The sequence below is a fragment of the Amblyomma maculatum genome, chromosome 3 (genome assembly GCF_055883805.1).
Source record: "Amblyomma maculatum isolate TAMU_Amacu chromosome 3, ASM5588380v1, whole genome shotgun sequence".
Lineage (NCBI taxonomy): Eukaryota > Metazoa > Arthropoda > Arachnida > Ixodida > Ixodidae > Amblyomma > Amblyomma maculatum.
The window spans coordinates 47,908,353-48,196,710 of record NC_139346.1 but is presented as its reverse complement, the minus strand read 5'-3'; the positions used below and the strand labels follow the sequence as shown (position 1 = coordinate 48,196,710).

The window sequence follows — 288,358 nt, the reverse complement described above, 5'->3', positions numbered from 1 at the left end:
TGTACAAGGAAGATTGCTGAGTGCTCAAAAAGCACTTACGGGTGTGTTTGGCTTCTCTGGGCAGCGCACAGTTTCTGTGGCTGTGCTCGTGCATAGCTTGGCAAAGTGATTCTTCTTTTAGCGCCTGTGGTAGGTGGCGTCGCTGTTTGGGCATTTCTTCTTGCATTTCATGAAGCCGTGTACCTCCACAGCAGAAACACCTTTCTACTTTCTTCTGCTACCTTCTGTGGGCGTGGGACGTTCCATGGTGGCTGGCTGCTTAGTTTTATGCGACTTCAAGGCTGTGGCTGACTGTCAACAGTTGTGTATTATATAGCGCGATCTCGGATTCGTGCAGTGCGCTTCATTGCAGCTGGGAGGAGGACATACCTTCTATTATCTGTGAGACAAGTTCTTTGTCGATGTCTGTGAACTCGCAAGTCGCTACAAGTTTTCTCAGTAGTACTTGAAACTGATTGAGTGGTTCTTTCGAAGTCTATCTTCCATGCAGAAAAACATGACGCTCGTAGACAGTGTTCTTTTGGGTGCGGAGTGGTATTTAAAGCATGCCACTATAGTTTCATAATCCTCTCCCGTACCTGTCAGTCAACAATGTGCCATAAACAGCCTCTTCAGCATATTGTCATGTCTCGATAGAACGCCAATGAGGGCCGAAAGATAAGGCGGTTTTAATAGTCGACTGGAACGAGTCTTGCGCTCAAGCTTTCTCTTTCTTCATCCAGGCTCGCGCTTGTGGGGCCAGTCATCATCTTTGGCGTCGCCTTCTATGCAGCATTTGCCCCCCCCCCCTCTTCAGGAAGCATCGCCCGATGAGCATAAAAGGAAGTAGAGGGTCAAGGTCAGTCCGAGTTGTGCGGCTTCATATCTACAACGTAGACGATGTCGGCTTGTTGCTGGCGTCGCTTTGAGGTAGGCACCCCGTCTGGCACCACCTCATAAGTGATGTCGGTTAAACGTCGCTGAGCAAGATGGGACCCGAAGTATCGCCGCAATAGAATTTCGGAGAGTCCACGGCGGCGAATAGGCGTCTAGACCCACACTTTGTCGCCAGGTTCGTACATGACATGTCGGTGTCTATGATTGTAGCGTCGTGCATCGTGCACTTGCTGATTTTTGATCCGCACACGCCCTAGTTGGCGAGAATCATCTGCACGCTGAGGGAAATCCTCGCCGTCCTGATCGAGGTCACCGGTGTCGGCATTCGGGAGCAACATTGCATCCAGCATAGTTGTTACTGGTCGCCCGTGAAGGAGGCTAAATGGTGTCATACGAGGGGTGCCTTGGCGTGCCGTATTGTAGGCGAACGTGACGTATTGAAGACATTCGTCCCAATTTTAGTTGTTCACGTCGACGTACATGCAAAGCATGTCGGCGAGGATTTTATTTACGTGTTCCGTCAACCCATTGGTTTTGGGGTGATAGGCTGTAGTATTACGGTTACTGATACCACTGAGGCGGAGAATGGTCTCCGAAAGTTAGGCCGTAAATGCAGTTCCTCGGTCAGTTATAATAAGTGCCGGAGCATCATGCCTCAGGACAATGTTCTCAACGAAGAACCGGGCTGCTTCGGCGGCGGTACCCCTTGGCCTTGGTCTCCGCGTAGCGGGTTAGATAATCGGTGGCGACAATTATTCATTTATTCCCGGCTGTGGACGTCGGAAATGGTCCCAGGAGGTCCATGCCGATTCGCTTATAAGGGGTCGTTGGCACTTGAAGAGGGTGGAGTAGGCCAGCTGGTTTTACAGAGGGTGATTTACGGCGCTGCCAGTCTATGCACGTACGAAACAGTGTTAAGCTGTCACCGGCAGTTTTGGCCAGTAGTACCCGTGGTGGACTCTAGCCAACGTGCGGGTGTAGCCTAGGTAACCGGCGGTTGGCTCGTCGTGATACGCTTGCAAAACTTCACTTCGGAGAGCAGATGGGACGGCGAGTAGATGACTGCTTCCCCCAGGGCGGAAGTTCTTCTTGTAAGGTACGTTGTTGCGAATAAAGAATGAAGAGATTACTCGGGCGAAAATCTTAGGCACAACCGTAGTTCGCTTTTCCAAGAAATCAATAAGAGGGAGCAATTCCTGGTCTTCTCGCTTCTGTTGGAAAAGCGTTGCGTCATCTATGACACCTAAAAACGCAGTGTCTTTATCGGTTATAGTGGAAGGTTCGACCGGTGCTCGCGAAAGGTAATCAGAATCCGTGTGCTTCTTTCCAGATTTGTAAATAACTGCCATGTCGAATTCTTGTAATAGAAGACTCCAACGCGCGAGTCTCCCCGAAGGATGCTTTAGATTCGTGAGCCAACAGAGAGAGTGATGGTCGCTAATGACAAATAAGGGCTGAACTTCATAAGCACCCATACCACTGCGAGGCATTCTTTTTCGGTTGACGAGTAGTTCGCTTCTGCTTTAGATAGGGTGCGGCTGGCGTAAGCAATTACTTTTTCCACATCATCCTGGCGCTGCACCAGCACTGCACCTAAGACCATGTTGCTCTCATCTGTATGGATCAGTGCAGGGGCGCATCAAAGTGCGCCAGGACAGGTGGTGTCTGTAAACGCCTCCGCAGCTCTTTAAAAGCTTGTTGTTCTTCATCGCAGCGAAAGACAGCGTTTTCGTGCGTCAGTGAAGTTAATGGCCAGGCAATTCGTGAAAAGCCAGTAATAAACCGGCGGTAAAGGCGCTAAGAACTAGGAAGCGCCGCAATGTCTTTTTATCCGTAGGTGTTGGGAACTTGGCGACTGCGGAGAGCTTATCAGGATCAGGCCAGACACCTTCTTGGCTAAAGACGTGGTGACCTAAGAACTGCAGCTTCTCGTAACCGAAGTGGCACTTCTCGGGTTGTAGTGTGAGGCCCGCAGATCGTATGGCCTGAAACACAGCTAGAAAATGGCCTAGATGCTCTTCAAGCATGGCCAAAAACACGATCACGTCGTCAAGATGCACCAGGCATGTTTGCCACTTAAGTCCCGAGAGCACAGCATCCATCAACCTCTGAAATGGTGCTGGTGCCGAGCATAAACCGAACGGAAGGACCTTAAACTCGTACAATCCGTCGAGATTGACGAATGCTGTCTTCTCCCGATCTCTCTCGTTTACTCCTATCTGCCAATATCCCCTTTTTAAGTCCATTGATGAGAAGTAGCGTGCATTTCCTAGGCGATCAAGGGAATCGTCGATGCGAGAAAGAGGGTACACGTCTTTTTTAGTTACTTGGTTGAGCTTGCGGTAATCTATGCAAAATGGTAAGCTGCCATCCGTTTTACCAAGTACCACGGGGGAAGCCCAAGGGCTCTGTGATGGCGGGATAACGTCGTCTCTAAGCATTTCGGCCACCTGGCGCTCAATGGCTTCACGATCCTTTGGAGCTACACGATAAGGATTTTGTCGAATCGGGCGAATCGAGTCATCCGTGATGAATTGATGTTTTGTCAGAGGCGTCTGGCCGATCCGCGATTCGGAAGCAAAGAAGTCTCGAAATTGATCTATGACATCCAAAGGACGGTCCCGTTCTGAAGAAGACAAATTTGGACTCACATCGACTCTAGTACGGGCGTCTTGCACATTGATCCTTCCTGTCGCAGTGAGAAGCAGTGCTGAGCTTTTGTGAGGCTGTCTAAAATTTGCTGACACTCGTCGCTGAAGTTTGTCAGCAGTACTTCGGTCTGCCAATTGTTCAAGTTCACTAGCCCTCGAGCTATAGAGACACCTCGGCTTAGTACCAGGGTGACTGCCTTTTCGGCGATACCATCACCGGTATGCGCCATGTCGCACTTCACTTCAACAAGGGAGCATGATCGCGGAGGTAATGTCACCGTCTCTTTGGCGACGCGTAAAGGCATCAGGGGTAATTCCGCATAACGAAGGTCTTCATAATTCTTGGTGAAGGCAACGACACTGTCAGGAATGCAGTTTACAGCCCAATGAAGACGCACAACGTCGATGCCCAAGATGAGGTCTTTCCAACAGGCAGGGAGAAAACGAAGGTGCCAACAAACATCGCATTTCCTATTCCTATCCGGGCAGTGCACTTCCCTGTCGGTGCTAGTAGCTGACCACCAGCACTTCTTATTACTGGCGCAGTCTATTCGGGTTTTACTTTGCGCAGCGTGTCAGCCAATTTCTGGCTAATAACTGAAAAATCCGCCCCGGTACCCACCAGAGCATGTACCTCCAGTCCATCAATGGAAACGGCGAGATCAGCGCTCACAACGTCATCTGGGTTGCTCGTCCTTTTCGGCATTTTCGGCGGAAGTGCGGCAAGGCGGCGGTGTTAGCTTCGTCGTCAGGGCTGCTCATCTGGTGCGGCATTTTCGGCGGTAGTGCGGCAACGTCAATGCTAACGGCAGAGTCAGAAGCATGTACGGGCTGTCGGCAGTTGTGGCGGTGGTGATGGTTTTGACACTTTTCGACTGGTTGCAACCTCCCCTCGCGAGGTTGCGGCTGTTAGTTTCCCCGACGAGGGCTAGGGGACCGGCGTCCGCTAACGTCAGCAATGGCACGGCGTATCGGCAAAGAATAACGCTGTGGCGATTAGGAGGAGCAGCGGCGGAAGCCGGGGATTCGGTTTACCTCCTGACCGGAAGGCCATCCTCGGTTTGGGCAGTGCCAGCGTCGAAGCGGCGGCGAGCAGAAGCAGGCGGAAACGCCTGCTCCTCTTCGTGGCAGCGGCAGTAGCGATGTGCATGGCTAGGTTGTCCTTAGTAGACACAGAGTGGTCGGCTGTCATTATTGCGCCACCTGTCAGTTCGGCGCAGTTGAGAGCGCCTGGAAGGCGCCCACTGAGGCCCCTGGAAGAACCGCGTCTCCTGACGGCTCGGTGGGGCGTGGTCTGGAGGCGGACGACGAAGGACGGCGGCTTAGCTCTGAGGCTGCGACTCGCGGTAAGGTGCAGGAATGTCGGCCGTGTAGCTGACCGGTTGGAGAGTGTGGTATGGTTCGGGAAGGGCTGCCGTGTTTTCGACTGGACGAGACTCGTTGCATGGTTTCAGGGAGTACCGAAATTCATTCCTCACAGCTTCCATGAGGACCTCTGACGAGACGACTAAGCCTTCGCAGCTGTAATTCACTGCAACTCCTCAAGAACAATTTCTCTAATGACGTCTCGAAGAGTGGTCTTATCTGTTTCAGCCAACGCCGCCGCAGTCGTCGCGGCACAGTTGACAGGTTGGTTGTACTTGCGGAACCGGTCTTCGAGGGCTCACTTTTCGCCATAGCGTCCTTAATAACTCACTCATGGTTTTGGGTGGGTTGCGCACCAAGCCGGCAAACACCTGTTATTTGACACCGTGCATGAGATGCCGTAGCTTTCTTGGCTCACTCATATTAGGGTCGGCATTGCGAAAAAGGTGAGCCATGTCTTCCGCAAACATAGCCACACTCTCTGCTTCTGGACGCGCACTTCAAGCAGGCGTAGTGCATTGTCTCGTCGATCACTTCTCGCAGAAGTGTCTACCAGCTGGCGGCGGAAGTCATTCAATGTGGATAAGCTGGCCTCGTGGTTTTCAAACTGCGTTTTCGCATTATCCTGAAGGGCGAAATAAACATTGGAAAGCTTCTGGTCTGCGCTCCAGTGATTGATCTTGGCCACTTGCTCAAACTGGTCAAGCCAGTCCTCCACATCATCAAACGACGAAGTTATCAGGTCTTCCAAACCATGGCACATGCCAACCCTACGCCGATGTCTCTTCAGAACACCAAGTTGCCAGAGTGCGTTCGCGGGGAAGCATTTGAAGATGTGGAGGACTGGCTTGACCAGTTTGAGGCCATGGTAGTTTAAAGATTCTTTTTCCCTCAAGTATGTGGATTTCGTTGCCTCGTAGACATATTGGCAGGATACAGTTGTTTCAATACATAGGGACGTCACAAGTGATGTTTTTTGGATGGACATGTCGCCAGGTCATAGTTTTTCAATACATAGGGACTTCACAAGTGATGTGTTGTGGATGGACATGTCCTACTGCCCATGTGTGGTGGTGGTTATTAGTGTGTGACTATGTGACTATGTGGTGGTCTTTGTGACTGTTCAGCCTGGCATTAGTTTCTCGGCAAAGCAGAGGTGTGGAGAAGCAAGTGAGTGTAGAATTGGTGACTGCCATGCTTGGACGATGTTTATGTTCTGCGGGGAAGAAAGTGTCAATATCCCCTTGGCAAAGAAGAGGAAGATGAGAAGATGTAGTTGAGTGTAAAGAAGAGGGGTGGTGAAGAGGAAGTGTTTTCAAATCCATATTACAGTTGGTAATGTGCGTGTGTGCTGTGTCTCTTCGCTTGTGTTTGTGTTTGTTGCGCAACATTTCTGAGTATTATGCAGCACCAACTAGCCCCTCAAGACGTTATTTTGAGTCTCCTTCATGCTTCTTTTAAGTGTGGTGTGGTGAGCTTATCTGTATGTTCTGTGCGTGGCGCCGCGGCACATAGTTTGAGTTTCTCACTACGTGTAGTGCAGTAGCTTCTCATCCTTGCGCTTCACATCTTTCCGCTCGGCATTCAGCCCAACGCGGACACTTCTTGCTGTTGTTGCCGCTGTGTACGGGGACGTGTTGAGTGAGTTAGACAATCAATCTGGTGGCCTCTTCAGAGCTCCAGGGTGTGGTCCAAGGCAGTTGTACCCGGCACACTCCATCAAACTGTTACAGAGCGTTCTCGAGTGGTAAGAGTCATAGTTCAATGTCAGGAGCACATCCGCAACACCACAGTACAGCAACACAGCAGCTTCAGCCTCAGTGTCGTCGTCACTCGGCCCAGCACACAAAACATCCTCATCGTATGGGGATGCAACAGACCCCCCCCCCCCCCTCAAAGAGCTTCAGTAGAATAAAAAATAGATGGAAAGAAATGCGGGTGGAAATAAAAGCAGTAGTGACAGTATACGCAAGCTATCGACATATAGATGCAAGTCTATATGTAGTTCGAAGTCCAATGGCTCACGGGGAGGATCATCATCATCATCATCATCATCAGCCTGATTATACCCACTGCAGGGCGAAGGCCTCTCCCATATTTCTCCACTTAACCCGGTTCTGTGCTAGCTGCATCCACTTGACCCCTGCGAACTTCTTATTCTCATCCGCCCACCTAACTTTCTGCCGCCCCCTGCTACGCTTTCCTTCCCTTGGAATCCAGTTTGTTACCCTCAGCGATCATCGGTTATCCTCTCTTCGCATTACATGTCCTGCCCATGTCCATTTCTTCTTCTTAATTTCCACTAGAATGTCGTTAACTTGAGTTATTTCTCTGACCCACTCTGCACGCTTTCTATCTCTTAATGTTACCCCTACCATTTTTGGTTCCATATCCCTCTGGGTTCTCCTCAACTTAAGCAGAACTCTCTTGGTTAGCCTCCGCGTTTCAGCCCCATAGGTCAGTACAGGCAAGATGCAACTGTTGTATACTTTCCTCTTGAGCGATACAGGTAAGCTGCTAGTCATAATCTGCGAGTGCTCGCCAAATGCGCCCCATCCCAATCTTATTCTTCTTATTTCCTTTTCATGGTCCGGATCTGCGGTTACTACCTGTTCTAAGTAGACCTATTCGCCTACTACTTCCAGTATTTCGCTACCTAATGTAAGCTGCTGTTGCTTCCCGAGGCTGTTGAACATTACCTTAGTCTTCTGCATATTGATTTTCAAGCCTACCTTTCTACTTTTTCTGTCTAGGTCATCAATCTTTATTTGCAGTTCATCCCCCGATTTGCTTAGCAAGCCAATGTCATCAGCAAATCGCAGATTACTGAGGTATTCTCCATCTACCCTTATCCCTAACTGCTCCCTATCCAAGTCTCTAAATACTTCCTCTAAACAAGCTGTGAATAGTACTGGGAGGATAAGTAAGGCATTCAGGAGGGTTTAATAAGTGTAATATAGTGTACGGCCACGCTAACTGTGCACTTTGAAAGGTTGGACTAAGTAGGGACTTGGAAGAATTTACAACATTCATAAAACCTCTTGGTAGATATTGTTTTACCAGGCTTCCATATGGAATAACTTTCGCTCCGGAATACTTCTAAACCTTCCAGGTGCTGTAAACCTCATACTGGCTATCTTGGTTTTCGGCAACAGCAATAAAGGCCATGACAATAAACTCAGTTGTAATGAGACATCTGCACGACGCAAATGTAACTTTTGTAGTAAAAGAGGTGCAATTTCTAGAGCATGTTCATAGCAAAAGAGGCATACAACCAGACTCAGAAAAAATGGAAACAGTAAAATATCTTAAGTCACCTAAGAATATAGCTAAGCCTGCTACGCGTGGCCGACAACCTGGGCTACATTTTGCCTAATTTGGCTTAGACTACTGCAGCACTGCGCAATCTTTTATGTAATGGAAATGAATAGCTTTGAGAGTGTAATCAAGAGCATGCCTTCGAAAGGTTAAAAACGATCATTTAGTTTGTGCACTGCCGGGCAATATACGATCACAAAAAGAAAAAAAAAACTTTCTGCCGACGTGTCCTCATATGGCTTGGGAGCAGTTATTTTCGAAACTAAGAAGGACGGCTTATGACGACCAACATGTCTGCTCACCAGTACCAAGTAGAGCTAACACTTAGATTGAAATGAAAGCTTTAGCACTAACATACGCGTTCAAGAGATTTTTTGAGTAAGTTAAGTTCAGTCGTGTCCCACTCTTCGTGACCCTATGGGCCATATTACGCCACGCTTTCTGGTCTCTCACTATCTTCCTAAGATCACATAACTTGATCTGCAGCGCCTCGAGGAAGCCAACCAACCATCGCGTTCGCTGCCTACCCCTTCTCCGGTGACCCTCCACCTTTCCCAACATCAAATATTTCTCCAGCGACTCCTCTCTTCTCATCAGATGACCAAAGTAGCTGAGCTTTAACTTTATAATTTGACCCTCCAATGAGCAGTCAGGGTTTATGGTCGACAATATCGACTGATTTGATCTTCTGGTCATCCAAGGAACTCTCAAGAGTATCCGCCAGCACCACAATTCAAACCCGTCAATTCTTCGGTGGTCAGCCTTCTTCACAATCCAACTCTCGCATCCTTACAGCACAACTGGAAAGACCGTAGCACAAGATATAGGGATCTTGGTTGGCAGACTAATATCTCTGCTCTTTACTAGGCAATCAATGCTAACCATGGCTTTCTTTCCCAGAAGCAGGCGTCGCCTAATTTCATGGCTGCAGTCTCCTTCCGGGGTAATCTTGGAGCCCAAGAAGAGAAAAGCTGTCACAGCTTCCACTTCTTGTCCCTTGATGCTCCAGGATTTGATAGGACAAGACACCACGATCTTTGTATTTTTAATGTTCAGTTTAATCCCAAACTTCTCACCCTCTTTTGTACGCGCATCAGAAGTCTCTCGAGTTTCACTTCCTTTTGTGCCATTAAAGTGGTATTATCCGCATATCTAAGGTTTTTGATACGTTTTTCAGCAATTTTCAATCCAGCTGAAGACTCGTCCAGACCAGCCTTCCTTATGATGCACTCAGCATATAGGTTAAATAGGCAGGGCGACAGTACGCAGCCTTGTCTCACTCCTTTTTCAATCGGAAACCAATCAGTAAGACCATGCCCAGTTCTGACTGTGGCCTGTTGCCCTTCATACAGGTTCCTGAGGAGACAGATGAGGTGAATTGGAACTCTCATCTCTTGGCGAGCTTGTCACAATCTGCTGTGATCTACGCAGTCAAACGCTTTCGCATAATCAATAAAGCAGAAGTAGATGGGATTTTGGAACTGTCTTGCTTTGTCCATGATCCAGCGAAGGTTGGCAATCTGGTCTCTAGTTCCTCTGCCCTTGCGAAACCCCGCTTGCACGTCCAGAAGCTCCCGACCCACATACTGCATCAGCCTATCGGAGGATTTTCAACATCACCTTGCTAGCATGCGAAATAAGCGCGATCGTGCGGTAGTTGGAACAATCTTTGGCACTGCCTTTCTCTGGGATGGTGATGTAACCTTACATCCTTCAATCCTGTGGCCAGTGCAGGGTTGTTCAAATTTGCTGACATAATGTATATTAGGAATTGCGACTGTTTAAACTGATCATAAGCCTTTGCTGTCTTTGACGGATAAGGCAGAAATTTATGGCATCCTGCTGAAAGTGTGACATTTCCTACTGCATTTTAAGTGCTGTTAGTACATTTTTGTTTGGTTTCTAGTAGAATTGTGAATGTCTCACCGCTAATCACCCCTGACATTGTCTCACAAGTTTCCATGTTCTCAAAATGTGATTAAAACTGCTTGAGTGTTTCAGAAGTCGCATCTTATCCTATAGACTCTATGCGAAATTGCTGCCATCTATCGTACCTTCAACGAACCACGCTACATGACGCCATGTTGAAGGGTTGAGTGAGCGGCTGCTTAAGCTCCTCAGATATGTAGCTCCTTTGTGGTTCAATTTCGTGAAAATTGATACATTAGCAGATACTGCTGCCTGCACAGTCAAATCACAGAGGTCTATCTTATACCCAGACGCAATATCGAGCTCCTTCTGAACGCGTATTCGAGCAATGATTTGTATAATGCATAGTTTTTGCAGCAAAGCCATTCTCCTCTCCGATGCTGCATTTCTTTTCTTTTTCTTCCCGTAATTCTTGATGAAATTGAAGTATTTCAATCTTTTTTTCCTGTTGTCCATTTCATGGATGGACTCAGTAGTGCGACCGGCATCAACATTGGAGCCTATTCAGAGTGTTTACCAGTTTGTAGCATTAGAGAAAATTTGCTTTTTCTTTTCTATGTTTTGGAGTGGGGGGGGGCAAGTTTTTAGTGGCTTCCTTTGCTTCTGAAGATTTTAAATGCACACACTGTTAGCACTGCATTCTCATGCAATATTCTGCACTTTAGCGACATTTTTCAAGAAATTATTTTCGGAAAATGTTGCGAACACGTACGGGCTACCTAATGTTGAATGTAGGTTTTCTTTTTATAGCTGCCGAACACACTTTGCCAAGTCCAATGCGAGTTTACACCTGAAAGAAGAAATGCCACCATTGTGGAGTTTTTTTTCATGCTACGATAGCCGCAGTCCCAAACCTCACATTTACTGCTATATTGCTCTGGGGACAGTGCCAAATGGTTGACAGTTTCAATCCGTACCTCATTACACTGTTTTGATGGCACGCCACGAAGGTTAAACGAAGAAGCTGCATTATTCAGCAATATGAATGGGAGAAAACAAAACCGGCGTGGTCCAAACTAAGGCATGGCTCCTTTTCAATGCACATCATATAACTTACAGAGAAAAAAATCTTACAGTAATAAAAAATAGTAAACAGCGCGGTGATCGCCGTCACTGCAGCAACAACAATCATTTGAACTCGCGCTAGACGAGAGCACCTAAAGGGTAGAGGCAGTTGCTCATTGTAAGGCCGCAGTGAAAAGCGACTCGCACGTGGAGTCGCGCTGGCGGCCGATCCCCCCACGCGCCGAGGCCAAGGAGCGAGCGCTGTTGTTGTTTTTTTTTTCCTTTCCCCCCTTTTCTTGGGCGCGGGCTCGCGGGGCGCGCGGGAGGCCTGGTTTGTTTCGTCCTTTCGCCCCGAGGCGTCGCCAAGACGCGAACGCAGCCGGGATCAACAGTGGCACGCTTCTGCGAACCACCTTACGGCCAGCAGAGGGCGACAATAGGCGCGACACTTGCCTCCTTCCCCCCCCCCCCCCCAAGTAGGCAATCAGCCCAGCGTTCTCCCGCTGTGCCCGAGACATTCCGAGCGACGGCGACTGTACACTGCTCTGGGACAGTGCCCCCCGCTCCCTTTTCCTCGAACGGGACGGCTGAGGGACCTCGTCTCGAGATCCCCCGCGGCGTTTCTTTCACAAAGGCACCAGCTGCAAGGTCTCGTCGCAAACACGCTGAGGAGGGGAGGCAAAGACAGGCGCCGTGTGAGAGGGTTTGGGGACCGGCGGGTGGAAAGAGTGTGTTTTGAATGTTGTATATTTATTTGAAGTAATTAAGGACCTGGGTCCGAGTTTATTCCTAACCCACGGGGGTTGTGGCATGTTTTTCAATAATTTGATTATCTGCTTTATTTTCGGGGCGGATCACCGTGGGTGACCGCCCTCGGGCCTTTGTTGATGTTTGTCATCAAAAAGCGGTCCTCGGACCATGTTTGTCAGTCAAGTTTGAGGCTCCGCGCTTAGCACGTATTTACAGTCCCTAGGCTTTAACCGAAATGCTCGGTAGAAAAGTAAGGGCTTGTAGAGTGACTTCTCTGTGTGAGAGTCTGTTTTGTTTTAAGTTGCAGTGTCTGTGTGACTTGTTACTGTAACTTAGTTTGCCAATGTATAATATTTTTTATCTGTAAATATATATCTCCTCCTGACCATCATCAGATCATCGTCTACTGTTCTCGTTGTCTGCTTCTGTACCTGCCGAACAACGAATATAACATCCCTCTCATATATACTTTGCGTCATACCGTTTGCAAGTGATGTTCTGTAGATGCATCTTAGTAGCGGAAGCCTGGACGTAGTCGATAATATCTGATTCATGAATAAATCGAATGCGTAAGGACACTACAATTTTGCATTGGAATTTAAGATAACTGTTTGTCACTTTTGAAGTGTTGCAACGTGTTCTATCTGGATGCTTGGATGTATACATGCCGTAGAACATCCAAGGTCTATGTACAACTGGTCGCGTAACTTGGAATAAAACGCGTGCAGCTGCCTACTGCCAGCGGCATCAACTCGATGATGAGGGCTCCTGCGAACTGCGAGGCAAATTACTAGCGCACAGAAAATAAGATCTGCCAGAACTCCAAAGAACTAGAAAGTAAACATAATATTCTCGCTCCAGAATGAATGCAGTTTTTGTTACTTGCGTAAGAGAAAACGTGTCACATTTTTAATAATATTTTAACTTCTTTCTAAGGGCCTATCTTGGCCACTTATTATCCGATGCGTAGTTGCCCAAAGCTCAGATATGGCTCAGACCAAAGATTTTTTCATCCGCGGAATGGGTGCGTCATAGGCCTGTTGCGTGCTGCGTACAGAGTGGGTTATCTATAACAAACAGTCAGTATTTCATTCTGCTGGTTGTGGTAGAGCTTTACAGCAAGGCGAAGACTGTCTGTGCTCGATGAGAAACTGATTGCCGCTGCATGTGCGCATTTCCGGACGATGGGACAATGCTGCGTCACAGCTCGGCGGCTGGGCTCGGCCTCCCAGGCACGTCGCAAAAGTGGTGGCTTGCTTTACGCATACACGTCTGCATGAGCGGCGTATCGCTGCATGTTTTAATTGAGTGATGAAGGTGAGATTTTATCGCCCCCAAGACGCGTGTCGCATTGCTCAAAGCCTTCCGTTCCGCTCCCTTTGCTGCGTGTTTTGCTTACTGCGTCGTATTACCGCACCAACGTTCGCTGAACGTGCTTTAGCTGTTATTACAGTGATGTTCCTATTGTCAATGGGATCTTTCTCATGAACATGTGAAATGCTTAAGTTGTAGATTTGTCCCCTCACATTGACTCCTCTCAGTGGCAAATGAAGCGCGAGTAAAATAATGGAATCATGAACAGGGCGAGATTTATTGGAGCGAATCTATATCGTAGATATTTTCACTTCTCAGATGCATTAACTTCTAAATACTAGCAATCCCAATTTGAATTGCTTACCTAATTTCATACAGGTTCGCGTTCTAGCGCTAGCGTTAGTTATTCCGTTCGTTTGTTTTTGTTGTTGTTTGACACTGATATGTACTTTGTTTGTTAGCAATATTTTTTACCCTTTTATAATCTCACCGCGTCTCGTTTGGAGACCTACGCTTAGATCATTTTGTTATCACGAGGATTTCATGAGGACCGTGACGAATGAGCGGTGGTTGCTATCCTACACTTAAAGATTTCATTGTCGTGAAGCGTCTATGTAGCAATCGTGAATTAATAAAGCCTGGCTTTCTATGCAGCACAGCTTCACTCATTTATGCCCTTAGTGAAATGCCTCAAGCCATGTGATCCTTTCCATGTGCTTGCCGAATTCACTTGAAGGCCCTTGTTCACAAACGTGCCCGAAGAAATAAGCCCCACAATGCGTTTACATGACTCGCGACGAAAGACTAGGCTAACGACGACGGAGGCAGAATGATGCTAAGATAAGGTGGTTAAAGATGCCGTAACATTTCAGTTAACGTAAAATTTGACAGTAGAAATCCATGTCAAGTTGGCTGAACAGTTACGGTGTCCATTTTTCTGCCTTATCCGAGCACCGTTCTTCCTCCGTCGTTGTTGGCCTTGTTTTTCTTTCACAAGTAAAAAGACAATCAAATTCCCCGCCAAAAGTGGTCACTGTGACGTCATAAGCAACGTCACGTGTTTGTTGTGCCTCACATTTCGCAGGGGGCGCCGGGAAACTAAAGCCTCGCTCAGAGTCGACACGCAGGCTTCTATGGGAGTTACGCTACCATTTGTTCTTCTACCATGGAACATCTCTCGACAACTTGTATGCACGAAGCTGTAAAATCTGGGATGAGTTGGCGCAACAAGAAAATCAGGAGCAGTTCTCTTGCAGACCTTTTGCGTAAACAGGCGATGCACAGTCGATCTACAGACAAGTGTAACGCACCGTGGGGTACATGCTTTTTCTGTCTTGCCACCAAGGATGAATTAGCAATCTTTTAGAGCAGGTTAAATATGATACCATTTTACAATTTAGGCATGCCGTTGATTGGAATTGCACCTACAGCACAAGTTCGGATTAACAAAAGGCCATAAGAAAAAAACTTAATAGGGTCTAACTTGCTGCTTCTTTTCTTCAACAACCTTATTTTAGTTTTGCTTACAACAGTGGGCATTATCGTCGACAACGAGCATTAACCCAGCTGGCGACGCAAGCCCCTACTATGGTTCTTGCCGCTCCTCAATTCAGCTATCCTCAAACATGACGGAAGCGCGCACAGTGTTCGCTGGATGGCCATAATTTTACATTAGATTTATAGCTTACTTACTCGATTTGGAGACGGGATAACATGCTTGCTAAAGTGATAGAATCTGAACCATGTGAAGAGTTAGTTCTAAAAAGTGCTACTCAAAATTCTAAAGATGGGTGGCTTAGAAAAGAAAATTTGCTCTACTTCTTTTAGCCTACAGGCAAGATAGCTTCATCCCAAAAATTGATAGGCTGTTCATAAATGGAGAAAGGCTTCTTGTGACCCAGTAAGAAAAGTGGTCCAGAAGCTACATGACAGTCACCAAGGCATTTCGAAATGCGGAGAAATAGCTTAGAGTTCAGTAGGTGGCCTGTACTAAGTGCTCAGTTAGTACACACGGGGTTAAAAAATTTCAAAATATGTGCTCAACATGCAGTGAACACGACAGAGCCAATGACAGCGTCAGAAAGACCTTGTTTCCCATAGGACAAGGCTAGGTTCGACTTGCGTGTGATTAAGAGGCGCACATACCTAGTGGCTGTCGTTATCTGTTGTAATACCCTGAAGTAGCATTTCCTTTTGTCAACCAAACCTACTGCTGTGACTGAACGCCTGAAAAGCCTTTTTGCACGTCACAGTATCCCCAGACGTGCTGCGCCACAGTTCGCATGCACAGCGCAATAATTTTGTAAAGATGAATCACTTTCGACATGTAACTGCTAGTCTGAGGCATCTTCAGGGAAACAGAGGTGGAAAGGATTGTAACCACGGTCAAGCCCCTTGTGTAGAAATCTGGACCCGTGCTTGGCTCTCTTAGTCCACACAGAAACACTTCTGCATTCTTGGATTCACTCCAGCTGAAATCCTAATGGGCGGATGCCTCCGGACACGAGCGCTGATACTGCCGCAACTTCGAAACTATGAACTAGACATTCAGAAATGCATACAGGGAAAAGACCACTCCAGACAAGAACAAACGGTTTGGTATTTTATCCAATGTCATCGAGCCAGAACTTTCTCGCAGTAGAAACCAGGTGATCTAGCTGTGGTAACAGACCTTGCTGCAAAGGCCAAAATCTTAAGGGCAGCACCAAATTCAAGATTGTACTTGGTTGAAATGGAGGATGGGGTCATAATCCGGCGAAAACTGAACAATCTCAGTCACCTCCCAATAGACGACCCTGTCAACGAAAACAAATCTCTTCCGGCCAAATAGGTTTCTCATAGTGAAACCCCTTCAGACTATGACAAAATCCAAAAGAATGACAAGGAAACCAGAGAGAAGTTGGATATCAATGAATAAAGGTGAATTTTTCTGTTATTTTCTGCTTGATACTGCTGTGTCCCGAAATGCCTGCGCTGTTTTGCTGCCGTAGCTGCTATGAAAAAGGAAGTGTGCCAATAGCCCCTCCATGAATGCTGCCTGCTGCAGCCAGCATGAGTTACGTGCATTTAGTGTGTGTGTTATGAATCCTGAGCAAAGGGAAAAAACTAGGGAGTCCTCTTGCTATGCTCGTCAGGAGCAGGCGTTCTGGCTGCTGGGCTAAGCACCAGATGCACAGTGTTGAGTGATGTCGCAGGAGCGGTGCCTGAGCAATGCCGTGGATATGACAACACCACCGACCGTTATCCTTTGATAGTGACATGAACGACGCATCGTGGAAGAGTAGTCGCACAACTCCAGGTGGTGAAGATACATTACAAGGCACGATGTATGGGGTGATAAGTGCTTGATGATGGGTGATCAATGCACTTCATAGACTGATATCTTAACAAGACAAGTAACCAGGTGGTGTGCCAGGTAAGTGGGCAACCGAGGCACAGAGCAAAGGCAAAAATTATGGGAACGACTAGATGCAGGCAGATAAACGCATGAGTCGGAGCGTTGCTGGAGGGAAGGATATGGAGTTCTGGCCTCTGTTAAAGCACAGTGATCGCCACGCTTTGTGGTGGAGATTGAACATCGCAACAAGGTTTGAAGACTAGTGGCATGACTATGCAGAAATCTGAAGACGTACAACCATTGCATAAAACTGCAGCCGGTGAGACGTACCGTTGAGGAAAGGAGTCAAAAGGATCGGCTTGAATAAGGGGACGCCAATTCTTCAGGGGCAGGAGGTGACGCATCTGTGATGGTGGAGAGGAGGAAAGGCCTAACAGCACAACGCGAGTGGGCATCGCTTGAAAGTGGCTTCGAATGCATCGAATGCATGGGCTTGAAACGGTACTGTTTTTGCAGGTTAGAAACCATTGTGCCTTGAGGTCATAGTACAGGTGAGCCCAATTGGTGGCAAAGATGCTCAAACAGGCCATCTGAGATGGAGTCTGATAAGCTAGAATCAGATGGCTTGGCAGGAGATTCCATTGATATCAGACTGGGACTCGAGTTGTGCAAACCAGGGTGGGGGTCACTGACGCAAAACAGTATAAAGCCGTGCGACTGAGGGAACTTGGTCTGACTGCAAGGCAATGAGGAAAGACGCCTTGGTGATTTGGGGTCCGGTGTGATGTGGCCATGAAACTGCAAAGGACGATGGCTATGGAACTTTGGAAGAGGACGCGTCTGGGATGCAGCAAACGTCCGGAATGTCTGCGGTCAATCGATGTCCACATTAACTGAATTTGCTTCAAGACCAATGATGACAGGCGGCTCACTGATGTATTTGTAGAGAAGAGAAGCCATCTTGTCCACCTGCTGTCACGTGCGGTGGTGTTGCAGGTCCATAATGCCTGCTGTTGGGGCAATTGACTGCTTGAACCCAAGGACAAGATCAAATTCCAGATGTGGCATCTGATTTTCGAAAGAGGCAAAAAAACAAGTCACCTGCGTACTGTGCAATGTCAGCGCACTTGAAAGAATTCAAGTGGTCATTTATCTAGCCTTTCACAATAGTTCCTCTGATAGCCTAAGTTGCTTTGGGATGTTAAACTGTAAAAAGCATAAATCATAAACTCTTCTTGCCCCTCCGGGTTGTGCAGACATTCTACTTCCCGCTACCGTTTGGTGCGGACGCAGGATCATGAGCAACCAAGGAGCGGCGATAGAGGCAGTCTCTGGCCGCGGTAACAGGTTCACCAGTGGAGAATACAAGGAATATGAGATTGTTCTGCCTACCCTGCCCACCGGACGTGTTGTTTTAAACATGTTTTTTTGCACGGCGACGTGCGTGTTAAACCCTAGAGGGTCGAAGACTTCTGAGACGCCCTGGCCAATGTGGCAGTGCTCCCCTACGTCGTGTCGTTGGGGGCGTACCAGATTAATCATGTGTGGGCTGTGACCTTCAGCGGCTCGGAAGCGCCAAAAAAACTGGCTGCCCTTAAGGAGATCGAGGTCAAGGGACGCCGCTGCATCGTCATTGACCCAGAAGAACAGCAAGTTAACGTGTGTCTGCATTGGGTGCTGCTCGGCGTTCTCGACGAGGACATCCGCACCGCTTTGGCGGCGTTTGGCGTCGTGACCGAGGTGACTCGAGAATGTTGGCGCGTTGCAGACATGAAGGAGAAAGGAGGATCCACTACGAGGAATCTGCTGCTAAAACTGAAGCCAGGTATGAAGTTCGATGACCTCTCCAATCTGGGTCGAGTGGCTGGCGAGTTGGCACTCGTGGTGGTGCCCGGGAGGCCTATGCAGTGCCTGCCTTGCGGTGGAAAAGGCCACGTTCGCCGTGACTGTAAAGTGCCCAGGTGCTCAAAGTGCAGGCGCTATGGACACGCGGAGGCGGACTGCGTCCGTACCTACGCGTCGGCTATCGGGCGTGTAGTGGCGAGCGACTCTGCGGAGCTTATGGACGTCGTCGAGGCGGAAGAAGCAGCAAGTGGAGCTGTTGACGCGGGTAAACCGCCAGAGGCGGGGTTTGAAGCAGCGGGTTCGAGCAGCAACATCGCCACCGCCGTCGCACCAGGAAAGGGACCCCATTTATTGGCTCATCACCGACGGATCAGGTCACGACAGAAGATTGGGCGAGCTTAGCGGAGCCTTTGAATGTCGACGCAAAGGTTCCCTGCGACGTCCGCGCGACTGTCATCACCGCTGCGATGCGTCCGCGTGCCGAGACCAAGACCGAAGACGAAACGGTGGCAGAGCAGAGTGCCGGGGAACCACCGGCGAAGGCGCCTCAAGTACGGCGTTCCAGTCTGCGTTCGCGGACCAATACTCAGACAGACAAGCGTTCCAGCCACAAGTCGCCTCTTAACCTGAGGCAAGCGACGGATGATACCGGAGGCGAAGGCAACGCTAGCGACATGCCAGACGCGGGAGGCAAGCATCGTGCTTTTAGCCTCTTCTTTGTATTAAAAAATGGCTTCTGCATTTCCGTTTGAAGTGGTCACCCTAAACGTTAGAGGTTTGGCAGGTAAAATGACACAAAGCCAGCTTGACAGGCTTTCAATGGATTACGATATTGGTATTTTGGCTGTGCAAGAAACGAAAGTACACCGCGAAGAAGAGACCGAGAGTATGATGCGACGTTTCACTTCTAGGTTTTTCGCTGTAGTTAGTCACGCCGTTGGCACATCGGCTGGTTGTGTTCTTTTTGTAAAGGAGCTCCCCGGGCTAGAGATGCAGGCGCATCAATCGTGCATGACCGGACGATGTGCTTACCTGGATATTTCGCTGAAAGGCATTGAGTGGCGCGTTGTGTGCGTGTATGCCCCCAAGGCGGTTCATGAGCGTGCCGTGTTCTTTGAAAAAATCTAAGAGCGCCTTCGGACTCAGAGACGGCTTATAGTTATGTGGGATTACAACTTTGTTCTAAACGCGCGTGACAAGACAAGCAGTCGCGCTTTCCGTGACAGGAGCAGTGAAGTGCTATTAAGAATAATTGACACCTGTAACCTGGAAGACGTTGCAGGGTGTCTGGAGGGAGAACGCCCAATAAAGTATACGCGATTCCAGGTATCAAGCCATACACGGTTAGATCGCATCTATGCCTCCGTCGATATTGTACCACAATGCAACAGGTATGAAGTAGTATCGGTGTCGTTTTCAGACCATTGTATGGTTCAATGCTGCGTAGGCATTGTTAAGCGTGGGAATGCTTTTTTGTGGGAAATGTAGACGGTAAAAAAGAAGCTACTTGAGGATGAATTGTACAGTCGAGCAGTGAGAGAAGAAATAGCAAAAATAGATCCACGAAAAAACATGAAGGCAGCAGTGGGAGCTCTGTAAAGGCGCCTTTAAATTAAAAGCAATTGAAAGATCTGCTATCATAAGTCACCAAGAGAGACAAAGTTAATTGCAGTTAAGGAGACTGCTTCATAAAATGCTAAAGCAGGAAAGCCGAGCACCGGGTGAATGGATGGAGGACATAAAGAAAACCAAACAAAAGCTAGACCTAATTTGAAGAACAACGTTACCGGGGAGTGCTGGTTTGGGCAAGGGCCGAAGACACAGCTGCAGGCGAAGTGCCAGCGAAAAAAGCACTCGGTTTAGAAAAAGCCCGTGCTTAAAGGAATCACATCAAAGAAATCGAATGGGGAGGCGTATTATCAACAGACATGAATCATATCAAAACCGCGTTTTTCGAACATTGCCAGGCGCTCTTCGCATCACCCCCGGTAGATGTTATTATATTTAGGGATGAGTTTCTAGCTGAGCTACCGCGTCTCGACGACGAAACAAAAGCCAGATTAGACCTGGACATAACAGAAATGGAGTTGGAGCACGCAATCGATAAATTAAACCCCGGTAAATCCCCTGGACCGGACGGGTTCAGTGCGACTTTTTATAAAGTACTTAAACAAGAAATAGCCCCTGTCCTAACTGTAACCTTTAACGAAGCCTTCAAAGAAAAGGCTCGTCTTCCGTCATATGGGTCGTCCCACACTGTGCTCATTCCCAAAACAAATGAAATAGGTAAGTTAGGACTGGTTACTGCGTACCGGTCAATAGCGCTCACAAACGTGGAGTACAAAATTTTTATGAAGGTTCTAGGGCGAAGGTTGCAGATTGTGATTAGACCTCATCAGACGTGTGAGATCAAAGGGCGCTCCATTTTCACCAATATCCATAAAGCGCGCAGTGTATTAGAATACTGTGATGACAGGAATGGTCGGGTTGCCTTTCTCCAGATTTACTTAGTAAAGGCATTTCACTGTGTCGCTCACGAACTGTTTGCAATTTTAGACCATGTGAATGTCGGTTTTGTTGTCCGTGAGTGTGTGGTTTTGGCGTACCGGAGCTGCACAACAAGATTGATTGTTAACAGACGTTTAGGGGACCCATCAGTGTACCGCGTTCCGTACGCCAGGGCTGTCCCCTCAGCTCTCTTTATTAACATCTGTAAAGAGACCCTTTGTTTGAAATTACTCAAGAATAATAGCATTCAGGGATTCAATGTACAAGCAGCCGAAGTAAAGCTGTTAGCGTATGCAGACGACATCGCTGTGTTTACCGATGATGAGGGGGGCATAAGCCAAGCTGTGAAGTGTTTGCACGAATTCAGTGGCGTCACCGGTAGTGGAGTTAACTGGTCGAAGTGCGTCGTACTTTGGCATGGAAGGTGGCCATCTACGCCTTAACTGTTTGCAGTGTGCCTTGGACGACGGCACCATATAAGTACTTAGGAGTTCCGCTTATGGCTTACCGTGACAGTGAACAGTATTGGAGAGGGCAGGCTAAAGAGATAAAGGATAAAGCTAAAAAGTGGAGAGAGACAAACCTATATATTCTGCAAGGGCCAGTTTGCAATTTGTTCCTTATTAGTAAGCTCTGGTATGTTATGCAGGTGTTGCATTGTTCTCGGTTAAATATTCAGAAACTGCACAGGACTTTCGCTGTATTTGTCTGGGCATCTGAATGGGAGCGCTGCAGCCGGACTAACTTTTTCAGACGAGTAAAAGATGGGGGGCTACGATTGGGCCACCTGTTTTGGCGACAGCTGGTCAGTCATTTTTGTTTTAGAGACACGACCGACCCGTTCTTACGCACCGTATGCAAAGTCAGGCTGAGGCGGCTGCTACCGGAGTACGTGGTTTCAACGGAAGGTTTTTCCGCAGGAATTAAGGGCTTTTATAGAGAAGTCGTAGCAAGTGTTCCGTTCCTTTCAGCGCGGTTCTCACGGAATTGTCTACAGTAAAACGAAAGAAATTATGTCTTGGATTATGTGACATTATGTTCCCTATGTCATTGTAGAGGGCCTTGTACGATGGAGGCCCAGGTACAGATGTTTTAAAAGGGGTAAAAAGAATGCAGGTGACGCCAGGAGCAAAAACCTTTTTTAAATTGCACACCGGAACATTGCCGGTGAAAACATTTTTGGAGAAAAAGGAAATATTCATACCGGGGATCACACTGTTTAATATGCAGGAAGCCAGAAACCAGAGACCGTGTTTACACTGTTGGAAAGGAGTATATTTTTGGGGCGTATTGCAAAGAACGCTAATGAAAGATTTTCCGCTAGGCTCCCATGACATTCGGTACTTATGCGTAGAGAGTGAGGATGGGGGCACCATTTGATTTAATTATGCTCATGTGCCTCCACTATATATGGCGCTCAAGAATGGCGGGTTACCATTGTGATGAAGGTGCACGGCCTGCCAAAATTTATTTTCGGGAAAGCGTGGACAGGTATTTGGAAATCCAGAAAGCTACAGCAGAACCTCACGAGTGGCTCTCAAGCCTAGAGCCTAGGTTGTGTATGCGTGAATTTTTGCGTGTCATATGTAAATAGCGTCTGTAAACAGCATTTGAGTGATTTTTTGTATATTTGGTTCTCGTGTTAAGACAAGGCAATAAATAAAAAAAAATCTTACTTTCTCTTTTTTTATTTGAAATCAGACATACGTTGTGTCTTCCTTGTTCTTCATTTCTCTCCCTTTTCAATGATTTTGTCTTCTGAAAATTTCCGGTTTCAGACAGCTGGGTCTTTATTTTCTTTGTCCTCAATCCGCTCAAGGCGTTTCTCAATGAGGCGTCGCTGAGCCTCTTCATATCACAAGCGCTGCTTACGTTCCTCAGCGACTGCAAGCCGTTCTTCGTGAGCTTGGCGCCGCTCTGCAGCCATCGCCTCCCGCTCTTGCTGTCTTTCCTCAGCCACCGCCTCCTCTCTTGCCGTCGCTCTTCAGCGAGAGCTCTTCTCTCCTCCGGCCTTTCCTGGATTTCAAGCACTTTGAGCCTTATTTTGTCCTCATGCTTGCGCTGTTCGAAAGCCAGCTTTCGTTCCTCAAGAGCCAGGTGCTAGCTTTTGATGTCGAGTTTCCATTTTGCTATTTCGTCAAGGAACTCCAGCGTTCTGTTGTTCTGCCTTTGGAAACCTGATGAGATGAATTGAAAATGAAAGCTGTACACTATAGCCCAAAGGCGATGTAAGCAATGCTGAATGTGTGCTCTAGCAATGTAACACATAAATTTTCTTAGCTAGATATACATGCACAAAACACTTAAACGCAGATTGCATTGGCATTTCTAAGTTGCAATTATAAAACAACTTTTGTTCGGCTGAAACCATCATAGCCTGCATGCTACAGGATTTCAGGAATAAGTGTGGCTTTTTGAAATCATTTTCCAAAATGAATGTGATGTGCCATTGCTCACCTCTCGCTGCTGTAGGCCGTGCATAAGGGGTCCAGGCCAACTTCAAGATTTTATGGGCTGTTGGCCTAGTAACAGCTGGAGTTACTTGCAGTTCTGAAACGACAAATGCAGAACGGCACCAGCGTATGCTTCATTTATTTCATACCATCTTGAAATGCTAATCTCTATCAATACTCTGCCATAATGTGCGAAAATAATCTCCAAAATTATGTTTTAAATACCTGTCTAGTACTTAGCATGCAGGTCAGTCTACAAATAGCGATTTGTTCGAACTACACCAGAAAAACACTTGAGCTTTTACTTGTAAAAATTCGGTAGTTAGCTATCCAATCTTTAAGTACAAAAAGTACAAGCCGCATATTCCCATATATGAGCAGTTGGAACGCCCCGCAGTGGTGGTGCAGTGGTAAGAAGCCCGACTACTGTGCCGGAGTGCCCGGTTTCGATCCCGACCACGTCGGCTGCGTTTCGATAGAGGCGAAATGAGGCATCCGTCTGTGTGCGATGTCAGTGCACGTTCAAGATACCCCATACCCCTCCACTGCAGCTCCTCTTTCTCACTTTCCGCCTTCACTCCCACATTCCTCCCTTCCACAGTGTGGTTGAGGTGTCCACAAAAACAAGTTTGACAGATACTGCGTCTTTCCTTTCCTATGAACCAATTATTACTGTTATTATTATTAGAACATTAAAAATCCTTGGAAATATGACAGTTCCTGCTGCCAATTGGTCCCAGAGAGATCACTGATGTATGGAGTTGTGCTGGTAATTTCCAATAAATATGCAATGCCCTACAAATATGCAGGGCGCAACAACTCAAATAAGATTTCTAGCAATTGTTAGAGCAGCAAAACCTTAGTTTCGGAGCAGTATAATCCATGTTTGCAGCCTCTCAGAGATAAAAAAAATGATTGCACTTTCCAGCACGAATTCAAATTTTGGAGCCTTAAAGATTGCAGAAACCTTACTTTTGGCACAAAAAATGAAAAGATGTGAATATCGTACTGTATGAATGTGATCAAAAGCAAATATGGCAGGGCCACCTATCACCGACAAGATGTGTACCTATTTTTGTAAATAAGGCCCCCCCCCCCATACTATCCCACTAAAAAAAGTAATAAAAGAAAGGAATGTGAGCTACAAAATTGAGGAGGTTAACTTTTCAAACTTCGGGGATCAAAAAGGAAACGAACGCTCGAACATATGCATTTTCGTTTTTTTTTTTTGCATGTAGCGCAGTTCGACAGCCTTATTCCCTGGACCTTATATTGTTTGCAAGGCTCATAAAAAGTGTTTTACTGTATGCGAAACCCACAGCTTGTGTTGTGCGAGGGTGGCTCCAGAAGAGCTCAATTCGAAGTCGTGACTGCGATCAGTCTGGGCCCAATAGTGAGCCCAGTATAAAAAGAAAACACAATGAATAAAAAGCAGATACAGAAAAAAGAAAGAAAAGAAAAACACAAATGTCAAATTGACAAATGGTAAAAGCAGGTAAGAAAGCAAGGAAATACAAAACTGCGCAAAAAAGACGGGACAAGAAGAACAGAGAGGCACACGTTGTCCCGTCTTTTTAGCGCAGTTTTGTATTTCTTTACGACGTGAACCGACTAGCCCAACATCACATTTTACTTAAGAAAGCAAGTCATAAGCAAAACAAACTGACGAGCGAGCGAGTCTTCAGCCCGTGATTTATGCTTTCTATGGCCTGGCGAAGACTTGGTTGTTTTAGACAAAATATTTTGATTCAGGGGAGGCAGGCGATGAATCAGAATATTAGGCTATATACCTCGTGCACAGAGCAGAATTTATAGTAATTTGACATTTCCAGCATCCATAAATGTTCATTTTGGCAGTCCTGGGCTCTACTCTGGCATTATAGAATTCAATAATTTTGCATTTTCCCAACCTGCTGGCCCCCGAAATCAATTACAAGTGTACCAACTCAAGTTATATTAGCACTAAAATCGAAGCCATAACTGACGCACTTCCTACACGAGACAGCATAAGAACAACCTTGCTGTACATGAATGACCCAGCAAAATACCGAAAACTTGCAAGAGACGCATCAAAACACTAGAGCTACACCCATTAAAAGTATTCAGCTCCTAAAACACAGTGTAACAATTGCTCCAAAATCACGAGTACCACAACTGCCTTTTCTAGTGCGATGCATTTGCAGGGGTGCAGTTCGCAAAGGGGCACAAATGGCGCAGCTGTTGCACCCCTGAATATGGGTGCAGCAGCTAAAGCTTATGGGGAACCTCTGGAAGTGATTTAATCCATCTTAACTTCTTAAGAGAATGGTGGAAATAGCATGCTTGAGTAATCACCAGCTAAACGATCTAAAAGTCACTAACAGTGTTCCACAAGGAAGCCTGCTATGGCCACTGTTGTTCTAAGTGTTCATCAGACATCGCCCACATCAATATATCCATAAACGTTGTCGTACATATATAGGGCGGATCTGCAACATACGATACGAACATGTTTGGAAACGTAAAATATAATTAGAGCAAAAAAAAGTACTTTTTGGAGGCTACTGTCGAGCACACACCCTGAAACTCTGCTAGGTCTAATCCGACTGGCCGAACACACCGCCCGGGTTCAAGGACTCCAGACTGCCATCTATACGAATAGGTTGACGCCTGTATCGGTTGTATATAATTTTATACCACCACCATATGCAGACAACTGTTTTATCATGCCTGGCACAAATGCGGACACATTGACAAATCAATGCAAAATCTTCCTGTTAACATTATTGTTGGGCTTGCAATCAAACAAACTTAATATAAATCCTTCGAAGACGACGCTAATTATTTTCCGTGAAAAAAATATATTTCTTAATTATACTTTCACCAATGAGGGCCAAAACGTTACAGTTGTAGGCTCGCAGAAAATTATAAGTGTCACATTCGATACTGGGCCTTGCCTTTTGCTGGCATATGCAAAATAATTTCCATGGTATTTGATATTATTGGATGTCATTTCAACGCTCCTTCTGATGTGCATTGAAAACAAGTCGAATTGAATCATTTATTCCTCAACTAATGTATTAAAGCCACAGTGGAGTGTGGAGTAAACAATAAAATAATTTTGCCATATTCCTTCCTTGGGGATATATAACATGCACTGAATTGGCAATTGCGGTGAAAATGCCTCAAAAATAAAACTTCTGAGCCTTTGCGTTGATTACTTACATGCTGCAATGACCTTAGAACTGGAAATGCAACACATATCCAGCCAAACATCACACAAAAGCGCGGAGCCGCACGAAAAAAAAAGCATGTGGGAACTTCTCACGCTTTGCCTGATGATGAATACATTCTGGAGAGGGGTGCCCGAGGACACACCACCCAAGAAGAAACGGTGGCTGTTTGGGAGAAGGGACATATCCATAAAGCCATTATACTGATCCATTAGAAGCTCAGTTCTACAGATGTTGTCCTGATCCGCTGTGTGTGACATCAGACATTCCCTGTGCTTTTGTGTGCAGATAGACTCCTTGTACGACTACTGCTACACTATTGGAGTGAAAAAGAGTTTGTATGCCTGCTCGCCCATTCTCAATGTCTGACTACAGGACCATTGCTTAACAATACTGTTTGATTGACTGGATGATTGACCTGGAGAGATGTGCCATGTATTATTCACCAACGTTTTGAGAGAGGGCTGGACCGAGTGTTTAAACGTTTGTTGCGGTGCAAAAAAAGACGACATTGGCCCCGCCGAGTCGAAAAAACTACAGAAAATTTTCTGATGTTACGACAGGATTTCTGTGCGGTTTTTGACAGGAAACCTGTTGCGACCACAGAACATTCTGTAGTAGCATCAGAAATTTCTGTAGTTACAACAGAAAAGTGCTACAGAACAACAGACAACAGAAACATACTACAGAAAAACTACAGAACTACAGAAAAGCACTACAAAACTACAGAAAGATCTGATGGTTACGACAGAACTACAGGATATTTTGTCGTATTTTTGACACAGTTCTGTAGTTTTTTTTCGACGGGGGCGAGGCGCGTCAAGTCTATCATTGCTGTAAGCTCCTTGCTCTTGACCTTTTGCTGTTCAAACCTTTTAAGTATCTATATAAGTCTTTGAAAATGCTATCAAATTTCATTGCTTTAGTTCTGTTATCTTCAAAATATGGTTCTTCTCTCAAACCGAGAACTCAGTCACGCCACCAAATACAGTGGAGGTTCAAAACAATAATGCATACAAGTATACATTCATAAACATTAGAATCGTCTCGTGAGTGTTCACAGTGAACATGAAAATGCGTAAATGATTTGTTTTCCCGCTCTTTTATTTTCATTTATCGCTGCTTTCATAAACCATTACATTTTATATAATGCACTGTTGCTGCTGCTGGTCCGCGCACAGTTTTGGCATGCATGCCAAAGCTAACAACCCCGTTCTACTGCAGCTGTTCTAAGCAGTCTCGAATTTTAAACTTTACTTCCGTTTTTATTTGTTAGTTTGTGGGGTTTAACGTCCCAAAGCCACTCAGGCTATGAGAGACGCCGTAGTGGAGTGCGGAAATTGACCACTTGGGGTTCTTTAACGTGCACTGACATCGAACAGCACACGAGCGCCTTGCGTTTCGCCGCCATCGAAAAGCGGTCGCCGAGGACGGGATTCGATCCTGCGTGCTTGGCAACAGTAGCCGAGCACCGCAACCACTGCGCCACCCCAGCGGGGGCTTTACTTCCTTGTTGATGTATTTGGAGGAATAAAACCATTTACAAAATTGTGCTGCTCAAATTAGTGGAAGTATGTCCTCACCCCTCAATGGCGCTGACTGCAGGCTTGGATTCGACTGCAGCGGCTCCACATCGTGCAGACTTGTGGCTGTGCCATAGAAGCAAGCACAAATGGAAAAAATAAATATTTCTGCACCCATGAGATCTTGAGCTGTTTGCCGGCTCATACACAACAGCATTGTGTATAGTTGGTGCATAACACTTTAATTATATATGCACGAGCTAGTTCCCGAGCTACACCTTGTACACTGCAGTAATAGACTGAACATAACTGAAATGAACAAGACTGATCATAACAGTGTTTTATAAATTGCTGCAACATGCTCAACAGGAACATTGAAGAAAGTAATATGGGAAATGTTGTCGCTTACCATCCGAGGAGTTGCCATGATTGCTTCCGTCATCATGTGTCTCTCCGGATACCATGTCGTTGAGGAGCTGCTGCGCAGAACTTGCAGGTTCCTTTTCATCAAAGGGAATAACCATACGATACAAACCATTGCTAATTAACTGGCCAACATATTGTAGGATCCAATAGAGTAGCTGAAAATTGTGCCAGGACCTTACCACAGTGCATACACTGTTGTCTTAATTCGCTGCAATGGTCCTTAACAAGTGTCCTTATTTTTTTTTCAGGTTCTTCTATAACACTGTGAGCAAACCAGTTCAGCCTCTGCCACTTGTAAATGCACGTAGGACTTTTTTTTTTTACGCAAGCTTGCCATAAAGCATAATATAGAAATTCATGTAAATTGTTTCTACCAGAATTTGTCCATCAGTATAAAATATCCAGCGCAATTCATTTCACATGTACACACTGCGACACAAGTTCATAAGCCTGGAGCAAAAAAAAAATGTTTGAAATGATCTGTTACAATATTTGGCTGTGGCACTGCATTCAGCGTGCGCTGCTAATGGTGCCAGACAATTGTCTGAGAACCCAAAGCAAATCATCTTGGAAACAATTTTCATTTACTGTGGCTCGTGACGGCTGTGCACATTTGCATGGACATTTAAAACAGGTGTGTGGCGTGTGTTATATTAAACTTCAGCAATGCTTAGTAAGAGAAAATGCAGAAATATAATGTATCTAAGTTGCACAACATGAGTATTTTTTTTACTGTGGGAAAACATCATCCACCACCACTCCTATTCGCAGCTCACGCGATCCGGAGGCACCGAGTCACGGCCGTTTCGAGCTTCTAAAAAGGGTCGTTTTCATCACATATGGTAATTGTTCCGCTTAGACCGTCCGCTATCTGGTCCGCTCGTCTGAACATAGGCCGTAGTGACTAACCAGAATAAAGTTCTTTTTCTGACGCTGGAGGATTCGTAAAAGCCTTTGCGAACACCTCCATTTCTTCCAGTACAGTGGAGCGCTCGTTCACTCTGGAGACCTCTTTGGAGACATCTCTTTGAACGACGCCTTCGCCTTGCGATGTGCAGCGCGCGGCTTGTAGCCACACTCCCGCGCCAGGTCTGCTGCCTCCTGGAGCAAGAGATCATGCGAGGTGTATTGTTCCTCTGTTCCGGATCTAATTTGGAACAGGTGGATATATCAGCATCTTGGCACTGTACGCAACCGTTGAAGATTGGAGGTCGAAAGTACTTACCTCCTCAAGTTCTTCATCTCATTTGCCACGAAGTGTAAGAGGATTAGGTCAAACCTTCCTCTTAGACTTTGTAGAGTTAAGATTTTTTCTGTGGCAGCGCACAATATGGCCGAAATTTCCAGCTACTTGCAGGCGTCGTGAAATGGGTCAAGCTCCAAAAACACTTTTCAGTATAATGATGTTGTCCCTCACACTGAAGCGATTACGCGTGATGTTTCTTGGCGCGGGCAATGGCTTCGCGGCCCTCGATGACGCCAATCCTTTTTTTTCTCCTTCGGGATGGCCGGCAAAACTTTGGGACGACGGGAAGCACGTGCTCACAGCAGAACCTCGTGGTCGCTAAAGGCCAAAATATTCGTTGGCTTGGCTTGGCTTCCCTCATCCTCTCTCTCTGTTGAATCTTGTGAGATATCGTGAGATCTCGCGAGATTAAGGCAAGCTGGACGCCCGGCGGCATACGACTCCAGCGCCTGTACGTAGCGGATGTTTTCACGCATGCGCAGTAGGCGTCCAATACGTCTACGTCCGTAAGTCTCCGGCATGCGTGATACGTCTCCGGTAAGCTAAATCTCTCTATTATCCAATTAGAGCAGAAAAGACCAGCTTCGCAGCTTTTTTTTTCGAAGCTAAGAGAGTGCTTCATGTCAGCAGCGAAGACATAGAGAAACATATTTACGTAAAGAGCCGACACATCCATAGGGCCCCGCGATGGATGGATGAATGGATGGATGGACTATAGGAGCGTCCCCTTTGAAACGGGGTGGTAGCAGAAGCTATCATGCTCATTTTTCTCCATATATCTTAATTATTGATTTAGAACGGTTAACTAAACCATCATTCTATTTATTAAATTTTGCTCCTACATTACTAACATTATGTCACTTCTCTGCTTTTAAGCCACCAATCTTCAACCGTTTTTTGCTAGTTTCCACCGCCGGTTTATTCACCCGGCCACTGTTATCTCTAAACACCAGAGCTTCAGGAACAGTGATTGCGCCTGCATCAACTTCCGGATGGATACCATTGCATTCGAGTATAATATGGTCAATTGTTTCACTGGAGTTTCCACATACAGCACATGCGTCATCTCTATTGTTAAACTTCTTTTTGTAGCTGCGTGTTCTAAGGCACCCTGATCTAGCTTCAAAAAGTAGGGCACTGCCTCTTGAGTTATCAAAGAAATCTTCCTTCCTGATCTGCATTTTCCACTTTCGGTATAATTCAACACTGTTTTTTTTTTCATCGAATTTATCCAATTTTTACCTTCTGTGTTTTTCATCTCTTGCTTAATGCTCTTTATTTATCCGTCCTTGTTACTAGCATACTTACTAGTTAGTTTCTTAGTTCTTTTCCTCCATTGTGAGTCAACGCTTTTTAAGTACAGGTATTTAAATACTTCAGGTGCCCATATGTTACTGTCCAATTTCCTCAGGCGTTCCTCATATAATATTCTACTCTGAGCTTCCCGTACTTCGAAAGATACCCAGCCCATATCTCCCTGTACCGCCTCATTTGTAGTTTTGCCGTGGGCACCTAGTGCTAATCGTCCAACGGATCTCTGATTTGTTTCTAATGTCGACTGTACCTCTGATTTTAGGCACAAACCACCTTTCCGAAAGTAAGTCCGGGCACCATAATTCCTTTTTAAATACCCCTCAATACCTCATACCTATTGTATCCCCACAATGCCTTATGCTTCATTATCCCGGCATTCCTTCGCCCTTTGGCCTTAAGTGATTGCTCATGCTTTCCAATGTATGCCAATCCTTCGTTTACCCATACCCCCAAATATTTATATTCTGCTACTCTAGGTATTTCAAGGCCTTGTATTTTAAGACCCTGATCAGTTGAGCCGTTGAAAATCATCAGACCCAACTTAACTGCGCTGAAACTGAAGCCTAGAGCGTCCCCTTCGTCTCCGCAATACTTAACTAGAGTTTGCAATTCTTCCAGACTCTCAGCTAGCAGCACAATATCGTCTGCATACATCAAACCGGGGAGGCGATGCTCTACCGCCTTTCCACCTAATCTATATGGCAGGTTAAAACCTAGGTTACTGTCTTGTATCCTCCGTTCCAGGTTTATCGTATAAAGCATGAACAGCACCGGTGATAGAAGACAGCCTTGTCTTAATCCTTTGCATACTTTGACATCCTCCGTACTTCTTATCCCTTCCCACGTAATTTCTACTTTGTTATCCCGGTATATTTTCTGTAGGAACTCTATTATCTCATAACCGATACCTTCTTTTATTATATTCAACAGGAGTTCCCTGCTTACGTTGTCGTACGCCCCGTTTATGTCCAGGAAGGCCAAATACAAAGGTCTATTTTCCACTCTAGATATTTCGATGCAGTGGGTAAGCACGAACAGGCTATCATCTAAGCGCCTACCATTTCTAAAGCCGTTCTGAAGTTCTCCGAGTATCTTGTTACTTTCAACCCATGCTTGCACCTTTAATTTCACCGCCTGCATGGTTAACCTGTACATTACAGATGTTATGGTAATCGGCCTGTAGGCGCGGCCGAGCAACGCCAGCGCCCCGAGCGGCTGGTCAGACCACTAATTTCGTCCTCCCAGAATTTCGGCACGTGATTTGCTCTGGGCCTGTTTTGGTTTCGATAGAAATGCTATCAAGTCTGGCTTACCTTTAGAAGTTAAAATAATCAACGACATATTCCAGAGTGGCGCGCAAGTGCTTTAAGGATGACATGCATACGGACACATTAAAGTCACGGATCGCAACCGCTTTAAAGAAAATACTTGCAAGGCTCTCGCAGAACATGAGCGCGGCTGAATTAGTTCATGCTGGTTAGAATTATGCGATCAGACCTGTTTTATTGTAATTTTCTGCCGTTATTGAGCCGCTTTTTTCAGTGGCACACAAGAAGGCAGTGGCTCCATAAAGAAACGCTTATTTTCTTGTTTACATATTGAATGGCTGAGAAAGAATACTGGATCTCACAGTTTATGAAATACATCAGATTACTAAGAGCAATAAAAATGAAGGTATGGTGAAGCACGCGGAGCAGTGTAAGGATGAAAAAATTCCGCATACCTGCTGTGTGTTGTTTCTCTAAAATATCACCCGTGAGAACAACAAAAAAGGAGTTTTGAACTGGTAGACACGAGTACGGAGGAAACAATGCATTCACAGCAAGCGCTGAGTTTCTATAAATCAGCCCTGATCAGTAGGCTCTTCAGAAATTTAAACACACCACACTGAATCCATAATTTTAACCCAATGCTACGCTTATACTCATGATCGCTGACAAAATTTTCCTCTGCCCGTATGGCAAAGGTATTACAGGGAGTCCACTGTTAACCACTAATAGCAGTAGATGTCGTCAAAATGCAGGCACGAACAGGCAGCAGCGCTTTTTAGACCCCAACGAGAATGCTGAGCCATGACAAGGAATTCGGCATGTAAAAATGGTGCTTACAAAGCGGCAAAAGCCCATGCATTGTTCAAATACAGCGAAGTGCACACCATTCACAAAACGATCACAAATGCGCAACACACAGTTCTTGTACTCCAGAATAAATGTTATTGTTCCGATAGATCTGAGCCCCAAAAACTTCTGTCTTAAAGCTGTCTTAGAAAAATACGCAATTGAAGGAATGCACGTGTTCTTTAGAAAAACAAGACCCAGAAGCATACTGTAACTGCACACTAAAAGTGCATCACGGCCCCTATTCTATCTTATACATGCAAAATACGTTCACGTTGGGAAACAAATGACTTGCCAAAATCGTTCTTACCTCAAAAAACAACAAAATTATTTCTGCAGACAAATGGAAAGAAGTTACCGGCCTAACGAGGTGACGTATTGAAAATCACGGTGAGGTGGGCGTACCCGGCGGCACATAACCGGCGCAGCATCAAGGTTTATATGGAAGGAGCACGAAAAGCATACGCTTTAATGCAAGCCGGTATACGTATGATAACCTATCTACCTTTGAAGTGGAGTGGAAGCAAACATCGCTATGCCGCCTCGCGGGTGGTTAGTCTTACTTGCTTGGCCGCGAAAAGGCCCGAGTGTCCGCTCTTTAAGTAAGTATGTTTCTATGGCGAGAATTCGACAAACACCATTTGCCAAGCACCCTATTAAAGCGGACGAATAAGCCCGACTTATGCGCCAAAGCTCACACCGCGTATCGACGCGTGAACGCCAAGCCATCCTTGAGCAAACTGAGGTTATGCTCCCTGATGACGCCATCCAGCCATCAAAGAGCTCATTGGCGGCACCAGTTGTGTCTGTGAAGAAGAAAGATTGGACACTTTGTTTGTGCATCGATTAGCGGTGCCTAAACAGAATAACGAAGAAGGACTTGTGCCCTCTAACGCACATCGACGACATATTGGACTGCCTCTGGAATGCGCCGTATTTCTCATCGAGGTACAGGAGAGGTCAAACGTTCCCAGGCCGCAGGTTTTGCTTCTGGTCAGCATATTCTGACATATGAGATCCCATTAAAGCTATAAATATTCTCAGAGGTTAGAATAATGCTTCTTCTACCCTCCACATGTATTTTGTGACTTGGGGCCGTCGTAGCTGCCTGACTATACTACTAAGAAACAGACCATGCGGCCTGGGAACTTTTGACCCCCCCCCCCCCCCTGTACTTCTCATCGATGGAAGAGCGGCTAATGGCAAATAAATATGATGAAAGAGATTGCGAGAAGACCGCATCCATAACTCCTCTAGTCTCAAGGTAATGCGCCACTCAGTCTCTGTTCTGTACCCGTGACGTTGCAGCGAGTAGTGGATCGCGTATTAGCTGGCTTGAAGTGGCCTATTTGTCTGGGTTACTTAGACGACGTCGTTGTTTTTGTTTTCTCTTCGATTTTTGAAGACCGCATGCGAATGCTTCGCGTAGTTCTCAATGCAATCAGGTAGTCAGGGCGAACGCCTAACGGGGAAATGTGGCACTTCCATTCCGAGGAGCTGTCCTTCCTGAGCCACATCGTAAGCAAGGACGGTCTTCGTCCAGTCCAAATCAAAACAACAGCGATGGTGTGCTTTCCACAGCCCAGGGACAGCTGATTCCACGGGCTATATGCGTATTACCACAGATTCTTCTAAAACGTTTCACACCTCGTCGAACCTTTGACGCTGCGCACGAAGGCGGACGTGCCATTTTAGTGGAAAATACCGAAAGCAGAAGCTTTCGACGAACTCATGCGCCGCTTACAATCCCCACCTGCACTTTGTCAGTTTGATGAAAACGGTGAGACAAATTCATACCAACGCGTGCAGCGTGGGTATAGGCGCCGTCCTCATTCAGAAAAATGTAGCGCTTACGCTAGCAGGTCCGTCTCAAATGCCGAAACCAATTATTCGACAACCAAGAAGGAATGCATTGCGACCTTACTGGCCGCGTTGAGGTTCCGTCCGTACCTAAACGGTCGACAATTAAATGCAGTAAGTGATCACCATGCGCTCTACTGGCTTGTCAGTTTGAAGGACAGAAACTTGTCCGGCCGTCTGGCACAGTCAATCTTACGTCTACAAGAATTCGACATCAGGACGCTGTACTAGTCTGGTCGCAAGCATTCTGAATCTGACTGCTTGTCACGGGCCCTTCTTGACGCTTCTCCGAACTAAGGGGATGACTGTGCCTTCTTGGGACTGGTAAGCACCACCAGTTTTGCAGAGCAACGCTCGGACCCTCTGCTGAAAGGCCTGGTGGACTACCTGGAAGAGAAGACGATGTCTGCTCCTACGCTCTTCAGGCCTTAGCTGTCTTCCGCCGCATTGCACAACGGCGTCGTTGTGTAGAAAATTTATTACCCTACAGGACTGCATACCTCCTTGGCATGTTTAAAGAATTCCGAAAGAAAATTTTGCAGGCTTTTAACGATCAGCCGACAGCAGGAGATTTCGGGATGGCACGTACAGCCGCTCTGGTTTGTACCAATATAGCGCGAGCGTCGACCTTACTGCTGGTCAGCGCTTTATAACGGCGATAAGCGTGCAACAAGTTGAGAGTTCGCGCACGCGCACGAAGGCAGAGCGTCGTCTGCTGCGCTGTTTGGAGAAAAAGGACGCACGCCCCGCCACAATATCAGTTCTCAAAATCCCGCCAAGCCATAGAGCGCACGCGCATGATTATTATGTGAGACTGCATGAGACAATTTCTTTCTGTCTTTTTTTTTTGCCTATTAGGGGAGGCCAGCCTGGCGATGCAAAGTTATGATAAGAAAAAATAAAAGGAATGAAATATAGCAGCGCATTGAAACTATTGCTTGGATAACGATAAACGAGGTTCCAGCCAGCTGTTTATTCAGCCTTGCAGTGTCTCGACGGTATAAAAAGGCATCACAGCTTTCAAACGCCCTCTTCGGCGGAGAATGCCTCCACGTGTGCAACTGAAACAACGCCACCGCGTCATCGCAATATCGCTTTGCGGCAAGTCTCAAAATAAAACTGCTAAGAGCGTTGGAGTCACTCAGGCTACCGTAAGCAGAATAGTTCACGCTTATCGCAATGAAGAGCAGATGTGTGACGCTCCTCGACATTTGAAGCGGAAGACAACCGAAGAAGAGGACCATGTCATTGTTACTGCGGCTTGTGTAGCGCCCTTAATGCCTGCTGGCCAATTGAAACAGGTTGCTGGAGTGGATGTGAGTGACAATTTGGTGCGTAGTGACTTCGAGAAGCAGGTCTTCGCAATCGAGTTGCTGCCCAGAAGCCAAAGCTTTCGGCGACTAACAAGGAGAAAAGGCTACAGTTTGCACGCGACCATATTGAATGGACCGTGGAGGACTAGGAAAATACTGCCTTCACAGACGAGTCCACGGTTTGCGCAAAAGGGAACCAGCAACAGAAAGTTTACCGGCCAGACCTCACGAGGTTGATTTATCAGTGATCATTTTTTTCGATTTAGCTATGTTTGGCTTACATCAATGAAAGTGCATGACATTTATTTCACGGGGTGGCATGTGATTATCAATGTCAGCTGTCACTGTTCAAGGAATAGATTATACAGCACAGGCGGGTGAAATGGTTCGTAAATAGAATTGAAAAGATAATCTGGAACAACTAGGCCTCATGATGTCTTGGCCTCCCGAGGGAGCGGACCTCAATATAATTGAAAATGTTTGGGGTATCCTCAAGTCCAAGTCTAAAATGAGTCTGCATGATGCATTGCCAGACGACTGGTGGGAAGCCGTGAAGAGTAAATGGGATGCCCTCAAGGATAATGTGGACCTTGTACCCGCACTCTTCGACTCCCTGCCCAGGCGCACCGCGGGTGGTGCTCAGTCCGGAAGACAATTTCACCGTTATTAACTTCTATGATCTGTGAGAGCAATGAGTCAACGCCTAGTTTCAGTAATAAAATGCTAAGCAAATAAAGGTTATTTCTTGAAAATACGCAGAAGTATTCAACTTCCTCTACTCCACTAAAAAAAATGAAAAACAACGTGCTTATACACCCCACGCTTCTCAATGCATTCATCGCTGCTAACCTGGCGACTACCATTTCCAGCTGAGGTGACCCATACAGCAAGCGGCAACCCTCTTGCAAAAAAAAGGGAGGGGGGATGCTCAACGATTCGTGGCTCCGTGTCTTTGCTCTTCAAGTAGTTCAGGAGTGAGCGAGTAAACCTTGCTGAATTAGGACAAGTGGGTCTTCGTCCAGAGCCACAAAAAACCGAAATATGATAACGCGCAAGGAGGCATCCTCCGCTTAAGGGCACGTCTGAAAGCTCCGGTGCCGTCTAGACACTGAAATACCGATTAAACAGCTGGTCGGTGCCACTTTTATCGTTATCTAGGCAATTGTTTCCATCTACTTCTGCGTTCCCTTCTTTTTATTTTTTCTTATCTTCGCTCTGCTTTGCCAGTGCGGCCAACGTATTAGTCAAAGAGACGGCATTACGTCTCAGTCATATTTTATTCATGCGCATGTGCTCCACTGCATGCCCGGCGTGTTTCGTCGAAGCGGTATTGTGGCAGGGAGTGTGTCCTCATGATCGGAATAACGTAGTAGACGACGCCCATTCTTCCTGCGCATGCGCGAACTCTTTCTGTGTTGCACGCTTACCGCCGTTATAAGGCGCTAAACCAGCAGTTTCGTCGACGCTCGCGCTATATTATTAAAAATCTGAGCGGCTGTACGTTATATCGAGTGCAAAATATTATTGGCCGCTGTTGCCTGCAGACCTTTCGCTTTATATGAAGACGTGCCACGAGTGTCAGCTATGTAAGACGCCTCCGTTCATACCTGCGCGGCTACTAAAAATAACACCAACCCCTAAGCCATTTCAGCAAATTGGAATGGATCTCATCGGCATTTCAGACTTCATCAACGAGTAAGAATTTGGTCAATATGGCTACTGATGCACTGCCTAATGGTACCGCAGAAGTAGCGAAGTTTTTCGTCGAGCGCATTCTCCTAAGACACGGCGCCTCCGGCGTGCTTATCACAGACACTGGAACAACATCAACGGCGGAGCTCACTCAAGCTATCTTGAAGTAGTCACACAAACCCTCAGAGGACGTCCGCCTACCAGCCGCAGACGGGCGGACTCACGGAACTTCTGAATAAATTTTTCGTGGACATGCTCACCATGTACGTACGTCGACGCCGAACACAAACCCTGGAACGCCATCCTTCCATACGTGATCTTCGCGTAATACACGGTTGGTTAGGAGACAACGAGAGCAGCCCCGATCAGGCTTGTGTATGGCAGAAAACCGAAGACAATGTTCCATGCGATGCTGTAGCACGTTACAGAAGAAGACCGCCTCGCCGTCGCCGCCTACCTGCACCGTGCAGACGAAGCCCGAAGTCTGGCACGGCTGCCCATTAAAGACCATCAACGAACCGACGCCCGGCGATACAACCAGCGGGGATGCGATGGAGTGTACAGTCCAGCGCTATTTGAAGGTTATCACGCGAGCGTCGACAGGGAACATGAACAGCGCCATGGCCCAGAATTCTCTGCCGAGGCGAGGGAGGTATCAGGCCAGCTTCCCTCACTCTTTTTGCTGTTCCTATAGCAGCCGTCACTCCCTAATGGGACATCACTTTCTTTTTTTTTTCTTTTGGTTCTGCGAACAGGCAGTGATCGTTTTGCGCACGACGTATTCTTTGGTATTATCTGAAATTGGACACTTTATCGCAACAAATGGAAAGCCTAAAATAGAGAGAAAGGGCGGTGCGTTTGTCGCGGGGGTGATGGTTGTTGTATGGAACAGCGAACGAGGGAGAGAAGAGTGCGAAATCATGATTTTTACTGTTCCAAACCCGGCCGCCAGGTGCCTGAAGTGAAAGGCTGGTCGACGCTCGCGCGATAACCTTCAAGTCGCGCTCGACTGTACCAGCCGGGAGGCTACGGTCAGCGATTCGCTGCCGCGAACTAAGTGAAAAGTTGTTACGTCGATACTTCGGACAACTGGGCAATGACGTCATTGCAGACGGTAAGACAACCTCCCAAAGTCGACGTGCGCGCACAGAAGTCGTGCATGTTGTACGTCTGAAGCAGTATTACGCGCATTAAAGAATCGGTGACGTTTTAAACTTTATAATTTTATTGTTTTTCTTTCTCTATTTTTTAAAACATTGATCTATGTTTCTTTAAGGGGGGTGGAATAATGCCACGAGCTATTCTAATATTTATTTGTTTTTTTTGGACTGCCGCCGGCATGTGGCCTTATCACTGTGATTCTAGCAAGCAGATCGAATTTTGTATTTTTTGCTTGCTCATGCTCACTGTCGCGAGACGGCTTTATCACTTCTTTTGACGCTGAAAGTACTTAGAGATGTATCTGGAAAGCTTAGTGCCACGCGCATCTGTTTCTAAATGTTCCAGGCTATTCCAGTGGCCCTGAGCTGTTTTATCTCAATATTTCCACGCCGTCTTTAAATGTTGTGTTGACACGCGAAATAGGCATTCATTCTTCGACGACCGACGAGCCCATTTGCTACTTATCGCCACCGCCGAGATGCACGTTTTTTTTTTTTTGCGGGCGCAAGCCAGCTCAATAAAGATTTGATTTCAGCATCATTACGACTGTCTTTTCTGTTCTGCCTGCGGCCTTGTCACTATCGCGTGATATGTGGCGAAGGTGCTAAGTTCCGCCAACAATATGCTTCATATGAGGACCAAGCATTTCTACATACGACAAAAAAGAAACTGCCGAATATTACCAAAATAGAAGTGTGGTGTACGTCAGTAAAACTGAGCACACATAATGCGTGAAATACGTTTCCACAAGTGAAATGAAATATTCAAGCATTGAAATTAATACATTGGGTATAATTATTCGGAAACCAAGCTCCGACGTTATCAGCTTCACCGTTGGTTTCGTAAGGGGAAATCACAAGCATTCCTCACACAGTGATAGGAATTCATATAGCCAGACACTAATATGCGCTTGGATTGTGCGGAGTAATAGGAATACTTTGTATAACCAAACCATATACTTAGCCCTATACACCGATACCTTCTCTCAGGCGAGAGGGATAGACTATTATCACCCAGCATAACATCTGAATCCCAAGCTATACACGTTAAAATTTCGCGATGCACGCACCATCGTTCAGCACTGTTAACACAATTCTTTATATCTGCTTTGGTCCGTGTGGTCATAACACAGTAGGTTACCGCTTTACGCTCATACGTACTTGTGAAATATTATAGGCAAAATGAATATGCGCAAAAGAAAATCCCCAATGACAACTTCAGACCCCAGCAACTGATGCTATTGTCCCATCCGTTCAAAAGAGTTGATTAATGAACGCCAGGATAGTTTTATTAAAATTTATCTCTTTCACCTATTACACGGTAGTTAGTTCAGCATCACATTCACTAATGAAGAGTGACTTGTAAACACCCTTTCTTGCATCGTAGTGACTAACGGAGCACTTTAAAATGCAGCGCGATAGCAACGAGCAATGTATTTTTTGGCATAACAAATTGGTTTTTGTTTACGGGGCTGTTGCGAATTTGTAGGGTCGCAGCGGAGCACCAGAGCAAGGTTACCAGCGTGGCAGGCTTCTCATTCTGAACAGCTCTTGCCGTGCTTGCGCTCCGAGCCCGCGCTGTACATTTTTATTTTCCTCTAACACGGACTGGTAGGCGCTATAGGGCCCCCGCCTAGACGGAACGGCGAAATATACGCGCCGATGGGGCAGAGATGGGGGTGCCACGGCGGCAAGTAGGAGAGCGGGAGACCAGGAAATCGCGCAGGATGAGGACTTGGTCGTGCGGAGAAGGTCAGTCAGGGGGTGACGAAGCTCTGCGCAGTGCGCAATAAAGCGCCTTGAAAATTCACTAGGCCCAGGAACTCACGGAGCTTGTGTAGGGTAGTGGGTGCTGGAAGGTTCTTAGCAGCCTGGACGTGAGAAGGCAATAAACGAATTCCCAGCGCCGAGATGTGGTGGCCCAAGTACTCGAGCTCAGGACAGCCGAAAACACATTTCTGGGCATTGACGACCAAGCCAAACACTTGGAGGCGTTGAAAGAGTTCCCGGAGGTGACGCTCGTGATCCTGTGGAGCACTACTCGCGGCGAGGATGTCGTCGATGTAGGCAAATACCGCCGGGAGTCCACACATCACTTCAGCAATGAATCTTTGGCAAGTTTGAGCTGCGCTGCGCAGCCCAAATGGCATACGCACGTAATCAAACAGTCTGAAGGATGTAGTGATGGCCGTCTTCGGAATATCGGCCGGCTCAACAGGGATTTGGTGGTACGCCTTGACAAGGTCCACTTTACTAAAGATCTTGCAGCTTTCCAGATGTCCAGTGAAGTCTAGCAAGTGTGGAAGGGGATGGCTGTCGTGGACCGTGTGAGCGTTGAGAGCCAAGTAGTCGCCGCACGGACGCCAGTCACACGGTCCTTTCTTGGGCACCAGATGGAGTGGTGTGGCCCAAGTGCTGGATGAAGGGCGAATAATACCCAGCTGGGGCAAGCGGTCGAATTCCCGTTTTGCAATAGCGAGACGCTCACAGAAGAGGCGGCGCGGACGAGCTGCGACAGGTGGACCACGCGTGACAATGTGATGGGTTATACCGTGCTTGGGTGGCTGATGCAGATTACAAGGCCTCGTGACCTCGTGAAAGTCTGCGAGGACTTGGGCGTACGAGTATGACGGAATAAGAATTCGGATGCCAGTGGAAGCGATTGCCGATATAACGCCAGTGATGGAAAGGCATGTCTTGCTGTCGATGAGACTATGGCGACGCATGCTGACGTCAAGATCAAAATGCGTTAGGAAGTCGGATCCGAGGATGGGTTGATTTACACCAGCGACAATGAAGACCCATCGAAATGTGCGCCGCAGGCTAATGTCCAGAGTGAGGGATCGGAGACCATGCATTGCGATGAAGGGTAAATTGACCGCACGAAGAATAGGTCCATGTGACGTGGAAGCAGGGTCGGCCTTGGAAAATGGCAGTACGCTGACTTCAGCACCAGTGTCGACAAGGAAGCGTAGGCCAGAAATGCAGTCCATGACGACGAAAAGGCGGCCAGGTTGAAGAGCGAGGTCACACGCCGCCGTCAGTGATCTCGCTCCGCGTTTCCCGACCAGTTGCATAGTGGAGTGCACTAGCGGGCGCGGTGCTCGAAAGTTCGGTGATACCAGCAGAGACCCGGACGGCGAGGACTGGACGAGTGCGGACCGCTCAGCGAAGACGAACGGCGGCGAGGTTTTGAGGAGAAACCATGCTGGGCATGAGAGTACATCTGAAGGGCAGCAATAGAAGTGGCCGGCTGATCGATCCGGGCCTCTAAGCGTGAAATGACGGAGGCCGCCGGTGGAGAAGAGAGGGCAGCGACGGAAGGAGAAGTCGCGTCGTGGACTCGATCAGCGAGCTGGGCGAGGCAGTCAAGGGTCAAATCCCCGCAGCAGCCAAGATGAGGTGGGTGGACTGCGGCAAGCGTTGAAGGAAGAGCTGCCTCAACAGTGCGCCATTCGAATTGGCGTTGCTTTCGGCCAGGAGCTGCCGCATGCTAGTGAGTAGTTGAGAGGGGCGGCGGTCTCCAAGCTCTTCGTAGGTGAGCAGCTGCTGGAGGCGCGCACTCTCGGGCGCCATGGTGTGGTCCAGAGGGCCCTGCTTTAGTCGCTGGTACGGGGTATCTCCCAAATGTCCAGTGATAATGTCCGTCACCTCTTGAGCAACTTCAGGAGGCAGGTTGGAAAGTAATTGACAAAACCGAGATGCCTCCGAGGTGATGTGGTAGATGGCTTCCACTAGGGCGAACCTGATCTGCGGACACTTGGGCCAGAATGTTGGTAGGCGCAGCTGGAGAGCTGCGACGTCTCGTTGGCGCAAGCTAGCGTCAGGAGGAAGGTAGCCTGATGGCGGTAGGTTGCTGAGGTCTGTCATCTCTTAGGCCAGAGTCACCACTGCTGCGAATTTTCAGGGTCGCAGCGGAGCATCAGAGCAAGGTGACCAGCGTGGCAGGCTTCTCATTCTGAACAGCTCGTGCCGTGCTTGTGCTCCGAGCACGCACTCAAAGCCTCTGCTTTATAGCGTCGGCGGGCGCTATAGGGTTTACGTCCCAAAGAGTCTTAGGCTTTGAGAGATGCCGTAGTGGAGGACTCCGGAAATTTCCACCCCATCGGAACGCAGCCGCTGTAGCAGGGATTCGATCCCGCTTTCTTGAGTACAGTATTCGAACGCCCTAACTACTGCGTCACTCCGATGGGCCGGCATAACATATTGTGCAGTACAAAAATTTTGCAAGGACTTTCAGAGGAGCTGTCTAAAAGTGCACCGCAAGACTTTCTCCAGGCCGTAACAATACAAAGGCTAGCACACGTAGTTCAAATTGTATTTGGTGATAACACAATAAATGACATATTAACACTTATTTCACCTTATTAGGACAGCGTCTTGCCTACTCAAAGCAGCCCATTGATCACGCAGTTGGCGCTACGCAGCGGGCACCAATGAGCCTTGAATTGCTAGTTCTCGGCTATATGTGCACTGCTTCCCTTCATCTATCGCGCAGCCCTACCAAGCTTTTATATCTTATAAATCGCTTAGAAAGGTAGGCGATGAATGCTACATCCCCTATTGCAAAAACTCGCATCTCCCAGCGTCTTCCATAGTGAAACCAGTGATGTTCGCGTTGATTTTGCACTGGATCTGCTGGGCACGCTGGAGCTCTGCGATATTCACTGGAGCAGCAACGGGAAGACACTGGTTGCACAGGTACGATAGGAGAAAAACGCTGGGATTAGCTTTTTGACTCTGGGTATGTCACTGGCATCCGCCATGCACTGCGAGAAGTGCTGTATGTGCTGGGGCCGCACTGGTCCCAGTGCCCCAGTATAGCCTGCGCGACCTGCGGTGTCGACCGGTGTAGCATCCCTCAGGGGCCAACATGGCAACACCGTACTCGCAATAAATCATTGAGGGGCATGTGTAAAATATGGTTCCAGTAAGTGCTTTTTGCTGCGAAGTCTTTGCTCACCTGTAAGAGAAAAGGCAGTACCTTTTTTCTAGAGTTTTCTTGTTTCCACGCCTAGGTCGTTTCGAGCGCTTCGAGAGAAGCCACGACCTCTGTGCCTCTGATATCTCATGACACACTGACGATTAACGTACAACTGAAACTGGAATTGAATAATATGGGCTACCGTGCATAACAAACTTCACAGCTGATTTTAATGGCACTCTAGCGCATTGATTACTGCAAAACTGTTCAATGCAGGCTCAATCCCAGGCGAGCATAGCCTGCACCACGGCCCAGTATAAACCGCAGAAAGAAAAAAATAAAACGAGGAAGAGAGTAGTTTACCCAGCGATGGGCCCATGAGAGAAAAAAAACAACATAGAGCGCTTGTAATGCATAATATTTTGTGTGTTTTTCAAGCGTTCGCGCTCCTTTTTACTCTGCGTATAAGCAGCCGAGCCCTCGTTCATCGCAACGCCTCTCTCAATGTTTACATAAAAATAAGGTTCCGTTACATGCAAAATAGTGTAATAGCTCCTGCGCATGCCGGTATTGACGCTTGATCACACTTATTTCCTTGAAGGTTTGTACTAAAGCTCCGTGTTCAGCGAATATTACGCCCACGGTAGCAGAGCACCTCCAAAGAGCCGGCGTTGGTAAATTTGCCAGTGATGTCAAACACCACATGCTAAAATGATTCCTGTGCATAAAATAGCGCGCATAGGCATCCAGAACATTAGTTGCAAGTCGTGAGAGCAGATAGCAGGTTCCAATGATCGAGAAGTTGTAATTGTTAAAGCAGCAGCAATGGCCTGTAGACTGCGAAACCTGAAGTCCCAACCTTATAAGTGGGGCCATGGCATAAATGGCAGAAATGTTTCAAAACATTCAAGTTCTCGGCGGGGGAGAAAGACAGCTACGCTGTTCCAAGCGGTTGCGTTTCTCTATGTTCTCCACTCAAAGGCTTCAATCGGCCTCTGGCCGAGGTACTGCTCAGTCTAATGCCAGCAGTAATGAATACCGGATAGTTTTGTCCCGTCTCCCTACTGGTAAGCTGGTCGCTGACTCCGTTTTCTTGCATGCGAACCTTCCCGGATGCCCGTACCGGGCCAAAACTTCAGAGACGCCCATCGGAATGTTGTGGACCTCAAAAAAATTAGTTCAATTGGCCAATTTCAAATGTTTCATGTACGAATGGTCACCTGCAGGTCGGCACAATCGAAAGAGAAATTGGTGGCTTGCGGTGATCCCGTTGTTAAGGACCGCGGTTGTGTCGTTGTGGACCCAGAACCACAAGTGGCGAAATTGAAGCTTCTGTGGCTTTCCGAACCCTTGGAAGACACCTTCATACATGAGGCACTACAGGCCTACGGGAAGGTGACTTCGATTTCGACAGAAAACTGGAAAGTGGCAGAAATGGATGATTTGAGAACACTAGACCGGGATGTTGTGTCCCTCGAGAAGGAGTCGTCGTTGGCGACGTCCCACATGTACTGACTATTTGTGGTATACAGACCATTTTTTAATACCAGCAGGCCATCGCTATGCCTCCGATGCAACCGTGTTGGCCACATTCGTAGGCACTGTCGAATGCCGCCCTGTGACGACTGCGGACGCTTCGGTCCCACCGCAGAAGAGTGCGTCGTTGCCTATGCGGACAAGCTGCGGCATCGTGTGCGGGCACCGGACGACACTTTGCAAGAACATATTATGGACGCCACATAAGTGCTTGACGCGGCTGGTGTCCTTTGAGCCACTATTGTGGACACGGCTTCCACAGCTAATACAACGGTTGTTCCTCAAGGTGAATTCAAGGAATGTGAGACGCTGCCTCGATATGAGACGCCGAATCCGGCACATGATAGTAAGCCTACCACCTGTTGTAATCTTTCCAACGATGCCACCCCAGTTACTCCAGCCACTGAGGTCAATGCCGAGGAAGAGCCTGCAGGTCAGGCCACTCTACCTGCAGCTGAGGCCGTCCCTCCTGTTGAAGAACATCTTCATAAGCGCCGGGCACAATGCGCATCTGACTCGAGTGAAGATGGTGATCTGGTAAGCGTGAAGCATCGCCGCCGCCGGCGCACGTCAGAACACAAGGAAAAGTGCCAATGTTCGCGTCCCCGCAGTCGTGGAGGCGACGTCGCCGTTTCCTTAGAGACAAATGCAAGCCTAGTTAGCACTTTTGTAATCACCATGGCGACCCATGAGAAGCTAGTGTTTGCAACGCTGAATGTGAGAGGTCTTAGGTTACATCAGAAGCAGATGCAACTTCATCGACTTTTTAGCAGCAGGCGGCTTCATTTTGTCGCGTTCCAGGAATCGAAGATTGAGAGTGAGCAGGATACAGATAGGGCACTAGGACCCTTTTTTGTCTGATTACAATGCTATTGGTTTGTCGGTGGGTTGCTTCTTGTTTCTGCGAAAGGCTCTCCTTTTTTCTGCGTATTCTTACTACACAGACTCTGAAGGGCGGCTAATAAGCTGTGGTTTTTTGCCCCACAGGAAGCAATGGACACTTATCAATATTTATGCGTTTAATAGTGCAGCTGAGCGCGTTGATATTGTTACCGGGAAATGCGGGACCATCTCCCTGGGCATCTCCTGTCGTGCTCGTTAGAAAGAAAGACAACAGTTGGCGCTTTTGCTTCGACTATCGACATCTAAACGAGATTAAAAGGAAAGATCTTTACCCGCTGCCGCGAATAGACGATGCCTTGGACTGTTCACATGGAGCCCGCTACTTTTCCTCCATCTATCTTCGTAGCGGCTACAGGCAGATCTCTGCTGACGAACAAGACCGCGAGAAGACAGCTTTTGTCACACCCGATGGACTTTACCAATTTAAGGTTATGCCTTTTGCTCTTTGCAACGCCCCTGCTACGTTTGAACGAATGACGGACTCCTTACTCCGCGGCTTCAAATGGACGACTTGTCTATGTTACTTGGATGACGTGATTGTCGTCTCGCCCTCGTTCGAAAGCAATCTTCGTCGCCTTTCTTCCATCTTGGCACTTTTCCGCCGTGCCGGATTTCGACTGAAACCCGAGAATTGCAGTTTTGGTCGCCGCGAACTTGAAGTGCAACCCGATCCCAACAAAGTTCGCGCTGTCAGTGCATTTTCATCGCTCCGTTCACCCTGTGATTTCCGCAGCTTTATAGGATTCTGCTCTTATTTTCGCCGCTTCGTCTCAAACGTTTCCCCGCTTGCTTGTCCTCTCACCAATCTGCTGAAGAAAGGCGTTCGTTTCTCGCGAACCAGAGCAGGCTAACGCAATCTCCACCCTCATCGCTGTTCTCACCAATCCTCCTGTGTTGGCCCATTTCAACCCATCAGCCCCGACGGAACTTCGCACCGACGCCTGTGGCCACGGGATTGGTGCCATTCTTGCACAGCGACAACGCGGTCAACACTGCGTGATTGCCTATGCTAGTCGTATCCTGTCGTCAGCGGAACAGAACTATTCTATTACAGAACGGGAGCTCCTGGCTCTCGTTTGGGTCGTTGGAAAATTCGGACCTTACTTGTCTAGCCGACCCTTCACTGTAATTACCCATTACCACGCATTATTTTGGCTCTCTTCCCTCAAGGATCCTGCTGGCCGCCTCGGCCGCTGGGCAATGCGCTTGCAGGAGTATACCTTTTCCATTGTATACACATCCGGTCAGCTCCACCAGGATGCAGACTGTCTGTCTCGTTATCCCGTCGATCCCCCTTCCTATACTGACCATGAGTCGGACCCCTGTGTCTTCTCTATATCGGACCTTTCACACATAGCCGACGAACAGCGCTTGGACCCAACCCTTAGTTCTCTTATCGACCGCGTCCGCACATACAGCCCTGACTCTTCCTTCGCCCTGTTCTTCCTTCTGGGAATACGCTGTACTGCCCCAACATGCGACGTGATGGCGCTGAGCACTTGATGGTCGTTCCCCAACACCTACGCTCTGCCGTTCTCGAACAAATGCACGACGCCCCTACAGCTGGTCATCTTGGCATCTCGCGCACATACGACCACGGGCGCCGGAATTTCTTCTGGCCTGGATTCTACCGCTCTGTCCAACGTTATGTAGCCGCTTGCGACCTCTGTCAACGCCGGACGAAACCACCTGTGCTCCTACCTGGACACCTCAGCCGATTGAGCCTCCCGACTGAGCCATTCTCTCGTGTTGCCCTTGACCTCCTGGGGCCCTTCCCCGAGTCCTTGTCAGGAAACAAATGGATCGCTGTGGCCACCGATTATGCCACGCGGTACGTGATCATTCGCGCCATTCCAACCAGCTGCGCCACAGACGTTGCTTACTTCCTTTTGTACGACGTCATACTTCACCATGGTGCTCCCCGTAAACTACTTACCGACCGTGGCCGCTGTTTCCATTCCCGAGTTGTTGAGGAAATACTTCGTTCTTGCTCCGTTCGGCACACGTTCACCACTGCGTATCACCCTAAGACGAACATCCTTACGGAGCGTATTAACCGCACACTCACCGACATGCTCATTATGTACGTATCCGACAGTCATCGCGACTGGGATATTAGTCTGCCATTTATCACCTTTGCATGTAACTCTTCGCGTCATGACACTGCTGGGTACACTCCATTTTATCTTCTCTTTGGAAGAGACCCCTTACTGCCCTTCGACACTTTGCTTCCCGCCGCTCGCCCCGTCACAACCTACGCCCGCGATACCATCGCCCGAGCCGATGCTGCTCGCCAGATTGCTCGTCACAATCTCGCCATCTCTCAAGAAGCTCAAAAACGCCGCTACGACGCTCACCACCGCGATGTGCACTATCCTCCCGGATCTCTGGTGTTGTTCTGGCTTCCGTGCTGTCGTGTGGGGTTGTGTTAACAAATTCTGCCCCACTACACAAGTCCTTACCGTGCACTACGCCCAGTGACCGACGTGACCTATGAGATTGCACCGCTCCACCCAAAGTCACCGACTGCAGCACCCACTTCAGAAATCGTGCATGTCGCCCGCCTCAAGCCATATTACTCCCCCTTCACACCGCACGCCTAATACGCACCGGGACGTTGCCTTTTGCCGAGGGGTGTAGTGTTACCGGGAAACGCGGGCCCAAAGTGATGTGCTCACTGACAAAGACGACGACCGAGGAACACAGGCACGACGAAGCTTTGAGAAAGAGGACGACGCTGACAGAGTGCATACTGCATGGCTACTGAAGTCTTAGCGTCGAGTTCAGCCCATCGCAGTGCCGTTACATTAAGTACATCTCCGTAACAATATGTTTGAAGCCATGGCTAACCACCTAGATTGTTATAAGAATGTTGTGCTAATGAGACTTTAATTGTGTTTGTTACCTCAATGATCATGCTGGGCCTAGTGTACACAGAGACAGAAGTATTGGAGTGTTGTCGCGTGTTATAGATGACTCAGGACTCATTGATACAGGGACCTCATGCCATGCAACTACACTATTCACGCATATCCAGGGGAGGTCCCACGCGTGCCTAGACAGGATTTATGTTTCTTCCACGCTGATTTCCCAAGATTTGTTGTGTGAAACTGTACCGGTTTCCTTTTCAGATCATTGTACGGTGGTTGCTCGGCTCGGGAGAACTTACTGTTCAAAGTTTAGGCCGAAATGGGAGCTTTGGAAGCTAAATTCTTCACTTGCAAATAATCAGGAGTTTGCCTTTCTGATACGCTCCCAGCTACAAGTGTGTTTGACAGGTGCCATGCCAATATTTTCTTCATGGGAGCTGTTTAAACAGGACGTGCGAGCGATAGCTATAGAAATTGGATCTATTAGGTCATTTTACAGGACATTTCAAGAGAGGACAGTGCATAAGGGTTTGTATAAACTCTATGAAATAAAATGTGAGGCACCTGGACTATATTTTGACGAAATCGCTAAGGTAACGTGCGACCTACAAAAGCAGGACGCTGAAAGATACAGGGGTGCAAGAGCTCGATCTCGTACAAATCGTGCTTTGCACTCTCAAAACCCTACGCGACAAGCTCTACTTGTTGAGCACCGTTATGCTACTGCCAAATTGATACCGGGAATGATGTCCAATGGCACCCTAGTAACGAAAACATGTGACATCAACTCTGTGTGTGTGAGTTATTATACGACACTGTTCAGTGACGCTTCTGCTACTACTAATTCGGATTTACTAGCTAACTTCAAAGCTCTTATAACGCCTTTATCAGATGATGACTGTGCTCCTATCAATGGTCCTTTCACATTGGAAGAAATAGAACACGCAATTGAACAATTAGCCCTCTCTAAAACACCTGGTCCTGATGGCATATCATGCTAGTTTTACAAAACTTTTAAACCTTTGCTGAGCCCTGTCTTGCTGCAGATTTCCGCTTTAAGTTTTAATCTGGGGGCCTTCCTCAGTCCTTTACTAGGAATCAGTCTTAATTCCACACAGTACGGATAAAGAAAAATTGCTCTCAGTGGATGGCTGCAGGCCAATCACGTTGGCAAATGTGGACTACAAAATTTTTGTGAAAGTACTATCAAATCGTTTACAGTATGCCATGAGGATTCTCATTGGCCTTCATCAGACGTGTAGCTTGAGGGGACGCTGCATAGAAAATACATGTACAATTCTCGAATCTTGCTTTGGCTCTTATGAGCAGCTTGCTCTAATCCAGATTGACCTTGCGAAGGCATTTGATCGTGTCCGGAATTTCTTTCTATTTTCTCTTCTCGAGCGTGGAAATGTTGGATCAACTGTACTGAAAGGGTGCAACTTTTTTGCGACAACTGTTCCACTCGCTTGATTGTTAATGGTCACCTCTCAGAGCCTGTGCTAATTCGATCATCCGTGAAGCAAGGCTGTCCTATGTCACCGCTACTCTTTGCCCTCTACCTAGAGCCACTTTGAGCGTACTGCAAAACAACAATATCCATTGGTTATGTTGTCTTCAATAATGAAGTCAAAGTGCTTGAGTACACTGACAATTTGGCGGTTTTCTGCACAGACAAACTCAGCATTGACAGCATTATAACCACCATTGAGCAGTTTGGGATTGTATCCGGCGCTCAAATGAATAAGTCTAAAAGTTCGGGTCTATGGTTCGGTTCATGGGTAGCAATGCCGACTCATTATGCTGGAATTGAATGATCTCGTGTTCCTCCTAAATAACTTCCACTTTATGCATTCAAATTTAGTGGGCGTTACTGGAAAGAGCGGGCACGGCACTCCAAAGCTATGCTCAGACTTTTGTTCCGTACCGCCTATCAATTTTTGGCCGAGCACAGGCATATGTAACATGTTTCTGGCTACAAAACCTCATTATGTTTTACAGGTGCTCCATTGCGCGAGGAATTCCATCCAAAGCTTTCACCGAACGTTTGCGACGTTGAAATGGTCGTCCAGTTTTGAGCCCATGCAGCGTAATAACTTATTCAGGCCGGTTTCTGCTGTCGGACTAGGTTTGACACATCTCTATGTCAGAGAGTTAGTTGCATGCTTCATTTTCCATAATAGCTCGCATCCAATTACCAGAGCATCCCTGCAAACTAACCTTGTGAATCTTCTTCCAAACTTTGTGGTCTCTTCCAATTTTACCGATAGGCCCTTATTATTTGGTTTGATTAAAGAAGTTTACGATTCAGTGTGTGTTCCGGAAGTTCGCTTCGCTTATGAGTACTTATTCTTTCTTTCCCGGAAAAATGTATACCAAGAATTGATATCTATGTCGTTCCCGCCTTCCTTATATCGTTCGCTCTCTTCCAATTGTATGGGGCATGATATGTTAAAAAGGGCGCGCAAAATGGCGTTCTCGCCTTCTACTAAAACGGTTTTCTTTAACCTTCATGCCGAGGTTTTGCTTGTTAAAGTGTGGCTTCAAAAATAAAAATATTTTTGTTCCTTCCGTTATTTGTTGGTTATGTTATACACCTGAAACCATCGAACAGTTTTATTGCCTGCAAAGATGCAATATTATTTTGGGACGTTCTGCAAAGAACATTGAAGAAAGACTTTATTTTGAATTCCCACTGTGTGCGTTACTTGACAACCACTGAACATGACCACGAACCCTTTGACATGACTTTCCTCCTTGGACTGCACAGCATGTGGAAAACGTGTATGTTGGATCGGAATGCTGAGCCTCTAGTCTCGACCGCTACTCATTTCGGCCAGATGGTACACCAGCTTAGAGACACTTACGAAGATGGTGACTATCAACCAAACTGGCTGCCATTGTTGATGTGTTGTCTTTCCTTGTTACCGTTTTAGTAAAGTTGTGCTAAGTCGCTTTCTAGTTGTGTGGTGTTGTGTTGTACTCTTCAATTGGACTTTTGGCCTACAGGCTGATTACACTGTCAATATTGTATATATCTCTACGCTGAATTTCAAAGCATGTAATAAATATCAAGATGAAAAAAAAATTCTCGGCGTGGCCGGGTGGTTAGCGTCGAGAGCCAGTGTTTGAATGGATGCCCAGGTACCAATTTCGAAGCGCGCTAGGTGCCTTCTTCTTTTTACTTTTTTTAGGTTTTCTATTTATTTCACATAGTTTGCTTCATTATTTTTTTTATCTCAGGCCTTTTTTCCTCAGGGCGAACAGTGCCACCAGTGCGGAGCGTGCCAGTATGCCGCGTCCCAGTCCGCCTAGTTTCCAGCGTCTTACTGGGATCATAAACAGGTATGGCGCTGAAGCGCTGGGGCGCTGGGTCCCAGTGGTACTGGACTTTGTAATAAGGTCGCAGTATAATTTTTTAGCCAAAAGTAATTGCAATCTCTTAACGTTCTGTATACATTATGTCAGAAAATTGGGACAACCCTGCAGTGGCCAGAGGATTGGAGGTCAATTTAAATCCCCATTTCAAAGAAAGGCAGTGCTAAAGACTGTTCCAACAACCGCACGATCGCGCTTATTTCGCCTGCTAGCAAGGTGATGTTGCATATCCTCCAAGGTAGGCTGCAGCAGTATGTGGATCAGGAGCTTCTGGACGTGCAAGCTGGGTTTCGCTATGGCAGAGGAACTAGGGACCAGATTGCCAACCTTCGCAGGATCATGGAAAAAGTAAGAGAGTTCCAGAAACCTATCTACTTCAGCTTCATTGATTATGCGAAAGCGTTTTACTGCGTAGATCACAGCAGATTATGGCTAGCTCTCCAAGAGATGGGAGTGCCAATTCATCTCATCTCTCTCCTCAGGAACCTGTATGAAGGGCAAGAGGTCACAGTCAAAACTGGGCATGGTCTTATTGATGTCTTATTGATTGGTTTCCGATTGAAAAAGGAGTGAGACAAGGCTGCGTACTGTCGCCCTGCCTATTTAACCTATATGCTGAGTGCATCATGAGGAAGGCCGGTCTGGACGAGGCTTCAGCTGAAGCGAAGATTGCTGGGAAACGTATCAACAACATTAGATTTGCGGATGATACCACTTTATTGGCAGAAAGTGAAGTGGAACTCAAGAGACTGCTGATGCGCGTACATGAAGAGAGTGAGAAGTTTGGGCTTAAATGGAACATTACAAAAACAAAGATCATGGCGTCTTGCCCTATCAAGTTGTGGAGCATCAAGGGACAAGAATTGAAAGCTGTGACAGATTTTCTGTTCTTGGGCTCCAAGATTACCACGGAAGGAGACTGCAGCCATGAAATTAGGAGACGTCTGATTCTGGGAAAGAGAGCAATGGTTAGCCTTGACCGCCTAGTAAAGAGCAGAGACATTAGTCTGCCAACCAAGATCCGTATAACTCGTGCTATGGTCTTTCCAGTTGTGATGTATGGATGCGAGAGTTGGACTGTGAAAAAGGCTGACCGCCGAAGAATTGACGCGTTTGAATTGTGGTGCTGGCGGAGACTTTTGAGAGTTCCTTGGACTGCCAGAAGATCAAATCAGTCGACACTGTCGACCATAAACCCTGACTGCACATTGGAGGGTCAAATTCTAAAGTTAAAGCTCAGCTACTTTGGTCATCTGATGAGAAGAGAGGAGTCGCTGGAGAAAGATTTGATGTTGGGAAAGGTTGAGGGTCGCCGGAGAAGGGGTAGGAAGCGAACGCGATGGTTAGATGGCATCCTCGAGGCACTGCAGATGAAGTTGTGTGATGTTAGGAAGATAGTGAGAGACCGGAAAGCGTGGCGTGACATGGTCCATAGGGTCACGAAGAGTCGGACTTGACTGGACCACTGTACTGAACTGAATTGCAATCTGTACAAATAACGAAGAGGCAGGCCACGTCTCCGCGCCGATTAAAATACGTCCCGTAGGTGCATTCAGTTCAGTTCAGTTCAGGCGTTCAGTCGTGTCCGACTCTTCGTGACCCTATGGACCATGTCACGCCACGCTTTCCGGTCTCTCACTATCTTCTTAACATCACATAGCTTCATATGCAATGCCTCGAGAATGCCATCTAACCATCGCGTTCGCTGCCTACCCCTTCTCCGGCGACCCTCAACCTTTCCCAACATCAAATCTTTCTCCAGCGACTCTTCTCTTCTCATCAGATGACCAAAGTAGCTGAGCTTTAACTTTAGAATTTGACCTTCCAATGAGCAGTCAGGGTTTATGGTCGACAATATCGACTGATCTGATTTTCTGGCAGTCCAAGGAACTCTTAAGAGTCTTCGCCAGCACCACAATTCAAACGCGTCAATTCTTCGGCGGTCAGCCTTTTTCACAGTCCAACTCTCGCATCCATACATCACAACTGGAAAGACCATAGCACGGGTTATACGGATCTTGGTTGGCAGACTAATGTCTCTGCTCTTTACTAGGCGGTCAAGGCTAACCATTGCTCTCTTTCCCAGAAGCAGGCGTCTCCTAATTTCATGGCTGCAGTCTCCTTCCGAGGTAATCTTGGCGCCCAAGAACAGAAAATCTGTCACAGCTTCCACTTCTTGTCCATTGATGCTCCAGGACTTGATAGGGCAAGACGCCATGATCTTCGTCTTTTTAATGTTCAGTTTAAACCCAAACTTCTCACTCTCTTCTTCTACGCGCATCAGAAGTCTCTTGAGTTCCACTTCACTTTCTGCCATTAAAGTGGTATCATCCGCAAATCTAAGGTTGTTGATACGTTTTCCAGCAATCTTCACTCCAGCTGAAGACTCGTCCAGACCGGCCTTTCTCATGATGCACTCTGCATATAGGTTAAATAGGCAGGGCGACAGTATGCAGCCTTGCCTCACCCCTTTCTCAGTCGGAAACCAATCAGTAAGACCATGCCCAGTTCTGACTGTGGCCTCTTGCCCTTCATAAAGGTTCCTGAGGAGACAGATGAGGTGAATTGGAACTCCCATCTCTTGGAGAGCTTGCCACAATCTGCTGTGATCTACGCAGTCAAACGCTTTCGCTTTCGCTTTCGCTTTCGGTAGGTGCATTACCGAGCAACAATTATCAATATGGGCTCAAAAGCACGCTTTTAACGCTGTTCACCATTCTAATAAATAAATGCAAGAAAAGACTGATTTGTAGAGGCTATTAGTGCAAAAGATTGCAAGAGTACAACCGCATCCTAAGTAATAGCACAAGCACTCTATAAATTGTTTATTACAGAGCACTGCAGCTCTCTTACAAATATTAACCTACTGACAATTCTCCCTTTAGGGCCCTGATTGCGTTCAAGATATAGATCAAAATCAATATTGTCGTGCTCTGGACAAGTGTATTTTATTTACTGTATGCTTTATCACATAATGTAGAGTAAGATTTCAGGCATACAGTTGTCTACGAAACCCCTATTTTAAAATTCATGAATTTTTAAGGGTTTCTGATTATTTTAGTTCAAATTCGCTGACAAGAGAAGGGGCAAAAATATGTAGTTGCTGGCGCTGATCAGCATAGAACGAAAAGCTATTTATTATATATGTTCTGCAATTTGCAATAGCAAAAGGACTGTCAATAGTGCTAATGGCCGTTAGAACGTCAAACGTCGAACGTCAATGACCTCCGCAAACAGCCGAGCCAATCCAATCCCATCAAATATGGTGACGCGTGCATTTTGCAGCACAGCTCGACGATCGCTTTCGAGCTGGCCGCGGCCGGTGCTGTTATTCCTGCTTTTTGTCGAGTACGATTCTCAAACGGTGCTTACGCAGATTTTGTTTAGTGCCCACCTTACGTGCATAATGGTAATTCTAATGTGGTAGCTCAGTCGGCCTCTGGCGTCGAAGCAAAATATCGGGGCTCACTTTGCGTCGCAGCGCCCGCACGCGGGAGAGACAGCAAAAAAAAAAAAAAAAAACGGCATCAATAAAATACTTGCTGCGCGTCAGTTTAAATCGAGAACGAACTGCAGAATATAAATTCCCAGTTTCCATTTTTGCCTGCGCATTAATTTTCCATAGAGTTTTCGATAGCTCAAACCGAAGACACGTGGAGTAAGAGGATCAATGCTAAATGAAATGGCGCCCAAAGGTCGATAGAGAGCATGTGAGCCATCGCTGAGGCTTCTCTGGAGAGAGTTGAGAAAGATCTGATATTTTAGCACCATTCCAAAGTATTTGCTTGTCTATAGACCCGGTCTTCTGTTATCAAAATGAGTGAGCAAGCAACGTGTTCCTCACTGAGCCTTCTATACATTTATGTAGATTTTTTGCCCCTTGGATGCATTTCCAAAAAGGAGCAAATGCACTTAGAACCTTATTCGTGTAGAAGGAGAGTAGCTATTTTGTTTTTGTGTAGTTTGGTTTGAAAGGTTTAACGCCCTGAAGCGAATTGACTCTTACGAACGTCGTATTAGAGATTTATGTAAATATCCACCATTTGGGATTATTTAGCATTCACCGAACCGGCACTGCCGCCTTTCATTTCGCCTCAACTGAAACGCGACCACACCAATCACACATAACCTTTGTTCTCGCAATTAGTAGCTGTATGCCATTATCACTGAGCCTCGCCACTTATGGTAGAGAAGAGCACAAAGTAAATTCAATATTGAGGTATGCAGAACAGAAAATAAAGAGTGAAATGGAAGCAGCAGAAATGGCGAGGAGATATGGGAGGGAAGAGACATGAACATCGCTTTTGTGTGTTTGACAGGACAGCGTTAAGGGCTCCAAACCGCGGCTACCGTTGCTCATCTATTTTCTTGTACCTGCACTGGGATTGCTCGCCTAGGCACTTCTCCCTAATTTCCATTTCTATTATCATGTGTACCACCTTCTGTCTGCTACAGCAAGGTACGATATTATCAGAAAGGCATACGATAAAAAGCACGCGGGGTTACTTTTTGCTAAACGAAGTAAAACAAAGAAAAAATATTTTTTACACATGATAGGATAGGTTGCGTTAGTAACATTTACACGAGTTTAACCAAGCTTTGGCTCCTCTTAGTGGGTTTAAACTGAGTAAATCACAGTGTTTTTGACAACTTCAGCCAATATTCACCGCTTATGTTGTTCCCGAAGTTGCAGCAGTTATTTAGCGAGCCGTTCGTCAAGCTTGTCGTTTCTTTCAGCTGGTACCCTAAAACGCATAGCCTAGGACATCATTTCTAGAGATCAGCGAGTCAAATCTGCAGGGTGATCGAAGCAGTCTGCCACCTAAGTGCAATAGAAACCGCTATCGACGCCGCCGAGGAAGGTCTTTCAAGGTTCTGCTTCATGATTTTAAAGACGCAAACCTACCTGTAGGTTTTCTCTCCTTTTAAGCGAGGTTCCTCGCACGGTTCTTAACATGGCGATAAGTAGCGAGACATAGTTCGGCGTACAAAGACGAAGTAGTAAATGTGTGGCGTCACGTGCTACGACGTAACGACACACTCCCTGCTTTGCAGAGATTGAAGGGTAAATAATCCTGCATGACGCACTTGGCGGAACATAGCGAGGTGCATGTTTACTCTCTGATATAAAGTCGTGCGCAACCAATTTATACCGACACCTCTGCCTTGCGTATGATAAGCACGTCTAATACAGAAATAAATTGTCTTGAAGGGCCTAATTTTCTTCGTTCTTTCTTCTTAATGCAGCGGGCTATGTTGGCCGTTTCTGACAAATCGGTCATGTTAGCGCAGTAACATGAAGCCTTAAATGCCTACACCCATTTTGTTCCAGACCTTATCAGCTTCCAGCTACAAATTGTGAGAGACTGCCGTTATTTTTCGCTCGCAAAACCACCGTCATGTGTACCGCCTTTTACGCGGTCGTAGTAAGATTGGAAAGGGCGCATTTAATTTTTTTTTGCGATGTTTATTGCCTCAGGGAATAAAAGGAATGTCATGACGAATGAAGCGTACGATTAAATAAATTAAAACAGCTTGGCTGATGCAATTAAGTCGCATTTAATCATCACATATTCCTCTATACATCGCAACAAAATTACAATAAATGAAGGTCAACGTGCAGTATGGACAGAATTCTCGTCTGCAGTGTAATCTGGCGGACCATTATTAAAGAAATAGGCGGGTAATAACTAGGCCGACACTGTGCTAAAAAACACGAGCATTTGTTTGTGGTTGAGTGCCTCTTTCTTTCCTCACCCTGAAAAGAAATCTGCGCACGCTTCTAATTAATTCATGCAACCTGAGAGAACCTCTCTTAAACAACTACATACGACTCTGAAAATATAGTCAGTACATTGGCCTTGGTATAAACTTGATTGTGTATATACATGTAGAAGAATAGATATTTTGAGCAATAAAAAACCAACACCCGAGTAACAAGACAGCTAAATTGTAATCAATTATCGCGAATTGATTGATATAAAACATTGCATAAAAATTCACACGACGCCTTACTGATATGGATGTTTGGCTTGAAGAAATTGTTTTGGGCTCCTATCGTTTTGCATGACTGTTGTGCGATCTGTAATTTACTTTATCAGCGATGAATGCTTTCCTACCAAAATATGTCGTTCCCAGATGGCATTCCTTGCATGCGTTAAGAAGGAGGAAAGAGCAAAGTTCCCCCAGATATGAGAGCTAAGGTGTCTCCACTCGACAGGATGGCCTAAAGAGAGGTGAAAAAAGCACGAGACAGGTGAATACTACACATAGAAAATAACGAAGATGAGGGATGTTTATGAGCCTCACTCAAAAGGCGTGGCAGGTTCTGGAAGAACCTATAGTCCATTCTGCTTTTGAGCTCTGAAACACTGATGAATTGACAAATACTGCCACGTGACGTACGAACTCTTAAATAGGAACGTGCTATAAAGAAGTACATATTGTCACGTAGTGTTGGCAAGTGCAGTAGGCACAAAGGAAGACACTAGCGTTGGACTTGAATGAAACTTTATTGGGCTGACTCGCGTCCGCAAAAGAATTGAGCGTCTGCAGCGGCGACAAAACCAAACGTGCTGGTCAGTTGTGGAAATAAGAATGCCGTCAAACCGACAACCGCTGAGTTTAAAGTCGGTGAGGAAACATCTAAAAAGGCATCGACCCGATGCTTCAAAAGAAGCACAGAAAGATACCCAATACGCTAGATATGAAATCATCTACAGCGCGCGTTATATAGTTTGGGTGCCAAAGGTGGACGTCATCTGGGCGCACCCGGCGCCTATAAGATGTGGTCATGCCGTCGGAAATGACCTTGTAATCAAGCTGTCTGATGCGTCGAAGGACTCTGTATGGTCCGAGGTATCGCCGCAAAGGCTTTTCACTCAGTCCGAGACGGCTTGCCGCTGTCGAAACCCACAGATGGGCTCCCGGCCTGTACTCTGCTCAAGGTGACAAGACCAGTTGTACAAAAACATCTTGAATTATTAGCTTGATACAGATTAGGTAATGGGCTCGAAGGCTATACGAGAGCACTCGAAAAGTTCAATTTTCATGTAGACTTCAATTCACCACTATAGAGTCCAGACGGTAAACCAATATCTATGTGCCATTATTACTAAGTATCGTTACTTTATTGCCTTAACGCACTTGCAACCAAAACAAGAGTCAAAGGCCGAATGAAATTGTGACGACTGTCAACACTGCGATGATAGATAACAAACCCTATGTTACGGTTAGAGTTCAGTAATGCACTTACAACCCGTTTAACTGTACGACAGACTTGTTATATAATGTCCACAGTTTATTCAATGGCCTCCAAAACGTTGTCTTAAAACAAAGTAATTACGCTAAATAATGGATAAACATGGAAATAAACTTTGTAAGGAAAAGAATGACCTTTGGAAGCGCTGCAAAAAAAAAGCTAGAAAATACTGACGTGAAAAACGATTACAAAAAACGTAGGGGCCACATAACTTTAAAAACGTCATGTAGAGAAAAAACGCTACTTTTCGAGGAAATATTTAGTGCAAGTAAAAATGTCAAAATCCTCATAGCAGTATCTGAGCGATCTAATCAGAAAAAATAACAAATTTACGGTACACTAAACTATTCCGATCAATTTCACGAACTACAACGGTGCTGCCCTACATGGTTTATTTAATAATCGTTTTATAAAGTGCGTGGAAATGTTGAGAGAAACGATGGCTAAAACGAAATATTTCAGGTTTAGCAGAACTGAATGTGTCAACTCGGCTTTTCTGCCACCTATAAAAGAAGACGAATGTGCCGCATAATCAACACAATGGCACTAGAGAAACAACCCGGCCTAGATGGGATAAGATTGCGATATATTGGTGTAAATATTTCTCATTTGCCGGATTTACTGCTACAAATAATAAATAAAACGCTTAGCACAGAAATAATACCTGAGAAACGAATCATTTCAGTTATAATGCCAATCTACAAGAAGAATAAAAAATTTGAGGTCAAAAGTTATAGCCCCATAGCAACCGTTCTCGTGTTTTCAAACATTATGAAAAAGATGTCCATGCAGCGATGACAGGTTTGCGTTAAAGAAACTCGTTATTCTCCAATACCCAATATGCATTCAAGAAAGGCTGTAGAAATACCACCTTGCTGGAAGATTTCTACAATATATTGTCCTCAACAATAGATCAAAATAAATTGTGTTATCCTCTTTTTTGGACTTCACTTAGGCATTTGAAACAGTGGACAGTGATAAGTTGTTATTGAAACTTGCAACAATGCGATTTCGTTGACCTTCCAATTAATTGCTACACAGCTACTTTACAAACAACAACGTACGGATTTCCGCAAGGGTCATCTCTTTGACCATTGGTGTTTAATTTGTATGCTAAGAACGTAAGCATGGTGAAATTAATCTCAAACATGTATCAGTTTGCTGACGACACAGCGCTTGTCTTGGCGCATCGACAATTTGAGACAGCAGTTGACAAGATGCTGGGAGCTTTTCATAGTATTATGCAATGGTTCCACGAAGCGTTTATATTTGTTATTAGCTCGAAAACAAAACTATTTGTTTGCACACCTCACACCAAAATTCGATTGGTAAAGACCCATTGTACTGCTGCAAACAAAGAGCTACTCTTACTGGCCATTTATTACACTTCCTTACACTATATTGTTTAAATATTTCGGCAGTGTATTTGGTAACATGCTCTTTTAGTGCAAACCTGTTGAAGCAGTCTGTAAAAAGCTAAGTTCAGTGGCTCCACAGCTGGATTATATAAAATCGTGTAAGACTGTTAAACTAAGGCAAATTGTTTATAAAGTAAAGGTGAACCAGTGTTCCGATATGCGATTACTCTGCTTGGTCATCGTGGCGAAACTCTGAAGGAACAAATGAACAGGCTAATAACGAAATGCACAGAAAACGTTGGTTGTGGTGTGTCGCAACCTGACACTGGTGTTTACAAATCATCAATACTATGAGTATCGAACAGGTACGAGACTATGTAATACATGTTAAGCATTATTACGAACCTAGAATAAAAAATATAGTAAATTCAACTTAACAAAACATTGTCATTTATTTAGGCCATGTATTTCCTCCAACTATAGAAATAGATGCAGCGAGTAATATGCCCCATTATTTTTCGATCACCTAAGCCAGGATGCGCCTAAAATAAACTCTTTAAACTCAAATATGAAATAAAAAAGTGAGTTTGGAAACTTATGACACTTAGACTTTGCTGTGGTCCATGAAATTCATTTTTCGGTTCTTTGTTTTCTTTTTTATAGTTTTATTGGTGTTTATAGTTTTCTTACTGTTCACTGTTTAAAGATATGAATATAATAATTGTCAAGTGCTAGAAGTGTTCGAGCACGTAGGTACATTTTCGGTACCAAAACACATGTGTGTTCGTAGTACCGTGGACCCCATGGTTGCCTGTGCCGTCGGCGCACAGTATATTCTGTATGAATGAATCCGGAAATAAATATTATTATCAAAAATTAAAATGAAGGTCGTCGTGATACAAAATCTCAGAATGGTCATTTTACACACCATCACCTTTGCTCCTGACCTGTAAGAGTTTATGCGAGTTAGTTTTTTTGACGATGTAAAATGATTTTCTCCCCCAAACATTACAGCGGTTGGCGTTGTCGAACTATGACTTCATTGCAGAACACATACGTGTCATTGCCTCAATAAATTATTCACGCATGATACTGTGTTATTTACGAATCTAACATGTGACTGTTGCTAACGGAATGCAAATACATCGGACGCGACATATTTTCGTCGAAGATTACATCCAAATTTGATGCAAAGCAGAGTTGTATTTCAGTGTCAGTCATAGGCTAGGTTACCTTAACTCTACCTGACATGGATGTAGACTAGTTTACCCCTCGTTTCACAGCATAAATATTTATGTGCATCAAAAGGTTTACGATCCCTCACTGCAAGCGATTTTCACCGACAAACTTGATATTTTTTACCCTTTGTGTCTCAGCTTGCGGTTTCGCCGTAAACTTAAGTTTTCAATCTTGATTCGTTTTGCCATACAGTATGAGGTAACCTATGTTTCAGGTCCATTCTTGGCGTAAAGTTATAGACAGTGAGAGTAATACAGCATTTCAGCATGAAATGTTTAAATTGTAGCTACTGTGAGTTGAACTGTGGTCAACTATACTGTGGTTAAATAGATACAATATCGAAGGCCGCTCTCTTTTGTGCATCTAGTTTGTAGCTTTTCAGCCGAATTAATTTCATTCCCTTTTTTATTTCTGCTTTCTGCAAAATACAGCCTCTTGTGAGTTGCTTCCGAACAACAATACTGCTGCAAACTTCAACTTGCTGCCATGCCTTTCAGTGCGCAGCACCCGGCGTTCAACGCACATCGCGTTAACTATACTGAAAAATATTATTCTGCAATAAATTATGCTTCGCTTCGTGATAGCAGAGGCTCGAAAGGGGCTTTTTTTTCTTTAAATTCATGAAACCCCGTCGGAAAAATATTTTTTTTTTTACGTTGGGCAAATGTTGACGCATTATGTTCGCGGTTGTTGCTCTCAGCAAAATGATGTGAACATACCAAGCGTTAAAATGGTATTATGCAGTGGAAATGTAGCCTTCTTAGCAGCTTTATCTTCTTGCACATCACTTGCAGAAAATGGCTTCACAACAATGGGCGGTGAAATGTCAATGATCTGCACTCTAGTGACACTTCAGCAGTGCACCACTGTGGCTTGTAATAGATTTGAAAAAAAAAACGATATCTGCCTACAAACAAAATTACTCGGATAAAATCTTGATAAAAACTATAATGCAATAATTATGTATTTATGTATGTCACGAGGCATCTCTTCTTTCATTTCTTTTTTTTTTATCTGCAAGGTCTCGATTTCTAATCCTCCCGCAGGGGCACCTTGTTTAATGAGGTGTTGGTGCTTGGCGCCACCACGGACCCTGAGTCCCCATACCGAAGCTGTAATCCGTACCGTGGCGATAGGTTGAAAGGTGGAGGGAAGAAACCGTGAACGGTGGCGGTCGAGGTCGTGGTCAAACCTCGGCCGACGGGCTCCCCACCTGTCTTCCAGGTGAGGGGCTCCGGGACCTTCCTCTGCATATAAGGGTGAAACAGAGGCGACAGAATATTAGGAACCCTTAGACCACCCATAATGCATGGAAAAACAATCATCAAAAAAACTTGATCGACCTCAGAAAAGGAGTTGCACCGAAGTGACACAAAAATCACGGCACAAACTGAGAACTTCCCAAAGTTTCTTGTCCTGCGCTCATTAGCAGAGTCTAAACCTCTAAATGAGCTATCAGTTTATCTGATAGCCAGCTCGCTGAATGCCATCATTGGGGCTAACTATAAAGCGAAAAAAATAGGATCTGGTGACTTGCTAATAGAGGTATCAGACAAAAGCCAGTCTGACAAACTCCTCATAACAAAGACATTTGCTGACCTTGACGTTCAGGTATCGCCCCACCGCAGTCTTAACAGCCGCCAGGGAGCAGTTTCTGAACGAGACCTTTTAAATGAAACAGAATCAGATCTCCTTGAGGGCCTACAGAACAGCAGTACGACGAACAACAATCAGGCGAAAGAATGAAGAAATAAATACGAAACATATTGTTCTCACTTTCAACGGGAGCACACTTCCTGAATTTATCGATGTGGAATTCATCCGATGCAAAGGTAGCCCGTACATACCAATCCCCCGCAGGTGCCTCAAGTGTCAGCGGTACGGGCATGGTAGCCAGACATTTCGAGGATGCCTTACCTGTGCAAAATTCGGCGCACATGACCATGCAACTGATAATTGCAATGACACTGACTTCAAATGTGTGAACTGTGAGGGCCCCACACCCTGCATACTCACGGTCCTGCGTGGCCTTTCAGGCCGAAAAGGAAGTGATCAATCTGAAGGTAATCGCGAATATATCATACTGAGAGGCGCGGAAGAAACAGAGTTCTCTCCTCTGCTCCCTATGCTGACGCAGACCGTAGAGGGGCCACGCCACATCTAGTAACGGTGGGCACTCAGTGCAATGCTGCTGTCGTGCTCCCACCACGGCTCCTCACTAAGCAGCCACCGGCTGCCCCAATCTTTTCAATCCCGGAGGTCACTTTCTTCCAGACGTCCGGGACACCAAAGATATCTGAGAGGAACTTGGTTCCTCTGGAAAAACCCCCTGCCTCCATGCCTTCATCGGAGGCAATGGAGGTGAGCGTGGACTCCGCAGCGTCAGTGGCACCTAGGGAGTCCGCCAATGAGAGGCGGTGCCCACCGGACCGCTTCAAATTGAAAAACATAAGCCAGTTAAGCCACCTGATAAAGGCGGCGAGCCTTAAACCACATCCCGCACTTACAAATATGGCTACTGAGAGTATCGTTTATTGGAACTGTCGGGGACTACTAAATAATCTGGATGATGTATATGATATCCTTGCCGAGCACCAACCAAACATACTTTGTCTACAAGCAACCCACTTAAAGCCAGCAGACACAAGTTTCCTCAAGCAGTATCACGAATTCAGGAAGGGTAGGCAAGGCAGCACTCGCCCCTCTGGCGGTGTTGCCATTGTAACTCAAAAATCAATCCCATGCCGAATCATCTCACTTAATACAGACCTAGAGGCAGTGGCAATACGAGCATTAATTTTTGGTAAAATAATACCAGTGTGTTCTCTGTACATTCCTCCAGATTATATATTATGTAGCGAAAGTTTTGAAAAGCTAATTGATCAATTTCCAGAACCATGGCTGCTGGTCGGAGACTTTAATGCACATCATTCATTAGGGGGATGTACAAGAACGAACTCCCGAGGTGTGCTAATCGAAAAATTCTTATTGTCCTCTGGATCATGCCTACTTAACACAAAAGAGCCAACATACTACAACATATTGTTACGGTACGCAGTGAAAGAAACGATGACGAAGTGCTGGCCTAGCGGAGAAAGACGACGCTGCAGCTACGTCTGGTTTTCCTGTGAGTGTGTCCCTGACGGTGAACTGTTGCGGCTACGACCTACCATCGCCCCCTAACATCTCGACGTGCCTCGTAACATCTTGGTGGAGCTGCTGGGTAAGACACCAATACCACAAGCTGGATCTCCGTAGTGGCCGCCAACTTGGTGCTAGCTATATGCAATCCGACGCAGCTACCTCTACAGCGGCACAACCAGCGCCCACTGTCGTCGTTGCGCAGCCTCGTAATCCGGGAACTTTTTGCGGCACCGATGACATCGACGTCGAAAACTGGCTCGCTATGTACGAGCGAGTCAGTAAGCACAACCGATGGGACGCAACGTTGATTCTTGCAAATGTCTATTTCTACCTGGCTGGTACGGCACGCGTCTGGTTTGAGACGCACGAAGATCTAACATCCTGGGACATGTGCAAAGAGAAGCTTCGGGATCTCTTTGACAAGCTGATCGGACGCAAGCTCGCGCTAAAAAGGACCTGGCATCGCGAGCACAGGCGTCGACCGAATCATATCTGTCGTACATGCAAGACGTACTAGCTCTATGCCGCAAAGTGAACAGCGCCATGCCCGAGTGTGACAAGGTGGGCCACATCTTAAAGGGCATTGCTGACGACGCTTTTAACTTTCTATTTTGCAAATATTGTACGACAGTCGACTCCGTCCTCGAGGTATGCCGGCGGTTTGAGCAAGCTAAACATCGTCGTATTGCTCCCCGCTTCGACCACTTGCCAAACACAGTTGCTACGTCTTCGTGCGAAGATCTGACAACACTGCAGCAGCCGTCCCATGAGCCAAACTTGGCCAGGATCGTTCGCAGAGAGCTGGAGGCAATGGCCCCCGTCGCATTCACACCTCAGCCGGCAGATGCTACTATAGCACTTATCTAAGCTGTCGTTCGCCAAGAATTCGCGAACGTCGGCCTTAATGCGAGCGTAAGCCTCAGCTCTAGTCAGCCGTCCGCACAGTCATCTGTCCAGCCCACCATTCCGGTGGTAGCTGCTGCGGCTCCGACTGCGCCCTTCTCGATGCGATACCCCGAATCTACACGATGATACCGCAACCCAGAAGAATGGCGGACCGTGGACAACCGACCCATCTGCTTCAACTGCTCACGTGCCGGCCACATTTCTCGCCATTGCCGCAGCCGTTGGGTTCCGCCACCTCGACCTCGCTACTATCATGATCGCAGCACCGCCTACGGACCACACCCAACCTCTCTCCGTGCTACGCTCTCTCGTGACTTCAACCCGCCATCCCCGCGCATGTCCAGCCGATCGCCGTCTCCCCAGACCCGCCGTTCCCGCTCGCCCCTACCTCACCGTTCCTCGTCCCCTCATCCTCACTTCTCTGTCCCGCTCCCGGAAAACTGATCAATGCAGCTCCCGGAGGTGAAGCTGCATTGACGACTCGACCCGAAAATCCTCTGCTGACCCTCGCTCATCGCCGCAATCTTCTATATATCTGTGTAGATGGTGTGCCTGTTACCACCCTCATTGACACTGGTGCCCAAAGTTCCGTCCTCAGCTCTTCGTTTCGCCGCCGACTCAAAAAAGTTGTCACACCCGCCTCTTCATCAGCTGTTCGTGTCGCCGATGGAGGCGTCGCTGCCGTCGTGGGACTTTGCACTGCGCGCGTGAGCGTTTGTGGTCGAACTATCCCTGTGCTCTTCACTGTAATCGACCGCTGCCCTCATGATGTGATCCTCGGCATCGACTTTTTAACAGCGCACTCTGCCCTGATTGATTGTTCAAGTGGCCTCCTTCGCTTAGACCTGCCTTTCTGCTCCGACCGCACACATATCAAGCCCCGCCTCTGCTATGTCGAGTTTGTTCGCCTACCGCCCGAAGCTGCCATGTATGTTCCTTCGGCCCCGTTTCCTGCTATTCCTGATGGTACATACATCACTTGTCCAATCACCGATGTTGTTCTCCACCGTAACGTCATACTCCTTCACACTGTCCTGACCGTCACGGATAACAGAACCTATCTTCCCGTCCTTAACTTTAGCCGCTCTGTCCAAGTTTTGCCCCATGGCATTGCACTCGCTGACTTGCTTCCGTTGGCTGACTGCGAAGTTTCTGCCCTCAAGCCTGTGCCTCTGTCTGAACCCCCCGTATCAGCTTCTCGTTCGACCCTTTTTACTCCCATGATAGCACCGGATTTGACACCTCAGCAAGCCAGTACACTCTCCGACCTTTTGTTGTCGCACAGCGACATTTTTGATTTTGGCGACCGACCTTTGGCCCAGACATCTGTCGTTACCCATCGCATCAATACTAGTGATGCCAGCCCTATTCACAGAAGGCCTTATCGAGTCTCTCTTGCTGAGCGCCACGTGATACAGAAGGAGGTCGACAAGATGTTGACAAATAATATTATTGAGCCTTCCTGGAGTCCCTGGGCGTCTCCTGTCGTTTTAGTGAAAAAGAAAGATCAAACTTGGAGATTCTGTGTAGGTTACCGCCACCCCAATCAGATCACTAAAAAAGACGTTTATCCGCTCCCGAGAATTGACGACGCCCTCGACTGCTTGCATGGTGCCAGCTATTTTTGCTCGATCGACATGCGTTCCGGCTACTGGAAAATAGCTGTCGACGAACGGGATCGAGAGAAAACCGCATTTGTCACCCCTGACGGACTATACCAATTCAAGCTCATGCCATTTGGCCTCTGTAACGCTCCTGCGACCTTCAAGCTCATGATGGGTTCGCTTCTCCGTGGCTTCAAGTGGACAACGTGCTTATGCTACTTAGATGACGTTGTCGTTTTCTCTCCCACGTTCACATCTCACCTTGAACGGCTTCCTACGATACTGGCAGTCTTTCGCCGCGCCGGCCTTCAACTCAACGCAAAAAAATGCAGCTTCGGCCGCCGCCAGATCAAAATCCTGGGACATTTGGTTGACAAAATGGTGTGCAGCCCGACCCTGACAAAGTTCATGCAGTCCGCGAGTTCCCTACACCACGTAATACAAGTGATGTGCGAAGTTTTCTCGGGCTCTGCTCCTACTTCCGTCGCTTCATTCGGAACTTCGCTGACCTAGCACGTCCCCTTACCTCCCTTTTGCAGAAAAACGTGAATTTCTCGTGGAGCTGTGAACAAGCTCAGGCCTTCACAACGCTCATTTCCGCGCTCACCGCTCCTCCTGTACTGGCGCACTTCGACCCGTCTGCGTCTAGAGAACTGCGCACCGACGCTAGCGGACATGGTATTGGCGCCATCCTTGCCCATTACCAGCACGGCCACTCTCGTGTGGTTGCCTATGCCAGCCGCCTTCTATCTCAGTCCGAGCGCAATTATTCCATTACGGAGCGCGAATGCCTTGCACTTGTTTGGGCGTGGACCGTTGACAAGTGTCCTGCACATACGACAATGTTCGACGGCGATTCTACTGGCCTGGCCTCTACCGCTCTGTTCGTCGCTACGTCGCCGCCTGTGAGCTGTGCCAGCGCAGAAGACCCCGTCTCTTCACCCTAGTGGGCCCCTGCAACCACTCGCAGTTCCAACTGAGCCCTTTTCTCGAGTTGGTCTTGACCTGCTTGGGCCATTTCCCACATCCACCTCAGGGAACAAATGGATTGCCGTAGCGACCGATTACGCCACCCGGTATGCCATCACCAGAGCTATCCCCACCAGCTGTGCCTCCGACGTTGCAGACTTTCTTCTGCATGACGTCATCTTGCTTCATGGTGCTCCTCGTCAACTGCTCACCGATCGCGGTCGCTGCTTCCTTTCTAAAGTTGTTAATGACCTTCTGCGCTCATGCGCTACCCGCCACAACTTCACAACGGCCTACCATCCACAAACGAACGGTCTTACTGAGCGCCTTAATCGTACCCTGACCAATATGATGTCAATGTATGTTTCTGACCATCACCGTGACTGGGACATCTCTTTACCTTTCATAACATTCGCTTATAACTCCTCACGGCATGATACCGCCGGATACTCTCCCTTTTATCTACTCTTCCGCCGCGACCCTCTACTTCCCTTCGACACCTTACTGCCTCTTGACGATTCCTCCTGCAGTTACGCTTCTGATGCCATCGCCCGCGCTGATGCCGCCCGTCATATTGCTCGAAACCGGCTTCGTGCGTCCCAGCGTTCTCAAAAGCACCGTTACGATATCCAGCACCGTGACGCCTACTGCCCTCCTGGCTCGCTCGTACTCCTCTGGCTCCGTGCTCGACGTGTAGGCATGTGCGAGAAACTTCTGCCCAGCTACGTGGGCCCTTACCAGGTCTTGCGGCAACTTACCGACGTGACGTACGAGATTATCCCTGTGAACCGCCACTCCCCTGCAAACCATCATCCAGAAGTCGTGCATGTCGCCCGTCTCAAACCTTATATCTCGCGCTCACCTGTGTAGTCTACGCACCGGGACTGTGCTTCTTCCGCGGGGGGGAGGGGGGGGGGTATTGTTACGGTACGCAGTGAAAGAGACGATGACGAAGTGCTGGGCTAGTGGAGAAAGACGACGCTGCAGCTACGTCTGGGTCTCCTGTGAGTGTGTCCCTGACGGTGAACTGTTGCGGCTACGACGTACCATCGCCCTCGCCTCGTAACAATATTACATAACACATACACATCCCTAGATTTAGCTATTGGCTCCCCAATGCTCCTAGCAGCTACAGAGTGGGTTGTAATTAACAATCTATATTGAAGGGACCATTTTCCCATCTCTGTAAAGTATGCTAGTAATAAAAATGTATATGCGTCTAATCCTAGAAAGTTTAAAGAATATGCAGCCAAGTGGTAGATGTTCAGGGAACACTCAACATTGGCTTGTTCATCAGTTACTGACTTAGGCGTTGATGAAACTCTGCGCTTGATCACGCTGCACATTATAGAGTCAGCAGAAAAATACATTCCATAGACGTCAAGTAAGCCACGAAATAAACGAAGACCTTGGTGGAATGCAGAATGTAGGACTGCTCGTTAAACTCAAAACAGGGCATGGTCGAAACTATGCTGATACCCCGCAGCCGAAAACCTAATAGCCCTTAAGCGTGCAAAGGCAAATGGCAGGCGTGTTCGACGCATCTCCAAGCGAGAAAGTTGGTCAACATTCCTTTCTTCTGTGAACTCTTATTCTGATGCACACAAAATTCAGCACAGGATAAGAGCCCTCGAAGGATATAGCACAATCCCAACGCCCCTTGTCAGCTCCAGTGGTGACTCTCTTGAACATCAAGCGGACACACTAGGGCAACACTTTGAATACATATTCAGCTCAGCACACTATACAGATTCCTTCTTTGCGGCACAAGGCAAGAGAGGAAAGGAAGCACATACATGATAAAAGACCATCTACAGGGGGATGCAATAGCCCATTCACCATGCAGGAGCTGAAGATTGCACTAGACACACGTGGTAACAGAGCACCAGGTCCTGACAGGATCACACATGGAATGCTGAGGCGCCTGCATGTGGACCCTCTTGAAACCCTACTCTGCCTGTATAATAAAGTATGGGCCAGAGGACGCTTTCCTAAAGCATGGAAGGAAGCGGTCATCATCCCAGTACGAAAACCCGGAAAAGAACCCACACTTGCTGCTAGTTATCGGCCTATCGCACTAACCAGCTGTTTATGCAAGCTTTTTGAGAAAATGGTAAATCGTCGCCTCCTCCTTTTCTTTGAATACAATGATCTCCTTCATTAAAATCAAGCTGGTTTTATAGCTGGGCGGTCGACAGCTGATCAGCTGATTGCCTTTGAGTCTTATGCAAGGGATGATTTTGTACATAAACAACATTGTTTTTCTGTCTTTATCGATCTTGAAAAAGCATATGATACCACTTGGCGCTGTGGTATCATCCGCGACCTCTTCTCTCTTGGCATCACAGGAAACATGTTGAACACAATTCGAAGTTACTTGTCTGAACTGACCTTCAAAATTCGTGTTGGCAATGCATATTCAAAGCAGTACATACAGGAAAATGGTGTCCCTCAAGGCGGTGTTCTCAGTTGCACACTTTTGATAGTCAAAATAAACTCTTTAAAAAGCTTTCTGCCGAAAACTATTTCCTGTTCTGTATATGTTGATGACGTCCAGATAAGCTTCAAATCTTGCAGCCTGGCCATCTGTGAACGACAGATTCAGCTATGTGTAAACAGATTGTCCAGGTGGGCTGATGACAATGGGATTAAATTTAACTCTGAAAAGAATGTTTGTGTACTTTTCTCTAAGAAGCGTGGCATCAGGTCTGACCCCAACATTACACTGAATGGTCAGAGCCTTGCCTTTAAAAAGGAACATAAAAAGGAACATATCAGTGCTCCATGTTTTATTGAATGTCCAAGACTTGAAGAGCATAGCAGACATCACTTTCTCTAAACATACATGAAACAAATACCCCCACATCCATCCATCTTCCTTGGGGATCATCCAATGTTCCCTTTAGAAAGACTTTAAATATTCATTAAAAGTAGGCTTCTTATATGGGATCATTTATCAACATGGGCGTCAGCCCGTTTCTTTTAAATAAATAGCTTTCTTTTAAAGAAATTGTTGCTGATGTAGCTTATCCTTTTAACACGTACATCTCTCCCCTTCAGCTTTACTCAGACCACTAAACACCGGAATTCACTCTTTTTAGGCCCTATACACCACTGCTTTTAGACTATACACTCCGAAAAATCTTTTAGGCCCTATGCACCACCGTTTCTTTAAGTACATCATTAAACACTTTACCTCGGACATTTTATTAACTTCAGTTGTCACTTCACCTTGTGTTTTGGCGCTCTTTGGCCAAAGATGCCCTTGCGCCAAAAAAAAAACAGTCCATCATCATCATTGATTTCCAATCCAGGCCTGATTGAGTTTCAAGAAAGTCCCTGTTCGCTTTTAGCATTTTCGTCTATAAATCGCTTCGTGGAACATTCTTGAATCCTTCTTAACGTTAATTATCAGTTGTATAAATTATTGTCTTATCATGAGATTTTGCGGCCAATTACTGCACCAGGGTGGCCAACTCCTGTTCTGGTGAAGGAGTGCGTTTCCGGAGGTGTTCACAGGCATCAGGTCGCACCCCAAGCCTGTTTATGTTTATGCAATTCCATCGACACGCGTTTTTTTTTTCTTTTTAATACGGTGGAGAATTACGCGGCACCGGGAATTGAACCCCGGTCCTCTCGCATGCGAGGCGGATGTTCTAGTGCTACGCCACCGCTGCACCCTCGTTGCCATGTCTTTAGCACAGAACCGGGTTAAGTGGAGAAATATGGGAGAGGCCTTCGCCGTGCAGGGTATAGTCAGGCTGATGATGATGAAGAAATAGGTGAGACGTTAATGTACATTGTCCTGCAACTTCACATGTTTTGCATTTTTAATTATCCAGGGAAATGCAAAACAGTCTTATATTGTTCCATTCATGAAGTCACCTAAATGATCAATGCGGTTTAAACACATACATACATGAATTCATATATGAACTTTATTGCGAAAATTATGCATCCAGTAAATAGCAGATACCCGCAATGCGCAAGTGCTTGTGGGCGGCCCACGGCAGTCACAGCGGTATACATTCAATTTAAAACGCTGATAGTACATAGTTGTCAGTCAATGCATAAATATAAGAAAGCTGGTACAATACATACATAGTTTTCTTAGTACTATCAATGGATAAAAAGCAAAGACACTGAAACCTATAGTCAATAAACGTAACAAAATTAGGAAGAAAAAGAATAGAAATAACAAAGAAGCCTATTAATATTGTAAAAGAAGGCTAGGTCGAGACGGCGAGGCGGTGACGGCAAGGACAGCGAAGCTTTGTCTAACGTTTTAATCTGATCACGAACCCAGGCGCGGGCCGGAGCCGGCGCCGCGGGACGATGATGATGGTATGTACAAATAAAACAAGACGACCATGGCATGTACAAATGAGAGAAAGTCCACAGAAGGCTCGCACAATCTGCCCGGGGGGTCGGAAGCGGCAAGCCTGGCCGCTTCTAACTAACCGATATACCGCGGCGCACAAACGGTTTCAAGCGAGAAACATGAGCAGTTTCAGTTCCACGGTGGCGTCGATCGGCTGGGGGATCAACAGGCGTGACTTTGTGGTTAACGGGAGAAGTTTGGCTGATGATCTCGCAGGGAGCAAGGTAGCGGTGGTGGAATTTGTCACTAAGGCCAAGGGTGCGCATGTGTATAAAGCAGTACTTCGTCAGCGGGCGATAAGAGACCACGCGATGCGTAGAATCGGAGCGACTCTTGCGGTCTTCCAGGCACGCTGCTGTGTTGAGGCGGGCAAGATCACTGTATCTGGCCACACGAGATAAGAACTGGGTAGGTACTGATGTGGAGTAGTCGGGCGTAGAGAAGAAGAGAGCGTCGAGAATTGTAGTGGGAGGACGGCCATAAACGAGGAAAAATGGAGAGTAACCGGTAGTCTGCTGTACTGCTGTGTTATAGGCGAAAGTGACGAATGGTAGAATAGTGTCCCAATTTCGGTGATCCGATGTGATGTACATGGAGATCATATCCGATAAGGTGCGGTGAAATCACTCAGTCAGCCCGTTAGTCTGGGGATGGTAGCTTGAGGTTGTCTACTTATGAAGGGTGGATGACGCGTAAAGAACTTCGGCAATGACTGTCGATACGAAGGCCGTCCCGCGGTCACTTAGGAGCACCCGAGGAGCGCCATCACACAATACAGTTGATCGCAAAAATAAATTTCCTACTTCTTGAGCGGAGCCGTTCGGTACAGGTGCTGTCTCAGCGTAGCGTGCAAGGTAGTCGACAGCTGTTATAATCCAGTGGTTAACCCCATCGGAGAGAGGTGGGGGACCATATAAGTCGATGCTGGCTACGTCGAATGGCATGGCAGGACAGGGAACAGGTTGTAGAAGGCCAGCGGGCGAAGACGCCGGCCGTTTGCAACGTTGGACAGAGGGCAGGATGCGACGTATTTGGCAACGCTGGAAGATAGGCTAGGCCAAACGAATCGTTTTTTCACGCTGTCGCAGGTTTTGTCAACACCAATGTGACCTGCAGTAGCGTCATCGAGGAGAGCCGCCAGTATACGTGGGCGAAGCAACGCGGCACGACTGGGATTCAGCGAGTTCCATCAGGGCAAAACACGAGGTGAAGTAGGATGCCATCTTCGGGCTTGAAATTGCGAAGCTGTCGGCTAAGCCGAGCATTGGGTGGGTCCGAAGCGCCAATAAGGCGGTCGATGATGGGACGGCAGTAGGCATCGACTAATTACAGTGAGCGGAAAGCGTGTTTGTTCTCAGAGTCGTCAAATGAAACGGTTGTGATATACGTCGGGGAAAGAGATGGTCGGCTGTGGTCATATGTGGAAATGCATTGGGAAGAAAAACAGCAAGCCGATTCCGAAAGTGGACAGCGAGAAAGAGCGTCGGCGTCTTGGTGATGGCGACCCGATTTATAAGTGGCGTCCAAAATGGTATTCTTGCAGGCGTAGAATCCAACGGCCAAGTCGGCCTGTCAAATTTTTGAGCGAAGACAACCAGCAAATAGCATGGTGATCGGTCACAACAGTGAATTGCCGACCGTATAGGTAAAGGCGAAATTTTTGCACATCCCAGACGACGGCAAGGCACTCCTGCTCGGTAATGATGTATTTTTTCTCAGCTGGAGTCAGAGTCCGACTGGCAAAGGCAATCAATTTCTTACGCGAAGTTGCATCGTGCTGCAGAAGTACAGCGCCAAGACCGAGACCACTGACATCAGTGTGCAGGATTATTGGAGCGCTGTCACTGAAGTGGCCAAGAACAGGGTCTGATATGAGGGCGTGCTCCAGGTTATTAAAAGCAGTTTCGCACTGTTCAGTCCACACGAAAGGCTGCGTGCTTTAAAAAGTTCATGAAGTGGAGCAGCTGTAGTTGCCAATTGCCTTACAAAACGCCGGAAATAAGACGCCAGGCCGCGAAAACTGCGCAATTCTGTAGTCTGTTGTGGACGAGCAAAGTTCAAGACGGTGATGATTTTTTCAGGGTATGGACGAATGCCGTCATGACTGACTAGATGTCGCAATATTTTTATTTCCTTCTGTGGAAAGTGGCACTTGGTGTTGACCTGAAGGCCCGCTGAAGACACGTGAGGACCTCATTCAGGCGCATAAGATGGTCGTTAAATGTTGACGAAAAGATGACAATGTCATCCAAGTAACGTAAACAGGTTCTCCATTTTAGGCCACGAAGCTCAGTGTCGATTATTATTTCAAATGTCGCTGGTGCGTTACAAGGTCCGAAGCATAACATTAAATTCGAGAAGGCCATCGGGAGTTGCGAAAGCGGTTTTTTCTTTATCGTCCTCGTGCATAGGTATTTGCCAATAACCTGAGCGGAGGTCCAAAGTCAAGAAATATTCGGCGCCTTGGAGAGAGTCATGGGCGTAATCAAATCTTGGCATTGGGTATACATCTTTGCAGGTAATTTTGTTGAGTGCGCGGTACTCAACACAAAAGCGTACCAAGCCGTCCATTTTTTTAACTAAAACTACTGGGGAGGACCATGGGCTTGTCGAGGAACGAATAATATTGCGATGGAGCATGTCATTTACATTTTATTCAGGTACTTTTCGCTCAAAGAGGGAAATCCGATAAGGCCGTCGGCGAACGATAGATTTACATTCAGTAATGATGCGATGGTGCGCAACACTAGTCCGTCCCAGTGGTGGGGAAGTGGCATCAAAAATGGCTTGGTGGTGTCGAAGCAATGCCGGCAGTTTATGGCGTTGGTTCGGCGTGAAGTTAGGAATAATAGTCTTTGTGAGAACAGAGAGAGACGTCTGGCGAAACACGGTGCTGAGGCAGAGGGGCGGTGAGCACCTACAAGGACAAAGGTTGAACATCCACCATGCAGGGGAGAGAAGTTCCTTTTGGGAGCACGAGGGATTCACGTGAAGTGTTAGTGGCTGCTACTGTCGCTGAGCCGTTGCAGAACCTCACAAGACTAGACGTAAAGGCGATACCGCGTGCAAGATGATAAGATGTTGCGATGAGTACGTCCCCGTCAGTGATGTGGTCAGAAACAACTGTAAGCAGTTTTTCGCCCTGAGGATGCAAAACAGTATCAGCAGCGGCAACGAGGGGATGATGTCGTTCAGAAACTTTAGATGAAAAATCGCTGTCTATCATATGGATAATATGGTCGCCACAAGAAAAATCCCATCCAAAAATGATCAGATGCGCACAAGGTGAGAGCACAGCAAACTGCACATGATGGCGGACGCCATCAATAACAACTCGTACGGTGCACTACGCTGAAGGGCGCAAAGGGACGCTACTGGCTCCCCTGTGTTCCGGCCCTGATATGGTGTCGTGACGTTTCGCAAAAGGGCGATCAGGAGGACTTGTAGTAAGTTCGCAGAATGCAGTTTGACCTCTGGAAACTGCAACGCTTAGTTTTCCGGATGGCGGATAGGGAGAGTTGTTGCGGGTCGGAGAGGAGGAACTAAGCGGCGGTATGGGGATAGGGACCGGCGTCGGAATGCATGGGTTCCACGATGCTCAGACGAGGATTCTGGAGGTGGGGATGATGTTCGAGGTGGGCTTAGAATACACCGGCGTTGATAATATGACGTTTAAGGCATGTCACTTTCGAAGGTGTCGTAACCACGGCGTTCGTTCTGGAGGCGGCGACGACAGAAGCGGGATATATGTCCTCTAATACCACAGTAATAGCAAACTGGTCGGGAGGGGCGCCAAGGTGCGTCATAGGTAGGTGCAGGTTGAGCCGTCATTATTGCATTGACGTGATTGTAGGTTGGTGCCTGTCGGGGAGGGGGAACCAAAGGATGGGGGGAGGCTGCGACGGGCGCGTAAGTCGGTAATGGGCGGGGTGCAGGAAGGTCAGATGCCATAGGTTGGGTGATTGTTGCCAGCTCTTCTTTGATGATGCTACGGAGACCGGCGTCATTAGAAGTTACGGAAGAATGATTGCACCCGTGTCGACAGATAGGCTTGAGGGCCTGGAGCTCCTCGCGGATGATGGCTCGAATCATTGCCCGCAGATCAAGGTCAGCAGAGGTCGGACCAGTTGCGAAGCCGGGCTGTAATCGAGAGGACTGCAGCTGGTCGATGCGTTGGCAGGTCGTAGTAATGGAATCAACAGCTGAAAGATGTTGAGCAACTAGGCTGGTATAAGGCATAGAATTGATTCCTTTTAGATGTGGTGTACTCGTTCAGTTTCCGCCATGGTGGGACTAATATACCGGCAGAGTGCAAGTATGGCCTCTATGTAAGACGCATATGACTCATCAGGACCTTGAAGACGGGATGCGAGCTTAGTCTTCGAGATCTCAATCCGAACTGCCGGGCCGGCGAAGTACTGTCGGAACTGCTGTTTAAATGTGGGCCAGTTGTGTGGGGCTCGCGGTTTATGAACAAATTCCTAGCGACCTCAATAAGGTAGAAAGAAACGTTGAGAAATTTCAGAGCATCGTCCCACCGGTTGTAGGCACTGCAGCATTCGTAGGTGTCAAGCCAGTCATCGACGTCTTCATCGCGACGACCAGCGAACAGCGGCGGGTCGCGCTGTTGTGTGGGCACAGTCGGAGGGGGTGGTGCAGCCGAGGTAGAGGGTCCGGCCGGTTCGTGGGTACTGTCGGTAGACATAGCGATGGTGGCAGTTGCCAAACGGCGACCGGAACGTAGCTCCAGCAAGAGGCAGGGCCCAAGGCAGCAAGGGGATGAAATTTCACCGCCACCACTTGTAAAAGAAGGCTAGGTCGAGACGGCAAGGCCGTGACGGTAAGGAAAACGAAGCCTTGTCTAGCGTTTTAGCCCGATCACGAACCAAGGCGCGAGCCGGAGCCGGCGCCGCGGGACGATGATGATGGCATGTACAAATGAAAGAAGATGATCATGGCATGTACAAATGAAAGAAGGTCTACAGAACATAGAGTTTCTTACTCTTACCTAGAGGGAAAGCTGTGCTGCCGTCTATGGGAGTTTACATGGAGTTTCCAGACGGCCAGTTCAGCCACCTTGGGCGCTCAAAGCATCATGAGCCGGAGAGCTACCGAGTGCAGAACTACAACTTTTGGCCAAAACTAATGCGAAGATAAACGTTGTTCTACCGTAAATAGTGCCCTTAGATTGAATATTGTGATAATAAATTGCAAAAAGAGAGAGAAACAGCATGTCAGTGAGAAATATATCCAATATAAGCGATGGCTTTTTCTTCTATTGGTTTAGTTTTGAGCAGCACAAATACCAATATTTCGCACTTAATAGGCAAACTTTGAAACATAAAAACGTTATGAAAATATTTATGGTCATGCAATCACTTAAAGATTTTAGTGGCATTTTGTGAAACAGTAACCATTTATTGGCGACATCTGCTTTTGCGCCTTCGCTACTATGGCTTTCGCGGTCTATGTACGCACCTTCAGATGATGATGATGACGAAAAAGAAACCTCGCAGTAACGCCACTCCACGTACCCGAGAAAAACCGACTGTCCCGCAACAAGTAGCACGCCGGCCCATGATTCTTAGCGCGCCCATGGTGGCTGAAGTGCAGCGCCCTCAGCTTTCCCTCTAGTTAGTGTAAGGAACTCTATGCCACAGAAGGCTCACAATATCATTCTTCGCGACCTACAATCCACGCCTTCAGTGAATATTTTCTAGTCTTCATAGAATCACAGCCCAATAAATATTCTGGTTGTTTGTTAAAAAGTAAGGAACATAAAACTGCCGTCTATTTTTGCCATAATTTGTGTAAACCCTTTGAACATTATAATGCGCTATGTCCCTAAGGGACTGATTTTTTAGCTGGCTGTTTGAACTGGTTTGAAAAGTAATTTCTTGGAACTACCACCAGCACGTACACGTCATGCATGGGACTAAGACCTGCTTCAACCATTCTGGTGTTGTAGTCAGAATTCTCATAAGCAGTTCCATACAGTATATTGGTTGGTTGGTTTGTGGGGTTTAACGTCCCAAAGCAACTCAGGCTATGAGAGACGACTCCGGAATTTTCGACCACCTGGGGTTCTTTAACGTGCACTGAGATCGCACAGCACACGGGCGCCTTGCTTTTCGCCTCCATCGAAAAGTGGCCGCCGAGGCCGGTATTTGATTCCGCGTCCTTGGGAACAGTAGTCGAACGCCGTAACCACTGCGCCACCACGGCGGGGTCCATAAAGTATATTAGTATATTAGTGGAGATTCTGCAAAACAACGTATATTAGTGGAGGTTCTGCACAACAACGTATATTAGTAGAGATTCTGCACAACAACGTATCAACCCTCGTAATCTTACAGGGGCACACGAACCATAAACAGAAATGTCGTATTTATGAATGGATTTCCCAAAGGTCTATAGACATACAGACGCAACTTTACAGGTGCAGTGTATTTTATACGATACAGCTGCACAGAGAGGGAACATAGTCGTTTTAATAAGTGTTCAATTTCAGAAGACCAACACATATTAGAACCGACATACAGGCAGAGATATTTAACACTGTTCGAGTAGGGCAGCAGCGAACAGTCACAATTGGCACAGTCACTACTGTGCAAAAGAATTGACGCGGCAAGATCAACATTCTTGTGCGGATCTCGGAAACATATTCAAGCAGTTGCCTTTTTGTTTATGTTTTGTATATTTGATTTCGGCTGGTAGGTTGGTTTCTTTGTGGGGGTTAACGTCCCAAAGCGACTCAGGCTATGAGAGACGCCGTTGTGGTGGCCTCCGGAAATTTCGACCACCTGGAGTTCTTTAACGTGCACAGACATCGCACAACACACGGACTCCGCTCCGTTTCGCCTACATCGAAACGTGGCCGCCGAGGCTGGGATTCAATCCCGCTTCCTTGGGCACTGTACTTCGGTGCCGTAACCACTGCGCCACCCCGGCGGGGCGTATTTGATTTCCATAAAACCGTTCTACTATTTTTTTTTGACATCGTACTGAAGTGTTTTCACTGCTTCGGGGCTTGATTTATGAGATTACTAACAACGGATCATCAGCATACTGAACTAACCTTGCATTTAATTTTAAGTCAACCGTACTATTTACATAAATATAAACAAGAAGTGTTCCAAAACAGAACCTTGTGGTTCGCCGCAGTGAATATTGCAAAAGGTACTAAATAATTCTTTCATTTTTACGACTTGTTTACTGTTAGACAGGCAGCTTGCAAAACATTTTTGTTATGAACCACGGAATCCAACACTTTCCAATTTTTTTAACAAAACTGTTTACTGTATCGAATGTTCTCGATAAATAAAAAAAATCACCCACAAACACAAATTGTCGCCCAAATTACCATTGATAAAATCGCAGCAGTTTTCTACAAGCTCAACTGTACCAACATTACTACGAAAACCATAATGTGTAGTACTCAAACTTAAATACTTTTCACAAAATGATGTCATATATTGGTGCACAATTTATTCCTTCAGGATGCTAATGACCCGCAGTATGGCAATCGGTCTGTACTTGGTTGAATCCGACTTTTTCCCGATTTGTAATTTGGTCTTAAATCGGTCTTAAAACTGAGATCTTAAGACCTAGCAGTATATCTCCTGTTTTAAAATTACTGTTTAGTATATGTAAAAGTACTTCTTTAAGAATGGAGCAATCGCTCCGCAAATCACTCAATGTAATCGTATCGTATCCTGGTGGTTTGCTGTCTGGTAGCGTCCGAATAAGGTTCCACAACTCTTCGTCATTAACAGGCGGAAATGCTGCAGAATTTATCATTTTCTTGCCTTGGTAGGGTATGGTAGAATCATTAGTTCGCGTTTTCGACTTCCTAATGGATGGTAAAAACGCGTCAATAAAAAAATTCGCAATGATCGCAGAATCCACTTCTCCGAAAGTACAACGCAACTTCTGATCCAAATTAGATTTTTTCTGTCTACCTAATAACCCTTTTATTAGACTCCAGGTGTTCCTTTTATTCCTGCTACACCTAGAAAATTCTGAAAAAAGATATTGCTTTTTGCTATTCTCAGTGCAGCAGTAAGTTTATTACGATGTGCCCTATATATTCTCTCTCAAGGCTTGATTCCCGACATCTTGTTTATACGCACTCCAAAGTTGGTCTTTTTGATGAGATAGTTTCGTATATCATTCGTTATCCATTTCTTTTCAGAATTCCTTAACCTGATTTTAACCTCCTTTGTGGAACTAGCATACAGCTCATCACATTTAGCTACTAAAGAGTTATAAGCATCAACGTGACTGAGTTAACAGTATCTTCCATTTAAAAGTTTGAACGAGGTTGTCCAAACACTTGTTATCGATCATTTTTATCGCTCGAACATTCTGACTTGACGTTTCCCTATCGTGTTTGAGCACGCAAAGAACTCTGAAATAGTAATCCGCCACCTTTCATCGTATTACTGCAGCAGTCTAGTTCCCATTACCTCTTCTCTGGTATAACTACGAATCATATTCTCTGTTCCGTATGAGGCAAATAACTCTTAATAGAACCTAACACCAGGCTTCCTTGTTTCTGAAATGTCAATATTAAGGTCTCCAGATATGATCAGAATAATTTGCTTGTGTCGATTTAACAATTCTGTAAGTTCAGAAAAAAATTTCTTGAGTATTGAGTTAGGAAGGCGATATATTGTCAGAACGAAAAATATCTCATCTTTGGAAGTGAGCGAAAGGGCCACGATCTCCACCGTAGTAAAAATACATGCTACTCTTTCAACGTGCTAACATTCTTTAAGAAATACTAATACACCACCACCCCTACCAGAGTCGCGACAAGAAGATTGAAAATCCGGAAGAATAAACGTGTCAGACCCTTACTGGTAAACATTAGTTTCAGTCAGAATCACAATGTCAAGGTACCTAGCTAAATCAGACAAGTAGACATTTAATAAATTCCTATGCTTCTTGATGCTGCTCATATTGATATGGAAAAGATCAGCTGTATTCAAGTCGGCAAAAGAATCGAAGTCATCAGTCATGGCTATTCGAGCTTATCAATATCACATACGCTTCGAATTCTTACAGCTCCAGTGCCCTCAGCGTTCCTCCTAAAAATGTTCCCATTTTTTAGCCATACAAATTTGTATAACTTTTCTTCGCTTCCCGTTTAGTTTCCCACAGCAACTTCTTTGTCTGAGCAGTTAGATTTTCATTAATGTACACATATTCATCCTTCAGTGCGTAGCGTTTTTTATCCACAGTTCACGAGCAGTATGTGAAGTAAATTTCACTAGCAAAGCCGGCATCCTGTTCTTTTGGGCATGTAGTCGGTGCGCAACCTCCACGAATATAACGGTGGTCTCTGGAATCTCCAACCCAGCAGCCAGTGACTTCAATGTAACCTCAAGGTCCTTATTTTGCTCTGGTTTGAGATCATTGATTTCTGTATTGTTACGCCTTGAGTAGGCTTCCACGTTATTCAAGGCTGTGCTAAAATATCTAAGCGTATTAGCGGGCTCCGCAAGAGCACCCGCCAATTCTCCTGACCTCTATTTTAATGCAGACACCTCAGCAGAATGCGAAGCCACTGAAACCTTCATTTCTTCCTATCTTGAAGCGAGAAGTTTCATAGAAGCGTGAATTAAGGTAATGACCTCTCCTACCTTCTCAAAGTGTTCAAGCACCGAATCACTCTTCAGGCTTTGAGACTGTGAAACGTTTTCTAGCTTATCAACTCTGGAACTGACTTTCGAAACATTCCCTTCTAATGAACGGATAGCTTTCATCGGCTGATTCAGCGTTGGTTGCTTTTCTTCATCCTCACTATCTCTACCTGAATTTTCTATATCGCGCTATGTTCAGACTTCGACGACATACATGTCTGCACACCCAACCCGATGTTTCAGAGTTTTCAAGGGTTGCTTCGCAACCCCAGAGCACTTGCCAGAGTGATAATAATTGTTACAGTCACTGTACTTCAGACCATTGTCATCAGGCACTAGTTTTGTACAAACACAACAAAAACCAACAGTTTAGAAGACATGGCAGAAAAAGCACTTGTACCATGCACATGCGAACAGAACACGCTAAGAGTACGCTTATCGCAGTCAGACAAAGTGATAAAATTCAATCAATTTGGTAGTTGCAAACTTAAACTGCTAACCCAGAAAAGAGCATCGGGGTTACCATCTCGTTCCGCACACCGTCGGACTGTGATACATCGAACATCCGAGGCTTCTTAAGTTGCCTTGGTCCGTCACCGCCCTCCTTGATAACGGTGGTACCACGTGACGATAATAATATCAGTGATCGCGTCCTGGTTTGCGCACAGTTTAAAAATTTCGTTCTGGGACAAATTTGAACTTCTTTCCATTAAGTTATAGCGATGAGTCTCAAAAGTGTATTACAAAAAAAAAACACTTTCGCAAAAGGCCTTCAGCACTATAGCTAACAAGCAAAATATTAGCCAGACAAATTACTGTCGTCGCTTTTAGAGACTGGGGCGTTTCGCAGGGAATGATTATGTGCGATGTACCTTCAAATTACCCCAAAATTATTCAATGCTATGGATATAATCGGTTCCAGGTGGTACCGATGGGGAAGCCTTAGGACAGCCTGTGTTACCTGAAAAAAACGAAAACTACAAGGGTAAAACAATACACGAGAGCGTTCAGTGCAGCCCGCGCCCGCGCCCCATGGAACGGGGGATCAAGTCTGTTGAGCGGGGAGCGGGCACAGGTAAAGGGGGCTGAGCGCAGTCACGGCACAGTGCGGCGCGTCGTCAGGTTCCTCAGAGATCATAAGAGATGCGATTGGTTGGATACTTCCGAGGCATTCGCTATGGCGCAAAGCAGTAGGGGAGTTAAATGGGTTAGAGACCCATAAAATGGAAAGGCCAGCGGAAATAGCGAGACCTGCGTAGGGAAATGGAAGGCACTTGCGGTGCAGGACAGTATGGGCTGGTGTGAACAGAACGTTGTCATCGGTAATAGAGGCACAAGCGACACGAACAAGCACTGAAGAGCAGGGAGGAAGGTCAATATCTTCGGCGACAAGGGCTTTAGCACAGGAATTTGATTGATCAGCGTCTGGTAAGGCATCGGGCACAGTCGAGAACCCCACTTCAGCTCGAGCACAATCGATAATAGCAGCATGACGCGACAGGAAATCCCAGCCTAAAATTACAGCGTGTGAGCAACTTGGCAGCACGACGAACTCAATCGTATAAAGGGAATTCTGCATAACTACTCGAGCGGTGCACGCTGCTAAAGGCTTGATATGCTGAGCGCTGGCATTTCGCAACAAAAGTCTCTCAATTGGCGTCTTCAGTTTCTTTAAATTGCCACATAATTTTGCGTCCATTACCGAAATCGCAGCACTAGAGTCAATTAGAGCCATGACAGCAACACCGTCGATGAAAACTTCAATTAGGTTTGTCGGCGACAGATGAGGACTTGAGAAGTTCGACGGGGTCGCAGTTCTCGCCTCAGGAACTGCGGCCTCTAGTTTTCCTCATGTGAAGCGTTCAGTCGCCGTCGCAACGGAGAGACAGAGCGGCGTCGCGGCGACGGTGAACGGCGGTCTGACATGGCTGAGCGGTCTGGAGAGAAATGAGGGCGGGCTGGAGGCTCAGTAGGCAAGGAATACTGAGGCGTCGGAGACCAGTATGCAGAACCATAAGTAGGTGGTGCCGACACCGGGAGACGGTTGCGGCAATAACGAGAAATTTGTCCAGCAAGCCCGCAAGTGTAACAAATTGGCCGGTTATCCGTCGTGCGCCATGGATTACGTGGTCTTGGTGCCGGTCGCATAAACTGTGCAGGTTCTCGCGAAGGCGCAGGGGGCGGCTGAATGTAGGCAGGTGGCAGTGGAGCATATGTAGGTGGCGGTAGGGCCGCAACAGCCGCATATGTTAACGGTGCTGCAACAGGCATGGATTGAGGGGCTAGAGGAAGAGATTCAACTACCTGTTCTTGAATAATGTGGCGCAAACGCGGAGCTAGGTGTGAGGAAGGGTCTTGATGGCAGGACATAAGGGAGAGCTGTCGAGCTACTTCTTCCTGAATGAAGCTCTTAATTTGTGTCAAGAGCGCAGAATGTTCGCCTGCATCTGTCAGGCCAGCAAGAGAGCAAGAGACTCAGACTGCATGGTGCTCGCGCGAGATATGGCCCTTTGTTTCCGCAGTTCGTCATAACTTTGACATAGTGGGACCACTTCCGCGAGGGTGCGGATATCTCGAGCCGACATCACCTGAAAGGCATCCTCATCCATGGCTTGCAGAATGTGCTTGATCTTCTCGGCCTCTGACATCTGTGCGTTAACGCGCTTGCAAAAGTCGACAACGTCCTCGATATAACTCGTTACATTTTCGCCAACCTGCTGAGACCGAGCACGCAAGCGCGGTTCACCGCGGAGTTTCCTCAGAGCTGGTCGGCCGAAACCTTCAGAGAAGCTGGCTTTAAACGCGGACCATGATGGAATGTCCGCTTCATGGTTTCCAAACCATAGGTTTTCTACGCCGGTGAGATAGAAAATGACGTTGCTTAACATCGTTTCCACGTCTCATTTGTTGTACACGCTCACTCGTTCATAGGATGTGAGCCAGACCTCGACGTCGTGGTCGTCAGTGCCACTGAAGATGGTGGGGTCTCGCTGGTGGAGGGAGCCGGGACAGATAATGGCCGAGCCAACTTGTGCGGCTTGGTGGTTAACGTCCTCAGGCATAGCAGGAGTTGGTAATGTACGGCTGCGGAGTTCCAGGGCGAGAGGATAGATCTTGACCAGCAGCTCCACCAAATGTAAGAATGGGGGGTTTATTCAACAGATCAACAGGACTTGATCAGCAGGACTGGGCAGATCATAGGCGAACACAGCGGCAGCGAACACAGTCAGATCCAGCACGCGCAGCGATTACGATGCCACTGACTGGCATGTTCCTCGTGCACTTCTTCCTCTTCACAGTATATATATATATATATATATATATATATATATATATATATATATATATATATATATATATAAGCAGATCAATTAAGGGGAAATGAGGGTGCTCGTTATAATACATCAAGGAAAGAAGCCAACAGTCGGCGAGGCCAAGGAAAGCGTTGGGGATGGTATCTTTATGTCTTTTTCTTTTTTAATGTTTGCTTAGATAATCACAGAAATTAGTAATGAAATCTGTTTAGGGGAAAGATAATTAAGCACAAAGTAGAAGAAAAAACAACGTGCCGATGGTGGGATCCGAACCCACGACCTCCGAATATCGCGTCCGGTGCTCTACCAACTGAGCTACATCGGCCGCTGTCCCCCCTGCTACTTGCTTGGGTATTTGTGTTGTCTGTATACGAACCTTGAGAGTGTTCACCAGCGCCACCTTCAGCCATAGCGGCGGACGTAGAACGTCCTTTGTTACCGCCAGCGTCACGTAGAACGTGATCAAGAGCGAGGGCGAACGCTGTGCTAGAACCCTCTTACGCTACCTATGGCTTCAAGACTGCCAGAACCGAGACCCCCGTAAGCTACAAGCAGATCAATTAAGGGGAAATGAGGGTGCTCGTTATAATACATCAAGGAAAGAAGCCAACAGTCGGCGAGGCCAAGGAAAGCGTTGGGGATGGTATCTTTATGTCTTTTTCTTTTTTAATGTTTGCTTAGATAATCACAGAAATTAGTAATGAAATCTGTTTAGGGGAAAGATAATTAAGCACAAAGTAGAAGAAAAAACAACGTGCCGATGGTGGGATCCGAACCCACGACCTCCGAATATCGCGTCCGGTGCTCTACCAACTGAGCTACATCGGCCGCTGTCCCCCCTGCTACTTGCTTGGGTATTTGTGTTGTCTGTATACGAACTTTGAGAGTGTTCACCAGCGCCACCTTCAGCCATAGCGGCGGACGTAGAACGTCCTTTGTTACCGCCAGCGTCACGTAGAACGTGATCAAGAGCGAGGGCGAACGCTGTGCTAGAACCCTCTTACGCTACCTATGGCTTCAAGACTGCCAGAACCGAGACCCCCGTAAGCTACAAGCAGATCAATTAAGGGGAAATGAGGGTGCTCGTTATAATACATCAAGGAAAGAAGCCAACAGTCGGCGAGGCCAAGGAAAGCGTTGGGGATGGTATCTTTATGTCTTTTTCTTTTTTAATGTTTGCTTAGATAATCACAGAAATTAGTAATGAAATCTGTTTAGGGGAAAGATAATTAAGCACAAAGTAGAAGAAAAAACAACGTGCCGATGGTGGGATCCGAACCCACGACCTCCGAATATCGCGTCCGGTGCTCTACCAACTGAGCTACATCGGCCGCTGTCCCCCCTGCTACTTGCTTGGGTATTTGTGTTGTCTGTATACGAACCTTGAGAGTGTTCACCAGCGCCACCTTCAGCCATAGCGGCGGACGTAGAACGTCCTTTGTTACCGCCAGCGTCACGTAGAACGTGATCAAGAGCGAGGGCGAACGCTGTGCTAGAACCCTCTTACGCTACCTATGGCTTCAAGACTGCCAGAACCGAGACCCCCGTAAGCTACAAGCAGATCAATTAAGGGGAAATGAGGGTGCTCGTTATAATACATCAAGGAAAGAAGCCAACAGTCGGCGAGGCCAAGGAAAGCGTTGGGGATGGTATCTTTATGTCTTTTTCTTTTTTAATGTTTGCTTAGATAATCACAGAAATTAGTAATGAAATCTGTTTAGGGGAAAGATAATTAAGCACAAAGTAGAAGAAAAAACAACGTGCCGATGGTGGGATCCGAACCCACGACCTCCGAATATCGCGTCCGGTGCTCTACCAACTGAGCTACATCGGCCGCTGTCCCCCCTGCTACTTGCTTGGGTATTTGTGTTGTCTGTATACGAACCTTGAGAGTGTTCACCAGCGCCACCTTCAGCCATAGCGGCGGACGTAGAACGTCCTTTGTTACCGCCAGCGTCACGTAGAACGTGATCAAGAGCGAGGGCGAACGCTGTGCTAGAACCCTCTTACGCTACCTATGGCTTCAAGACTGCCAGAACCGAGACCCCCGTAAGCTACAAGCAGATCAATTAAGGGGAAATGAGGGTGCTCGTTATAATACATCAAGGAAAGAAGCCAACAGTCGGCGAGGCCAAGGAAAGCGTTGGGGATGGTATCTTTATGTCTTTTTCTTTTTTAATGTTTGCTTAGATAATCACAGAAATTAGTAATGAAATCTGTTTAGGGGAAAGATAATTAAGCACAAAGTAGAAGAAAAAACAACGTGCCGATGGTGGGATCCGAACCCACGACCTCCGAATATCGCGTCCGGTGCTCTACCAACTGAGCTACATCGGCCGCTGTCCCCCCTGCTACTTGCTTGGGTATTTGTGTTGTCTGTATACGAACCTTGAGAGTGTTCACCAGCGCCACCTTCAGCCATAGCGGCGGACGTAGAACGTCCTTTGTTACCGCCAGCGTCACGTAGAACGTGATCAAGAGCGAGGGCGAACGCTGTGCTAGAACCCTCTTACGCTACCTATGGCTTCAAGACTGCCAGAACCGAGACCCCCGTAAGCTACAAGCAGATCAATTAAGGGGAAATGAGGGTGCTCGTTATAATACATCAAGGAAAGAAGCCAACAGTCGGCGAGGCCAAGGAAAGCGTTGGGGATGGTATCTTTATGTCTTTTTCTTTTTTAATGTTTGCTTAGATAATCACAGAAATTAGTAATGAAATCTGTTTAGGGGAAAGATAATTAAGCACAAAGTAGAAGAAAAAACAACGTGCCGATGGTGGGATCCGAACCCACGACCTCCGAATATCGCGTCCGGTGCTCTACCAACTGAGCTACATCGGCCGCTGTCCCCCCTGCTACTTGCTTGGGTATTTGTGTTGTCTGTATACGAACCTTGAGAGTGTTCACCAGCGCCACCTTCAGCCATAGCGGCGGACGTAGAACGTCCTTTGTTACCGCCAGCGTCACGTAGAACGTGATCAAGAGCGAGGGCGAACGCTGTGCTAGAACCCTCTTACGCTACCTATGGCTTCAAGACTGCCAGAACCGAGACCCCCGTAAGCTACAAGCAGATCAATTAAGGGGAAATGAGGGTGCTCGTTATAATACATCAAGGAAAGAAGCCAACAGTCGGCGAGGCCAAGGAAAGCGTTGGGGATGGTATCTTTATGTCTTTTTCTTTTTTAATGTTTGCTTAGATAATCACAGAAATTAGTAATGAAATCTGTTTAGGGGAAAGATAATTAAGCACAAAGTAGAAGAAAAAACAACGTGCCGATGGTGGGATCCGAACCCACGACCTCCGAATATCGCGTCCGGTGCTCTACCAACTGAGCTACATCGGCCGCTGTCCCCCCTGCTACTTGCTTGGGTATTTGTGTTGTCTGTATACGAACCTTGAGAGTGTTCACCAGCGCCACCTTCAGCCATAGCGGCGGACGTAGAACGTCCTTTGTTACCGCCAGCGTCACGTAGAACGTGATCAAGAGCGAGGGCGAACGCTGTGCTAGAACCCTCTTACGCTACCTATGGCTTCAAGACTGCCAGAACCGAGACCCCCGTAAGCTACAAGCAGATCAATTAAGGGGAAATGAGGGTGCTCGTTATAATACATCAAGGAAAGAAGCCAACAGTCGGCGAGGCCAAGGAAAGCGTTGGGGATGGTATCTTTATGTCTTTTTCTTTTTTAATGTTTGCTTAGATAATCACAGAAATTAGTAATGAAATCTGTTTAGGGGAAAGATAATTAAGCACAAAGTAGAAGAAAAAACAACGTGCCGATGGTGGGATCCGAACCCACGACCTCCGAATATCGCGTAGGGTTCTAGCACAGCGTTCGCCCTCGCTCTTGATCACGTTCTACGTGACGCTGGCGGTAACAAAGGACGTTCTACGTCCGCCGCTATGGCTGAAGGTGGCGCTGGTGAACACTCTCAAGGTTCGTATACAGACAACACAAATACCCAAGCAAGTAGCAGGGGGGACAGCGGCCGATGTAGCTCAGTTGGTAGAGCACCGGACGCGATATTCGGAGGTCGTGGGTTCGGATCCCACCATCGGCACGTTGTTTTTTCTTCTACTTTGTGCTTAATTATCTTTCCCCTAAACAGATTTCATTACTAATTTCTGTGATTATCTAAGCAAACATTAAAAAGAAAAAGACATAAAGATACCATCCCCAACGCTTTCCTTGGCCTCGCCGACTGTTGGCTTCTTTCCTTGATATATATATATATATATATATATATATATATATACATATACATATATTGTGAAGAGGAAGAAGTGCGCGAGGAACATCCCGTTTGAATTTAACTCTGGCCCATTAGTAACAAGCAAACCATGTCTATATATATATATATATATATATATATATATATATATATATATATATATATATATATATATATATATATACATACATACACAGTCAGGTCCAGCACGCGCAGCGATCACGATGCCACTGACTGGCATGTTCCTCGTGCACTTCTTCCTCTTCACAATATATATATATATATATATATATATATATATATATATATATATATATATATATATATATATGAAGGAAAGAAGCCAACAGTCGGCGAAGCCAAGGAAAGCGTTGGGGATGGTACTTTATGTCTTTTTTTTTAATGTTTACTTGGATAAGCACAGAAATTAGTAATGTAATCTGTTTAGGGGAAAGACAATTAAACAAAATGTAGAAGAAAAAACAATGTGCCGATGGTGGGAACCGAACCCACGACCTCCGAATATCGCGTCCGGTGCTCTTCCAACTGAGCTACATCGGCCGCTGTCCCGCCTGCTACTTGCTTGGGTATTTATGTTGTCTGTATACGAACCTTGAGAGTGTTCACCAGCGCCACCCTCAGCCATAGCGGCGAACGTGGAACGTCCTTTGTTACCGCCAGCGTCATGTAGAACGTGATCAAGAGCGAGGGCGACAGCTGTGCTAGAACCCTCTTACGCTACCTATGGCTTCAAGACTGCCAGAACCGAGACCCCCGTAAGCTACAAGCAGACCAATTAAGGGGAAATGAGGGTACTCGTTATAATACATGAAGGAAAGAAGCCAACAGTCGGCGAGGCCAAGGAAAGCGTTGGGGATGGTACTTTATGTCTTTTTTTAATGTTTACTTGGATAAGCACAGAAATTAGTAATGTAATCTGTTTAGGGGAAAGACAATTAAACACAATGTCGAAGAATAAACAACGTGCCGATGGTGGGAACCGAACCCACGACCTCCGAATATCGCGTCCGGTGCTCTTCCAACTGAGCTACATCGGCCGCTGCCCCCCCTGCTACTTGCTTGGGTATTTATGTTGTCTGTATACGAACCTTGAGAGTGTTCACCAGCGCCACCCTCAGCCATAGCGGCGAACCCCAGCTGGGTGCCAGTCTCCACCAACTCTTTCAGATTCATATCTGAAGCGCGAACCGTCTGGGTGTAGCCTAAACACTGCTTAGCGAACTTCGCCTAAACACTTCCGCGCGGCACTACCTCTTGCTACCGCTCTGCTGCTACACTGTTTACGACCTCTTCGTAAACACTTCCAACTCGTTCACCGTCCTCTGGGCTTGAGTGCACCAAACGTCCTATCGCGGACGCCATAATAATTGTCACCCGTTAATAAATATGGGGTATTATTAACGATGCGCCCTTAACGGTGCGCACACTCCCAGACACCCTTCGAGTGAGTGGGGGGTAGCTGTTCCGGTCGCAAAGGAGATGCCCTCGACCTGCGCGGCAAGCTCAGCCGGAATTCAACTACCTTGTGGTGACCGAAGGGGGTGGTCGTTTGGTGCCCAGCGGTCGCCGGTTCAAACCAGACAAAGGATCGGAGTCAGAAGTAACAAACAAAACGCAATTTATGTACAGCAAGAGACTATACAAAGGACTACACAAGATCACTTGAAATACAACAGACGAGAGGTTCACAGAATACAAACGCTAAGCATGCAATTACACAGGTATCCAATAACATAGAGGCTTTACAACAGATGAAACACGAGAGAGTACATAAACAAACACCAAATTGTTCACCGGGCACTGTTGCAGACCGACGCCTCAAGAGTCACGATGTGGCCGCCATACGAGACGAGCGCCGCTCCCTTGAAAGTCCGTGGGCTTGCCAGCAGCGGGTGATCCCCGGGAGTCCAGCCGAAGCACAGGCGAATACGTCGCAAAACACGGACGAATTGACTGACTGACTGACTCAACAAGCGGCGCGGTCGCTTTAAATAGGGCGCGCCGCGTCTGTTTGTTAACACGCGCCAAAGCTAGCGCGCACACACACATAGCTTCGCTGGTTATAGCTTTCTCTTCTCCTCCCGTCGAGCCGCGCGTCGTCATTGGCTAGGTCCCATAGAAGATGCTCGATTTTTCTGGCGCATTCCAGGCCGATGAACCACCGTCTTCCCCGGGCAAGGGGAAAGAGGGTGACAACAACGCGTACAAAGCTACGCGCTCTCCCGCGCGGGGAAGGGGGCTTTTCTCTACATGCTTTCCACGCGACGCCGTGCGGGCCTCGCGCCGTACCGGCTTGATGAAAATGGGCGCCGATTTCGTGACACCAGGTCACCAGCGCTAGCCCACTCTGCACCTAAGGACGAGGTAATGGACGTCATATCATGAGGGCATCCAAACCGAGAAAGGTACACACAGATTCACACCACCGGGGTGGTGCAGTGGTAAGACGCCCGACTACTGTGCCGGAGTTCCCGGGATCGAATCCCGGCCTCGGCGGCTGCGTTTCGATGGAGGCGAAACGAAGTGGCGTCCGTGTGCTGTGCGATGTCAGCGCACGTTAAAGATCCCCAGGTGGTCGAAATTACTCCGTAGCCCTCCACTACGGCCCCCCTTTCTCTCTATCCACTTTCACTCCCACCTTTATCCTTTCCCTTACGGCGCGGTTCAGGTGTCCACAGAGCAAGTGTGACAGATACTGCGCCTTTCCCTTCCCATGAACCAACCAACCAACCAACCACACTAACGCCTATTGCCAGCACTAGACTAAAATACTTCTAATTAATGCGCCAACTTCATTTGGCAACATAAAAGAAGCTCACAGCGCAACATGCTCAGTAATTGAGGCCACTACAAACCGACGCCATTAAAATGTACTGAAATACGGTATAACATTCAATGAACATTACGAAGACTCATGGTTTCGGGACGGCTAGGGAGCTACAGCATACACGTCATGTGGAGCTGCAGGGGCGAAGAACCTGGCACCCTAAAATTACATCACGTTGTAAGAGAAGGTTTAATCTACACGATGAAGACGGCGTCGAGGTCGGCGAGGAAACGCACGATGATAAATCCAGCACGATGATCTGCACGATCACAATTCCACAGACTGCTTCCTCTTCGTGGTTGTTGTTGTTGTCCAAATAACTTATGGCACATACCCACAGAGGGGGATCGGCCAAGAATTGGATAGCAAAGAATTTTCTTTTTTTTTAATATACTTGCATTAAAAAAATGATTTGAGGGGTAGAATAAAGGAAACAAAACGGGAAATAAGTGAAATATAAAATGAAAAGTGGTAACACTCACGGGAGATTGACACTACAATTGTAGAACAAGTGATGTTTAAATATTTAGCAAGGCAAACGATTTGAGTCCAGTAAAAAATTTTGCATGGCGGTAAACACAGACCTGTGACTGGGCCCAAGGATGGTGGCGCCAAATGATAACAATGTCGGGCTGCTTAAATTAAGGCCAAGCTGTTGCAATGGCCTTTCCATCAACTGTTTTCTCAGCGTAGTAAAGCGCCGGAAAAACAATAAAAAGTGACCTAATGTTTCTTGTCCACCGCAAAACGCGCAGACGGGAGACAGTGCCAAACCAGACCTGTAAAGATAGAAATTTAAAGGGGGGATGCGGCATCGCAGCCTTGTCAGTGAAATCTCAAGTTGCCGTGAATGGCATAATTTTCTATTCCAAGAATAATTTAGATGCAGGTAGTCATCAGATCTTAAAAGATGTCCATTTTTCATATTTAATAGGACGTTTCTTCGAAACCTCGCTGCGGTGATGTACGCGGTGGCCGGAGATAGATAATACGAGGCCATTAAGGGACTCTTTTGCCAAATTGTCAGCATATTCATTTGAAGTCACATTGCTGTGGCCTGGTACCCATACCATATGTACAATTTTCAAAAGTCTAGGGATCAGGGAGACAAAGGTTTTTACTATTGCAGAATCCACCGACGAAGAAAGAGATCAACACAAGGATAGAGAGTCGGAAATTACTGCCACTTTAGAAAAAGAGGAGTCTAATTTCCCTAAAGCGAGTACCACCGCCAGAAACTCCGCCTCAAAAATTGGGGTGAAGTCCGGAAGCCGGACAGAAAAAGACCAGTCTAAATGTGGACAATATATACCCACACCCGCTTTTTCATTACTTTGAGATGCGTCAGTAGCTACAACTAAACTAGCAGAAAGACTTCTTAAATGATCTTCTAATAATCCTTTTAGAATAACGGATGATAATTTTTTAGCATTATTCGGGAATATGTCGTCAAAGACAATATTAATAGATGAACCGATGGTTTGTATGGGTAGAATACTAGGAAAGGAAACATTTAAAGGGTCCAACAAATTTTTGACCATAACAACCTGCGGGGTGTGAAATTTAGACCAACGGACACCGAAAAAGGAGGTCGGTTGACAGCAAAAAATAGACATAGATCGGTGAAACTCTGATTCATATATCCTTAAGTACGTCTGAACGGTTAGAATTTGTAATCTATATATCAAGGGTGGAATCCGGGCTTCAAGATAGAGCATATTGTTGGCAACAAATTTTGGAAGTCCCAAACACAACCGAAGTGCTTCTCGCTCCAACAGAAGAAGCGGTCGAATTTTATAAGTTGCTGATCCAGAAAACAAGACTGAACCGAACTCTAAAATTGGACGCAAATACATAACATAATTCATTAAAAGGATATCTCTCCGCATTCCAGACCTGGGACGACTAATTCGGCGCAACATGCCCACGGCCCGAGCCCCTTTCGTAGCAATATGGTTAATGTGGGGCTGCCATGAAAGATTATCATCATAAGTGACCCCTAAATACTTTAATGATTTAACCTGTGGTATTATTTGCTGCTGATACATTACAGACAGACTTACAGAATATTTTATATTAAATACGAGGACTGCGCTTTTGTTGACATTTAATGTGAGACGCAAGCCACACAACCAATTCTCAATAGAGTTTAGGTACGTTTGCAAGTGGAGGTAAAGGGATTGAATATCCGATGCAGTTGCAAAAAACGCAATATCATCCGCATATACGTAAGTGCGAACGTCATGATTAACTGGTATTGAGCTGAGTAGTATGTTGAAAAGGACTGGTGAAAGGACTGCTCCTTGCGGCACTCCCCTGGCTTGCTTATATCTGCCAGAATGGACGCCATTTAATGCACAGTAAAACTCTCGGTTTTGGAGGAATTCAGATATCCAGGCTACTAAATAATGTGGAAACTGAAGAGATTTTAATTTTTGCAATAGAATGCTATGCTCAACGCTATCATAGGCCTTGGCTATATCTAGCGTTATCAAGGCAGCGTGCATTTTTTGGCGCCGCGCTAAAAGAACTCGACTCTCGAGATCAGCATGCGCATTCCAGATGAAACAGTTTTGACGGAAACCAATTTGGCAAGGGCTGAGGATATTGTTACGGAGCACAGTATATCGAGACGACGACGACGACGTGCTGATGTGAGGTAGTGAAGAAGACGACGCTCAAGCCTAGCTAACTTCGTTCTGTGGTGTGCGGTGTGTGGTGTGCGTCTAAGAGTGAACTAGCGTTTACCGCTGTGTTCTTTCCTTAACATTTGGTGGAGGATTGCTGGAAGTACGTAAGTCGCCAAACCTGGATCTCCGTAGTGGCCGCCAGATTGGTACAATCACTATGCAATCCGACGCGACACCTTCTTCAGCGGCACCATCAGCTCCCACCGTGGTCATGACGCACCCTCGCTATCCAGGCACCTTTTGCGGCACCGACCACATCGACGTAGAAGATTGGCTCGCCATGTACGAGCGGGTCAGCAAGCACAACCGTTGGGACGCGACCCTCATGCTCGCCAACGTAATCTTCTATCTGGCAGGTACGGCGCGCGTCTGGTTCGAGACGCATGAAGACGATATCACATCGTGGGAGATGTGCAAGGAGAAGCTTCGAGACCTATTTGGCAAGCCGATCGGACGCAAGCTTGGCGCACAAAAAGACCTCGCATCCCGTGCCCAGTCTTCGACGGAATCGTACTTGTCATATATCCAAGACATTCTAGCACTATGCCGAAAGGTGGACAGTGCCATGTCCGAAATAGACAAGGTGGGCCACATATTAAAGGGAATTGCAGACGATGTTTATAATCTGTTGCTTTGCAAAGATTGTCCAACGGTCGACTCAGTTATCCAAGTTTGCCGCCAGTTTGAACAAGCAAAACACCGCCGTATTACTCACCGCTTCGAACGCTTGCCAAACACAGCTGCTACGTCCTCGTGCGAAGATAGTCCAACCTTACAGCAGCCATCTCATCCCTCCAACTTGACCAGGATTGTTCGTCGAGAGATAGAGGCTATGACACCCGTTGCGTTCGCTCCTCAACCAGCGGATGCTGCTATAGCCTTAATCCAATCTGTCGTTCGCCAGGAGTTCGCAAATGTGGGCCTCAACGCGAACGTGGGCTTCAACTCCGGCCAACCTTCCGCACAGCCCTCGCTCCGACCTAATGTTCCTGTCGTAGCTGCTGCGGCTCCTACCACTCCCTTTCAGACGCGGTACCGCTACCGCTACCGCAACCCGGACGAATGGCGAACCTCGGATGACCGACCAATCTGCTTCAGCTGCTCACGTGTCGGCCACATTTCCCGCCATTGCCGCAGCCGTTGGGTTCCGCCACCTCGACCTCGCTACTATTCTGATCGCAGCGCCGAATATGTTCCACACCCAGCTTATGTCCGTGATACGCGCACTCGTGACTTTAACTCGCCAGCCCCGCGTATGCCCAGCCGCTCGCCGTCTCCTCAGACCCGGAGGTCCCGCTCGCCCAATTCTCGTCGTTCCACATCTCCCCACTTCTCCGGCTCTCATCCGGAAAACTAACCAATGCAGCTCCCGGAGGTGGCGCTGCATTGACGACCCGGCCCGAAAATCCTCTGCTGACCCTCGCTCATCGCCGCAACCTTCTAGACATCTATGTGGATGGTGCCCCTGTTACTGCTCTCATTGACACTGGTGCACAAATTTCAGTCCTCAGCTCATCCTTTCGCCGCCGTCTCAAAAAGGTTGTCACACCCGCCGCTTCATCCGCCGTTTGTGTTGCCGATGGAAGCGTCGCTGCCGTGGTTGGACTGTGCACTGCGCGCGTGAGTATTTCCGGCCGCACTACCCCTGTCCTCTTCACTGTTATCGACTGCTGCCCTCACGACGTGATCCTCGGCATCGACTTTTTAACGGCCCATTCTGCCCTGATCGATTGTTCAACTGGTCTTCTTCGCTCAAACCTGCCCTACTGCTCCGAAAACACCTATGTCAAGCCCCGCCTCCGATCCGCCGAATTTGTTCGCCTACCACCCGAAGCTGCTATTTATGCCCCGCTGGCCCCGATCCCCGCAGTTCCTGACGGCACATACGTCACTTGCCCAATTACCGATGTTGTTCTCCGTCACAACGTCATACTTCCCCATACCGTCGTGACTGTCACTGCTAACCGCACCTATCTTCCCGTACTGAACTTCAGCCGTTCGACTCAAGTTTTACCCCATGGTATCGCACTCGCTGATCTGTTTCCTTTGGCGGACTGCGAAGTTGCGGCTCTAACCCCTCAGTATCTGTCGGAGCAGCATATATCGCCTTCTTCTCATTCGAACCTCTTTTCAGGCATGATAGCCGCGGATCTGCCAGATGACCAAGCCAAAGCTCTCTCCGACCTTTTGCTGTCGTACAGCGATATATTTGATTTCGGTGACCGACCATTGGGCCAAACATCCACTGTGACCCATCGAATCAATACGGGTGACGCCAACCCCATCCACAGACGGCCTTATCGTGTTTCCCTTACTGAGCGGCATGTTATACAGAAAGAAGTGGACAAGGTGCTGGCGCAAAATATTATTGAGCCTTGCTGCAGTCCCTGGGCGTCTCCTGTCGTATTGGTTAAAAAGAAAGACCAAAGTTGGAGATTTTGTGTCGACTATCGCCACCTTAATCAAATAACAAAGAAGGATGTTTACCCTCTTCCGCGAATTGATGACGCGCTTGACTGCTTGCATGGTGCCAGCTATTTTTCTTCTATCGACATGCGTTCAGGCTACTGGCAAATTGCTGTCGACGAACGGGATCGCGAGAAAACCGCATTTGTCACCCCCGACGGACTCTATCAATTCAAGGTGATGCCATTTGGACTCTGTAACGCTCCTGCGACATTCGAGCGCATGATGGACTCACTCCTCCGTGGCTTTAAATGGACAACATGTTTATGCTACCTGGATGACGTCGTCATTTTCTCTTCCACGTTCGCAACCCACCTTGATCGCCTTTCTACGGTCCTGGACGTTTTCCGCCGCGCCGGTCTTCAATTGAACGCCAAAAAATGCAGCTTCGGCCGGCGCCAAATCAAAGTCTTGGGTCATTTGGTTGACGCAAATGGTGTGCAGCCCGACCCTGACAAAGTTCGAGCCGTGCGCGACTTCCCTACCCCACGTAGCTGAAGTTACGTGCGAAGCTTCCTTGGCCTTTGTTCTTACTTCTGCCGCTTCATTCGGAACTTCGCAGACATCGCTCGCCCACTTACCTCTCTTCTGCAAAAAAACGTACCTTTCACATGGGGTTCTGACCAAGCCTATGCCTTCACGACACTTATTTCCGCGCTCACCACCCCACCTGTTCTGGCGCACTTCGATCCTTCTGCACCTACCGAACTGCGCACCGATGCTAGCGGACATGGTATTGGTGCTATCCTTGCCCAGTCCCAGCATGGTTCCTCCCGCGTCATTGCTTATGCTAGCCGCCTGCTTGCGTGCTCTGAGCGCAATTATTCAATCACAGAGCGGGAATGCCTTGCACTTGTTTGGGCGCTGACCAAATTCCGCCCTTATTTTTTTGGGCGGTCCTTCTGTGTAGTGACTGATCATCATGCTTTGTGTTGGCTGTCCTCACTTAAGGACCCCACTGGCCGCTTAGGTCGCTGGGCCTTACGAATACAAGAGTATGAATTTACTGTGGTGTACAAGTCCGGCCACTTGCACCAAGACGCTGACTGCTTGTCCCGCCATCCCGTAGATCCTCCCGATTTGTCCGACCATACTGCTGACGACTATGTTTTGTCCATCTCGGACTTTATCAATATCGGCTCCGAACAGCGTCGTGATCCTGCCCTGCAACCAATTATTGACCAGCTGCGCAACATTCCCGACTCTTCCGCCAGCATGTTTGTACTCCATAACGAGATATTATACAGACGCAATATGCGTCCAGATGGCGCGGACCTTTTACTGGTCGTTCCGGCTCATCTGCGCTCTAGTGTCCTCGCCCAACTTCACGACGTTCCTACAGCAGAACACTTGGGAGTCACACGCACTTATGACAGTGTGCGACGCAGATTTTTCTGGCCTGGTCTCTACCGTTCTGTCCGTCGCTACGTCGCCGCTTGTGAGCTGTGTCAGCGCCGTAAGATACCCTCGCTTCAACCTAGTGGGTCCTTGCAACCAATTCCAGTGCCGACAGAGCCGTTTTCTCGTGTGGGCCTCGATCTTCTTGGGCCTTTTCCGACATCGACTTTTGGAAACAATTGGATTGCTGTGGCGACTGATTATACCACCTAACCAGGGCTATCCCTACCAGCTGCGCCTCCGACGTTGCCGACTTTCTTCTGCATGATGTCATCTTGATTCATGGCGCTCCACGCCAACTGCTCACAGATCGTGGCCGCTGTTTCCTCTCTCAAGTGGTCCACGACCTTCTCCGCTCATGCGCTACTCGTCACCAGTTCACCACGGCCAACCACCCGCAAACGAATGGTCTTACTGAGCGCCTCAATCGCACTCTGACCAACATGCTGTCTATGTATGTGTCCGATCAGCATCGTGACTGGGATGTCTCCTTACCTTTCGTCACGTTCGCCTATAACTCCTCACGCCATGACACCGCCGTATATTCTCCCTTTTACCTACTCTTCGGCCGTGACCCTTTACTCCCATTCGACACCTTGCTGCCTCTTGACGACTCTTCCTGCAGCTACGCTTCGGATGCCATCGCCCGCGCTGATGCTGCCCGCCACATAGCTCGAGAGCGTCTTGGAGCGTCTCAGCGCTCTCAAAAACGTCGTTACGACCTTCATCACCGAGACGTTCACTACCCTCCTGGTTCCCTCGTACTTCTTTGGCACCCGGCACCCGCCGGCACTTTTGCCTCGTTACGTGGGCCCCTACTCCGTCTTGCGGCAAGTCACCGATGTGACCTATGAGATCGCTCCTCTACAGCCCAAGAATCCTTCCACAGCCCCTCATCCAGAACTCGTGCATGTCGCCCGTCTAAAACCATATCATTCGAGTTCTCCTGTGTAGGACGCATCGGGACGGTGCTTCTTCGGCGCGGGAGAAAACTGTTACGGAGCACAGTATATCGAGACGACGACGACGTGCTGATGTGAGGTAGTGAAGAAGACGACGCTCAAGCCTAGCTAACTTCGTTCTGTGGTGTGCGGTGTGTGGTGTGCGTCTAAGAGTGAACTTGCGTTTACCGCTGTGTTCTTTCCTTAACAATATTTTCTTTATTCATGAATTCCGAAACACGTATAAGTATGACTCTTTCAATTAATTTTACAATGTTTGATGTTAATGCAATTGGTCTAATATTAAGGGCACCGCCTTTATTCTTAAGTAAAGGAATTATTTTGGCAAGTTTCCATTCTGGGTGTATCCAAGCATGTTTGATGGAATAATCTACTAGCTCTAATAACGTCTGAGGTGACTCGTCAAAAAAGAATTTTTAACATTTTTGAAGTTACTTTATCAGGACCGGGAGCAGCGGCTGGTAATCTCATAACTATAGGAGAAAGCTCAGAAACGGAAATTTGAGGATCATAATTAACTGGTTCCATTGGCATTACAGATATCGAGCCCGAAGGAAGTGCAGACGAGAAACGCTTCTCCAGTCCTTTGGCAATTGTTTCAATTGTGTCTATTGCTTCATGTGGAGTCAAAATAAAGGAATGTAGATTTTGTGCTTGCGGAATCTTTTTCCGCGAGCGTAAAAAACCAAAAAGAGCAGTTCGATTGCCAGATTTAGAGAGGAAATCAAAATGCTTAGCATCATACTCGTCCTTCGCTTTTGCAACTGTACGTTTAAAAGTAGCTGCAATGAACTTGTAATCCTGCCAGTTTTTCGGGCACTGGTTGTGGAGAAGCTTTTTCCATGCCGCCTTTCTACGTCTGTAATCTCGGGAACAATCAGCATTCCACCAAACAGCTGAAGTATTCCCCTTTGAGCTCCGTACCAAGATCTCATACTTATTACGGCAATCCTAAATCACCGAGCATAAGCGTTTTGATTTTTGTTCTTCATCCGTATTAGTCAATGACTCAAGATTAGAGCGTAACGTTGACTGAAAGTTATTATAGTTGATAAATGACTTCAACTGAGAAGTCGCTGGAGTTACATAGTGTTTAACCTCAAACGCAATCGGTATGGTTCGTCAGCGTCTAGCAAAAAGGTCTCATCTTCTTCACAATGCCCCCTGAGTAAAGGGAGCCATCCTGGCGTCTTAAGGAATAAAGATACAATAGGATCGTACAACGGCTTAAGGCGCTGCACATGGACAGTCTCGCGGTCACGGCGTCGCACATCGGGACATGGCGTAAGCGGCTCAACCATGCAGTTCACTGGTGAAGTCTGCTCGACGACATGGTAAGGCCCATAATACTTGGAGATTAATTCTGTTGAGAGGCCAGGGCTGCCGGATGGAACTTATAGCCACACGAGTGAGCCAGGCTCGAAGTGTGGTGTATTCTTACGATCGCTGTCATGTCGATATTTTTGGCGCCACTGAGAGTCGGTTGTGAACATGCGGGCAATCTGGCCGCATTCTTCGGCATACTGTGCAGCTTCGGTCACTGTAGGACATTCTGATGCGTCAGGGTTGTAGGGACAGTATCAAGGGGAGCAGATGGATGGCGGCCGTAAAGCAACGCGAACAGAGAGAAACCCGTGCTAAATTGCGTAGCAGTGTTATACGCGTAGGTGATATAAGGAAGGACAATGTCCCAGTTCGTGTGGTTGGATACGACGTACGTCGCGAGCATGTCACCGACGGTGCGATTAAATCGTTCAGTAAGGCCGTCTGCGGGTGGTAGGCGGTGTAAGTCCGGTGAGAGATTTTGCACTGAGCGAGCAGAGCTTGAACGAAGTCGGAGAAGAAGGCACGGCCTCTGTCGCTGAGCAGTTCACGAGGAGCACCGTGGCGGAGAAGGAAGTTCTTCAAAAAGAAACCGGCCACATATCGGGCTGTTGCAACTGGGAGCGCGGTCGTTACTTCATATCGCCTCAGGTGGTCGACGGCAACCATGACCCAGCGATTTCTGTACGGAAGAGGGCCATAGAGGTCAATTCCAATGCAGTCGAAGGGTCTACGCGGGCATGTGAGAGGCTGTAACTACCAACCGAACGATGAGAGGCAGATTGGCGGCGTTGGCAAGTCAGGTACGATCGAACGTACCTGAGAACCGACATACCGCGCCAATAGTAGAAAAGACGGATTCGGCTGTACGTCTTAAAAACTCCGGCGTGATCGCACTGCAAATCGGTGTGAAAAGCTGTACATATTTGACTCCGTAAAGTGCGAGGAATTACGACAAGCCATTCCGTCCACTCGTGTTGTGGTTGCGCCGGTAAAGGAGGTTCTCCCGAATCTTATAGTGGGAAGCTTGACGGCGAAGGGCGCGTGAAGGGGTAATAGCTGATTGGTTGGAATGATAGCCAAATAGAGATGAGATTCATGGATCCTTCCTTTGTTCGGCAGGCATGTCACTGACGTCGATCGAAAACGCTTTGGAGTGTAAGACGAAGAGGCTGGCAAGGTCGGCTGAAAGCGGCGAGCAAGACAAAGCATCGGCGTCTTTATGTTTGCGACCAGATCAGTAAATAACACGAATATCGTATTCTTGCAGGCGAAGAGCCCACAGAGCCAAGCGGCCGGATGAGTCCTTGAGCGATAAAAGCCAGCATAGGGCATGATGGTCCGTGACTACATTAAAAGAACGGCCGTAAAGGTGAGGGCGACACTTTGTGAGTACCCAGAGAATGGCCAAGCACTCTTTTCGTTACAGAGCAGTTCGCTTCGGCTTTCGTGAGAGTACGGCTGGCGTAAGCGACTGCGTATTCACCGAAGCCAGAGGGGCGCTGAGCAAGCACAGCTCCAAGGCCGACACACCTACTCACGTCTGCGTGCACTTCGGTTGGCGCCTGAGTGTCAAAATGGCTCAGGATGGGTGGGGCTGTGAGGAGGCGGCGCAAGGTGTTGTAGGCATCGTGGCGACAGCGGGGCGACAATGGAGGAGACATTCCGTATAAAACGCCGAAAGTATAATTACAGGCCCAGAAAACTGCTTAGTTTCTTGATTGTAGTAAATTCGGAAACGTAGTCACAGATCGATTTTTGGCGGGATCAGTACGTATACCCTCCTTGGACACAACGTGGCCCAAAATGGTCAGCTCACGAGCAGCGAAACGACACTTCAAGTTGAGCGGCAGACCGGCGTTCTTCAAGACCTGCTTCAGGCGAGAGAGGTGGGTCGCAAAGTCCGGCGAAAACACCACGATGTGGTCGAGGTAACACAGGTCCGCCTTCCACTTCAGGTCACACATAATTGTATTCATCATACGCTCGAATGTAGCAGGAGTACTAAAGAGACCGAAGGGCATGACGGTAAATTCAAAGAGGCCATTGGGGGTGACAAATTCGGTTTTAGGGCGAGCTTCCGCAGCCATGAGCCCCTGCCAGTAACAGGATCGTAAATCGAGCGAAGAAAGGCGTTCAACACCTTGTAAACCGCCCAATGCATAACCTATACGCGGAAGAGGGTACACGTCTTTACTCATGATTTTGGTAGTCAACGCGGAAGCGAATAGAACCGTCATTTTTCCGCACTAGGACAACAGCGGAGGACCAGGGACTGTTAGAAGGCTCAATCACTTCATTCTGAAGCATTTTGTGAACTTGGCCTTCAATAACTCAGCGCTCGGTCGCGGACACTCGATAGGTGCGCTGACGCAGAGGAACATGAAACCGGTGTCAATGTGGTTGGCAACAGTTGATGTGCGGCTCAAAGCAGGCTGTTGCGAGTCGAATGAAGAACGGAACTGATGAAGAAGCGCGAGAAGTTCACAGCGTTGATGTTCAGGAAGACTGGCATCGATGGAGCGGAGGAAAACGTCGGCAGAAGACTGGTCCAGTGCAAGAACAGGTGGTGTGAGTGGAGCCAAGTCAGCGGGCGGTGAAGCGGGTGTTGCGTCGCCGAGAGAATAGAATCAATAATAATGAGCTGGATGTTGCCGAGGCATTCACTTTGACGCAGGGATACGGGAAATGAGAACAGTTTACAAAACCAGAGCGCGGTGAGGCCAGCTGACATAAAAAGTACGGCGTAAGGCAGACGATTGTTGCGGTTTAGAAGGATAGGCGATGGGACGAGAAGTACATCAGTACGGCAGGAAAAAGCACGAGCGGTGGGCACAAGAATGAAAGAGCACGCAGGTATATCAGTATCTTCGGCAACGAGCACTTTGTGAAAAGAAACGTCCGGCGACGGTTCGCCTAGCGCAAAAAAATCCATTTCGACATGAGCACAGTTGATCGCCGCATTATGACGCGGCAGAAAATTTCAACCCAAGATAGGATCATGAGAGCAGGAAGGCAAAACTACAAACTCTCTTGCGTACATAACTTCTTGAATGATGAATCGAGCTCTGCACACCACTACATAGGCTCTACAGGCTGGGCACTTGCCGTGCATAGCGAGAATCCCGAAACTGGTGTCGTCACTTTGCGCAATGAACGGCAAAGACTTGCAGCCATGCCAGAAACAGCAGCGCCGGTGTCGACCAGAGCCAGTACTACAATGCCCTCAACAGGAACTTCAAGTAGATTTGCAGAATATACGTGCGGCCTTTCACAGTTTGCTCGTTTATTTAATATTTAATTACCTATAAATATTTTCTATTGCTACTAGTACCATGTGGAAAAACTGGGGCCGGACCAGCTGAGGAATCAGGTGCACATATCACCGCCTGCAATCTAGTGTAGTCACAGTTGCGCACATGCTATTCAAATTTTAAGTAGTTTTGCAGAGATTTCCGCGGGCGGGTGCGCATTACGCACGCACGCACACACAAACAGATCCAATCAAATCTCATCATGTTGTGGTGACAAAACCATAGTGAACCGATAGACAGGCCTGCAAGTAAATTACGGCCTTTACTGGGCTCACGTGCCTCGCACAAGCAACTATAAGCACTTGGCAACAGCCATAGCAGCAGACGTTCTCGGTAGTGGTGAAAACACTGAATCACCAGTGCTCTGACCAGAGGACAATTCAAACCCAACGGGAAAGACTTTGACAAAGCCGCTAGATTGTAATAAATCTATCTGCAAGAACGTGGAAGCAGCGCCAGGCAGCAGTCACCTGAGATTTATATCAGTCGAGATAAAAATCGGTTCATGTCTGGCCGTAAAGAATGACATGAAGACCGCGACCGATGGTGACAAGTGCGAAAGAACAAAGAAATGAAAACTTCGCACCTATGCTTCAGTCTCAAATCATTGTCGCCCGATGCTGTACAAGGTTAAAATGCGGCGGAAATAGGCTCGTAGAAAAAAGGGAAACCCAAAAGCCTCTACCGATATTCTAAATAAGTCTTTAAGCTCACATATACATATTTCGCGGTCGCGCGCGTTGCCATTGCATTGATTTCATCAGGTATCACTGCACAACTCACTTTGTAGACAGACAACGAATAATCTTATGCCTCACCAAATAACAGCGAAGAAGGTTTTCACTCAGTTCCACAACGCTGACTCGGCATCCTGAGCCAGAGACGGTAACCTGGCACGTATTCTGAGGTGTGTAAGTTGTAGCGTCGTACGGGTCGGGGCGTTATTGCCTTCAATGGGTGACCGAGATAACAGTACGGCTTCGCCTCCGTGCTATAAGTGAGCGACAGCATGAGCTTGTCCTCGTCTGCTATTTGTAGCTTGGCAAAGATCGTTTAGTGGCTCCCTGCAGTAAAGCATTTGAATGGAGGTGTCCTAGTATTCTCCTTTAAGCAGTGTTACAGTCGAAGACGACGCAGGGTAGGCTGGTGTTTCATCCTTGTATTGGGCGTTACCGTACGTCCAAAGGATGTCCGCGATAATTTTGTTACACGCTCCGTATGTGCATTGCACGGCGAATGATATGCAGCTGTCTTCCTGTGGCTCTTGTTTGCAGTTGAAGAAAAAGACATTTATGGGGCGTACAAGATTGGTAATTCCAGAATTGTAGTTCTGTTGTCCCCTTGCCTTAAAACCTGCATTTACTTTCTGCGGATAGAATTAAAATATTTAGGTACCCACGTTGAGTAACTATTCAAATATTTAAATAAGTGTCTTGAGGTCCAATGGCTACCACCAACAACAGTTCACCTTGTTTGGGTCCATGAAGTTTACATCGAATCTTTTACTCGTAGGGTAAAAAACTGACTATAAATGGTATTTGTTTCAGATAGACATTTATTTTTCAGAATCGTTTAGATGTAGAGAGTGAATACAGGCATGGTGAGGAAATTGCGAAGCCAAATTTCAATTATTTGTAGTTTAGTAGCATTTCTACTGTGTGTGAACGTTATTGGACCTCTGTTTTTTGACAACATTCAAAACATCGAGCATTATGGATAGGGCGTTCCTGTGAGTGGAGACGGGGGTAGTTTCAAGCCTGGGTATCTTGTGGAATACGGGTAGCGGCACACCTTCTTTGCACAGCAATGTGGAAACTGGGCACTTGTGTCTTGAAACTCCCATTTGCAGTATTCATCAAGTGGTCCCATAGTTTCTTGGCAACTATGGAATATAAAAAAGAAAAACGTGAAAATGATATTATGACTATTGTAAAGCGAAGTAGAGGAAGGCCTCATTAGAAGAGCACAAAAAGTCAGAATGCTTGTGACTCATGATAGTCTGCTCAATTCTAGTCTCAGCTTTGCTTTCGCGCACAGTGGAAACTGACTACGAATTACCATGAATCGGTAAGAAAAAAAGAGTGGCATCTTCAAACTGATGTAGGACTATAATGTTTTATTTATTTAGGCCCTAGTCAACAGAAGAGGGGGAGATATACGGGCAACAGTTTTGTCAAGTTCATTAAATCCTATCTTCGATAACCTGAAATGCAGTAATCTATAAAGTACACGCACCTATCTAAATCCAAAAAATCTCATCATATTTTTATTGCCATCAATAAAGGAGGAGGGAAAGTAGAGGTATCACCGAGCGGCTTTACTTTCCTTCTCATTACGAGCGAATTCTTCTTGATACCAGGGAGAAAATCGCTGATTCCTAGTGCGTAATGCAAGATGCAAGGCTTTCTGTAACTGTTGTAACATGAAGTTGTCCTAACCCCTCCTAGCGTTGGTCACAGAGAGCTTTTTCAAATTAATGCGCGCGATTATTCACATGTGTGATGCCTGCGAATAGTGGCCGAACGCAGATTGATACCTTACATTTAGACGTTGACACAAAGTTTGAAAATGTAGCCGTGTTACGACGTTGAAACTGTTTTTAGAATACCAAAACTAGGTGAAGCTCTGAAAAATAATTCACCCGAAGGCAGCCAAGTGGCTGTTTTTCCTACAGAGGCCCTCGCCTGAAGTTGCAAGCAACGAGCTAATAAAGAAGCTACGAACACGGCGGATGGTAAAACATGCAATTTTAACTGATTTCTTGACTGACGTACAAAGCATTGGAACTCCTAAGGTGGCCTCAGGAAGGCATGTTTTATATGCCCATGCGCTGTTGACAAATTTGCTTAGCGGAGCATATGTGGTAATTAAGTGGTCACAATAAAGGTTGTTGAAATTACATAGCTCGTTATCGCTTCCTCTCAGTCGATTCAATTCTTTTAGTGCGTAGAACGTCTGTCCGCAATCACTGATTTTGCTGGAGGCGGTCAAACGCCTTCTATCTCCCTCTCTGTGAGCTTGAAGCACAGCGGAGACGATGGCGACGCCAAAAGACTAGGTTTTGTTCCGCCGCTTTGCGAGGCTGATACAATGGGAAGATGGAGCGGCCTCAGAGCAGCAGCCAATGAGAGAGCGCGGCGTTTTACATTGCAACGCCTCAGCTGTCAGCGAGTCACTGTCCAATGCACATATAAGAAAGGATTATTCTGTGCTGTCTCTCATGCTTCGCTCGTGCGCTCTGAGTGAGTGAGTGAGTGAGTGAGTGAGTGAGTGAGTGAGAAGACTTTATTTACACTGACATGGACCTCAGGACAGAGGCTCAGCAAGGGGGAATGTCTACTTGCCGGCTTTTCTGCGACGTGGACGCAGAGAAGGTCTTGCAGTAAGCCGCCTCCGCCAGGCATTGGACGATCTTTTGTTAATCCGCATTTGGCCTGCGGATGTAGGACCTCCCAGGTAACTTTATCTAGGGGATCAGTTTCTTTAGCTCCCGTAGAATCGGGGCATTGCCAGATTAGATGATTTTGACTCAGAGGTACGTTGCAGAGATTGCAAGTCTCTGGGTCCCCTGTCAGCTCATTATGCAGAGTAACATAAGAAAAGAAACGATTGGCCTGAATTTTTCGCCAGGCCTAGCATTTTGAGGGTATTAGGGACCTATCTGGTGGTGAATAGATTGTTCTGTTTAGTCTGGGAGTCTCAGAGAGCTCCTAGTAGGTGATGAGGGGGTTTTTGTCTCCGGGTACTGGGGTCTCTATGGCCTCTCGGGGGTATACATTTCGATCGAGGCGATTGGCAGCCTCATTGCCTAGCAGAAGCCCCTCGTGAGCAGGAACCAAGATGACTGAAATCTCCCGGTTTCCCAGGTATTATGCCTTCCCATAGCTAAAGTCTCTGTCGACCAGTTGGGGGCATGCCTAAAGCTCTTTTGAATGACATTCTGATCATTTTCGCTAACTTCTCTACACCAGGATTGAGATTGACAAAGGGGGTGGCATAAGCTATCCTGCTGATTACAAAGGCAAAAAACAGTTTTATTAGGCAGTGTTCTCTGTGACCTTTGTTCCTGAGAGAAGTTCGCCTGAATATCTCCGTTACCTTGTCGACATACGTCTGAAACTTTTTCAGGATGGTGGTGGTTTTTCTATTCTGCTGCAGGAAATACCCCAGGATCCTAATGGTGCTGACTCTCGGTACCTTGCTCCCCCTCACGCCAGTCCCCTCTGAGCCTTCATATACACGCGGCGCTTCCTATAGGCTCCCAAAGCAACGCTCGACGGCGCTGCTGCTCCTGACGGGAAGCACCATCTATGTCAGAAAAATAGAAACTGGGAATATTCGGGCCACACCAGCCCCGCATTCTCCTTGCACTGCCGCATTCCTGCTTTCTTCCGAGCATGTGCAGAGTTCTTGCGCTGCATCTGCGGCGCGTCCCAGAGTACCGTCAGTGGCGTGGCTGGTGAAACATCTGCCTGCTTGACTTGTATTTTCCATAAATCGAACTTGAATAAACTGGAAACATTCGTTCACAATGCTTACTCTCTGAAGCAGAGACCCTATGTGCGTTTCGGAAGGCAACGATCACATTGCAAATGCCGCTTTATTTGTGTTTGCAATTTTAAACGATAGCTTATACCGCTAGTTTGCTCGAAAAGCCGCCGAAGTAGTAGTGGCCGCACCACGTGTCGGAAATATTTAGTCGAGGGCTCCGTAAATAAATTGTATCATTGTATACAATGACACAATTTTTTTTTTGCTTCGAGTGAATGATTGATTTACAGGCGATGAGGAGTTTATGAAATCAGTGTAGTTAATTAATGAATGAGATAAATAAAAGAGATGAAAAAATGAAAACGTGCCGGTGTTCAAAGGTCTTAAAATGCTCAGAAATAAACGCGAATGCTTCATGATTCCAATAAAAATTTCACGCAAATTTGAAAATGTGTTACTGACAAACTATTCAATTAATAGAAAAAAATGAAAGATACATTAAAAGGCGTCAAACTGTTAACAATCAAAAGCCAGTGTTTGCCGATGCTAAGTACCGGTGTATGAAATCAACATTAAATAACAACGAACAAATAAAAATAAACTAAAAACGAATCAAAAGTGTAAAACATCCTCCTTGTGTGTGTGCAACGCTATCGCGTCATACCCTTAACGGTGGAGCTTAATTCTCCGATAATTTGGTTGGACGGTTGGTTTGGTTTATGGGCTTTGTAGTGCCAAAGAGTTCTCGCGCTACGAGAAATGGCGGAATGGAGGGCTCGAGAAGTTTCGACCACCTGGGTTTTTTTACCGTGCATCGACGTCGCACAGCACACTGGCCCTTTTGTTTTCTTTTGTCCTGCATCGAAAATCTATTCTTTTTAGTATATGCTCGCAATACTGAACGCTAAGCAGTACGTACGAAGCGAAGCACTCAGTTGCGAACTCGATCGACGTTCTGGGCTGTTGAATATGAGGATCACGCTTCATTTGTTTTTATATGGCGTCCTTGTATAAGTAAACGTGGTCTCTTTGGGATAAAACTTAACTGCGTGGTGGATACAGTTTTCTGTGGAAGTACTTTCTATCAACTGAAAAAGCTTTGTAGGTGACAGACACGCGTTCTACATTCGCTTAAATATTCCCCACGGTATTGTTCATTAGGAAGCGGCACGCTTAGTCTCTGGAAAGGTAGGCTAGATTCGAAGCTAGGCTGGGAAGCTAGCTCTGAAGAAGCTTGTCTGATCTATTTAGATTCTCACGTCATGTTTGGACTTGAATTTAGTGAGATTATGGGCTATACTGCAGCACAACTGGCTGTGAAAACGCAGGGTTCGGTGCCAAAGGAGCCCAACAAGTGTACGCGATGCACATGCGTAGAGAGCTAGAGCACAAACACATGCGCAACGATGTGAAGAAAATTTAGAACACTTTTTAGTGATTTATGTTCTTTTGTATCCACTGCATGAGGATTGGACAGGAAGTCTAACAAGGTAATCATTCGCTGAGGAAATTTTGGGAAGTTAACTGCACCATTCATAGAGCGATAAAAGTAAATGCTAGCTCACATTTGCTTATTCATAGCAGGCATGGTCGTCCCATGAAAAGAAAGATTTTTTTTTTTTTTGAGGCGGAAGATGGCCTTGCAAAGCTGGACATTACACTTATTTAAAAACGAAGTTGCGGTGTGCTTAACTTAAATTGGGCAGCTTTCACGCTCTGAACGAACCGTTAGCCTTCCGCCTCTCATCTCACCTTTCTTAAAAGGCAATGAGACCACCATTCTTTAACGGATACTTATACTGAATCAAATATTTTTTATCTTTTCGTCCAAAGGCTTCCAGTGATACAGAGCGCGCGTGCCAAGCGCCACTATTTTCTTTGGGCCATTTCTGCCATCGCGAAACATCCTATTTTACACCGGTGACGAAGAAGCACACCAATAGGGGATAGTGGATATGGTGCTCGGCTGCAACCCAAAGGGCGCGGTTTCGATCCCAGTAACGGCGGTTGCTGCATTTAGATTTAGTCGAAATGCCAGACGACCGTGAAATGTGCGTTATCAACGCACGTTGCAGAACTCTAGGTGGGCGAAATTTCCGAAACGCCCTACTAGGGCATTTTGCATAGCCAGAGATGCTTCCGGACGTTAAAACCTACAAACCAGTTTTATGCTTACGCGCTGCCAGCTTCACTGTAATCAACCGCACCCGCGTCCTCATGGCTTAGGTGCCATCGTGCATGAATCATGTTCTGAGATAATATGCCAGGGTCGTTCGCTGTCTTACCGTGGTAACATGCAAAGAGCCACCGCATTTGTAGAATTATTAAAGTTGCACTAAAAGCCACACGTGCAAGAAAAACTGGGCTGCACGATGTAAATACAACAGGTTAATGATTGCGTTAGATGCAAATAGGGTAATACCTGTAAAACTCTAATCCAGAGTAATACATTCACTAAGGGCAGATAAATAGAAGTATTCGCGAAAGAACAGGCCCTTACAGTTCGAAGAAAAATGTTACACAATAATGCAAAGCTGCAAGTTTCGGTGGGGCACGGGCGTATAACGCGAAATCAGTTTTTTTTTTTGCACAGTTAAGATTTGTGAAAATGTAAGTAATGTCACCAAATGAAGAAACGTATTATTAGTGTACTGACAAGAAGGTTCATCAGTGTTAACTGTTACGGATGCCAGGCATCATTGTCATAAAGGTAAAGTTCGGTTAATATAAAGAGAAAATGATTGAGATGTATGTGTAGCAGGGGCGAGCATTATGGTTTTATCATAGTGCATCGGCCGCACAAGGTGATAACAGCATGTCGGTTTTAAAAGTAAATCTGGTATTTTTGATGGCTCTTTAGAAAATGTCACTGAGTTTCTAGACGCGTGCAACTACTTCTTTTTCTTAAGAACATTTTAATCTATTTTAGCTTTTCCCTTTTATTCATGACAATTGCTTTGTATATGAGGCAATAAAAGGTGCACTTCTCCTGCTCGCTTGCACTTAAAATTGTTGAGGATTAATATGCACGTTTGTTAACTGGAGATTATACGAGCTTTTCAGACCGAAATAAGATTCTGTTTATTCGTATCATTTACACTACATAATAAATTGTGAGAAATCTGTAGGGCATCATAAAAACCAATTGATACATGTGTTTTCAGAGCACTAATGATTTATTGCTGATACAGCAAATGTATTTGAAAACATTTTAACGTATTTATTTTCGCACACCTTTAGGGCTTCTATCTTTCGGCTTAAGATATGAGAGAGTTTTTCTCAAAATGAGCAATCAAATCTCAAGCCTGCGTAATGCTTCGTGAACATCCGCCCGGCAGCGACCGTATCTCGAAGCCGCTGTTAGAGCGCATCAGTTATGGCACTTCTTCCTAATCAAATCACGGTGTAAGAATATTTGGATGGGGTCACAGCACGGGTGAGGCACTGGACCCAAGTGACCAGATAAAGTACCAGTCACATTCATGGAACCATTCCGCTGATCGCAGCGTCAGCGTCGATTTAGCAGCGAATCTTTGCCGGAAGGAAAACAAAACAAATACATGAATGGCACCTTTGCGACAGCAACCAGCTGATATCACGCAAGCCGTTCGAGTGGCCTGAACTGTTGCTCTGCTCTGCCATCGCCAGAAGCATCACCGTAGCACTTTATTCTTAAGGCTTGTCCGTTGCATCAGTGCAGAGGCGAAGTCCAAAATAATTTTTTGCTTTGCAAATACAATTCACGCAATTTATATCCTAAGAACATAGCGAAGAAAAAGTTGAAGTCGCACTTTATGTTGAAATGCGGTGGAGTGGGTAGCTGCAGCACATCACTCAATCATTGCGTCACGGTTACTCAATGGAAGGCGCTCAGAAAAAACAGCTTTCTCACATTAGGTAGCCTAAATAGGGTAAGGAAAGCGAATCAAGCATTCGATGAGGAACGGGGGAACAAAATAAAAAAGAATTCATGTGGCATTCTTATCCACACAGTTAATAAATGATATTCTAGATCTCCCTCTATCGCTTATTTATGAAACAAATTACTAACGTGCAAACGCCTAAATAGACGAACGGGATAAGCACGCGAACAAAGGTACGGACGAGTTGCGTGAATGAAAACCACGACAAATGCTGCCGTGATTCCAGATTTTTTTCTTACATCAAGCAAGCCCAACATCATCAATATTTACACCAACCCTGACTATACGAACGGCTGCACAATCCCCTAAAAACGCGCAACCAATTGCTCCCGCGATTACTCCTTTGCACGTCTTGTCAGGGTTGTAGGCAAACAGAAGGACGAAACGAGTTGGCACTCTGCCAAGTTCGCCGGATGAGGAGCCGCGTGCACGCGGGTGCGGCAGATTACATGGAAGAGGGCAGCGCGTAAGCATAGAGCCTGGCTTGTAGTGTTTTACGTCCCAAAGCATCTCACGCTATGAGAGATCACCAGTGGAGTGCTCAAGAATGTTCGACCATCTGGGGTTTTTCAACTTGCCCTGACATCGCACCGCACACGGGCCTCTAGCATATCGCTTCAACCCAAATGCAGCAACCGCCGCTGCCGGAATAGAAGTCGTGTCCTTCCGGGCAGCAGTCGATTACATTATCCACTGGGCCACCGCCGCGAGTTATATGCATGAAGCGTCCGCCCAACTACCATGCTAGAAACAGGGGCGTCGTCCGCTTCGCCAGCGTCTGAGTATCCGCGCGCCGCAGCCGTTCCGCACACGCGGGAGACGAGTTGCGAGGCGGCACCAGGGCGGCAACGCTTCCTGCAAACGGGAGCCCTCTTTCGCCATGACCGTAAGCATAACGTCGCACTTTATCAACCATGTGAGGTGTCCGCTCTAGAGCGAAGGAGCAATCTGTTGTCGCAGTGCACACTCTCGCAACGCTGGCGCGAGCGCCGCGGTGTGGCTTGCAGCCACTTCACCGATGGGTCCCGTGGCCCTCGTATTTTTTACCGCGCCTGCTGTACATCCTACCGAGGAACAACGTGTGGTGTTTGTGAGGTTCATAGAGGTGAAGAGGGCAGCTGCGATTAAGGCTTCGTAACTATACCAGTAGAGCTCGATGAATTAGGCTAACTAAATTAAGTAACTACGTCAGGCCAGCTCTATGAAGAGCATATTGAGCAATATCCGAGAGAAGTGGCTGCTCTAGACATGCCAAAAATGATCTAAATTTTATATGGTGAGCTAACGTAATCAAGAGATGTTTGTGTCGCACTGGTTTGTTAGGAGGAGAGTGGCTACTATAGCCTAGATATTACTAATGCAAATGCATAGTATAAAAATCGTCATATAAATGCTATTGCGAATGCTGCAAATTTTATATAAAGAGAAAATCCATATTTTATATGCTAAATTATAATTCTCGTTTCTTTTCTGGCAACCTGTATTACATCCTTTAAAACAGAAAGGCTGCGATAAGGCGCCATGCGTCCATTCATAGAAAAACTATGGGCTATATACCTTGACATAATGAAAGTTAGAAGATTAGAAAGGAAGTTCGCAAAGGAGCCGCCACTGCATAAATATTTGAGTACGCTCGTACCTCTATTAAACAGAATTTTAAATGAACGCATCATAACAAAGCGGCTTTCTGCTTACTTTTGTAGACCCTCAGTTCTAGTACTTGATCGCACTTACGAGAGAATGTATTACTGACATGGCTGCAGTTAGACTTTAATTGCAGTCTTCACTCACTCTCCTGCAATAATGTTTCTACCTGACGCTATTGATTACCATTGCAAATGCCTGAATACCTGAAACTGCTAACCGACAGCTGAAAATAAAGTGCGAAAGGATGCTCAGCCTAGATTCTGTCAGCGGCGCGTCAATTGAAGAAATTACCTAGCTTCAAACCCAACTCCTGTAGACTGCATCGTAGATGCCAGGCTATACTGCTATAGGGGATGCCGAGGACGCTCGGCGCTCTTGGAAAGCCTAGCCTTGGAATAGAGATGACTGGGATTTCCTCACCGAGTGATACACCGAACGACTGTGAAGCTACACTAAGGTTCGATGGACGAGAGGAGGTTCCAGGAGCGCAATTCGTACGGGATGACAACGCATAAAGGTCGGGAATTAGCTTGCGGCACCAAGGTGTTAAAAGTAGTTGCGCTAGAAAGGCCGCATTGTAGTTAGAAGCTTAGAAAGGAAGTTCGCAAAGCAGCCGCCGCTGCATAATATTTGAGTACGCTCCTGCCTCTATTAAATAGAATTTTAAATTAACTCATCATAACAAAACATCAAGAGCAGACATGACCATTGTATTTTCAAATATATTTAGGATTACATAAGATTCGTTAATTTTTCCGACGCATCTACTATCTTATGAGATGACACACACCAAACTCAGCACAATTTCCATCCAGAAAACACATTGAAAATTTCTTTCATACAAGCACAAATACGAGTAAGCAGCCATTGTATAGAGGCATGTTATGGCATTATGCCTGTAAAACCAATGGAGTGTCTTAAAATTCACTTATTAAATTGAATGATTTATATAACTATTGAAAATACTGTCTGGGAAAGTAATTGCTCAGGTATAATAATATTCTGACGCAAAGCTTTTCCTTGCATTTCTGAGGCTGAAAATCCTCTATTTGGGAGGATTGTCGAACAAGCTGCGCGAAGAGGGGCACAGGACCATAACGGTCATGGGTGAGACATGACTCGGCCGCATGTGTTGGCTTCCTGCGCAAATCTCTTCAAAGCTGGCTAATGCTGCTGGCAAATCAATCTGCCTTCAACCGACCGCGAATGATTTGAAACACTGAAAAATTGCTTGTGCAAGCTCCGACATTGTCTTGGTCATGCGCTTACCTTAATACTTCAACTTGCTCGCTTTTAGGAATGCAGGTCCACTGTTGACAAACACTTGAGACTGAAATCGTTCGCCGAAAATGCCTTCCTTTATATGTACAGACATCTAAGATACAAAAGTGAAAAAAGGTTGAGCATTGAAATATTAAAGGGTTGACCCTGAGTAAGGTTTATATATCCCTTTGCATGGTGTGCTTTAGATGGAAGCACTTCATTAGAAATTCTCCTTCGGCGTGTCATGCACGTACCTTTTAATTTCAAATTATATAATCATTTCAAGGAAAAGAAGTCGATTTCCGGAAGATAAGAAGGCCGCAATGTAATAGTTGAGCATTGAAATATTAAAGGGTTGACCCTGAGTAAGGTTTATATATGCCTTTGCATGGTGTGCTTTAGATGGAAGCACTTCATTAGGAATTCTCCTTCGGCGTGTCATGCACGTACCTTTAAATTTCAAAGCATATAATCATTTCAAGAAAAAGAAGTCGATTTCCGGAAGATAAGAAGGCCGCAATATAAAAGTGCACCGTAGGTAAACAAATAGCGAAGTAGAGTTAGACCAGACAAACATTAATTGTTTTCTTCCTTTTTCCTGAAATTCTCTTTCACCCACAGTTACCTTACACACTATCCTAGAGACGAAGTATAACCACAAGCCCATAACCGCAATGAGACAACATGAAGAACTCATGCCTCAATTGTATTAGTGCAACTCTTAGACTATAATGACCGATTTTCTGAAGTAGCGGAATAAATCCGCTCTGCACGGATACACGTATTTAGAGAATGGCAGCTAATTCTGAACAGCATGAAAATAAGATACGTTTTGAGTGTGCTATATTAGTTGCTGTATATGGGCCGCAATAAACATGCCACTGCAACCACCTTTATTTTGCCCAGAAGTTGGTGACACCGCGTACATATCAATCATGCGTCTCGTCTACACCAGGAAACGGTGATTCCCTCCTGTTGCCTTAGGAAAGCTAAAGCCTGCACCCCATTACCTCTAGCATAATATTGGTAAGGTTAATTTACAGAATGATTCTGCACCTAATTCTGCAGCCTGGTGCGCTAACCAACATATGGTGAGCTTCCTCCTCTTCCTCAACCTCTATTCTGGAGAGCCTCTTTTTCACACTTCCTTGTTCTCTTCTGTGCGCATGCCTGACTTTCCCCCTTCGCAGACGAAGCCCCTGGGCTGTCAGTTAGAGTCCCGAGAGTGGCAGTGCTTCATTCTTGAGACATGGACTACTTGTGTTTTCCGAGAGGGGCGACCTTGAGAACACTGGCGAGACGCAACATAATTCAACTCATTGATGCGTTTGCGCACAATAAATGGGCCTGCGTTGTGCGACAACAGCTTCTGGGACAAACCACGCTTGCGGAGAGGTGTCCAGAGCCACACTAAGTCGCCGGGAAAGTAGGAGACATCCTTATGCCGACGATCGTTGCGTTGCGTAGCCTGGCCCTGCGAGGCCAAAGTGCATAATTGGGCGACTCGACGAGCGTCTTCAGCGCGGCAGAGGATTCTCGAAACAGAAAGCTCGTAGTCGAGAGAGAACGGCAAAATGGTGTCGAGAGAACGTCGAGGCGGACGGGCATAGAGGAGGAAAAATGGACTATAAGCAGTTGTCTCATGCTTCGAGGTGTTATAGGCGTAAGTTATGAATGGAAGCACGTCATCCCAGTTCTTGTGCTGTGAATCAACATACATCGCAAACATGTTTGTCTGTGTCCGGTTTGAACGTTCAATGAGACCATTTGTCTGGGGATGGTACGGCGTAGAATGTCACAACTGGCAAGTAAAATAGCGCAGAAGCTGCTCCAGAGCATCTGCCGTAAACTGGTGACCTCGGTCACTGATAATGACACGAGGAGGCCCTTGACGGTGTACGACAGCGTGAAGAAGAAAGAAAGACGTCAGCGGCGGTGGCGGAAGGGATGGCGGCAGTTTCACAGTAACGCGCGTGAGATGATCAACGCACACGATGGCCCAACGATTGCCTTTGGACGAGCGGGGAAACGGGCCTGAGGTCAACACTCACTTGCTCATATGGTGTGGTCGGTGGTGTCTCCGGATGTAAGTGGCCCGGCGGAGAAGTCGTGGGGAGCTTGAACCGCTGGCACTGCATGCAGGAGTTCACGTAACGCTGAGTCGTTCGACGCATATTTGGCCAGTAAAAATGTTCCTTAATGCGGGTAAGAGTTCTGGCAAATCCCAAGTGCCCAGCTGTAACGTCATCGAGCATAGAGTGTAGAACAGAGGAGTAGAGGCAAGCTGGAACGACTAGCAGGAAGCGCTCACCACCTGACTAGTAACTGTTTTGATACAGCAAACTATTGCGAAAGTATAAAGGGTTAGTCGCAGATGCCGGATCACAAGCTTTTTCAAAAAGTGATACCAAGTCTTGATCATTTCATTGTTCTCGCTGGAAAGTGGCATGATCTGGAAATTGTACGGAAACGGCTGCAAGATAGTCGTCAAAGTTGTCATCGCAGAGGGCAGTTGCGAGAGGCAGCCGTAAGAGGCAGTCCGCATCCTCGTGCTGGTGGCCACTTTTGTAGGACACTGTAAAGCTGAACTCCTGAAGGCGTAGCGCCCAGCGGGCCAACCGACCGCATGGGTCGCGTAAATTCACCAGCCAGCAAAGCGAATGAGGATCGGTGATGACTGTAAAGGAACGTCCATAAAGGTACAAGCGAAACCGCTTTACGCCAAATCGACGGCAAGACACTCTTGCTTCGTCCCGGTATAGTCGCGTTCAGACTTGCTAAGGGTGCGACTTGCGTAAACGGCAGAGTGTTGGTTTCCGTTTACCGTTGTATGAGCACAGCACCCACGACGATGCCACTTGCGTCAGTGTGGAGTTCAATCGGAGATGTCGGGCTGAAAGGACGCAGTATGGGCCGCGAGGTAAGAAACATGAGCTGGGGAAACGCAGAATCACATTCGGGAGTCTATTTGAAATTAATATCGTTCTTCAAGAAGCATGCGAGGGGGTAGGCTACGCCAGAAAACTTAGGGATGAAGCGTCGACAGTAAGAGCAAAGTCCCTGGAAGCTCCTGAGTTCTTTCACAGACTTGGGCTCTTTGACGCAACTGACAGCTTCAATCTTCTGTGGGTCAGGCCTAAAGCCGCCTTTGTCAACCGAATGCCCAAGAACAACGATCTGGTGTTCACCGAAGTGGCACTTTTTACAGTCAGCACGAGACCCTCTTTCTCTATGCCGTTAAGGACCACAGCTAAACGGCTGTTATGCGCGGCGAAGGACCTCCCGAAAATCACTACGTGATCTAGGTAACACATGCAAATTTGCCACTTCAGTCCACGATAAAGAGTGTCCATAAACCTTTTAAAGGTAGCAGGAGCGTTGCATAGGCCGAAAGGCATCACGCTAAATTCATATAACCCATTGGGAGTCACGAATGCCGTCTTTGTTTTTCGGATGCATCGGTATCTGCCAGTATCTGGACCGTAATTCAACACATGAGAAGTAGGAAGCTGAATGGAGGCAGCCAATGGCATCATCAACACGCGGGAGCGGGTAAACATCCTCCTTTGTGACAGTATTGAGGCGGCGATAGTCGACAGAAAATCGCCAGGTGCCATCTTTCTTTTTAACGAGAATCACAGGGGCGGATATTGATAGACATGTCAAGGACCTTGCTCTTCAATATATATATATATCTCAAGGATGTTAATGTATTTGCGATTGCAAAGTATGTAATATATGCCGACGGCGTAAACATCTTTTCATGGTCCGATTTGCAAGAAATAATTTATTTATGTAAAACTATATTGAAATCATTACATCACAGTTAATTCCATGTGGAATAGTTAAAAGAAAACGAAAGAAATGGTATGTCCCTCATAATCTAAATATTCTGCTTAATAGCTATGCAAATGATATTGTCGACCATTTTAAATGTCTTGGGGTGGTATTTTCATTCAATATATCGTGAAATGGTAATATCTATCACGTATCACAAAACGCCAGCTCAGTTTACTGGAATTATAGAACCATGCGACGTCTACCCGCTGTTGAGGTGAAATTGGTATTATAGAATGAACTGTTTTGCTCTTATCTTAGCGACTGCGATTTGGTCTTCGGAACGGCACTACGCTCCTCCTTAGAGACCATTCCCCATGCTGCAAAAAATATATACACTTTATATATACAAGGCCTAATATGTTGCGCCCATTGGGAACCGTTTTCATGCTTCATGAATAGCTAAAACCTTCGATCTCTACAAATATCGGTTTAGCTTGACACTTAAAAGAAAAACAAGGACCTTTATCAATAACTTGCTTAGGACCGCCAAAATGCAAAAAAGGCACGAAGATACCAGGCTAGTGCCCACTGCTCGTAGAAATATGTTAAAAGAAGAGCTCTGATATCTACTTCGGTTTCTGATTTATTCTCTGATTTATTCTTTGGCTCTGATTTATTCTCGTGATTTAGAAGGAAATTCGCGCTCTCCACGAACATAGGCATAACTGATATTTTGAGCATTGCTATCTACCAGTGAATTCCATTAGTGGTTTAACGTATCCATGAATACATTACAATGTTTTTCTTTTTTTCTGAGATTTCAATATTTTCCTGTGTGATCATGAGTGCATGCGTTTCTTTCCCTTTTTCCTATTTTCCTTTGCTTGCAACACTACTTAAAATATGATTTCCCTCGCTTGACTCTTTTCACTGATGGCTGGCCTTATTGTACTGTAATAATGTAGTGTACATGAGTTGTCTTTATTTTACATGTCTGTGGGCTGGTAACGGATGCAGCTGCTGCGCCAAACTGAGTGCTGCGAACAGGTAAGCTACCAACGGGCAGGTTTTCTTGCAGCCAACTTTCCGTCATCTTAAAATTTCTTGGTGGCAAATAAACTGTTTGCAACACTTGAGGTACTTTCCTTCCAACCTGATAACGGATCATACATAATAAACAGCAGTGCCAAATTCTGAATCGGTATACCACTTTGTGCTGAAAGCGCTATGTGCGCTTCACTCTTGGAATACCTACGTGGGTAATCCCTGCGGGACCCAAGATCGTTTGCAACCTGCGTTTGTAGGCTGCCCACATTCGGCCCGGAATACACAGTTTGCAGAGAGCACCTAACGCTCGATTTCATCCCACTTTGTTAAATTATGAGCTGCCTTTGGAGATAAATGTTTCTTTGCTCACACTGGTTCGCCCATCTTATACCTAACGGTACCGATGCTGAATAAGCGGCGAGACATTGTAGCCTTTATTGTGGTCGTCTGGCTATTGTGAGCGACCTCTGTAGATACGTTTCGGGCCGCCCAGCACCTCTAATCGTCATCTTGATAAATCGCGCACGTGTCATTTTACGTGTCCTTCCAATCTGACCACCATATCTGAAAAGTGTCCTGACACAAGATAAAATACCGAGAACACTGTGGAATATACACAGCAGAAATACGAAAGCCCGATTGTTACTGATGCTTACGGTGCATCACGTTTGCTCTCATAACCCTTATAGGTCGATCAGTTGAGTTTATTTCGGCTGCCCGTTCTGCCCCACAAAAGCTTATTGTAAAACATTTATTGCTACTTTAGTCGATTGTCACGAAATCGGCGCACATTTTTGTCAAGCCGACGTGACGCGAGGCCCGCGAGGCGCCACATGAAAATTTCTACCAAGTTCGAGAATAACCTACTTCCCCGCGCGAGAGAGCACGTAGCTTTGTACGCGTCGCCGTCGCCCTCTTTCTCATCGCCCGGCGATCACGTGGACTCATCAGTCTGGAATATTCCAGAGGTCTCCAGAAATTTCTACGGGTCGTAGCCAATGACGACGCGTGGCTCGACAAAGGGAGCGCTCTAGCCAGCGAAGCTACGTGTGTGTACGCGCTGGCTTCGGCGCGCTTTAACAGACAGATGCGCCGCGCCCTATTTAAGGAGGCCACGCCGCTTGTGTAGTCAGTCAGTCAGTCAGTCAGTCAATCAGTGATTGCGGCGTGTTAGGAAGTGCGACAACTGGACTCCCGGGGTTCAGCCGCTGCTGGCAAGCCCATGGACAGGCGAGGGAGCGGCGCTCGTCTTGCATGGCGGCCACATCGTGACTGTCGGGGCGCCGGACTGCCCGGTGAACAATTTGGTGTTGATGTGACTCTCGTGTTTGATCTGTGTTGTAAATCATCTGTGTTACTCAATACCTCTGTAGTTGCATGCTTAGCGTTTGTTTTTCTGCGAACCCCTCTTCTGTGCAATTTTAGTGTTCGTGTATTCCTCTGTATCGGCGCTTGCTGTGTATAAAGTCGGTTTTGTTTGTTACTTCTGACTCCGGTCCTTACTCTGACTTGAACCGGCAAAAGCTGGGCACCAAACCACCTCCCCCTTCTGTCACTACAAGGTAGTTGTTATTCCGGCTGAGCTTGCCACGCAAGTCGAGGGCATCTCCTTTGCCACTGGAACAGCTACCCCCACTCACTCTAAAGGTGTCTGGGAGTGCGCGCACCATTAACCACGCAGCGTTAATAATCCCTCTTTATATTAACGGGTGACAGCAATGCATGCATTGATATGCACATTAGAAGGGAAAAGAAGAATCTCGGTAGTTTTGGCGAAGACGACGACGACGTTCGAGCAGTGTCGGCTGGTGCCTGCAGGAAAGGCCTGTTGTGTGAAAGCCTTGTCTTCCGCCTCCGTTCTCTGCAACCTCAAGCTGAACTACCCACCGTGACATCTTGGTGTAGGTTCTTTCGATCTCCTTGTACAGTTCCTCGTATTTCCGCGCTAGAAACCTGGATTTGCGCAGCAGAGGTCACCTCAACGAGCTCACCCCACCGATTGCCATAGTAAGCATGGTATCCCAGGACGCATCACCCGCTAAGCAAACTCCACCTGCCTCCATTGTCTTAACCAAATCCGCAATCCGCGTATTTTTAACGGCGAAGACAAGACAGATGTTGAATATTGGCTCGATGAATACGAAAGGTGCAGCAAGAACAACCGGTGGGATGCTAGTATTATGCTTACCAACATCATCTTCTACCTAGTGGGACCGGCGAAGACCTGGTTTACCAACCACGAACAGCAGGAGTTGCCTATTTGGGACATCTGCAAACAAAAACTTCAGGACTTGTTCGGTAAGCCAACTGGGCGAGCTCTAGTAGCCAAAAAAGACCTGGCTACTCGTGCACAATCGTCAACCAAATCATACCTTGCCTACATACAGGACATCCTCGCCCTGTGTTGAAAGTGAACATCCCCATGACCGAAGATGATAACGTGTTCCATATACTTAAGAGTATCGCTGATGACGCATTCAACATACTTCTCAGCAATGACTGTTCTACGGTTGACTCAGTCTTGCAAGTCTGTCGCCGTTTCGAACAGGCGAAGCAGCGCCGCATCGTCCATCGGTTTGAGCTCCTTCCCAACACTGTGACTACACCCTCATGTGACAATCTGCCCACTTTGCAGCAGCCTTCAAGTCAGAACAATCTCACTACTATCGTCCGCAGGGAAATCGAGGCGTTGACTCCTGTTACACTTACATTACCTCCACCAGAGCCAACAACACGAATTTGCGAATGTGGGCCTCGTCTTCAATCCTACCAGCCACCCCCTGCATCATAGCCAACAGCATTGCTTGCTGCTGCTGCCACAAGACAGCCCTACACACCGTGCTATCCTACCCGCAATCCTACGGAGTGGCGCACATCTGACGAAAGGCCTATTTGCTTCGTCTGCTGTCGGGCTAGCCATACGTTCCGCTATTGCCGCAGCCGCCCAGCTATCCCTTCTCGCGCCTATTATAGTCCTCTCCGCAATGACTACTATGCCCCACGGCACGTTTCTGTCACTCCATCACAGCTTCAGTCCGAGAACATTGAGCAAGCCCGTCGTCCTAGCCGTTCGCCATCGCCTCAAGCCCACCGTTCCCGATCACCTACTTATCGCCGCAGCTTGTCCCCAACGTAGCGAGGCCCCTACTCGTGAAACTAGGCAACGCAGTGCCCGGACGTGACGCTGCGTTACCAACCAGGACAACCAACTGTGTTTCGACCATTGCACCACGCCGCAGTGTGATCAGTTTAATCGTAGATTGAGTCCCTGTACCCGCTCTCATTGACACTGAGCCCCATATTTCAGTTATTACTTCGTCGTTCCGCCAGCGCCTCAAAAACGTTCTTACGGCCGCAAACACCTCTACAGTTCGTTTTTCTGATGGCAACACTCCTACCATCATCGGAATGTGCACTGCGCCTTAGCATCGCTGGACACCACGTCCCTGTGATCTTCGCTGTACTTACTACTTGCCCTCAAGGCGTCTATTTCAGCCTAGACTTTTTAGCAGCCCATTCCGCTCTTATTGACTGTTCCTTCGGACGTCTGCGCCTAGACCTTCTCCATTGTGTTCACGACCCTAGTGCTGACCATTCCCAGCCTCGCCTCTGCTCCAGCACATTTACTCGCCTATCTCTCTAGGCGGCACTATACGTGCCCATGTCACCCTTTTCTTCCCTTCCTGATGGCGACTACGTTGTCAACCCCATCACCGATGTCACTCCACAGCGCAACATCGTCCTACCTCATAACATTGTACACGTCGCGAATAATCTCACCTACATTCCCGTACTCAACTTCAGCATGTCTTCGAAAGTTCTCCCGGGGGGAATATTTCTTGCCGAGCTGTCACCTTTACCCAGCTTTACTATAACAGCAGTGCTGTCCGGCCGTCACGCCGAGGTACCTGCACAGCCAGTCCCGTCCCAGAGTCCGGAGGACCGCATCTCAGCCATGGTTGCCTCTAACCTGTGTCCGGAATATGCCAGGACCCTTGCCGGCCTTTTGCGATCATACAGCGACGTTTTTGATTTCGGTCACGGATCACTGGGCCAAATGTTCGTCGTCACACATCGCATAGATACTGAAGATGCTCGCCATATTCACCAACGGCCTTACAGAGTTGCTCTATCCGAACGCCGGATAATTCAGGGAGAAGTGGATAAAATGTCGGCCAGCGACATTATTGAGCCGTCGAGCAGCCCCTGGGCATCTCCGGTAGTACTCGTCAAAACTAAAGACAACAGCTGGAAGTTTTGCGTAGATTATCGACACCTAAACAGGATAACTAAGAAAGGCGTGTACCCTCTTCCAAGAATCGATGACGCCCTCAACTGCCTGCATGGTGCCAAAAACTTCTCCTCCATCGACATCCGTTCTGGTCGATGTTGATCCGTTGACGAAAGAGATCTCTGTTGACGAAAGAGATCGTGAAAAGACGGCTTTTGTCACCCCGGATGGTCTCTATCAATTCAAGGTGATGCCTTTCGGCTTATATAATGTCCCTGCGACCTTCGAGCGTATGATGGACGTCTTATTACGCGGGTTCAAGTGGACCACATGCCTTTGCTACCTCGATGATGTCATCGTATTTTCATCAACCTTTGACGGCCATCTCCATCGTGTTTTGGCTATTCATGGCGTCTTCCGAAGAGCTGGCCTTCAGTTGAACTCACTCTAAGAAGTGTAGCTTCGGTCGCTGGGAACTCAAGGTTCTAGAAAATTTGGTCAACACCCACGGCATCCAGCGGGACCCCGACAAAATTCACGCTATAAGTGCTTTTCCTATACCGAAATCTCGCAGCGACGTGCGTCGCTTTCTCGGACTTTGCTCATATTTCCGGCGATTTGTACCAAATTTCGCGAAAATCGCCTGTCCACATACGCAGCTTCTGAAAAGAGAGGTCTCTTTTTCCTGGGGCCACGAACAATCGGCCGCATTCGCCGCTCCTATTGGCCACCTCACCGGTCCGCCAGTGTTTTCTCACTTCAATCTCACTTCAGTGTTTTCTCACTTCAGTTTGGGCCATTACGAAGTTCCGCCCTTACTTGTGTGGGCGGCCATTCACAGCAGCCACTGACCCCACGCATTATGTTGGCTTTCTACACTCAAAAACCCTACTGGCCGCTTTGGACGTTGGGCCTTGCGCCTTCAGGTATACAATTTTTAAGTGGTCTATAAGTTTGGCCAGTTGCATCGAGATGCCGATTGCCTGTCCCGTCATCCAGACGACCCGCCAAGCCACCCTGAATGTGACAATGGCACTTGCGTGTTCTTTACCAAAATTTGAGATGGGAAAAACAAGCGATGAGGACCAAATGTGTGAAGCTATGTTGAAGGGTGATCAAAACACCACAATTAGAAAAACGTGCCACATTTCATGCTGAAACCCCTCTCACTTTTCCAACATTCGCCGTGAGCAACGCCAGGACCCTCAGCTTCGCGAAATTAGCAGTCGCCTCAGCGCCGATCTACATGACCCTTCGCTTCGTTTGTTTGTGCTCCATGACTGCACCTTATACCGGAACAATATGCCACCTGATGGCCCCGACCTTCACAAGCAGTCCCTCAGCACCTACGCACAGCTGTCCTTGAACAGCTTCACGACGTTCCCCCAGCGGGTAATCTAGGCGTCTCTCGCACATACGACAGTGTGCGCCGTCGGTTCTTTTGGCCACGCCTATACCGCGCAGTTCGCCGCTACGTGGCTGCCTGTGACCGCTGTTAACGCCCGAAAAAGCCATCACTTTTACCAACTGGACTTCTGCAACCGACGACATCCCCATAGACCCATTTTCTCGAGTGGGTCTGGATCCTTCAGGGCCTTTTCCACTGTCCGCATCGGGCAACAAATCGGTTGCGGTGGCCATTGATTACACCACACGCTACGCGGTCACACGATCAATACCAACCAGTTCTGCTACTGATGTCGCTGCTTTCTTCCTCAACGACGTTATACTTGTCCATGGAGCACCCCGCCAACTGCTCACCGACCGTGGCCGTTGCTTTCTTGCGCGTATAGTCAACGAAACCCTACGGTTGTGCAACGTTCGTCAGTCTTTCACAACTGCCTACCATCCACAGACGAACGGGCTTACCTAACGCCTTAACCAGACATTGAATGACATGCTGTCAATGTACGTTTCTGATGATCACCGCGACTGGAACATAACGCTGCCGTTTGTGACATTTTCATACAATTCTTCGCGTCACTATACTACCGGCTACTCCCTTTCTATCTTCTATACGGCCGTGAACCACTGCTTCCCTTTGACAGCCTGCATCCTTCTGTCGCCATTGGCAGCTCATGTGCTCGTGACGCCATATCCCGAGCTAATGCTACCCGCGTTGTTGCTCGCAGCCGACTCGCAGCCTCCCAGCACTCCCAGAAACGTCGCTATGATTTCTGCCATCGCAACATCCATTATTCTTGCGGGTCTCTCGTGCTGCTTTGGACTCCAGCTCACCGCGTTGGCCTCTCGGAAAAGCTTTTTCCCTATTATAGAGGACCGTACCGTATTTTACGGCAAGGTGCTCCAGTCACATACGAAATTGCGCCCTTGCATCCCACACGCCATACCTCTACACCAAACAGCAAAACGGTCCATGTTGCACGCCTAAAGCCGTACTACATGGACTCTGGTTTGGACGCTAGTACGCACGGGGACGGTGCTTTCCAGCCGGAGGGGTAGTGTTACGTTAGGGTATGCATGCGCATATATGGACATAAGAAAGAAAAAGAAGAATCTCGGTAGGTTTGGCGGAGACGACGACGACGTTCGAGCAGTGTCGGCTGGTGCCTACAGGAAAGGCCTGTTGTGTGAAAGCCTTGTCTCCCTCCTCCGCTCTCCGCAACCTCAAGCTGAACTACCCCCCGTAACAATATTCATATTTGATGTGAAGTTTTATTGACGAGGGGAAGAACTGCAGACACCCCGGTACACAATGAGGAGATAGGGAGTTATTTCCGCGCGTTACTTTACACTTCGGCCTAATTTCTTCAATGCAAGTGTTAAATGCAATTTTAAATGTCTGTAAAATAGTTACGTTAATACGTTGTTATTTAAGCCGTACATCTCCTTAAGTGTCTCTTTAATAAGAGGCACTTATGATGACATGTTTCGACTCATAAACCCCAATGGCATCATACACAATAGTGTTGTGAAAAGAAAGAACTACGTGTGGAACACTTCAGTCAGTTCAACTGCCATCGCTGCATGTTTTTGACCTGAATGTCTACGGGCTCATTTCACCGCTGCTCTCCCCACTTCAAAACGTTTAAATAAACTCCCATCCTATATTTGGTGCAGTAGTTTGCAAAAAGCATCCCTCCTGGATCTCCGCAGCTGCACTCTCCTGACATCCACGATGCCTGAGGACGTTAAAAACGAAGTCGTGGAGAAGGGCCTGGCTATCATCAGTGGGGGTTCTCATCGCCAACGGGACACAGCTATCGTCAGCAGGACCGAAGGCCGTGATGTAGAGGATTGGTTCACCTCCTAAGAACAGGTGAACCTCTACAAGTCGGACGACGACACAAAGCTCAACCACATCATTTTTTTATCGTACCTGCGTGGCTAAAGTGTGAAATGATAAGAGGGAGACCCTGAGTTGGAGCACCTTACAGATGGCTTTTTCAGACGTGTTTCATCATGTGAACGTCAGGACAACGCACTGAACAGCGCTTGCGTGAACGGTAGCAGCAGATGGCCGAACGCTTTACGGGCTACAAAAAAATGTCTACTTATGCAAGCAGGGGAACTCCCATGTTGGAAGCTGACAAGATAAAATACATCTTTTAAGGCATAGATGACGCGTTTCAGATGTTTTTGTAACAACGTTATTTGGCTCAGCGCATAATGGAATATGTAAAAATGGTTAAGGGGGTGTTAAATGAAATTAAAAGATTGACTGTTGTAATAAAGTTCAGGAGCTAACGATGATAAGGCCCTTGAGTCCAAGCAATGTACGAAGATGGGTTGCTCGGCGAAATGAGCACTGCCGTTAGGTGCCGAAATTTCGCCGGCTTCAGTGCCGGGCAAACCCACAAGTGGGGAATATCTGCCTCATTATTTTATGATTTGCAGACAGGATATCCTGGACATTGATATAGATTTAGGTATTGAGGTAAAGTTCGTATTACAGCAGGTGTGAGGGCAACTCCGACCCGGTTCCTCCATAGCGCAACCTCTTCAGCGCGGGTAAGACCGCTGTGGAGGGTTTCTGCACACAGGGGAACAAGAGCACGTGTGCGGCACCGGAGGTGCCTCTTGTGAGAATCAGGGGGGCATCATCCATACTGAGGAAGAGTGTCTTTGACGAGAGTACTGTCGCCTGGCGGGTATAGAAGCAGTAGAAGTTTCCGAACTGAGTAGGTCACTTAGGAGCCACTCAATTTGAACGGTTTGCGAGATGCAAGCCGCAGGACGATGTATCCTCTAGAAGATTTCTGGGATGTGACTGACGCGTCCGAGGAAACGTGTTGCTCGAAGGGTGTCGGTGTGGATGACAATTTAGATTTTAGGTAGAAAGGGTATGACGAATAGAGCCCGACGCGCGTCTTGGACTGCAACCAGCTCAGCACAGAAAGAAGGAGGAGGTTCTGCAAATTGATATCTGGATGTCATATGGAGCGTCGGTTTACAAGAACAATGAATTGCAGCGGTCGTTTCACATCCATCTACATATATAATTATCGAGCCTTGGGGCAGCTTGGTACCTTGTTCTACACTTTCACGAAGGGATGATGCCGCATAAGTTGTGGTTGGTCGATGCAAGTGAGCAGGTTTGGTTTCGCTCAGATGGTCAAAATTACATTGAGGAAAAATGGCGATGGCGGCGACAATATGATCTGCGATTTAGCATAGGCTCGGAGTGGTCGCGATGTCTGCAAAAGGTTCGCCTTAAGATTAAGAGCATCACTGCGTTACTGTACCAGTTCAACTAGTTTGTTGAACTCACTGTTCTCTTCTAGTGCCCCAACCGGTGTGATGCGGGTGAGCCAAGTGATGGCTCTCAAAGCCTCTCTATTTACTGCTTTTAAACAATCTCATTGAGCTCTTGTCAAGTGCTAAAACGATTCTTGATAACTGAGGCGTGGCAGCAGAACAGCTGTCACCGAATTTCGTGCGACGTTTAGGAGCATTACGTCTCATCAGGGCCAAGGTCTGCATCGCATGCTTTTTAGCCTGAGAAAGCCAGGCGGCTTTCCAGTTCAAGACTCATGGATCGAAAACTCCAAAATTTTTAATGGCGGACTTTCGTGCAGGGGGATTCCGGAAATGGCAGATGGATTGGCGCCGCAGCGAGTTCACGGCGACCCAGCCGTTGGCGACCAACGTGAACATAGTTTTACTTGTACGCCACTTCGTAACATCCGCATAAAACAAAAAGTTGACTTTAGGGATATTATGTAAGCGACTTGCACGGAAAATGAAGGCAATTGTAAAAAGCGTTGGCGACAGTACCCAGCCCTAGGGTACCCCGCGAATAGGGATGAATGATCAGATGGAATCGCCATCAGGCCGTATTGCAAATCTTCTGTTTTCAAGGAAGGATTTCACGAAACAGCGTGCCCTAAGCGAGGATGCAGTACGCCAATTTAGTTAAAATCGCGGCATAGCTAACGTTATCATAAGCATTTTAGACATCCATCGCGAGAATGGCACGTACATTGCGGCTGCGGGTTGACTACAGAACGTTTGAGACATCAAAACAGCCAGCCCACCTTCAGTGCCTATAGATGGACGGAAGCCAATTTGTGCGGGATAGGAGAAATCGTGGGGCTTCAACCAGTAGTACAACTGTGTGGCTAATATTTTTCTGTCAGCTTGCACAGTGTTGACGTTAGAGAAATAGGCCGAAAGTTGCCGAGGTCCGTCGGTGGCTTCCCTTGTTTCGAAACTGGGATCCCAATGGCTGATTCCCAGGTCTCGTGTACAGAGAGAAGTTAGAGAATATAGAAAACGAAGAAGAGACCACACAACACAGGCGCTGAGTTGCGACTGATCTAAGTCAGGTGCTAGTCAGCGCCTGTGTTGTGTGGTCTAGTGTTCGTTTTCACGCTGTTTTTCATTAGCTTCTATTATGCACCAACTATCCCGCCAATATGCTCTCTCGGGTGTAGAGCCGTCTAGGCATACCTTGTTAATGGTCTCCAGGAGTTCAGGGAGTACGGCGTTACTCAGGTTCTTGTACACTTCGTATGGAATTGCATCCGAACCAAGTGATGTCTTCTGTTTAGCCTCATCTATTGCCGCAAGCAACTAAGGCATGGGGAAAGGACTGACCGTCGGTGTCATCTGCTTTTGGCAGTCTATTTGTGTGCTAAGTTCCTACAACGTTAGGAATTGTAGTTGATGGAGGAAATGCTTCAACTTTGGAAAAAACCTTCCGCGCACCTTCTCTGGCAAACTCGGCCGGATACAAGTTAGCTTCGAAGCATACGGTAGTCGCTGCTTTGGGGCGACGGCGACCTTTTTTCATTGCCCGCAATGTTCGCCAGAGAAGTGCCTGTAATGGATTCGTATTAAACTGCCCGCATCAAAGTATGCCACTGCCGTCGTGCTAGCTTCAATTCATACTTGCGATCATTAGCTGTAATAGGGCTCACCCTTTTAAGTGCCTGAGCTGATGTATGATCTCGTGACGCTGCCAGCTCGCATTGTCGGCGAGCAGCCCACAAATTGAGCAGATCGATGTCAGGAACTTAGCCCTGTCTAACGCGCATTGCATGCGTTCAACAAGCAATGGTGACGACTCTGCTTATAGGTCTTGCAGAATAGTGCGGAAACTGAGAGTTGACCACCGTGTATTTACAGCGTGGCCGGCGGTCTCGTGATAGGTAAACACCGATGATGGTTGGGTGGTGGTCTCTCTCCTAGCAATCAGGTTCATTGCGCTACGAGGGAGTGCCATGGTCAAACCACCACGTCAGAGCCGGAGCATATGTGGCAGTGCAGCTGTAGCAAACTATCCACATTGCTGGTTGTTCTGAAGAGTAAATAATGCATCCGCAGATGCGTCCCGCACACGCTTACCACGAGGGCTTGAAGTGGGATTCTCCCAATCTTGGTGTGGAGCAATGAAAGTGCCTCCGACTAGAATCGGGCAACTGGTGTATTTCCTACGCACAGTCAGCGGCCAGCCCAGATTAATACTTGAGGAAGAGCCTACTGTTGGTCTAACGTATAAAGACATTACCGCAACAGTTGCCTTTTGCAGTTTAAGAGCAATTGCAACAATCTCGTGATATGAGTTGTAACAGTTTTTCAGAAAGGGGCATACGGGAGGGAGACGGGTCTCAACATATAGCGCCGCCTTTTCTGGAGAGAAGCAATGTGCACACGACAGTCAATCGTCAATGGGGGCGCGTAAACACAAAAGCCTGCAATTGTTGACGAGACGTTGGTCTCTTGAAGTAACAGGGCCCACCTGAAGCTTGTGCAATGGGAGGCGGGTGTCGAGCTCCCCCACTTTAGTGGAGAGGCCTCTGCAGTTCCATTGGAGCAAAACAGAAAAGCTTGCAAAAGCGACCTTTCGTGAGAGTCCAGATTTCAGATGCTGTAAGCACATGACGCGCGCACCTTTGTAGGTCTCCACACTTTGCTAGAGCTTCGAGGAGTTGCGCAAGCAAAGGGCGCTAACTCGTCAACGCCCAACAAAAGTGGAATAGCTTCCCGAAGTGATGCCGGCAACCGACGACTCCTCCTTGCAGGTAAAAGGTTTCTTTCATGAAGAGATGGCGCTTCAGTTTTCACTTCTCCGTAGTCTCCATGATCAGCCACTGCATTTTGCCCCATGTTCTCCTTCAGACGCTTCAAGAGTAGGTTGCTGAGGCAGTTCCGTCCCCCCATCCGACGTCGCCTGTCGTCGTTCAGCAGAATTACGCTGACATGGTCAGAAGACCTATCGCTTTTGCACCGAATTACAGCGAAATCGTTGCACTACCTCGGCAACTACTTCCCTGCGATATCAGCGCCTCTACAAACGCTGGCATCATCATATTGCCGCGAAACCTTCAAAACAGTATTTGTTGTTTTTCGGTGATCCGCGAAAAGTTTCTGACAAATCGTCGATAATAAGCGCACAGCCCAAGGAATCGGCGCACAGCTTTCTTGTCGACAGGCGGTGGGAATTGTGCGATTGCAGCTGTTTTCTCCGGGTCTGGGCGAATACCGTTTTTGTTAACGATGTGACCTAGGAACCGGAGTTCTTCGTAGGCGAAGTGACACTTCTCTGCTTTTAGCGTTAGTCCTGATGACTTGATGGCTTCCAGCACTGTCTGTAGTCGTTTTAGGTGGTCTTCAAAGTTTGACGAGAAGACAACAACGTCGTCCAAATATACCAAACAAATTTGCCACTTCAAGCCTGCCAGGACTGTGCCCATTACTCGTTGAAACGTGGCTGGTGCGGAGCAGAGGCCAAATGGCATCACCTTGAACTCATAAAGGCCGTCCGGTGTGATGAATGCGGTCTTCTCACGATCTCTGTCGTCGACCTCAATTTGCCAATATCCGCTCTTCAGGTCCATCGATGAGAAGTACCTTGCACTGCAGAGCCGGTCGAGAGTGTCGTCGATGCGGGGAAGCGGGTAGACATCCTTCTTGGTTGTGCTATTCAAGCGGCGGTAATGAACGTAGAAGCGAAGTGTGCTGTCTTTCTTCTTGACCAAAACGACTGGTGCCGCCCAGGGGCTGTTCGAGGGCTGGATTACGTCATCACGCAGAATTTCCTCAACTTGATCGCGAATGGCCTGGCGTTCTCGCAGCGATACACGATAAGGGCTTTGGCGCAGAGGTCGGGCGTGTTCGTCCGTTATAATGCGGTGCTTGGCCAGTGGTGTTTGTCGTACCTTCGATGATGACGAGAAGCACTCCCCTTAGCTTCGAAGAAGACTGAGAATCTGGTCTTTCCTGCTGTGGGTCAATGCCGGGTTGATGTCAAATTTGGGCTGACGGAATTGGTCCGGTGCGTCTTCCAGCGTTTGGTCGTGGAGGGCGAATACATCTTTGAGGTCGGCTAATTCGTCGAGAAAAGCGATCGTCGTGCCCTTGTTGAGATGCCGGTATTCTTTGGTGAAGTTTGTTAGCAGCACCTGAGCTTGACCTCTCCGGAATTTCGCGATGCCTCTTGCGATGTCGACACCTCGTTCTAAGAGCAATTGGATATTTCCTTCGACGATGCCTTCAGCGGTTTTGAAGTTTGCGCTACATACGCAGACTGCGATGCTTGATCGGGGCGGGACGGTCAATTCTTCATCGAGGACGTTTAGAGCGATGTGTTGCATCGACGTCGTGGTAGCAGTAATGGCTTTTTCTGCAGAGAGCTTGATGAGCTTGGATCGCAGGTCGATGATAGCCCTATGTTCATTTAGGAAGTCGATGCCTAAAATCACGTCGCGGGAGCACTGCTGCAAGACCACAAAGCTGGTGGGGTAAGTACGCCCATTTATGGTTATTCTTGCAGTGCATCGTCCTGATGGAGTAATCAGATTGCCACCTGCGGTGCGAATCAGCGTGCCATCCCAAGCGGTGGTAACGTCTGAGCTGAGAGGCTAACGGTCCACTAATGACTGAATAGTCAGCTCCGGTGTCTACTAGGGCAGTGACTCTGCGACCGTCGATATCAACTTCAAGGTCACTTCTCGCGTCCTCGCATAGCACGTGGGCCTAAGTGTCCGATCTCGGCTCCGTCGTTTCTTCAGGTCATGGCCGGGGCATACCGTAGTTACTGCGCTGGGCGGCGTTGTCTGCTTGCAGTATGGTCGTGATGTCGTCGATGACGTCGTGTGGAGCGGCGGTGAAATGGCTGCGTCGTCGTTAGTGGTCGTCGGCGGCGGAGGATGTTCGTCTTTTCGCCGTTGAGCAACCTCACCTCCAAAGGTTGCTGCATTTAGTTTCCCCTACGGGGGCTAGGAGACCGTCCTTGCACGTAACTGCGGCCCGGCGACGCAAATCGGGCATTGTACGGCGATGGGGAGCGTGACAGACGCCTTGGCGACGAGTGCTCTCCGCTGCGCAGGAAGTCGTTGATTTCCTGTGGTCGCTCGCCAGGACGGGGTCGTGGGGCGTCGACAGCGAAACCACGGAGGCCGACCCGCCTGTACGGGAAGTAACGGAGGATGTGTCCTACCTCACCACAATGGAAGCAGAGCGGTCGGTTGTTTGCTGTCCTCCAGGCGTCGCACTTTCTGGTGCTTGGGGGTCGTTGGTAGGCTTGGCGGGCGGGGGCCAAGGGGCGGCTTTCGGGAACAGGACGGTTGCGGCGAGGGCTCGGAAAGTCATCACGTCGGGGCGGAGGGCGACGTAATGCACCAGCGTAGTTCATCGCTGTTGCCTCGTGTGCTGGAACAGTCGCAGCCGTCGCTTGAGGAATGCCCAGCGCCTGCTGGACTTCTTCACGGATGACGTCCGCGAGCGTCGCCACCTGTGGTTGTTGCGATGATGGCATCAGTCGGCGGAGCTCTTCTCGCACGATCTCTCGGATGAGGTCCCGAAGGTTCTCTCCGCTTGTGGATGCGTTGGGGTAGTGGTATGAGCAGTCCGGCTGAAGCGGTCGCTCGTAGTGGCGCATCCGTGTTTCCAACGTCTTCTCGATAGTAGACGCCTCCGTTTCAAATTCCGCCACGGTTTTTGGCGGATTTCGGACAAGGCTTGCAAAAAGCGATTCTTTGACACCTCGCATTAAAAATTTGACCCTCTCTCCTTCGGTCATGTTAGGGTCGGCGCGGCGAAAGAGGCGCTTCATCTCCTCAACGTATGCCAGGACAGGTTCGTCAGTAAGTTGAAGTCTTGACTGAAGGAGGGCCTTGGCTCTTTCCTTTCGGACGACGCTTGAAAAGGCAGTAAGAAACGCTTCCTTGAAAGTCTCCCAATCATTCATAGTTGCTTCATGATTTTCGAACCAAACTCGGGCATGTCCTTGCAGAACAAAGTAAACTTGCCTAAGTTTCGCGGCGTCGTTCCAGCCGTTGAAATCAGCCACACGGTCGAAAAGGTCCATCCAATCTCCCGCATCTTCATCCGGTAGTCCATGGAAGCAGGGGGGCTCACGGGGTTGGACGAAAACAACCGGTGCTGTAGGCTGGGCCATTGTCAGCGTCGATGTCTTCCGAGATCGAATGGGGCCAGGCAGCAGACCGTGTTCGGGTTGTAGGCCTTGAAGTCGGCGGCTGGCTCGGTGACCTGTAGGCTGGTCTTCCAGGGCGACAGGAATACGGTTTGGGTCTTCGATTGAAGGATCAAAGGCAGCACCTCCACCACATGTCACGTAGTGGTGACGAGGTCGACGACACAAATGAAGAGGGTCGATGATTGCACTAAAGAAACCTTTATTTGGGCTGACTTGCGCCCGCAAAAGAACTAAGCAACTCGGCGGCGGCGATAGCAACAAACGCGCTCGTCGGTCGTCGAACAAAGAATGCTCGTCACACTCGGCAACGCTCAATTTAAAGGCTGCACAGAACAATCTAGATAACGTCGCAAACAGCTACCAGCACGGGCTGGAACATTGTGGAAAGACACCCGAGTGGCCGGAACCTTCGAGACAGATCTCGGTGCATCTTGCGCTACAACAAAACTGATAAAGGTGTGACTCGCGACATCGAGCAGTAACAAACAAAGATTACGGAACTGATACGCGGTCCGGAATCAGAGTGATAAGCCTGTATGCCGGCGGCTGTTAATAAAACAACAAATACTGTTTTGAAGGTTTCGCGGCAATATTATCGGCCGACTCCACGAATTGGTCGTTACCCTTCCACCAGATTTCTCATGAAGAAAACTAGATTCCGGAGTTCCTTAGCTAACAACTGCTTCCCCGTCGATCTTTCAAAAATTTTATGGTTTACCTGTCCACATTATAGATGCTTCGGTCTAAAGCATTTCTGTCCTAGCTCTTATTGACACCGGTTCCGCGATGTCACTACTGGACGATACTTATTGTCACTCACTAAAGAGAATAAACAGGCCAATTCTAGGACTTTCTCTGTGCACGGCCATCGCTAAGCACACTACGACGTTAACAGCATACACTGCACTAGTCACAATCCCGGACGCATTGTAAGCCATCGAGTTTGTCGTGCTACCGTCTTGCTATATGCAGTCATTTGACGCTTGGATTACCATCTCACGTCACACTGCTATCATTGGTTTTGCTCGCGTTGAATTGGGGTTCTCGACTTTGCTCAATACCTTGGCAGCGCTACCTTGTCAAATTCTTGCACTAAAGCTCTCGTCGCAGAATTCATCTACCTTCCTCTTTACTCCTCTGTGCTTGTTCGTGTCGCTTGTGACTGTTAGCAATCACTCTGTTCTCTTCACACCAGGCGAAGGCCTTTCGTTGTTCTTCACCGAGCACATCATTTTCACTGGCCTTTGGATGTTATGGCTGTCTAACCTGTTTAGCGCCCCTACTGCTTTACGCCATGGAGAATCCCTAGGCAGACTCCGGGCTATCGTATTCCTCCTGATGTCTAAGGAGCCTGACGGCGCAGCCGCTTCCGTCATGACTGCGCTCAGCCTCCTTCATACGTGCCCGCTCCCGCCTCTATAGACCTCTCCCTCCCTCCCATGAACGCCGATCTCCCTTCGCCACAGCGCACATTACTTCTGAACCAGCTCTAGCAGTTTCGCTCCTCCCTCGACTCTCATAAATGTTCACTTGGCCGAACTACTACTGTCACTCATCGCATCAACACCGGCAGGTACGTACCACAGCGACAGCACCCCTATCGTGTGTCTGCAATCGAACGGCAGGCTATTGAACAGAAGGTCGAACTAATGCTCCAGAACGGCGTGAGTCAGCCATCAAGCAGCCCTGGGGCATCGTCTTCTGAGCTCGTAAAAAATATAGATGACTGTATCCGTTTCTGTGTCGATTCTGACTTCTATTAAAGTTCTACGGAACTTCCGCAGGCTGCGCTCTTACTTTCGTGGTTTTGTTAAAAATCTTGCTTACTTTACAGAGCTTCTGTCCGCAGTTGCGACCTTTCGCTGTGGTCACCAATGTGCGACAAGGCCTTCAATAATTTGCGCCGCATCCGCGACCTTTCGCTGTGGTCGCCAACGTGCGACGATGACTTCAATAATTTGTGCCGCATCGCTAACTTTCCCTGTGGTCGCCAAAGTGCGATGCCTTGAATACTTTGCGCCGCATCTTCACAGCACAGCTCGACCTGAGTCACTTCGACTCAAGAGCATTTACCAAGGTCCGTATAAACGTCAATGTTGATCTTGGCGCCGTGCTCGCTAAGCGCAAAGCAGGCTATGCTGAATACACACTCGTCTATGCTAGCGTGTATGCTCACGAAGGCCGAATCCAAATACTCGGTTGCCAGAAAAGATTCTGAGCAGTTGCTTGGGCTCTTACTAAATTTCTTCCTTAACTCTACGGCTGCTGTTTTGAGGTAGTGACGGACCACCATGCACTTTCTTGGCTTTTGCACACTAATAGACTTGCCCAGAAGACTGGCAAATTGGGCTCTTCGCCTCCAGGAACATGATGCCGCGTTATTCATCGCGCCAGCCGCAAGACTCAGATGTCGATGCCCTATTCGCTGCCCCTTTCCAGATGAGGACATGAGCTTTTCCCCTTCCGTTGATTCCCAGACATCGCTTCACAACAACGGCATGTCGTTAGCGCAGCGGAAAGGTCAATGGAACACTTCGCTTCTCGATTTCCTCTAATCCTACGGCTGCTTCTCCATCGCGTGCTCTCTACTGCAATGCATCCCACTTCACCATTCCTGATAACATCATCTGCTGTCGAAACTACAGCGCACGTCACAGCACGTGGTTGCTCGTTATTTCCCGGCAGCTAACTTGGCAAAGCTATGACTATTACCACATTTACCCATATTCAAGTCACAGTGAGCGTCTTCAGGACATATACTCATGTCATGATGCGATACTACGGTCGGGGCACGTGCACCTTCGTGCTTATGTACGTTCACCCATGCCTCACCTGTTCTGCTGAAGAATTGCTGCCGTTACCCTGGCCCCCACACCCTTTCGACCGCGTCGGCATTGATTTGCACGGACAGCTTCTATATATTGCAGCCGGCTACCACTGCATTATCGTAGCGGCTGATCATCTGACGAGGTATGCAGAGACAACCGTCTTTCCATCTGCCACAGCATCAGAAGTAGCTTGCTTCAATTTCCAGCGATTTCTTCGTCACGGTGCACCTCTAGACCTGGTCAGTGACAGAAGGCATGTTTTATTGGGCGGTGCTGGGAAAGCCCTGTCACCAAGTGCAACATTATTCATTGGACCACCTCCGCCTATTATCTTCAGATTAATGGCCTAAATGAGAACTTTAACCGGGACCTCGTCTTCCCGTATGGCATTTAGGCTGGAAATACCGCAACGCAGTCTTCTATTTGTTTCTATCCTTTTTTCTCATCTAGGGCAGTCACTTTTCTGCTGGAAACAACAGCCTCTTCCTCAACCTGCCATATTCGACTATACTGCTTCTCAAGCCGCCCAACATGCGGAAGAGTGTCGACAAGTCTCCCGCGCACTTACGGCTAACAAAAAGTGCCACAATAAATCTCATCATGACAAATAATGCTAGACACCGGACTTCTCGTCTGGCGCTCTTGTGTGGCTGTGGGTATACCTACAGTACTCCTGGACTGGCCTGTATATTTCTTGCCAAATATCATGGTCCATATGGTGTTCTGGGCGGACCTTACCTGTAATTATGTTATGGAACCTCTTATACCGTCTCATGATCTCCGCCGGCTCGGACGCGAGAGTGCTCAGGTCCATCGCCTCAAACCTTTTCAGACCCTGCCATCTCTGGTATGCCGTAGGTCACCCGGATGATGACTCCTCCTCGTGAAAACAAAGAAAAAAAAACCAATTGCGAAAACAAAGAAGTGCGTGTGGAATATTTAGATCAGTGGCACTGCTATCACTGCACATGTTCGACTTGACTGGCAATGCGCTATGTTCGGTTCTGCTTTTTTCAGTTCCAGTACCTTTAAATATACCCCCATCCTACGAAGTCATGGGGAGAGTCCGTGCGGTCGATGCTCCAAATATAGCATGCATCATTTATGGGATTTCATTGGTACAGCTTGCCTGCACTTGGAAATATCAAGAAGACCAACTTAGAAATTCTACAGAGCATTCAAGCTCAAACTCTGTGAATCTGCCTAGGATTGCCGATATGTACCTATATAGCTGCTGCCACTTTAATTGCAGAGGAGCATCCCACATCTACCTACCTAACAGTTGACATCCTAAAGGCACATTTCAAACACATCTCTCGAGTTTCTTGTCATTATTTGGTAGTCTTCCTATTACCAGGCCACCCTACATCGTTTACAGAGACCGTTGATGCGCATCGCGCTATATAGCCGTCCCACTTTACACCCAAATCTAGACCGTCCTCTCCACTGTGGAGCCTGCATCAACCACACGTGCCGCTTTCAATACCCGGCATCAGGAAGAAAGTCGAGCTATCGATGACAGAACTGAAACAAATCACTTTTGAATACTTCCATGAGTACCATGCAAATCGTTTGTACGTCTACACCGATGGTTGAGTGAATGCCGTGAGTTCTTCAGGCTCCATGGTCATACCCTCAATTAATACAGAAATAAAAGTTAGGACTATTAACCAGACTTCTTCAACAGCTGCAGAGCTAACAGCTCTTCGTGTCGCAATTAGGCATATTAGTCAGCAGAGCTCCTAGCAGTGGTCTATTTTCAAAGATTCAAAGGCAGCCCTGCAAGCCTTAAAAGCGGCTCTTCGCCGTGGAGCCCATGAACAACTCGTTGCGGAAATACGACAAATTCATCACTGTGCAATTAATGGAGGATATCGCATCATCTTCCAATGGCTTCCAGGACACAGCGGCATAACGGGCAATCTTCGGGCGAACGAGGTCGCACGAACGGCCCACCAAGACGGCGATTGTGTGTTGATTCCCTTTTCCAGGGCAGACGCAGCGGGCAGGCTTCGCGTACTTGCGCGAGTACACACACTGCTTGTGGAATTCTGGCCAGTTTATGAACTGCCGCTTAAAATCCCTGAATCCTGGCCTGAAGCTCCGCCTTCCACCTGGCCTACCCCGACGCGATGAAACTTTACTGTGCCGCCTGTGGGTTGGCGTAGCATTCACAAACTCGTATTCGTTTATGATAGGCATGGCAAACAGCCCTGCATGTACAAGCTGTGGATGCGACGAGTCCATAGGCCATATTCTTTCTGAATGCCCAATATACAGTGCGGAGAGGCAGTACGCTGGAGCACCTAGATGGACGCCCATTGACTGAAATTAAGATTTGAGGTACCTGGCTGCGGCAATCGTCTGCGGTGAAGGCCTCTCAGGCACTGCTACGCTTTATGAAAAGCGCAGGCCTAATCGAAGGACTATGAGTTTGCTATAATATGACTTTGACGTGATGTCATGTGGCATGTCTGTTATGTGACTGTACTAACTTCAACTATCCCTCTCTCACAACTTTTATATCCACTCATCCCCTTACCCCAGTGCAGGATAGCAAACCGGTTTTTTTACTGGTTAACCTCCCTGCCTTTCCTCCTCATCTTCCTCCTTCTCCCATCCTAATGTATTTAAGCCTCACAAAGTGTATGGCCCACACTGGCATGAAATCTAAACGCCGTTTGGGTCTTGTTTTCATCACATTGACATCAAGTATGTTATGTATTCCCTCACGTCCGCGTATATATTTGTCCCAACAGCTCTACATGCTCCTTCTCGCTGAGTCGATTGGTGTTCATGATGTTTACCACTCAGTGTAACCTGTGGATCTATCTCAGCGAATTCGGCTTATTTCTTCACTCCACCGAGTGTTGATTATAGCTCCTGTCCTAAATAAGGTTTGGCTTTGCTCACATATATTTACACAGTACCAGCTGTAGCTGTCAACAGGCGCTCAGCTTACCACGACTCTCGGCGATGCCGCGGGACGAGCTGATCTCACAGATACAAGTGCGCACCTGTCAAGCAGACATGCCTGTCTTCTTGTGATGACACACACCCTTACTAATATTGAAATCATTTTCGTGTCACGTAGAAACATATCAAGGGAAACATCTCGGTCAATCAGAAAATCACCTGGGATGTCTGTAATTGTTGCAGAACTTTAAGCTTAACACCCACAACCTAGTGATAGATTTACAGAGGTTTAACCTCTAGCACGACATAACTGCCGCTGCTACAGCAGCTTGTTGGCAAGCCCTTCAAGACCTCGTAATAGCTTCCCCACTGCATGAAACAGCTACTAGACATACCCTTGAGAGATGGGAAAATTCTTTCTATTTCATGCCCATACACCACAACTTTCAGAATGATATTACCAAGACAAGAAGTAATATACGACACATGACGTAAACAAATTCTCCAAGACAGAGAAGCCTTCTTGTAGAATACACTGTACAACTCGAGGACATCACAATAGAAACCGTGACAATCTTAGTCAATATGGTGACAGGACTGACGTTTGAAATTTACGTCACAAACACGGATGAGGCAGTGCATTCGCAAGCCGCAACACATACCGGTACCATATACCTTTTCTGTAAAATCTAAACCAAAGCCAGGCACCAGACCTGACAAAAGACGTTTTATGGGCATCTGGTCACTAAAATTGTAGGAAAATCAGCATGTATACGCCAGACTCCAGGAAATTATATCCCTGCAATACTTCATCATTCAAATCACACTAAATCCCCAACCTTGCACTACATATTGTGACATACTTGAACATGTTCGTTTAGGGTGAAGAACACTCCTGGAATTAAATTATTCAGTAGATAAGTCACAACGGTGTTAGTGCAGAAGTTCACAGAGTCCTTCTTACCTCCTCCGAGTTTGACTACATGAAGTTAAATCCTATCACGTATGAGCGCAAAAAAATATCTTGCTTTAAAAAGCCGCATTTGTCACATCGTACGGAATGACGAAGGCATCCAAACATACCCCCAGATTGGGCCATAAGTGGGAAGAGATTGGACCATAAGTTGGAAGCTTTGGAGTCTCAGAAGCAAAGCTCTAACCGTGACGTTAAAGCTTAGCTTAGCTCATCCCTGTCCCTGTCTTTAGTCCTAATGTCTTTCAGCTGATCAAATATTTTAAACTACAACTGCTACTACTGGTTTGAACCGGTACTTGTCTTGTGTAATAAAAAGGTATCGACTTGAAATTGCGCACATTACCTGGCTGTCATTTATTTCTAGAGCTGATTTTATTTATGGATTTTGACCTCCTAAAGTGACTAAGGTTATAAGAGACGCCATAGTGGCGGGTTTAAGAAACTTCTTCCACTTGGGGACTAAATCACTAAACAGGCTACGGCGAATGGAGCTGATCTAGTACCAAGAGTGCCTACATAGAACAATTTCGCTTGAGACAACATACCTGATCCTTTGGCGCTCTGCGTAAAACAGAGCCGAAGCAGGCATATTTCTGCCTAGAGTGCCCTAAATTCTGAAAGCAGAAACTCAGGACCGGCTATTTAGGTCATTTGTCACTCGAATTCCAACTGACAGCATGTTAAAAATTTTCCCATACCATTTCAAAGAGCCCCAAAACAAGGGTTGAGAGCGATTCTCAGTTCGCAAGGCGATATTCTCAGCTTACGAAATAAGGCTTCCCGTCAGGCGTTTTTCAGTGCTCTTTCATACTGTATTGCCATTTTTTCTCTCGTTGTACACTTGATCGCTTACCGTTTGTTACCCGAGACGCTTTGTCGGTGGTTCGTTCAAAAGTCCCATTGTCGACTGCAAAGAAAGGTAAGCATGAATGTTTGCGCTTGCATATCGGAGAAATAGAAGGCTTTTGGCGTGTAAAATACTTTAGGAAAACAACAGAAATTAAACATGGCCGAGAATAGTTCGATGAAGACAATAGTTAAACGTTCTTTCGGTTGGTATCTTCGTTCGTCCGGAAACCATTAAGCAGGTACCTTACGATTACTAATCGCATTTTTATAATGCGTAGTATCAAGGGCTTTTAGGTATCTTTAGAAAGAACTGTCGATCGGGCAAAAAACAAACATGTGTATTTGGAGCTTCTCTGTTCTTGTTTTTTTAATTTTCTGCACATTTATGAGAGCTTGTGTTCTCTACCTGTGTGCTTTGGGTGCCTTGCGCGCCCTAAGACTGACGTTGAATAGTCCCTCCTAATTTCAGTGATTCACATAAAGCCATTCGCAGTTTTTTTGTTACTGACAACTTCGTAAAATAATAAAGTGAGAAATTTTCTGCTTAAATTGCCATATGGATTCTACAAGCAGATAAACGCGAACTTTGATGGAGTTAATCAAGCAAAATAAAACCGAAGCTTCATTTTATTTGCACCGAAGAAGTTGTGAGCTATTAGATATTGTTAATAATAAGATAATGAGCATTTGTTAGCGAATCGTTCAGCTTTTCCGTTATATACAGAGGCGCATTCCTGGCTTTTCGGCTGACTTGTTTACGAACGCAACGTCGAAGATATTGCTGCTTTTCTCCCACCTCTCAAAGGTATTCTATCGTTACTGCCGTGTGGGCTCACTTGTCTCCAAAATACACCGGCACAGGCCAGCGGATGCCTTCGGGAAGGATATTTACGGGCACCATAGTCGGCGTATGTGCGTGCGCATATCCGCGAAGTGTTTGCGGAATTGGAGTTCCCGAATATAAGAGTGCGCAACAAGTATGCAAAAATAAAATACTGTAGACAAATAAAGAGCACTGCAGAATCTGCATTGGAGTAATGCCAAAGCATGGATGCTGCTGTTGTTGCTTTTGGTTACTTAATTCACTTCTTGTTTACCCATTTTAGTCTTTGGTACCTACAAATTGCGCGCCAATCCCTTCCTATGCCCTTTTTTGGCTCTACACTCAGTTGCGTGACGTCACTTCCTTGACGTCACCCTAATTGACTGCTTTCATTAACTACTTTACTCTTTGGTACTTCGAACTTGCGCGCCAATCACTTCCTGTGCTCTTTTTTGGCTTGACTTCAGGTTGCGTGACGTCACATCCTGGACGCTACCTTAGTTGACTGATTTATTAACTATTTCAGTATTTGATACATTCAAATATGGCACCAAGCCATTAGCTAATGAGACCATTTTATCCTTTACTTTTACATTTTTGCCTGCAATTATTTACCTCATAACCTATTGGCCTAAATTTTTTAGGACACAATATTTGGTCACCCTCTATCGATTGACACCACTTATTAGCCTCTACAACTTCTCAATTTTCACAACCGCTGCGGACAACTCTTACATTGCTTGCCTGTAATTAATTACGTAACTAACTTATTGGCCTAAATATTTTCTCAGCATAAACATTACCTCATTCTCTATCGATTGACACCACTCAATAAACTCTACCGTTTCTGAAATACTCGCAACTGCTTTGGACACGATTTTGCAAACGCGGTCTGCGGACAGAAATGTGTGAACATAGCGAAGTAATGCTTTTGCATTAAGAATGAAAATGCACAACATCAGAAAATTTCAAACTATCATTTATTTGGTTTGTACCCATTCACACAACAGTTGTCATCAGATACAGGAGACTGATGCAGTGACTGCTAAAAACTTTGCGGTGGCTTAGCTTGGTTAAGCCTGGATATCCGAAATGAAAAGCTTCGGCGATGCCATGGATTAGTTTGTGGTTCCTTGGCGTAGTTGTGGCTTACATTGTAGTTCACAGTGGCACCTTATAGATATTACATGGTTTATCATTATGGTCAAACATTTATTACCGCCGTACATCACATAAGATTGAACTTTATTCTGACTCGACATCATCATCACGCTAACGCTTCTGTATAGACATAAACACAGCCCGATGAAAGCGCGCGGCTCCGGCTAAAGGTCAACCGGCGGAGTCGCAGCGGCGGCTCCGACCACCTGCGCCTCTCCTGCGAAGTCACGTGATTTGCGTGTGAGCAGGGGTGGCTTTTGTTGCGAAAGCAATACTACCATACTACGCCAGGTCTAACTGCTCGTCGCTGTGTGCCGTGTCCGGGTCCGTGTTCATGACCGTGGTCCCCTGGCAGGAGCTGCTAACTTGGGTCTCTCGTTTCACATGGGATAGTTGTCAGACTCAGCCTGCCAGGACCCTTGCATTCATGTTACCCCTATAGGCTACTAAGGCACATTCATACAGCTGGGTAAAGGTGGGTTTTAATTGCCACCTAGCGTTGCCAGGTGGCGCATGACTGAGGTGTGAAAGGAGGACGAAGTTGAAGAGGACAACAAAGTGTCGCTTGCACGTTTGCGTCTGTGCTGCTGTGTTGTTGTATCTGGGCTACCCCCTGCTATCATTGGTATCCTTAGTCACCGTGTACGTGACATGCTGGTGGAGCTACTGGGTAAAACGATCGCCTATGCAAGAATCTCCATCTACAAGACGTCGCGCCAGCCCTGTACCATTGGACACCCCCGTGCATCGCTTTAGTCGACGGCTCCAGGGACTGTCTCCGGAGTTTCAGCCATCACCCGCCGCCATGACATCTAGTGCTCCTGCTCAGCAGGTAACGGGCGTCGCACCGGCCTGTAACTACACCTTGCAGGCCCCTCGGGTACCGAAGTCTTTCCATGGGGACCTTTTTGAGGACGTGGAGGACTGGTTCCTTCAGTTTGAACGTGTCGCTGCATTCAACCAGTGGGACGATGCTGTAAGGAACGTCTACTTCAGCCTTGAGGACGGCGCCCGTATCTGGTTCGAGAACCGAGAGCAAGTATTAACTTCGTGGCGGGAATTCCGTCGTCAACTGCTCGAGGCTTACACTAGAGCAGATTGTCGCGAGCATGCAGAACGTGCCATTCACTCTCCCATCCAAAGGCCGAATGAGAGTGTCCAAGCGTAAGTAGAGGACATGACGCGCCTCTTCAGGAGAGCCGATCCCTCCATGTCCGAGGACAAAACGGTCAGGCACTTGATGCAGGGTTTGAAAGAGCAGTTGTTCGCAGGCCTTGTGCGAAACCCACCGTCAACTGTAAACGGATTCCTTGCGGAGGCCACCACAATGAAAAAGGTGCTGCACCAACGTGCCGTGGCTTATGACCTACCTTTTCATACAAGCACAATCGCGGAATCATTTGCATCTTCACAGTGGCATCCCGATGCATTGCGCGAACTGATTCGCAGCGTCGTGCGCGAAGAACTAAGCAAGTTCTGGAGCCCTCTGCAGCAATCGCCAACTTCCGTTTCTGCTATAGTGCGGGAGGAGGTGCGGCAGACACTCAAGAACCCTCTTTCGCCGGTAGTTCCGAGCCCGCCATTGCTGTCGGGGACCGACAATCGTCCCACATATGCGGAAGTTCTGCAGAGTCAGGCTCCCCCTTCACCACCGCCCATTCTCGCGTCACCTACAGTTCCGCTGCCCTCGGTGCAGCCAGTGCAGAACTTCGACAATCGTCCGCTGCCCCGACGCAAAGCCGACATTTGGCGCATGCCTGACCGCCGTCCGCTTTGCTTCCTCTGCGGTGAACCAGGACATCTCAACCGAGGTTGTCTGTATCGACGCCTCGGTCTCCACGGCTTCCGCATCGACTCGCCTCCTCCCCGGTTTGGTCAACGACCCCGAGTTATTGAGGAGTACCTGGCGGAGCAGGGTTCTTCATCTTGTTCGCAGCTCAGCCCCGCTCCCCTTCGCCAAGGCGCTCCTCCTCGTTCACTCACGGTTCCTCGCGAGAGGACCAAGGCCGCTCGTCTAGCCCTCATAGGGAAAACTGAAAACAGCGGCCTTCGGGGGCGAGGCCGCTGGTATTCGCTGCGTTGAAGACCTCCCGTCGTCGCCGCTTCGATCCGACCGCGAGCTGCTGGTACCGTCACCTAGGGAAGCAAAAAGCGTTTCTCTGGACATTCCGGTTATTTTAGACGGCCGCACTACGGTCAATGCATTAGTGGACACCGGTGCCGATTATTCAATTTTGAGTGGTCGCATGGCGACTGTTTTGAGGAAGGTGCTCACTGCTTGGCCAGGTGTGTACCTTCGAACCGCCGGCGGTCATATAGTTACTCCAAAGGGGATGTGCACGGCTCGCATTCAGATTAACGGACGTACGTTCGTCGTTAGTTGCGTTGTTTTAAGTGACTGCTCACGTGACCTTATCCTTGGTATTGACTTTCTGCGGGAGTACGGAGCAGTTATCGACCTGCGAAATAGACTCGTCACGTTTTCGATGGGACAATCTACCGAACAAGATAGTAGCAGTCCTTGCAATACCGCACTTCGTGTTTCCGCTGAGAGCGTCTCGCTGCCGCCGCGAAGCAGTGCTCTTGTGGAAGTTACCTGTGACGATTTCCGTACCGGTGAGGCTGTAGCGGAGGCGAACCATACACTCCTGCTTGCTCATGGCATTTGCGCTCCCCGAAGTTTATTGTCGTTTCACAATGGCCGGGCTGCACTCCTTGTTACAATTGTTTCTAATGAGCATCGATACTTGTTGCCGGGGACTGCTATCGCTTTTGCTGACCATGTTGCGCACGATCCGGTCTGTTTTGCATCCACGGCAGTAGAAACTAACGAGCCATCTCCTGACAACATCGACATTAACTCTAACTTGTCAAAGGAGAAACGGCGGGCCTTAGAGCAACTGCTGCTAGACTTCAAGCACTGCTTTGCTTCTTCTTCGAAGGTTCGCCAAACGCCCATCACACAACATCGCATCATTACTTATGACAACGCTCGCCCAATACGACAGCAGCCTTATCGTGTGTCTGCCAAAGAACGAGAAGTGATTCAGACGCAGGTTCAGGAGATGCTGGATGATGGTGTTGTGCAGCCTTCACAAAGTCCGTGGTCTTCACCAGTAGTCCTTGTCAAAAAGAAAGACGGCACGCTTCGATTTTGCGTCGACTATCGGAAATTGAATAATGTGACAAAGAAAGATGTATAACCGTTGCCGCGCATCGATGACTCACTGCACAGATCGTGACGTGCGAAGTATTTTTCATCTATTGATTTAAAAAGCGGCTATTGGCAAATCGAAGTAGACGAAAGAGACCGAGAAAAAACAGCATTTGTCACTCTAGATGGCCTATATGAATTCAAAGTACTCCCATTTGGATTGTGCTCTGCCCCAGCTACATTCCAAAGGATGATGGACACCGTCCTCACTGGCCTCAAGTGGAAGGTCTGTCTTGTGTACTTGGACGACGTAGTTGTTTTTTCCGAAACATTTGATCAACACCTCGAACGCCTTCGAGCTGTCCTGGAAGCCCTCCGTTCTGCTGATCTCACGCTGAAGCCCCAGAAATGCCACTTCAGGTATACAGAACTCAAGTTCCTCGGCCATGTTGTAAGCGCTGATGGGGTGCGCCCGGATCCCGATAAGACTGCTGCCGTCGCACGATTTCCCGTCCCAGCTAATAAGAAGGCTGTTCAGCGCTTCCTCGGCCTGTGCGCATATTATCGGCGTTTCATTGCGGACTTTTCTCAGATCGCAGAACCTCTGACGCGCCTTACAAGGAAGGAGACCTCCTTTGTGTGGAACTCTGAGCAGCAGATGGCCTTCTCTTTGCTTCTTGAGCGCCTTCAAACATCCCCTGTTCTGGCGCACTTCGATGAAGCGGCTGACACTGAAGTACACACTGACGCCAGTAGTATCGGTCTTGGCGCGGTCCTTGTTCAGCATCAAGACGGGTTTGAGCGAGTAATAGCCTGTGGTAGCCGCACTCTCTCTCGTGCCGAAATGAACTATTCCACCTCAGAAAAGGAATGCCTGGCGGTCGTATGGGCTACTATGAAGTTTCGTCCCTATCTTTACGGCCGGCCATTTAAAGTCGTCACCGACCATCATTGTTCGTGCTGGCTGGCAAATCTCCGAGACCCATCTGGACGACTTGCACGCTGGAGTTTACGGCTTCAGGAGTTTGACATAACCGTTGTTTACAAGTCCGGCCGCAAACACGAAGACGCCGACACGCTGTCACGAGCACCCTTTGACACTGGCGATACTACAGCCGATGACGATAGCGGTTCTCTAGGAGCACTCAGCGCATCTGAGCTCAGGGATCGACAAAGAGCTGATCCAGACATCCTTCCACTCATCGATTATCTGGAACGGCGTGATACGACCCTGCCTCGACACCTATCTCGGCACCTTGGTTCCTTCTGCATACGGCAAGGCGTCTTGTATAAAAGAAACTCCCAGAGCCAAGACAGAACTTTCCTTCTGGTAGTGCCAGGCGAGCTCCGTGAGGATATTCTCCTTGCTTGCCATGATGAACCAACGTCTGGTCATTTGGGTTACTCACGGACTCTTGCTCGAGTGCGCAACATGTATTACTGGCCAGGACTCTCCGCATCTGTGAAACGCTATGTACGAAGCTGTCGCGAATGGCAGCGCCGTAAAACACCGCCCCAGAAGCCTGCCGGATTTCTCAAGCCCGTTAAAGTACCCCGCATTCCGTTCGACCAAATTGGAATGGATCTCCTTGGCTTTTTCCCTTTGTCGCAGACCGGAAACAAATGGATAGTAGTCGCTACTGACTACCTGACTCGATACGCTGAGACAAAGGCGATCCCTCATGCCACAGCTTCCGAAGCAGCAGAGTTTTTCATGCACAACATAGTCTTGCGGCATGGCGCCCCTTCTTACGTCAGTACCGACAGAGGGACAGCTTTCACTTCACAGCTGATCGACCGCATATTTGAGCTGAGTTGCACGACCCATCGCAAGACCACAGCGTACCATCCACAAAGCAGTGGCCTTACAGAAACATTGAATAAGACGATTGCGGACATATTGGCAATTTACGTCGATGTGCAGCACAAGACCTGGGACGAGGTGCTGCCGTACGTCGCATTTGCGTATAATACAGCCTTACAAGAGACAACGCGCTTCACACCATTTCGACTTGTTTACGGACGCGAAGTTCAGAGCATGCTCGAGTCCATGCTCCCGTGCCCAGATGATGACCAGCTATCCTCAGATGCCCAGCAATATGCCATCCGCGCTGAGGAAGCCCGCCAGCTCGCCCGTGTGCACATTGGGCAGCAGCAGACCACTGACGCGCACCGTTACAACCTCCGGCACCGCCAGGTTGACTACAAGCCTGGAGACCAAGTCTGGGTATGGACACCAGTTCGCCGCCCAGGCTTGTCAGAGAAACTCCTTTCCCGCTACTTCGGGCCGTACAAAGTGTTGCGCCGTGTGAGTGACCTCAGTTATGAAGTTATCTCAAACGGTGCCACACAACCAAAACGGCGAAAGCACATCTCGGACATTGTGCACATTGTTCGACTGAAGCCGTACTACCACCGATAGCGTATGGCCACCCGCTGTGACTACTCTCTTGCTTTTCACATCGTTTTTACCGGCCCTTCTCATTTTTTTTCGGAGGGAGGGGGTAATGCCACCTAGCGTTGCCAGGTGGCGCATGACTGAGGTGTGAAAGGAGGACGAAGTTGAAGAGGACAACAAAGTGTCGCTTGCACGTTTGCGTCTGTGCTGCTGTGTTGTTGCATCTGGGCTACCTCCTGCTATCATTGGTATCCTTAGTCACCGTGTACGTGACAATATGTGTTTCTAACGACGGAGCAGACGCGACACTCGGAGTTGACTGTCCTAGTGAAGCTTTTCGCTTTAAAACGCAATACATACAAGCTCACAATGATCAATACTTAGAGATATCCTGAGCACGCCCCAGCTATGTTTGTTCGGTCCTTCGCATAAAGGGCGAACGATGGGTCATCGATACGCTCACCAAGAATTCATAATGCAAATGAAAGCCTTTTGGCGCTATATCGTATCCCTCCATATCAAGTCACTTGGGCCGGCGCCATAAATAACAAGGCCTGCACTTATGCTATGTAGTAGGCATTTCTCACGCGAGGTAAATAAAGGGTGACATAACGGCGCACGCTCAAGCCACATGCTCAAGTACATTCTTTTCAGACCTGTTTTCTTCTTGACTTTATTTAGTTCTTTTTGTTCTTTGGCGCTACCTGCCTTCTACCCCGTTTTGTCTTTCTTTATTTCTTGTGTTGATAATAGAGGACACAGAAATGTACATTATATGCATTACCACCAAATTAGAAGCTTGTTCTCTAATTTTGTCATGCTCTTATAATTTCTCGTTCCTCACAGAGTTTCGCACTCGAACAAAACATGCAAACAGCTGAGCTAATAAACCGCAGATATTTATTTCCTCGTGCGGCTTGCATCGTTCGGGCGTCTCTCGGCGCTTTACAGCTGTGCACCGAACCCATGAAACATCATGATGAAGAAGGAGCAAGTTTCGCGATGGAAACTATCGGGATCGCTGCAGTAGATCCTGAAGACTCACAGCATATGCAAAATATGCCAAAATTACCCCGATATCCGATCTTAGCATTAAACGTGTAGCCAAAAAGAAGAGGACCTGTATTGTAAATGCAGCTTTTATTTATGAGCAATAAGTAATGCCGTTTTGGTCACCATGCAAAAAGATACAGTAATGGCATCAAAGGTCAGGCCTCTTGCTTGTTATGAAGGCTCAAAGTTTGTTGCTAACTAATAAATCAATTAATGTTCAGTACCTGTACGTAGCTTGTAGTAATGTATATAATGTTCACGTTAAAACAAAAATATTATAACCCAGACAACTATTCAGCTAGATTAATAAATTGCAAAGCTTTGTTTTCTTAAACCGTAAATTGAATTTGAAGTACAGAATCGCCATAAAGAAGTTCATGATTCATCGAACTATGTATAGTCACTGTGCTTTTTTCACCATTTGAGCGTCTTTTAATTTCCATTATTAGTAGTCGACAAAGAATGACCCCCATCATCACATCTTGCTCTGATTTAGAATGCATTCATGCATTGCATTGTGTAAGAATTCATTTATTCTTACAAGTGAACTGCTCCTGTGTGCGCACTTTCAGCACTAGCGCATGATTGGCGCACTAGCGCATCGAACGATACTCTGTAAAATTCATCTGTTGTTTTGTGCTGGTAGTACTTAAAATATTTATCTGGCTGAGTAGACTGATACATTGTTGGTTTGCCACCTTGACAGTGGAGTCAAGAAATCAATATTGTCACATATTGATGATGATGCTTAAGCCAGCAAACCAGGTGACTCAAGTTGAACTAAAAGAACTTTTTATTGGGCTGGCTGGTGCGCGCAAAAAATCTAAATTCTAAATTGAAGAACGCGGTATTTTTGCGGTCTCATTGAATTCAATTTGCCTGTGGCTTGTATTGAAATTCATCGATGAAAAATGCGCTGCGTTGCAGAGCCAGTCCAACGTGTCATCAATGCAACGGAGGTGATGAACAACCTTCATTCGTAAGTTTTTCAAGTAGCAGTAGTTCGCAGAAAAGCGTAGGATGTCGTGTTTGTGTAGCACCAGAACGACTAGTACCACCCAAGGCCCCTTGGACAGCTGAATCACGTCACCGCGCGGCATTTGTCCACATGATCGAGCGAGGTTTGGCGTTTTACATTGTAGGGGCTATACCACACAGGTCGGACGTGTTCGTCAGGGTATTGTTCGTGGCAATATCAGCATGTAGCGGATGTCTAGAATCTTCTAGAGCGAAAGAAAAGTAGCAAAGAGGAATTGCACCTTACGAGCTTGCTCCTGTGTTCGGTAAGTTTGATTTGGCCGCATGTGCACTGTTTCTCTTCGAGGGTGGACTGGCAGGTGCTGACGAAAAGGGTTACACACGCTGAACTATGCAGAACTGGACGTTTCCAGTGTCTTCCATCTAGTAAATAAACAGCTAGCGAGTAAATATTGACGTGATTTTCAATGCTGCACTAATACCAATAAGCAGCGCTTGCGCGGCGCTTATTGGTACCTCCTGCTGTTCATTCTATTACTTTAGAAAAACAGAAGTGGCCTGGATGGGTGCGCTTGTTTTTATTTGCTTTGCATTTTATCTGTAACTGCTTACGCGCATTTTGTCTGATCTGCATTTACTGACTTCCGTAGTGCGAACTCAAAAAAATACTCCGATGAGCGGAGAGCATGGCGCATACTGCATAGCACGGCTGCCTCCACATTGTAGTGTCGTTTCAACAATGGGCGCAGCCTTGTTGCCGCTGTGTTCATCTGACTTCAATGAAAATATGTAAGATGTGTATGTATGTTCTGCCAACTTTACTACGCAGAGAGATGTGCCTTACTAACGTTTCTGAAGTAGGGTACGAAAGACACATATCTTGATTTTAAAAGCAATTCATGATGTACTAGGAAGCCGGTCATAAAGAAGGAAGGATTACGACCCTTTGCTGAAGTTGCTTCGAGACAAGAATCTGGATCTGCATGCATGATCTAATGTGTATGCTTAGCTTCATTGCTCAGGTAGATCACATGCATCTGCGTCAAATTTTTAAGGATAAATATTATTTAACGGTCGGCAAAAGTCTTAAGCAAGCAAATCGCTCGAAGACGTCTTTAAGTTTATCTGGGCTCGTTTTTATACATTATAAAATTAGGAAGGGGGGAGGGACGAGTCAGAAAATAGTTTATATTGAAACATAATTTTTACTTTGCGAGTGAGGTGCTAATTTTTCGGTTTGTTTCACAGAGGTACAATTATTTGTCGACAGGTTTCCTATTAAAACGTTTTGTGTATTTCGCACACAACTTTCTGAAAGGCATCCATGATGTCTACTATATAGGTTCTATGTTCAAAGGTAATTACAGTGATAATCACACGGTTTTACTGGAGGTGTAATTCAGTTAACAATAGTTTAGTTTTCGTTTATAGGATTTATTGTCCCAAAGAAACGCTATAGTGGAAGGCTCCAGAAATTTTGATCATCTGAAGTAATTCGCCATGCACAGGTATCACAAAGCCGACAAGCGCTATCCTTTTCGCCTCCACCGAAAGTAGCCTCCAAGCTCGGGATTAGATCCCAAATGTCTGGGCCCAGTTAGAGATGGGCAAAACCGCTCACTTCAGTAAGCGGCTCTGAACGACTCAGCTCACTGAAATCAGCCAGCTTATCTCAACGACTCACTTAAATCTGTAATTAATACTGGGTGACTGGCACGCCTAACGTTCTGCCGCCCCCTGCTACGCTTTCCTTCCCTTGGAATGAGATTAAGAAGTTCGCAGGGGTCAAGTGGATGCAGCTAGCACAGAACCGGGTTAAGTGGAGAAATATGGGAGAGGCCTTCGCCCTGCAGTGGGTATAATCAGGCTGATGATGATGATGATGATGACTGGCACACTCAGGAGCGGCTTGGTCAAGAGCAAGCCTGAAGTGTCATTTAAATACAGCGTTTTATAGCGCAGTATACGCTTCGTAGCCCGAGTTCACTTTCGTGATTTTTCTGTTTTCTAGATAGCGCTGCTCTGGCCTTTCCACCACCCCTTTTTTGCGGTGTCTCTCATTTTTATTATATTCTTATAGTCATTTTCATCAGTTCTGCGGCAGTTATCCTCAACTCCAATAGTTCTCATCCCCTCACCTTTTCTTGTTTCTATTCCACCTGGCGACAGGTTCCTGCCCCGATCCTCTAGATTCCACTTGTTCAACCTTCCTTTTTTCGCCGACAAATACGCGCGATGACCGTTTGTGTCTACTTCAAGCTGCATTACACGCCGTTCATTTTGTCAATATGGTTTTATTTTTGCAAGGAACCTGCTTCGCTTGTCTTCAGGCGAAGCGCGGCAGTCGATACTCTTTGTACATAAACGAATATATTTATTTTTTCTGGGCTAGCTGTTGAATTGATTATGCATTCGACATTCACACGGATGTAACGTAGCTAAAAAAAACTGCGCATAAAAACAAGGCGCATGAAACAGGCGACGAACTTCAGAAGCATGCGAGCAGCATGACTGGGTCGCCGACGCGAAACCACATGACGGCGACGAGCCAGACGGCCGCGCTCCGCGGGCCTTAAGAGAGGGGTATGTGATATGCTGCGTAGTGAAACGCTAGTTTTGCTGGTGCGCAGACGATGGAACGATGCCGGCGTGAGTTCACGTGCGAGTGGCGAGAACGACGAAGGGTATGCCTGGCACGAGGAACGGAGAGGTGATGTATTGCGAAACAGATACCGAGGAAGTGAAAAGAACAGAGGAATGGCATTGAAAGGTAGAGTTAAGCAGACGTCGGATGTCTGGTACTTGCCGCTAAGATAGCTTTCTTGGATAACCAGTGAAAAGCTGGCCTGATTAAACCTTCAGCATGGCGGGACGCCATCGAAGCGTATGGCGCTGGTCTCCTAATTGGTTACGCTGCAGCAGCCAAGCTCCTGGAGCTATCGAAGCAAGACCACCGTCGTTTTCTTTGGGTCCTCTCTGCATCGCCTCCTCTAGAATGATGCCTGCTGTATGCGCCGAAAACTTGCTGCCGTTACCCCTCCTTTTTTCTCCTTTCCACATTAGCTGGTATCAAGCGATCCTTACGGCGCCCGCCTCCAGCACACCTTTACTTTAACCGGATAGCCGTTCCCGCTTGGACACCGTACCAGCCCAACCCCCTTTTCAGAGATAGGGCGTATCTGGCGCCATCTCTGAATGACCGTGTGGAATTGAAGGCCCACTGGCTGCAATGAGCAAGCGAGCGATGCCGCAAGCATCTTTTCAGAGGACGCGATGCTCTCTGCTCCTGATCCACCTGGCTCTTCGTATAGCACTCGAACGCAGCAGCTCCGTCGTGAAGCAGCTCACCCAACCACAGCCGCCCGCGCTGTAACTATCATTCTTTGTAATGTGCTTGGAGCGGAGCACAACATGAAGGTAAGCACCCTAAATCTCTACAGTCCGTTCGGACGAATGAACTTGGTCTTCTCGCAATCACGTTTATCGATTTCGATCGGCCAATATCTATTGCATAGCTCAAGCAATGAAAAGTATCGGTTGTGGTGGAATCGGGCGAACGAGGCCTCGATTCGAGGCAATCGGTACACGTCCTTTTCAGGTAATTTTCTTGAGTTTCCTGTAGCCGATGCAGAATGTGAATGTTCCGTCCTGTTTGGCGACCTGTACAACTGTGAAGGCCCATGGGCTTGTGGAGAGCAAGATCTCATCCTCGTGGAGCATTCCATGAGCCTGCGCGCAAATAGCCTCTCGCTCCTTCGCCGACTATCGGTGCGGGGGTTGGCAGATAGGACGTTCGGTGTGATCGTCTGTAATGCTATAATTTTATTTTGACGTCTGTTTCACTTTGGAATCGATGGCAAAGCAGTCATGGTAACAGTGAAGAATTGCTTGAAGGCAGCATTTCTGGTCAAGATGCACAGCAGGATTCATGTCAGTTTGAACCGTTTGTCCAGTATTCTCTGGAGGTTTCTTGTTGACGAGCTATAGGGCGGAGTGTGCGGAGGGCTCGCTGACTGAATCAGATTATACAATGGCTCTACGTTGCAACAAATGGCGATTATTTGACACTAAATCTCGTTAAAAGCATTTACGTTAGCTCGTTACTCAAGGCAAAGGCCCCTGAGCAATGCAGACTTGTAGGCTCCACAATAAATTCACGTTCTTTTCCGCGAGGTCTTGAACTGAGAGAGGGTTGTCACACTGCACTGAAACAAACAATTTCGTGCTTGGAGTGACATGGGCACCGTACACACGTACAACTGGCCCACTTGTGTAGTTGTCACCATGAGGTCACGAAGGTCGATGATTGCGCTTTTTTCGCGAAGAAAACCAAGACCGAGCATCAGGTCCTTGCGGCCCTCAGCCAGTACAGCGAAGCACCAATTAAAAGTTACGTGGCGCATCTCGACTTGAGCGGCGCACATTCCAAGCAGCTTCACCACATATCCTTTGGCGGCCTTTATCGGCACTTCCTTGGCAAGGAGTCAGGACTTTGAGTCAGATGGTAACAAGGTAACGAATCATAACGCTAAAATCAGCGAGGGTGACTATACTGGCAATCTTGTGGGGCTTGTCAACGGTGATAGGCGTCTCAGCGGAAAGGAGCTCGACATTGAAAATTGCGTAGTATCAGAGGTTGTCGGACACAGGGGTTGTTCGGTGCTCCGAGGGGCGGTTTCGCCAGTCATCTGTGAGCGTCAGGAGATCGTCAGTTTTGTTGGGCGTTTGATGAGTCGATTGTGAAGGAGGAGGAGGAGAAATACTTTTAATAACTCGAAATGAGTATGTACAGGGAGGTGCGATCTGATCAACAGTTAAGGGGCTGTTCCTCACAAGCACTAGGTGGTGTCCCTAATACGGAATCGCAGTGGCGTCCTCCGCGGTCCGGGCGCCCTCCACTAAGACCTTCTGGGCCTGTAGGTCACAGAAGCCAAGCAGGGTCACCTCCACAGGGTTCAATTGGCAGGCCCACACTATGTGGTAGATGTCTGAAGACTTCTCTGCAGAGTGCGCACAGCTGCCTGAGAGATAGGGGCGTCGGAGGAAAGTTTCGCTATTGTCGGAAGATGGCTAGATTGTGGGTCGGAGCCGAGGGTCACAGGTCGAACTCTTTCATCGAATCGGCAAGTGAAAGACGGTGGCCCCACCCCCGAGGGGCCCCGTCCTCCGTTTTCCTGGGCGCAGCCTTGGGACTGACTGTCAGAAGGAAGAACGGCGACTAGAGGAAAACTGCCGCGGCAATGCTGCCCTGAACTGACGTCGCAGTCGGGAAGCAGGTTGGACGTTGCACCGGACGCACTGGTCGATGTCCCCAGGGTTGTTCGCCATTGCATGGCAGAGGGGCATGCGGCGAGAATCCGCGGAAGCCTATCTGACAGTACGAGCACTGGCGTAGTACGTGACCGGCTTCGTCGCTGTGCAAAGCACGGAGGTAGACTGTGCGGCGTGCGCTACGCTTGTGCTTTGCGAACCGGCGGTCAAGCGTCAGGCACACCAGTTGTAACTGGATATCGGGATGCAAGATATGCGCGAGGAGCGCAGCTGCAGGTTGGTGATGGTGCTGGCGCAGGAGTACGTAACGCATCTCTGTAGGTCATGATATACTCTGCAGGTGGCTGGGGGGATGACAATGGTTGCCGGAAATCATCCCGCACATAATCCGAGATGCCTCTAACATGCTGGTGTTACTAAAGAGAGGCCAACATTTGCAGTACTTAGCGCACGATGCTTCGGAGAAGTGCGCGAAGCACTTCGCTCTCGTTGCAGAACATCGGCAAGCGGAAGTGTTCACAGCCGTGATATTTGTAGGGGGATCAAAGGGCACAAATGCTGCTTCCTTCAGAAAATCAGCCACAGTACATGAAGGGTCGTGTACAAGGTCGAATAAAAGCTGCACCTTAACGCCTCGCATAAGACAGCGCACCTTCTTTGCCTCCGACATGAACGGATCGACGTGCTTAAAAATCAAATCATTTCTTTCATTAATATGGCGATTTTCAACGGAACGCTGCGTTCGGAACTGTACAACAAGTTCAGCCATCGCATTTCTTGGGTCTTTCTCAAACCTTTTGAGCAGCTGCCGCCGGAAAGCTTGCCAGATGGGCATGGTACCCTTGTGGTTTTGGAATCACATCTCGTCAGCATCGTCAAGTGAAAAAAAAAGATTTCGCAGTCGTCCAACGCAATAAAGCAGCGCCCCGGTCGTAGCTGGTTAGTCTTTCAACATCCTCAAATTTGTCGCCACAGAACGACAGGGTCCTATGCGGAGCATAGATCAGCAGCTCTGGGAGCTCACCGGAAGCTGAATGATGTGGCGCCCGGTGGCGAAACAAGGGGAGCACGCTCTGGAGCTTAAGCATCTGAAGCGGTGGCTTGCTTGTGCACAGGAACAATTTTGCTCACCTTGATAGTCCGCTTATCACTCTGACACTCGGTACGCAACCTATCCCATTAGTAACTCAAATTAGAGTGCTAGGAATAATTATCTGCTCTCATGGAGCCTATGGGGATGCAAAGCTCTCAAATCTCATGCTCAAAAAATTACTCGCCTCATCCGTCGAGTAGCACATCGGAAAACAGGCTTTCACGAGAGCAATACACTTAGCCTCACAAAAGCATACGTTTCTAGCAGACCCGCATGTGCTCTTCCATACTTACACAACCCTCAATAGAAAAGATCGCGATCGAGTAAATGGTTTATTCAGCAGTTGCACAAAACAGCCCTGCACATTCCTTTCAGCAGCTCCACACTTCGCTTACTCAATCTTCGGGCCCAAACCTAATAATCGTCATCATCAGCCTGAGTACACCCACAGCAGGGCGAAGGTCTCTCCCAAATTCTTCCAAATAACCCAGTCATGTACTACCTGCATCCATGTGGCCCCAACGAACTGTTTTGAAGTTTGATGTTTGTTTTATTTCGTGCATAAATACAAAAATCATTTGCAGACATGCTTGGACCCATAGCTGAAGGCTAGTTGTGGGTCCTACCTGCTTAAGCTGCCACTTCCTGCTAGGTTTTGCTTCCATTGAAAATCCCGTTTTTTTACAAAGCGATCATTGATTATCCTCTCTTCGCACTACATGCCCGGACCATGCCCAATGCTTCTTCTTGATTTCCCCTAGAATGTCAGTAACGAGTTATATCTCGGACCCACTCTGCATGTTTCCTATCTCTGAACGTCACCCCTACCATTTTTCGTTTCATAGCATCTGCTTTGTCCTCGACTTAAGTAGAACCCTCTGTATTGGCCACCACGTTTCAGCCCCATAGGTGTGTGCAGCTAAGATGCAACTCTTCTATACGTTCGTCTTCAGCGATACCGGTAAGCTGGTAGTCATATTCTGCGAGTGCTTGCAAATTTCGTTCCATCCCAATGTTATTCTTCTTATTTCTTCTTCGCAGTCCGGATCTGCGGTTACTACCCGCCATAATCCCTATTTCTATTCTTTTTTCCTACAACATCCAGTGCGTCGCTACCTAAGGTAATTTCAGTTTCTTCCCGAGGGGTCTGAACGTTAAAGTAGTGTTCTGCATATCAGTTTTCAAACCTACCTTTCTACTCTTCCTGTCTAGATCATCAATCATTCTTTGTATTTCATCCCTGAGTTACTTCGCAAAGCAATCTCATCAGCAGATCACAGATTACTAAGGTATTCTCCATCTACCCTTATCCCTAACTGCTCCCATTCGAATTATTTGAATACCTCCTCTAAGCAAGCTCGAATAGTACTGGGAAGACTGAGCCTAAAACCTTTCTTTATAGGATATTTGTTTCCCTAAGTAGAACTATGGTTGCTGTGACAGCCACTATACATATCTTCCAGTACTTTCACGTAAGGCTTGTCTACACCCTGATTTCACAGTAGCTGCATTGCTGCCGTGGTTTCTACTGCTCCAAATGCTTTTTTGTAATCACTGAAGGGTAAGTATAATGGCTGGTTATATTCCGAGCATTTTTCTATCACCTGGTTGATGGTATACATATAATCGATAGTAGAGTATCTGTTCCAAGAACCTGCTTGATCCTTTGCTTGATTACACTCTAATGTTGTCGTAACTATATTAGCCATTATCTTAGTAATCACTTTACACGTAACAGACAGTAAGCTGATTCGTCTTTATTTTTCAGTTCCTTAGCATCCCCTTATGTATTAAGACAATGCGTTCTTCCATAGTTCCGGCACTCTCAATGACTATAGGCACTGCGTATACTGGGAGCCATTTTTTGACACGATATCCCCCTTCTTTCAAGAAATCTACACTTACCTGATCTTCTCCATCTGATTTTCCTCTTTTCATAGCATCTAACGCTTTCTTAACCTCATGCTTCATCACTACATTTGACACACTACTCGCCTGCACCTCATTACCACGTTCTCCTTTATTAGAGGTGTCAGTAGATTACTGGTTCTGTGGTTTATGCGGTTCTTTAACGAGCATTGACATCACATAGCACACAGGCGCATTGCTTTTCTCCTCAATCTGAAAGTGGCCACCGCAGTCAGGAGTCGACCTCCATGCTCTGGCACAGTAGTCGATCGCTCTAATCACTGCACTACCACGGCGGAGCCCAGACTACTCGAACCACCCACTCACCTGTACGTCAGATCAGGACCAGCGCAAATTGTTACTAGCACTCTCGTTAGGATAGCACTAAAATCGCTCTCCTTTGCTTTGTAAGAGTGCCCGCCGTACATGAAGGGGGCTCTCAAATACCACGAGGGGGCTGCGCCCCCATCCTCTGTAATATTGCCAAAAACATTTCTGCCCCCATCAATTGTCGGGTCCACGTTGTGTACATTGGCATTGGAGGCACCCAGAAGTTCTAACATGGGATGTACTCCACAAGATCAAACAAAATATCACAGATGTCAGTAGACCTACGTAGACTGGTTTACTTGCACCGACGCGAAAGCACCAGCTATAGAAGGCATGGCTGGCTCATCGACTAGCGAGCGAGCTCTCTGAGCTAAGAAAAGTGCGTGCCAGTTTTCATTGCTCGACCACATGGCGGCGCCGCCAGTAATTAATATTTCGGTCTTCTAATTTAAATTATGCGCCGAAGCTTAGCATTCCAAAAGATTGACTTTTCATTCTGCGCAATTTGTCAGTTTTAAACGCATTTTTCATTTTTTATACTTTCGTTTTTTTATAATCAAATAATACAGTGATATTATAAACTCTTCATTGCGTTTTATATACAAGTCAGTCACCAATCACTATAATAAATTACATGGATACTATATTTTGCTGTGCCCAATTATTTCCGACACGCGATGCGAGCTACTACATTACTAGGCCGGCTGATTTGCGACCAAACGAACTGTAAGAGCTATCGCTAAAAAAGAAATATTACGAAGTATGCGGCGTATACAACGTTATCACTCAGTTCCGGCGCACACATCGCCCCCAACCTCGTATTCTAGTTGACCGTCTGCTTCATCTGCTTCAGAAAACACACTTTGTCAGCGGAATATTGAACCGTCTTCAAGTACGATTTATGAAAACTAAAAGTCGAGCCAGCAGATTTTTCTGAAGCCGCACCGCTAAATGTGCACTGGGACACGAGGCGGTTGCAGCGCGAGTGTCGTGTACGTGCACGGCGCGACACGGAATGCGGCAGTGCAACAAGAACGCGTGGCCGGCGCGGCGCCCATATTACAAGTTTCTATTTTTCTGCCATAGATGGCTCTAACCGTAAGGAGCAGTGAAGGAATATTTGCACGCACTGGTTAATACATGTGAAGTCGAGGAAGATGTTGGCGGCTATATCCTCCTAGCAATTAAGTAAGTTCTGGTGTTATTTTAACGATTTCAGTAATCAAGAGCTAACAAAAGAAGGGAGGTAAAGGCTTACCAAAACATGTCAAGATACGAAGACAGCCCACAAGGGTGCAGGTGCGATGTGATGCCGCGAAAATGAAGCACGGGGCATTAGGATGTTATACAGATATGACATACTTAAAGGGTTTTGGAAATGAATGATACTATGGTTTACATCCCCATTCCAAAGAAAGGCAGTGCCAAAGATTGTTCAACTACCACACGATCGCGCTTACCTCGCATGCTAGCAAGGTGATGTTGAAAATCCTCCAAGGTAGGCTGCAGCAGTATGTGGATCGGGAGCTTCCGGACGTATAAGCTGGGTTTCGCAAGGGCCGAGGAACTAGAGACCAAATTGCCAATCTTCGCTTGATCATGGAAAAAGAAAGAGAGTTACAGAAACCCATCTACTTCTGCTTTATTGATTATGCGAAAGCGTTTGACTGCATAGATCACAGCAGATTGTGGCAAGCTCTCAAAGAGATGGGAGTTCCCATTCACCTCATCTGTCTCCTCAGGAACCTGTATGAAAGGCAAGAGGCCATAGTCAGAACTGGGCATCGTCTTACTGATTGGTTTCCAATTGAGAAAGGAGTGAGGCAAGGCTGCATGCTGTCGCCCAGCCTATTTAACCTATATGCATAGTGCATCATGAGGAAGGCCGGTCTGCACGAGTCTTCAGCTGGAGTGAAGATTGCTGGAAAACGTATCAACAACCTTAGATATGCGGATGATACCACTTTAATGGCAGAAAGTGAAGTGGACCTCAAGAGACTTCTGATACGCGTACAAGAAGAGAGTGAGAAGTTAGAGCTTAAACTGAACATTAAAATGACAAAGATCATGGCGTCTTGCCCTATCAAGTCCTGGAGAATCAATGGACAAGAAGTGGAAGCTGTGACAGATTTTCTCTTCTTGGGCTCCAAGATTACATCGGAAGGAGATTGCAGCCATGAAACTAGGAGACGCCTGCTTCTGGGAAAGAGAGCAATGGTTAGCCTTGACCGCCTAGTAAAGAGCAGAGACATTAGTCTGCCAACCAACATCCGTATAACTCGTGCTATGGTCTTTCCAGTTGTGATGTATGGATGCGAGTGTTGGACTGTGAAAAAGGCTGACCGCCGAAGAATTGACGCATTTGAATTGTGGTGCTGGCGAAGACTCTTGAGAGTTCCTTGGACTGCCAGAAGATCAAATCAGTCGATATTGTCGACCATAAACCCTGACTGCTCACTGGAGTGTCAAATTCTAAAGTTAAAGCTCAGCTAGTTTGGTCATCTGATGAGAAGAGTGGAGTCGCTGGAGAAAGATTTGATGTTGGGAAAGGTTGAGGGTCACCGGAGAAGGGGTAGGCAGCGAACGCGATGGTTAGATAGCATCCTCGAGGCACTGCAGATGAAATTATGTGATGTTAGGAAGGTAGTGAGAGACCGGAAAGCGTGGCGTGACATGGTCCATAGGGTCACGAAGAGTTGGACACGACTGAACGACTGAACTGAACTGATGGTTTATTTCGGGGACGCCGTTTTGGGCCTAAAGCCAGAAGTGCATCCGGGTTAGAAATAAATCCCAGATCGGTGGGAAGATTAGTGCTTAGAGGCCATGGCAAAACTTCAAACGAAGCATCCCAGAGAGGCGTACGCTGGACGTCTTTCAAGGCACGATATGCTAAGAGCAAAGCGGTATACAAAAGAACACCTCGATAAAGTTAACTACAGTAGGTGGGACGGTAAGGAATATAAATATTTATACCGAGAGAGCATGGACTCAGAGTGGCGGAAAAGGGCGAGCAAATTAACCAGAAAGTATGCAGGAAGGACGGAGGGAGAAATAAAGAACAAAACATTGGCACTGGCTTAGCTCGGTTATGCCAGGAAATACGTAGCAAAAGCTAAGGCATAGATCGGTTAGGCTTGGTAAGTCCAGGTTATCCGGTTGTGTGGCTATGTTGTTGCATTAAAGACGCGACATTCTTGTTTTGGAGAGACAATTTATTGCATTACTTCGTCTTGTTTCCATACTGCTGCCGCAACTGTGGTTGCGGCACACGCGAGCTCTCCTTTTCAATCATCCAAGATGTTATCAGGCGTGCGACACAGCTGGCGTAGCGAGCGGAGGTAGGTGCAATAACGAGGCGAGCGGTGTGAGGTCATAACAAATGGGGGCGGTGGCTCCGCTATGAGGCACGCGGTGTGACGTCATGCCAGATTGCGCGGCGAGCGCGCCCCTCGCCAGCTGCGGCGGTTAGTAGGCAACTGCTCAAGGTCGGTCTCTGTGCCTCCTTGGAGCACCATCATAGCGAAATTGCAAGTTCATAATCAATGTAGCTTTCGCTACAGTAAACACGTGCAGAGCACAAAAGCTAGAAAAAAAAATACTAACCCTTGACATATATAAAGAATAAAAACTTGATTTCTGAAGGAAACTTTCTATGATAATTCAAGATGCCGTGTACTTTCTCTTTTAGGCTAGACCATGATTTATTACAACCCAAAGCTACAGAATGAAGTTTATTCAAGGGTGAAACTTGTGATATACGCAGCAGATGCCCAGAAAGAAGCGAACATCTTATACTAGAGGGTTGTCAGTATCCATCCACATGTCGTTGCGGACATAGTCACTCTACCCAAGGCACTGGGGTTTAGAGGTAACAATTATTTATTTATTTATGGCGCTGAGTTTGCCACATTTCATAAAAAGTGGTGGTAGAGTCACAGAAATTAGTGGCGTGCAGCCATGTGCAAAAAGTCCCATAAACTGCGTGCATAAATGTTTGTTATCCATAAATGGAAATGAGAGTCATTAGTCGGTGAAAGTCCAGCTTTTTGTAAAATGGTCTTGCGTATATGCGAAGCTCCTGGGCATGTCCATATTACATGCCGGACAGTGGCGTCGCAAGCGGGTTCTTCGCAATGTGGGCATTTGTCAGGAACTGGAATAGTAAGACTGCCACTGGTGTCGAACGGCGGGTGTAAGGGCCACGCCGAGTCTGCGCCGTCTCACAGATACCTCCTCTACCCGTGTTAGATTGGGAGGAAGGGGGTACGTAAATGGGGGAATTAGAGCACGTGTACGCTGCCTGAGGGATGCTGATGATGTCAAATGCGTCGGAAGTGGATCCGGTGGCAAGAAATCATGAATAGGTAGCGACACATCTACTGCATAAGGAAGCACGTCTGCTGCTATGGTATTCAAATTAGGGTTGTCTTGAACCCAGTGAATTATTATAGTCACTGGGTAACGGTGACAAGCAGCATGTATAGTCTGCGGGATCCTAAGAGTGCCATGGACGTTCTTAAATGCTTTAGGGCTTCTTTGAAGTGACTCATGATCTGTACTTTTTTAAACGTAGGGTCGGCAGGTAATGTTTCTATGGCGTTTAAGATAGCTTGCAGTTGGAAGGCAAGAGTTGATTTGGTGTCGGTAAGGTAAGTTCGAGTGGTGTTCAGGTTAGGGTGGGTTGAGCTTATAAAAGCAACTGAACCACCTGTTAGGGTTACGGCTGCATCTGTGTAAATGATAGTCATCATGTGTTGCGCAAGATGTTATTGGGGTTGATAATGACAGCTTCGACTGCTTGGTGAGCAGAGGCTTATAGAAGTAAGGTGGTAATAGTCCCATGGAGGTGGCTGGTTCTCTAATTCAGGACGAAGGGAAGATTTTCTTGCTTTGTTTGTCTGTATTTGGCAGCTAATTCAGCCAGCATAAACAAGTCGGCGAGAGGTATCTGACCGGGCACCACCAGAACGATTTGCTAGTCTTCTAATTAGTCCAAGTGTGCTCATGGCACTTTTGCGCACATCTGATAAACAAATTGTGCCTTTTCCTGTGAAAGTACATGGAGGCTCAGCACCTTGGTATATCCCACTTCAGGGCGGGGTGTATTGTCAATTGTCAACGCGAATGAATTAGCTTTGAAAGTTCTGCAGCCGGTCTTATTCCGCTCATGGACATAGCATGTTTCGGTGAGGTTGAGGGATAGGCCTGTGTTGTTGTGAAATTTTTGAAGGAAATTTATGTCATTTTGCAGAGAGTCTTGCTGCACCTGGACTGAGTAGTTTGTAGACCACATTGTACTGTCATCTGCGTAGGCTAGCACTTTATTATTATTGGCAATGGAGGCAAGTGCATGTATGAGAGGAATAAATGCAATATTGAACAAAGTTGGGGCTAAAACTGAACCCTGCGGTACTGCACCATTAGAAATGAAATATCCTGTTGGTTTTCCATTTACACGGATAGCCAACGCTCGGCGGGAGGGGAACGCGTGAATTGCACGACAAAGCTGTAAGGGCACTCCAAGTGATGACATTGTATTGAGGATCGCTGTGTGGAGGATGTTGTCGTAGGTTTTCGTGATATCTGTTGTTGCGACTGTGCCGACGAGACGACTGTGAGATGAACAATCCCAGGTAGCACAAAGTGGGCTATAAAGGGGGCCCCTGGTGGGTTCGATGTAGGCAATGCAGGACAGCCCCCGTGGGTTCAATGTGGGTGCTGCAAGAGGGGCCGACGTAGGCCTGAAGGGGGCTGTTGACAAAGCCCCGATGGGCCCCACTAGGGACCGATGCAGGTAGCCCTTGCGGGGCTGCCCACATTTTTCCCGCATCGCCAAAAAGGCACATCCCGCCAACTCCCCACTATGGTCCTACTTTGGACAGCTTCGGTTTAGCCCCTCAGATGATGACATAGGATCGATGCGGTTTCTATAGCGCAAGCTGCACTTGGGCTTGCCCACATTATTCTCATAGGGGTCCGACGCAGGAAATTGATGGGAAGCCCCTGTCCAAGTATTCCCAATCAATAATTATTCACATAATTAAGAAATTATTTTATGCATGTCTGCCCTTCCTAAACAGCCACAATATTAAATTTTACAATAACTCGATACACTAATCTAGTCTAAATGACTTCGTGTACATCTTGTTCAGGCTATGGAGATGTGTGTTCTGAACAGTAATATTTTGCTGAGTGTTGCAGGCTATCCACAGCAACCACATTAGAAGCAACAGTTAGCAATCAGCAGGTTTTAGTATTTTAGCGCAATTTGAATGGGCGCGAGAACTAAAGCCACGTAATATTTCTTACCGACTAAACATGGCAACAACTGTTATTTAAATCATCTATAATAGTAATTTAGGGCAACATCTAACCAAATAAAGGTTGGAAAGATTCATTACAGAATTTCACGCACGCCTTCTAGCCCCATTGCGGCCGATGTGGGACCTACAGCGGTTTTGCGTGGGCAGCCCCAATCGGGCTAGGTGTTGTTTTTGAACCTAAAGCCCACTTGCTGTTGCACGTGCCTTCAAATTCCCCACAAGGGACCGATTTTTGCATCATGCGGGCCAGCCCCATACGGCCCATGTGGGATATAAAGCAGTTTTATGCGGGCAGCCCCAATTGGGCTGGGTGTTGTTTTGGAACCTAGAGCCCACCTGCGGTTGCACGTGCCTTCATATTTCCTAGAAAGGACCAATTTTGGTACCATGCGGGCACGCCCGCCTTCCAGCCCCATTATAGCCTATGTGGGACCGTCAGCGGTTTAGCTAAGGCTACCTCATTTGGGCTTCACAAGGACTTGCCCAGATTAAGTTCTAATATATATTTCCCCTGCCCTCATGTAACCTACAAGAGGTCACGACTAGGGCAGCATGTGGGCATGTCCGTGTTTCCCCCACTACAGCCGATGTAGGTGCCACAAAGATTTTATGAGGGCGGCCTCATTTGGGATCTATGAAGGCTTTCCCATAAAGAGCCCACATTTAGGTTGGATTGCCCTAAAATATCCGACAAAGAACTCTTCCGTTCTGGATGCAGGAATCTGCTCTCTCTTAGCTCGGGCAACGCCGCTACGGGACCCATGCAGAAGGAACAGGGGCAAGCCCAAATTTGGCTTGCCCACATTTGCCCCATCGGGGACCGATGCAGGTTTTATGGTGGTTGCCCCTGCCCTACTTGCCTATATCGGACCTACTGTGGCCCCACATTCTGTGCTACCTGGGATATAGTACTTGATTGGCAAAAATTTGTAGACCATCTTTAGATCCGTACCCAGGCCGAAAGCTAATCTGTGAAGACGAATATTTGTGATGTTGGTCAAGCCACAAGGATAGTTGAGTGGCAAGTAGCTTTTCGTACAGCTTAGATAGTAAGAGAAATTGGGCGTAGAGCACCAATAGTTGTGGTTGGTGTTCCGGGCTTTAGTATGGGAACTACAACAGAATGTTTCCAATCTGGTGGCATTACACTGGAAATCCAGATTTCATTGAAAATTCTCAGAAGTGAGGTCAATGATTCACCTTCTAGAGTGCGGAATAGTGTATAAGGCACACCATCATGACCGGGTGGGGTGTTTGGGCGGATGGCTTCAATCGCAGCGATCAGCTCAGCCATGGTGAAAGGGCTGTTGATCTTATCTTCTGGGTGATGGTTGGCGAGACTGTGTGGAACCGGTGCAGGTTCCACTGATTCTCGCCAACGCCATAGGTGGCGGTTTCAAATCGGAGTACTTATGTGAGAACACCAGTCTGTCCAACGTTTGTGTAGAAGGAGCTTAGAAAAGCGACGGACTTTAGCGGTTAATTTATGAACTTCTGCAATTGCAATATTATTTGACAGATGCTGACTGACGTATACGTCCATTTGCTTGCTCCGTGCTCAGAGGTTAAGGAGGTGAAGGTCAGGATTTGGTTGGTCTTCTTCGATGGTTGAGGACACAGTGTGCTGATTTAGAGCTTGCATGAAAGTAGAAAGTGCCGAATGAGGAGTTATTGAAATGAGGCAAGCATCTGTACGTAGAGGACCCCAAGAAGTATCGTGAATTTCGCGGCGCATTTTACGTAATGTGCTTGAAGTAAAATTGATTAGAATGGGGGAGTGGTCACTGTCCCCGGTGTCTGGTTCGCAAATCTAGTGAGGATTCCCAGGGCCAGCCACGACGTAAGGTCCGGAGTCGACGCCGGTGCACGCGGGCCGCTACATTTTGACAAACGCTTGAGAAGTGTAAACGACTGGTCAAAACATGTGTCGTAAATTTGACGTCCATGCTTAGAGTCTTGTATATATCCCCAGGCTGTGTGCGGTCTATTAAAATCTCCTCCAACAATCATGGGTACACCTGGGTATAAGGTGTGGAGATTTGTGAGCCATCCAAAGTTGAGCACCGTAGATAGCGGTCGTGCGTAAAAAGATGTTAATATTAGCTGGAGTACGTTGGGCCTTATTAACAATGGCTGTCACTTCTTGACGGGTATTTCACCAATGGGAAGGTGTATGAATGAATGAATGAAGTCGATGAATGAACATATATTGCCGCTTTACCGGGAGCAAGACCACTGCAGCGGTCGGGTATCGAGGGACAGTGATATATACAGTAACCAGATAGAGGTGGAATAGCGTTATGCTCTTGTAAAAGGAAAGCCCAGACCTTAAGTTTTCGTTCTTCAATACGGAGCTTCAATTCAGGGAGTTTATTAGTGAGACCCCTGTAGTTCCATTGCCATACAAGGCTAGTGGCCATTAGTTTGCAGAACAGATGCTATCATCTGAGCCAGTTGCTGCAGTAGTGTAATCAGTAAGGTCTTTGAAGTTGTAGGTGCAGATTTCTGAGGTTGGATATATTTTGACTCAAAATGACTGTACTCATTAGACCAATGATGTACTTCACGTATAAGCTCAACAGGCGATTGATGCGAACGTTGCAGTAAGATTACCCGACGTTTTCAAGGGTGATCAAGCTGCTGGCGAACTTTGGCATTCTCTTCATCTATGACAGAAATATCGTTAGGCATAAGGAGCTAATTAGGTGGAAATTCATCTTCTGTTTGACGAAGTGCACGGGAGCCGTGCTTCGAAACAACGCATAAGATGGGCGGATTTGAGAGGCAGGAGGTAAATGTGTTGGCGCCAAGTCGGTAGCATCCTCCTCTGTGTGTTTTGATAGAGCAGCAAAAAGGCTTGAAATGCTGACTGCATCATAATTAGGCTTATGTACCCCACGGCGTTTCTTGCAAGGGCACTTGGGATACGTAATGTCCTGATCGTTTGTTTTACAAAACGGACACTTGAAGGAGGGGAGGCCGTCGACTGATTGTTTTCGTAAAGTGTCCTCGGATGCAGGGCATACTTTTTTGATGTGGCCTTGTAGGCATCGGTAGCAAAACACTGGGGCAGGACGGAAAAGCTTCGGATGAACTACCAGCCCGTTGTAAAACAAATAGGTAGGGAGTTCTAAAGGACTCTCCGAAAGTAGAAAAAATGTGCCTCGGTTACCTAGTTGGCGGGAATTCAGCACAGAGTGCGTGTCTGATAAAAGATCCCCCATACCCTCATTTGGAGGTGCTTTAGGATCCAGGTTATAGATTACACATCTTTGCAAGCCGGGTGCAGATGCTAGGTATGCGTGCACAGGTACATATTGAGAGCCCTTGATATATATTTTATTCATTAGACCGATATTCTCAGCATCACCAAGGGAGGCTACCTGCACTGTGATTGAATTAGAGGGACGGTGGTAAATAAATCCTCGGTTGCCTGTTGTACCCAGTGCGCGGTCAATAGGCTGTTGCACTGATCTTGAAGAAATTTACGTTATGTCATATTCAAATGTAGGCTTGATGTGCACTCGGAAGGAGCAGTCTGCGTCAGGGAGCCCGTATTGCGATGGGGTTCTTGACGAATTATGATCGTAAGGAATGAGTTTTACCTTCTCTGCAGCTGGTACTGTTGAATCGGAAAGAGACCGCATAGGAATGGTCACAGGAGTAGCAAGATGTTGGAAGCTGAAGTCGGTTGATCCTCTGAAGCTATACACGGTGACTTTAGTAGCGATGAAATACCAGGTGAAGTAGGTGCCGAGTTGCTTAGGGGACATCCTTGAGATGGAAGGTTAGACGAAGCAGTACAGGCGATGACAACTGCATGAGATCTTTCCATGTCATAGTTATTGTTCATGCCCATTGGCCAACTTAAGATAGGCCTGTGCGCCTCACGAACTGAACGTTGGCATTGTGATGGGTGCGCTGGAGGGGTCGTCTTGAGGCTTTCTGGAGCTCCTGGGATCTTTGGGCAGCATTAACAGCTGACATTATAAACGGTGAAGTGAACACAGCTCAAAAAGAAAAAAATTGCCAATCGGTAGATACAGGGCGACGATCCAATTTCATCTTCGTCGTCGTTCCCTTAGAGGTAACAAAGAAAGCATGAATGAATCGGCGGTAGAGATTAGCCAGATACATTTTGATGATTAATGGATAGATAGCAGGGAGGGAACGCACGGAACCTAACTCGGAATTAAACAAAGGTATTCATAGATAACCCTTATCTAAAAGTAAAGTCTTCAACGTTGAAGTGTTATCTAAGTTAAAATGCATAAAGAGAAAGATTAGGCATGGGGAGACTATCGCACCCCATATCAAAGGGGAAGCTGGTAACGTCTACCAATTCATTCATCGAGCAGCGTCGCCGAGCGGTGCTTTGGGAGCCTACAACAGCCGAGAGGCGCTGTTGTTGTTGTCCAAATAACGTATGGCATATAACCACAGAGGGGGATCAGGGCTGTCTTGATCGTTTTCATTTATTTGTATGCCGGCCTAATCCCCTCCATATTCAAATTGCTTTCGCGCACTACTAAGAGATGGCTCGCGAATCGCACCTGGCAGAAAACCGGCTCTAAAGGCCAGGTTCTTCATGGCTCACTGAACGACGGCTCCCGAAAAGAACTGTCGCTCAGTGAGCCGTGGCTTATTTTCGCTGTTTTGAAATAGGTGTTTTTAAAAGACAGCCGAAGGCCAGGGGATGATTGAGATTCTTGTGACAAAGGGCTGGAGAGCAGTTAATCTGTCGCTTCGCTAATAGATGACTCGGAAATTGCACTGGCTGCGATGGAACTGTTCGGCGCTCTATACTGAACGAGAATGAAGCGGCTTTCCATGAGAACAGCTGCTCACTTTTAGTGAGCCACGATTCCCTCGCTTTTTTAAGAGTGAATCAGAAGATCCTACTCGCGCCTGAACGACTCAACTCTAGGTGCAGCAGTTGACCGCCGTAACCACAGCAGCACTTTAGTGAGGCTTAGCCAAAACGATAGTTTTTTGCTGTTCCGAGGAGTATTAGTTTGTTATTATGTATTAAGTGCATGTGACACTACTTTGTACCGTGTACTATTTGGCCTCCAGGGGATGCTCAGATGAGCACCCATCGGCAATTAGCCCTCACACTTCTCATAAACACATCCATACACCGGCCACATCGAATATCCTCGAATATCGGCACGACAACGCGCCGTGTAATGAAGCGGCCCCATTCCATCTTCGCACTTACCGGCATCCTTCATTCAACTGTCCCTCCTGGAAGAGCGCCATCTATTCGCCATCCTTCCTTCATTTCAGCAACATTAACTTTTCAACATCTCTCTCAGTAAACGAACAAAATGCTCTTAAGAAATCAAACAAATCTAAACGGAAGGCGATTTATATAATAGGCCATTAAATGCAAACCTAATTGTACGGAGTCGTGCCACTCGTCACACTCAACATGTCGAAGCTTTATGTCAATGAACCTAATTTTGAAGCATTCTGCGGCCTCTATTTGCTTATAAACCACCACTCGCCAAAGTCGATGTTGCAGGTGCCTTATGAAATTGTTGCTTCTGTTTTATGCGCCTTGAAAGGAGGCCACCATATGCATACGCTAAACAAGCTGGCTCTTTCCACCCCTCTTATAGTTCGCTCCGCGCTTCCATACATTTCACGTAGTTAAGTATTCTTCACATGAAGAAAGTACTGCACACATAGGCTATTCTTTTTTTCTCTTTCGCAGGAACAAATTACTTAGAAGCCAAGATTTCCCCAAAATTGAGCCTACCTCTTATGTCAGGACACAAAACATCTGGACAACAATTGGGAGGCAATCCAGAGCTGTGTTTATCTTTCCCCGACAACACCACGCAGCCAAGCCATCCCAGCTGTTCCTTGTCTAAACAGCTGCAAGAAATAAAAAAGACGTTTACCTATGGAGAAGATAAATACTGGCGCATATATATTCAAATTATTTCATCTCGATATACGTTGCGCACTAGTAAAACTTTCTGGTGGAGAATTTTATATTACTAAGCTATCCGAAAAGAGAACGCATCACTCTTAGTAAAAAGGTGTAGGTACATTGTACACAATGTCAGTGCTGATCGTATACGCATTAGGTGGCTATCTGAACTGAGAACCGTTTTATTCAGTGCAAAATAAGAGATGTTACAGAGTGCACCCTTTAGTGCAGAACACAGTTTTGATGCTATATTCACTAGGTGCTTCTCTGGCCACGCTTACTGAAGCGTATTGCGCATATCGTGCTTAGTACCACAGTCGAACTAGACTTATACCCAGTCGGGATAGTCGCGTTCATATGAGTTTAATTGGAGGAAGTATCAGGTGCATGAAGATGCGATAATGTGTACATGCTACATATACCTGCTTCGTGCCTCAATGCTGCGCTCCTTTATAAAGAATCATCTGTGAAGCCCTCTACTGATAGTGGTGCAATGCGCATTATGCACCGGGTAGCGATCATATTGCATAAATGGCGATAAACCTTTTAGCTACCCGTATTGCCCAGCAGTGAACACCAGAAGAAAAAGGTGAGTTTTTTATCAGTAAATGTCGTTAAAAAAAAACTCACCTTTTTCTTCGGGTGTTCACTGCTGGACAATAAAGATAATAGGTGAGGTTGATGAAGGAGAGTGTGTCCTTGATTGGAAGGCTGTTGTATGCTGGCCCAGTAAAGTATGTTACTTGATTCGTTCACGTATTTGGCGAGGGCATTATTGTGGAAGTCTATGCAGGTTACGAAAAATACGTAATGGATTCGCTCGGAAACTCAGTACATGGGGATATTGACTGTGTGAATATTGTCACTTAGCGGTGTCAAAGGTATTGGCGACTAATGCGTGGGCTTAACATTCACTGAAATATATTCTATATTAGGCTGGTTTGCTTCCGCAAAAGAAATAAGCTATCGGTGCCGGAGTTAGCAGCAAGCTTGTTAGGCGGCTGTCGATTTACGAATGCCCGTTTCCCTTGTCAGAGCTTAATTTAAATGCGACAAAACATCTATATAAAACCAGAAATTGTGGCTAGCACAACATACGACAGACCACGCGCGTGGCTGGAATCGAAATATGCGTCTAGAAGCATATTCCGCAATAACGGGAATCGTAAAGGTGCGTCTCGAGACAATGTGCATAAGCAAAGAGCACATATTCCATCTTTGCTCTTTAACCTTTGGAGTAAGGACACAATCCGGCTGCTGTTGAAAAGAATAAATCGAGGTTTGAATCTTTTGCAGCATGATTCGCTCTTAAAGATACCATCGGCTTGATTCTCCAAAATGAACAGTGGAAGGCAAACATAAGTTACGGGAGGTGTATTTTATAACCCGTTTCGTATATATAACCCGAGTAAATCGGCTTCAGACGTACATGTATGATTTCTAGGCACGCGCGTCGTTGTTTGGATGAAGTCGCACAGTTTCGAGAGACTACATATTTTTTTCAGTTTTTAGAATCGGTGAATGATTTTGTAGTTTTGTATGGCCCAAAGTATTGACGTAATACCTTTTCACTGAGTCCGCAACGGCAAATCGGCGTGCGTACTAGACTTCTTCACCGGACTTGCACTCTGCTTCCCGGGGTCGCAAGTTGCATTGATGGGCTTCGGTGCGTAGTTGGTATTTAATGCACAGCTGTGTGAGTCATCGAGCTTCCCCTTAACCTTGAAGGTAGGCGTTCACGTGTAGGTTCTCCTGTTGTGTTACGTGCGGCAGCATTGCGTCGAGCGTTGTCGTGCTTTCCCTGCCATAAGTTGGAACGGGGTTGCCCTCGTTGTCGGCTAAACGGCGGTGTTATACGATAAAATCGCGTAGGGCAGAATGAGGTCATATGTCAGTTGTTCGGCATCAACGTAAATGGCAATCACGTCCGCATTCATTTTGTTTTGACGCTCCTAAGTGAGTTCGTCCAGGATGGCTTGGATTCATATCGGTAAACATGATTGCGTCAGCTCGGCAAAAAATGCTGTTCCTCTCTCCGTGATAAGGACTTCTGGGGCGCCGTGGGGGGAAATGTCTTCGACAAAAACAAGCCGAATTGCGCTGCTGAACTATTTGCTGTGCTTTTACATCGGCATAGCGGGTCATGTGGTAGGTGGCCACAATGATCCACTTGTTTCCCGATATGAATTTCAGAAGGGTCCGATAAGGTCTATTCCTATTGTTTGCAAGGGGTTAGTTAAAGATGGTATCTGAATCAGTAGCCCAGCAGGTCTCGTCGTGGGTGTCTTGCATCGTTGGCACTCATGTCACGTTTGGACGTAATGAACAAGGTTGGCAGCTAACCATGGCCTATAATACTTTTGGATTCAGTACAACTTGCATGCAAGGCAGCGAGATCCTGCGTTTGGCTCAATATTTTAACGCCGTATGTCCCTAAGGTTTTAGGTGCAACAAGAAGGCATGCTCCTGATTATGCAGTGTTCTTCACAAGGGTGCAGCGCCAAAGAGGACGACTGGCGCCTAAAGGCAGAAGGTGAAGTGCTCAGTGCTTCCAGGTAATCGACCAGATTTCGTAATTCAGGATCCGTAAAATGCTGGTGTGCGAAACAATTGGCGCTCACTGGTCCCAAGAAGGCATTGTCAGCGTTTTCTTTCGAAGGAGCGAAAATGAAAGCCGAGATAAGCAGCCTGCGTCGGGATTCTCCCAACACGTCTTGTAGACCACAGGAAAGTCCAATTTTTGTACACGTAGCCTCCTACAAGTAATGGTGCCTGACGGATATTTAAAACTCGCGAGTCAACAAAGCACGCGTAGATGGCTCACAACTTTCAATGGTCGACCGCATAGATACGCACGAGACTGAAATTGCAGAGAAGGTTGCGAGGCACCGGTTTTCGGTCGTTGCGTAATTGGCTTCTTTTAGCCGCTTTCTGATTAAAAGGCTATTCAGCTTTTATAAGTTGCGTCAACGGTTCGCCGAAGTGCAAAAATATCCTGACAAATCGCCGGTAGTACGAGCATAGCCCGAGGAATCTGCGCAAGACTTCCTTATCGGCATTCTGCGGAATCTGGCGACCGCAACAGTTTTCTCGAGTCTAGTCAATCGCCCTCTTTGCTCACAATATGGTCCAGGAATAACAGCTTCTTCTAGGCGAATTAGCACTTTTGATTTTAAAATTACGCCTTATGCCTTGATCGCATTCAGTACTGTTCGCAGCCTTTTCAGGTGGTCTTCAATATTTGACGTGAAGACAATAACGTCATCCAAGTAATCAAACAAATGTGAAAATTGAACCCGACCATGACAGTGTTAATTATTCGCTCGAAATTGGCTAGTGCGAAGCAGAGGCAGAATGGTCTCTGCGAACTCGAACTCCAAGTAGCCGTCCGGTGTGTTTAACACTCTTATTGTGAACTCGTTCGTCAGTCCCAATTTTTCAGTGGCATCTCTTCAAATCCATGGATAGGAAATACCTAGTTTTGCAGAGATGGTTTAGATTGTTTAGATACACTGGGTGCGATACACTACAGGAATTTTCAACAGCATACCATCCTATGTGCAATCGGTAGGTAGAACGGTTAATGGTACTTTGAAGACTGCTACGGAAGTTGTTCCAGGAACGCCCAAAGTCTAGGATCGTTACCTGGTTCCACTGTGGTTTGCCTACAGAGAGGCACCACAGGCTAGCTATGCGTTTTATTCAAAATAATATATGGTTGCCAAGCCTGAGGGCCAGTCACCATCTTAAAAGAGCTCTAGACGGCTGTAAAACTGTCTTCCACTGTCAGAACTACATGTAGATATGTGCTTGATTTGAGGAAGCGTTTGGAAGAATTTGATGAAGGCCCAGAGACCACAAAAAATGTACTATGAGAGGCGTACTTCAAGTAGGAAGTTGAGGATGGGAGATCGAACTCTAATTCTCCTACCCGCATCCCATAACAAGCTAATTATGCAGTGGAAAAGATCGTTTGTGGTCCCTGGCAAGAAAGACGTAGTGAATTACTAGCTCGACGTAGGCTCCAGCCGGAAAGACGTTATTCGACCTAAACATGCCAAAATACTATGAACAGCACAATCCAGTGAATGCACTTCAAGATTCATCTTTCCTAGTTGTTGAGGGCCCCGTCTAATGGGCTAGCCACTTTCTGAGTGCTGGGTAAGCGGGTACTACTGGGTTTACCTAGGCCCTACATCATCGACCCTGATCATCCGGAGCGTCTGCACTGGCTTCTCTCATCTATAGACCTGGTGACGTTTGACAATTTGTGTTTAGGCCTTGTCATATTTTTTCGTCGCACTCTCGTCTCGTCAATGTGTGCAGGTAAAAATATTCGCTGCTAACTTGTTCAGTCTGGTTGTGTGCTTTTATTTTTGTCACCAAAAAAGGCACGGAAAAAGGTGGCAATTATATTGTTACGTGGTTTATATACACAGCGGGTTTTAAATGCGCTGGTCGTTAGCAAACCCAGAGCGAGCCAAACCAGCTTCCTCTTCTTCTTCAGTTTCTCCTGCAAATTCTCATCTTCCTCCAATACAGGACCACCGCGGGACGTGCGTCACACTGCCCCCTTCGCAGACGAAGCCCGCCGGGCTGATAGCAGTGCTTCATGCGGACCACGTGAACTATTTGAGTCTTTCGAGAACGACGATCATGGGTAGTCAGGCGAGAGACTACAAAATTGACTGCTCTGGTGCGTTCCAGCACGACGAAAGGACCAGTGTACTGGTGCAAGACGTTTTGGGATAGGACGCGCTTACGCAACGGCTTCCAAAGCCCAACCAACTCACCGGGGGCGTAATTAGCACCTTGTTGACGCTTAACGTAGAGTTGCTTGTAGCGTTCTTGGGAGGTCAAAATGCGAGTCGGCAAGCTTCTTCAGCCAAAGAGAGAGTATGCGCTAATTAAGTTTCAGCTGGTAGCGAGAAAGGTGAAAATGTGTCCACAGTACTTCGTGGAAGTCGTGCGTCTAGAAGAAAACAAGGGCTGTAGCCTGTCGTTTTGTGCTTAGCAGTGTTAAATGCGAATGTTATAAACGGAAGGAATTCATCCCAGTTTCTGTGGCGGGAGTCGACATACACTGCGGGCATATTGCTAAGCGTACGATTGGTGCGTTCGGTAAGGCCATTTGTGTGTGGGTGGTAAGGAGTTGAATTGCGAAAATGGCATGAGCAGAAGTGAAGAAGTTCTACAACTTCTGCCGTAAATTGTCGCCGCCGGTCACTTATTAGCACACGAGGAGGCCTATATCGAAGAATGATGGACCGTAGGAGGAAGGCCGAGACATCAGAAGCATTGACTGACGGTATGGCAGCAGTTTCACAGTACCGCGTATGGTTGTCTACGCACACGATGATCCAGCGGTTCCCGTTGGTGGAACGGGGAATTGGTCCTAGAAGCTCAATTCCCGCCGATTCGAATGGAGCTCATGGCAGCGTTATAGGCTGAAGATGACATGGTGGTGAGCAGGTTGAGCTAGTGCTTAAAACGCTAGCACTGGAGGCAGCTGGCCACATAATGTTGAGCAGTCTGACTCACCTTCGGCCAATAAAAACGTTCCTTAGTCCTGTACAATGTCCTGGCAATACCCAAGTGTCAAGCCGTGGGATCGTCATGTATTAGGCGAAGAACCTGACACTGAAGACATGTAGGAACTACAAGAAGAAACCGTGCACCTACTGTCGAGTAGTTCTTCCTTTATAGTAGAACATCACGAATGCAGAATGAGGTGGCAGGGTTCCGGGAACTTGCGGCATCAAAAAGCAGCTCCAACTCGCTGTCGTTCCGCTGTGTAATGTTGAATTCACTAACATCGGGAAAACTTGCAGAGGTAGCAGCTACATATTCATCCAAGGTCTCACTCTCGCAATGAGTACTTTCAAGAGGCAACCGTGACAGGCAGTCAGCATCATCCTGCTTACGACCACTCTTAAAATACAAATTAAAATTGAATTCTTGGAGGCGTAAAGCCCACCGCGCAAGGTGTCCACAGGGGTCACAGAGGTTTACAAGCCAACATACGAAATGTTGGTCCGTCGCAATTATAAATGCACACCCATAAAGATATGACCGACACCGTTGCACACCGAAAACTAAGCATTCCTGTTCGGTTACTGTGTAATTACGCTCAGCCTTGTTTAAAAAACGGTTTGCATATGCAACGACAAGTTCATTGCCAATTGTGTTGCTGTATGAAGAACTGCGCTGGCGTCAGTGTGAAGTTCTGTTGGAGGTAATGAGCAGAAGTGGTGTAGTACAGGTCCTGATGTTAAAATAAATCTTAACTAGTGAAAGGTGGAGTCACAATTAGTAGTCCACTTGAAAGGCTCATCGTTTCGCAGAAGACAAGTAGGTGGATGTGCTAGATGAGTAAACTTCAGAAAAAAACGTCGGAAGTAGGAGCAAAGCCCTAAAACCTCCTGAGCTGTTTTACCGATTTCGGTGTTTTAGAACAAATGACAGCTTCAATTTTTTTTTTGTATCAGACCTGACCCCATCCTTGTCTACGAAATGTCCGAGGACTACTGTCTGGAGTTCTCCATAACAAATTTCTTGTAATTGAGTACTAGACCAGCTTTATTAATACACTCCGAGACAACCTCTAATCGACTGTTGTGTTCACGAAAGATAGTTCCGAATATTACGACATCATCCAAATAGCACATGGAAATGTGCCACTTCAGTCAGCGCAAAACGGTATCCATGAATCGCAACTGTATCCATGTATCCATGAATCATGAATCCTCAAAGGAATAGCGGTAGACGTATACACTTTTCTCATCTGCAAGAATGATTTCAATACCAACGCGGGACTAACAATGAGGCTTTCGAATTTCTACACTGGAGATACTGCCGTGCTCTGTGAATATTTTAGACTGCAATTGGTGAATTATCTCTATTTACAAAGTTTCTAACCATTTGCGCCCACTTGTGCATGCAAAATGCGCCCTTTTGCCGCTCTTCACGTTTCAAATTTCGTATTCCCACAAGCGGAAGTTAGGCCTGCATCACAGGATGTCGAGTACCACATGACACCCTTTGGACGTCGACATTGCCCCTGCCAGCTATTTCTATGTCTGATCGAATACATTCAGTCTAATTATTAACTAATAAACCCACATCAATCATTACTGCACACCTACATTTAATTGGCTCTCTACGTGATGGTACCATTCGTTTCCAGATATATCAACCATTTCCTCGTTTACAGCTCTGACAAGGTCACGTTCACGCAAAACCCGCCGATATAGCCTCGAAATGATTATGCATTATTAAGGTTGTCTTCGCGCTGCTGTTTAGCGGGCCATCCCAAGTGGTCGTCACTTTCCTGAGCTGAGTAGAGACTGGTCCACTGATGACTTAGTAGTCAGCTCCTGTAAACACTAAACTGTAACCATGCTTGTGTCGACAGCAACTTGACGGTCACTTGTTTGTGTCATCGCATTGTATGTTGGCTGCGGTTATTGTATTCGACTTGTGTCTGTTGCAGGTCACTCGTCGTCGGCGGTGGTTGCTCTTCGATAGTTCGCCGTTTATCAACCTCACTACCAAAGGCTACAAGGGCAGACTGCCTTTAGGTTCCCTTACGGGTACAAAGCAATTTTTGACACTTTCATCATAGTTGCGGTCCAATGATACTACCCGGGTGTAGTACGGCGAAGCGGAGCGTGATAGACCACTTGCCAACGCGTGCTCTCCTCTCCGCAGGAAGTCGTTGATTTCCTGTGGTCGCTGGCCAGGACGGGATCATAGGGCGTCGATAGCGAAACTACGGAGACCAAAACGTCTATACGGCCCGTGACTGAGGATGTATCCAGCCTCACTAAAATGAAAGCAGAGAGGTCGGTTTTATTTAGGACTCCAAGCGTCGCATTTTCTGGGGCTTGGAAGGTTATGCATAAGCTTGGCAGACGGGCGCCAGGAGATGGATTTAGAGAACAGGATCGTACAGGCAAGATCTTGGTGTCTCACGACGTTTTGGCTAGCTGCGTATAGCGCCGACGAGGTTTATGGCTTGTGGTTGCGCAGGAGCGGCCATCTTGTTGGCAGTAGTTACAATTGCCTACTCTTCCTCTCGCGGTAGATATCCGCCAGCTGGAGTAAATGATACAAACCGGCGAAACTTTCCGGACTTCGCCTATTAGTTCCCGTAAGTCATTCGTAGCGGTCGCGTTTCCAGGGGAGCTACGCTGAGTTGTGACGGGAGGTTGTACTTTGGGGTCCAGGTGCCAAGGGTCTGTTCAATGGTGGAAGCTTCATTTTAGAATTTGATCACACTCTGCAGTTGGCTTCTCGGGAAACAAACCAAGAAAAAGTTTTTAACGCCTCGCATTCAAACGTTCGCTCTGTTTTCCTCTGTGATTTCAGGGTCTGCGCGAAGAAACAGGCACTGCATTTCTTCAAGGACGGACTAACTCAGGTAGATTCTTGACTACTATAGTGAGTGAACTCTTTCATCTCCGATGAAATACGTACAAGCATTCAAGAGCTTCATCTTGAAAGTGGCCCAATACTTCAAAAGGGCCTCACAATTCCGAAACCGGATTCAGGCAGACTCCTAAAGGGCGAAGTGCAGTGCACGTTCCTGTGCTGCGCTTGGTCATCCTTGGCGTTGTACATTGACACGCGTTCGAACAGGTAAAGCAAGTCTTCTGTATCCTCACTCGGTTGACCTTGGGAGCATACGGGCTCACAGGGCTGAATGAAAACAAAGGATGGTTACCGTTCCACGTGTGCCATCTTCCGGGTTAGGTCATGATATCGCGATTCCGCCCCTCCACCAGGTGTCATGTAATGGAGGCAATGCCTTGGGAACAAATTAGGAGACTTGAAATTTATTGGAGTAAACTCTATTGAGATGACTTGCGCCACGAAAGACCTAAGCAACTGCCGGCTGCGATAGCAGCATGCTTGCGCGGCGGTCGCCGATCTACGAGTGTCCGTTTCACTCGTCAGTGCCTAATTTGAAGCGGCCAAGAAACATCTAGATAAAACCACAAACGGTGGCTAGCAAAACCTGGAATATTATTTGAAAAACCGCGCATGGCTGCAACCCTTGGAGACAAATCTCGAAGCACCTTCCACAGAAAAATAAATCGCAAAGCCGCGTCTCGCGAGAGCGAGCACCAAAAAACAGTCCATAATCGATCCGCGCGTTACAAGCACAGAAATAATGCCGCATGCCGGCTGTTGTTAAAAACAAGAAAATGGAAATTTTAAAGGTTTGTTGCACAACATATCACCATTACGTAATAAAGGAAAGGGTGTCCGGTATTCAGCTGTTGAGGAACACCAAAATACAGCACATCATGAAATCTGAGGACAGGATTCAAAGCCCCGTTTTCACCGTTTCAGGAGCTGTATTTCAAGAAAATTTAAAGCTCTTGTCCAATTTTTCGCAGACAGCCTTTTCGTGTTTTCCGTGTTTAAAATCAGGAAGCACCACACAGCCATTTATCTTTCATTGTTGTATTCCCAATTGCTTTAAATAGGAGGCCTACCGGCCGACAGGAAGGTGGGGAGGGTCATTCAGGCCTACAAGTCAGGTACAAAGAACTCGCCACAAATTTATCGCCCCTTCTCCTTAACAAGTGTGCCTTCTAAAGTCATGGATTATGACATCTGTTTCATATCATTAACTTCCTAGATCGCCACACCTTCGTCCGGCTCAACATGGGTTTCGCAGGTTAGACTTCTGCGAAACCCAAATGGAAATCACTGTCGACTTGCACGCTAACCTTTACCGCAGCCTCCAGACCGACACATTATTCTTGGATTTCCCGATGGCATTTGACAACGCCTATTACTAAAGCTCACCTATTTAAACTTGAACCGTATTGCTCAATTTCATAAAACAATTCTTTCGTAACCGATCTCAGTTAATTTCTATTAACAATCATAGCTCATGCACCCTGCCTGTAGCATCCGGCGTTCCGCAGGATCTGTGCTAGGCCCGCTTTTGTTCTTAATTTACATTAATGACTCGACGCTACAAGTATAGGAAATTCGCATTCTCGCCGAGAACTGTGTAATTTATCGTACCGTTACTAATATTTCTGATCAAATGGCCCTTCAGAGCGACCTTTCCCGTGTCAATGAATGATGTAACAGCTGGTTAATGATGCTAAACGCTAGCAAATGCTAACTCGTCTCATTCAAGCATCATCACAATCCCTTATTTTTTCCTATGCAGTTGTTAATTCACCCAAAAAAATCGTCCAATCGCTCAAGTACCTCGGTGTAACTCTCTGTAGCGATCCTTCTTGGCGAACACACATCGCCAAAATCATATGATCTTCCAACAAATATCTAGGTTTCCTAGAGCGTCATCTTCGTCATGCAGCGCAGGATGTTAAAGTTCTGGCTTATAAACAATTTTCACGACTATCCATAAGTACGCTAGTCCCATTTGGAACCCTCAATAAATGTAGCAAACAAATGCACTTTAATCAGTCCAAATTAGCGCCATCTGCTTCGTTCATTCTGCATATTAGTGTACCATCAGTGTTTCATTTCTGATTATATTTCCTGTCTCGAAAGCCACGACGCTTGCTGCTGCATTGCGAGCCTTTACTTGCTTCACAAGTTTTACTACAGCACTCTGAATCAAACACCTTACATTACTCGTCTGACCCACACATCTCACTGCACTGCACATCCGTATCAGGATTTTCGGCCCCTATCTAGCACTGTAAAGATTCCAGGTTCCTTTTTTCCCCACACTGCTGTGGCCTGGAATGCCCTGCCGACCAACGTCGCCACTATTATGTGCTCATCTTCTTTCTTACATGCTGTAACAACTTTTATCGCAAAGCAATGACATGGATTTATTATTGTTGTATATGTTAGCCCACCCCTTATGTAATAAAGCCGAATTGGGTGATTAAGGTGAACAAAGTGAAGTAGGCCTGATGATTAGGACCTCTCTTTATGGCGCGACAATGCGCACAGCGCTGCCTTTACATGCAATCATCAATGCAGGCCGTGAAACACGCCTGTTAGCAGCGCAGTCACGTAGTGAGGGAGGTATGTGGTTATGGATTGTTCTACATAGAGGTTTTAAAATAGAAGGAACACGCATGTGGTACGAAGGACAACGATGTTTGGGTATTGCGGGGCTCCCGCGCCCCTCTTGGCCTTTTGTGGTGCGCTAATTCTAGTTCGTCTGGGTGTGCGCGGAGGTAGCGGAACTGCGCATGTTCTTTATGGCGGGGCGTGACAGGTGCTCGGCTTGAGATGTAGCCTGGATAAGGAAGGCGAAAGCGAAGATCAGATGATTCCGAGACAGCGTGGCTGGGACGCGGTCATGCTGTCAGCAAGCGGCGCGATGCATCCAAGGTGAACACGGACGGCAGAGCGGAGCCTTACCATGACAAAGATGGAAGCGGTGCCTCCTCCGGAGAATGGTTAGCCTATCTGCGTGAGTTGTTGCCACGCATGAAATAATTTCTCTGGTGCCGCTAGGAGCGATTTTGCCGTACCGCATTTCCCTATTCGTGCCCTATTTTGTTTTGTCTTGCCGCGCCGTGTAAAAGCACAGTCCCCCTTCTTTTTGTAATCGCAGCATAGCGCTACCGCAAGCCTCAAATGTATGCTTCACTCTAGTGTCTTCGGATGTATCATTCCGAACTGCTTTTTTGTTGTCCGCAGAATAAACCGGTATGTTTATACAAATTAAGGATTTGTGGTTCGTCGGGAGAGATCATTTCTTGCTGGCCCGTTATCCAGAAGGCAGAGTCATATTGAAATCTATAGGCTTAAAAATTTTTTAAGCGTGCGCTGCTTGAGTACATCACACGTGCTATATATTGTTACGCCTTCACTCATGTAAGATAGTATACAGTGTGACTAGGATCAGAACTAAAAACAATTCTAGAGGGCACTTTGGACAACTAAAGTGCGATTAGACGGAAGTCATTATATCGTGGTGGATTGCAGCCCTCCCCACGACACATCTATTTCCCTCTCATCTTTCACTCTCATATTTTTCCCTTCCTTTACGGTGTGTTACAAGTGTCCGCGCGTAATTGTAACAGATACTGTGTCTTTTCTATCCTGTAAATTAATTTTCAATTCCGCTGAGGCATTCTGTACTAACGCCTCCTAGACATTGCGTAGGCTCCTGTTTGCAGTGTGGTGCGGTGTTCGAGGAAGCACCAAATTTAAGGCGAACACAACCAATAGTCCATTGAACGCCATCAAAGTTCACCGGCGTTTTATAATGCGTTTACAGGAAGTTAAAGGCACAGATCTGTGACTCGCGGAATCTATCCTCATGGGAGACTAGGGGAACTATGATGGACGTTTCACGATCCGGGGCGTGAGCAGTTAATAAAGCACTTGGCTGGTGATCTAAGGGATGGAAGTCTCCCTCGAAAGCGCGGCAGCCTCTGCCAAATTATCCTGCTGACCAAAACGAGGCATTAAAGCCTTTCGCCGTAAAAGTCACTCGACAGGGTAGATGCATATGTAGCCACATGTCGAAGGTGGAAAATCTTTAACGTATTGGACAAAACACATACAATGTACCTAAACAAGTATTTCCCTCCGGTGTATACTTCTCTTCTTTGATAACGGAAAATACCGACTCGTTGAGAATGGGATAGTAAATGTTCCTTAATTCTATTAGATTCAATATTTTTTTTTTTCCCCTATAAATATGTTTTGTGAAGAAGGAGATATACAAAAGCGCCCTGTATCTTATAATGGTTTTCTGTAGCGGGATAACACCTCAACAAAAATCTGCCTTTCCGTATTAGTATGAAAACGAAAGCCAAGCACTAACTAGCAAATAGTGGCGAAGCCAATCCTCACTGCTTCAATAGGAGCCGGTGATTGTGGGCCTTAACCTTGTGTTTATGCAGTCTTAGTAATTGGCCAAAAAAAAGCAATTGTTTATTCTGATGTCATAGATATGCCTTTATAATAAGTCTGTATTATTAGAAAGCCTCTATTTACATGGGAATGTAGCCTGTATGGCAACACTTAGGGTTAGATGAGACTTCGCCGATTCCGAGAATCCCGCAGCTGAGAGCGTGTTTTACGTGTGTAACCCTACTGAAAAATCCTGTATAAAATTCGTGCAGGAAATCGTATACAGGTTTACTGTACAGGATCTGGGATACAGGATTGAGGGCTATTTCAGCAAATTCCTGTACTGCCCTGAAAAGTCCGGAATGAAACCGCGCGGAGCTCTGATACGGGAATGGCCTGCCTGGTTGATGGCCCTCATTTCCGAAAAAAACGCGTCGCCAGGGTGGAAAAAGCATGCAACAATATAAAATAAAACGACTACATTTAAAATAATATATAAAATTAAAAAAAAAAAAAAGTTTAGTACCGAATGTGGAATTGAACCTCGGTCCTTATGGTCTTCAGACGGGCACCTTAACAACTACTGTACGGCGGCTTTTTTTTTGTACGGCGGCTTATGGTTACACTGGTTATTATTCAGTATATGTAGCTACTTTTGCTCTTTCGTACTTTTATATTTTCCTTGGCAGTAGAATTTGTGGCCGTAATTCACCGATCGCCCTTTAAACACGCTGAATATCTTCGCAGGCTATCACGAGGGTTCACAAATGTGGCGTATCTTTATAATGCTTCGCTTTATTGAAGGCAAACCTTGAGATATCATAATTTGCTAGTGCTGATGTGTTTTTCATCGTCTACGAACGCTTGTAAGTTTTCCTACATAGAGATATCCGCTGCCCTAATACTTGTAATACTGGGCGTTTTAGCTTCACGTGCTACCAATGGAGCATCGATGCAAATGAATACACTTCCGACTGATCGGTTTCAATATGTAAACATTCGAGAACGCGTCGCGCGGTGTGCGGCTGTCTGCGCATCTTTCGATTGTCAGCGATGTTTGTTTATTTTTTCGCGAACAGTTTTTTGTCATCGCTAGCGAAACGATACGTTCGTGCTTCTACTTTCGTGTTGTAGGCGGCAGATCTTCAGTCGCAGATATGAAGATGCACCGCAAGATCGTACAAGCTGCAGCGACTGTTGCACACGCAAAAACAAAACGCGATGCATGTATATACTTGCTAGCGCACACATCCACGGCTTCATATCTTCTAGGTATGTACGAAACAACGCGTACTCCACATATACAGAAAAGTTTTAACGTATATTACGTATGGTTTCATGCTTATTTAGCGTGAAGGCATATTCCGACGTGGTCATCCTGGCTGAGCTTCACGATCCGCCCGAGTTGTATTGAGAAGCGGAAATACTCTGTCCCGTATCAGTTTCATTCATATCGGATTTGTCCGGTTTCTGTTAAACCGGACATGACCTGTCCTGTATATCAGCTCATTACAGGACTGGTCCGCCCTGTTTCATATCCATACCGGACTGGGATGTCGTGTAATCGATGCATACGAGAAATGGTCTGCCCTGTATTAACTCGATACCGGACTGGATCGTCCGGATTGAGATTCATACCGGACATGACCTGTCCGATATAAACTCGTTTAAGCTTCATACAGGACTGGTCCGCCCTGTTTCACATCAATACCGGATTGGGATGTCATGTATAAGTTGCATACCGGTAATGGTCTGCCCTTAATTAACTCTATACCGGACTGGACCGTCCGGATTGAGATTCATACCGGACATGTCCTGTCCGATATAAACCCGTTTAAGCTTCATCTAGGACTGGTCACACCTTTATCAAATTTATACGGGATAATACAGGACCGGTTCAAACCCGTTTGTCTCGATACGGCATTTTCCACTGGGGAAATCATCCGTCAGTACCCATATGTCAGGACCTTGTAACATCGCTTCGCTTTAGAAATTAATGATGCGGTATTTCAGGCTCTTTTGTGATCCACAGGCAAATGTTTGGCTTCCGATAGCTTCTTCTGGCTTTTTCCGAAACGGGCACTTATATAGCGCTTGCGCAAGTCTTGCTTGCATCTGATTTTATGCATCGGGTTCCAGCTTTACATCCCCCTTGTGTAAATATATAATTTAAAAATGATGTTTCACGCTTTCGCCAATTCAACTAGCTGCTTCGTGGTTGTGCTCAGCACGCGCACAGCTAGAGTATATGTCAAGGTCTAGTTTTTGTTGCCAAAACGAACGCAGGGCTACCAAAACTTGGTAAACTCTAAAATGTTCTTTTTCTTAGTAAGTGTTCAGCGACTACGGAAGCGTGAGTGAAGGATAGAAAAATGATTTTCTTTTCCAAATATGGAAGTGTGTAAATTGCTATTTATCTTTAAGAGAGCTAAACGCAAAGGAAAACGGAATAAAAACACTCAAGCTACACTAATAGAGATTTATGAAATCTTGGGTGTATTAAAGACTCTTCAGCAAATGCTTTCTGATATTGAAAAAGAATAACAAGGACCACGATAAAATAACAAGCAATACTTCTCGCAATGGTAACTCAGAAGGCTGAGATATGTTATGTGGAACGAGTTACTGCTGTGGAAAAGAGGATGATAATCAATAGCTAAACCATGGCGTCAGTGAACTGGAGCCGGGAAAAAGATTTCGATTTCGTTTGTGGGGTTTAACATCCCAAAGCGACTCAGGCTATGAGAGACGCCGTAGTGGACCACTCTACAAATTTCGATCACCTGGGGGTCTTTAACGTTCACTGACATTGCACAGCACACGGACGCCTTGCTTTTCGCCTCCACCGAAAAAGCGGCCGCCGAGGCCGGGATTTGATTCCATGTCCTTGGGAACAGTAGTCGAGCGCCGCAACCACTGCGCCATGCCGGTGGGGCGCGGGGGAAGAGGACAAAATTAACTCTTTCTTGGGATATTCAGAAGGCACCCTGATGATTTGGTCTGCAAGCTAAATGACATCGCTACCAATGCCTGTTGAGTTTTAAATCGGAATTGAAATGGTCAAAATAGCATAAATTGTCTTTCATGCAAACCTGAAACTGCTCCTAGAATACCTGTAGGATACCTCTAGGATTCCTAGACAATTGTGATAAAAATGGTTTGGTGAAAAATAGGTGGTGAGGGAAGTAACGAACAACTTAACTAATGCTAAGAGACATATGCGGCTTTGGTTGCCACAAAAAGAGGCTTGCGGCTAATGGCAATAATTACGCATGACAATGCAAATACAACAATACTGTAAGAAAAAAGGACGTGTTTTCTGGGAGGAGAACCTACTTACTAAATTAGCAATGTTCTTTAGTAACTGGTATGTATTTCAGTCGAACAAGACGGATATCCACAACCGTTCAAGTAATGCCAGTAAGTGGTTCATTTTTTTTTTCAGAAATTTTCGCTCTCGCAACTCAACGTCCAGCTACTTGTGATAAGCGGGACAATATACAGCTGAATTATATTTTTTTTCACTTTTGTTTGATGGCTGGTATGGCAACTAAAATTTAATTCTCTTACATTAGTGATCATTTAGGCTTAGTCTAAACCGACGGAATACAAGACAGATAGCATGTGGGTGATGATACCTCTAAATGAGCCACCCTGAAGGTTTTATTAACACACTGCCTCTATATTTACTGAAGATTAGCGGTTGTATTGGCAATATCGTTTTTTACAGTTTACAGTCCGTCGTGTGTTTCTTTTCAAGCGTTTCTTCAGTGTTGAGAAAATATTTCATCGTTTGTCGCCTAAATAACTGCTCCTTGCTTCCCGGTGGTGACCTAAATATTGTCACACACCAGACAAAGCGCAGTCGTGAACGTAGAAGGAACCATAAAACGGCCAAAGTTTAATCGCTTAGCTGTGAGCCAGCTTGAGCCAAGGTCCCCCGAGAAAGAAAAGCATTGACCCGATGCGAGGGCAAAATGCAGAAACTGAGGGAATGCAGCTGCACGGAGTGCATGAAGAGGAAAGGGAACATGCATAATACGCAATGGATATGCAATATAATTTAAAGTGCGGCGCCAATGCTACCAACACAAAAAGTAGGAAAAGTAGGAAAAGTAGTAGGAAGTAGGATGTCAGTCCGCCACTGTTCCGTAAGGAACAACATAATCCACGTTTCCAAGACAGCGGAGCAGTTATGGTCTGGAATACCGGTGTAGCAGTTTTTCTCGCACTTTATTTGGTGGACAAGTGTCCACAACCACATGCGGGCATCTGAGTTGTAGATAACTTCGCTGTGGCGCAGGTTGTTTCGTCTCAAGTCCGTGGCTTTTTGAGTTCTGATGCTCTAACGAGCAAGGTGGCGAGCTTGCTCGGCTTTTTCAACGAAGGAACCCACGTCTGGTGTCAATTCATCATCCGCGAATGGGAACATGGCCTCCCCCATCATCCGAACTTTTATTCCGTAGAATACACAGAGGATGTAAAGCGGGTTGTTACTCGACTAGCAGTGTTATACGCGAATGTAACGCAAGACAGTATTTGGTGCCGTGTTTTGTGTTCCATATCTAAATGCATCTAAGTCATGTCGGCCTTTGTCGTATTCAATTGTTTTGGGATCCAATTTATTTTGGAACGGTACACTGTCATATTTCGATGGCTGGTGTGACAGCTCTAAGAGTTTATGAACAAGCTGAGTTTTGAATGCCTTTCTCGATCTCTAATCACGACTGACAGCGGGCCGTAACGGAACACGATTTCACGTGTAAATACATAAGTTCGAACACCGTCTCTTGAGGAATAGCGTGAGTTTCAGCCTAAAATTATTAGATAATCTTTCACAACAGCTATCTGTTTCCTCCCGATGGCTTAGGAAATCGTCCGAGAAGGTGCATGCGACCTTTTTGAAATAGTCTCTTAGGTGGCCTGATATAGGCTGCAACATATCAGGCGGTTGCAGCGGCGCCGTCTTTCTTTGCTGGCACTCACGGCAATACGAACATTTTGATGTACACACGAGGGAAGCTTTGGGCAGTCGGAATTCTGCCACGCCCTAGACATTGTTCCCTTGGATTAAAATTTCCCGTGGGTAGGCTCGTCGTGGGAGGCGACGAGGATCTCCTTGCAGAGGCCGACTGGTGTTACCAGGATGTAAACCTTACCACTAAAAGAGGAATGTTCATTATAGAACGCACCACATCGAACAGAGAGGAATGGCAGCCCGCGAACAAAGTGCGAGGGTATCAATGAATGATGACCTTCTAGATGCTTCAGAAGCAGCTTCAACATTTTGTCCTTACTTTCTGCGATGAAATTGGACGATGTGACAGTGGCAAGTACCGGTCTTCTGTAATGCACTCTGTCCTAGAGAGCTTGGGAAGCTCTATTTGTCCCGCCTCTGTGTCTTTTTCTGCAGACATTACTGCACCGACGGCTTCAGTGGTTATGCTCTTCCTTTGTTGATACTTATCCAGCATGTTTGTCGAATCCTTTCTTGGCGTGTCCCAAATTCACTTCACCGGCGAGCGAAAATATTCATTCTACTGCATCAGCGTATTACTGTTCACTGTGTGGACGATAATAAGAACCTGTTCTTTTGGCCAATAATGCAAACACGGGGGCCAGTTGGTTGATCATTCTGTGGAATACTGCGCTACTTGATATACAGAGACATTCGTGTGTCGCTTCATTCGTGTGTCGTCGTCCATTTGTCTCTGTATATCAAGTAGCGCAGTATTCCACAGACTGTTCTTTTGGGTTTAGGGAGAGTTTGGGGCTCTTGGAGGTCGCAGTGTCGGCCGTAACGTTCCCTACATGCCGAATCTATTTGTGGGCAAATTTATGTGTGTGCGCAAACCTCTTTTAAGAGCAAGGACGTACTCCAACGTAGTTCGCAATTCGTCAGGATTGGCTGCTTTTGTTTAAAGCAATCTGTGTAACTCAAGGTACCTGCACAAGTTTTGCATATATAATAGTTTTAAGGGGTAATCGAGGACTTATTCTACTACTTCCTTATACGCAATTTGGAGTAGAATTCCAGTGTCTTGGTTTCTCCTGGTAGACGCTCTTGAGCGTTTGTTAAAATGCATCATTAATCCTTTCCACAAGGCATTTCGCCATAGGGTGGTACGGTGAGTTGTGCATCTGTTTTACCGATAACAATCGACTGTTCTGTTTGATAACTTTGGCCGCAAAAACGTTTCCTTTCAAGCAGGACGTCTCTGAGTACAAACACTTCAACCAGCGCCTTGGCCATCCTTTGAGTCTCGGTCCTAATAAGCGCGGCTGCATGAGGGTACCGAGTGGCATAGTCAGTCATTATAAGGATGTATCAGTTCATTGCGCCCATATCGCCTTGAGTGGGCAAAAGATGTCAATAAGCACCTTCTGAAACGAGATCTCGGTAAAAAAAAAAAACTTGGATCAAAAGCGTTTCGGCGTTGGGCGTTCGCAGATATCACATGAGGCAAAGCCCGGTGTTGCGTCATCCTGCGCTGCGGCCCAAAACATCATTTCTGCATGTTTATTAGACTTTCGTGTGCTTTTTGGCCTCCTATTTGTCCCATCATGTGCCAGCCTCAGAATAGGTGATGTATACTTCTCAGGCACTACCACATGCGTGTACTCTCCGCCAGACTCAGCGCCTTATTTTCAATGGAAGACGTCGCTAGCAGTGAATAACTGGTGACTGCTCTGTCCATTATTCGGCTGTGCCGTGGCCACGCGATCGAAGCATGTGCTTAAGGCCGTGACTTCATATAGCTCATGGGCCAGCTCTTTGCGGCACACGCCAGCAGGGCCTTGTGGAACTTTCAACTGGCTGAAAAAAAATCACCATTACAATTCTGTGCTTTTTAGGTAATGCCGGGCAACCATCAGTGAAATCAGGAAGTGGTGCGGCGCTCTAATTGTCTGGCGCTCTCTCCAACTTTTCCCTCAATGGTGTTCATAAGTCTCGCTTTCCCTTTACCTTGTGGCAATTAGAGTCACGATTGCCTGCGGGCCTAGCACCTTCCACGGTTACCAGCATCAGATCATAAAGGAATGTTGAATTCACTTCCATTCTGCAAGCTTTATGCAAGCCATTCCCTTAAAGTAAGCTGTATGGGCACGTGTGCCGGTGTGCCATTTAGGAATAAGATCACAAAATTATTTTGCTGAAAAACCTCTATATTTTTATCAAGCAGTTAGTATTACACTGTATAATATACAACCATCATGAAAGCTTCAACAACAATACTATTGTAAATGTTCATTCAGTGGTTTACACAATAGACTACCGACAACGAAATATGCATTGATAAGAGAACTATAAAGTATTGGCGAAATATATTCAAAACAGGTTAAGTAAGACAAAGGATTACACACAAAACACAGTGACCAAAATGCCAAATAGAATTAGCATTTCGATGAGGGCGAAAGCATTAATCAGATAACGGTGGCAAAGGTTCTTGCGCAGCTTTTACGTTCTGTGTTTCTTGGTTAGAACCTATCGATAGTGACGGCGTACGAGGAGATGAGACCAGTTGATCGCGGGCTCGAAAAGCTTGACTTTAACAGAGTGGTTTGCCGCGATAGTGATACCCTAGAGGCTGAATCTCCACAGAGCACAATGACATCTGTTGCGATTGTGTCTGTCTGTTATATTCCGCCAGAGCACCAACTCTTTTTAAAGCTATTAACGTATATTACAGGCCGATCATATGTGATAAAGTTATATTTCATGTGTGATTTGCCGAAAAACTAAACTGGAAGCATTTCAGGTTTAACAATCACATGCTTTTTGTGGCTGCAATTAAAATATAACATACAACGTCACTTGTTTTCAATACCAAGGTGTTATGATTGTACCACCTTGTTGTCCCACATCCAGATTTAAACTTATCGCCTGAAAGGCAGAGGCAAAGTAATAAGTAATTATAGAAAAACATGGCTTGAGTATCATTTCAGAAAAGCAGATATGATACTTTGAGTAACGACCAGCAAAAAAGTATTTCAAAATTCGACTTATAAACTGAGTTCATAGGTATCGGCAACGTTTAGCAGTTTTCTGCTGTTACCGACCGTGCTCTGGATATCGTATTATCGATGCTTTTACTGATACGCCTTAAGTTAGAGTAAATCAGACTGATTTAATCTAGATATTAAAAACATTAGTATAGAAACTGGGCCAATAAGGAACAGTGCAGGTGCAATACGTTTGCATTCATATAGAATCGAATGTTTGCAAAGTCGTGTAAGTTAGTTTTCGATGATAGTTGAGCGGGCGAGTTGGTTGATACATCATCCAAAAAACAGCGCTAACAAACGGGGACGAAAGGAAGGAACCACAGGAAAAGCGCTTGTTCCTGTGGTTTCTTCCTTTCATCCCCGTTTGTTCGCGCTGTTTTTTAGTTTTCCAGGTACAAAACGAATTTCTGACCAAATACAGTTACTACCAAGCTTAGAAGTTAAACCGAGACGCCGATGAAGAACCTAATCAAGGCGTCCGTGTACAGGTTTCGTGTCTCGGTATGCCGCTGCAAACGAAAATCGTGACAGCACACTGACAGCGATGAGTAATGTCATATGAGCGGAAATGTTGTTGACTGCTGGGGGTTAGAATGAAAAACACTAACTTCAAACACCCCGATGAAGCCCATTTGGAGTATCGAGCCCTTCACCGCTACTTGGCTAGAAGAATTGCTTCACCTGCATTTTGCTCTACGTGAAGCAGTGGCCGGGCAGAGGCATTTTTGAAGGTTGCTTTCAATGCTCATATACAGAATACCAGTCGAGGCACGGAAAATGAACAGCCAAATATCCATAACTAAGCAATGCCATTACGCTTGGACAGCTCTGAGTGCCAAGTTATGCTTGGCCTCAGAAACTCACCTTCTACAAAAAAATACTGTCTACGGCAGCTTGTAATTCTCAGAGATCAACCTTGTTATTGAACTTACGTTTGACCTGTAACGGATTGCTTTTCGACGTCACATCTTACATCAAAACATTTTGTACTAGTATTCATGGAATATTGAAACGATTCTTCCTTGTAAACGCAGTTACCTGAAACAAACCAAATATCTCATTTCGTGTAAAGAGAAAAGAAGCGAAACTGTGCATACTACGGTACAAAAAGAGAGCAAGAGAAGTATTACAATATGTTCAACGTTTTTTAATAAGATGTGTCAAGTTACCTAAGCCTCCGCCATCGCGTAGCAAGAAACGTCAGTTGAATTCACTCTTATTCTTTTATATATTGGGCTTCTTGGGTTTCTAGGGTTTGACGTCCAAATGCGACTCACCTTAATAGAGACGCGCGTAGTGGAGGGTTCTGGAAATATCGGCCACCTGGGGTTCTTTAATGTGCACACATGCACAATAGCACACATGCGCCTTGATTCGGCTCTAATAAAAAGTGGCCGCCAAGGCTGAAATTTGATCCCGCATCCTTGGGAACAGTAGTCGAGCGCCGTAACCAATTCGCCCCCCGACGGGGTTTTATTACATATTGTCGGTAGAAGACATTTCAGATTTTTGATGTTATAGTTAACACATATTGGTTTTCATCATGAGGCCTCCTACTAATGCAATATCCCATTAATGTGCCATAAGCAACATTATCGTCCTATTTCCACCACCTTCCGACCTCATCTACGCAGTGCACTTTTATAGAACAGTCTGCCACAAAATACCCCTAAATCAGCATTGCATGGCTATCTAAATGACTTCTTTTTATCTTTTGACCGGATCCCGAAGTGCAAAGGACCCTTTAGAATTTCAACGCTGGCTATCATTGGGCCTCAGATTATATCCCATACCTAGCTGCCTAATATTAAGTTAACTCACAGCTTCTGGCACATTAATGCAATTTTTTAATACGATGAGCCATATGAGGCCCTTGCCTTCCAAATGTTCCATTGTTGCTGATAGTAATGCAGCATACTATGTATCGTAAATGACAAGTCCTAATGTCTAGGGCACGTCTTTTAGGAGCTACTACGCAGATGTTTTTATCAGCGTCTCCAGTAGCCAGCCAGAAGAAAACGAGCGTCCAAGTGTTATGAAAGGCTTTGGCGACATTCGCTTTGACAGCCAACTGATAGGGCTTGCAATTTGACTCACATGTGCTTTATTAAGCCAGATAATTTCTGTAGAGAACGTGTTTATTTGATAATGTGGAGGATATATACACAATAAAAACAGCATGGCCAGGGCATCTAGCGTAAAAAAAAAAGATGATTGTTGGGTGGGGTTTATGAGACATCCAGAAGCAATGGGGCCTAAATATTGTTACGCTGAAAGCCTTCGTGAAAACTGGACGTTGGGGAAACCGTATCAGCAGTCAGTTCTCTCTGGCTGAGCGCGCACCATTTCCTCTTTCTACTTCCCTAGCGTAAACCACTTCATCTTTGCGGCCCGTTACATTCTTCCTGCGCAATTGAAGTGGTGGTGATGAATTTTTTATTGCGCCCAAAAACAGGGGACCACTCAAAGGACCGGTTGCTCTGGCTTAGAGGAGGTCTGCGGGGATCTCTTGAGATGGCGCGGCCTCCACAGTGTGCTGGGTAAGCCAGCTTTGGTCTGCTGGCTCGGAAGTACGCAGGAGAGACTCCCACGTCTCTGGGGTGTTTGAGTTGTCTGTGTTGCAGTGTGTACAAGTCAACACCATGTCTATGAGAGTGACCGGAGTTTAGCAGCGTTTACACATGGGGCTATCTGTTCCTGAAAGATCTTGCTGTATAAGATGGGGTGTGGCAAGCTGCAAGTTTGTAGTTTGCGCCATTGGACGGCCTCGCGTCTTGTTAGATCGCGGTGTGCGGGAGGATATGTGAATCTCTGGAGTCGTTAGTGCTGGAGTATGTCTGTATAAGTGGTGAGTAGACAATCACGTGAGATATTAGTGTCAGCGAAAGCAGGGTGGCTGATCATACTCTCGGCTCTGCAGCTGAGATCTCGAGCGAGAGTGTGTGCCTGGGTGTTTCCGCTGAGGGACTCGTGAGCTGGAGCCCAAAGAAGCCCGCCAGGCGAGTTACGAGGTCTCACGAGGGTGGCAAGGCTTCAAGCGCGCAGTGCGAGATGCTTGGCTTTTTTAATAACGACCTGTTGCAGTGCGGCGTGCAATCACGTACGTTATATCACTGATGCAGTTAATATTGCTCTAAGGTCCATCATTGTGGCCTGGCGATTTCTCGTGAAGGCCACGCCTTCGTAGCTGTCGCCAAAGCCAGATAGCATAGTCCGAATGTATGTAACGTGCTGAAGGCACTTATCACATCGTGCCTTGAAGCGCTTTTGCGAAACAGTGGTCCGCAGGCGCCCTAGTCGCCGAGGTTGTCAAGACACTTGGTCTCAATAATGCAGGGATCGTCGCTTAGGGAAAACGGCAATATGGTTTCCAGGATGTAGCGTCATGGTCGAGCGTAAAGAGGAAAGCAAGGACTATAATCCATAGTCTCATAGTCGCTGTATTATAACATTTGTGGCAAAATGAGGATGGTGTCCCAGTTCTTGTGATCGGCTGCTTTTACATTAAAAGCATATTTGTCAAAGTCTTATTTCTCCCGTCCCCATCAGTCACGTATTGTAACGCGGGGTGGTCCATGGGGTAAGATCACTGAGCGGGGCGGAAACAGCGAGACCTGATGACTTGTAGCTGATGCGTTTCAAGTCTCCTCATTTGTCGCCAACGGCGTTGTCAAGGCTACGTGACTAGGTATACAATTATGTAGCGCGCCATTTCCTAGTTACACGTTCCCGCATTCTTGAAACGGACACACCACAAACCACTCTTTGACACAATACAACTGCTTGAAACGTCCTGTAAATATTCCTTTTGGGGTCGGCTCACACCCGACAACCTATCAATTTCAAAAGATAGGGAACAGGCCGGGCTGCTGCTTTTCGTTGTGTCCCATCATTGCTGTCGCCATATTCTGGATGTTGTCATTTTCTTAATTCGCCGCCAAGGCTAACTCCTTATTCGTGTTTTTGTAAAGTCCTGCTCTTAAAAAAGACATAAGCGGATTCTGGCTTTCACTATTGCATTTTTAAAGAGTGATTAGACAAAACAAGAATATTTTGTAGAGGAGGGAAGAAAAATATTTACAATAATTTGCGGTCATTGGCAGCGTTCACAAGCAAAACGCACCAGCTATATCTGACAGCGCATCCCCGGAACATTGGAATCGTGATCGCGTCGTTTATAACTTAAGAATGGACGTTAAATCTAAAGTGTCTGCTTTATTTTCACAAAAGCGAGAACAAATAAGAAAATTACAACTTTGCAGATAGGTAGAGCCGTAACTAGGCCTTGGCAGCCAAGATTTGGATTTAAACCATGTACCAATGCTGCCGGAGTATGATGATCTGAAATTACTCTGGAAACAAATGACAGATTGGATGTGTGTAAAAGGTTTCTCTCCAATTCAGGGATTTACTCTTATATACTAAGTTAGGGATTAGCGTATCGCGCTCTAAGCTGCAATAAAGAGCTGTTATTTTGCTCATTTCGTGCTTTATGTAAATGGCGCCGATTCAGGCCAAGCATTCGAGGCTATTTTACTTCAGATATTGACTCTATTGTAGTCAAGTTTACTGAACACGCAAGCGCGCGGTTTTTATTTCGTTGAGCCCTTCTAAGGCGTGCATCGGCAATATGGGCACTAGTGATGGACACATATTGACATTTACCCTTCAGAGACATGTCCCATATGATGCACCAAACATTAATTATCTTCACATCGCTCAGTACATAGGGATAATGTTGCACAGCATGGTACATGCCACAGTCACCTTCATATAAACTGACCCTGTAGTGTAGCTCTTGAACATCATTTATATCAACTAAAAATAATGAAGCCAGAAAAGTCGCCTTCAAGTTAGGACCGCCGGATGGGCTTGTGTTGATTTAGCGTCTTTGAAAACAACCACAGTGCGCTTAGCCAGGCGAGTGATTTCTAAACATTGCGGATATATTCCACTACGCTTCCAGAAGATGGCACGAAATCAAAAACGACACAAACAATTGCTCTAAATTGTTCATGTTTGAAGCAGTCACTGTGCACCTTCTATTATTGCAAAAGGGAATGGCGAGCAAGCGCACATTTTCCTACGAGCGGCCAAATGTACAAGGGGTCATTTACATAATAGCAACTCATAAAATGACTTGTCGAGAAAGCCTAATACAGAATAAAACAAAAGGAGAGGAAATGTCAGCAGCAAAAACTAACAAAAACCTGCCTAGAGTCGAGTACGAAATGTCAAGAACCAACTTGGCTATTACGATTGTATTTAAATATTCATAAAACATGTAAATACGAGAAAATATTAGGAAACCATATATGCAAGAGGAAATAATAAACAAGGCCCAAAGGTTGTATTACGGCTACTTGTACTGATCGGTAGCAAGGTCTACAGATGGCTAGTTAATGAAGAATGGTTAATACGTAATGCAGCTATTATCATGAATGAGCTGGTTCTTTTTATTTGCCGTTATACTTGTATCCCTAAAGCAAGAAGGGGGTTGTGTGCAGTGTATGCTTTCACGATATTGATTGTCCCAGTCACCGAATTTATTTGTCGTTGTGAATATGCCTCTTCAGTCGTATGGTGACACCAATGGCCTGCCTCTCGAACCTAGTCAATGCCATGAGATAGAGATATAAAATATGCGAATATAGACAGTGAAAAGAAGAAAATAATGCAATGCTTAATCTCTGCAACCGTTATCAGGGTGTAGATAGGTTCTGAGCGTAATGATTAAGGTACAGTGTTTTCATCACATCTTGCACTCGACGAAATGATAATTTTCCTTTGCATGCCACTGCGCATTTTGTCGTCACCATAATAACTAAGAAAGGCCGTTTGGTCCAGCAACATACCTTGGTAATCGACTATAGACGGAGGTACCCAGAAAAACGATAGCAAGAGAAAATGACTAGAAAGGAAACACGACTTGCGCACTGTTGCGTTCCCTTCTCTGCAGCTCTACAAACCTTAAAAGCGGCTCTTCGCCGTGCAGCCCATGAGCAACTCGCCGCGTAAATACGACAACTTTATCATTATGCCATAAATGGAGGACATGACATCTACCAATGGCTTCCAGGACACACCGGCATTGCGGGCGATTACCGGGCGGACTGGGTCGCACGAACAGCCCACCAAGAAGGCGATTGTGTGTTGATTCCATTTTCCACGGAAGACGCAGCGGCCAGGCTTCGCGCACTTGGGCGGGAACAAACGCTCTCCTTGTGGAATTCTGACCAGTTTTCGAACCGCCGCTTAATATCCCTGGACCCTGACCTGGAGCTCCGGCTTCCACCTGGCCTACCCCGATGTGAAGAAACTTTGCTGTGCCGCCTGTGGGTTGGTGTAGCATTTTCCAACTCTTATTCTTTTGTGATAGGTATGGAAAAGAGAAAGATGGGAGTCAACAAATGCGCCAGTCACGCGATAGTTTTGTATTTTGTGGGCTCTCTTTAGAACGTGAAAAGTGATACATGTGAAGCTTTCTTGATAGCAATTTATTGGAATGTTGGTTTTTGAAGGCGCTCTCCGAATTTTATATCACCTTTATTTTCTAAGTGTATTGCACTTAGAAAATATCAAAAATTGTCTTAAATACAAATTAGTTGATTTCAAAGTAAAAGGCTCGTCAGATGGGTCGAAGCTGTAAACGAGTGATTTCTCTGGCTTATCTAAAACGTTGAATTTTTGAACGCTTGCCTTAAGGCAGCCTAAATAACCGGTATACCTCTAGAGAAGACTGTATGAAAATTACACAATCCACATAGCAGTGTTGATCTAACGCGGAGGCAGTTATACAGTTTCGGCTCCCATGTAGCAGCAATGCAGGTTCGCAGGGTAGAAACAACCGTGGCATTACAATTGTTAAATGTCTGATGTTTTTTTTTTTTGCACGGCCGAATAGCGAATAGTCAATCTGCGTGAATCTAATTTGGCTTTTTGGAATGCGATATGACATAAATACTCGAGGCAATCGTAAGCAACGTCTCAAAGAAGAAATTAAGTATTCAGGTTTGCAGTGGGGCAAATATTGCTCGAAACATGGTCCTCATGTTTTCAGAATTGATTTTTGTTCTGCCCTTTATCTTGAATTTTGTTTCTTGTTCTGTTTTTTTTTTCCTTTTGTGAGTTTATTTCTTTTTTGGCATTTATCTTCGTTATGTTTCTTATTAAGCTTGAGGGGGGGGGGGGGGGGGTCCAATAGCCGAAAAGTTGGGATTATTGACAATTTTAATATTTTGTGGCTTTGACCAGTGAACTTATCAATTAACTCTGTTGCACGCATATATCCAAAAAGGCGAATATCTTCGCCAGCCGACAGCCTAAATGCTGTCGCGTTTTAAATACAGTGTTGGAGGCAAGCCCAGAATTTTCTGTTTTTAGAGATTAGAGAGGGAGTCAGCATAAATGTCCTCTGAGGACGAACTGCTTGCTCTGAAAGACATGCGAGCAGCGACCTATGATCTACATCATCCGCAGCAGCCAAAAGCCACGCGTCGCGCGAGGAGAACGCATCTCAGTTGTCAGCACGCGCTCATTGTCGCGACTACACCGTGCGATGATCTTTCGAGTACGCGTTGTCTGCGCGTGGTCCGAGAGAGATGGGTGCGCCATGGACATGCGTCAAGCAATGCATACGAAGATTGCGGTGCATTGACTCATTAAGAACAAGCAGCTTACTTTACCGCATTCGGAAAGCAACGTCGTGCGATGCTTGTAGCCAAAAGGGCTTTGGGAATTTTTTTTTTACCTGCGCGGCAATGCGCGCATCCATGAAAGAATAATGATGAGCCTCTGTGTGTTCATTGAGCTGGCGGGCTTGAAGTTCCGGTCACTCTTCGCCAGGCAGTGTGCGCGTCATATGAACGCTAAGTGTGCTACTTCGAACGCATGGATCCGGGCCCCCATCCTCTGTCTACCGCATTCTGAGTTCTCGCCAATATGTAAACAGAACCTATTGTTAATATGTTGCAAACAATTGCAGTAGCCGCTCACGCGCCATCATTTGTGAGCAGTGTTTCTTAATAACGCACAAAGATTCCCCTGTGATTTCCTATTATCGCTCTCCTCCGTCCTTCTTGCTATCATCTCCCGATTCGTTTTCCTTCCCTCCAGCCACAGCTGCTTAGCCTAAAATACTAAAAAGCAGTCGCCGCTGCCTGAAACATTTTTTTTGCATTTTTGATCATCATTTTATTAAACATTAGCACTGCCATCACCTTTGAGTCATGGAGAGTGAAGACGTACTGGGGTACCATGGCCTTAAATTACCAGATGTGGGAGGGTGCACGGCAGTGTCCTGGATTATGGGGCTTAATGTCCAAACTTGCTCTTGCCTACTGTAACTTTGCATCGTTCGCCTGATATTACCCATGTAACCCCTACATATACCTGTATTTTATCTGATGCAATATTTCTTTGCGACATGTGACATTATGTATTGTTATAGTCAGGTGACATTAGGCATTCATCTTTTGTTGCTTTAATTATTGCATACGTTGCACACGTTTTTGTTTGATTTGTAAGGTTTTAGTTTATATTTTCTTCCCTTCATTGGTAATATTACGAATGTGTAAGCGATAAATAACTTTCTTCACGTTTATTGTAAGGTTCCTTTTTCTGATGTCTCTAACTTTTACGAATGGGTGCCTGCGACTCATGTACCTTTATAATGGACCCTTCACTAGCCGCTGGCAATGGGTCCAAACAGCGTCTGCCTATTTTTCTGTAGCGCATCAAAGCGACTCAGGCTCTGAGAGATCCGGTAGTGAAGGGCTCCAGAAATTTCGACCACCTGGGGTTGTGTAACTTTCACTGACGATTTCTATCCACAACCGCACTATCACATTCATGGCCACCGACATTCGCAGCAACTCACTCCGACTCGGATGACCACTCACACTTACATCCATTCACTCGCACTCCTATTCATCGCCTTTTGTAATCGCAGCCGCTCTCTCGCACTGACACACACGTCCACTCATAATCGCAACCACTCCTTCGCATGCAAACTCAGGTCCACTCACACTCGCAAGAACTCATTCGTACTCACTCTCATTCCAAAGGCAGCCGCGGCCAGTCACTCGAACACACACTAATCACCATTCGCAATCGCATCTACTCCTTCGCACTGACACTCTTGTCCACCTACACTCGAAACCTCTCGGTGGCACTGGCAATAACTTCCACTACTCACTTGCACACACACTCACGTCCAATCACATTCGCATCCGCTCACATCGCACTCATGCCCACAGACTTTGAGCAAGTCACTCGCGCTCAAATTGATCGCCATTTTCAATCGCACCCACTCTCTCGCACTCATACTCACACTCACTCCCGCAAGCATCATTCAATCGCACTCACATCCACTCACACTCACTACCAATCACTCCTACTCAAACTCATTGTTTCTCCCGCTCGGATCCTTTCCCTCAGGCATCTCGCTCACGTCTAGTCACACTCACTCGCACTCACACTAACCCCCACTTCCGGTCGCATCAATTCACTCGCACACACTACCATGTCCGCGTCTACACGCAACCATTCACTAGCACTCACATTCACGTCCACTGACACTCGCAACCACTCATTGACATTAAAGAGCGCGCCCATCCTCACTCGTGACTGCTTACTCGCACACACACTGACATCCACTGACACTCGCAATCCATCCCTCCCACTCACAGTCACACTCGCAACAGCTCAGTCGCACTCACGCGTACTGTTAGTCTCAGACAGTCCTTCGCACTGAAACTGCTTGCCATTCGCTTTAGTAGCCACTCACTCCCGATTGCATTTATGTTGTCCTACACTTGCAACCACTCCCACTCGCTACCACTCATTAGCACTCGCAACCAATTACTCGCACTTTACGTCATGCGCATTGAGACCTGCGCAAAGCCGCTCACACTTATAGCCACTCATAATCGCATCTAGTCAGTCGCACTCCCACTCATGTCCACATACACCTGCAAGCGTTCGCCTGAGCTCACAGTCGAAACCAATCAATCGCACTGACATTCACTCGTGTGAGTGTAAATGTGAGTGAGGCGAGATCAGTGCGCTCATAAGTGCAATCATGGGCGAGTGTGCCCACCTGTAATAACGATATCAAATTTATTTTAGATACTAGCATGCCAATAAATGCACCTTTCTTACATTTCGAAAAGGTTCCGACATAGCTGAAAAAGTTCAGTTTGATGCCAAAAACTGCACCTCGAGAATTTGATTACCTTAGCAATTTACTGAACATTTGCAGGTTGTATCGGCTAACAACAACGCATTTTCTGTTTACCCTGCTATATCAGTCGTGTCCTAATAGGCTCCTTTAGTTTCTCTATTATTCCTAAATTACGTTAACGATATTTCAACTTTACCACCGTTTATTCTCCGCTGAATGCGTCATTTACTGGATATCATGAAAGCGATGTACATTCACATTAAGTAACGGGAGCACGCACGGGACCTCGCGTAGAGGTTTTCAGAATATTCAAGGAACGTCAACTTTTCTGCGTGAGGACAGCACGTTGCCTTGCGGGGATCGGCGTCACCCCTCCTCATGCTTCGGCAGTGACGGTGACTCACCCTGCAGAAAAGGTACTGGTCATCTCCAGAATGTTCTACCACGCAGACAGACGCACCGTGCCCTATTTGCTGTGGAAGCGTCAACGTGCAAGCCATGGAGTCAGCCAGTGTTTTAGCTAGTTAGCCAGTGTTGCAGTTCTACTACTCGGCTCCCGGGGCCAACCCGCTGTTCAGCAAGCCTGCGAGATCGCTGAGGGAGCAGCGCTTATCTACAGAACGACCACATCGTGACTCTCTAGATGTGGTTTGCGACAGAGCCAGGCGAACAATTTGGTGCTTATTTGCTCTGACTTTCTCGAGTATTCATTAGTGTTCTAAAGGATCTGTTGTAAGGGAACGCCTCCTTAGATGCATGCTTTGCATTACCTCTTGTCAGTGTATTTTAAGTGTTAGTGGGAATTTCTCTATATCGCCGGAACTCTTCAGTGGCACATGAAGCCAAACTGGTGGGGAAGTGTTCACCACCTTAAGATCATCATTCTCCGTCCCCCACGTCTCCGCCCTTTACGACGCAAATGTTCTGCGATTACTTGGGACAGCTTTCGCTTATGTCCTGATAGTATATCATCCGATTCATTGTCACTTCTTAGTCGAAAGTCTGCAAACTGGGAGGCGAGAAATAAGGCGCATATGAAAAATATGGTTCAATTAAGTACTTTTTGCTTTGAAGTTGCTGCGCACCTGTATAGTAAACAAAAGCGGCCTTTTTCAAGAGTTTCTACGTTTCGTTAGGTTATTTGCAGCTTTTCGAGTTAGATCATGCACGATTGGCGCGGTTGTGATAATCTCATGACGCACTGAAGATTAACGTAAAACTAAAACTGGAATTGAATAATGTGGTCTACCATGCATAAAAAACTTTACAGCTGTTCTTAAGGGCACTCGAACACGATGATTGCTGCCAAAATGCTTACTGCAGGCTCAATCACAGGCTCCAAACAGTGCCTACGTATCAGTGAGCGCAGCCTGCACCGTGGCCCAGTATAAACAGAAAAAAAAATAAAACGAGGAAGAGAGTAGTTTACCGAGCGATGGGCCCTTGAAAGAAAAACATCATAACAGCGCTTATACTTCACTTGTTTCTCGATCTTTTGCGCTCCTTCTTTCTCTGCGTATAAACCAGCTGAGCCCGCAGTCATCGCAATGCTTCCCTAAATGTTTAAATACAAAGATAGTTAACATTCAGTTAGCAGCAAAATAGTTTCCTCGCTGCTGCACTTGCCGGTTTTGAAGCTTCGTCGCACTTTTTTCAGTGAAGGATTGTGTTACAGCTCCCTGTTCAACAAAACGTACGTCCGCGGTCGCACAGCGTGACCGAAGAAATGGCGCTGGTAAATTTGCCAGAGCTGTGAACTTCCACATGTTAAAATAATTACAGTGCACAATATACTGCGCATAGGCATCCAAAATATTAGTTGCAAGTCGTAAGAGCAGGAAACAAACTTCAATGGTCAAGAAGTTGTGATTGTTAGAGCGGCAGCATTGGCCTGCTTACTTCGAAACACGAAGTCCTAACCTTACTATTGCGTCTGTGGCATAACATGCAAAAATATTTCCAAGGCTTTTAAAGAAGACGAAGAAGCCGTTATTTGCGGCTGTGCCTAAATTTGCTCTTTGCTGGAAACAGCGAATCGGCCGTTGGCGACGTCTTCCGACCTCCGATGATATTGAAGACTCCTACAAAGTTGTTCTTTCATCGACTGCCTAGTGGTAATGTCGTCCTTAAAACAGTTTTTCTGCTTGCTGACCTTAAGGGTCGCCCGTACCGAGCTCCGAACTTCCGATAAGCACTCTCACAGACTTTGGATCTCTGGGAAAGGTTGTGTATTTGTCAATACCAAATGAGCCACGTGCGGATATTTACCTGCGAGAGTGGTTCATCCAAGAAAAGCTTCTTAACAAAGCAGAGTTTTCTGTCAAATACCATAGGCACATGGTGTTAGATCCGGACACAAAGAAGGTCAAGGTTGAGCTCCTTTGGCTTCCCCAATATATGGAGCACCTGAGGATTGTGGAAGCTCTAGAGCCTTACGGCTCTAATAGGAGACCTTTAATTTAGGGAGGCCTAAATTGTGTCTTCGATGCAGCCGGGCTGAACATGTACGGCGCCAGTGCCGCACGCCCCATTGCACTTAGTGCCAGCGCTTTGGGCGTACTGTGGAGAACTGGCTTGAGTTATGCTGACAGGCTGCGTCAAGGTCAGTGGTCAAGAGTAGATGACGTGGCATCAGAACACATCATGGATGTGTAAGAGGTTGTCGATGTGAATGGTGAGCTAAGTTGTGAAGATCAGTTTAATGGGTCCAGAAGTCTTCTGCACCCCATATCAATGCAGAATAATCTGCGGCCACCGGCCATCTAGCTGCGTCTCTACAACCAAACCCACCGGTCTCGGGCCTGCCTGTGGGTATCACTCAGAGTGCTGTGCTTGCTGTCAGGAACTACCTGTCATCAAAGGACAACGCTTGGATATGCCTCCTGTGGAGTCAATGTAGACGATACTGCTAGTGAATGCTCGTAAATTCTCCTTGAGTTTTGGATGGTAACTATAAGCCCTGTGTGGCCTCGACCTCTGGTGTGTCAGCTTGTCTGTCGGCTGTCAATGTGGCTGCAAGCGATGGGCTCCACTCCGGGTTAATGGGCCGAGGCCATGGTTCTCTCAGAGTACATGAAAAACACCGCACTATTGATGTATGTGGATGCTGCTGACCAGAATGCGCACTTTGTGGAGGTCACGGGAAGGGTGACTTTAAAGAGGAGGGCGATGTCTGCCCGAAAGGCCGCCGATTTGAAGGCCGGCCTAACTATTCCAGGGTATGGCATTTGATAGGACTTGTAGCGAAAATGGCGAGCGTCGCAGCATATCAAGTCGCTACCTTATGTTAATGGTATGCGTAATCGTTGGAGGCAACAGCAGTTAAGGCATCTTTTAAAAAAATGCAGCGTGTTAGTAGCAATCATCCAGGAAACAAAGTTTTTCTCCGATGAAGAGACAGAAGCTGCTCTCGAGCCATTTTTCCCAGAATATAACATTATTGTTACCTAGGGGAGAGGCTTATCCGGAGTGCGTATGCTATTCCTGGGCAATACGCTAGAGATGAAAGCCATGTCTTAGTGCATAGATGAGGACTGGCGGCTTATATGCTGTGAACTCACGATTTCAAGTGTGCATTGGCGAATTATTTGTTTATACTTCCCGTAAAGTAGCAAAATACAAGGCTTTTCTTTCTGTCATTAGTAAACCATTTGTGCAAAGATTGAAAAATTATATGTTTGGCGTAGGTGTATTGTGTTCGTAGGGTTGAGGACTGATCAGTGTTATGTAACAGATATGACCCTAGTGCTGCATTACTTAATGGTTTGGCTTGTGAATATATTCTTGTGGATGTTGGAGAGGAAAAAGAAGTATTCATTTCACTCATTTCAGTTTTCTTTCAATGTCCACCTTGACTAAATTTACTTTTCTGTACACATTAGCACGTGTGTTTTGTTACTGGATGCGGCTCAACTTCCTCAGTGACCACAGTAAGGTGCCTCTTCAGATAGGGAGGTACAGTCGGCACATACGTCACCATCGATGGGAGCTGTGGAAGGTTAATAACAGTCTGCTCTCAGATAAAATCTTTCATCGTGCTGTACCTGCTTGTTTGTCAGTTTTTCAAAAGTGGGGCTAGTTTAAACAGGAGACCAAAAACTAGGTAATTGCAGTCTCAGAAAGAATCGCGTTCCGGAAGAGACACCACCCTCGTGAGCTTGTGCACATCTGAGATACATGAGGTAGAGAGCGTTAACCCTAGTGCCTATCTCGAGGAAATTCTAAACGTAAAAGCACAGCTTTAATATTTTGCGACGGAAAGGTACAAGCGGACCTTGATAAGGTATGTCCTGGATATTTCTTGACGAGCAACCTTCTGGTCGGGACCTGAATGACGAAACAGAGAATGCCCCTGCGAAGGAACTACTGGCAATTCAGCATGATAATTTCATATACTGTGATGCTCCTGGTATCTCTTGCTTTCTATGCCTTTTATCGGAAGCTGTTTGGCAGTTGTAAAAATCCAAATCGGGGCTCCAATTACGATTGGTTACTCGAAAACTTTTCTCGACTAGATGATGGGAAGTTTGCTTTAGTGGAGAGATCCGTCACTTAGGACAAAATTAAAGCAACCATTTTTGGCCTTCACAGCAAATTCATAACACAGCAGCAAGGTTCGTCTTGGGGAAGTACGGGCGAAGGGATATTTGTACAGCAATGAAAGAAAAATTGCAGCGGGAATCACTCGCTTCCGGTAGAAGAAAGTTGAGGCTAAAATGGCTGCACTTAATAATTCACGGAAAAAGGGGGATTGATTTTGAAAGTTATTTAAAACAGCCGTTTGACATTTCTAAACGACATGGCCACTCTCTCAAAATTAGAGAGTACCGTACCAGGACGAACCACTTTGCAAATTCATTTTTTGTTAAAACAGTGCAACAGGCTTTCCGAAATGCAAGTGTCTTCTGCGAGTGAAGATGTATTTTTTGCCAATCTGTAACCCCCCTGCTATAACTCCTTCGGGCAATGCGGGGTAATTGTTGAATAAAGAATAAGCAATAAAGAAATCTCCTAGCCCAGATGGTATTACATGCGAAATCTCTGAAACACTTTCGCCCTGCCTAGCGCCAGTTTTTATGGAAGTTTTTCATGCATCTTTTTATGTTGGTTTCCTGCCTGCCTTTCTATTCCAGGCACAGAATAATGATTCCCAAAAGCAAACATAATAACGGGTTGAAAAAGGTTGAAGGATGTTGTCCAATTTCTATCTTTAATATTTTTTATGAAATTTTTGCCACGGTTCTTTGTTACCGTCCGCAGTTGGCTTACCATTCCAAGAATTTTTGCGCCACGCTATACAAAGACACACAAGAAAGCAGGAACCACGTACACAGAACAAGCGCGCGATATGATGCACGGGAAGAATCCCCAAACTGGCGGCCATACCTAGATGCATGTGTGTACCCCCCTTAATTTTGATGTTTTTATGGTGCTGAAGTGTCGGGTTAGGGATATGGCGGTGCTAACTTGAGGTAGGAAAAAGTTACTAAGTTGTTTTTATATTTTTTCACGCAATATTTCCCATTCAATAAGCAAAAAAAAAGAACATTCTCTGCATGGTAGAGTTGTTAGTGTAAAAGGCTACAGACCAAGAGGTTGCGCGTTCGAAGCCCGGTAGAGCTGTCGTTTTTTCTGCAAGTAATTTTATTTTTTGTCCCTTTTTATCCTTTTTGTGTACTTGAGGTGCTTCGTTTCTTTTATTTGTTGCTTTTTATCCCTGGCCTTTTTTCACCGGGCGACCAGTTCCACCACCGCGGATCGTGGCAGTAAGCTGCGTCCTAGTACGCTCAGTGTCTAGCGTTATACTGGGCCCATAATCAGGTATGGCGCTGGGGCACTGGGACCCAGCGGCTTTAGTTTTTGCAATGGGGACTGCACTTAAAGATCACCAGGTTGTGAAAATTTCTGCAGACATCCACTACGGCAGCCCTCATACCCCGAGTCGAATTGGGACGTTAAACTTCATAAACTAAACACATCGCATAAGCCTTAATATTGTCACGGTATTGGCGACTAGGGCTGCACTGTGAAAACAAAAACACCTTTTTGGGCATTTGTCTGATTCAAAACACCCTTACACCCTGAGTCTGGGGTGTTCGTGCCATTGGAAATCACCTCTTGCATGCCAAAGGGGTGCTTTGGTTGGAGAATATGCCTTAGGGTGTTACGGGCAAGCAATATCACCTAACATGCTGGGGGTATATGGCTGCGTAACTTCGTAGCCTTTTATACACAAGCGGCGCTGCTAATATAACCCACCTAAATAAAGCACCAAAAGTAACGCTAAAATTAAAATTACACACGAGTGCTTTCCAAAAATGAAACAGAAACTGAAACAAAATTTCACCGCCAGGAGGCCGCCGGTAGCTACGAACGCTCTTTTCAAATTTCACAATATAGCCGTTAGCATTGTGGGGTGCGTTTCGACCACGTTTCGGCGAATGCTGAATGTGCTTCTTCGATTGTGTACCCTCGTGAAATGTGTTGCATTTCCCATGCATATGTGTTACAGAAGTGTGTACGCTTGTGAAGTGCCTTCTACATGTGGTGTTTAACGCAAACGGGCATTTATCGTGTCGGCAAGTGTCCGGGCTTCTTTTTGCTTTGCTCAGGCCGAAGGACTGCTGCACCGCTTTATGCTTGAGATGTTCGAAAGAAGAAGGCATGGACGATTTTTTTTTTCTGCTTGACTAAGAGGTATATGCGCCGACTACATTGCACTCGCGCTGAATCGCACTGGTTGGTTCGGTGCCGGTGATACGAAGGCGGACAGCGTACTTTGCGGCTGACGCAATCGTCTGTAAAGGTAAGCCTATTCTCACGCATATTGCGCTTTGTGGGAACAGTGTCCTACCGGATTGGTGCATTCTGTGTCTTTTTGTGCCGGAACGCTCCAGAATGTGCTGAAATGAAAACGTGAGACACGCGCTTGTTTTCACCTGGCTGCCAAAATGACATCGCACATGTGGTAGATGTCGCGGCGAGTTGCGCAGATTTCGCGCAAGAACATGTCTCAACTTTCTTGAGCAGAAATAATGTATGTGCTACGTTTCCTTGCATTTTGTACGCGCAGGAGGTTCACGAAACGATTTTCGTTTCTTGACAGTTTGATACTTGCGCTCAGTTCGCAACGACTCGGTTTTGTTGTACCGTTTCCGTTCGTGCGGCAAGGTCATGTTGGCGTATTACCTTAATTCTCCTAGCACTCTCGACTCCCCCCTCCCCCCTCCTCCCTTATCTCTTACACTTCGCGCTCGCTCTCCTGAAACCTCTTTCATGTTTCGTCATCTTCTTTCACTCGGAGCGCTGCGACCCCCCCCCTTTTTTTTTATTTACTCGGAGCATAGGCGCGCACCGTCCTGCTGCTCGGGGAGCGTCCTCCCGCAGCCCTTCTGTTTAAACTTTTTGTTCGAGGAGGCTGTGTTCGTTCTCGGCGGCCGTTCAGCATCGAAGTACGCTGGAATCCAGACGCGGGGAAGTTAACATAGGCTGATGATAGCGGCATATAGTTTACGCAGTTTGGACTAAACTATTATGCAACCAGGCTATTATGCAACCAGGCTTTCGCCTTCTCAGGAGTCGTGAGTGGTTTCCACGTAAAAGTGATAGTAAGCGTAGCTTAATACATCCGAGGGCCGTTATATTTAAATTCGGGCATGTAGTTGGATCCCACTAATTACACCTTGCCTAGAGCTGCTTCATTTTAGTGAGCATGCAGTATTATTTCTTTGGTATGGCATAATTAAAGGTGCAGCACTCCGGCCAGCCTGGTTGCATAATAGTTTATTCCAAACTGCGTAAACTATATGCCGCTATCATCAGCCTATGTTAACTTCCCCGCGTCTGGATTTGCCTTTTTTAATCACAATGGGAGCATTTTTCATTTTACGGGAACCATATTTTGCGGTTGCATGGAGTGTGAATTTGCATTTTTATTATGCTGCTTTTGTTATGGCGTTTACTTTCGCTCTCGAAGAATCATTTAGGTACGTATTTTATTTTCAGCAAGACTTCTATTAAGGCACTTGTACACGTGCTAAGTCAGCTGATGTGATTCAAACCATCCAGTTTTCATTATTTTTGTGGTCACATTTCAACATAACTGTTTGAACGCATTACTTGATTTTTGTAGTGTCTTTAGACTAGAATAAATGGATATTCGATACTGATACCTCAGCATTCAAGTAGAGGTCGACAGCTTGAATGCTGTGGCCAAATATTGTACCGGATGTTGCTATTACAGAGCTTGATTCTGACCAGATGTTCACTTTTTTTTGCCTTTTGCTTAAATGTACATATGAAGCGGTTATCATAGCCTTAGTCGCATATGTTTACCTTCTTTGCTCATCACAGTGCGCATATTGCAAGCAAATTTGTGACTTACTGTTATTATAAAATTTGTAATGTATGTGTTGAAAGCAGCTTAGTGATTTAAAGGGCCCAGAAAACAATTTGACTTTCATATGCTAACGATGCATGTCTGTAGATTGTCTCTAAGAATTGAAGCCTACTTTTTAAAGCTGAGCGGGGACCCTTAGTTTAGAGATATATTACATATTTTATTGCCATTCAGCCATGTGCCAAGTTGAGGGAAGGAGGATCATAATTTTTCCTTTGTTATTTTTTATATTAGACTTTCCTTAATATTGCTTGCAGTTTGGCCATGAGTGACAAAATACTGATGGTTTTTGTAGTTTTCTAACCTTAGTAAATATTTGTATTTGCTGTTTGCTAATGCCAGTTTTTTTTTTTCAGATATGTACAAAGGCATCAATTGCCTTAGCTTTTGTACAATGATTTTTAATATTCTGTTACTTGAAACATTGAGTAAAATGAATTCTTTATGGCTACCATTCACACAAACTTGCAGTTCTTACGTGACGTCTACATTCTGATCAAGAAGGACGGCAAAGAGGCAGTTGAAATTGGCCTTAACAAGACACTTGTCTTGATTTTGAAGGACACCATTCGTGCAAGAAAAAAGGACATTGCGGGTGCTCGAAGTATGTTCTGAGGGAATGCGTGAAAGGAGAAAGGAGCGTAAGTATTAAGCTGTTTCCTTCTGTTAGCTGCATGTGCTATCTAATTGGCAGTTTTTCGCTAAATGCCTACATTTTTGCCATTTTGCATTGCCTTATAGATATACTAAAAACATGGCTGAGCATCAGAAAGAATAATAAAACCATAACTAGCCTGTGCATCTCTTCATATGTAAAAATTTTCGCATTAGCTAAATTTAAATTACCTATTGTTCTTCTCCATTGTAATGGTGCAGCCTTTTCGAATCTGTTCAACTAGTAGCAGAGAATTAGGTGATACCTGATTCAAATCTTCACAAGCTTTGCTAATTTTTGCTGTCAGATGTTTGGCTTTCAGTTTGCGTGCCTCTACATGTTTTCAATTTTGTTTATTTGCCTTCCTAAATTAGACAATAAATTATCGCCTCAAAACTCGGCTGTCTCTTTTTACCTGCAAGGAGGTACACCATTGTTGTGTTGCTTCTTTCTATTGTAGATGTACAGACAGTATGCATTCTGCAACTCTTGGCAAACATTGGGAACCAGCCGGGAGCTCTGGATGTTGTTTGTATCATTTGTAAGTTTTATCTTTGTCATTTGAATATTCAGGAAGCCTACTTGAAACCGACATTATTAGCGAATTTTCTTTGTTTCTAAAATGGTTTACAGTCTAACTTGTTATATGTATTAGTGATTCATAATTCAAATAGAAATACTACACAAGTTTTCATCACAACTGTGAATTCTTTGCTCTGAAAGGATTATTTGCACTGTAAGTACAATCAAAAGCACTTTTAAGAGACTCCTGCCATCACATGCTTACCACGTCGTATTGCATACAAGAGTCACCTGATGAAGCACTGGTAATGTCAAGATTGGTGCAGTGTGCCATTTGACTAAGCACTCTGCTGCAGTGGACCAGCAGTGCTTTATCAAAGGGCTCTTGCAAACAGCTTGGTAGGGTTTAGCATTTTTGCATTTCAAGTTAGTCAACATATTTTTAGTATTCGAACCTTTAGTATTTCAAAGTGCTCAGACTGCCTGCCGCTATAACGATTACAACTTCTTGAACACTTGAGCTTCCTGCCGCCTCTTGAGGCTCACCACTGATGTTCTGGATGTCTATGCATACAATGTGCTATGCGTGGAAAATGTTTTAACATGCCATGCTTCAGTGTTGACATTTTTTAGAGCTTCTGCTGTTTGGTTGTTTGGTAATGCTCTGCTGTTGCACATGTAATTGTCGCTCAACTCAAAGCTCCAGTGTACACTTTCAATGAATAATGTGTGATGAAGTTTCAGAACTGCCACATAGAGCAGCGAGGACACTTTGTCCTTGTTACTAAACCTTAAATGTAAACACTTCAGGAAGCATTGCGATGACCTAGGGCTTGGCTGGTTCATACTTAGCACAAGAAGGCGTGCAAAAGTTCAGAAATGCATTATGTGTTATGTATTACATGCACTTTGTTTTTTTTTTTTTGTAGTGCCCCATCACTGTTTATGCTCTTTCCACGTTTTTTTTTTTTTTTGTTTGGTTCTGCAGTATTTACTTGGCCAGTGCAGGGTATGCTGTAGGCCTTGTGTGAAGCCTTCAATTGAGGCAGCTGTTAATATTTTATTAGTAAACACCGTGTTCCAGTGCTGTTTATTGTTTATTTACATTTTTAACTATCATAATAAGCATTCCAGTTCATGTGAAATGAAAAGTTCGTGGGGCAGCATAGAAGTTCTGTAACCCAGGTGCTTTTGATTTGTGTAGCCATTTTTGTTTGATAAAATAGCTTGCATAATTTAAAATTACCATGCAACAGCATGCTGCATGAATAAAAATGGGTTGACCTTATGTGCTCTCATTTATGACTTGATCAGACTGCTGGCTTTGTGCCTCCTGAACCAACCGACTCCTAAAAGGCCGGACTCCGCGGACTCCTTTTCCAAGCCACTGACCCTGAGTAGTCGAGCACCAGGCCGGGCTATGGCTTGTACCCATTTGAGAAAACCGGTGGGTGTCCGGCCGGCAGTGGGAGTCGAACCCACCACCTCCCGTTGTCGAGGCGGGTTAATGGTTAATTGTGAGATAACCACCAGTGGTTTCCGTTAGGGCCCTTTTCTAGCAAACTGCTGTACACTAAAGGGGCATTGGCGTATTCTAAATATAGAGTAGAAAATATGTTGAATTTGCTTTTTGCCAGGTGCAGTGCATATTTATACAGCTGCTCTGCTATGCACTTCTTTCACAATTTTATCAAGGAACAGGAAGAAAAGCCTGCCACGCCGTGCGTCGGATATACTGGGAGCAGCATCAAAGAAGCTGAAGAGCATTTTCCCTTCATTCAGCAGCGGAAGCTTCTTCGAGTCATTGACTCTACTTAGGGTATTGTTCCAATAATGGGTCTATTTTGGCTGTTCAATCTGACATTTGACAAGGGGTCCGACAATTTGTGCTGCTTTATAGAGCACCTCTTTTTGGGCGTCTGCGTGTCGAAGCCAAGATGCGCTGCACGACGCTTTATTTTATCGCTTAAGGCTGAATTTTATGCAAGCGCACGCGTTGACACTGACAAAGCATAGGATTAATATTGTGTACTGCGATTATTGTTGCATACGACTAAAAGTTTTGTTGTTGTTTTTTAAGAAATGTCACCATGCTGCTGTGTTTATTGTTCGGTTCTCTTTTTGAAAAAAAATTGCATACTTTGTTGTCTGCATTTGTTGGGACTGTTTTGCTTCTTTGATTGTTTTAGGTATTTACGTACATACCATGTATATTTTTGCCCGTCTGCTAGGCTCTCGGTGGAGAGTGGCAGTATTGTTAAATAAATGAGGTTCCATAGCGCGCATCAATGAAGAAACAGAACACAAGCGCCCCCCTGCCCCCCCTTCTCCACCAGCACCCGAGCACCCACTAGCCCGAACCCTGACCCTTCTATGCCGAATAAAAGACTTCCAGTTTCCTTCTGTGTGACATTTTTTTGTAACATGCTTTGTAAATTTGAAAAAACAATCATACTGGCATGGGCCATTCGAGATGTCAAAATAATGGCATGCAGCATCTCTTTACATGCTCATTTGGCATTATAGGTGGTTAAAAGGAATACCATTAAGCTTGATTGCAAATGTGCACATAGGAAAAGCATTAAGGAACGTGTAGTGGCAAAAGTAATTCCTAGTTAGGGAATGCAATATATGGACGTTATCCGCACTGATTTTTATCAAGGGGTGTAAGGGTGCAATGCCACTGCTTCCACCCTGCAATAGGGTGTAAAGGTGATGAAAACACCCCAGTGCATTGGCCCCATAGAAGGGTGTTATGGCCAACAGAAGGACCATCTTTGAGGGTGTACTGGCACACTGAAGCCACTTTTTTTCAAGGGTGCATGGGTGTTAGTTATAGACATGCGAAAACACCTAATAAGGTGTTTTTGTTTTTACAGTGTAGGTTATCGGAGCCGATTCACTTCGTCCTTTTTCTCCGAGCGCCACTTCAACGTCTTTCGCTCCGAGCGCCCCCTGACATTCCTCCCTCCTTAAGCGTGACGCACACGGCACACGTGCACACAGGTGGACAAAAAGCAAACGAAAAAAAAAGTTTGCAGATGTTGTCTTTCAGTTACCGCGTAAAATACGGCTTCATGCGTAAGACATGAACGGTCTCTGGACGAGGTAGCCGGCGGCCTCTCTGCACTGCATGTGTCCCGGCACTGCATGTGTCCCAATAAGGCACCGCATGTCTACCCTGTTTGGCAACCATATCAAGAAACGCACCCGACAGAGCGTCTCCGCTTTAACAGGGGGAGTGCAATTTCATGAACTTGTCGAAGCCCAATTCTGCCCACGGGCGTCCTCAATTTTGCTCGAACGCTCATCAGAGATGGCCACATAGCCATGGTTTATGCTCAACAACCGCCGGGATTGAGAGCTTCTCAGCGAGTTGAGCGCTCCAAGAGCATGACTGGACAGGCGGCATCGGCAGCCATATGTCTTGAAGAGATATAACCGAGAGAAGTACTAGAGCACCTATTTCACACATAGTTAACAAGCAAAGAGGCTGTAATTTTTGGTCTTTGGTAGATGGGCTGGAAAAACTAAAAAAAAATGTAGAGCCCATTTCGACCTCTGTGCATCCGGATTGAAAGTAATTTTATGTTGGTAGATATCCGTAACATTGCATTCATCTCGAAGGAGTTAAGCAAATCGCGCTTTCCATTAACTTGTGTATGCCAATTTAAATTAATTTACTGCACTTACCATTTCTTACTTCAACATGGAAATTGTCCAAGTGAGCTAGTTTTTTCTGATCTGGATTATGAAGAGCACAGAAGCAGAATTAGTGTGCGGCATTCAAACCACACTTCATTGGAAAAGGCAATATAAAGGGTACAAAATATTGAAAGCGCACATATGACTTTCTCGTCGATCTGGTAATACAGCGTCACACTGAAAATATGTTTTCCTCTCAAGCAAATACTTCTTTCTTTCAGAAGATCGTAACTTTCGTGAAATGATTTTAGCAAGACGATTTTCACATCCAAACACATTAAAACAAACAGAAACACATCCACGGGAGAACTTTTTAATTATCTTGCTTTAGGTTGTTAGAACACGCATGCATAAATTTTATTTTTGGGGAATCTATTGTATCGCCTTTCCGCACATGAAAAACCGACGTGATATATATACCACGAATTTAGGACAGTAAAGCTTAGGCGAAAAATATGGAAATGGGATTCGCCGCGTAATAGTCCAAACAGTTTTCCTAATAAAGGATATTTGTTTCAAGTACCACAGGGTCTTAACGGTAGCAAGGAAGTTTCATACTGGTCCGGTTCTGGGAGAAATGGATAATACTGAGCCCCAATGTGTCTCTATGTGACTAGTACAGCGCCCAAACCGGCGAGCCCATGGTGCTGAGCGCAAGAGCTGTACCGGAGAGGCCGGTGCAGTCACTTTTACCCAGGTTTCGCCTTTTTCGGTCTACAGCTTTATTGGGATAAACCAAGGATATTCAGAGCCCAAGCAGGGTAAACGAAGGCCGGGCTAGATATCATGCTGGACAATCCAGAAACATGAATATTATAAGTGTTTATTCTGAAGCGCATAGTGCGATAGTGCGCGCATACCGAAGATGACCAAATTATTTTTTTTTATTTTTTTTTTTCTGGCTTGAAACTGCACAATGAAGGTGCAAGAAAGAAGGCATCGTTCGCCACCAGAATAAATAAATCCCCATAGCGGCTACCCTATGCTAGTTGGCCGTGTAATGTAGCTTCAATGCACGGCACGTTTTGCTGGCAAGTTAGAAAAGTGCTTACAGTGGATTACATCATTTTCCCGCTAGCACCTTCGAGGCATGCTAGTGATGTTCCGCTTTCATAAAAACACAACTTACAGCCATCAGGTGGGCACATGTACACAGGACAGCATCCTGGATAGCCGTCCGTGTTTATTCCATTCTCGATCATAGTACAATCATGCTCTGTTGTGTCTAATATTGGGCAGCTGAAATAGGGAAGTTATATGGTGAAACTATAGAGCAGCATCTATACTCAATGCAAAAGTTGAGCTCTGCCGGACTGCGCCCATTTCATTCAGCCTCAATATCAAACATTCGAGTCCAGCCATACCACCTCGAGCGTTATATTGTATACTTCTTTTGAAATATATTTGAGTTCTACCAATTAGACTTCTACTTTTTACTCTTATTTATTTACCTCAGAATAAACATTGAAATGCACGCTGTATCATCATTAAAGATCATAGCATAGCCTATGTGGCCCATATTTACAGAGGTGTCAATTATAGTTATTTAGGCATTTCTGACGAAAATCTGAGCTGTAAAATACAGCATGCTTTCACTAGTTTATCATACAAACAAAGCTAATTTGAGCAGTCACCGGGTTTGTTTATAATGTATTCTGCGAGCATTGCTCTAATAACAATAATAATTATTACTATGTTTTACTGCACAGCGCGCCCAAGGCAACCAATGGCTGGATGGATTAGGCCCAGAAAATTTAACGAACGGACATGCATTGATCAACATCTACATACAGAAAGGTCAAGCAACAGTTAGGAATAATAAAACCAAATAAGGTCAAATCACAATAAGAATCAATTTCAAACGACTAACGTGTACATTTGAGAGAAATGGTGAAAGATACTTTTTTTTGCTACAAAGAGCTAAGCATGTTTTTATAGTGGAATTTTGGATGTAGCCGAGAATATCTCCTCCGCAAGTGATTGCAAATTCTCTGCATATAAACACCGCGTCTAGCTTCTCGATGACTCGTGACGTGCGCGGAACAGCAAAATGGACACGACTGCGAAGGCTTGGAGGCGGGTGCGTGGCATATTTTATAATCAGTCACAAAACCAGAAATACCGTAGCACCCCAATTTTCACAAACAGATTCGGAATACATAGAAGGCTATGCTGAGAAGATGTAAGGAATTATAACTGATGGAGTGTCGTAGTCTATATTTCCTAAGATGTCCGTTAAGAAACAGTCAATGTGGCTTTGCTACCTGGTGGGGCAAGAAACAAAGCATCCCCCTACCACAGAGTGCTGTAGACCAGGTCGTGCACAATAGTTTTTATATGAAATGGGACAATATTTTATTGTGAAATAATAACCATGCAGCGTGCATACGCTTGTCATAAATGTGCAATATAGTTGAGTGTGGCACGACATATCACTATCGAAGAATATTCCCGGGGTATTTCACAGAGTCCACAACATATCACTGTCGACGAATACTGCCGGGGTATTTCACCGTGTTCGTATGAAGGACAAGAGGCCACAGTCAGAACTGGGTAGGGTCTTACTGATTGGTTTCCGATTGAGAAAGGAGTGAGGCAAGGCTGCATACTGTCGCCTTGCCTATTTAACCTATATGCAGAGTGCATTATGAGGAAGGCCGGTCTGGACGAGTCTTCAGCTGGAGTGAAGATTGCTGGAAAACGTATCAACAACCTTAGATATGCGGATGATACCACTTTAATGGCACAATGGAAGTGGAACTCAAGAGACTTCTGATGCACGTACAAGAAGAGAGTGAGAAGTTTGGGCTTAAACTAAACATTAAAAAGACAAAGATCATGGCGTCTTGCCCTATCAAGTCCTGGAGCATCAATGGACAAGAAGTGGAAGCTGTGACAGATTTTCTCTTCTTGGGCTCCAAGATACCTCGGAAGGAGACTGCAGCCATGAAATTAGGAGACGCCTGCTTCTAGGAAAGAGAGCAATGGTCAGCCTTGACCGCCTAGTAAAGAGCAGAGACATTAGACTGCCAACCAAGATCCGTATAACTCGTGCTATGGTCTTTCCAGTTGTTATGTATGGATGCGAGAGTTGGACTGTGAAAAGGCTGACCGCCGAAGAATTGACGCGTTTGAATTGTGGTGCTGGCGAAGACTCTTGAGAGTTCCTTGCACTGCCAGAAGATCAAATCAGTCGATATTGTCGACCATAAACCCTGACTGCGCTTGGAGGGTCAAATTTTAAAGTTAAAGCTCAGCTACTTTGGTCATCTGATGAGAAGAGAGGAGTCGCTGGAGAAAGATTTGATGTTGGGAAAGGTTGAGGGTCGCCAGAGAAGGGGTAGGCAGCGAACGCGATGGTTAGATGGCATCCTGGAGGTACTGCAGATGAAGTTATGTGATGTTACGAAGATAGTGAGAGACCGGAAAGCGTAGCGTGACATGGTGCATAGGGTCACGAAGAGTCGGACACGACTGAACGACTGAACTGAACTGTGTGACAGGCGTGCTCAGACGCGGATGCCAAATTGTGAATGTAGCGAAAAATTGACGCATCTATTACAATAATTTTAAATGCAATCTGAACAGAGCAAGCTGCGATTTTGAGTCTTTAAGCTCTAGAGAGTTATCAGCAAACCAAGTCATTGCTTTATGTGCATTATCCTGTAGATTAGAAATGGCCATAATGCAAAACGAATGTTTTTAGAACAAAATGGTGTCCTCAGCGTACTGAAATACAAAACGTTTTCAAGTTACCTGCACGCAATCAATAATAAAAATATACAAAGGAGAGGAGACATGATAGAACCTTGACGACCTCTGGCCTTCACTGGAAGTTTACCACTTGCGTTCGTAATGTCGTCTGAGACAACCGCTTGTTACCCTTCGGTGAGATAGTCCCTAAGGAAATCGTGAAATGGACCCCTAATCCACAGGAACAGTTTTTATGACAAAATCATGTGAAAAACTGGATCAAAAGCTTTCAATATGTCTTTAAAGAAAGAAAGGCCAATCAAAGTTGCTTCAAAAGCTGAAAACAGTTCATCAGGTAACTCCTTTAGAGACCCGGCCGTACCACGACCGAAAATGAAATCAACTATCGTGTAGGCAAAATAGAAAACTTTCAACAATGAAAAAGAATGCATTTGAAAGGAATTTTTCAATATTGTGCGAAACTATAGAGAGTGTAGAAATAGATCGCTAATTCTGTATGCAGTCTTTTTGTCCGCGCTTGAAAACATGTTTAACTACCGCAGTTTCTAGCTTTTTTGGAGTACACGCTGTATCAAGAAAGCCCTTTAGCATAAACATCAAAATAATGGATAAAGTTGTAAAGATTCATTGTTGTACATTTGATGATAAACTCACAAGAGCTGAGGCTTATTGAGCGTAAAGCTGAAAATTGGGCGGTATATTTCATTTTCTGAACCGTTGGTATGAAAAGCGGAAGCTGAAAGCGATTCTTAAAGTGTGTAATGAATGGCCTGACATGAAGATGTGGACTTACAGCTTCCGCAAAAAAGGTGATCAAAAATTCTGATCACTTCTGGCGGTGCGTTGTGCATCAAATACACAGAAGAGATGACAAAAATATGTCCACACCGGTGAATCGCACACTAGCAGCTGGCTATTACTTCTATTATGAAGAAGACATTCCATGGCAAAGAAAAGTATTAAACTCTAAGAGGAAAAGGTTTGAGAAATGATCGCAGAAAAAATCATTATCATCATCATCATTATCAGCATGACTATACCCACTGCAGGGTGAAGGCCTCTCCCATATTTCTCCACTTAACCCCGTTCTGCGCTAGCTGCATCCACTTGACCCCTGCGAACTTCTTAATCTCATCCTCCCACCTAACTTTCTGCCGCCCCTTGCTACGCTTTCGTTCCCTGGGAATCCAGTTTGTTACCCTCAGCGACGATCGGTTATCCTCTCTTCGCACTACATGTCCTGCCCATGTCCATTTCTTCTTCTTAATTCCCACTATAATGTCGGTAACTTGAGTTATTTCTCTGACCCACTCTGCACGCTTCCTATCTCTTAATGTTTCCCCTACCATTTTTCGTTCCATAGCCCTCTCGGGTGTCCTCAACTTGAGTTGAACTCTCTTGGTTAGCCTCCTCGTTTCAGCCCCATAGGTGAGTAGAGGTAAGAAAAAATATTGAAGAAAAAAATTAAACAACGGAAACATGCCCCTGACGGCACACTCACGCACTCCCTCTCCTGACTGAATCATCCGTTAAAAATTTGAAACTGGGGAAATGTTTGAAACGTTGTTGCAACAAAGGCGGTTGTTCAGTATAGATGTAATAACTTACTTCCCTGTTGACAGACGAAATTTTAGGATAATGTATTGCAGCTTCTTAGATGTTATACAAGTTAGTACTAGATTTCTTTTGGTTTTGTATTCGAGACGTAGGTCTTTATTTTTAGGCAGGCTTACAGCATTGCCAAGGTATATCTTTGTATGAAATGGCATGCATCCCGTCCTCGGTCAACCAGTTGTAATGTTTCTGCGTTTCTTTATTACGATGTGATTAGAGGTAATTTATAACTTATTTGGTAGTGCAAGTCATTGTAGACAATTTTCTAATGAATTAGAATTAGTCAAGGCCAAGTAATGGAAAGTGCTTATATAGCTATCTAAGACCACCTGGTGAGTTACAGTGACGCAAAATTAAGTATTAGGTGGGATGGACCGAAGTGCAGTGGCATCGAAAAAGACGGAGAACAACAGCAGGCGAGACAAGGTAGTATTCCGCAAAACATAGCAAAAACACAAGACGCAATGTAACTTTCAGGTGCTCGCAAATCTATATGGTGCAGAGACATAGGTTGTTAAATGCTCACCAACTGTTCCTTCAGAGATGTGGCTGTTGAAATATTTACAACACCGAACGACGATTGGAGGGAGAAGCAGTCAGGTAGAGGACGAAACATGGGGCATTAAGTATTTATAATCTAGGTCACCCTCAAGACATAATTTTTCCATTGAATTCAATGAGTTAAACATTTCTTCGAGTTCCAACAGAAAAGGGGGAACTCTGTTTCTTGATAGCCAATACAGCGCTCGAAAACGTGAGCACCAGGCACCGGAAGTTGTTGGCAGCGCTAATCATTCCCTGTGAGCTAAGTTTACGTCAGAGGGCGAAATATCCAACGTGTCCCTTATGAAGACATTGATACCACCCCCCGTCGATTATGCCGTGTATCAGATCAGCACTGACAGCCCAGTATCGAAAACGTGTGTATGGAAGAGCCTGACACATCAAATTCTGTTCGGACGAATATGTCAAAAGATCTGCTTTTAGTATTGGTAACTAGATTAAATTCATCCCAGTTGTTTCCAAGGCTTCCGACATTTGTATTTAAAATTCGTTCTCTGAGTTGTGAGCAAATGTGTCCTTGAAAAGTTTAAAGTTTGGGAATTGGCAGGACCTGTTGTTCATTGCAGGTAGATGTTTTTATCTATGTATTGGCCTTGAATCCTGTGAAGAGGTCAGTAATCGGCCTTTTTCTTGTAGATCCGTCTAACTTTAATCTAGGCAAACTTACACTCATTTTACTTTTGCGCGCTCTTTGCTCCCTAGAACAGATCTCGCTTACGTCTTGCGATGTTTTCGATGGAAAAAATTGTTACGTGTTGGCATGACAAGCGATGCAACACGGCGACACAACAGAAACAGAACGACGTAATGACATGACGATGAAATATGCTTTTATGGCCGACGGGTCTGGCGCGAGCGCTCCGCCCCGCGCCACTGCCCGCTTCATCTTCTTCGTAGCATTACCCGGGGCCGCCGAGCGATCGTCCCGATCGATTGCTAGAAATCCAATGCATGGCGTGACGATGAACACAGACACAGGATTGGGGCATGAAACGCTGGACACCACAATGAATGCGAAGATGGGAGGAATACTTGCACCGCAGCATCAAGTCCAATCTTCACCGTTTGCCGAAGGCCAAGGCTCATGAATACGCCGAACGGCTTGGGCGGGGGTGCTGTTTTCGCTCGAGTGGTCGTGAGGTCGCTTCGTCGTGGGGCCGGTAGGGTCGGCTTTTGGCGCTTCCTGGTCGTCGTGTGTTGTGGTCAGGGCTGGGGACAGCGGCTGATCGGGTCTGAGCAAAAAGGGCTGGGGCAGAGCTGGGCAGCGATCTCCATGGGCTTTCGGCAGACGGAGCCGGCGTACAGTGGGCTTCTACGGTGCAAGCCGAGGATGGGGATGAACCGCACCTCCAACCAAATGTTACGTGGTGGCATAACAAGCGATAGAACGCGGCGACACAACAGAAACAGAACGACGTGATGACATGACGATGAAATATGTTTTTTTTGGCCAGCGGGCCTGGCGCGAGCGCTCCGCCCCGCGCCACTGCCCGCTTCGGCATCTTCGTAGCAATATTGTTTGGTGCTTTCTAGGCTCGCAAAGATTTTCAAGCCTCCTGCGTACTTCCTACAGTTTTTTCCTGGTAGCAATGGAAGGGAAGCGCACCAGTACCCATTCCGATAGAATCGCACTTGCCCAGCAGACGATGGAATGCTTTAACCAAAGAGAGGTAAAAATCATGGCATTAATTTTTCAGCATTCTTTCGTATACGTCCATTTCAGAATTTTGTCCGTTTGTTCCATGAAACCACGAATGTTCATGTTCACGTTGCGACTGTATTGCTCGCTGCCATTTAGGTCAGTTCGTATCCTCTCAAGAGTTTGCCTTTCTTTGGTAGTTTTCATTTCATCGCAGACCCTGACTTGATGTACAGCTCACCGACTTCTTTGATCATGAACGATACTGTCAAATCGACCAGTTCAGTTCTTAAAAGCACTATTGAATCAACCATCGAAAAAAGCGGCAGTAAGCATTCTAGGCTTTTTTGTTACTGTGCTGTTGCAAACGTGGTTCCGATTCAACGCTCGTATTTTCATTATCTCGACAGCATCAGTCTGAGAGAATCACTTGCTTATTTTTTGCCGCTTTGCAAGTCTTGCATATACCCATACATCCTGTTTTACTGGGTTCGTTGTTAGGAAGGTGTCTGGCGCAATTGCAGAACAGTTTTGAACACATGTTATGAATAGTAGAATTTTTATACAGGGAAAATATATACAGTGTGCACTCAACGGCGAATTCAAGTTTGAGAAATAACGGCCAAAACGTAGCACCCTATGTGTTGAAATGCAGACTGTCAAATTTGAACTGAGCCCTGTTGTCGCCGACTGCAAAATATCCCCGCTGCCTTCTAGCTTATGCAGGTTTCTGGCGAAACCTGGATTTTAGACGAGTTGGTCGCTTGTTGCCATGGTCATCTGGATATCCGGCACTGATGAAGGGGATAGCAGCATGTACGGCACCCGCCGACATAATCAAGGTGACCGCCTGTTCAAAGTGCCAGCTCTCGGCTGTCCGCTCGCCGTTGACTACAGATGATCCATGCTGTCCGCTGGCTTACGTAGCTAGCTGTTGAATCCTGAATTAAAGATGAGTTGATCGCTTGTCGCCTGCGTCAACTGGATAGACGGCAATGATGGATGCGATAGTGGCGTCCGCAGCATTACGAGGACAGCAACGAGGTCACCGCCTGTTGAAACACAAGGTGCCAGCATTGTGCTGCGCACTCGCTACCGACAAGATTTTCAGACAGGTTAATCAAAAAAATATATCGATAGCCCGCTATCAATAATTTTACTGTTCGAATTTTCCCGCTTTCAAAGCTTTCTTTGACAAGTGTCATCATCGAGTGGAAAATAGCAAAACCCTTCGTTCAGTTTCGCATCTGGTTTTATCCTTTTCGTCCTGCTTCATTGGCCGCGCCTGTCTATATGGTCTCCGGCATGGAGGAAGGAAAGAACTTGGCGTCGACGTCGTGCGCTGCTGCTGCGTGGATGCGCTGCATATGCACGAAAGTTGACGCATTTGAAAGCTCCCTTTTGGATGCGAACAGCTGCAGTGATGACTCCAAAGACGAGGTAAGCTCTTTAGACTTTAGCATCAATACGCCCCGTGTGAACCAATGGCCACGCCACTGGTGGCGGAGTTGAAAGTAAATCCGGAAGCGGAGCCGAGCGCGTCGTCGGCTAGCCGTGTCTTTCTATGCAGTCTTCTAGTCGTGAATTCCTATTTCCGCGGAGCTAGCATTATTGCGTCAACAATTACGGATAATTTCCAACGATAGCTTTTGCTTGGGTAAATGTTCTAAACAAAAAAATGCACTGGAGATTTTATTTACTCGTCGCAGCTCGGCAAGCAATACGACCAAAAGCGTACAGTTGGCGTTCACTTCGAGTTATTAAATCGCTTGTTATTCCCGTCTCCTATTTGGATATGAAAGCATTTCTAAGACCATTGGCGCGTAATCGTGAATTTTCTGAAGATTGCTATTATTCACGTTAAGATACAGGAAAATAATTACGCTAATTACTGAGTAAACATTTATTTCTAATTTACTTAGTGTAGTGCTGCATGCTTTTATGGTCCATATTTTTGAAGCCACTATTTGGTCCTGAGAGCGAAGTAAAGATGGATATCATGAGCGCCAGGTACGACAATTAATTAATTACATACGATGCTCGAAGGGCAGAGTACACTCATTTAATGGCCCATAAGCGGTGATTACTAAGAGTAGCATCTCTTAATACTTTGTCTTATTACCTAAGCCCATAAGTGTTACGAAACGAAGATTTTAAGCGTTCGCTTTGTCGCATTGCACAAATGTCCGTCTGTACACGCTCTAAAACGTTCGTTAATCCTTCGTTACGGCTTAGCCCATTCTTCTCATTTTATTTGTTGTCTCGTTGAACTAAAAAACATAAAAAAGAGACGGAGCCCGCACCCGCAAGAATTATCCGGCCTTGAAAATAACTAAATTAGGTAAGAAACCTATCCTTAAACTGCGAAATTACAATAATAAGAATAAGAATAATAATAAAAACAAAACGATCTCCGAGTGGCGAGAACATTTATGCTAGCCTAAGAAAACTGCAGCAGATAGGAAAAAATCTAATCATTCAGCTTAACACCAAGAAGTGCCACTTTGCACAGAAGGACATTAAAATACTGGGACATCTGGTTAGCCATGACGGCATTCGTCCAGACCCTGATAATATTATCGCGGTCTTCAACTTTCCTCGTCCGGAACGCACTACAGATTTGCGCAATTTCCTCGACCTGGCGTCATATTTCCGGCGTTTCATAAGGCATTTTGCAACTATTGCTGTGCCACTTCATGAACTACTTAAAGCGTGCAGCTCTTTCGTGTGGGCTGAACAGTCCAACACTGTTTTTACCGACCTAAAGCACGCCCTCACATCAGATCCCGTTCTTGGCTACTTCAGCGACAGCGCTCCTACCATCCTGCACACTGATGCCAGTGGTCACGGTCTTGGCGCTGTCCTTCTGCAGCGCGATGCAACTTCACGTGAGAAAATCATTGCCTTCGCCAGTCGGACCTTAACTCCAGCTGAGAAAAACTACACCATTACCGAGCAGAAATGTCTTGCCGTCTTCTGGGCTGTTCAAAAGCTTCGCCCTTACCTCTATGGTCGGCATTTCACAGTTGGGACCGACCATCATGCTCTTTGCTGGATGTCTTTACTGAAAAAGTTGACAAGCCGACTTGGCCGCTGGATTCTACGCCTGCAAGAATACAATTTCGGCGTGGTTTATAAATCGGGTCCCCAACACCAAGACACCGACGCTCTTTCTCGCTGTCCACTTACGGATTCAGCCTACTTTTTTTTTTCGCAACGTATATCCACCTCTGACCACAGCCGACCATCTCTTCCCCCGACGCATATCGCAACTGTTTCTTTTGACGACTCTGAGCACAAACACGCACTCCGCTGGCAGCAATTAGCTGATGCCTACTGCCGGCCCATCATCGACCGCCTTATCGGCGCTTCGAACCCGCCCAATGCTAGGCTTCGCCGACAGCTTCGCAATTTCAAGCTCGAAGATGGCATACTACGCCGCTACGTGTCGTGCCACGTAGTATGCCGGCTCCCAGTCGTGCCGCGTGCGCTTCGCCCACGTATACTGGCGGCTTTCCACGATGACGCTACTGCAGATCACCTTGGACCGCGTGAAAAAACGATTCTTTTAGCCTGGCTTATCCTCTACCATAGCTAAATACGTCGCTTCCTGCCATATGTGCCAACGTTGAAAGCGGCTGACCTGTTTGCCCGCTGGCCTCTTACAGCCTCTTCCATGTCCCGCCACACCATTCGACGCTGTCGACATCGACTTATATGGTCCCCTTCCTCTCTCTGATGGGGGTAACCATTGGATTATAAAAGATGTCGACCACCTTACACGCTACGCTGAGACAGCCCCTGTACCAACTGGTTCCGCCGAAGAGGTAGCTAATTTTTTTTGCGATCAATTGTTCTGCGTCATGGCGCTCCTAGGGTGCTTCTAAGTAACCGCGGGACGGCCTTCTTATCGACAGTCGTTGCCGAAGTTCTTCATGCGTCATCCACTCTTCACAAGACAACCTCAAGCTATCATCCCCAGACTAACGGTCTGACTGAGCGATTTCATCGCACTTTATCTGATATGATATCCATGTACATCACACCGGATCACCGAAATTGGGACACTGTTCTACCATTCGTCACATTCGCTTATAATACAGCAGTACAGCGGACTACCGGTTACTCTCCATTTTTCCTAGTCTTTGGCCGTCCTCCGACTACAAAGATCGACACTTCGTTCTTCTCTACGCCCGACTATTCCTCATCAGTACCAACCCAGTTCTTATCCCGTGTGGCCAGATGCCGTCACCTTGCCCATCTCCACACAGAAGCGTGCCAGGAAGACCGCAAAAGTCGCTACGATTCTACGCATCGTTCGGTCTCTTTTCGTCCTGGTGACGAAGTCCTGCTTTACACAACACTGCGCGCCCCTGGCCTTAGTGATAAATTTCAGCGCCGCTATCTTTGTCCCTACAAGATCATCAACCAAACTTCCCCTGTTTAACTACCAAGTCACGCCTGTTGATCCCCCAGTTGATCGACGCCACGGTGGAACTGAAATTGTTCATGTCTCTCGCTTGAAGCCGTTTGTGCGCCGCGGTGCATCGGATGGTTAGGAGCGGCCGGGCTGGCCGCTTCCGACCCGCCGGGAAGATTGTGTGAGCCTTCCACGGATATTCTTTCATTTGTTCATACCATAATCTTCTTCTTTCTTCTGTACATACCATCGTCATCGTCCCGCGGCGCCGGCTCCAGCATGCGCATGGGTTCACCATCAGATTAAAACGCTGACACGGCGTACCTTGCCTGACCATCACGACTTTAGCGTCTCGACCTGGCCTTCTTTCAAACTATTTAATTCTTATGAGCAGGATGCATGAAGATTGCGCAAAACGGGATTTGACTGGTTGCTGAGGATTGTGTGCGGCATGGCAACATTTCTTTGGAGAGTCGAGCCCAGTAGACTAGCACTGAATCAGCAATAAATAACCTTTAAAACACATGGTTACCGAAAGCACAACCTGGAAATTGCATCACTGCAAATTATTTCGTGACCCCACAATATCCTATCTACTACAACACTTTACATGCGAGGCAAGATACTTGAAATAGTAATAAATAAATAGTGAACAGGAGGCATATCGCCCTTGAAGTTCTATTTGCAGCTCAAAAATTTTTATGCTGAAAACAGGAGGTCACAGTTTATGCCCAGAGTGAGAAGGGTGCGAAATAACCATCTGAATATATCATAACACTAAAAATTGGTAGCACCTTGAATGGAGTGCGGCACATATCGGTGCATAAGATCGTAATATTGTTACGGGGATGTACTTAATGTAACAGTACTGCGATGGGCTGAACTCGACGCTGAGACTTCAGTAGCCGTGCAGTGTCCACTCTGTCAGCATCGTCCTCTTTCGCAACGCTTTGTCGTGCCCGTGTTCCACGGTCGTCGTCTTCGTCAGTGAGCCCATCACTTCGGTCCCGCGTTTCCAGGTAACACTAACTCCTCGGCAAAAGGCAATATCCCGGTGCGTATTAGGCGTGCGAAGTGGAGGGGGAGTAATATGGCTTTAGGCGGGCGACATGTACGATTTCGGAAGTGGGTGTAGCAGTCGGTGACTTTGGGTGGAGCGGTGAAATCTCATAGGTCACGTCGGTCACTGGGCGTAGTACATGGTAAGGACCTGTGTAGTGGGGCAGAAGTTTTTGACACAACCCCACACGACGGCACGGAAGCCAGAGCAACACCAGAGATCCGGGAGGATAGAGCACATCGCGGTGGTGAGCGTTGTAGCGGCGTTTTTGAGCTTCTTGAGAGATGGTGAGATTATGACGAGCAATCTGGCGAGCAGCGTCGGCTCCGGCGATGGTATCGTGCGCATAGGTTGTGACGGGGCCAGCGTCGGGAAGCAAAGTGTCGAAGGGCAGTGAGGGGTCTCTTCCAAAGAGAAGATAGAATGCAAAGTACCCAGCAGAGTTATGACGCGAAGAGGTGTATGCAAAGGTGACAAATGACAGACTTATATCCCAATCGCGATGACTGTCGGATAAGTACATTGCGAGCATGTCGGTGAGTGTGCGGTTAAGACGCTCCGTAAGGCCGTTCGTGTGAGGGTGATACGCAGTGTTGAACTTCTGCCGAACGGAGCAAGAACGAAGTATTTCCTCAACAACTCGGTAAAGAAAACAGCGGCCACGGTCGGTAAGTAGTTGACGGGGAGCACCATGGTGTAGTATGACGTCGTACAAAAGGAAGTCAGCAACGTGTGTGGCGCAGCTGGCTGGAATGGCGCGAGTGATCACGTACCGTGTGGCATAATCGGTGGCCACAGCGATCCATTTGTTTCCTGACAAGGACTCGGGAAAGGGTCCTAGGCGGTCAAGGCCAACACGAGAAAATGGCTCAGTCGGGATGGCAATCGGCTGCAGGTGTCCAGGTGGTAGCACAGGGGGTTTCTTCCGGCGTTGACAGAGGTCGCAAGCGGCTACATAACGTTGGACAGAGCGGTAGAGTCCAGGCCAGAAGAAACGCCGGCGCACACGGTCGTATATGCGTGAGAGGCACAAGATGACCAGCTGTAGGGGCGTCGTGCATTTGTTCGAGAACGGCAGAGCGTAGGTGTTGGGGAACGACCAGCAAGTGCTCAGCGCCATCAGGTCGCATGTTGCGGTGGTATAGCGTATTCCCATGAAGGAAGAACAGGGTGAGGGAAGTCACGGCTGTGTGTGTGGAGGCGGTCTATAAGAGAACTGGGGGCTGGGTCCAACCGCTGTTCATCGGCTATGCGGGAAAAGTCCGATATAGAGAAGACACAGGAGTCCGACTCATGGTCAGTAGAGGAAGGGGGATCGACGGGATAACTGGACAGACAGTCTGCATCCTGGTGAAGCCGACCGGATTTGTATGCAACGGAAAACGTATACTCCTGCAAGCGCACTGCTCAGCGGCCGAGGCGGCCAGCAGGATCCTTGAGGGAAGAGAGCCAACATAAGGTGTGGTGATTGGTAATTACAGTGAAGGGTCGGCCAAACAAGTAGGGTCTGAATTTTCCAACGGCCCAAACGAGAGCCAGGCACTCCCGTTCCGTAATAGAATAGCTCTGTTCTGCTTGATGACAGCCGACGACTGGCGTAGGCAATAACGCAATGTTGGCCGCGTTGTCGCTGTGCAGGAATGGCACCAATCCCGTGGCCACTGGCGTCGGTGCGAAGTTCCGTTGGGGCAGACGGGTTGAAATGGGCCCACAAAGGAGGATTGGTGAGAATAGCGATGAGGGTGGAGAATGCATTAGCCTGCTCTGGTCCTCATGAGAAAGGAGCGCCTTTCTTCAGCAGATTGGTGAAAGGACGAGCAACAGCGGCAAAGTTTGGGAGGAACCGGCGAAAATAAGAACACAGTCCTATAAAGCTGCGAACATCACGGGGTGAACGGGGACATGGAAACGCACTGACAGCGCGAACTTTGTCGGGATCGGTTTGCACGCCGGTGGCATTCACCAAATGGCCAAGCACTTTAAGTTCGCGGCGACCAAAACTGCACTTCTTTGAGTTCAGTTGAATTCCGGCATGGCGGAAAAGTGCCAAGATGGAAGAAAGGCGACGAAGATAGCTTTCGAACGAGGGCGAGAAGACAATCACGTCATCCAAGTAACATAGACAAGTCGTCCATTTGAAGCCGCGGAGTAAAGAGTCCATCATTCGTTCAAACGCAGCAGGGGCGTTGCAAAGTCCAAAAGGCATAACCTTAAATTGGTAAAGTCCATCGGGTGTGAAAAAAGCTGTCTTCTCGCGGTCTTGTTCGTCAACAGAGATCTGCCAGTAGCCGCTACGAAGGTCGATGGAGGAAAAGTAGCGGGCTCCGTGTAAACAGTCCAAGGCATCGTCTATTCGCGGCGGTAAACAACTTTTCTTGTAATCTTGCTCAGATGTCGATAGTCCACATAAAAGCGCCAACTGTTGTCTGTCTTTCTAACGAGAACGACAGGTGATGCCCAGGCGCTGTTCGAAGGTTCGATGATATCATTTCCCAACATCTTGTAGACCTCCTGCTGAATGACTTGGCGCTCAGAAAGGGACACACGATAAGGCCTCCGATGTACAGGCTTTGCATCGCCGGTGTCAATGCTGTGAGTCACAACTGATGTTTGACCAAGAGAACCGGCAGCAAAGTCAAAAATGTCGGAGAAGGATAGCAAAAGGTTGTGCAGGTCCCGAGCGTGTGCTACGAGACTTCAGTAGCCGCGCAGTGTCCACTCTGTCAGCGTCGTCCTCTTTCTCAACGCTTTGTCGTGCCCGTGTTCCTCGGTCCTCGTCTTCGTCAGTGAGCACATCACTTTGGTCCCGCGTTTCCAGGTAACAATATAATACCTTTACCCTACGCGAGTATGCTGATTGTATCAAAGCTCGGGTTGGTTGTATAAAGTATACATCACATAAGCCACATTTGTAGAGAAAAAAAACAGCACTAAAAAAGGCGAAACTTTTGCCGAGATGTTAATCATTGATTCGAAGGAAATGCTATTACTACATACTAATACAGAACATCATACACAAATAAAGTACTGTTCACGTTTTTGTGCTTAAATCAACTGTTATATTGATACGGAGCAGAAGGCTAGCACAGGAAATCGCAGCAGGGGATGAGAGAAATAAGTGTTCAAGCAAGCACCAACATTTGTTTCAGCTTGCTCGTCTCTCACTCTATTTTCCATCGTGGTCATCTTCCGTGGCATATAAGTAGCATTACCCCGCCACGAAAAGCACCGTCCCGGTGCGTACTACGTCGGGGAACTACAGTGGTAGGGCTTCAAGCGAGCGACATGAACGATTTCGGAACGTGACATATCGAACTGTCGGCGTGGGTGCACAGAGCTGACTTCGTATGTTGCAGAAGTGACTAGCCGTAAAACACTATAGGGGCCTGTGTACCGTGGCAGGAGCTTCTCACAGAGCCGAACTTAATTAGTGATTAATGGAGCAGTATAGGAGCATTTCTTCGACTACTCGAGCAAGAAAGCAGCGGCTACGATCAGTGAACAGCTGGCGTGGAGCACCGTGGAGCAAGATAACGTCGTGGAGGAGAAATGCAGCCACGTCAGTTTCACGGCTGGTGGGTATCACTCGTGTAACGACATAGCGCGTAGTATAGTCCGTAGCTAGCACAATCCATTTATTCCCCGAAGCAGACAGAGGGAAAGGCACGATGCGATCAAGGCCAAATCGGTAAAATGGGTCTCTTGGGATGTCGTAAGGCTGTAAGGATCCAGCAGGCACAACCGAGGGCTTCTTCTGCCGCTGACACTTGTCACAAGAAGCCACGTAACGACGAACAAAGCGATATAGGCCTGGCCAAATGAAGCGCCGGTGGGCACAGTCGTACGTACGAGATACGCGAAGATAACCTGCAGTGGGCGCGTCATGCAGCTGATGATGAATGGTGGCACGCAGGTGTTTGGCACTACGAGCAGAAGCTCAGCGCCATCTGATCTCATATTCCGCCGATATAAAGTGCTGTTGTGGAGCACAAAGAAAGCAGGAGTGGCGTGAAGGTCATCAGTGCTGAGGCGGATGATAATGCCGCGAAGCGTGGGATCTAAGCGCTGCTTATGACGAATGTTGAAAAGGTCAGAGATGGACAGCACACAGGTGTCATTCTCACACTCGCTTTCAGGCAGCGGATCTACCGGGTTCGGGGTCAGGCAATCAGCATCAGTGTGGAGCCGGCCGTATTTGTGAACGGCAGAAAAAGTGTATTCCTGAAGATTCAGCGCCCAACGCCGAAGAGGACCATTAGGGTCCTTCAGCGTAGAAAGCCAACATAAGGCGTAGTGGTCGGTGATGACGGAGAACGGGTGGCCAAACAAGTAAGGGCGAAACTTTGTAATGGCCCAAACGAGGGATAAACACTCACGTTCTGTGATCGAATAATTTCGCTCAGCCTCTGAAAGGAGGCGACTGGCATAAATGACACGAGTGGGGCCCGTCTGCTGTTGGGCGAGAATGGCGCCAATACCGTGGCCGTGCACTGGCGTCAATGTGTACCTCCGTTCGTGCTCAGGGGCTGAAGTGTGCCAGGACGGGCGGGTTGTTGAGGGCTGCGATGAGCGCCGAAAAGGCTTGAGATTGTTCTTGGCCCTGCAAAATGGAACTTCGTTTTTCAGAAGAGGTGTGAGCGGACGAGCCATGCCCGCAAAGTTGGGGACAAACCGGTGAAAATATGAGCAAAGGCCAAGACAACTACGAACGTCACTGGTAAAGTGGTGTGTAGGAAATGCACTTACAGCACGAATTTTGTCGCGGTCGGGTTAAACGCCGCGGGCGTTGACCAGGTGTCTGAGCACTTTGAGTTCACGTTGGCCGAAGCTGTACTTCTTTGAATTCAGCTGAAGGCCAGCTCTTCGGAAGACTACAAGAATGACATCAAGGCGGTGAAGATGGTTCTCAAAGATCTAAGACAAGACAATGACGTCATCGAGACAACATAAGCACGTTGTCCATTTGAAACCACGTCAAAGAGAGTCCATCACACGCTCGAATGTAGCAGGCGCATTTCACAGGCCAAAGGGCATTACCTTGAATTGGTACATGCCATCGAGTGTGATGAAGGAGGTCTTCTCTCGGTCCAGTTAATCGACCGCGATCTGCCAATAACTGGAGCAAAGATCAATCGAAGAGAAATAACTGGCACCGTGCAAGCTGTCGAGGGCATCATCTATCTTGAGAAGTGAGTAAACGTCCTTCTTTGTAACATTTTTGAGATGTCGGTAATCAAAGCAGAACCTCCAGGTATTGTCCTTATGTTTAACAAGCATGACATTGTGACGCCCACGTGCTGCTCGAAGCCTCTATAACATTTCTTGCCAACATCTTGTCCACTTCATCGTGTAGGACGCGACGTTCAGAAATGTAGACTCGGTAAGATCCTCTGTGAATTGGTCTAACGTCTCCGGTATTGATGCGATGAGTAACGGGGGATGTTTGTCCCAATGGCCGGTTACCAAAATCAAAAATGTCACTGTACGACGTCAGAAGGCACGTAAGTGCTTGAGAACGATCAGGACACAAGGAAGGAGCTACCATCCCTGATATGAGTATCCAAACGACATCTGCAGGTCGTGTGGATACTCCAGCAGTTGCGTCAGGTAAACGTTCAGACACATTAAAGTCTGCAGTGAGGTCAGTTCGGCGAGAGAAATGCCCTCATGAAGAACTTGTACTGAAAAGTTCAGGACTGGAATATAATTTTGTTTATTCGCTACGTGCGCGATATTATGAGGGAGAGCTATGCTACGCTGCAGAGTAACGTCGGCTAAGGGGGGAACAATGTAGTAGCCATCAGGAAGGGAGGGAAAAGGTGACATGAGCACATACACCAGCTTCAGGCGGCAGGCGAGTAAATGCAGCGGAGCGAAGACGAAGCGTTGAAGTTTCATGAGCTTGTTCGTCAGGACAGTGCGGCAGGTCTAGATGAAGCAGTCCAGAAGAACAGTGAATGAGAGCGGAGTGTATAGATAAAAAGTCGAGGCCTAATATAACATCTTAAGGGCAACTGGTGAGAACTGTAAATAACAAAGAGATGCTGCGGCCGGCAATGCTAATTCGTGCAGTACTCATACAAATAACAGTAGCTGTGTTGCCATCCGCAACACGGATGGTAGATGAGGTAGCGGATGTTAGGACTTTCTTGAGGCGTCGGCGGAAGGAGGAACTGAGTCCAGAAATGTGGGCGCCAGTGTCAATAAGTGCAGAAATTGGGGCTTCATCATTTAAAATATCAATCATCATCATCATCAGCCTGATTATACCCACTGCAGGGCGAAGGCCTCTCCCATATTTCTCCACTCAACCCGGCTCTGAGCTAGCTGCATCCACTTGACCCCTGCGAACTTCTTAATCTCATCCGCCCACCTAACTTTCTGCCGCCCCAAAATATCAATGACGTTACGCATAGGTGTGGTGGTCAGTACGAAGTTGGCAGTCCGGGTCGTTAATGCAGCGTCACTCCCAGGCGCTGCATTCGCTAGTTTCCCGGGTAGATGCCGGCGTGTGATGGGGAGGAACGGCGACGAGGTACCGGCGAACGGGGTCGACGATCGCATGGAGATGGAGATCGACTGGAGCGACGAGCAGGTGGGATGGTTTCGGTGCGATGGTCATCCGGTTGAGGAGGAAAGTGTCCAGGTTCATCATAGGCGGGGCGGGGCTCCGCTGGTTGGGTAGCAAAGCATCGAGGTCCATAATAATTCCGACTGTCAGCGTTGTAATAGAAGCGAGGGGTGGGAAAGGTACGGCTACGGCAATACCGCGAGGTATGGCCGGCGCGACAGCATATAAAACAGATTGGCCTGTCGTCTGAGGCGCGCCACTCTGCAGGATTGTGACCAACGTAGCGACATGGGCAGGCAGCCACTTAAAGGAACAAGGTGCGATAGTGGCGGAGGCGACACGGGGCTAGAGGAGAGGCCGACGTTTGCAAGTTCCTGGCGGAACTTGGTCACGGTGTCTGGGAGCGTAGACGGGAGTGGTGCAGGAGTTAGGGCCTCAAGTTCCCTCCGGACGACCCGAGTCATAGTCGTGGGATGGGAGCGCTGGTGCAAAGGGGTCAGCTCATCGTATGATGATGTAGCCGCCGTGTTCGGAAGACGCTCAAAGCGATATATGAGACGTCTTTGTTTTGCCTGCTCAAATTTGCTACAGACTTGAAGCGCCGAGTGGACAGTAGAGCATTCCATACAGAATAGGATGTTGAATGCATCATTCGCGATGCCTTTGAAGATATGGCCTAACTTGTCACTTTTTCGGCATGGAGCTGCTGACATTGCGGCACAACTTAGAACGTCCTGAATATAGCCGAGGTAGGACTCCGTGGGGGATTGAACACCAGAAAAAAGTTCCCTTTTTGTAGCAAGAGCCCGCCCAACAGGCTTCCCGAACAAGGCCTGAAGTTTTTTGCTTGCAGATGTTCCAGGTGTTCGTGGTTTTGGAACCATGTTCGAGCTGTTCCCGCCAAATAGAAGATAATATTAGCGAGCATGATAGTTGCGGTCCAGTGGTTGTTCCGGCTGCAGCGCTCATACTCATCTAGCCAATCGTCAACGTCTGGGTGGTCGTCGCCATTAAAGATGGGAGGGCGGCGAATTTTTGTACAACTGGCTGAGGCGATGTTCCCGTGGTGGTAGGGGCTGCTTCAGAGGTCATCTTGGCTGTTTGTGGCGTCGTTGTGATCGCAGGTAAGTAGCGACCGCTGCGCGAATCCAGCTTTTGGCAGCGTAAATGGGCTCATCGGTGCGTACGGGGATCTCGATTCACCTCCACCAAGATGATACGGGGCAGAAAGCTAGAACAGGAAACCACAGCAAGTGATGAGAGACGTAAGTGTTCAGGCAAGCACCACCAGTTGCTTCAGCTTCGTCGTCTCTCGCTCTATTTTTCATCGTCGTCATCTTCGGTGGCATACACGTAACAATATCTTCCATTTGTTTGGACTCATTGCTTGCTTTACTACATGCTTTTTCGAACACTGTTTTCTCGCCTGTTTGCTGAAATTCCTCCCTCATTACTGGAAAAAATTGCTGCCAGCCTATTCACTTTCTCTCGGTTTAAAACAATTTATGTGCGGTTATCAATAGATATCAAGGAAACGTGCATGCTTTGCGGTTGGTCAAAATCTAACCATGAATAACAAAGCGTTGGTTTTAAATCAAAGACTTGATTTCTTTCTTCGTGAGCGAGCGCTTATTCCCATTTCTTTTCTCTGTCCCCTGTCACTACTCTGTAAAGTCTTCAAAGATGACTTTAATTAACAATTATGCTGCACTCTCCCCTCATAGCTAGACTCCAATAGAATAAAAATGGGTGTAAAACGCAGTATTTCACTTCAGTGTATTTTTCTATATAAAAGCATACTCTTACCTTTGGACAATCACGTAGTCCTTTTTGTCTGAGAATTTCACCTCTTTACACTCTGAGCCAAGTAGATAGCGAACAAATTTGAAATTTTGATCATTGTAGGAACACATTTCTGAAAGCAAAATTATAAATTGCTGCTTAAGCGAAGATTTTTACTTAGGGAACCAGCAGTTAACCTGGCGCTCCCATTCTCCGCAGCCAGCAAAATATATATTGCTCAGTGTGGCTCGAAGCACGAGCGCAGCTCTAAAAAATATTAAAGGGAAATAAAACGAAACAACACCCAGCTACGCCTAGATGCTGAGACGCTAATTCAAATTTTAGGGCAGAGCAAAATCGTAATGTCAAGTGAAGAAAACACCCCTGCAGACTTGATATTTTCCCCTTGATTTTTTCTCCTATTTCGTTCTCTAAGTGTCAAAGGTACCCGCATCTCTATGCGCCATAGCCGTCTATACGCTAACTTTTAAGACGTTGATACAACGAATAATGATAGTTTGTCATATTTACACAGCAGAAACGTCCCTTTTTTGATGCGCGCTATGGAACCTCATATAGAAACGAATGTTTAACTGAAACTCCTTTTTAGTACAGACGTATGCTTGACGGCTAGTGGTCGAATTTTAGCAAGAAAAGCAAATATTAGGTTTGAATGACAATCAATGTTTCTCTTTGTGCTCTCTCACTGTCACCCTGGGGATAGCGTGCGCAAATGTTTATTCCCAGGACAAAGTTTTCATCACGGGAATGGAAGCCTCATTTAGACCTATAAAAGCAAACCCTAGTATTATGCGCGGCGTGCAAAATACGAACCGATGGATTGTTTCAGGTAACTGCCCGAGTTTACACTGGTATGCCTCATAGCGTGTAGTATAGTACACGCCAACCAGGGTAAGAAGGCTCTAGCGAAAATCTACCACAGCATTCACTGACGGGAGCAACATACGCTGTTACGCCATACCCTACAGTCCTTCTGATCAAATAACAGCGCAAAAGACAAACACAGGAGCAGAGAAACTACATGAAGATCGCTGACGCACAATTGAAAGTTTATTACATGTATGCAACATAATTTATGAAAAATGTTAAATCTTAAACGTTAATGGACAAACCAAAAACGCGTGTTGCTGTCTGGGATCAAGGCATGCAACACTCACTTGCGTGCAATAAAATAAGACTTGCTAATGCATAACCTTCTTCTTTTCTCATATGGTACACTTACGACACGTTTGAAAGAGATGCAAGTAATTAGAACACCAAAAAATATAGTAATCTCCTTTACCAAGTTCGTGACTGCTAATCTTGATTTTTTTCCTTGCTTTATTGTTGTATCCCGTACAAGCACCCAATCCGCTAATACTTCAGATTATGATTATACTGTAGCAAGGGTATGCGTTAACAAACGTTCTAATTTACAGAAATATATTGAGCTGCATGCCTTGATCCCATGTAGGAACACGTTCTTGGAAGACGTGACAACAGTTTCCGCAAATTGTGTGGCTTTCATTGAATAAATTTTGCAGCTATAAGTCAGCGCTTCTCCGATCGTTTCTATTCTGCTTTCTCTTTGGTGCTGTTCGATCTTTAACGTGTTTTACAATTTCGCCCGTTTCGCATCTGATACGAATTTCAGCTATTAAGATAAACCTTTGTTATTTCTAATTAATGAGTAACCTGTTTTAGGTTCGGTAACAGGGCACTAAATAAATATTAGTGAGAAATTGAAGGCATTCTACATCGTAGTCGATGCCAACTTTTATAAATTGGAAATAAACTTTGAATCTCCTCAGATAAAATAACCCGATATCAAATGGGGAACGTGAAATATGATTTCAATCGGATGGTCCTGTTTTATTCAAACAAGTCTGTTCACTATTGGAGCCCAGCCATACTCCTTGGTTTGAGAAAGACCCACACGAAGCTGTGTGCTCGATTCGGCGATCCCAAAACAGCCGCTTGCCTCCCACTATTCTTTATTATAAGCTGTGTGCTACTAGAAGTTTATTTTTGGTCACGTGAAAGAACATTACACACCCCAAGCTGCATTTTTTGTTTTGCCTGTTAGAACTATTCAATGTATACCCCACTCCCTTGGACTGCCACACAGAGCCATCCGCATGCCCAGTGATATATTGCCTGAACACAAAAGTGTTTCACTTTAACTATGCTTACACGCCTGCAGACTGTCTCCATGTTAGCATTCACATCTCGTTATGCTGGTTAATTCAGAAATGACAGGAGAAGCCACTTTAGGCTGCTCTTTTTGCATTAAAATGTGGGATTAGAACGGAGCCCTCCGGCATCTGCCACACCCGAATTAGACATACTACTTAAATGCCACACGGTAAAGTTATAAATTTGGTAGGTTCTGCTGCACATAGATTGGAATATGACTCTATGCTATAAGGACCCTCTTTGTAAAACAATCATCACCAAACGATTGCTTTTGTGGAATCCATAAACACTTCCAGAACACTCAAACTAGAAATCATATAATTTGTATCGTATATAGGACCAAACGAGATGTATTTGTATGAGGGAAAGACACACAAACAGAAACGCAAAGGCAAACAGATCATTGCAAGCCACCAGGCAAAAGGACTTCCAGGGGGAAAATGGCTAGAGTCCGCACTCACGTAGCGGCGCTCTCTTCTGCATGTCCTTGTGTGCTACAGTCTACTTCTAGCGTGGGTTGGATGGTGAGGAATTCACAGGCAACCAGGTTGGCCTGTGCAAGGCCACAAGGCGGTGAGGCACAGGAGGTACCCAACTGAAGCATGAGGGTCCTGTCTTCCGGTAGGAGGCAGGTGCACTTCAGCACAAAACGCCAGCGCCACTTCGCACAAGTGTGCTCGCTACGTTTCGTTTTCCTGTTCATAAGCACGACTGCAGTGCGAAAGCCTTGGTATGGTAGTCAAGGAGAAGAACAAGGCTGAAGTTATCAGGCAGGCCCAGTTCAGGCCACCCGTCCTAGTTGAGATCTCCTCCTTGTAGGCCTGGTCGGACGCAATCTGCCGGAGCCCGATGTCTGCCACCCGTCCTCCAGCAATCGCTACTCCGCGTCCCTCTTCTGCACACACCGCACTGTTCTCACGCGCACTCACATACGAGAGTCGTCTTGACATCACCCAGTAGTACTGGCGGTTGCGTACGCTGTAAGACGCTGGGTCCTCGAATATGGCACCAATTACCTGTTAAGCCACAGGGGCACAAAGGCAGGGATTTCAAGATAAACTAGGTGTGAAGTGCATGCACAGGAATACCGACCATAGAGAACTATTAGGGATCCAATAACGTTTCGGTCTCGTACAGTAAGAGCAGAGCAGAATGTGTTCTGTATATATTCAAGCCACATATCGGGGCCCTAGCTTGAGGCCAAGAGGCAGAGGCCGCATTGTTTGAAAATGAGTGGGGATGTGACCAATCTTGCCAAGCTGCCGTTGCCGGCCGATGGGGAACGCGAGGGAGTCAAATTCATTCAAACGCCATAGTTCTCGTCTAACTTGTATTGTAGCGCGAGCCACAAGAAGGGACGACGACAGACAGAATGAAAAAAGCGCTGACTTCTAACTATTTATTTCTGTGATATGCCACGCATGTATACACATTTGAAGCTTCAGCAGGAAAGAGCAGGAAAAGCAATCAACATGAAAGGCATAGGCGATAGGGCAAGGCCCTAATCACCATCGATCCAGAAACTTCAGCTCTTTCTTGGTTAGTGCGACTGATGGCATGCTTGCACACCTTTCCCCTGTACGAGCTACGTTTACCGCCTCGATTATCTCCCTGACACACTGATCACTGTGTCGAGCAACGATTGTGCTTTTTTGGAACGCAGGCACGCGAGGTTTTCTGCGGCGACATGTAGACTCATCGCCACAATTACGACAGTGCGTGCTAAGATGGCCCTGGTCACCACCATTTACATTCTTGTGTTCTTTCAATCTGGCATTTATACACCTTCCGGTTTGTCCAATGTATTCGCGTCCGCAGGACAACGGAACGAGATATACAACCCCTTTGTCGCAAGTGCAAACCGATTCTGGCGTCTAATAGTGCACGATTTGTTCTTTTTGCTATAGCACGGGTTAGTTTTCTTGCATAGAACTGATAGTTTGAGTGGGGTCGAAAACACAACGTCAACGCGTGCGCGCTTCCGATCTTCTTCAGGTTGTAGGAAGTCTGGTGAATATACGGAATGACTGCTACTCTTTTGTGTGCATCCGGACCTGTCACGGCATTCGTTTCAGATTGCCGGATTCGTTTCATTTTCTGGAGCAGACCCTCGGCCACAGAAACTACAAGGGCCTCCGGGAACCCCGCGTCAGACAGGCGTCTATTTTGCAGGGCTAGACTTTCTTTAAGCATATGGTCACAGGATTTAGTCAGGGCATTTACAAAACAATATTTGACAACACTGCGCTTTACAAGCTTAGAGTGGGCAGATTCAGCGGGTAATAAACATTTTTTCCCACGTGGTTCATACCCCCCACAAACATGGGTATTACAAAACTTTAGTCTTAGCTCCAAAAATCTAATGGAATGGTTGTTGGGCATTTCATGCGTCACAATTAAAGGTGTTAAGTTTCGCTTGCATGTGTCAAGCACATCTTCAGCTGTTACATGAAAATCCGCATTGGCATTATCAATTAAGAATAAAAAGTCATCTACAAATCTAAAGACTTCGAAACACTTGTACCTTCGAGACATCTTTCGATTATTCTGTCATGCATGGCTAAAACAAGTCGCTAACGACCGGGGCAATACATGATCCAATGCATACTCAGTGTTTGTGCAGGTAAATACCTTTGTCCCAAGGGGAAAACGTAGATCGCAAATACACATCAAGCAATTCTAGAAAGCCACTAACATGTAAACCACAACTGTTCTGGAACGAAACGGCACCCATCCTATCAATGGACTGTTCAACACATGATAGCAGGGCATCATGCGGCAAAGAGTAAAATAGGTCCTTTATGTCTATGGAAAAGGCCGATACGTTTGCAGTCTCATGCTGCCGCAAGTATTCAGCAACCTGTTTAGATTTCCTAACAAGGAATGGGTCTTCAATTGTTAGCATGGCCAACTTATCCTGCAGAAAAAGAGCGAAAACTTTCTCCACGTTCCCTTTTCTGAAATAATCACACGAAGTGGACAGCCATCCTTATGAGGTTTTGCGGAAAATAACATGTCTAAACAAGGTTTTTCCCTTGTCCTGAATATGCTTGACGAGTGTTTGTAACCCTGACCGCTTGCACAGTTTTTTTCCATGGCCTTAGCTTTCTTTAGTTTTAATTCGCTCATTCTATTAAAATTGCTCGCTATAGCTTCGGAGGCTTTCTTCCGGAAGAGGTCATGCGGTAAAACGGCAAACCCACCCTCTTTATCAGCCGTAAGAACACAAAGTTGGTTATTGCACAAAACGTCAGACACAGTTTTCAACGGCACAGTGCGTCTTGATCTCACTGCGCGCTTGACTCGAGAACATCCACTCCCTGGGATATACAGTTGCTTTTTTGAATTTCCGGTGCGAATCTTGCAACTTGTCTGACCATCGCCAACATTTCCGGTGCATTCTTCCTAGGTTCGACAGCACACTTTGGCCCGAGCTGTAGGGTCCGTAGAATATCCCCCGGAATATCCGCGTCACCTTCGATGTGAACAGGGTTGCAGGGCCTCACCTCTTTCTTAAGGGGCTGAGGAGCTCGAAGCCAAGGTAGTAAGGCACGCCAGCGGACCTCCATTATCTGATGAATGTTCCTACTGCATAGCTGCCAAATACGTGCAGCCGCACAATAGGAGGCAGTCCTGTTCACTTGCGCAAACAGGTAGTCCCTGTAGAGCCGGGCCAGTCTTCGCCATTCGGACCGTAGAATCTTGAGGATCCGGATTCCGTCACCGACAGAAGGACTGATGATCCCAAAGTTCATGCAAATGGGAGGCGGCAAAAACTTCCCTCGTATGCAGAAAGACAGTGTGCGAGCCTGGCACGTTGCGTCGACAGCCAAGAACACAGAGGAGAGCCCGATGTACTAGAAATGTATTCCAGAACGGTTGCTTGGCGGGCTAGTTGGTTCATATCTAACTTGTATTACAGCGCGAACCACAAGAAGGGACGACGACAGACAGAGTGAAAGGAGCGCTGACTTCTATTTATTTCTCTGATATGCCACGCATTTATACACATTTGAAGCTTCAGCAGGAAAGAGCAGGAAAATCAATCAGCATGAAAGGCATAGGCGATAGGACAAGGCCCTGATCACCGTCGATCCAGAAACTTCAGCTCTTTCTTGGTTAGTGCGACTGATGGCATGCTTACACACCTTTCCTCTGTACGAGCTATGTTTACCGCCTCCATTATCTCCCTGACACACTGATCATTTTGTCGAGCAACGATTGTGCTATTTTGGAACGCAGGCACGCAATGTTTTCTGCGGCGACGTGTAGACTCATCGCCACAATTACGACAGTGCGTGCTAAGATGGCCCTGGTCACCATCATTTACATTCTTGTTGTGTTTTTTCAATCTGGTATTTATACACCTACCGGTTTGTCCAATGTATTCGCGTCCGCTGCAATACAAGTTAGATATAAACCAACCAGCCCGCCAAGCAACCGTTCTTGAATAGTTCTCGTGCTGTGCATTCTTCATAAAAAGTTCGTGAGATAAAGAAACTTCCTAATCAACAATGATGATTCTACCAAATACCACTGTTAAATCAGTAACACTTTTATTCGGATTATGGAGAAAATACAAGGGATAAACCTTATGGCGTGATATACCAGGCAAGTAGGTCACAATGTAGATTTGCTCCAAAGGAAACTTCTATGTTAGACAATTTTTATTGGTTACAAGTTATAGTTGCCTCACATCTGTCTACAGTGCGCAAAAGTGTCACATAGGCTAGAGAGGAACATTAAGCGAACACAATGTCCCCTAGGGGCCTAATCGTTAGCAAAATGTCCTGCATAGGTTCTTCTTCGTCACTGTCACCATAGGTGAGAGCAAAGATGATTGCCTGCGCAGTGAAATGTTTATTTTTCTCACTGTTTCTTGAACAAGAATTCATCTGTCAACACACCGCCATCGTCTTTACAACCGTAGGATCATCAGTCAATGTTGCATCAGTAGTACGCAACCCACTCCAGTATTTCCTGCCAAGAAAACCCTATGGCCACTCACAATACCATTAATAATATGGCGCCGGAAGATGAGCCCCCCAGGTTAGAATGCGTCCCAAATGTTACTGGGGATGAACAAAGGGCGATTCCTAGTAGCTCCAGGACGAATGAAGCGGCTGGGCTAAAGCCAAAAGGACGTTCAGTTGTGGATGTGTCGGGAAGCGACCGGAAAGTCCGATGTGTGAAGGAGATTTATCACATAGCAACATGGAATGTAAGATCTATAACGCAAGGTAAACTGGATGTCGTCAAGCGAGAAATGGACAGATTGAACATTGATATCTTCGGTATCAGCGAGCTCAAGTGGACCGGAATGGGAGAGCTTAACTCCGGCGACCATTATGTCTTTTATTGTGGGCACGAATCCAAGAGAAGGAATGGGGTCGCTCTCACAGTAAACAGAAGAATGGGCAAAGCAGTGCTGGGGTACAACCCCAAAAACGACCGAACGATTTCACTTCGGATCCAAGGTCACCCTTTCAACATAACAGTTATCCAAGTCTATGCACCGACCACTACTGCTGAAGAAGCTGACGTTGAGAGATTTTATGCGGACCTACAATGCCTTTTAGACCGCACCCCATCATCAGACGTCGTTTTTTTCATAAGAGACTGGAATGCTAAAGTCGGGAGTGAAGAAATATCCGGAATTATAGGCAAGTTCGGTCTTGGCGAGCCAATTGAAGCTGGGCAGAGGTTAATAGAGTTTTGTCAAGAAACCAACCTGACCATAGCGAATACTCATTTTCAACAGCAAAAGAGGCGCTTGTACACATGGACTTGACCGGACGGTCTGTACAAGAATCAGATCGTATATATTCTTTGCCGGCAGAGATGGAGAAGCGCTATACAAGCAGTAAAAACAAGGCCTGGGGCCGATTGTGGCACCGATTATCAGCTTCTTGTTGCCAAAATTAAGCTTCGATTGAGGAAAACGAAGAAAACTAGAAGGCCTTTCAGGTATGATCTGGATCAAATTCCATTAGTTATATGCTGTGGAAGTGAGGAATCGATTTCAAGAATTACATCTAGAAGGCAGAGAGCCAAAGGAGATGTGGACTGATGTTCGTGATATAATACAAGAAGTAGCTACTAAGGCAGTTCCAAAGCAAAATAAATGCAAGAAAGCAAACTGGTTATATGAAGAGGCTTTGCAAATAGCTGAGGAAAGGAGGACGGCAAAATTTATGGGGGAAAGAAAGATACAGGGTTCTCAATGCGGATTTTCAGAAAATAGCAAGGAGAGATAAGAATGCCTTCCTGAACATACAGTGCCAAGCAGTTGAGGACAACAGCCAATTAAGGAACACTAGAGCTCTGTATAAGACAATCAAAGATATCAAAGGAAGCTTCTGTGCAAAGCTGGGCGTGATAAAGGACAAACGAGGCAATGACCTCACTGAAGCCTCAGAGATAAATAAGGGGTGGCAGGAATACACAGAGGAACTGTACAAGAAGGACCCGAATGTGCAAACCCAACATACGACGGTTATGATTACACATCTCGAGCCGGGCATCCTGAAGAGTGAAGTTGAATGGGCCTTAGCCAGCCTTGCTAAGAACACAGCTAGCGGAATTGATGGCATTCCAGCTCAGTTGCTTCAAAACCTCAACCATCACGCTGTTAACATTCTGCATACATTGTCAGAAGATTTGGACAACCCTGCAGTGGCCACAGGATTGGAGGAGGTCAGTTTACATCCCCATTCCAAAGAAAGGCAGTGCCAAAGATTGTTCCAACTACAGCAGGATTGCGCTTATTTCGCATGCTAGCAAGGTGATGTTGAAAATCCTCCAAGGTAGGCTGCAGCAGTGTGTGGATCGGGAGCTTCCGGACGTACAAACTGGGTTTCGCAAGGGCAGAGGAACTAGAGACCAAATTGCTAACCTTCGCTGGATCATGAAAAAAGCAAGAGAGTTTCAGAAACACATCTACTTCTGCTTTATTGATTATGCGAAAGCGTTTGACTGCGTAGATCACAGCAGATTGTGGCCAGCTCTCCAAGAGATGGGAGTTCCAATTTACCTCATCTCTCTCCTCAGGAACCTGTATGAAGGGCAAGAGGCCATAGTCAGAAGTGGGCATGGTCTTAGTGATTGGTTTCCGATCGAGAAAGGAGTGAGGCAAGGCTGCATGCTGTCGCCCTGCCTATTTAACCTATATGAAGAGTGCATCATGAGGAAGGCCGGTCTGGACGAGGCTTCAGCTGGAGTGAAGATTGCTGGAAAACGTATCAAAAACCTTAGATATGCGGCAGAAAGTGAAGAGGAACTCAAGAGACTTCTGAACAGAGTGAGAATTTTGGGCTTAAACTGAACTTTATAAAGACACAGATCATGGCGTCTTGCCCTATAAATTCCTGGAGCATCAATGGACAAGAAGTGGAAGCTGTGACAGATTTTCTCTTCTTGGGCTCCAAGATTACCTCGGAAGGAGACCGCAGCCATGACATTAGGAGACGCCTGCTTCTGGGAAAGCGAGCAATGGTTAGCCTTGACCGCCTAGTAAAGAGTAGAGACATTAGTCTGCCAACCAAGATCCGTATAATTTGTGCTATGGTCTTTCCAGTTGTGATGTTTGGATGCGAGAGTTGGACTGTGAAAAAGGCTGACCGCCGAAGAATTGACGCGTTTGAATTGTGGTGCTGGCGAAGACTCTTGAGAGTTCCTTGCACTGCCAGAAGATCAAATCAGTCGATATTGTCGACCATAAACCCTGACTGCTCATTGGAGGGTCAAATTCTAAAGTTAAGCTCAGCTACTTTGGTCATCTGATGAGAAGAGAGGAGTCGCTGGAGAAAGATTTGATGTTGGTAAAGGTTGAGGGTCGCCGGAGAAGGTGTAGGCAGCGAACGCGATGGTTAGAAGGCATCCTCGAGGCAATGCAGATGAAGTTATGTGATGTTAGGAAGATAGTGAGAGACCGGAAAGCGTGGCGTGACATGGTCCATAGGGTCACGAAGAGTCGGACACGACTGAACGACTGAACTGAACTGAACTGAACTGAACTATAGTTGCCTCACATCTCTTAACAGTGCACAAAACTGTCACACAGGCTAGAGAGCAATATTAAGCGAAAACTATGTCCTCTATGGTGCCTAATCGTTAGCAAAATGTCCTGCATAGGTTCTTCTTATTCACTGTCACCATAGGTGAGAGCAAAGATGATTGCCTGCGCAGAGAAATGTTTATTTTTCTCACTGTTTCTTGAACAAGAATTCATCTGTCAACACACCGCCATCGTCTTTACAACCGTAGGATCGTCAGTCAATGTTGCATCTGTAGCAGTACGAACGAAGCTCGTTTTCGAGAAGTAATTTTGCACGTTGGCTACAGTTTATTTGCGGGAACGGGCGAAATGCAGTGGTGAAAAGGATTAAGTACTTTTTACACGCTAGAGACGAGTACTGGAGTTATTGAGTAATGCGCCAATGGATTATTGGCAGCCCCATGGCGGGTTTTCCAGGAGGCACACCCTCAGAAATAGGAATAATGGATATCTATGATACAAAACGGTTTCTGCTCCTTCAGACTGTAGGGTGCCTTGATAACTTAGCAAATGTAACATTTGTGTCCGTAGTTATACGTGGTTTCACTTAAACATCAGTGGTTCAATTCAATATTCCGCTCCGCCAACTACTCTTGCGCGCCCTTTCGCAATGTGAAGGTGGTTTTGTCGGTTTGGTTTTAGCATCTCTGTGTATTTCTGTTTAAACGATACTCTCACTAACCATATTTGTGTGTTTTAACCAATAATGTGCTATGGCAGCATTGTTATAATCCCTTCAATTGCAATAGGAACGAATGAAGAGTTGAGGGTGCCGCGGCTGTTCATTGTTTTTTTATTATGCAGTTTCAACATTAAATAATTTACACGGGTTAAACTGTGCATCATTCCTGCAACCGTACAATTAGCAAATGTTGCAGAAGAGCAAGCGCTGATTGTAGAAGAACAATGCAAGCAGCCACCCCTCTTTAAGATTAGCAAGCATAATTGTTCACACTAATTTTTACCGTACTACTCTCCTGCCTGGTATGTTGGGTGCGTTACACTTGCCCAATAAAAATTATTTTTCTAATGGCTTTTTCATCAATGTGCGTGTGCCAGGTAGGCACTGGGGTGTAAGGCAGCAAAATTTAGTGCCAATATATTGAGTGCATTTCGCCTGGTGAAGTGTCGCTGTTTTGACAAGGTGCTACACAGAGAAGAAAATTGCCAACCGAAATGTACATTCTTCGAGCAACTTAGGTACTAATCATGCGCCTTTTGTCGCCCACGCCTATATTTTAACACGAGGCCGCAGCGCCTGTATTCAATGACCGCTGCACTACAGGACATGGCGAAATCCAGAACGAGAATTGTTGCTGTACTACCATTTTTTAAGCCACTGCAGACCAAAGGTTCTAACTCTGACATAGAGTACAAAAGAAGGCAGCCTGCTTCGCCCTGAAGTCCTGTATTCCAGACTTTTCAAAAGCTTTCGATAGAATAAATAACAAAATTTTGCTTAAGAAGTAATTCCACTATGGATTTAGAGGCATCGCACTAGACCTAATAAAGAGCTACTTAAATGACAGATACTAAGGCATTAGCATCAATACAGAATTATCTTCATTAAGAAAGATCCGGAATGGTGTACCCCAGGGAAGTGTTTTAGGGCCGTTTCTTTTTAACGTCAACATAAATGACACTATTTATGCAGATGACATAAGTTTATTCTTCTCAGCAACAGATGCCAACGACTTTGTAAAGGAAGCCTGTTTAACTTTGAGCAAAATACATTCATGGTCACTGAGAAATTCTTTAGTAATAAACTGCGCAAAATCTAAGGCTGTTCTTAAGCTGAATAAATAGGGCAGAGACAGTGTATATTTCCCGTTAGGCTTGCACAACAACTGTGGCTATAGACAAAGCCGGCACAGCGGCGAGCTTACAACCGAAAATTATGTCCTCTGATGCAGCACAGGAGCTCTAGCCGCTCAAGGAAAATAGCTGGGCATGGGTAGCGCGCCGAGTGCAGCGGGTCCGTTAGTTGATCTCCCTACGAGGCGGATTATTTTCCAGCTAACATCAGCGAATATGATAGCGCAAGTGATTAATAAATATGGGAAGGGAAGCAAGCATATGGAAATTTTTAATACTTGTGGCATTGATTAATAGTAATTTTGTAACGTAATGAGTGTTAAAATGTCAATATATTTGCCATATGACAGAAATATTTTACATCCCCAAACATTCAGCTTCTGCCTTCTGCAATTTGTTTTGCTGGAAACGTAAGCCTCGAGTAACAGTTCCTGCGAACACATTGCAAATTATTTAACATGGGCGGGATTTTTCTCTCCCCAAGGCGCTTTGATAAATTAATTTTTTAGTGCTCTAAAAATCCAGCAGTCATCTAGTTATGCAAAGAAAAATTGTAGGATAATTATAAGGCTAGAGATCGGAATAAGGCAGTTTTGAGAAGAAATACATGCTCTAAGTATTCATGCTACTACCAAATCTATTATACTTGAAGTAAACACGGTACAGCAATGAGCTAGGGAAGGGAGGTATTTTAGCCCGTATGAAGTTTGGTGCTTTTCATAAACAATAATTTTGCACGGAAGGGAGCAGCACCTACTCCCTGTGAATAGGAATTTTGCCAAAATTATTACCTGGCCAGAGATAAGCACTCGAATAGCTTGATCATGGATTGTTCACAGAGTGGCCTGTCAATCTGCATACGGCTAGCAAAACTGTTTACGTCGGCTCATGCTTCAGCAGTTGTCGAACTCCAAACAGGAGCGAGAGTACAATCACTTGGCGGTTGCATTCAGTTGTAGATTGTGATTGCGGCGCTACGCGACATACAGCCTCAAGCATCGAATACCGACGCAGGATGCCATTATACGGCAAGACATATTGCATAACAATAATTATTACTTTTTTTCTAGCGTAAGTTGTAAAGCATGTCTTATTTCTGTTGTAACAGGCAGACAAGAAAGCACTCGTAGCACCGAAATCGCGAAATAAACAGCCCACGCCAGGCTGTATGCGCACTCGCAAGCACTGTTGGCTAGCAGTCGACATGAGTGCGCATCCGCACTGTGTAGACGTCGCCGCTATGAAACAAGGTGGCGACTCTTCTACATCTCTAGGCCGATTGATTCACCTAGTACAGATTCCGTAGCAAAAACTGTCTGTATTAAGCATCTGTATAGGCTTCACAACTCATTAACGTTTTGTTGGATGCTTGAGCAGCTTACCAGGAGGACGGAAAACTGATTTTTCGGCTCTTTATGCTAATCCTTTATGACGGTCATTGCCTAATAAGTTTTGTTACAGATTGGGTATCATCGTCACATACGATGGCTTCTCCAAATATAAATATTTCGTCATAGGAGAGGGGAACTTTACATTTGATGTTAAGCTTTCTTGGCCTGTAAACCTACTGAACAATGTTTGTGTCACGCAGAATGTAGTCACATGAAACTAGATATCTGGGCATTTTTAGACTACTACAACTACTAGTGTCAAATAAACATCGTTATATAATCCAAAATAGCGATAATTGGTCATTTACGGTAGAGATGCTTTGTCTATTGTATGAGCCCTTCTAATTTCGTCCAACTTTAGCATGCCTGACAAAGTATTTTAAAAGGTTTCCAATGGCGTTCCAGCTTTTGCGTGACTCATTATTTTCATTTCATGTTTTGCTTTATTTCCTTAAAGGCCACAAAAAGGGGTGTTACATAAGGAATCGGAAGTGTTATATAAACAGTGTTGTATATACATATGTTTACACTTTGAGCTAACTTGGATAAGCAGGTGATAACAGCAATGCCGAATAGCGGGAAAAACGTCATGCATACATATCACGCAGTGGAGACAAACGTTTCGTGACCTAAAGGATATGCTGCCACTGCAGCAAATTGGAGTTCATCGCCTTGCCTGGGACGACAAATGCGAGCGCCAAAAACATGGCGAATTTGACGTAGAGTATAGGCGGCTGTTACCTCATCGCAGTTTGGTAGGCAATTACTCTGGATGGGGAAGTTTGATGATGATGATGATGATAAGCTCTTTATTTACTCCCAAAATAGGGGGCACCAGCCCAAAAACTAGTTGCACTGATTAGTAGAGGTCAGCAGGGATCTCATGAGACTGTGCGGCCTCCAATGCGCGCAAAATGAACTGTTGCTGTTGGACGAGCACGGTGGTACGCAGGAGGGACTCCCACACATCCACTGTAGCTGAATTGTCTGCGTTGTGCTGTGTACATCTCCACATCATGTGAATGAATGTGACCGGTTGTAAGCAGTGTTTGCACGTAGGGGCAAGAAGATTTGGAAAAAGTTTGCTATTTAGCCATGGGTTTGGAAAAGTTCCTGTTAGTATATTGCGCGAATGGACGGCCTTGCGCTGGGATAGTTCCCGGTGTGCGGGGGTATAGACACCGTTCGAGCTGATAATATTGGAGAATGCCTATCTGCGTAACAAGGCGTGAATAAGTGCCTTGGGAAGTGTCAGAACGGAACGTTTAGGAAGCGGATGTATACGGAAACTGCGTCTTAGCTCAGGGGTGAGGTCCATACACGTAGAAGTCGCCCTCAGAGGGGTGATTCCGACCTGGAGCATCAATGCGCGGCCCGCATGTGTCAGCGAGAGGCGCTCAAATTGGGAAGTTAGAGTCGCTTTAGTCAGCTCGTCGACTGTGTTGGAGTTCCTGAGGGTTATCAGCCTTCGTTTGTACGCGCATTGCCTACGTTGCCCATTACCTATGCCACACGCGAACAGATCGGGAGCGACTGGATGCATCATTACGCAAGGCATATAAGACAGCATTGGGTCTTCCCATGTTCACTTTCACCACCGAACTGAAGTAAGCTGAGACATCTTGTTGTAATTGCAGATAGCACTGAAACAACGTCGTAGGGGTAGATGATTAACCGTTTCCCTCGCACTGACAGGTATGCTCCTCATTAGATTCTGTACCTACATACCCAGTGACGACTACAGTCGTCATACGCAAAAGTTGCACACGCAGCGAACCAATGATGACTATTTTCGTCCTATTGCATCTTATTGCGGTTTGTGACACTAGATGGCCATACTTATCAACACTTTTCTATTTTTGTGTCGCCTTTCGCCATATTCCCGCCTTTAACAGCGCCGCGCGAAAAATGGCTGCCCCTGTGCCGCACGTGAGTGAAAGCTCGCGCAAAAGAAAGTATTGTGGCGACTCCTGATCAGATTATGACAGTTCTTTAGAGTTGTACTCGGATACGGAAAATGACGTGTTGTCATTTGATTACTCTGACGATGACGATTCTGTGGATGGACCGGAAAATATCGCACCTGTGAGTGATGCCCCATAGATTTATCAAATCCACCTGCTGCAGAGCAGCGTTTTCCGTTCTCTCAAACGCCTCGGATAGCTGAAGTTCCACCTGACGCTGAAGATATAGTGGCATGGTTTGAAATATTTTTTTGGTGAGGAAAGCTTCGACAGATGCTTTTTCGCAGAATATTGGTGTCTTGCAGAGAAGATTATTTCAAACATTTTTGTATTGAATTTGTGCAATAAAGAACACCTACACCATCGAATGAATGGTGGCGCTTTACTCAGATTAAAAAGCTTTATGACGTTAGCCAAAAAACATTCCTTGTATATTTGGAACAATTTTGGTCCTTTTTCACGGGAGGGAAAGGGTTAATAATGAAAACTGAAATTTGCAGCCGCACGAGGGCCTCACCTGCCCTCCGATTTCAAACGCTTTGCCCTCATAAAGAAACCATCAATCCGTGCGGTTGTTGCCAAGCGCAGCGATGGCAGTCCGCTAACACAAGCAGTTGTCCTGCGCAAGACGAATCATTCCGGAAAGCGCCGCAATGTCTTCGAACTATTTATGTGGACTGCCCACGAACGCGGCAACCGAGGCATATGGTGTGGTGGCTGAGCAAGCAAGTTCGTTGCGGCAGGCAGCGAGGGGTCGTCAAGGGCTGCTTTAAACGTCGGCCATAAACGCTGTCTTTTTGTCTAGCCCTGTGCGTTCGCTTCAATGACAATGAAATGAGCCATCCGACGATGACAAAGGCAAGTATAATTACTGACAGCTTCTGCTTTAATAAAGGAATGTGCGTGTCATGCACACTGCACATGTTTGCGTGCTTGCAGCTCAGATATGCATGCAGGCTCACCATTTGCTCATTTTTTAGAAAACAAAAATATCTACTCCATAGCGCGTTATGACGAGATGGTCTAATCATATGATGGTGTTATTTGAGCTTTTGTATTGATTGCGTTTTATTACAGCCAGAAAGTATTCTCCTCTTATTGCTTTTCATTTTACTATTTCGACAGTAAGGGATACGTGCACGCGGGGTTGCTCTGGATTCAAGCCACAATTTCCTCAGTCACCTTTTCCTTTCTTTCCATTTTCTGACTTTATGCCTCTCTGCACGTGCATGGTAGCCTACTGGGCATCGTCTAGTTAACCTACCTGCTATTCCGTCCTTCTTTTTTCTGTTTCTATCACAGACATCTTTCGCGTTTCGCAGGAGCCTTTCGCGCTCCAGAGCCTGATAATTTAACAATTGTAAGGCCTAGTGTATGCTTTCTGCATATTAGGCTGTGTGTGTGTGTGTGTGTGTGTGTGTGTGTGTGTGTGTGTGTGTGTGTGTGTGTGTGTGTGTGTGTGTGTGTGTGTGTGTGTGTGTGTGTGTGTGTGTGTGCGTGTGCGTGTGCGTGTGCGTGTGCGTGTGCGTGTGCGTGTGCGTGTGCGTGTGTGTGGAAGAAGCACACGCACGCTTTCTTGATCTCTCTGCGCTGCTTTCGGCGCCCTACACTACTCAAGGCAGCACAAGATGTTAACTTAAGCAGATTTGCTCACCTGACGATATCCGGTCATAACTCGGCTCTTTGAAACATTTGGGAAGCACAGCCAGTAGCTCACGCAAGTGATACTTTGAGACTGCAAGCACTGTCCTCGAACATATGGACCATGCTCATCGCGAGGATGCCTTTTCGCCAGTGCTGGAACTACTTCGCAAATATGTTAATTCCTTTTATTTATGACGAGGCTCTTAAACGTTTTAGTTCCTGCATTCAGATGCCGCAAATAAGTGAACGTGAAAGTCACCCGCGCTTATGAGGGAAATGCCACTTTTCGCTCCCATTCTTCGCCAAGCCACAGCGAATATTCTGTTTCCCTTGTTGCTGTTCAACTGCAACACTTCTCCCGTCTCGTAAACTCGCCCTCCCTCTCATTGCATAGGTGCTGCCGAATGTCCGACCTTAAGTATGTCGTGGTAACTGAGACCACAACACCAAAACATATTTCTATCTCCCCCGCTACAACCTGAGGTGTCAAAAATTACGGAATGCACAACAGCGACTCGGTTCCTAGAACATCGCCGTTTTTCATACTTGGCGCCAATGTACAATAGCAGACGACAGCGTCGCTTCCATCATTTGTTTTCCTCTTCTTTCAGAATGTGCAACCTGATTGTGTGCTTACGTAACCTGGCACCGTCCTACTGGACACGTCCCGCGTACTTCACAATTTCAACAAATTGGTTAACTGTCTAGAATGGAGACAATTTATTGAAACAAGTACTACATCACACATCTTTTGTGGGAAAGGCATGAGCAGCAAGGAGAGGTCAATACTTCTATAGCAAGGTCATCGGATTCTTACCGGCAGAATATAAAAATATGCCTGGGTAAAATCATGTTCACTGTCTCACCACTGCCTTTCCAAGGGAAGCCGAAATCGTACAGCTGAGACTTTTTATGCATCGGGTCTTAAATGCCAAGGGACGTTGCATGGGACAATTGAAATCTGTAATCAAACCAGGACTCTTGCGCATTGTAGCGAAGATCCAGTAGATGGTAGCTGGGGCGAATTCCGCAGCCGCTATCATTAAACGGGTGTGTGCTTGTCGTTAAGAGCGTGCCGTAGTCGCAGTCAAGGTTGGCAGAAAGTAGTAACCGCAGTATGCAAATGTACCTGGTTAAATATATGTTCATGGTGTTACCACTGCTGTTCCCATTGGTAGCTGAAATAGTAGAGCCAGCGCTTTTTATCGATCCAGTCTTGAAGGTTACGTAACGTACCGGGACACAGGTGAAATCTGTAATCAAGACAGGATTCTTTCACATTGTAGCGAAGATCTGTCTGGCGATAGCTGTGGTGAATTCCGCAGCCCCTATTATGAAAGGGGCTGCGGAATCGCCCTTGTAGCCAAGAGCATGACGTTGTCGCAGTCACCGATGGCTGAAAGAAGCAAGAACCGTATGCAAAAATGCCTATTCCAATGCACGTTCACGGTATAGCCGCTGTCGTTTTCAATGGTACCCGAACTAGTACAGCTAAGATTTTTATGCGTCCAGTCTTGCAGGTCATGTGCGTTCTAGGAGCAAGATGATATAGTTTCTTTATGCTGAACGAGCAAATGGCTGAAGCAGAATACAGAAACATAAGACTCTTTTGTCTTTACGTGAATAATAAAGGAAAGGTAGCTGCCGCATAGCTACTGTGCCTAGGCTTTTGCACCATTTCATAGGAACTGCCTTGTATAATGATATGTAGTGCTACTTGACACAAGATATAGACACTACTGCATAGCATTACACAAACACGAACAGTACACAGCATAAAAAGTACGCTGGTCTGGAGAAGAAACACTGAGGCGTGGTATAAACTCTGTACATGCACCTATATGTCCGTAAATGGATAACTATGCACAGAACAGTATATAATAAAAAAATTGAGATAACTATTAACAGGACAAGAAACAATAGATCTCATTTACGGTACGCACAGGAAAGTAAATAGCAAAGTAACTCTAGGTTCTCTAACACTGACTGTATCAGATCTGTAATTGTAGCTCCAAAACGTCTCGCAGTCCTCAGTGGTTGATATAAACGTCAGAAAGGCTCGCTTCTGCAGTACATGCGTCGGCCATTGGCGAATAACTTTTGTAACCTAAATGTCTTTTATTAAGAGTTCTCAAATCTGTCTTCAATTGCGACCTGATGTTGGCAAGCCACGTCCTTATTTTTATAGTCATGCGCACACACTGTAAGCTGTCTGCGCGACAAATACATAAACAGAGTTTCGAGTAAGCCGTTTCAAAACGGAAGCGCTTAAAGATGTCGTGAGAGCTAACTGAGCATAAACTGATCATTGCATTTCACTCCTTGCACATTAAAATATAAATCCTTGAAATTTAAGCTCATTCACAGCAGTAGATAGTTTTAAGATCACTTTATTATTATCGGAATCACCTTTCTGGTCTGGCAACCATTGGCCGCAGATGTCACAATGAGATATGATTCTCATGTCGCCTGCTCCCGGTATCGGCTGCACTCTTGCATGCATGCTTTTGATGGTGGTCACTGAGTTTGTTTCACAGCAAAATATTTTCTTTACATATCCTATTTTCTTTGAGAAGCCTTCATTATAATATGCGACCTTTGTGGATCTCGGACGTGTTTTCTGGTCTTCGTCTCGAGATTGCCGTGGAGGCCCAAAACGACGGGATATTGCTGCATAATTTAGGCATACAATCAGAAGCATTTTATTTATACGTTGTGAGATTTAGCTTGTGGTAAAAACAAGCGCTCACGTATATACAGAGGCACTTGTCCAACGTTTATTTCCGCCGTATACATGCGCCGCGAATATGGGGCGGTGTTAGCGTTATGTTTCTGATTGCTGAACTAATGCCGTCGCTCTTTTGGTTCAAAAACTGAGAGTAAATCTCAAACAAGCATACCTTGACGCAATAGCATACCTAGCGACAACAAAGGAGCAGACAAAACATTTGAAAGGAAAAGCAGCGTGTTATTCAGACTTCATAATTTTTGGCTGGTAAAGCATTCAGTGTGTGAACCCTAAAGTCCCGCTTGAATGCGCCCTGCCCCAGAGTGTTCATTTATATAGCTTTTTTAATGACAGTATGTATGCTGCTCGTTGGCACGCAATTTAAATGCCAATATGAGCTAGCAATACCAAAACTGTCCACTTATTTGCATACCGGGTGTACCTTTATTTGTTCACAAACTACAACTGTGCTGCAAGAATCGCCGTGGATGTTACATCGCCTGACTGCGTCGGGTGTACACACAAGCGGCGCCGGCAGCTGCCGGCTGCGCTTGCTAAACAAGGTCACATGTCGACGCCTCACGCTCAGTGTGTACTCGCTTTGTTATGTAAGCAGTCGTGGATTTAGGGCCCCTACCGACAGAACTAAACTCGATGTCCACATGCAACACCTAAATCTTATGAATGCGCTCTCCGCAATCGCTGAAACTCTAGACCCGAACCCTGCGTACTCGCGCCAGACTTATTCATCGCTAAACGGGCAGGCAGTTCGGCCCCGACTAACATTTCTGGACAAGATCATTGCTGATGACAAGAGGCAACATAAAGTGTAGCTTCTTGTTTTCATTTTTCTACACGGTTCAGCTACAGACAAGTGCAGCTGTTCAGGCCGTTCACTCATTGAGTGTCATGTTCTCGTTTGACTTCCGATCCGACCACAACTGATCGGATGACTGTCCGTTCATCAGTTAAGTCGGCGTCACGGGGCCGAAAACTTCACACTACAGTGATAGGCGAACGTTGGTCGTGCTGGCGTCCTCACCGGTGTAATGCGAAAAATCAGTGCGTCGATAAGCTAAAGGAACTTATGACCTGTGCAGCCGACCGGTAGTGACCGCGCCTTAAACATGCCTTACTATATTAGTCTTTCGTGCGGTAACATCTTCAGAGTCGGTCACTGTGTCAGTCGTCCCCCCTTCCCCCAAAAAATATCGACGTGTCCATTCATATTGCAGCCTGCATAGCAGACGAGGCTCCGATTTGTGACGCCACACGAGCATTTCGAAGTGGTGCTCGCTCTTGGTGGGAGGAGCTTCCCTGTTAGGATTTCTATAGCGTTTTCTTGAACTATGCGCACGCTAGGCCCTAACATTTTGCGAGTAGAATCACAGATCTGTATATCATTCACAGAAGTATGCAACGGCAACACATCGAACAAACCTTTCAACGCCCCTTCAAGGAGGTTTGTAACTTCCGCTGACATATATGGGAATAATAACCCGTACAAACACATCAATGCAATGAAGATAAACGTTTTTATGATTTGGCTGAAACCAAATTTCTCTCATTTCACTCCACATGAACCACACAAAGCGGCGCAATGCGTTTCTCGAGAAGTGGACGCCAGAGGTTAGGGAATGGGATTGTGCTTGCCTAGCCGCTGCATCTCCTTTTGGGTTTCCGGGAATAAGGCAATGTCGTGGTATTCATAGGAAACGTACAATATACTGCTTTTTGGTTGCCTTATGAAGCTGTTTAAAAACTTCGTATTTTAGTCTAGGGTTTGACGGTATAGAAAGAGCTAGTATGTCATTTCAGTGTGGAGATGGTATCTCTACAGATTAACCCCGTACGCGGTCACAGACCTAGGCGATGAACTGGACCGCCAAATGAATCTCAGCAGTCTTTGGATCTGTCGCGATAGCCTATTTGCATCAGCATCCCTCATTCAGACGTGGAATCACAAATTGTGAGGTTCTTTTCTTTAGATCTTCTGGCCACCTTATTCTGTGGCTTATTCAGAGACAGCAATCTAAATAGACGACCAGACTGACCAAGCTAACAACGAATAATTTATGTACACATATGGACGGGACGAGAGTAGGTCACGCAAGTGGGACGATGACAAAACACAAATTGTCAAAAAGTCACCAAGTTGTTGGATGGAGAAGCCGGTGCAGACGCTCCGGGTGGTCAGAGTTTTGTAGGGTCGGTGCAGTAAGGCCTCAGTAAGCCCAGCGGAAGGCTAGGCCACCGGACGGGGCCCAGTAGAAGCAAGAGGCCTCGGGTTGCCTTTCCACGGCCGATGCGTCAGGCCTCCCCGACGTGCCTGGGCTCAGCACGGCGCCGAAAGCTCGTGCCAGTGAAGAGCTGGCGATTGGGCACTCCCGGGCCCGACCACCGTTCCGAGTTTCGTGGACGACAGGAGAACAGGACAGGATACGGCCGGCGGGCCCCAGGTCTGGATCCCCGGGTCAGGCCTGGCAGAAGACACCGCTCCGAGCTCCTTGGACGGCCGATCGGCTCCGCTGCTCTCCTGTTCTCCCCTGCTCGTGTCTCGCGCTCCTCGAGCCAACCTCCACGTTTTTCTCTTTTTCTTTCTCCAAACGTGGTTTTCTTTCTTTGTCTTTTGTCAAATTATCACATGTTCTTCACAAATATGCCCCCCCTTTGAGAAGTTTTTTCTGGAAAAAAAAACTTGGGCCCATGACACTGATGCACTCTTTCGGAGGACGACCGCCCACCACAACACTGCTGTGCCCATCACTGCACACCCCACAGAGTGGCCACACCATTGCTATTGTCTGCTGAGAGTCTGAGTTACCGGCGCCCACAAAATAAAAAACCATTCGTACTAATATAAGTAACATTAACATTCACTCAACACTTGTCAGAAGAAATAAACTCTTAGAAACATACTATGAACAGCACGACGACATCTCCAGAAGCTTTGTACGAAATGTGCTCTAAGACGACATATCTCCAACGGCGTTGGAAGACAGCACAGAGATTAACATAGTCTCCCGTATCATTCTCGATTAAACAGTTGACTATTCTGTATCGAGTCTCGGTTCCCCAGTCCACTCTGGGACCAAGGTTCTTCACTGAACGTTGACAACGGAGTTTTCGACTCGACGTTATCAAGAACTACGAAGGATGAAGTTTGTAGGGCATTCACTGGCTGGCGCTATTCGTAGCTTTTTGTGTTAATGGACATGCGTCCTAATGGAGCATTCCTCAGGTTTCCTTTCGGGACTGTCCTCTGACATGCATCGCACGACCTCACAAACCGCTTAATGTCAGCTTGCACCCCTGGCCAGTAAAAGTCATCAAGCACTCTTGCGGTAGTTTTTCTGACACCCTGGTGGCCAACAAGTACACTCCCATGTGCCTGCACGAGGACCTGACGGCGCAAAACCTTCGGAACGACCGCTTGTTTAATTGTATTTCCTGGACAAAGTTGATAGGTCCGGTACAAAATGCCGTCACTTAGATGGAAGGTGTAGGCCGTCTGCCCTTTTCCGTGATAGGTTTTCCTAAGCTTGCGACGACACACGTCTAAGCTGGCGTCCTCTTCTTGTTTCTTGCCAAAAACAGACCGAGATAAGGGGAGTACGGTTTGAGTGGCATCCAAACCAGTCCCTGAAACTTTCGGCGTCAGAACCTGGAAAGAAGCGCTGGACCCATCATCACTGGCAGGTATGCTTCTCTGGCCCATCAAGACTGTTGGAGCGTCGGCGAATGGGACGCTTGCACCCGGAACGTTGCCAATAATTACGTCATATGATGGCGTCGGCAGGCACCTAGCAATAGCTTTGCCTGTGAAGTATGGCGACTTGATAATAACCTCCGCCTCAGGCGCTTCGATGTCAGAACCATCCGCTAAACGTAAAGATGCTCGCTCACCGGTATATGCAGCCTCGGGCACCAAAGCCTGACGCACTATGATGCTATTAGAAGCAGTGTCGCGCAGCACCGACACTGCTTGTCCGAACACTTCTCCATGCTCCACTGGCATGTTGTTAATAATCTGAGATGGACTAAGAGCCGAATCGTCCCTTCGAACATCTAGGCATGTTCTTCCCAGCTGACGACCAGGGCGGGAATCTCGAGGGGACGTGCAGTAAGCAGACGTCTCCCGGTCATTTGAATTTCCGTATCGACACAACTGGGTTTCATGCCCAGATTTGCGACATAATGTTCAATATGGGGGCTTCGGTTTTGTACGGCAATCCGCCGACCCATGTCCGATCTCTTCACAGATGAAGCATCGAATTCTAGTCTTTGGGTTTGGGGCTGCGTCCTGCGGTTTCGCAGTATTCTGCTCAGCTCTATCTTTAAAAATCGCGAGGTTATTCTGTCCCTGAGCCTCAAGAAAGTGATCGGCGGCCTCAGCAATCTCGTCCACCGTTTTACAATCACGTTCTCGCAAGAAGAGAACTAAACGATCGTGACAGCTGTTTAAAAACTGCTCAGCCACTGTCATGTCCCGAACCACTTCAAACGTGCGATCTTGTCCTCGCATCTCAACCCAGCGGTCAAAAAAACTTGACAGCCTTGTGGTGTACTGGGAAGCTGTCTCACCATCTTGCGGCTTGCTTCCACGAAACTTCTCTCTGTAGCGCTCAGCCGTGAACCGAAACCTCCGAAGTAAGGCAAGTTTCGCTACATCGTAATTGATTGAGTCCTCAGGAGAGAGTCGTCCAAAGACTCTGAGAGCTTCTCCGCCGAGGTACAGACTCAAAGCCGTGGCCCACTTCTCTTTCGGCCAGCCTTGGCCAATGGCGACATGTTCAAAACGCTTCAAATACGCGTCCAAATCGTCCCTTTCCGCATTAAACAGCGGAAACAATCCATGAGGACTAATTGGGAAAGACGGAGCTGGTACGGTACCGTACTCAGCGCTTCCAGAACTAGGGGCGTTTTCTCCCCATTCCGCAAGTCGTACTCGTAGCTGCAAATTCTGGTTTTCTTGCTCCAAGCACTGCTTCGCCGCTTCACGTTTTGCCGCTCTCTCTTCGCGTTGTGCAGCTCTCTCTTCGCGTTCTGCAGCTTTGTCTTCCCTTGCCTTTTGCAATTCTTTTTCCACCCACTCGCGCAACTCGACTCCCGTTCCCCTACCGCAAGCAACTCTGGTGCACTCATTTTTCTCCAATCCCTAGCCGCGGGAAAATGTTGCTTGGCCGGCCTGGTGCTGCCGTGGACGCCAAAATCGTGAGGTTCTTTTCTTTAGATCTTCTGGCCACCTTATTCTGTGGCTTATTCAGAGACAGCAATCTAAATAGACGACCAGACTGACCAAGCTAACAACGAATAATTTATGTACACATATGGACGGGACGAGAGTAGGTCACGCAAGTGGGACGATGACAAAGCACAAATTGTCAAAACGTCACCAAGTTGTTGGAGGGAGAAGCCGGTGCACATGCTCCGGGTGGGCAGAGTTTTGTAGGGTCGGTGCAGTAAGGCCTCAGTAAGCCCAGCGGAAGGCTAGGCCACCGGACGGGGCCCAGTAGAGGCAAGAGGCCTCGGGTTGCCTTTCCACGGCCGATGCGTCAGGCCTCCCCGACGTGCCTGGGCTCAGCACGGCGCCGAACGCGCGTGCCAGTGAAGAGCTGGCGCTGTGGCACTCCCGGCCCCGATCACCGTTCCGAGTTTCGTGGACGACAGGAGAACAGGACAGGATACGGCCGGCAGGCCCCAGGTCTGGATTCCCGGGTCAGGCCTGGCAGAAGACGCACTGCTCCGAGCTCCTTGGACGGCCGATCAGCTCCGCTGCTCTCCTGTTCTCCCCTGCTCGTGTCTCGCGCTCCTCGAGCCAACCTCCACAATTTTCTCTTCTTCTTTCTCCAAACGTGGTTTTCTTTCTTCGTATTTTGTCAAATTATCACATGTTCTTCACGCAAATGCAGACGTTGAAGAATTTTAAAGACTGGTACGGTTAGTGTACACATGAACGTAACCGGTATACCGCATGTGTATGTGGAGTAGTGCTAACTACTGAGCAGCAAATATCATCGTATGTCACGCTTCCAAATTATCCCTCCAGGAGAAATGTGTACAGTAGGAGTAACGAAAAGTCATTTGGATTTTTTTATATCTCTATTCGAGAGTTCATAAGTTGTATAAAGCTGGTGGTGTGGTTGGAAGTGTTGGTGTATATGACTTAGTTGATGTATAAGCACCGGCCTAATTAAAGGACTGTCAGTTTGCGGTTATGTTACGTGAAATTATTGTGACGTGATGTGATATGACATGTCTGTGATGTGACTGTGCTAACTTCACCTATCCCCCTCACAACTTTTATATAGACTCACCCCTTTCCCCAGTGCAGGGTAGCAAACCGATTTCTTTCACGGGTTAACCTCCCTGCCTTTCCTCCTCCTCCTCCTTGACTTTCATGTCGTTCATGAAGCGCGGACGCTAATATGCGTCTTTCGTGTTCGGTTATCAGACGGATATGTGCCTGCAGGTCTCTGTTGTCCATAGCACCTCAAACGAAGACTGCCTTGCCTCACCAATTACCAAAGCTCTCGAGTTGCATCAGGAAATCCTCAACACAGACAGAGACTCTTTGCAGCCGTCCTTTGAGGTTGTAGACAGTCATTATATATGAATGCAGTATGAACTGTGAACAGAGATGCAGAACGCTACGCAAGTACTTCGCAAGAGTGTTCACTTGCTAGTCATTATGGTTTATATGCGTAGCCCTAGAGAACTACAGTCAGTCTGTAACGAAGAACAGTCAGAAAACGGGGCTGATTAACAGACTTTAAAAGCCTGTCTGCTGGGCAGAGTGGTAAAGATTTCAGGCTTTTTCGAGTAAAAGACAAAACGCCTGTTTTTGATTGAGGCTCTCTCTCTCTCTCTTTTCAAAACCAGTCAGTGGGATCAGTGCCTGCTTTCAATCTGGACTGGAGAAGTCTGCCGTTTTTCCAAAACTCCAAATGCGATCGTGTAAAGCATAAGGAACCGTACGTGACATTATTCCATCACAGTTAAAAAGAAAAGGCCTTAGTACACTGCCCTGCAACAATCCTTTGGGGCTATGTTCCGCGCTCTTCCATTCAGTCATCTTCCTGAATATTTTACTGCCATCTAAAAAGTAGAAAATATAACGCTGCAATCTACCACTCACACCCAGGTCCAGCAAACTTTAGAGGTTATGATTTTGAGCAGTGAATCAAATGCACTTTTGACATCAAACATATTGCAACGGTAATGTAGCTTTTCCTACGCTTAAGCTCAACGTATTCCCGCATAGGAGCAAAGACGACGTATTGGAAGGAGAGGGTGTTATTAGCAAAAGTGGAAGTGGAACTGCTGAACGGGAGCAAGATGTCTGTCGTCCGTCTGACGCGACTCCGTCCTGGGCCAATGTGTCACGCTAAATGTTTTGGTGTAATTTTCTGGGTATGTTTTAATTAACAACGGGTCAAACCTAACCTCGTCGGAGTCGATTACTTACTAGCCTATGCCCTCACATGCCCGAGATGTCCCTCGACGAAGAAACCAAACTTTGGCCTACACTCAGCAGTTCCTGATTGCATTTTCGCGAGCCTGCTACTTTAAGCTTAATCCTGGCTGGGGACCGGCCTGCGGGCGGAGGGAACGGAAAGCCCCGGGCTTTCGTAGGACGTCTGGCGAGAACGTTGATCAATGGCTGACTCACTACCAACGGGTAAGCTGCTACAACCGATCGGATGCCACTGCTAAGCTTGCGAACGTGGTTTCCTTCCTGGCCAATACCGTGTTAGTCTGGTGTTGCACGCAGTGTCAGCGCCATAAACGCCGTACCTTCGCTCCACTGGGTCTACTTCATCATGTGGCGCCTCTCAGCAGTCTGTTGGAACAGGTTGAAATTTGTCTTCTTGACCTTCTCCCAAATCTTCAAAAGTAAATTGGTGGATTGGGGTTTGTGCGGGCTGCTTTACTCACTATTGTGAAATAGCTGTTTTACCACCGGGTACCATGCGTCAAGTGTCCCTGTTCCTTCTGAACTCGGCCCTCTTTGGGCATGAACAGCCTGAAATAGTTATCACTTACCGAGACCGCCAATTTATTGCCGATATTGTTGCTGAGCTGCTACGTCTATGCAGGCCTAGCACGAGTATGTAGCCAAGGCTACCTATGGCCTATAAGCCTGGCGGTAGTTCGCGGATTTCGAATAGAGTTTCGGCGATTACGGAGAGCGCATTCGCAAGCTTTAGCGGTTGCATACGGCCATCAAGTGCAATTCTTGCAGTAGTGACCCCGCTTCGATGGCTGCTTGCGTAATAAAGCGCGTCCATATTCATCGGGAAGCGTCGATGTGACCCTGACTGGAGAGCGCAGCCGGCAGCTGTCGGCTCCGCTTGTGGGTACCCGGCGCACGCAGCGGACGTAGCATCCACGCGCTTCTTGCAGCGCAGATGTAGTTTGTGAACAAATAAAGGTGATACCGGTGCGAAAATAAGCAGATAGTTTTGGTATTGCTAGCTCAGCTTGCATTTTATGCCGTTCGAACGTACAGCATACATCGAGTCATTACAAATGCTATGTAAACAAACATGCTGGGGCGTACTCGAAATCCTCGAATCGGCACATTCTTGCTGGAGATTTGGGCTCGCACACTAAATAATAAATGGTGTATGTTTGCATTGAGGCACTCTCGAATCATTTGCTGGACAAGCACAAGAAAAACGCAAGGTGATGCTCGGAAGTCGGTTTCAGTAGCGCGGCTGCGGGGAAGGCGAGACGCAGACGGTGGTGGCGGCGACGTGCCGGCGCGGCGGCGGTGGCTGGCATAACTCTTGTTCAGTGCGAGCAATGAGGCGCATTCGAATCGTGTTGGGGTTTGCGATGACGGTACTCAGGCCGCGGCGGCCGCTCATGCTTCTTGCGCTGGCCGTGGCCAGACTAAACATAGTTTTGCAACAAATGCTTTTTTCCGTTACCAAACCATTTCAGTTTTACTTACACGTGCATATAACAGCAGGTGATGCGATTGTCTATTCCCACACAATCGAGGAGCACCTCCATCTCCTGAGAGGCGTCCTGGGTACGCTCAGGTGTGCTGGCGTCACGCTCAACCCCGAAAGGCACAGAAATACCAGCTTACTTGAATATTGAGTTCAACGGCAACCCATGTCTCCTGATCCAGGGAATATTCGGGCAGCCCTGACGTTCGCTAAGCCTAATATTTCAGTGCTGTTTGCCGATATCTCGGCATTCTGTGGTGTTACCACCACTTCATTTCTAACTCTGTGCGACTAGAAGCGTCTTTGGAGCGATTTCTAAGAATGTCATTTGGGAATGTGGAGATGATCAGGAAAGGAGCTTTCGTCAGCTTTCCCACGCTATCGTTTAGTCAGCTGCTGTGTAGCTGCTTGACCTGAACAATTATTTGTTATCCAGACCGATGCATGCGATATCGAAGTGGGAGCTGTACTCCTCCAAATGCTCCAAATGGATGGTTATCAGCTACGACCAGTGTCTTTGTCAGCCGTGCTCTCTCGGCGGCAGGCCGCAATTATTGAGCTGTGGAAATCCATGCAGTGCAACGTCCAAATATACACAGATGGAACAAGGTTCATGGTCAAGACAGACCACAAGGCTTGACCTGGCTGAATGGCCTGCGCGAGCTAAGCGGTCGGCTTGCGCGAGAGCACGTGAGATCTGTGGGAGAAGAGGCCCCCCTCGAAGTTGCAATCAGCAAAGAGCTTCTCAGAGGTCAGCAGCAAGACTCCTACTGACAGGAGTTTATCAGTTGTCGTAGTGAAGAGACGAGAAAATTACTCAGTGAAGCCACTGGTAGCGTGGTAGGCGCTAACTATAGTGTAGTGAGTATTGCTATGGGGGAGTGAGTTAGCAAACTTCCTGCTCGACCATGACAGAGCTTTTCTAAAAGACATAACTGACAAAGAAGCCTTCTGTGAGTGCTTTAAAGTCATTATTCCGTGCAAACGGCGCTTCAGTGCAATGCAGCCCTATAAAGACCCTGACGGTCACGGGAGTTCGGCGAAGACATTGCGGAAGTCTTGTTGGTTCGCTACCTGAGCTCGAATGAAGACTGACATATGTCGATACGTACGAATGTGCCTCATTTTCCAAAAGCGAAACCCTGGAGTTGGGAACCCGCCTTGCTAACTCCAGCCCGTCATAGGCACGAATTCTTGGAAAGTCCTGGCTTGAGATGTGATGGGGACGCTGCGGTGCAGCAAAAAGGGGTCGAAATACAAGCTGGTTGCCATTTCGGCGCTTTCGGTGAAGTTTAACCGCTGCGAAAAGCGACAGCCCGGGAAATCCTGGGAAAGCTCTATTAAGTGTTTTGTCGTTTCGGCTTTACCGAGGTACTTATAAGCGCAAATCCCAAGTATTTCACATCCATGGTTGTTTATGATACGTGTGCATAAATTTGTGTACGACAGCAGAAAACGAAGTGCTACCACCCAAGGAAATGTGAGCGAGCGCCAACGTTGGATATGAAGCTTCTACAGAGAGCATATGCGTGACGCAGAATTGTTAGGATGAACACTTGCACGTCATATCCTTCATTCTGTGCACGAGTGTAAATCGCCCGACAAATCTTGATCCGGAGGACGTACGATGTACGCAAAGTCACGACAAATGGCGAGCCCCAGCCGTGAGAAGGGACAGGGAAAGCGAGAAGGGGAACTAGAAACAAGCCCATAGTGTCCTTGCTTTCCAGTTGGAAGACAATTCTGAACCGAAATATTATTCTCAGCGATGCATCCGCGGAATTTTCAGCCGGCCTACCGTCCCGATGGATGAATTCAGAGAACCATTCATGGCTGGTATACCGACTGGAAGCCTAGACGTCGGGCAAATCAGCTGACCTATTCACTGGGAGTGTGGAAGCAGTATTTCCAGAGGGAAGCTGCCGTCGAAACCCACGCGTCCCTTTTTCAGGAGAGTGTATATGTGCGCAGTGCCGAGAGCAGCCTCTACCGGCATCGCTATAATACCCGCGACCTGCGAAATCACTTAGGCCGTACACATGAGAGTGCACATGCAGGCCCGAATACGGCTCTTGCCAGCACGGTTCGAACTGAACAGTTAATGTAGGAATGTCAAACGCGCGAGTTCAAGCGCAAGCACATATAAGGGAAGGCACTCCTTTCAACAATGTTACAGTGCGGAGGGTAGGCGAAGTCACCGAATAGCAACAGCCAAGGCCGGAAAGGTCTCGTGTGAGGTTATTCGGTCACTGTCGATAGACATGTCTGCAATGTCCCTGTACTCGAAGCTTGGCCTAAGCACGTTCACTCGGTCCGAGCCAGCCCACTGTCCTTATTTACAACACCGGAACTCTGTGCGCACGTACGGCGCACGCTGCCTGCGTTCAGGCGGCGGGGAGCTGCGAAGGTGATGTTTAGTCGTAGTGACTGCTTAGGCAAACCATTGTTCTTGAAGTAGTTGGCTGACGAATGAAGCACGAACAGAAGGTACCAGCGCACTCTGACTTCTCCACCGCAGTCTGGGATTTCCCGGAATTTCCCGGGTTCACGAACGCTGTTCGCACTATCTGGAGAAGATGAGCGAAGTTGAACGAGCCGTGCCTGTTGCCCTGGTTGGCTATTCCTCGAAGCATCGGTGGTGCCTGAAGCGAGCGGCGCACCACGATTCCGGGAATCCATTCATTACCGGCCTTCTCCGGCATGCCGCCAGGGCCCTTTTCATCCTGGCTATTCCGCCGCAGTGGCGGAGGGAAAGAGCGAGGCAACTCGGCTAAAGATTACGGGGGAGTCTTCTTTCAACCTTCTCAGGTACACTCCCGGAGGCGCGCGCTGGATGTGGCGGTGGAGCGAGTGAGAGAACGTGTGTGTGTACCCGGCAGTAAAGAGTCGACGAGCGGAGTGGACTGACGCTTTTGTGGACCCAGGTGATACCCGTCTTGAACTTTGTTTGCTTGTTGTATGACCGCGCGCTCGAGGAAAACGACAGAGAGACGCTCCGATAAACGGTTATACGCTTCGGTGCTGGGTGTTCGGGTTGTTTGGGGTCATTAGTGTGGTCTGACCTAGCGGAGTGGCGTTTGGCTCTGAGTGCGGAGCCACAGTCCCATAGAGAACTCCATAGGCCGCATATTTCTAAAAGCTCCAAAGCACGTGAAATTGGCGGCAGACAATGATTTATTGTCTCCACATGTCATATACCCATCTTGTACATCTAAGCGCTTATACTGAGCAGAACATGAACGACTACAAGCTCCCAGTCATTTCGACTTTAATGAGTACAAATTAAAAGTGCTTTAAAATCGAAACGCAAGACATACAGAAAGAAGGCTAAAACATTTGAGCGCATAAAGATACGAAACTAAGATGCATCAACTACATGGAGCCATTTTAGTAGGTAATTTCGAAGAGCGGAGATATGGTGCAAGTATGCCGGGGACGCAACACAAGTTTACTCTTTTTATGGCGTATAATTGAGCAGTAAGATTAAATATTCAGTTGTGTAATTCACAACCCGTACGTTTATATCTTTATTGAAAATGTGAATCCGTGAAATTTTGTCGCTATTATTTTCACATCGATGTTTGTCTTTGAATTGAGTCTATATATCAGACCCTACTACCTTTAGCATATGCTTAATTGTGCTAGAGGGAATGTTGGTATAGTATTACTAAACAAAAACAATACTTAGTGAAGTTGTTTTGGAAGTTTATATACGTAATAGGATGGTGTCAGTCATGGAATTCAGGTAATTAAAATTTCAAATTGAGGTACAGCCGGACTGATGCGCTACCTAAAGAGTATATAGAACTTCATCTCTCCCTCTCCTTACCTAGTTACACATTCAATCAGCTATACGCGGCGCGGAAAGATGTATCACTCGTCGGAACAGGCATACGGACTACTGGTGTCAAAATATCAAGGGCAGAAACGTCGTGATTAACGAGTCGCACACGCTGAGCTGTGTTCCGTTCCCTCACTGAGCTAAAGTCCGAAGCGGAACCCATGCCGTTAGTTCACCACACTAAAGAAAGAGCGAACACATATCGAGTATTTGTACAGAAAAAGCGAAACCTAATAGTCCATTCTTAGGCTAAACCGTGTACATCATGCGTTTCCTACGCTTATTTCGTCCGCTAACACCAAGAACGTATTGGCAGCAGCTCAAGCCGTTCGGATTAGGAGCCGTGCATTTCAAATTGCAATCTGTGCCTTGTTCACGCAACGGACAATAGGTAACCACAAAGGCGTTTCTTTGGAGTTAGTATGCGTTCGGCCACCTCACTTTGAGACTTTCTCCCCATATTATGGTGCATAATAACCACATTGCTGCGCAGAAACGAAACAAAGTAGGAATTCATTTAAGAGAGTGTCACCTTGAGATCCTTTCCTTTTAGATATAACAAACGTTCGTCTCCTTTGTAGCGGTACATTTTACAGGCGTGTACTTTCTGAACCTTCCAAAGCAGCAACCTCTGCCATTTATGGTGGAGATTCAACTGCGATGAAAGAAACCTCTTTTTATTATCATCAATTGCTGTCTCAAAATAAGGACCAACGTACTGTCAGACCGTCCTTAACGCACCCAACCCTAACCTACGTTGAGAAGTGAAAACTATTTCGACGAGGACAGGGATTATGGGCAAAATACCCATGCTTCAAAACAATACATGGTTGCAGCCCTTCTATAAAAGAAACTTACTAATTGGTAGTCTGAAGATGGTGCGTTACAAGAGGCACCAAAATTCAACATACCTGAATGGCATGCAGAAGTTATATAAACCCGTTTAGCTTTCCAGTAGCCAGACGCCATTATTTCGTGGATTTCGTTATTGTCTGAAATGCAAAGTACACATTTATTTATCACACTCGTAATAATCAATATTAAGTTGCCTGCCCAATATATTAAAGCTACAAATCCACCATCGAACAGGAAGCGGTACCATGATAGGCGATTGAGTGTTCTCCAGTGTATTCGCCTCTACTTATTGTCGGCGGACAAGCTTATGTTGTCGATTTTAGGACAAATACTTGAGAGCGTTAATTACTCTCATCGGGGCAACACTTTCAAAAAACACATCCTTATCGGTATGCCTTCGGGCCACCCTGGAAACATAGCAGGGTTTTCCTCCTAAATCTACTACTGATTCCAACCTAAATCGCCGCACGTTGGGGTGAGGGCATTTCACATCACAGTATTGATAATTTAACGCGTTGGCACATTTTATAGTTCGTTGCATTCTTGAGAGAGCGTGATTAGCTTTTTTCATGTGTCTTTTTGCCAACACATACTTAGTGGTTTACAGCGTAATCCACCACGTTTTGAAGGAAGACATTAAATTGGCATAATTTTTCCTTCTTAACCAAGCAATCTAGCGTGGTTCTGCGTTCTAAGATAGCGTGCTAATCTGGGTACATTCGCCAAGCGATTTTTTTTAAGTTATCTTTTCAGCACAAATCATTTAATTTCATTTACGTATTTACGTACAGGATCAGGTTGCTCTAGGATCAAACAACAAACGGTTTTTCTCTATTTCAATCAATGCTGATTTTGACGAATGGCTAGCCAGAGCTCGTTCTCAACAGGAGTCTTATAGCTACCATGCTGCTGTTGGAAAGAAATTTAAAGAAACGATTTGCCGCAGTATTTGCGCCATGATTGCAGTGCACCCTTGGTCGTGAAGTTTGCAAGTAATACAGCATCAGTTTGCCTTCTGCAAATTCAATAGGCATTGCATTATATCGAGTTCAGGGTGCTTTGCTATGAGTCTCAGTTTGCACAATTATCTAGAATGATGTGCGGTATTTCGGTTAGACCCATCACATCATCAAACCACGTTTCGGTGCTCCGAAACGGTTTATTAGCCTGTCAGCCATATGTCTGAACTCATCTCATATCACGGTATCCCCGGCCAGATTACTACTAACCAACGGAGAAACTGTGTTGATGTGGCGAAATACAAAATTACAGGAAAGGAGGCTTTCGCTGTGAGAGCGGTGAGCATCTCCCGTAGGGTAGCAGCTACTGCCTTCAGCTGAGACCAAGAGGCAGAAGAGGCTGCAGTAGCCGTAGGAATTGTTGAAAACGAACCCAGCACCATTCTCAGTGATTCCGAAACGGCCCTTCGCAACTTCACCAGGGGTCGTATCTCCGCCACTGCGTTAAAATGTCTTAACGCGTTACCAAAATATATAAGGACGAAATGGACCTTGTATGGTTCCCGCTTCACTCGGGCGTCCCGGGGAACAAGGCCGCTCACCAATATGCTCGAGGTTTTGTCAGCAGAGCTGGTGGGGGGATCTCGGATGCGGGTTTCCAACGGGGTGAGTACCTGAATACGTATGAGGCCAATACCACTTATTAAAAGGAGCTCAGAGTGAGCTTCCCTACTCCGCACACTTCGCTCAGCCGATAACAGGATACCACTCGGCGGCGGCTGCAAACGCGGTCGCAGGCAAGCCTCTGGACTTATGCAAAATTTTTCCCGACATATTAAATCCATGCTGCTAACTATTCGGCGAGCCTGGCACCTTAGACCATATAATCTGGGGCAGCGCGGAGGATCCGCCTCCAGCAGATCTAGTACCATCTTCCTCGCTGGAACTCTGGGAAGCTGTTCTCGCTAGCCGGTCCCAGACATCGAGTCCCGGGCCTCGACAAAAGTGCAAGAGGTCGCAGACAGACTTAAACTGGATCCCACCTGGAGCAGCTGAATGCAACCCAAGGCAAAACTTTCTAAGTCGTCGCAAATAAAATTTTCTATCTCTATTCTTTCAAAAGCTGTTCTTGCCGCATAAGCAGACGTACGTGTGCTTCGCCTATCCCCTCCACAAAAATGCGCAAACAGAGTGCCTTAATCTCACTTCCTCTAATGCTGCTTATCATCTCTTTCCGTTATCTTTTCTTTCTCTGTTTATTATCTCCTGCAAACGTTCAAATTAGAGGGATGCAACGTCACTCATGGGTGCCCTTCATGGATCACTGCCTTGTCTTGGCGGAGGGGCTTGCGAAACTCGATGAAGTCATGCGCTCTGCTATGTAGGGCCACTAGACAGGTCACAGCAGAGAGTTCTGACAAAATGTGATTCACAAGAGAAGGTAATGGCAACCCACTCCAGTATTTCCTGCCAAGAAACTCCTATGGCCAGTCACAATAGCATTAATGATATGGCGCCGGAAGATGAGCCCCCCAGGTTGGAAGGCGTCCAACATAATACTGGGGATAACAAAGGGCGATTCCTAGTAGCTCCAGGACGAATGAAGCGGCTGGGCTAAAGCCAAAAGGACGCTCAGTTGTGGATGTGTCGGGAAGCGGACGGAAAGTCCGATGTTGCAAGGAGATATATCACATAGCAACATGGAATGTAAGATCTATGACGCAAGGTAAACTGGATGTCGTCAAGCGAGAAATGAACACATTCAACATTGATATCTTGGTTATCAGCGAGCTCACGTGGACCGGAATGGGAGAATTTAATTGGGGGCATGAATCCAGGAGAAGGAACAGGTCGTTCTCATAGTAAACAGAAGAATGGACAAAGCAGTGCTAGGGTACAACCCCAAAAACGACCGAATGGTTTCACTTCGGATCCAAGGTCACCATTTCAGCATAACAGTTATCCAAGACTATGCACCAACTGCTACTGCTGAAGAAGCTGACGTTGAGAGCTTTTATGCGGACCTGCAATGCCACTTAGACCGCACCCTATCATCAGGCGTCGTTTTTCTCATAGGAGACTAGAACGCTAAGGTCGGGAGTGAAGAAATATCCGGAATTACTGGCAAGTTCGGTCTTGGTGAGCCAAATGAAGCTGGGCAGAGGCTAGTAAAGTTTTGTCAAGAAAACAACCTGACCATAGCGAATACTCATTTTCTACAGCACAAGAGGCGCCTGTACACATGGACTTCACCGGACGGTCTTTACAGGAATCAGATTGATTATATTCTTTGCCGGCAGAGATGGAGAAGCGCTATACAAGCAGTAAAAACAAGGCCTGGGCCCAATTGGGGCACCGATCATCAGCTTCTTGTTGCCAAATTTAAGCTTCGATTGAGGAAAACGCAGAAAACTAGAAGGCCTTTCAGGTATGATCTGGATCAAATTCCATCAGAATATGCTGTGTAGGTAAGAAATCGATTTCAAGAATTAGATCTAGAAGAGAGAGAGCCTGAAGAGATGTGGACTTATGTTAGTGATATAATACAAGAAGTTGCTAGTAAGTTAGTTCCAAAGCAGAAGAAATGCAAGAAAGCAAACTGATTATCTGAAGAGGCTTTGTAAATAGCTGAGGAAAGGAGGATGCAAACGGTATGGGAAAAAGATAAAGATACAAGGTTCTTAATGCGGATTTTGAGAAAATGACAAGGAGAGACAAGAATGCCTTCCTGAACATACAGTGCCAAGCAGTATGAGGGCAACAGCCATTTGAGGAACACAACAGCTCTGTTATGAGACAATCAAGGATATCAAAGGAAGCTTCTGTGCTAAGCTGGGCGTGATAAAGGACAAACGAGACAAGGACCTCACTGAAGCCTCAGAGATAACAAAGAGGTGGCAGGAATACACACAATAACTGTACAAGAAGGCTCCCATGTGCAAACCCAACATAAGACGGTTGTGATTACTGTTCTCGAGCCGGGCATCCTGAAGATTGGTTGAATGGGCCTTAGCCAGCCTTGCTAAGAACAAAGCTAGCGAAATGGATGACATTCCAGCTTAGTTGTTTCGAAACCTCAACCATGACGCTGTTAACATTCTGCATACATTATGTCAGAAGATTTGGACAACCCTGCAGTGGCCACAGGATTGGAGGAGGTCAGTTTACATTCCCATTCCAAAGAAAGGCAGTGCCAAAGATTGTTCGAACTACCGCACGATCGCGCTTATTTCGCATGCTAGCAAGGTGATGTTGAAAACACTCCAAGGTAGGCTGCAGCAGTATGTGGATCGGGAGCTTCCGGACGTGCAAGCTGGGTTTCGCAATGGCAAAGGAACTAGAGACTAAATTGCCAGCCTTCGCATGATCATGAAAAAAGCAAGAGAGTACCGAAAACCCATCTACTTCTGCTTTATTGATTATGCGAAAGCGTTTGACTGCGTAGATCACAGCAGATTGTGGCAAGCTCTGCAAGAGATGGGAGTTCCGATTCACCTCATCTGCCTCCTCAGGAAACCTGTATAAAGAACAAGAGGCCAGAAGTCAGAACTGTGCATGGTATAACTATTTGGTTTCCGATTGAGAAAGGAGTGAGCCAACGCTGCATACTGTCGCCCTGCCTACCTAGCCTATAGACTGAGTGAATCATGAGGAAGGCCGATCTGGACGAGTCTTCAGCTGGAGTGAAAATTGCTGGAAAACGTATCAACAACCTTAGATATGCGAATGATACCAGTTTATTGGCAGAAAGTGAAGTGGAACTCAAGAGACTTCTGATGTGCGTACAAGAAGAGACTGAGAAGTTTGGACTTAAACTGAACATTAAAAAGACAAAGATCATGGCGTCTTGCCCTATCAAGATTTCAAGCATCAAGAGACAAGAAATGGAAGCAGTGACAGATTTTCTCTCCTTGGGCTCCAAGATTACCCAGGAAGGAGACTGCAGCCATGAAATTACGAGACGCATGCTTCTGGGAAAGAAAGCCATGGCTAGCCTTGACCGCCTAATAAAGAGCAGACACATTACATTGCTAACCAAGGTCTGTATAGCTTGTGGTATGGTCTTTCCAGTTCTGATGTATGGATGCGACAGTTGGACTGTGAAGACGGCTGACCGCCGAAGAATTGACGCGTTTGAATTGTGGTGCTGGCGAAGACTCTTAAGAGTTCCTTGGACTGCCAGAAGATCAAATCAGTCGATATTGTCAACCATAAACCCTGACTGCTCATTGGAGGGTCAAATTCTAAAGTTAAAGCTCGTCTACTTTGGTCATCTGATGAGAAGAGAGAAGTCGCTGGAGAAGGATTTGATGTTGGGAAAAGTTGAGGGTCGTCGGAGAAGGGGTAGGTAGCGAACGCGAGGGTTAGATGGCATCCTCGAGGCGTTTTAGATGAAGGTATGTTATTTTAGAAAGATAGAGCTCGGAAAGCATGGCGTGACATGGTCCATAGGGTCAGGAAGTGACGGACTCGACTGAAGGGCTGAACTGAACTGAGTGCTGCTGAACCGAATTTGCAGCGAAAACGCTTGCTGCGGGTGACCCAGCATCGCATCAAACACAACCAGCTTTGCCCAAAGCGCCTAAATGTTCCCCGGCCTTCAAGGCAAAACCCACTGTTTACCTTTTGTATGTGGTGTCAGAAGACTATTTCCTTCTCCACTCAATCAGCGGTCCGCGATGTGGCGCGCATGCACAATGCAGAAACTACCCTTCCCCTACTCTTGGAGCAGGCACACTCGTCTGTTTGGATGCCGCTACCCTCCTCTTCGTATCTGTGGCGTGCGCAGTGACGGAACATCGCTGGAACGCTGCATGCATCTGGTTGTCATTGTAACAACGTATGCGAAGGGTGGCATTTGCCCGGCTAATTAAAATAATTTTATTGGTTTGCAGGTATGGAAAAGCGCGGTATCTGTCACACTTGTTTTGTAGACACCTGACGGCACCATGGGGGAGGGGGAAACGTGAAGTGAAAGCGGAAGAGCTAGTTGGGTGCCGTAGTGGATGGCGCCAGAGAAATTTTGACCACTTGGGGTCTAACGTGCACTCACATCGCACAGCACACGGGCGCCTCGTCACATCGTCGCCATTGAAACGCAGGAGCCAGTGCTCCAGATCGAAACTTGGTACCTCGACGCAGTAGTCGAGCATCTTAACCACTGCACCACAGCAGCGGGGCATATAATAATGTTTAAGTTTATGTTTTAAGTGGAAAATATTCGCACACACACGTTCAGATTTGATTCTAAAGAGCATTTGCTGACTCTAGAAGGTATTTCAAAACAAAGAGATTACTCATGTGCTCTTAAACGAATAGCTAAACTATCTATTACAAGAATCTAAATGTCACTTTTTGAACAGCTTTGTTCGTTTGCGTCAATACTGGGTGAGTATAATTAATACACAATGCGCACACATAAAGTGCATCAGTATTGTCAGAAATGTTAGTGGTTACAGGTACAGGTACAATGCTGTAGCTCACCAGTATCTAGGTCGGCGGTGTAGGTCTTAATTTCCCCGATGAATATATCTGAAAAAAACAAACAAATAGACCTTTTAACAACGCAGTGACAAGCAAAACATCCGTAACCAGCAAACACAATACACACATTACCTGAGCTAACCGAGGGGAGCACAGGATGGATGGATGGATGAATGAATTCATGTTAGGAGCATCAACTTCGGAGAGGGGTGGTCGTAGTCATCACTATAGAAGAAGGAGAGCAGACAACAGGACGGCTCGGATGGCGTTAAATACCCGGCTGTCCCTGGCTTTCGATTTGCCAACCTGGCACCAAGTCTCTCTCGCGCTCCAGTCCCAAAACCTCTACTTTCGCGTTCTCCTCGTTCTGTTTGCAGGCTCTTGCTCGGATTTGCAACGCGCTCCATGCCATGAGGTAAGATAGCTCGAAGCTTGAAAGGTGTCACCTCAGTGGCTTCTGACAACCGCTATGATGAAGTCGATACCAACATCTTGCTCATGAAGTTCGTCAATGATAACACTAGGTAATCCACGAAGACCGGACTGTAACACCCACAACAGGAGATCAACAGTGCAGAACAAGAGATCCGTATGGGCGTGACAGCACATCTCTTAATCGTACAGTCTAGCCCATGCTTTACCTAAGGTCTTCCCAGATTTCTTCTCCAATATGCTCATTAACAGACCGCTCTGATTCGTTAGGGCTAGTGCCCACAATACGCAAATCCCTTTACTCATTTAGGAGTCCAATATGTACTCTCACAGCTGGGTAGTTTACCAAACCCTGTGGCACACCTTGTGACGACAACCTGCCACTGATGAATGACATCCAAGAGGTTGTCGGACGAGTTGTAGCCGCAAGTTGATAGTGCTCGACCAACATCTGTTTCAGTTTTGTGTGTTGGTCGACCTACTGGCTGCAACTGTTATAGATATCGCTTATCTGTTTCATCTGCAGTGACAGTCTCAATGCCAAGAGTACTGATACTTTCATACAGTTCTTGCTGAATCTCTGGCCTAGGCTCACTTAGGCTCCAGATTGCTGTCAGTCTTCTTGGCGGCTCCCGTTTAGGGCTTGATGGCGCAAGATGGATTATTCAGCGGTACAAGGGATAGGGCACAGATGTTGTATGATATGTGATGTTCGAGCACTGCTCCCTGTGATGGTACTTCATGCTCAGCTTGCGACCGAGTAACCGCATTTCTTCAAAGAAGGTCTTGTTCTGGCCTCGTTCCACTTTACTTCATGCGTAGTCGCCTGGATATTGTGCACCTACGTAAACGTGTGATTTCGCCACTAGAATTGCATAGATCCAGATGGCGCGTCTTGATGCTATGAGGTTATCCTCGCAAGCACTCGCGACAGGGGGGGGGGGGGGGGGGGAGCTAGACGCTACAGTCGCCTTCTAGCCTCGGCGTGAAAGCCCTATCAGACAGAGCTGTCGCGCCCAACTCAGGTACGAGAAGTCGCCACTGCGGCAGGTATGAGGTAGAGGGCACAAACACGCGTTGCGTACTTGAACAAGCTTCAATCTGCCCGAGTAATTATACACGGCAAATTAATAGCGCACAAATGCGACCCCTGTAGCGAGTGAACGTCCTGTTCGCGTACGGCGGTGGAATATAGCCCACCAAAAAGGGGAAGCATACGCAAGGAGGCGAGGAGAGTGTTATGTCCACCTGGCATGCCTTCGCGCTCACAGTCCATTTCGGTAGGGACGTAGGAGGGCCAGGTGATACTAGGTTACGGCGGCGGCCTTCCCGGAAGAAATCATGAACCGCGCACTCAACCGCCGAAGAAAACCGAGCGAGTTGCGACAGACGCGCTCCTCGACTCGCGCAGGAGAGAGAGGAGGTCTGCGGGATATGCAGGGAGGATAGAGGGAAGACCGCGGCAGCGTAGTCGCGGGAAACTAGGAGGCGGTGGGCGTGGCCAGTGTGCCCTCTCTTCCGCCAACCTCCTTGACAGCGCGCGTAACTCGGTCATAAATACTTACTGCCGTTATAATGGGGGCAGGAGATAGTCGGTGCCGTCGCAGAGGGCCAGGGGTGCCGGGAAAATAGGCCTGGCCGGCGGCAATAGGAGACGACCATGAAGCCAGGGCATACGTGCGGCGACCGTGATCCCGCTCCTTCACCATCAGTCAGCCAGGGCAGCTTGCTGCAGACGCGTGGCAGGCGGGCAGCATGGCCTCGTCTCGTTGCGTAGCTTGCAGAAGGCCTCCCTTCATCGAGTTGACCGCTCACTCTTGACTTGCCTCTTTTCCCCTCTGTCGCCGGCGCAGCTCAGAGTGTGCGCCGCGGAGTGCCAAGCTTCTCCCACCGGTAAAGCCGTGGCCGCGGGTATCGAGTGGTGCCAAGGCAGCCTCTTTGCTGCAGCTTTCGCTGTGGTAGATACAGCCGTCCGTTCCACGAACTCTTACTTGCACGTGGCCGATCGGAAATCGTTTTTCTTGGTGGCCTGGTTGACAGTGGTAGCAGTCACTGGGTGCAGGAATGCGGCCGCTCCATGAAATGCTTGGCTGTCGATGCCGCAACGGTTGTCGTGGCCTCCCTGGACTCCCATCTTGGCTAGCTGCAAGGCTTCCTTTTCCCTAGTGACACTTTTGCCCTTTGAACCCATTTTTAACTACCCCCACTCGTTCTTTTCCAAAAAGAAAGCGCGTTCTCGCTCTCGATGCAAAATGTACTGATAATCGAAAGAACGTCCCATCCATATTCACAACAAATCAATCCCTGCAAGTTGGTGATAGAAAAGTGCCTGCCATGGGCGCAGGTGGTAACGAGGCGAAAGGCTAGAAATGTCAAGCCTGGCTTCTTGTTGCAACTGGCTGCTGGTGATTGAGAGAATCCTCATTGGTCCACGCAGTGGGGCTCGGATTGCGGTGCGCTTTGTGTAAAGCCTACGTCTGCCTTCTTCGCTTGCTGCTCCGTCGCACGTCGGCGTATGCCCGACGTAGTTAAAGAGTAAGTTCTACTCGTTCGATGACGTCACCATGCACATCACTAAGCAGCAAAATGACACAACTTGAAGCAAGTCTAAGGGCCGCTCGCATGCTCACCAGAACACGTGCAATATAGCTGGTCTAAGCGTGGCATGATTAACCTCGGACTCACGTGTATTCTTCGCGTGGACAAAATGGTTGTGCAAGGTGCTATCGAAGTACAGCAGATAGGAATTCATCGCGCTTACAGCAATACCAGCTATGCTCGAGCGCCCGCTCAGGCCGCAACACTAGCGCACCCTTATGTGCGTCGCTCGGATCCCAGATCGCGTCGAACACTAGTCGACGAAAATAATAGGAAAGGATCTTACCGCTCTTTTTAAAACATCATTCAGCTCACTGGGCTCCCCACTGCACTGATGAAATTGAAATTGTCGCCACGTGCACCCAGGGAAGCCGGGTAGTTCGTCCCTTGTCTGAGGCTGCGAGCTATTGCGACAAACTGGCTAACGGGCGCTGCATAACTGATGTAATATTACTTTTCATGCCAACACTTTAGCACGCAAGCGTGCATACGCTACACATTGATCGTTTTTCCGTACAGCATGGTAAGGTCAAAACACTACGCGAGAATGCCCATTATACCAGCCTACGCGTGTCACACTGCTGTAGAGCGGTGAATACGGGTGACTGGCATGCTCTCGCACAAAATTACCGGATCAGTGGCTAGCGTCAGCTGCTGAGCTGTCGTGGTAATAAAGATTATGGTGTTTTACTTTGCTGCCGTTGTACAATTCCCACTGCAATATAAAAATAGACTGAAATGCAGTTCTGCTCTCTGCCATAGCTTGTTTATGTGTCGTTAGTTGAATACACACAAACACTCGAGTTTTCAATCCTGGGGCCCCACGCTGGGCACCAAGATATGGGGGTTATCCTCGCGAGAATGCGCCACGGGGGACTAGACGCTACAGTTGCCTTCTAACTCTGGCGTGCCAGCTCTAACCGACAGAACTGTGATCCTCAACCCGCGGTGCGAGGAATTGCCACTGTGGCGGGTTCGGGTCAGAGGGGACAAATACCGAGTTGCGTATTCGAACAAGCTTTAATCTGGCCCAGTAATTATACACGGCAAATCAACAGCAAAGAAATACGCGAACACCTAGTTCGCGAAACAGCCAACATCTAGTTCACGTACGGAGGTTCAGTAAAACCTACCAAAATGGGAAGTACACGCAAGGAGGTGAAAAAAGTGTTCTGCTTACCAGGCGTGTCTTCGCGCTCACGGCACGTTGCGGTAGGTACGTACGAGGACCAGGCGATACTCGGTGACGGCGATGGTCTCCGCGGCGGAAATTATGAACCGCGCGCATGCGCCACCTATACCCACCAAATAACCCCGATTGAGTTGCGAAAGACGAGCTCCATGACTCGGACCATGAAGAGGAGGTCAGCGGGTTACGCCGGGAAGATAGGGGGAATCCCGCGGCAGCATCGCCGCGGAAGATTCGAGTTTTTCATTTTGTATATATGTCTAGGGTCGGTTCCTTTTTCATTGAATTAATCCAGTTTTTAGCCTCTGTCTTCTTTACCTGCCTTTTATTGTTCTGCATTTCTCTGTCTTCTCGCAAACGGCAGCGTTATGACCCAGTCGTAGTGGTCGTCAGAAACGTACAAAGACAGCTTGCATCGGTCAGTGTCCGGCTAAGGCGTTCAGTAATCCCGTTCGCCTGTGGATAGCAGGCACTCGTGAAAGAATGACGAACGTTGCACAACCGTAGGATCTCGTCTACTATATGCGCAAGAAAGCAACGGCCACGGTCGGTGAGCAGTTGGCGTGGAGCTATTTACTGATGTTTCCGCCGCTATGAGTCAATGGCTTCTGGATGTAAATAATTAAATACTTCATCTGCTCACCTATTGTCGTCCATGTTTTCTGAGGCGGCCTTCACAATATATTGTTCTTAGCCTCTCGTGCCTTGAAAGGCGTCCAGACAATGTCTCTCTCTACTACTTCGTTTGTAGTTTTGCAGTGGGTTCAAGTACTAGCCTTTCCACATATCCCTGATTAATTTTAGCCCCGGATGATCTTCAGTGCTTAAGCAAAAAACCGCAATCCTAAGGTAAGCCCTTGTGTCATTACTTCGTACCAAATACCCTTACGGATGTACCTCATATCTGTTGTACCTCCATAATGCCCTGTGCTTCATTATCGCTGCATTACTTCGCCCTTGTGGCCTGTTCGTGTTTTTCCTTGTACAACTGCTCTCCGTTCATCAAAACCCCAGATATTTACATTCTTCCAGACTTGGTATCTCGCTTCATTGTCTTGCAAGCTGTTTATCTGTGAAATCATTGAGAGCTGCTCCTGACGGAGTGTGCCATTTATGGCAGAGTAATAGGAATTGAGAGTATGGAAGCCCTGCCTGCTGTGAGTTCTCCTTTTGCTGCCGCATTTCCGCTCCCTTTCGTGTACGTGCAGAGCGATCAAGCTGCATCCGCGGCGCCGCTTGAGAAAAATCTGCCTGCTTCCCTTTTAGGTTTCGTAAATCTAACTTGACTAAGGTTGAAAAGTTCGCTGATAACGTGTACTGTGAAGGGGGTGGTCGGCAACTTGCTATAGCCGATACATCACTGGATGCGTTGCGCGGGCTCCTAAAGTTACCGATCACATCGCATGCACTGCGTACTTAGAATTAGTGATACAAAGCGATAGATTACGCAGCTCGTTCTGTAGGAAGATGCCAACGTTGCAGTAATAGTAGCCCACGCCTTGTGTCGGAAATAATCAAGGGTAAGCGTCCTCAAACCAGTCGACATTGTCGACCATAAACCCTGACTGCTCATTGGAGGGACAAATTTTAAAGTTAAAGCTCAGCTACTCCGGTCATCTGATGAGAAGAGAGGAGTCGCTGGAGAAAGATTTGATGTTGGGAAAGGCTTAGGGTCGCCGGAAAAGGGGTAGGCAGCGAACGCGTTGGTTAGATGGCATCCTCGAGGCACTGCAGATGAAGTTATGTGATGTTAGGGAGATAGTGAGAGACCGGAAAGCGTGGCGTGACATGGTCCATAGGGTCACGAAGAGTCGGACACGACTGAACGACTAAACTGAACTGAAGCGTAAATAATCGTGTCATTGCAATTTGTAGTTCCAGTGTTGAATTGCTGTGTAACAAGGGCTGACAATTTAATACAATGAATGTAATTATTTAATAACGCATGTATTAGGGAAATGAAAAACAAAATAGAATAGGGGGTTCAAAGGTGTCAAAATGCTCGCAGTGAAAAGCCCATGCTTGATAATGCTAATTACGAAAATATAGAAAATGTAAGTGATCTAATAAATCATTCAGATATAAGAAAAGCGATAAATGCGCTCAAATGTACCAAAATGCTCAAAATGCGGCATATGCGATGACGCGAGTCGAACCGAGCTGACGTTGTGCGAGAACGGCACCAATTCCATGACCACTTGCGTCGGTGCGTACTTCTGTGGGCGCCGACGGATTGAAGTGAGCTAACACTGGCGGACGATTGTTCGTGGCCCCAGGAAAAGGAGACCTCTTTTTCAGAAGCTGCGTAAGTGAACGGGCGATTTCCGTGAAGTTTGGTACAATCGCCGCAAATATGAGCAAAGTCCGAGGAAGCTATGCACATCGCTGCGAAATTTCGGCATAGGAAAACCACTTACAGCGCGAATTGTGTCGGGGTCCGGCTGGATGATATGGGTGTTGACCAAATGTCCTAGGACCTTGAGTTCCCGGCGACCAAAGCTACGCTTCTCGGAGTTCAACTGAAGGGCAGCTCTTCGGGAGATGCCAAGAATAGCCGAAACACGATGGAGGTGGCCCTCAAAGGTTGATGAAAATACGATGACATCATCGAAGTAGCACCGACATGTGGTCCATTTGAACCGCGTAGTAAGAAGTCCATCATGCGCTCGAAGGTCGCAAGGGGCATTACATAAGCCGAAAGTCATCATCTTGAATTGATAGAGGCCATCTGGGGTGACAAAAGCCGTCTTTTCACGATCTCTTTTATCGCCAATATCCAGAACGGAGGTCGATGAGGAGAAGTATTTGGCACAATGCAGGCAGTCGAGGGCGTCGTCGACCCTTGGAAGAGGGTACACGTCTTTCTTTGTTATCTTGTTTAGGTGTCGATAATGTACGCAAAACCTCCAGCTGTTGTCTTTCTTGTTGACGAATACTACCGGAGATATCCCGGGGCTGCTCGGCGGCTCAATAATGTTGCTGGCCAACACTTTCTCCACTTCTTCATGAAAGATCCGGCGTTCGGAAGGAGCAACTCTTTAAGGCCGCCTGTGAATAGGGCGGGCATCTCTAGCATCGGTGCGATGTGTGACGACGGACGATGGGCCCAGGGATCCGTAACCGAAATCAAAATTTGGAGGACGCTTAAGCTTCGCCTTTAAGAATGGAACGCGATAGAGTTCAGAAGGGAAGATACTTGGGCTTGTTGGTACATTATCGCAGGGAACAAAATGTAGCGCACCAAGACAAGGACAGAGAAGGAAGACACACACAGCGCTAACTTCCAACTAATCTAGATTAGATCTAGATTAGTTGGAAGTTAGCGCTGTGTGTGTCTTCTTTGTTCCCTGCGATAGAGTTATCGCGCCCCGTTTGCACCATCTACTCATTTGCTTGTCGGGCATTTGAGTGACACAAAGACGTAGT

The 288,358-nt window shown here is 46.7% G+C and overlaps 1 protein-coding gene, 1 long non-coding RNA gene and 1 other non-coding gene across 3 annotated transcripts; 1 reads left to right on the top strand and 2 right to left on the bottom strand.

Annotated features, from left to right (window-relative positions):
* Positions 1-22,944: 22,944 nt before the first annotated feature.
* LOC146194713 (uncharacterized) lies at positions 22,945-28,544 on the bottom strand. Its single transcript, XR_014705473.1, has 4 exons — positions 28,496-28,544; positions 28,147-28,212; positions 23,356-23,448; positions 22,945-23,075 (listed from the first exon to the last, which is right to left on the bottom strand). It is a non-coding gene; the product is annotated as an uncharacterized LOC146194713 (long non-coding RNA).
* A 62,091-nt stretch (positions 28,545-90,635) lies between these two features.
* TRNAS-CGA (transfer RNA serine (anticodon CGA)) lies at positions 90,636-90,708 on the top strand. The gene has a single exon. It is a non-coding gene; the product is annotated as a tRNA-Ser (tRNA).
* Positions 90,709-107,422: 16,714 nt separating this feature from the next.
* On the bottom strand, positions 107,423-274,400 carry LOC146194711 (uncharacterized). The gene is made up of 9 exons (XM_084596102.1): positions 274,327-274,400; positions 240,845-240,953; positions 220,586-220,695; positions 219,445-219,495; positions 196,926-197,031; positions 174,994-175,112; positions 144,739-144,792; positions 117,211-117,316; positions 107,423-107,762 (listed from the first exon to the last, which is right to left on the bottom strand). Exons 1-9 carry the CDS (start codon positions 274,382-274,384, stop codon positions 107,591-107,593), a joined length of 885 nt encoding a protein of 294 aa, XP_084452228.1. The 5' UTR covers positions 274,385-274,400; the 3' UTR covers positions 107,423-107,590.
* Between the last annotated feature and the right edge of the window lie 13,958 nt (positions 274,401-288,358).

Coding starts and splice junctions, on each gene's coding strand:
- LOC146194711 (XM_084596102.1), bottom strand. CDS start 274,384: ATGGCGTCTGGCTACTGGAAAGCTAAACGGGTTTATATAACTTCTGCA. Junction 240,954..274,326: donor AACTTCTGCATGCCATTCAG/GTATGTTGAATT, acceptor TTTTGCTTTCAG/AAATGTGTTCCTACAATGAT. Junction 197,032..219,444: donor CCATGTTGAAGTAAGAAATG/GTAAGTGCAGTA, acceptor GGTTTGTTTCAG/GTAACTGCGTTTACAAGGAA.